Genomic DNA, 259,463 nt, shown 5'->3' with positions numbered 1-259,463 from the left:
TGTTACCTTTATTAATTTGCCGACAACAAGGGGTGGAGGGAGGGAGAGAAGTGGGTGAAGTTGGTCTAAGGTTACGAACTTCCACTTGAACCTTTTAATGAAGTCAAGTTTGCTGCTATGTGACCCTGAGAAACACTCAATCCCAATCAGTGGCCTGGGTTGGAAAAGTGGCAGAAGGTTCTTTCCCGTGTTGACATTGCTTGATTCTACGTGTCATTGTTGATAATTTATGTGCGCTCAGAAAAGCCTCCTCCCTTTTCTCTCCTACTCCTCCATCAGCCACCCAGTGGGAACATCCCTTTCTCCAGAAAGCCTTCCCTGGGAGCTTTCTTCACCCACGGTCGAGTGAAGTGCCTCTCCAGTGCTTACCCCTGTTCAATGATAAGTTTTCTCAGTTGTTTCCGGCACTAAACTCGGAGTTCTTCAAAGGCAGAAGTTTTGTGTTATTCTTTGTTACATTTCTAATACCTTGCTAGCACATTGCTGGCACAAAATAGGTACTAATGAAAGTTTACTTTGAATAAAATTCACATTGGATGAATAAAGATGAATTGCAGGTTGGAAATGTATAGGGCAGTGGGGGAGAGAGGATGCTGGTGTCATTCCTCCTTGCTATTAAACCCGCAACAAACATGTATGTAGGGAAAGAATTAGAATCATTTACCTTCTGTTTTCAATTCACTAAAAGAAGATGATGACTATTGTAGTATCCTAGAAAGATATTTGGTCTTTGTCCCCAGTTCCTGTCATAGACCTTCTAAAATCCTTGGAATTTCTTGTGATAAGAGGCTCTTTTGTTCTAATGAGGTAACTCCTGGCAGGCCCATAGATAGCTTCAGGATAGTGGCTGGTTATAGCTTCCAGGTGGGGGCTGGTCAGCAGAAAGACTAAGCCTTAATTAGACACTTGAAACTTTCAGCCCACCTTTAACCTCCAAGGAGGGGAGAGGGACTGGTGACCGAGTTAATAACCAATGGCCAATGATTTAATCAAACATGCCTACACAATAAAACCTCCATAAAACCCCTAAACTATGGAGTCCAGAATGTATCTGGGTTGGTGAAAATATTGAGGATCTGGGAGGGTGGTTTACCTGGAGAGGTCATGGAAGTGCCACACACCCGCCCCCAGTACTTTGCCCTATGAGTCTCTTCCATTCAGCTGTTCCTGAGTTGCATCCTTTGTAATAAACTGGTAATAGTAAGTAAAGTACTTTCCAGAGTTATGTGAGTCATTCTAGCAAATTATCAAACTTGAGTGGGGATTGTGGGAACCTGAATTTTATCTTTAAGTTAGACAAAAATGTGAATGGTCTGGATATTCTACTTGAGACTGATATCTAAAGTGAGGTTAGTTTTGTGGGACTAAGCCCTTAAACCTTTGGAGTCTGACACTAACTCTGGGTAGTTAGTGTGAGAATTGAATTATAGGATACACAGTAAGTTTCAGAATTGGTTGATGTCAGGAGGGGACGGGGCGGGGGGGAGGGGCAGCCACACATTTGGTGTCATAAGTGTGAATAAAAATTCTATTTGTTGTTGGCTTTGAAGAGGAAGCCACCTCTCCTGTGGGAGAAGGTCCAATCTCCCACCATGTAGACATAAGCTTACAGCTGGGTGGGATTTCCTAGTGGGTTTTATAGGTAGTTGTGTGCAGAGGAGGAGGTATGGCGAAGAGTTCTTATGGGCAGGAGCTGGTTTAGGAAAAAGATGGAACTCTAGAACTTCTCATTTGCCCTGAAAGTTTCTGGAAGTTCTCCAAGACCTTCCTGGAGAATAATCCAATTACCCTCCACTAGAGACAGAAATGTGAACCTCATTGCAGAGCACACAGCTGCTCTCCAGCTTTGCAAACCAGCAATTTGATGGTGGCAGAACTAGCAGGGTACAGGGCAGTGGGGATGTGGAATGGTGTGGATGACAGCAATTCTGCCTACAGCGTGCCAGATTCTTTGCTGGTTGATTACACCAGTCATCTCATTTCTTACCTCTCAAGATCCTCTTTTAGATTAAGCACCATAATTCTCAGTATACAGATCAAGACGTTTTTCTGAAATTTGGGGGGGGGGGGGGAGAATCTGATTTGTCAAATTAGAAGTCACAAAGGTTGATGTTTCAAATTATGTGTGTGGCTAGGAGATATGATAAGGACATGATAAGCAGAACACTTATGTTGCCTTAATTGTATTGACAGTATTTGGGGGCATTCTTTTGGGGGGTATTTTCATATTTAAAAAGATTGCCCATTTTACTTAATTATGTAAAGGTTAAAACACATCTCCAAAGAAAGTGTGTGCAAAGGTGGGTTTTCAGAGCATATTCCCTGCTCCCCTAGTGTTGGAGTTCTTCAAGGGAAAAGCTTGAGGCGCAGGGCTGCACGTTCCCCAAGGTCTCCCAGCTTGCTGTGGTGGAGCTATGGCTATGTAAAGAGTTGTGGGTGACGAGTATCTACTTCTGAGAAGAGTATCTATTTCTGAAGCATTGCTTTATTAATTTGCCGACAACATTTGTTCTCCAGCTAATAGTGGCATATGTCTCATCCAGGCACATGCCCTCCATTGCCCCCACATACCTGCTATTGCAAACAAGGCATGCTCTGGAAGTATGGTCCATCTGAAACAAACAAACAAAAACAAGTTTCTGTCTATTACTGTCTAAATACGTCACTTGTAAACATTTGGATGCATTTTTTTCCCCCTAAATGTTGAAGGTATGTGTAAGTATGTGTGGTCTGGTTTAAAATCTAGCTCATGAAAAAGTTGTGGAATTTACTTTGGAGGGGCCTCAGAGAGCACCCCCACATGGAGGGACAGTGTCCTCCAGGGCATGGAAAACTGAGTTCACTTGAGATGCCTCTGTGACTTCTGATCTACATGTTATGACATCCATGGAAAAAAAGAAAAGAAGATTTCTAACGTGAGTCCCAAGTTAGAAGCCTCCAAGGCAGATGCTCTGAATTGACTTGCTGTGGAGCCACTTCGTGCTTGGGCAGCTCCACCTTGTGAGGCTGGGGCTTCATCTGTGTGACGGTTAATGATACTCTGTGATTCTCCCAATTGATGCTGGAATGGGGTGGGAACAGCTGGTGACATCTCCATTTTCCCAGCAGAGCAGGCTCCCCTTTCCATCTGCCTCCTTTGCACTGAGCTGTTCTCCCAAACAGTGCTCAACCTGCGCTAAAAGGCAATCTACCACAGATTAGAATTTTATAACTAAAAGGCACTTTAAACATCACCTTGCCAAAACCTCTTACTTTAAGAGCAAAGAAACTGAGGCCCAGAGTTGTGAAGTGACTTGCTTAAGGTCATATAATTAGCTACCAGTAAAACTGAAATAGGACAGATGTCTCCTGACTCCCAGCTGAGTGCTCAGTCTGTTGTTCCAAATATCACATCGTCTTTTCTAGGCAACCATGGTAGTATTTTTTAAAAAATATTTAAAAAAAATTATTATGGCCTATTTACTCACCTTCCCTGAAAACAGGGAGCTCATGACTTATAATACAAACTGAGAAGTTGAAAATAATTTCTCCTTGGGGCATTACCGTTGAGCAAATATTCTGCCTCCTCTGCCCTCCCCAACTAAAGAAGTGGACTCCCCGCACCACTGATGGGCTTACCATGTGACCTGTATGGCCAGTGAAATGTGTGCAAATATGACAACACCACATCTGAGCACAGGTGTGCTGTTGTGGCGTGGGTTCGTGCTCCTTCCCTTTACCACAGGGAGAACATGCTCCTGCTTCCCACTGCTCCTTCACCCGGGATCCTAAAATAGGCGAGCCCTAGCTGGTTTGGCTCAGTGGATAGAGCATCGGCCTGCGGACTCAAGGGTCGCAGGTTCGATTCTGGTCAAGGGCATGTACCTTGGTTGGGGGCACATACCCAGTGGGGAGTGTGCAGGAGGCAGCTGATCGATGTTTCTCTCTCATTGGTGTTTCTAACTCTCTATCCCTCTCCCTTCCTCTCTGTAGAAGATCAATAAAATGTATTTAAAAAAGTAAAAAATAAAATAGGTGAGACAGCCCTGAACCCAGCCTAGAGCGGTTCGATTGAAGGGCTGACCTACAAGCCCAGGGGCAAGGGTGTAGGTTTGGAAATCATGGAAATTTGGGAAGGGAGGTTGTTGATTATACAGCATGTCACAGCAGAAGCCTATACAGTGAAGCAGACTAAATGCTTTTTATAAGGGCATACTGGGAAAACATAGAGGCTGAGTCTAGGTTAAAATCCATATATCTTTCCTGAACCACAGAATTCGGTTTTCCATGGCTATTAACCATGTGACTCTTACTATCTTAAAGGCTGAACAACAACCAAGCACTTCGGTTTTGTCTATTTATTATTTATCTACCTATCTTTATCTATCCATCCATCTAGCCATCTAGCCATGTATTTATTTAAACTTGAAAAAGATAGTCTGAAAAGTTCCATTTGGTTTGCTGTTGTGGGGTTGACATTTTAGTGACTAAAAAAAAAGAAAAAAAACAGCTGAGTTGATAATGTCTAGGTTGATCTGTCTGCATCTGATTATGCTTGGTTCCAGATCCAAGCAGTTGTTAATGAAACAGTTGCTGTTTTGTTGACAGAGCATTAATTACTTGATCTTAGGACTCAGTAATTGCACAAACCCCCTCTGTATACATTACTAATTACATTAGCAATTATATGGCATTTTAAAGACAAAGAAATGACTGAAGCAATTGCGGTGTCACAGGTAACCTGCTGTTAGATTTCAATCACATTCCTAATGTGCCCATGATGTGCTGAAACAAGTTCTAGTGGGTTTTGTGACACTGACTTGAAGAAAAGGCCTATGGCTACTTTTTATGAACCCCCTGCCCAGTGGTAAGCTCATTACGTAGGCAGAGATAAAGTGGGTAAAGTCACTTTACCTCTCTCAGTCTCATTTCCTTTCTCTACTAAAAAAAATATATATATATATATATATATATATATATATATATATATAGAGAGAGAGAGAGAGAGAGAGAGAGAGAGAGAGAGAGAGAGAGAGAAAGGTTGGATAAGAAAAATTAATTCACCTTTTCCACAAATATTTATTGAATGTCACTATTTTATTTATTTATTTATTTATTTAGTTAGTTAGTTAGTTAGTTATTGACTATCACTATGTCAGGTGCTAAGTCACTGACCTAGTCCATGATTGTGAAATTTATAATCTTGTGGAGGAGGCAGATGGTAAGCAATAAACACTAAAATAAATCTGTAATAGCCAGGGTAAGGCTTATTAGCTGCTGCAACAAACAACCCCCAAAAGCTCAGAGACTTAATGCAATAAAATTATATTTTTTGCTCACATCCTGGTCAGCTCTTTCTGAGTGGTAACTCAAGGGTCCAGCCTCTTCCATGGTGTGGCCCCAGAATTCTGCACTTCTTAGTTCTCAGCTGTGTGGACAGAAGAAAGTCGAGGATCTTGTGGGAGATTTTCTAGAACTAGGGTGGAAGGGACATACATTACTTTTCCTACATTCCCCTGGCCGAAGTTGATCACAGGGCTCCTTCCTCACTGCAAGAAAGGCTACAAAATATAAACGGAAAGGAAGAAGCCCTAACCAGTGTTACTCAGTGGTTAGAGCCTTTGTCCATGCACCAAAGGGTCATGCGTTGGATTCCTGGTCAAGGGCACAGACCTGGGTTGTAGGCTCAAACTCTGGCCCAGTCAGGGTGCATGCAGGAGGCAACCAATCAATGTGTTTCTCTCACATTGATGTTTCTCTCTTTATCCCCCCATTTCTTTCCTCTCCCCCTCCCTTTCACTCTCTCTAAAAATCAATGGAAAAATGTCCTTGGGTGAGGATTTACAAAAAAATAAAAATCCTATATACTGTAATAAAGAGGTAGTATGCAAATTGACCATCACACCCTCACACAGGATGGCTGCCCCCATGTGGTCATAAGGTGGCCGCCCTCATGTGGTCACAAGATGGCCACCACAAGATGGCTGGCAGGGGAGGGCAGTTAGGGGTGACCAGGCTTGCAGGGGAGGGCAGTTGGGGGTGACCAGGCCTATAGGGGAGGGCAGTTAGGGGTGAACAGGCCAGCAGGGGAGGGCAGTTGGGGGGGACCAGGCCTGCAGGGAAGGGCAGTTGGGGGCAATCGGGCCAGCAGGGGAGGAGTTAGGTGTCAATCAGGCTGGCAGGGGAGTGGTTAGGGGGTGATCAGGCTGGCAGGCAGAAGCGGTTAGGGGCAATCAGGCAGGCAGGCAGGCAGGCAGACGAGCAGTTGGGAGCCAGCAGTCCCAGATTGTGACTGCAGGATTGGGCCTAAACTGGCAGTCAGAAATCCCCTGAGAGGTCCCAGATTGGAGAGGGTGCATGCCAAGTTGAGGGACAACCCCCCCCTCCCAGTGCACGAATTTCATGCACCGGGCCTCTAGTAAATAAATAAAGGAAAAGGAAGAAATGAAAGCTTACCTAGTGTCTGCTGTACTATGTAATTACTAATGGTGACTAGTGCTATAAAGGAAAAATATGCAGTGCAATGGAGCAAGCAATGGGAACATTCACTGATTTTGCTTCCAGTTCCTCCTTCTTCTGGGAAGAGTGCCCTTATTGCCTAACACGATAATTACTTTCCATTGTGTTTATTTTTGGGGTAGCTATCATTTAAGTTTCCCTTTTGTTGGACCCCCATCCCTCTCAGGCTTGTGCACATGATAGGGGATAAGCCCATCAGATTTTCTCCTCTCCTCAACCAGAGAGACACAAAGACAAGGAAAGGCAAGATCTGGTTCCTTGCCCTGAAAGCAGGTAAACAGACCAATTATCACTTCCTGTCACTTGGATCTCTGCCTATCTTTCCAGAGCCTATTTTTCAGCTTTCCCTTTGAACCTCTGCATGGCCTTATATTGGTCCATTAAGTCCCTCTCTTCTCCAATTAATCAGTCGGTTTCTGAGCTTGCACCAAAGAACCCTAATTGATACAAGGTCTGATTTAGGTTATGAGGTTTAGTGAAGGCCCCTGAGGAAGCAGCATTTTTGCTGGTAAATGAAGCATATGTTGGTGAAGAGTGGGGACATTTGTTTCTAAGGCAGAGAAACTCGTGTGTTATAAGGCCCTGAGGTAGAAAAGCTTACAGTGCTTGAGAGTCGTAAAGTAAGCCTGTCTAGCTGGAGGTTGTGGAGTGAAAAAGAAAAGGACAACGTAAGATGCAGCTGGAGAGGTGAAGAAGTAACAGGCTCCCAAATGCTTCGTAAGCAACGTTGAGCGTTTCATCCTCAGTGCAGTGGGAAGTCACTGAAGGTTTCAAGAGGAAGAAATATGATCCAATTTACCTAAAAAAGAACACCATACAAACTCATCTGTGGGGGATAGAAGTCAGAAGCAAGAAGATTGCTCCAGAGCTCCTGGGGAGGTAGATGGGAGGGATGCCCATGGCTTGCCTTGGTGACTGACTGGCAAAGAAAATGAAGAGACAAAGAGACTCTGGATACATATTGGAATAAAACTGACTCAGCTTGGTGATGAGTCATTTTCTGGAGGCTATTACTGAGATTAAAAAAAATAATAATTAAAGGAGAAATAGGTGAGAATGGAGAAACTAAGAATTACTTTGTGGCATTTTAAGTTTGAATTGCCTTGGAGACTTCAAGAGGCCGTGTCACATGTCGATATGTAGGTCTGGCGTTCAGAAGAGAAGTCTTGATTAGAAATATAAATCTAGATTGTTTAGACTTAGTCATGAGAAGCCGTGGAAAGGAGACGAAATGTTGCTAAGGTCTCCCAGCTCTGATAACTCCTAAATCTATCCACCTGGAGAACAGACACCAGAATTGCACCATCTACCCGCACACCTCACCATGTTTGGGCGCTCTTTTAAGCATGCTAGCCCATTCCACCCTACTTAGCTAGGGCACCCTTAGAATGGCTTCCTCAATCCCCTAAACCTGGTCAAGCTTCACTCCCAAATCATTTCCCATCACCCTTCAAATCCCTCGCCTAGTTTCTGTATAAAGCAGCCTTGCTTCTGCCTCCCAAGCCTGGAGCCCATTGTTCCTCTGGAGCAGCCCCTGGCTCCCACCCTCACAGGCTCACGTGAGGCCTAGTCTGCGGGTTATTTCTGCATTCCTCCCTGACCCAGCCTGGCCTCTCAGACCCTCTCTTTCTTCAATTCTAACCTTCGAAAAATACCACCAGGCTCCTGTACAACTTCCTTCATGGCATCCTGGCCATTGGGGTTGAGGGAATGGCTAAAGCAAAGACAGAGCAGCAGAGGAGGCTCCTGGGAATCCAGCCTGGTGACCTGAAACTGGAGAAGCTCCCGAGATGGTGAGGGGGATTGTCCTTCTGACCCCTCACCTCCCCAAAGTCCCGGGTCATCTTCCTCTGTTTACTGAGAACATGTATGTGAGAAAAGCAGGGCCTGGCTGAGCCAGCAGTTGTGTCTGAGGGAATTTGAATTTTATCAGTCCTGACATTCCTGCGTTGGTATGTGTGACTGTTCTTACACATATGGATTGGATCAACTGAGATAATTTATGCGAAAGCACTTTGAAATGTTTGGAGGACTCTCCTAGTAGAGTTTGTTGTTATTATTACCATTACACAGCACAGGCTTTCCTCTTTAATGTTACCCAAGTGTCTGAGTAATATTAGGTGGCATATTGGCAAACCTAGGAAGTGCTTTCTTGTGTAGCCTGTCACCTACACCTATGGTTTTCTAGGATAGCCCAGACTCCCCGTAATTTTATTCTTTACAAAAAAAAGTGATTTGTTAAATTCTTAATTAAGTGGCATTTAATTGTTAAGATCTTTAAGACTTTTCTCAAAAATAAATTTATGTCAGAATAAAAGCTTTAGTCAGACCACGTGTTTTAATTTCTGGAAGGTGTGTGTGTTATGTGATGTTGAGTTGGCTCCAACTCTTGGGGACCCTATGACTGAGTGATGCCCACAGTGCCCTGTCCTCACCAACCCTGTTTGTCTCCTGTAGACTCATACCTATGGATTATTTTATGAAATAATTCCATCCATTGGTCTTCCTCTTTTCCTGCTGTCTTCTATTTTTCCCAGCATTATTGTCTTTTCCCAAGAACCCTGCCTTCTCATGATGTGCCTGATGTAGGATAGCTTCAGTTTTGTTCTTTTGCATCCAACAGTGTTTCAGGCTTAATTTGCAACAAGGAACCACTTGTTCACATCTTTCTGGTGGTCCAGCATATCTTTTGAGGTCTCCTCCAACACCATTCTTCAAATGAATCCTTTTTTTTTTCCTATTAGACTTTTTACCTCTCCAACTACTGCATCTCTACATAGTGATTTACTTATTTATTTTTTAATTTAAATTTAATAAATCCTACATAGTGATTTATAATGTGAATGTGTGGATGGTCTTAGCCTTGGTCTCTAATAATACATCTTTGCTCTTGGTAATCTTTTCTAATACTTCCATTGCTGCCTTTCTGAGTCTCAGCCTTCTCTCAATTTCTTGGCTGCAGTCTCCATTTGAATTGACTGGACCAAGGCAAACAAAACCTTTAATTTCAATACCTTCATTGTCTATGTTGAAGTGGTCAGGATTTTTGTATTTTTGATGTTCAGATGCAGTTCTGCTTTGGTACTTTCTTCTTTCACTTTCATCGGTAGTCATTTGAAATCATTGTTGTTTGCTGCCAGTAAGATGGTGCCATCTGCATATCTTAAGATATTGGTATTTCTTCTACCAATTTTCCTCCTCCTTCCTCTGATTCTAGCCCAGTTTTTCAGATTATGTGTTCCACTTACAGATTAAACAAGTAAGAAGAGAAAACGCACCCCTTTTTTGTAATGGCACATATTCATTATTGTAATGTCACTTTCATTGTTGTCATCTGTGTAGAATGGGAAGTACTTTGAGAACTCAGAGCACCTCTTTTCCTTTGGGTATCCCACCTGGCAGGAGAGGACAATAAATTCTTCCCCTTTTACAAGCACGTAGACTCCAGTTGAAGTGGTCTGTGCAGTACTGCAGCATCATGAGGATGACCCCTCTAAGATTTATTGATTTACTGATTTCAATGGAAGGTGAGAATAAGAAGGGGACTGGTCACAGGAGCTTTAGTCACTGCATCTCAGTGATATTCAGTGACAATTGTCCCAAGAAATCCAGAAATAGCCAGGCATATCCAGATCAAAGCCAACACTGATGGTAAATGGGTTTATTCTAATAAAACCACAAGGCTCTTCTCTGTTGTGACAAATAGTGGCCCCAGAAAAGGGATTGAGTACAGTTTTGGGGCACAACCATCTCAGTTCTTTATATAATTGGTCAGCAAAAAGACAAAAGGCAGGAAAGTCTCAATAATCTATAATAATAAAAGCATAATATGCAAATTGACCGAACAGCCAAACAGCAGAATGACCGTCTGGATGACCACACTATGACACCCCTGGCTCCAGGCCAGCCAAGGCAGGTGCAATGCGATTGGTTGGGGGCTCGTCCATTGCCCCATGATCGCCCAGCAGAGGGAGGTCTAGGCCACCGGCAGCAGGGCGATCAACTGGGGGGCTCCACAATTACCTCAAAGAGGGAGGCCCGGGCTACACTGCAGCAGTGCTGTGGCAGATGGGTGGGGTATCCCTCTATGGGAGTGATCCTTGCAGAGCCCTGGTCACTACCTCTTTGGGGTGATCAATTGTGGATCCCCACGATTGATCGCCCCAAAGACGAAGGCCCAGGCTACCCAGCAGCGGCACTGCAGCAAGTGGGTGGGGCCTCCCTCTGTGGGGGCAATCCATCACGGAGGCCCAGCTGAGTGGGCAGGGCCTACCTCTTTGGGGAAATTGATTGCAGGGCCCCAGCTGGATGGGTGGGACCTACCTCTTTGAGGCGATCAATTGTAGAGCCCCACAATTGATTGGCCCACAGAGGGAGGCCCAGGCTACCTGACCAGCAGCACTGCAGTGGGTGGGCGGGGCCTCCCTCTGTGGGGTGATCGATCGCATTCTCTTGGACTTTAAGAGGGCACAGGCCAGGATGAGGGACCCCCCCACCCCCAGTGCATGAATTTTGTGCACTGGGCCTCTAGTGTAATAATATTGAATATATATCTTTCTACCCTAAAACTTAACTTTCTTTTCCAATCTCCTGAACTATTTTTTTAAATGATCATACATTAGGCCACAAAGAATATATATATATATGTATATATATATATATATATATATATATATATGCCAAATCAGAAATTTTATAATCTACATTCTAAAATAATACAAGAAAAACAGAAATTAAAAACAAAGTTACGAAGTAAAAATCCCCATTGTTTAGAAATTAAAATTAGAATTAGAAAGCAGACTAAATAATAGTTGGGTCAAAACTGCAAAACCAAAATTAAAACTATTATATCAGTTCCATGGTTAAGCAATAACAATTAATCACATTTGCCCGCCACTTCAGCCACAGGCTCATGCTACCTGGTGCCTGGGCCCTCTGTTGAGTCCTGGAGTGTGCGAGCCTCCCACCAAGCCCTCCCCTTTAGACATAGGCCCTGCGCAACTTGGTGCCTGAACCTTTCAGTAAGAGCAAAAATGGGGAGCCAAAAAAAAAAAAAAAAACCCCAATGGAAAGAAAAGGAGGAATCATCAGAAAAGGAACTAAATGAAACGGAGGCATGCAATATGTCAGAAAAATAATTCAGAGTAAGTGTCATACAGTTCCTAAATTGGTTGGATGAGAAAATCAACAACTTATGTAGGAATCAAGAGTAAATCAAGAATGATATAGCTACAATAAATAACACAATGGAAGAGTTCAACAGTACACTAGTAGAAGCAGAGGACCGAATTAGTGAGTTAGAAGATAGGGCTGAAAACACCCAATCTGAACAGCAATTAGAGAAAAAAAATTAGAAAGCAGGAGGAGAGCCTAAGGGAGCTTTGTGAAAACATGAAATGAAGTAACATCTGTATAATAGGGGATCAGAAGGACAAGAAAAGGAGAAATGATTAGAAAACCTATTTGAAGAAATAATGACAGAAAACTTCCTTGACTTGGGGAAGAAAAAAGTCACATAAGCACAGAGAGTCCCAAAAAGACCCACACCAAGACACATCATAATTACAATGGCAAATGTTAATGACAAAGAGAGAATCTTAAAGGCTGCCAGAGAGAGACAGAGAGTTACCTACAAGGGATCTCCCATTAGATTATCAAATAATTTCTCAACAGAAACACATCAGGCCAGAAGGGAGTGGAATGAAGTATACAAAGTAATGCAAAGCAAGGGACTGAATCCAAGAATACTCTATCCAGCAAGGCTATCATTTATAATTGAAGGGGAAATCAGGAGCTTCACAGACCAAAAAAAAAAAAAGGCTAAGGGGAGTTTATCACTACCAAGCCAGCAATGCAAGAAATGCTAAAGGGACTGTAGTAAAAGGAAGAAACACAAGCACAAAGAATAAAAATGGCTACAAACAAGCACTTATCAATAATAACCTTAAACATTTCACCCCAAAGCTACAGAATGTACATTCTTCTCAAGTAAATTGATTAAATGCTCCAATGAAAAGACATTGAGTGGCTGAATGAATAAGAAAACATGAGCCATATATATGCTGTCTAGAAGAGACCCACCTCAGAAAAAGAGACTCACACAGACTGAAAGTGAAGTGATGGTAAAATATCTTTCAGGCAAATGGAAGTGAAAAAAAAAAGCTTGGGTAGCAATACTTACACCTGACAAAATAGACCTCAAAGTGAAGTCCATAACAAGATATAAGGAAGGCCACTTCATAATATGAAAAAGACCAATACAACAAGAGGATATAACTCAGGTAAACATATATGCATCCAATGCAGGAGCACCCAAATACACAAAAACTTCTGGAAGATATCAAGGAAGAGATCGATAGCAATACAATCATAGTGGGGGACTTTAATACCTCATTAACATCACTGGATACATCCTCCTGACAAAAAAATCAACAAATAAATAGCAATCCACTAGCTCAGATAGACTTAATTGACACCTTCAGAACATTTCACCCCAAAGCTACAGAATATACATTCTTCTCAAGTGCACATGGGACATTTTCAAAGTTAGACAAAATATTGGGACATAGGCAGTCTCTTCAAATTCAAGAATATTAAGCATATTCTTAGATCACAATGGCATAATATTAGAAATCAACTATAATAAAAACAATAAAAAAATTCAAACACTTGGAGGCTAAATAGCATGTTATTAAATAATGATTGGATTACCAAAGAGATAAAAGAAGAAATAAAAAACATCCTGGAACTAAATGACAATGAAAACACAACAATCTAAAATCTATGGGACACAGTGAAAGCAGTCCTGAGAGGGAAGTTCATAGCATTACAGGCCTACCTCAAAAAACAAGAAAAACTGGTAATAAATTATCTAACTCTTTAACTTAAAGAATTAGAAAGAGAGCAACAAGAAAATCCCAGAGTGAGTAGAAGGAAGGAAATAATAAAGATCAGAGCAGAAATAAATGACTTAGAGACCAAAAAAATAATACAAAAGATTAATAAAACCAAGATCTGGTACTTTGAAAGGATAAACAAGATTGATGAACCTCCAGCCAGGCTTACCTAGAAGCAAAGAGAGAAGACTCAAATAAATAAAATCAGAAAAGAAAAAGGCGAAATAACAACAGATCCCACAGAAATACAAAGGATTATTTAAAAAAAATACTATGAACAACTCTATTCTAACAAACTGGTCAATCTAGAAGAAATGGACGTATGCCTAGAAACTCAATGAGGAAGAATTAAAAAATCTGAATAGGCTGATAACTATGGAGGAAATTTAAGCAGTCATCAAAAAACTTCCAGCAAACAAAATCCCTGGGCCAGATGGCTTCACAGGGGAGTTTTACCAAACATCCAAAGAAGAACTAAAACCTATCCTCCTCAGACTATTCCAAAAAATCCAAGAGAAAGGAATACTTCCAAGCTTTTTCTATGAAGCCAGCATTACCCTAATCCCAAAACCAGATAAAGACACTACAAAAAAAGAAAATTACAGGCCAGTATTTTCCTCTCTTACATCTGTGTCTTCCTCTCTCTCCCTCTCCGTCCTCTTTCTCTGAAAACAATGGGAACATGTCCTCAAGTAAAGATTTAAAAAAAAAAGATGCCAAAATACATTTGACCACTTTCAATATCATTCTTGATTTTTAATAAAAATTTCAAAAACAAAATTTTTTAGCAACAAAGAGTAGAAAACTTGCTTAACCAGACAAAGAAAACTTGAGTAAAACTGACCAATACTATATTTAATGGGGAAACCTGGATATTAAAGTCTGATAAATACAAGTGAGCCATTTTTAAAAAATATATTTAAAAATATATATTTTTATTGATTTTCAGAGAGAAAGGGAGAGAGAGAGAGATAGAAACATCCATGATGAGAGAGAATCATTGATTGGCTGTCTCCTGCACACTCCATACTGGGGATCAAGCCCGAAACCAGGGCATGTGCTCTGATGGGGAATTGAGCTGTGACCTCCTGGTTCATAGGTTGATGTGCAACCACTGAGCCACCCCGGCCAGGCATCATCACCATTTTTTAACATTTTTCTGGAAGTCTTAGTCTATAGTACATCAACAAAAAGAAATATGAAGTATAAATATTGGAAAGGAGAGAGATATTGTTATTTGCCTCCAAGGTGACTAGAATAATATTTTTGATGGGCCTGGGCTTTGGGAAACTAAATTCTTATATTCTGCCTTTTGCCGTCCCATTTCTCCCCTGAGACCAGGTGACCATGAGCACACTGCCTTCTATCTGCTTGAAGTAGGGGGAAAGGAAAAGGCAGTTGTAGTGGGAAGAAAGATAGAGAATCTGGAAATAGTTCAAAAATATTACTGCACACACATAAACACACACACACACACACACACACACATAAAACACATTGGAAGAAAATGATAACATAGCTTATTCCTCAGTGGCAAAATAACATTTTTTTTCTTTATGCTTTTCAACAATTTCCAAATTTTCTGCAGTGCACATTTATTACTCATATAGTAGACAAAAACATTATTTTTCAAAGCAACAGGTAAGTAAAGGGAGGAAAGGCTTTCAAATTGTAACAAAGATGTGACTAGTGGGGATATAGGGAGCAGAATGAATGCACTGAAAGAACCATGGCTTTGCAACCAGAAGACCCGGATTCATTTCTGGTCATGTTACTTACAAGCATGTTAACTCCAGGCAAATCATTTAACTAACTCTCTGAGCCCTGACTTCTCTTGGGGGAAACTCCCAGTTCCCATTCCTCAGTTTCCCTGTGGAGGGGCTTCCCTGGAGAAGTAAGGCTTTTGCCTTAAATGAGACTGGAGTTTATGGCTCCAGCAATCATGCACCACAACTAGCCAGGCACAGTTCATGCTTTTTGTCTCACAGTATTTATTCATCTCTTCCTTTTTAACTGTCAAAAATGTCCTAGTTTAATTAATGTGGTTACCCCACTCCTGGTGGCTTTGTCTGTGGGAAAAGGACTATTTTAATGCAGTTTCAAATAAGTGTGGACGTTAGCAAACTCTGGCTGCCAGACTTGAGCAAGTCGGCTGCTGGGGTCTTAGGGAAGCCCACTTTCACGTGTGGCTGCTCCAGCTTTAACCTGAAACGGCATGGCACTGTCGCGTGCCAGGCATTGGATACCGAACTGTGCTTGCAGCTTTGACTGTGGATGTTAGCCAAGTCTGTTGGCCAGGAGTTTAAATCGTTGTAGTCAGCACACGATCTACAGGGCACGACTTTGTCTTGTGTCAGGCAGAGGTAAAGCAGGTCTAGATCAGAGGTTCCCATGGCATCGTCTTTGTGTTGCTTGGATCTCATTTGGAGCTGAGGGAGAGAACCATGGAGGACTTTAAAAATCGACTTGGATTCACATAGCTTGTTCACACATTCTAGAATTCACCCCAATTTGGCCCTGAATTTGTTAAATACTTAAGCACCGATCAAGATTTTAGATTTTAGGACCCAAATTGTGGCTTACCCCACCGATTTTCTCCTTTCTCCAAATAGTACCGGGCCTCTGGCATCACTAGATACTGGGCTCTGAAAAGCTAACTGTGCTCAGAGAAGCTTCTCTGGTGGCTGGGCGTTTCTTGTAGTTCTCAATGTTGTGGACTATGGGGCTGATACGGTAATACTCTTTCGTGTTCTATTAACTCCTTGAACTTTTTTTTTAAAAATGGGGCTGCTGAGAGGCCTAGGAGGAGCCACACCCATTCCCATGGACTGCAGCCCAGCCTGCAGCTGCTGACGTCCGGGACCTTCTGCTGGAGACTGAGCAGGACTGGAAATTGGGAAAGGAAATTTTGGACATGAATTTCTTTGCATATCAAAGTCACAGGAAAACTAAAAATTGGAATTCGACTTTAATGTCTTTGGACTTGAACTCCACAAGTTAAGGAAATTTAACTTTGGACTTTAATTCTTTTGGATTGAAATGTCTTTGGATGTTTCTTCCAAGAGGATTATTTAATGTTTGGACTTCAATATCTCTCTTGGAATTTCCTAATGGGAGTGAGTTTATATCCAAATGAGTTTATATCCCGTTTTGTTGCTGGCCTTACATAATTATCTTTATTTTGTTACTTAATCACATTGCAGAACCGCTGAAAAGCGTTATATTAGAGAATGTGGCTGAACAGTTTTGGGGAGAGGAAAACAAGAGGGAGTGAGTTTGCACTTAGTTAAGTTAGTGTACCCCTTGGATCCATTCAAAGTCTTCTGGGGGCCAACTCTAAACTGCCCAGTAGAGTGGTCCCAGAAGAATTGTCTATTGGAGGGCTGGTCTCATAAAGTGGGAGTAGTGCTGCTAGGAGGAAAAGTTCTCTTAGGAAAAATAGCTACTTCTGGGATGACCACAGTCTTGATCCAATGTGTTAGGAAAGCGAAAGAGCTGGGATGTATGAGGAGAAATCACTTCCCCTCCTCTCCTTATTTTTCCTGGAGTCACATCGCTGGCTTACCTACCTCCTCCTCCACTCATCCTCACAAAGAGGAGGAAGGTACCTGATCACAATGTGGCGCCTTGGGGAGATGCTTCCGGTGGGGTGGGGTGGAGCTCATCTATTGAAAGTCCCTAAGCATGAGAGATGCGTTCTCTCTCCTCTCATCCTGGATTCTTAGTAGAGGAATCTGCAGTGAAGACTCACACTTGCCCTTGGAGGGGCTGCCCCAGGGTCTGTACTGATATCTGTTGTGCCTGTGGGGAGTGGGGTGGGAATGTTAACAGGCTCATTGTATAGCTCAGCTTCAATCCCCAGGAACTCCTATCAGCAATAAAACCACTATTTTCCTCTTCATTTGCATGGCTCCTGTAGGTTCTGCACTTGGGTAACAACAGAGGTACTTTTTGCTTATTCTATAGAGCCCTCAAGAAGCCTCATCACTAAAGGGTGATTTATAAGCATCCCTACCATACAAAGTCCTGGGAGTAGGTTAATTACATAATGGGTGTAAAAATATTTAGTAAATTGATCATCATTATGTAGCTTGACCAACGATCATTGGTTACTTTTATTATTTCTAAGATAACCATCATCTATTTTGCAAATCAGCAAATTTAGAAGGGCCCTGCTCGCTTGTGTATTAGTAGAGTGAATAGCCACCACTTATGGACTACCTCTTCTGTGCTTGGCACTCAAGACAATTTCCCCCTTAGAGCATTGCTTAATTGACATTATAACATTCCTCAGAATGTTGGGAAAAATACGACATTCCTGGGAGAACACTGCAACATATGCCAACGGGAAGCCCTGGAGGTCATTTCTTACAAATGCAGGAAAAGAGTAACATTGGTTACTGATGCTGCCTCATGCAAGAAGCGTTGTGAAGGGGCTGCCCCACTCCGTATTCTCCTTCAAGGTTAAAGGGGGCATAGGTTACCCACTTCCTCTCTTCTAAGTTGATATCTTTGTGTGTCAACTTTCCATTAGCTCTTCTATTGACATCCGTCCAGTCCCAGCTGCCCGGTGAACCCTATCCCCCAAGCAGAGATAATGAGACAGTGCTACTTATACAACCTGGTCTGATTAGAGTCGCACATCTTTGCACCTCAACAGCTGTGTGTTGTCACCAGTGGAACATTTTAAGTCATCTGCCAATTCCCCGGTCGCCCGGATGAGTGGCTGAAAGAGTGGCTGCTGTCTCACCGTTTATTAGAACGGAATTTAGGTTCTGATGAACCCTAATGCTGAAAATTAGCTCTGAGGAAACTGCAGCTGTAGTTCTGGGTCTCTGGCTGATAGGAACAAGTAGAATTTATTCAGGTGGGTTTTTTATTCTGTAGCCAGTTCAGCTCACAAATTACTTCAGAGCTATTTTTAAAAATGTAATAGGACCAATACTTAGGAGAGCCAGGTGCAGTGTGAGAAGGATCAGAAAGCATCTATTACGGGCCCGACATTCGCTCTCCCACAAAAGCCTCAAATGATATTGAAACATCTCTTCCTGTCCTTCCTTGTGGCTGAGCCACGTCGCTGGAATCCTCTGGGTGCTGGCGAGACCTCCATGAGCGGAGAAGCTGTTTTGACCTGCAGAGCGTGTTGGAATTGGCCTTTTGATATGGGCAAAGTCAGGGGCATCACTGGCTTTTCAGACTGTGAGTTACATTGAGGTCACCCCCAGGACTACAGGTGTGCAATCTATTCTTTCAAAACTTTGGCCCTTGAACATTCTTTTTGAGATCAGCAAAGAAAGAGACTTTGCATCCGTGGTAGTGTGTTCAAAAGCCTCACGCCCATTTCAGATGGAAAAAGACTGAAAATGTTTTTTCAAAGGCATTCTAGAACTTTCCTTCGTGTTCTGACATCATGGAACGTAAACCCTCTTTTCATCACCACTCCCCTCTGACTCTGTTACACATGATTTTTGGAGGTTATAATGAATTCCACTCCGTTGGCCTTTTCTTTTTCAGACTGAAATGATCAATAGATCAACCAGAATACACTACGTTCCCAGCTGGGAGCCGGGGGTGGGGGCCCGGAGGCCACTAAGTGAAGTTATAAGATACAGTTCCTGGCTTCTTCAGAACTCATCGAGTGAACAAATTCTTTCATTTTTCCCTGTCAGGGAACATTTTCTTGTTTCCCTCCCAAGCTTTTGTTCGCTTTGGCTATGTCCTTCCCAAACCTTTCCAAGTTCTCCCAATTCTTTCTTCATTTCCAAGGCCCAACTTGAATCTCATACAGGAAAACAATAATCTGATTTTAAAAGATTTTTCGGTTCAAAAAATATATAACATCTTGCTTATATTATTTTAAAATTCAAATGGGAAATCAGGGGAATTAGAGGTAGGGCTGGATTCTGGCTCTGCCCCTGCCTGGCTGTGGGACTGCTGGCGAGGTCTCACTTTTCTCAGCTTCAGTTAAGGCACTTGTAACATGTGGGTAGCGAAAGTCGATTACAGGCTTGGTGCGGGTGTTAGAGATTAGGTAGAGAAAGCACCTTGCACCGACTTCTTAAAGTAAAAATTAAAAAATGTCTGAATCCTGTTGTTTTTTTATGAATTAAAACAGGCCCATGGGTCTCAGAACCAGCAACAGTGCTCAGAGCACCTCCTCTGTAGCACCGTCCTCAGACAGAGCTGGGCTTGCCCTGCAGGGCCCCATGGTCACAACTCTCCCACCTCGTAGGTCATCTTGGAAGTGCACGTCCATAAATCTGACTCTTCCTTGGGTAGGAGGCCTGCTGGGCAACGTGGGAGCATCTCATCACCTGCACCTCCCAGCTTATAAAGCATCTCCCCATGTACTATCATATTATATCAGTCAATCCTTTCAACAATCCCATGAGCTAGCTTCGTGGGCCCATTTTACAGATGATAAAATGTACTCAGAAAAACCAAGTCATTTTTCTATGGTCAAAATGCTCATGTGCAAACTAACTTGAACATGAATCCCAACCTTTGAGGGTAAAATTCATGTTTCTGTGGCTTTTCTGCCCTGGGGTTTTCTGTTTTCTGCTTTCAGGCTGTCCCTTTCACACACACACACACACACACACACACACACACACACGCACACACATGAGCATGCACAAGGGATCAGGCCTACGCTCTCACCCTCCTCTGTGGCCTGGAAGTGAGACCACCCCAGGTAGACTGAAAGCTCAAGTAGTCCCCAGGTTGTGAATTCCAAGAGTGCTGCTCAAGCGGCAGCTCTCTCAGATAGAGGAATGCATGCCTGACCATGAGCGTCCCAACCAGAGCCAGCCTGTCCCTGGGAGCTTGCTCAGCCTCCCTTGTTGACTTACTCTGGGCACCAGAATCTTGCCTGAAATAGTTGTGTTGTATCTACAAAAACATCGGGGTTAGTTTTAAATTCCAGACACCATGTGGACAAGAAAGGTGGAGCTGAAAATGGCCAAAGCCACACAGTTGAGCACACTCATAGTCAGTGAATGGCGGTAAATATCTGTGGTGGCTTTTGGCATTGTCCTGCTACGTTTTACTTCCTTGTCAACCAAAATGCTTAGCAAGTACAAATAAGGGGGATCTGTGTGCTGATTCCGACCAGATTTCTTTTCCAGAATTCTGCTGTTCCCTTTTCCTGGGACAGACCAGGCCTTTCCTCAGCCTCTGCCCACATGCTTACTTAGGGCACGATCTGAGCAGAAGCTTGGCCCACCCCGACTTGCCGGGCAAATGCTTGTTGCTTCCTCCTCTCGGTGCGAGGAAAGCAGCCCTTTCTGACGTTTGACCCTGTGGTCTTACCTCTCAGTTAATTCTGGAAGCTCTGTGTTCTCTGACCACCTGTGCTAGTGCTATCGTGAGGGGATGGGCACTCTGTATTCCACTCGTTCTGGACACAGCATGGGCTCTAAGATCGATTCTCTAGTGGACAGAACAAGGCAGCAGGATACTTGATCAACATTCTGATTACAGCCCACTGAACTTTTACAGTTTTTCTATTTTCTCTCCAGGCGTGGATGGGCACACTGTGTCCAGGGGCAGACCTTTGCTGGCATCTCCACTTGCATTAGAAGGGCAATGGGTGTTTCCAGAGTCCGGGAGTGGGGGGAGGGCTGTTCCTTTCATCTCCTGTGTTCTCTGTGCAGCTTGCGGACCCAAGGAGGGTAACATGATGAAGGGGAAACAAAATAGGCAATATGGGCCCCATCTACTCTAAGTCTTAGACATTTTTCTCTTGGATTTATCTTTCTGGCTCTCTTTTTGTCTCTCTCCTTCTCTCTGTCTCTTTTTATTTTTAGACTAGAGGAACCGGCTCTCTGACATCCCCCGAAGGGTCCCAGATTGAGAGAGGACATAGGCCAGGCCAAGGGACCCCACTGGTGCACAATCAGGGTTGGGGAGGGAAGTGGGAGGTTGGCCAGCCAGGGTGGGACTATGGGAGGGCTCCAGGGTGTGTCCAGTCTGTCTCACTCAGTCCTGATCGGCCGGACCCCAGCAGCAAGCTAACCTACTGGTTGGAGCGTCTGCCCCCTGGTGGTCAGTGCAAGTCATGGTGAGTGGTTGAGCGGCCTTAGCATATCATTAGCATATTATGCTCTGATTGGTTGAACGGATGACAGGATGACCGTACACTTAGCATATTAGGCTTTTATTATATAGGATAAGCCACTTTATGAAGGTAGAACTGACATACAATAAACTGCACCCATTTACAGTGTGCTCTTTGACAGGTTTTCACCTAGGTAAACACACATGAAGCCACAATCAGCTAGTGCACACAGCCATTACCCCCAATAGTTTCCTCAGGCTCCTCTGTAGTCTTCCCACGACTCTGCAGCCACTGATCTGCTTTCTCTCACTAAAGGTTAGTTTGTAGTTCCTAGAATTTTATAAAAATAAAATTAGATAGTATGTAGTTTAAAGAAAAAACAATTTATTGACACATAATTTACTTATAATAACTTCATGTGTTTTAAGTTTAGTATTCATCAAGGTTATCCAGAGAAACAGAACAAATGTATACACACACACACACATACACAGTGTGTGTCCCAAAAAAATGTATACACACTTAACAGCTAATCGCTCAATTGATGTTTCTTTTTTTTTCAGATTTAACTCATTGGAATTAATATATGTAATATATATAATATAGATATAGTTATAATAGTAGATGATATAGATGTAGATATAGATAGATATAGATAGAGATAGATAGATAGAGATAGATATAGACAAAGACATAGAGATGCTCACCTAGTTATGGGACCTGGCAAGTTTGAAGTTCGCATGTCAAGCCAGCAGGCTGGAAATTCAGGCAGAAGTTGATGCTACAGTTTTGAAGCAGAATTTCTTTTCCTGGAAACCTCAGCTTTTGCTCTTAAGGCCTTTCAACTGATTTCATAAAGGCCATCCAAATTATCAAGTGTAATCCCCTTTATTTCAAGTCAATGATTTGTAGATTTTAAACACATCTGCAAAATACTTTCACAACAACACCTAGGTTAGTTTTTTTATTAAATAAATGGTAACTACAGACCAGCCAAGTTGAAATAGAAAATTGACAATCATGATGTATAACTCAATAGTTTTAGTCTATTTGTTTACTAAAGTTCTGCCACCACCATTGCAACCAAGTTCTAGAACAGTTCCATCATCCCAAGGCCTTAAACACTTTCATCCTTGTGTTCAGCACTCTATACTTCATTTTTGCCACCAAGGTCATCAGAGGGAAATGGACCATGGCTATCTCTAGTCTAATTCTTCAGATTTTCTAACGAAGTTTCACAAGGCTTTTCCATAATTGCCTACTGATTATCAATTACTTTTCAATATATTAGAATTGAAAACAGTCATTGTCCAACATGTCTACATCCTGATGCATGTTCAAGAGCACTGATTTCTACTGATAAGTCTTAGTTCTGCTCTGTGCTAGGTACATTCACAGCAGTCATCCCATTTGGTTCTTTCTGCAATCCAATGAGCTAAGTAGGAATTAGCCCATTTTGCAGAACAGAGAATGGAGTCTCAGAGAGGTCAAGATTCATCAATAGACAAACTGAGATTTGAAAAGAGTGCTTCTGATCAGAAGACCTTCCATTGCAGCAGCTTCCCACTTTAGACATCACCTACTCTATGTTCTTTAAAGATCCCAAACAGCATCCTGCTCACATGCCTAAACCTTGCCTTGTGAGTCCTGAATGTAGGAAGCTTGGCTGGGATGTGAGAATCAATAGGCAGCTGCGCCTGGCATTTCTTGAGAAAGAACATCACAAAGGGGCACTGGTATATTTATACAGTTTTCTTTGTTAAAAATCACCTAAGTCCTTGGTTTTCAGAAAACTAAGTTAGAGCATGTTGGGGGGAGGGTCCTTCCCAGATGTATTCCCTCTTGGCTTTCTGTTGCCAACACAGTCCTCTGCTGGGCAGAAAGAGCCCATTGCTGATGTGAGGAACCTGGAGCATTTGCATTTCCTTTGCTCCTTTCCCCTTCCTCCAGCTGCTGCCTCTGCCACAGGCCCCTTCGCTCTGCCACGCTGATGAATGTTAAGGCGAGGTGCCACGATCTGCTGTCATTTCTCAGGAATAGATGCCATCAATCATATCCCATGTGTTCTCACAGAGGAACAGCCCCTTTCCACTCCCCACATCAAAGTAAGTCCTACAGGACAGAACCTTGGTGTGGCTTACTATTTATCTTTGACTTCTCCTACTTGTGCCTAAGGCCTCTGAGAATTTACTTAACTAAACTTTTCTTCAGCATGGTACTTAGTTCCTTCCATGCCAATATACATTACCATGCTAGAAAACTCTTCTCTGTTCTTTGTTTTAAGCTAAAATGCGTGGTGTATATTGCATATTCAAAAGTTGCTAAGAGGGTATATCTTAAAAGATCATTACACAAAAAATGTTGGCCCGGCAGGCATGGCTCAGTGGTTGAGCATCGACCTATGAACCAGGAGGTCACAGTTCGGGGAACATGCCCGGGTTATGGGCTTGATCCCTGGTGGGGGTGTGCGAGAGGCAGCCAATTGGTGACTCTCTCTCATCATTGATGTTTCTATCTCTCTCTCCCTCTCCCTTCTTCTGTGAAATCAATACAAATATAGTTTTTTAAAAATCTTGTAACTATATATGGTGACGAATATTACTAGCCTATTGTGATGATCATTTTTGCAACTTACACAAATATCAAATCGTTAATCTGTACACCTGAAACTGGTTATATAAATGTTATCTGTCAATTATACCTCAATAAAAAAAAATCAGATATATAACCTGTTCCTTCTTCATTTTATCTCTTCTTCCACTCTCTGACATTCTTACTTAACAACAACAACAACAAAAGCAAAAGTAAAATAACAAAAAAACAACCCAGCCAGTGTTGCTCAGTAGTTGAGTGTCAACTCATGCACCAAGACGTTTTGAGTTCGATTCCCAGTCAGGGCACATGCCCAAACTGAGGCTCAATCCCCAGTGATGTTTCTTATTCATCAATCTTTCTATCTCCCTCCCCCTCTCCCTTCTTCTCTTTCTAAAACATCAATAAAAACACATTTTTTAAAGCAGTCAACTAAGAAGGAAAGAGAATAGGAACCAGAATTAGCATAGGCTCACAGACTTGGGGCCTATGGCCAGTACAATATGATTCAACATAGAAGAAAAACCTAGCCTGACACTTGAGCATTTCCCCAGGCTTCTGGGCACAGCCCTCTCTATCATCAATATGCCAACCCCACTACTAAACCTAAAGAAGGGCCAACTTTCAGAAGGCTTATTATACAGGAAGAGATTTCTTATTGGTTTCCCTGCAAAACCAGGGTAAGTGTCCCAGAAGAGCTGGTTGGATTTCTGTTCTCACCTCTCACACACTCAGTGAACTCGGGGAAGTGATAGATTTTTGGGACTCAGCCCACACATACATAATGACTGTGGGGACAAAAGCCAGTTGCTTCTAGTTCTCCAAGTAAAGACACCAGAGCATCATTTAGCAGGTGATTTCTGTGGCTTATGCCATAGAAATTTGTATGCCCTGGATTTTCCAGGAAAACCCCAGTTGCAGTTATATTTATGCCTGCCAAGCCACGGGTTGTGATTTTCGGTTTACAAAATATGATCATCTTGTTCTAGGTGAGCCTGCGAATGTGAGGTCATTTTGGTAAATGATTTTCCTTGGATGGCGTCAAAGATGACTCTGAGTTCCACCAACCTGTGTACTAAATGAGTCATAGTATTACGATGATACAGTGCAGTTACCAGGTGGTTCTGCTAATAATTAGAAACACATTTCTATATTTCCTAGAACCTAGGAAGGGAAAACATCACCAGGAAAATGTTACATTTGGGGACAATTATTCAATAGGTCCTTGGCTGGGATTTGTGGATATGAACATAATTCAGAGGCAAAAATGAAATTCTGGAATAATACATGGAGATTTCCTTTATTGATGCTGAAGTACAGAACACAGGAATTAACATTCAGCCAAGTCTTAATTATTCAAGGAATGATGACCCAATTTGTAGATTACCAGTCATTTTCCTCCGCTTTCTCATTGCCATACTCCAGTGCTTCTCAAATTTGAGTAATGTATTTAGGGAAAAAAAAACCTTAAAAGTCAACAATGTTTCTTAAATTATTTATACTACAATTGTATTAAGAGATTACATAGAACTAAAATATAAATTCTTATACTTTTATATATGTTTACTATCATGTTAAATCATTTTTAGGATTCATGAAGTAAAAACAATCAAAATCACAAAATAAACAGATTGAATATTAACATCATTTTGCTGTGACGGGTGATATAGTTTTATTGAAACAACATGGGGCAGTGTGATCTTTCTTTGAAAGTATAATTCTGTTTTTAATGCTATAAAAACAACGTGAAAAATTAATCACAATTATTCTATTTTGTTTTTTAAATTAAATTTATTGGGTAAAATTGGCTAATCATAACATAAGTTTCAGGTATTTCTTTAAAATATGACATCTCTGTACTCTATTGGGTGCTCACTACCTGGAGTCCAGTCTCTTTCTATGTGATCAGAAGCAGACCAGAAGCAAATGTGAGAGACCATGCCAGAGATGCACAACTCCCAACTCCTCCCACAGGACCTCACACTTCTCCCCCGGGGTTTGGGAACCCCAGCATGCAGAACATAGAACTGGTTTTCTTCGTTCCTGGATTCCAAGATCTGCAAGGGCGAGGAAACTACGTGAAAACAAATAGGTCAGATAGCTTCTTGTTGGTTAAAGTTGTCACTAAAGGGACCATAGAGTAATTTGTGGAAAAAATACAAAAACCTTTTGAGCTTCTTTCATTCGAGGATTAGCCATAATATGGCATCTCCAGAAATGCCTGCCTGCTGCACAGCACTGGCTCTGGCGTGGCAGACACATGCCTTTTCCGGGATCACACCTTGATCCGTGAGTGACTGGAACACCTCTATTGAGACTCCTTACATTGTAAGTGGATCCACTCGAAGGAGCAGCCAGCTCATGTATTGTGATGTAAATGGGCTGCTCCACACCCCACACTTTCATTTTCTAAGTGTTTCACAAACACCGACTAATTAATAATCCCCCTTTCAGTGCTGCCAGGGAGGAGTTGTAAGGGAAGAATGATGGGTGGCTTTTCAGATAAACACATGTTAATTTTGCCAAGGCTAAGGAGAGAGAAACAAAAATGTAGAGAGTTGAACACTTACTGGGCCAGCCACTTGCACATTCCTACAGATAATTTTTTGAGAATTATACAGGTACAGTTAAAGGATGGAGGTGGGATTTGAATCACATCTGCTAGTTGCCAATGTTCACACTCTTTCTGTTACTTCACTGAGCATAGAATGGAAGTTTAGCATTTTCATTATTAGTATCATTAATATTTAAATTTATATAGTCACAATCTTTGAGGCACGTAGACTTCCACGCAATTATTCTTTTCTTGCTCAGAAACGGTAAATATTTGGATTTAATATTAGGAGTCATCCTGGTCTCATTCCTCTCTTAAAAGCCATTTTTTCATGGATTTAAACTCTTGGACTTGCAAAACTCTGGAATTGAAAACAATGCTTGCTTTGTCCTCAAAACTCATATTCATGACACACCAGATGTTCTGGTCTATGATAAAAAAATTTCTTGACTCTTAAAGGAAGAAAACATAGACTGGTGATTGGGACACATCCTTTTCTCGTTTTTATTGTTACAAAGAACTGGGACTGTGGCTTCTCTTGGGTGTACCACGCCCAAGTACGCAGAGTGCTAGAGAACTATTTCCGGGCACGGGGCCTATTGTCCTACCCGAATTTTTACTGTTGGTTCAAAGGGTGTCCATGGCCAGATAATGTTTCCATTGCTGTTCACTCTTTTATCCCCAAAACAGACTGGAGTGAACCTCGCTCTGACTGCTTCCCTTTTTGGCACCTGTCAGAGAAGTGCAGGACCATGTGGGCTGCAACCTGAGTCTGTGGGACCTGAGAGCCCAAGCTGGGGCTGTTCCTGTTGAACTTCCGGAGCCTCTATCACATGTAGGCATTTTACATGTCAATCTACTGTTGATTTTTGCCTGCACTGTGCCAAGCACTATTCTAGGTGCTAATAGAACAAGTAAACAGACAAAAACAAAAATTTAACACTCATCAAGTTTACATTCTTAAAATGTACGTGTTTTCATTTCAGCATAATAATGATACATATATGCATAAGGGTATGCATGTGTGTTTATATATTACTATGTGCGTCTCTACTTATGGAATCTTGGTGAATCACTGCAAAAACAAGGACAAATAAAATTGTATATACACTGAGTGGCCAGATTATTATGATCTCTGAACGCATAATAATCTGGCCACTCAGTGTATATCCTATATAATAGAAGGCTCATATGCAAATTGTCCCCTCGACCAGGAGTTCGACCAGCAGACAGGTCGGTCAACTGCCCATGTCCGCTCCCCCTGGCCAGGCTGGCCGGACCCCACCCATGCACGAATTCATGAACCGGGCCTCTAATATTTATATATATACATTGAGTGGCCAGATTATTATGCGTTCAGAGATCATAATAATCTGGCCACTCAGTGTATGTATATGTGTGTATCTGCTATACATGTATATAAGTCTATATGCATATACCTACATATATGTATAGTTATTGTTATTTTGCATTTAAGAAGGTTAAGAGTTAATGCAGTGATTTATTTAAGATTACATAACTAACGGTGATAGAATTTGAATTGAGTTCAGATCTCTGAATCCTAGTGATTTGCATTTTATCATACTGTCTTCTATAGATAAAATTTATGGAAAATTGAGTTTTACTGTTCAGAGTGGGATTCGTTTTAGAAGAATTACCAAAAACACAATTGATATGACATAGTGATATGACATATTTCAAAGAGTCAGGCCACAGGTTTATTTTTTGTGTGTATTATTTAGTGAAACAAATTCCAATTGGACAATCACTTTTGATAGTTTTGGGAATTACCAATATCTTATTATTTGTATTTGTCAGGAGCCAATGGAGAAAGTGAAGGAAGTAGCCACTGAGCTGGGCTGCAGGAGCTGCTTATCAAGGGCCAGCTACTAGGTCAGAGGGAGAATGGTGGCATAGCACTGCAGCAGCCTCTCCTTGACTTGCCACGGTGCAAAGCAGAGAATAGGAAGACGCCGATTAAAATGCTGCCATAAGATCTTTTTCATCACGTCCCACTCAGAATCACTCTAAGGAAAATGGGGAAATGAGAAAGAGAAGCACAAACTTCATCTTGGAGGAAAATGGGTTACCCCAAATCACAGTTTATGCAGAAAGGATGGCAATGGCAGGGAAAGTCAAGCAGGAATGTGTGGAGACCGAGAAAGGATGTTTCAGCTGCTAATATCATACAAGGCTGGTGAGATAAAAAGGGCCAAAACCAACAGTGTTTTTTAAACAATTGGAACAAAAATATAGTCTGGTTTGGCATGGACAGTAGGCAAGACTGATGAGGGAATTACTCAAAGAAGCCATACATGTAAGAACCAGTCAGTTGGTGAGAAATAGTAGTATGCATTGGGAGCAATTGCATAAATGCTAATTTAGTTTGTGGAAGAAATCAAAGCTAAAAGACCACTGCCCCTCTCTCTCATGCAAACATGTATGCACATATAAATACATATGTCTGAAATAAGAACACCTACTAGCTTGGTACAAGGTCTTAAACTTGCCCTCTCAAACATCTAGTAAATAGCTGATCAAGGAAAATCTCACCTCAATCAAAGATGAGTATCAAAAAGTTATCAAAATATGGTTTATATCCATATACCATGAGGGGGAAAAAGCAAGATAAATTATAGGTGAACACACACCAGGTAAAAAAGTTTTCATGGAGCTGATAATAATTCTGATCAAGCTCATCATCATCATCATCATCATCATCATCATCATCAACAAAGTAATCTTACCTAATAATAGACAAACATGTAAATTGACCATACCTTATGCCCACAACCAATCAGAGTGAGTATGCAAATTAACCCAGCAAAGATGGCGGGTTGATTTGCATATGCAGGTGTGGAGCAGCTGGGAGGGGCGGGATGCCTGCTATGGGAGGCAGCAGAGGGAGCTACAGGAGCGGTGCTCCAGACAGGGAGGACTAGCCAGCTCCCTGGCAGCTGGGAGTGAAGCCAGGGGAAGGAAGGCCTATTCTTGCACGAATATCATGCAATGGGCCTCTAGTTTCTCTATAAAACAATAACTCATAGCAGAGATGGACTAGCTCAATAACACAATAGAAAGCAATGGGATATAAACTAGCACAGCTTATGAGAAGTGAAAGAAAAAAACCAAACCATCTGTGAAATTAAGGCCCCATTAGAAGGAATATAGAGGAAGACAAGAGTGAGAAAGCAAGCATACAAGTGCATTAAGAGTCAAGAGTGGTTAGAGAGACCATGATAGACATGAATGATGGGCAGTAGAGATCCTGCATATGATTAACAGATGCCTCTAGCAAATAGAACAAAAATGAAGAAACAGAGAATGTATTTTAATGTTATAATTAAAGAAAGGCTTCTAGAAATAAAAGAAGGCTTGAATTTATACATTGAGAGAGAACACTACATCCCAGGGGGAAACATTACAGAGAACAATCAACACCAAGACAAGGTCCTGGTCTTCAAATACAAAGACTCTTTTAGGCAGGCAAACAAAAATATCAAGGGTGACCCACTGCCAGTTTACATGTTTTCCAGGAATAATTATTTATTGTGCCCCCTTTCACTCTCAAAAGTGTCATGACTTAAACAGCAAATTATAGGATTTCCTTGTATGCATATGGAGAATAAAAGAGGGGAATGAGAAAGCATAACTTCAGCCATCATCACAGCAACATTCAACACTAGAAACTAGCTAAAAAGCAAAAACCCTAAAACCCTCCTATGAAGTTCTCAAAGAAAGAAAGTGTAATCCCAGAAATTTTATACCCAACCAAACAGCCATTCAAATAAAAATAGAGCAATTTTTTATTTATTTATTTTTTGGTATTCATGAACCAAAGAGTATAATCCTCTGAGTTCTTCTTGAATAAATTGTTGGAAACCATCTTCAGCTAACCTAGAAAAGAAGAAGAAGAAGAAGAAGAAGAAGAAGAAGAAGAAGAAGAAGAAGAAGAAGAAGAAGAAGAAGAAGAAGAAGAACTGTAGCATTTGTGCCTCAATTTAAAACCATCATGCCCTGACTAGTGTTGCTCAGTGCTTAGAGCATTGACCTGTACACTGAAAGGTTGTGGATTTGATGCCCAGTCAAGGGCATGTACCTGGGTTACAGGTTCAATCCCTGCCTTAGTTGGGGTGGGTGCAGAAGGCAACTAGTCTCTCTCTCTCTCTCTCTCTCTCTCTCTCTCTCTCTCTCTCTCTCTTCTTCTTCTTCTTCTTCTTCTTCTTCTTCTTCTTCTTCTTCTTCTTCTTCTTCTTCTTCTTCTTCTCTCTCTCTCTCTCTCCCCTCCCGCCCTTCCACTCTCTCTAAAAAATCAATGGAAAAAATATACTTGGGTGAGGCTTTAAAAAATAAATTTAATTCATCATATGTTTTTATTTGCTACAATATGGTACTGTCTTTATTCCCTACTTTAATGTTATCACAAAATCAAGTAGTCTAATTTGCAAACCAGGAGTAATCTTAGTCACCCACCTCCCTCATTTCCACATCCAATTAATCATTAAGTCATATCAAACTGCAAAGTTTTCTCTCAAATCTTTCCTCTACTTTTCATCTATATTGCCAATCTTTACTTCAGGTATGAGTCGCTCTTGTCTGGAGAATTACAATGGTCTCCTAATTGCAAGAGTAATTTAAAAAACATTTATCAACTGTCTGGCACAGGAACAATCAGAATGGGTACCAGTCATAGACACAGCTTTTCAACTATCTTTTATCCCTTACCTAACTGGTCTCCTTGCCTCCAATATTCACTTGTTTCAACCCATTATTCACAATGTAGCTACTGTGATTTTTCTACAGCATAAAGTTGATGCATTACTCCTTGACTTAAATTCCTTTAACAGTTAACCATTACCTACAGCATAGTCATACAGATGAAGTCTACTGTGAGCAAGGTCCTTGAGGATCCAGTCCCCATCTAATTTTTAAAGTTCCAAATCTCATTACTCTCTCACATTCATTGCCCTACAGTCACTCTGAACTCCTTCCAGTTTGGTAAACATACTATAAGCTCTTTGAGATTCAAGTGTGTGATCAACAAGACAAGTGTCAAGTTTGGAATAGGAGCAGAATGTGCATTCCCCTAAAAGGCCCCAATTATGATTCTGAAGTTACACCTGAGCATCATGAAAATCAACATGAGATAAGTTCCAAGGCCAAGAGGCAAAGCAACCTTTCTGTTTATTAAACAATCAGCCACTTTATATTACAGACACACGTCTTCATTTTTTTGACTAGTTGACTAACAAGATAGTCACTAAGGAGTGGATTCTCAAAGTGATGCTGTTCCTATCAATTGTGGCAGATTAGCTACCTCTCCCACGAAACAAGGCAGAGCTTCCCTCAGGGATCAGAATTCAGTCTGCTCAGTCACTCATTCAACTCATTGTTGGGAACCTCAGGCACTGGACTCAGTGCTCCACATACAGTACTAAGACAGTAATGGGCCCTGTTCTTATGTGATTTTAATCTAAAGGTAACAGATAAATACAAATTACGACAAGGATACAAAAAGTATTCAGTTAAAAAGAATAAGGGGAACCCTGCATGGCCAGAGGTCAGCCAAGGTCTCCCTGAGTAGATGATTCTTAACCTGAGGCCTGAAGGATGACAAGACATGAATCATGCAAAAATCCAGGGGAAGCACAATCTAGGCAGAGAATTAGTCTCCACAGAGAAAAACAAAACTACAGTGGTTTTCTCAGATTAGTGCCCACAAATGGCATCTCACCCACTTATACCAGGAAAACAATCTATGTAGATATCGGTATCTTTGTAGAGAGAAATGAGATAACCCAATTATAAGTATGTTTGTGAATAGTCCGGTTGAAATTCATATTTAGGATCACATTCTCTTAAATGTGCTTTGTGAATTTCCCTTTACATGTCTTTGTTCATGATGGCCTTCCCACCTGCAGTGCTCACTGCCAACATCTAGTGCAAAATGACTACCATTTTTTGAAAGCCTGCTGCAGCCCACTCTTCCCCTTGCAAACTTTTCTGACCACTCCAACCTGCTGAAATCATAGTCTCCTCTGAACTCCTACAGCCCTTCTACCTTTTTGTGCGAGTCCTTTTCCATGGACTATTTCCTTCCAGGAACATGTGTCTTCCTCTCTTCCTATGGGTTAAGAAGAGGCATCAACCCATGAACTATAAGGTCACAGTTCGATTCCCAGTTAGGGCATATGTTCCGGTTGCAGGCCTGATCCCCATTAGGGTGGGGCGGGGTGGGGGCGGGTAGGAGGGTAGGAGGCAGCCAATCAGTGATTCTCTAATCATTGATGTTTCTCTCTCCATCTCCCTTCCTCTCTCTGAAATCAATAAAAACATTTTTTTTTTTAAAAAAAAGAATCGGCATCAAGTTTTTGTGGCCAGCTTCCAATTTTTTCCTCAGTGTTGGATGGATCAGTTATAACATTTATTCAGCAAGCCCTTTCAAATCGAAGTAGACCACCCACCTACCTCAATAATTCCTCATAACGAAAGCCCTACATAGGAGTTAGGATCATTTGAGTTTTTATGAAGGAATTTGACTGATGGATATATAGATAAATACCTACAGGAAAAGATCTAAATTCAAACATATTCTCTCCTCTATGTGAGTTCCTCAGAACACTTGCCAGGTAAGCAAAAGCGATAGTAAGATTTCCTCAACCAGACCTCAGGGACTAGCAGTTACGAGAAAATCGACTAAGTTAAGGAAAAAACCCCCAAACTTAAGTTTTTCCCACTTCCCAAAACAAGGCAATGTTCCAAACATTTTACAGTACAAAAATTTTATTTTTTGTTAGGATAATTTAAAGTTTAAAACTGAAGTAGGCATATTCATTTTACAAACAAGATATTCTTTCATAAGTAAGACCATTAAAAACAGTAAACAAAAAAGCTGTCTTTACAAAAAGCTCTGTGCATAGCAACTTTATACTGTATATAACTGACAAAGCAAAATGAGAAAAAGGTAACTATACAGTTTGAAAATGAGACCTTACTATACAAAAGGTAGAGAAGATAATGGTTTTTAAACCATGCATATTGAAATGTGCAAAGAAAAACTGGGGGAAAATACGATGTTATAACAAAAAAAAAAGTGAGATAAATAATGAAGTAAATTGTCCCTTTAAATGAAAAATCTTACACAGCTCCTCTTATAAAGATAGGATAGAACTTGTAGTTACCTATAGAAATACTTGTCTTCCAAGTGGCACAAAAATAACCTGGGACCAGAATGATTCAATAGCAATGACTAAACAGGACAGAGTAGCTTTGTTTGAAATTTATTAGTACACTAAAAATAATCCTTACACACATTTATACAATTAAATAAATCTGTTGCTGCCAAGGTTCTAGCTGAATGGTCAAGGTGTCTGGTATTAAGTTACACACATTTTTTTTTTTCGGTGTAAAGCTACCAACAAATTCTACAATCATTTTGAAGACAGTACTGCACTCATCTTCATGCAAGAGCAAAATTCACAGATTCTAAAAGCAATGCTACTTTAAAAAAACATCTCCTTATGTTGGATTGGCTCAAATCCAGGTCTAGACATGCTTGACTTTGTTCTGCCTTCCCTTCTGGATGGTAATGTTTGTGTTCTACACACTTTCCCCTCCCATCAGATTTTTCACTAGGGAACTTTCTCTCGTGTGTTTCCCTATATGTTGGCGCTTCAAGCCCTGACTGTGAGGGACTGTCAGCAAAAGTTATGAGCATGTCAGGTCTCCAAAACCTTGGATTCTCCTGTGCATAGAAATAATATTTGGGTCATATTGGGTAATTCCAGAATAGATTGCAGGCAAATAAGACTGATGGGGTTGAGTAGTTGTGGGCATGTATCACCTAGAATTGGCTCAGATGCACGAAAGGTGTTTTTCCATGAGAGCTGCATCAACTTCTAATGTTAGAAACCCAAACTGGAGTCTGTGTATAGACTATATTGTGTGCCAATGAGTCAACAAGGAAAACCCTGACCTGGAAAATAATGAGATCCTTATTGGCAATCCAAATAAGTCTGGATGCATCCCCGGATCATACAGGCTCCTGCAATGTTTCTCCCCCCAGAGCCACTCCCAGAACTATGGAAAGCCCATCGCAGCCCTGGGTAACTGAGCTGCTTGGAACACAGATGTCCCCAATCTCTGACCCTGCTAAAAATCTGCATTTCCATTTTTTTTAACACCAGGAGAAGGATTTAGGGCTTTTAACATTCCTCTTCCATACCCCATCCCATTCTTGGCCTGAAAACTGTGTCAAGTTGGATACATACATTTTTCAAGAGAGTCTAATGCCATGAGAGGGGAAATCTAAAGAGAGAAGAAAGGACTTGACATTCTAAGAGTACAAGAAACAGAGTCACCTGTTTCTGAAGTTCTGTGGGGCTTCTACCTCAGTGCTGAGCCAGGTAACTCAAGAGGAGGGGGTGCGTGGCTCTGTGAAGACCCAAGGGGCGGCTGGGTGGGGAAAGTCATGTGGCTTTGGCTCTTCTTTCAGGTGAGACTTCATTCCCTGCGGTGAAAAGCTGGGATGCACTAAAACATGGGAATTCTCTGCACTGCTCAGGGGACGATGTTGAAAGCTAATATAAGTTGGTGTTGTTTTTTTTTTAATTTCACACAGAGTGAATACCAAAAGGGACTTGTAGACTATTTAGAAAGCAGATGGGGATGGGAATGAATTGATGGGCTTGAGCATTATGTATCTGCATGGGTTTGAATCTTTGTTTCCGTCGGGCTGTTCTGTAGGAATCTACATCAGGTACCTGTTCTTGCCCTTGGGTCAATAAAATGATGGAAAAAGAGGGAATGCAGGATGGGGGGAAAGAGTCTAGTAAGTAACTGCAGTAATAATCACACATCTTTTAAACTTGTTACTACATGTTTGCATCAGTTTCATTTTACATCAGAAAGAGAACTTCTTCTCTTCCAAAAAGGTCTTAATTTCTACCTCTACTTACAATAAGTTACACGTTTATTTATTTAAATAATTGTAAAACATTTTAAAATTTTCCCTTTTTTTAAAGAGATTAAACTATAAGCAAACATACATACAACATGTCATTCAATTCGGGTTTCATTTTAAGAAAGTCTTCCATGCTGGTACCCTGTTTTGTTCAGTTTTTTTTTCTGCATAAACTAAATTGGTATCTGAAAGGCTTCATAGAAAATAGAAACTTTCAACTTTTTTTTTCCTACAAAGAAAAACAAATAGTATCCAAAATATTAAGCTTGAATTGTTTGCCAATTTTTTAAATATTTTACAAACATAGGAAGGTGGTTCTTATAATGTTCATAACAAAGAATTGCATTTCTGCTTTTAGCACTGACTACGTCAATGACATCTTTTGTCCTTGTCCCCAAGAGGGTCAGTTTGTATAGCCACCATCAGAGCTACACAAGGAAGGAGAGACCAGGTAACACGGGCTCCTCGTATACCCAAATCTGTCCGTCTGTTCATGTGGGGGGCACAAATCTCCCCAAAGACCTAATAGTGCTTTCTTCATTGTTGGTCCATCAGAGTAAGTAGTTTTGTGCTATAAGAAAGCAGCTCTTCCTCTTCTTTACATCGGGGGCACGACAAGTCCGGTCATGGCTGCAAGGAAAGAAGGACACAGGAATGAGTCTCTGAGGTTTTTTACATTGAAGGCTCTAACACAGAGAGAGGGCAGGCGATGGGACTGACGGGGTCTGATGCAATCCAGAGAGATGGCACCCTAAGGTTTGGTCTAGCAGAAAGCCTACAGAGGTGCCGAAACCTTCCTGATCACTAAGTACAAACAAAGCTTGTTGAAGTTTTGCTTGGGAGGCCAAGAATTACGTTTTTTTTTATATGAATGGGTTGTATACATGATGTAGTGGATATAAACATGTACACTAAATGGTACTATATGTATGACATATTTTTCATTATTAAACTAAAATAATTTCTAGGTTATACAGTTCCAGACTACTTAGTTGGAACAGGAGGGAATACTCCAGGGGCTGAATCTATTGAGTTACTTATGAGGCATCCTATATAATAAAAGTCTAATATGCTAAGTGTCCGGTCATCTGGTTGTCCGTTCAACCAACCAAAGTGTAATATGCTAATGATATGCTAAGACTGCTCAACCACTCACTATGATGCACACTGACCACCAGGAGGCAGTTGACTGGTCGATCAGTCACTATGAGGTGCACTGAGCACCAGGGGGCAGACAGTCAACTGGTTGGTTATCTTGTTGCTGGGGTCTGGCAGATTGGGACTGAGCAAGACGGGCCGGACACGCCTTGGAGCCCTTCCGTGGTCCCTCCCCACCAGGGGGCAGACGCAGTGAGCCGAGTGGTAAAGAGCAGCAAGCAGTTGGGTGGTAAGGAGAGAGGGATCCTGGACTGCGAGAGGTTGCAGGAGGGGCTGAGGGACACACACTCCCCCAGTGCACGAATTTCATGCACTGGACCTCTAGTCATTTATAACAAGTCAGACTTTCTGTCCACCCTAGGTTTCTACCCATTCTAGCTGAAATTTGATTAGCTTTTCCCCTAACTAGCTCATCTTCCTTTAGTGCTCGCTGCTGCTCTGTGATGCTCAGTCACGAATAAATGCTGATCCACTGGAATAGAGGACTTAATTTAGTTCCTAATTTGGGAGTCACTCCAACCTCCACTCTTCATCCCACACCCAAGTACAGTGTGCAGCGTCTCCTCCATGTAGTCAGGAGGATGTAGACAGCCTGTCTGGGTGCATCAGGTCCAAGGCTTTCCCTTGACGTGGGAAAGAAAGCAGCATCAGCACAGCGTAGAAAAGTCACACAGAAATGCACCCCTCTGGCCTTGGCTTCCGGGCGATAAACCCATAGATTTTTCACATTCTTGGAAACTGGCAGAATCATTTTCTTGCATTAAAACTTCCAACTATATCTAGAATTCGATCCTTTAGCTATATTGTCTATATCTCTTCTAGGGCTTATCAATTAGCATAGAAGCATTTTGCTGAGTGGTGCTTACTAAGCTTATAAGCAAGTGGACAAAAGTCTTCCTGCTTTCCCCAATACACCTCTCTCTTCCTCTTCCCCTTTTAGTTCCTACTCCCCCTTCTCTCCGCCTCCACTCCACCCTCTCCTCCTCCCTCTCCTTCTGCGCCTCCTCTCCCACCAGCTAGTCTTCTTGGGCAAAATTATCAGCCGTATATTTCCCTGCCCATACAGCCTTTATTGAATGCTTGTGAGATCTGGATTAAGGTCTTACACAGCTAGCAAAACCTTAATTATTTTTGCCTGTATTACTATATATCGAATCAATGTAACTTTTCAATAAAGGCAGTTCAATTCTGGACACTCCCTGGTGATTTGGAGACACAGCAACCCTGGTAATTATCCTAGAGTGTAGGAGGTTTTCTTATTTTTTTTTTCCTGGAGGGAGCTGGAAAATGAATCAGGTGCCTAGTGCATAATATTATCTTGACACTCTGTACTCATCAACTGCAAATGCCTGAGAGATGAGGTGGAGGGTGGGACAATGACACTACATGTATAGCTCTCTGGTAGAGGGAATCTGGCTCAAGTTTTCAACTTGAACTTGTCTATTACACTCAAAATTCACCAGCCCCTTCCTTTTTCTAGGTCCTCAGAGAGTTACCTACAAAGCTTGTTAAAAGGGCAGAGTGGCTCAAAGAAGCAGCTGCACTGCATGTCAGAAGAACAGCAGACTTTACATATTTTTCCTTCCTTCTAGTCTCATGTAGGGCACCGGGTAGGCTAGATCTCTGCTACATGGTGACCCTGACTTTTTGCTGGTAGAAACCAGAGCCAATAGACAGAAAGCCGAAGTTAACTGGAGAAAAAAAGTAAGCATTTTCGTGGAGGAGGAGGGAAAATGGCTTAACGGCATGTTGTCCAATTTTTTGACCTTTGGCATTTCATGGGAAAGCAATAATCCCTCTTTGGTCCAGGTGAGGAGTAGGTATGGGTGAAAGGTGAGAGAGGAATTGGACTATTCTAGTCCTCAGAGAGACAGTGGGTTGTCCGAGCACCAGTTCTGGAGTCAAAACGTCTAGGTCGAGTCATCAGTCACTTGCTATATGGCCTTGGGCAAGCTACTTAACTAAAAATGGTGCTAACGGTCTGACCTTCCCCTTTGGGTCACATGGGAGGCTTGAACAAGACAATTCATGGGAAGTGCTTGGTTCAGTGTCTTGCACGTGGTGCTCAGCGGTGCTCAGTGAAGGTCAGCAAGTATTAGAGGGCATTAGTCGCACATGCCCTCTGCAGATGATTAAGACCATCTCATCTTACAAGTTAGAGAAGAACCTTTCCATCAGCCTGTGATCACCCAACCACCTCAGACCTATTTTTACTCTCCCATCTGTCTCTGAAGAGATGAAGTGCCCTTGAAATCCCAGAATCCTTTATTCAGTGACTGTGGGTAGTACATTCAATGTCAGCTTGGTTTTAACCTTGTCTGCATCAATGGACATTGTAATGTTGAGCCTCAAGCTTCTTTTCACTGGGTCCAAAATGAGAAAGAGTGGGGGTCAAGGCCTCTGAAAGACATCCTTTGTCAATCCCAGGCTTCTCTCTGCTGGTCTGTGTGAAATATCCCTTACCATTCCTGATCTTCACACAAATTACTTCACAACAACCCTTGTAGACAGCTTTGAGCTTTTCTATTTAACAGCCTAAGAACTGAGGCTCTAAGATGATGATGATTTGTACAGATTCGCATAGCCTGGAAGAGAGCTGAGCTAGGACTCTGATAAAATCTAGTGTTCTTCCAATGGCTGATATCCCTTGAGGTTCACCCCAGCATTCTCTTTTATTTCTCCACACATTACTTTCTATTTTCATAATTTTTACTAATGTCTACAATCCTAATTTAAGTGCTTCCCTTCTCCTTCTCCTTCCCTCCCTGCCCTCCTCCTTCTTCTATGGTTCAAATCACCAGAAAATTTTGGATGAGATTATAGAATCCAAAAGAGGCTCAATACCTTGTTGTAATTCTATAGAAAGGAAACCAGAGCCCAACGCCTGTGCCTACATGTAACCAACTAAATTGTCACTCCTAAAGACACGATCAAGATTGTGCAGCTCACACAATACCATATACCGATCATGTATTATAGAATTGTACACTTGAAACCTATATAATTTTATTAGCCAACGTAACCCCAATAAGTTCAATAAAAATATTTTTACAAAAAAGAATGTGCACTCAGCCACTCTCTCAGCCTAAGCATTCTAACCTGTGGTGAGTAGCAGCTCACACAGCTGAGGACCCTAGAGAGGGTCTTCTGGCTATTTTGCTGCCGTTGTCCCAACAGGAAAGCCTCCCTATGACCCACAGAAACTTTTCCAACTCTTTGAGCCAACTCAACCCTGACTGGGTAACACCACAGGGAGCCTTGGGTATACACCCATAGGCAGGGCGGGGATCCCAGGACATGAGAGCCAGTGAAAAATTCATCTTGGCTTCGAGTTAATAGTTGGGTGGGCCACCAGGTGGGCCTCCCTGGACAGGACAGATCCGGAATATCTGAGACAACCAGGTCTACTTCCCCAACTCTATGCTTTGTGAGAGAGGAGGTGGGGGCAGGGTGGTAAGGGGAAATCAAGTTATACTTTTCCCCCTCCAAGTGAAACTGAAAATATTTGCAAGAGTTGCCCGGAAGGAGGAAAGGACCACATCCCTCCATCTTCCTCCCATACCTGCAGTCCTCCTTAGCTTTTCTTGGGCCTCTCACACTACACTTCCCCAATGAGACCTGTGTGGCCCCCACTTGGTTTAAGGGACATGACTGAAACCAGAGAACATGGAAAGGGGAGACATCATCACTGGAGTGGTTGTGGAGAAGGGGAAGATACAGCAAATATTCAGCAATTGTTATCATGTCCCAGTCTGGAGACAAAGCCATCATGGAAAAGGTTCTGAGCATGTCCCCTAGCAATGGGATGGAAACCACTACTTTGATAAAAGATGGGCAGGTGGAGACACTTAGATATAAGATGAGCCTGTTTCTCCATGAATCAGACATCTGGATATATATATATATATTTCCCTCAAATATACAGATGTTTCCAACTACTCACATGTTAGGTGGCATGTAGATGCAATGGCTTTGTCTAGTTAGAAGAAAAAGAATTTTCAGGGATTCTTCTAAGTGCTGGGCTTTTAGTTCTCATTTGACAGTTTCTCTGTTAAGTCACTTGACTTCGAAGAGACACCATCGCCTCTGATGGTAGGAAGGGAGAGAAACCTAACACACTTTCCAGAGCTCTGCTCAAACACAGCCCACGATGAAACCTCGCAGGTGTCCCCAAAGGAGCAGGAAGCCATTCACTATCATAACGCCCCTAGGCAGATGCCGTCCCAGGGATAGCACGGGTCATCCAAGGCTCTGCTGACTGCAGTGGCCTTGATCCACGAGGGGTTAACCAAACCTCTGCCTGCTTTGGTTTCATTCAGCACTGCTGGTCATGAATGTTTTCATGTCAAAACATGGGGAACAGCCTAAAAATAATGTGGGTCATCAGGATCCACAACGTTCAGCCGTTTCCAATTTGCTCTTTGCCGTCAGCTGCCTCCCATTCACACTGAGATGATTAGATTCTCATGTACTCATCACATTTGTGTTACGTCATGTCATATTAGATTTTAAGACATTGCTCAAAATGGGTTTGATGGGTGATCAGTTTCTGTTCTTAGACACAGTACCTTTTTTTCTTCCTTCTCTACACCACCCCAATCAGGCACCTGCTATCAATTTGCCTAGCACATAGCCAGAATGCTCAGACCTGGCTGGTGCTCCTGAGGGAGCCTGTGCATTTGTGCCAAGGGAATGTGTACGCACCGCAGATGGCTAGACGAGTAGGTAAGCGGCCATCACCATGTAGCATCCAACCTGGTGATCAGGCCCCTTCTAGGAAATAGTGACGTGTCCTCGTGAAAAGCCAAGGTGTGGGGAGTCCAGACACCCCTGGAGGGTATGTCTGGCTCAACCAGTTAATTCTGTGATCACGCAAAGTTGTTCAACTTCTGTTTTCCCCCATCTTGCTCTTGAATGGAGTACTAGCCCAGGTGTAAAGCCATTCATGTACCACCATGAAAACAGCAAAGCATCTTTTTGTATGTAAGTTGGCTAGAGATACAGCACAAGGCCATGCAGTTTGCTCTTACTCTGCTGGCTTATGGCACATGCACCATGCTTACTCCCAGAGTGGAACCTTGGCTTACCTCTGAATCCATTTCCATTGCCACTGGAGCAGGCGGGCGAAGGGGAGCCTTGGGGCCTGATGACAGGGGCAAAGGCACTCTTCTGTTTGACAGCAGGAAAAACTGAAGAGGAAAATGGGAGGATGGAAGACGTGCTGGAAGATCCAACAGTGGGGCTTGACGACATGACTGGAAAGCAAATGCACAATCTTCTTTTAGAGAGAGACACATGGAGAAGTTCCTTCTTCAGTGCATATAACCTTACACAGTTATTGAGAAATGACTAACTCATTCCAGCTATTGTTCCAGATTCCCGGGATTTAAAAATGTTGAATGGGACACTGTCCCTGCCCTGAGCAATAAATAGACAAGGAGAACAACCAAGAGGGTGATAATTTAATTGGAGGAACATACACAGCGAAGCAGACCTAGCGGGTAAAGTGCCCCTCTGCCTGGTTGAGTCAGGAAGGCATCAGCAGGATGTGATATTATGATAGGTCTTAATTCATGAGTAGACGCTCAACAAGAGAAGACTGAAACCAACATCTGAAAAAACACCAAATCTACTTGAGAATTGAAACCTCTTTTTCTCCCTAAAATAAGTCCTGTCTGGGAGCTATTTACTTCCCTGGCAATTCTCAGGGCTCCTGAGTTTTGAGGTATGGGGTAAAATCTTCTCAGAGAGTGACATCTCTATGGGCCACTTCCTCATTAAATGTAAAAGTTTATTAACATTTAGGAGATTACTTCCCTCTCCCTCTACTTGCAGAGCTCCTGGGAAATAAAGCTGTGAGTCAGCCTCCTCTGATGTAATGTGAAGGAAAAACACCAATATTAATGCTAAAATTACTCAAAGGAAGCCAAAAGCTAAGTGTTGTAATTTCAAAAAATAAAATAAAGGCAATTTACACAATGAAGTGCCCCACCTCTTAAAGTCAGATACTCCAAGTTACATCACACAAGAAGATAATTTTTAAAAAATCCTCACCCAAGGATATATTTTTATTGATTTTAGACAGAGAGGAAGGGAGGAAAGAGAAAAACATTGGTGTGAGAGAGAAATATCCATCCTGTACACACCCGACCTGGGTACTTGCCCTGACCAGGAATCAAACCCATGACCTTTCAGTGTATGGGACAACGCCCCAACCAACAGAGCCACACTGGCCAGATTAGTGATTTATCTAAAACTGCTTATCCCTAGGTAGTCCTAATTTTATCTTCTATGTGTAACTTGCTCAAGAAACAGGTAAACTGAAATTCACATGGGTAAAATTGTTCGACATAGCATCCTATCTAATAAAAGAGTAATATGCAAATTGACCATCACTCCAACACAAAGATGGCTGCCCCATGTGGTCAAAGATGGCTGCCCCCATGTGGACACAAGATGGCAACCACAAGATGGCCAGCAGGGGAGGGCAGTTGGGAAGGACCAGGCCTGCAAAGGAGGGCAGTTGTAGGCAATCAGGCCAGGAGGGGAGAGCAGTTGGGGGGGGACCAGGCCTGCAAGGGAGGGCAGTTGGGGGTGATCAAGCCTGCAGGGGAAGGCAGTTGGGGGTGACTGGGCCTGCAGGGAAGGGAAGTTGTGGGGGGACACAGGCCTTCAGGGGAGAGCAGTTGGAGGGGATCAGGCCTGCAGGGGAAGGCAGTTAGGGGCAATCAGGCTGGCAGGGGAGTGGTTAGGGGGTGATCAGGCTGGCAGGCAGAAACAGTTAGGGGCAATCAGGAAGGCAGGCAGGTGAGCAGTTAGGAGCCAGCAGTCCTGGATTGTGAGAGGGATGTCCCAGATTGGAGAGAGTGCAGGCTGGGCTGAGTCCCCCCCCCCCCCCCCCCCCCCCCCCCCGCGGATGAATTTCGTGCACTGGGCCTCTAGTCTTATAATAGAAGGCCAAGCTTCATGGACTCCTTTTAGCATCCTCTCCAGAATTCTGAACTGTCCAAATCACATGACTTGGTAAAATAATTACTAGAATCCCATAGCAAAGCCCACACTAAGGCTGGCAGTGCTAACTAACTTCTGCTTCGGATCTTCAGTGACCCAGCCTCTCCACAATTAAATTTTGAAAGTAAGGACATGAGTGTGACTTATTGTTCAAAGAACAAGTACAAGGTGAATTGAAGGTCAAATGTTCTGAGGTCCTATGTAAGACTCCATCTCACTTTCCCCTCTTTCATTATAAGGATATACTGTAGTCTACGTTCACACAATTGCATGTAGTATAATGCAATCATACAGCATATCTCCAATATGTTTTTTACAGCCACACTGCATACCAAGTTTTCACTAAAAATGATTTATCTAAAAACTGCTTATCCTTAGGTAGTCCTGATTTAAAGAGCTATGCAAAAGGAAGCATCTGGGTATACCTCTGTCTTTCCTCAAGTAATATGAATTTTTTTTTAAAAAGCTGGAAAGGAAGACAAAGTCCCAGAAGAATCTCATGTAATACTTAAAGATGCAAATCAAGAAGATACGCGGCTACTCTGGTTAAGCACTAGGAGTGAGTCCTAGTCCTAGTTCCAAGCAAAATATCCTCTGCTCACCTTATTTTTAGCAACAATAAAATGGAGCAGGAATAAGAGGGAACCTCTCTCCTTTCTGTGAGGCACAGAATTAGAGGCCGGAGAAAAGCTGAGACTCAGGAGGCCCTGACTCTGACCACAGTCCAATCCCTGCCACACTGTGTGATCCATGCAGGCTCCCAAATGGTGCCTTGATCTCTGTTCTGCAATAGAGAATCCCCTCATGCCCCACAGCAGAGGGGGGCGGTTATAATGTGAATTAGACACACACAACAAATACTCCCACACACCCGTGCCTGAGTGTGCGATTCCATTTCCATTCAACATATGACTCACTTTTACAAATATTTCCTTTCTCATAACAGATCCAACCTAAAATGGGTTGATTAGATCAAATGTGGCTGCCTTTCAGTGGAAGGGGAGTCACCTGAAGTTTTACTAAATGGCATAAAAGAATTGTTGAAAGTTGAATAAGCAGAGAACTATAACATGCCCACTCAAAATATTTTTAACAATTTTTGTCAAATGCCAAATTATATCCAAATTAGTTTTAAATTTAATGCAAATATAATAAAAATCTTTAAAGAAATTTTAGTTTGTATGGGTCAACAAACATAACTATGCTTATCTGTTTAAAGAAACAACACTACAGGAACCAGAAAGTATTGTTTAAAAAAATTTTTTTAAGTAGGAAGAAGGCATTTATCTTAACATATTAAGAGTTATAATAAATCTACATCAATGAAATAAGTGTTATACTAGCATAAATATAATCAGACAACTCCTTGGAGAGTCCAGAAACAGACCTGAGCATATATATGAGAATTAAAATTTAATAAAGGTGACATTTCAAATTAGTGTGGAAATAAATGCCTGGGAACTATACACTAGCCATTTGGAGACTAAATTTAGAGTGCTTCCTCATGTTAAACTCTAAAGTAAATCTTAGTGCATTAAAGAGTTATTTGTAAAAACAAAATTATAAAGGCGCTAGTGGAAAAATTAGGAAGGTTATATAATTTACATAATCCTTTCAACCCCAACAGAACGGCAGGAGATAGATTTGCTACAGGTCAAAAAACTTCTGTAACACACACAGAAAAGGCAAACGACAAATTAGCGGAAATATTTGAGATAATTATTAGATGTGTTTAAATCCTCAATAGCTAATAAGCTTTTGTAAATTAATTCAAAAATGAAAATTAAGATTAAGAAGAAATTAACAGGGCAGGGAATTAGGTCCTTTCCTAAGGTGCCGTGACCTCTCTGGAGGGACTTTGGCAATAAGTACCAAGGTATTTGTGTTTTTACACTGAGTGGCCAGATTATTATGATTTCTGTATACCCTATATAATAAAAGGCTAATATGCAAATTGTCCCCTCGACCAGGAGTTCAACCAGCAGGCAGGCTGGTCAACCGCCCATGTCCCCTCCCCCAGGCTAGGCTGGCCGGACCCCACCCATGCACGAATTCATGCACTGGGCATCTAATACACACACACACACACACACACACACACACACACACACACACACACACTGAGTGGCCAGATGATTATGCGTTCAGAGATCATAATAATCTGGCCACTCAGTGTAAATGTGAGTATTTTTTTTAACCCAGTAATTGAATTTCTAGAAGTTAACTGCAAGGGAATAATCAGAAATGTGCAGAAACTAGATCCAAGGGCATTTTTATAATTGTGAAAAAGTGGGACATAAATGAAGTGATCAATCAATAAGTTTCCATGAAATGGACCACTATGGAAACTAATGTTGGACAAGAATATAGAATGATATGGGAAGATATGCTTAGATGAATAAAGCAGATTAAGTAATAACATATATGTCAAACCCACTAGAAGGATGTTATTTATGTTCAAACTTTTTTTTAACCTCATCAAAAGATGTGTTTATATTGAGAGAGGAAGAGAGGGAGAGGGAGAGAGAGAGAGAAACATCTACACGAGATAGGAACATTGGTTGCCTCTCATACACACCCCGACTGGTGATCAAACCGAAAACTTAGGTATGTGCCCTGACTGGGAATCGAACCCAAAACCTTTTGGTGTACAGGATGATGCTCTAACCAATTGAGCCACCTGGCCAGGGCTACATCCAAACTTTTAATGATATACTAGTACATGCTAGTATCTCTGACTGATGGGATTAAGAATACTCTTAAATTTATTCCTTTTACTTGTCCATATTTTCAAAATTTTCTACAATGAACAGGTATTACTTTTGATGTAAGAGAAACCAGTAAAGGCTATTAAAATAAACAAATGGAAAATCTCTATTTCTTTGGTAAAAAATAATATAATTCTTAGCAATAGGCATAATAGCTGTCTTGGATGTCAATGTTCCTCTTCGATTTAAGGCTTTCCTTCCTGTAAAATAGGTTTTCTGTTTACAGAAAAGCAGAGACTAATAAATTTTCAAATTCCTGGGGAAAGCTTGTTGATTGTAGTTAACTTTGCAAAGCAAACATCACTCGTAATGTCTAGGACACAGGCCTATACCATCGACAGGTCTAACGGAGCCTAGCTTCATATCTGTGACTTGGGTAATTTTGCCACTTTCCTTCTACTCTTTCATTGGTCTTATGGAAGAAACTCATTAGTTGTGCATCAGAACAGACACTGCAATTTTCAAAATGTGTCTATTCATGGCTGGAAGGCTATACTTTAAAAGTTAACAGTGGTTATCTCTGCAGAGAAATAAAGGGTGTCATTTTTCCCCTTTTTACATATACATGCTTTTCTAATTATCTATAATGAGCATGTTACTATTGTAATTGGATATTTTTTTCTTTCTTGAAAAAAAAGACAAAAGAAATATATCAAAATGTTAACAAGGTTTAAAAATTTTTTAAAATTGATTTTTAGAGAGAGACGAAGGGAGAGGGAGAGAGAGAAACATTAATGTGAAAGCAAAACATTGACTAGCTGCCTCCTTGTACACCCCCTACTGGGACTCGAACCCACAATTCGGGCATGTGCCCCGACAGGGAAATGAACAGGCAACCTTTTGGTGCATACGATCGTGCCCAACCAACTGAGCCACACTGGCGAGGGCAACAATACTGTTTTATTTATGGTGAGAGTAGGTTTTCTTTTTAGAACTATTTTCATGGGCTCCAATTTTTCTATAATAATCATTTAATAATCTACAATAGCAAACATCTTGATATTTAATTTTGAAAACATAAAAGTATTGAGGCTCAGGGCATAGTCTAAGACTATGTGAGTGAAGTAGGAGTCTCTGAGGACAGGTTGGATTTTTGTCTTACGGATTTTGTTCCAGAATTTTGGACTTGCTTGGTGGCTATTCTGCTTTGGAAGAAGTGGCCCCTGGGGGTTGCAGTTTGAGTAGGCCATCTTTGGGGACACCAGAGTGCACCGATTTGGGAAAGTTGATCACACGTACCATTGAGAATTCCTCTGGACATCTCTCTCTATGGATAAAGGCCAAAGTAAAGGCCGGCACTCCTGGCCCAGAAATCTCTGTGAACATGGGGAGTTAAGGAAAAACCACTTTTCTTCTTCTAAGGATTGATTGGCTTGCACGGTCCCAGCTGGACCTCAGCGGGCACACATCCTCCTTTGCATCGAGCCATCGCATTTGCTGGCACTCGGGGGTCTGTCATCATTTCGTTATAACCCCCTATTGTCAGGGGTTTAGAATTCAGCCATAAAAACTTGCACTGAGCTGGAACTTGGCACACAATGCTACCGCCAGGAAGTGAAGTTTGTATGTGAAATTGAAAAAACATCTGTTTGGCCATTTTTGAAGCAGTGTGAGAGCAAAAGCAGTAAAGATGCAGGTTTCTGATACTCTGCATTGGCCGTAATGTAAGTCAACTTGACCAAAGGCTTGGCTTTATTTCTTTTTAATGTCTCTGGCAAGTGATTGTTCCATGGTCTGGCCTGGCCACATCAGACTATTTTTTTTTTTTTAGTTTAAAAAATAAAATGAAAAATTATAGAATGCTGTTTTCAGACTCATGCACCTGAAATGATAAAAATCCTTTCTTTCTTTCTTTTTTTTTTTTGCATTTGCCAGAGATGTTAAGACTTAGCTGGTTAGAAATTAGAAAGACAGGTCAGATGTTATTGTAATGAACTCCACAGGGTATTCCGTATTTTAGCAGTAGAGGATTTTATTGTAATGAGTTAATGAATGCACTGTTTGGTTTCCCATTCTCAGCCTGAAACTCCTTCCGACCCTCCCTCAGAAAATGAAGGTGCAAGGACCACACACACCCAGTAGGAGCTAGGAGGAGGTTCTCGGCTATGTTTCCCACTCCTGTTGGGCAGGGCATCTTCCTCTTTCTATTCTGTGTATGCTGTCTTCCTTACTTGTTGTTGTTAATCCTCACCTGAGGATATTTTCTCCACTGCTATTCAGAGAGAGTGTAAGGGAGGGAGGGAGAAGGAGAGGGAGAGGGAGAGGGAGAGGGAGAGGGAGAGGGAGAGGGAGAGGGAGAGGGAGAGGGAGAGGGAGAGGGAGAGGGAGAGGGAGAGGGAGAGGGAGAGGGAGAGGGAGAGGAACAGAGAAACATCGACGTGAGAGAAACACATCAACTGGTCGCCCCCACAACAGGAGTGAACCAGCAATCCAGGTATGTGCTCTCGACCAGAAATCAAGCCCATAACCCTTTCATTCATGGGCCGATGCTCTAACCATTGACCCATGCCAACCAGGGCACTGTCTTGTTTACTTTGAAGACTTTGGCTTTATTATTTTTCCTGTGGCTGTGGGATTGAGTGACCAAGAAAGGGTAGTGGAAGGAAGGTGTCAGTTGCTGGTGTAGGAAGGGTTCCTCCTTATCAAATGAATTATGGATACGAAATATCAGGCACTTAACACCCAACGGGCATTTTCATTTATCTATCCATTATCTATGTTTGTCTGTATATCTATCTACCTATCTATCTATCATCTATCTATCCTTTCCCTCCCAACTTTCTCCCACACTACACACTATATTATTATATTGACCATTTTTATATGTTTTTATTGATTTGAGAGAGAGAGGAAGAAAGGGAGAGAAACATCAATGTGAAAGAGAAACATCGATGGGTTGCCTCCCATATGCACCTGGACTGGGGATCCAACTTGCAACCTGGGGATATGCCCTGACCAAGAATTGAACCCGCCACTCTTTGGTGCACAGGACAATGCTCCAACCAACTGAGCCACACCGACTAGGGCTTGACCATCTTTGATCTACAAAAATGACAATTTCATATGGTTCAACCAAATACACACATTTTATTCATAAATGTCTGCTTGAACATGTGATATTACCATTTTGTGCGAAATATTTCTTACATTATTGAATAATTTAAAAACTTGGTATTCTGAATCTGATGACTTGTCCTAGTCTTGCTTTTGCTATTTATTGGCTATGAATCCTTGAGTAAGTGATTTAATAATGATTAATATCTTAGAGGAGAAATTATGATAATTATAATTATTACCATTATTATATCCATATCATAAGGGTGTTGTGAGGATCTGACTGGACTGTACATGTGACATGCCTGATAGGCTGTTAACTTGGAATGCAATTATGAATTACTCTTATTGTTGTCACCACTGATAAGGGACATTATTTACACAATGGCTCTCTTGCCCTCTACCACTTGCAGGGGCTGTTGACGATGTGATCCGTTCTGCACACAGGTCCCCTCTCCACAAGGATGCAGGAAGAAACCTCTCCAAGGTCTTGGCAACAGAAAAATCAAGTTTCTCCTGAGCTACTAAAAAAATACAGTGGACACTAACGCTTACAGCAAATAGCTCCTCTCTTTGCTTTACCATCTTGTAAGTCTCTGAAGCAAAATAATGGCTCCCTTGAATGACCGAATGGCATCCATACCTGTCCTTGGCTTCATCTAATTTTCCTATCCATATTTTTTCTTTTATCTCAGTTTCTTATATTTTCTACTTTCATAATACCCATCTGACCACTACAATTCCCCCATTTTTGAAACAAGATAAGGTAAAAGCAAGTGAAGAAATAAATAAATCAAGCAAAAGTTTGTTTTTCCAGATCAGTGGTTGGCAAATGGCGGCTCGTGAGCCACATGCGGCTCTTTGGCCCCTGGAGTGTGGCTCTTCCACAAAATACCACGGCCTGGGCGAGTCTATTTTGAAGAAGTGGCGTTAGAAGAAGTTTAAGTTTAAAAAATTTGGCTCTCAAAAGAAATTTCAATCGTTGTACTGTTGATATTTGGCTCTGTTGACTAATGAGTTTGCCAACCACTGTATCATTCTGGTCTAATTGATCAGGATCATACAACACAGAACTCATGTCGTCAGATTTTAGTGGTACTAGAAGAACCAACCTCTACTGTCTCTGCTACCTGGTTGCTGTGTCTTTAGTCACATTCAGTAGGGTGCTGAGTGTGATGAATCAAACAGATGTCCCAGAAAGAATTCATGGGTGTGTATCAAACCATAGACCCAAAGAATTCATGGGTGTGTATCAATAGGGAACCATAGACCCCAAGGCTGAGAAGCAGCCTCTAGATCCTTGGCATTTCACTTCCTGAGCTGTGGTGGAAGGGGCTGTGTGCCGACCTTGACTTGCCCTTGTTCCTGGCATGAGGGAACCAGCCTGCCTGGGTGAACGGAGGATCTGCTGCAAAGCCTGCCACAAGATCTAACATTTCAAGAACACCCCACTCACTCACTCAGACTCTCCATGGTGGCTTCTCTCCTGGCCTGAAGTATTCCCTAAGTAGGTTTGAAAAACACATGTTCTCTTAGCTTGTGTAAGTTCCAAGTTTAGCCCTGAAAGCAAGCTGAATGAGTTTTCATAACTTTCTGGAACATCTAGCTTGCTGCTAGCCCAAAGATCAGGATTAGGAGGTTCTATCTCTCCATTCACTTATTGATGGGCCCTTGGTTGCTTCCATATCTTGGTTATTGTAAATAATGCTGCAGTGAACATAAGGGTGCATATATATTTTTAAATTAGTGGTTTTGTTTTTCCTGCTAAATACCCAAAAGTGGAATTGCTGGGCCATGATAAGTTTGCACAGTGACAGATGATTAGACTTAGTGTGGTAACCACACTGTAAGGTATATAAATATTGTACACCTGAAATCAATGTAATATTGTACACCAACCATACTTAAATTTTTTTAAAAAAGGTTTTATCTCCATGTTTCACTCTCACAAGTCGTCAAATCCATCTCTCTAGAACAGCAACTTTCATACAGTATGCCACAAGAATTTTATAAACATGCACTACCTGACCATTTAGTCAGGGGCACTGACCTCTTTCCCCTTAGATCAGTGATGGGCAACCTTTTGAGCTTGGTGTGTCAAACTTTGCCTAAAAAACTGAGCATAACTCTGATAGTGTGTCACTTTGAGGAAAAAACTAACTTCAAGACTCTAGTCGCAAATGTTTCATCCTCAGGAGCAGCAAATGTTTCATCCTCGGCATGCGGTCGCGTGTCATCAGAAATGGCTACGCGTGTCAGTGCTGACACGCGTGTCATAGGTTCGCCATCACTGCCTTAGATTGTCAAATAAAAAAAATGACAACAGCCAACATAACAATAGCCGTCTGGTTGAATGAATCAAAATTATACCTTTTTTTGTCAGATCAGCAAAAAATACATTTTTTTGATGTGCCACAGAGTTTTAGTAATTAGTTTATGTGTGCCATGAGATGAAAGGGGTTGAAAATCGCTGCTCTGGATGGAGAAGAGAGAGCCATGTAACACAGTGAAAAGGGAGCCTGTTGGGATGCACAGAATAACTTGAAGTCATAACTTCTATGTTGAAATGATTACCCTGCCCTATTCCAGCTGTGTGATCTCAGGTAAGTCAGTGATTTGCTATGCACCTAAACCTCCTCAACAGTAACAATGGGATAATAATACCGACCTCAGAAAGTTCTTATGAGGATTAAATAAAACATCATATCTGAAAACCCCTGGTGAAGAGTATCCATTACTCTTCATGGAATCTGAATTCTTCTCCTCTATCTACACAAGCTACATATGCTCTTTCTCTGTTTAAAAAAAAGGAAGCATTTCCCCTCTTTCCTCTCCCCCCGACTGTCCCCCCCCGCAACCCCCCGAAGACTTGGAGTAACCAAAGGAACCCAAGTCTAGCAAAGGGAAAGGAACAAAAGGCAGGAAGGAAAGGAACTGGGCTCTTCCTTCCTGAAGCAGTGAGATGTAGGAAGGCAACTCCCCCTCAAAAGGCTGAACAGTAAAACCCAGGGACAGAGACAGGGAGAGGCAGACAGTGGAGAGGGAACTTACTTCCATAAGGGGAGCCTGTGGGGGAGCCGTTTAGGAATCCTGGTGACCCTGGAACGCCCAGGTTGGCCATGGGGACGTTGCTGTAGCCGTTCATACTGTTACTGGAGGTGCTGTAATTAGACTGCTGAGGGGTAGAGCTGGAAGAGTAGCCCCGAGGAGAGATGCTGCTTGTGTTGCGGATGTAACCTGGACAACCAAGAAAAGCCCGGGTAGATGAACCAATGTGCACACAGAGTGCAGAGCAAATATGGCAGCACAGATCCACATCAGCCCAGACTACAGAGCACCACCAACCTGATCCTGGACAGGGGTGGAAAGTGCGCATCTTACCTTCATCCTTTAATTCCTTCCTTTCCCTTTCCCATCCTACCCAAGGCCATGTCCCTCACAGTCACTCCTTCATCTGCTTTTACATTTGTAGTCAACCTCACCAACTCATACCAAAGAATGAATGACTAATGGCAGTGTATACTGACATCTCCCAAATCATATTTCATATAACACTAGAGCCCTATGAGATATTAGTAAGTATCACTGAGAAAAGCATTGTGTGGTCAAACAAAATGTGGCAGATGTTGCATACTGTAGCCATTCTTTGAAGATTGGTATATGAAGGACCTAGAGAATACCTAAACTAACTTAACTTTGCTAACCTAGTATTTCCCAAATTAAACACACCATAGCATCTTTTCTGGGAGTGGCGGGGAAAAGGCATCCAAATTACACCTCAAGGGCCACTAGTATTCTACAGATCACAGCTTTGAGAATGTTCAAATTTGTTGCCATGCCATGGGTGAGGGTGGGAAGCATTTTCATCCAAAAAGTGTTGAAAAGTTCATTTAAATGTGCTGTTCTTTAACCAAAGACTTGGGAACATCAGCAATGGAGTTTGGGTAAATCCAGCCTCTAAGCGGGATAGGGGAAGGGACAATGAGTCCTCCTCATACTTCTAAAACCCTAGCACAGAGACATCACCTAACCTATCCTGAAGTCACCCACTTTGAAGAAACTGTCTCTAGGACTATTTAGGAAATAACCAAAATTTGAAGAAAAAAAAGGAATATTACATCCCACCCTTCTGCAAGAAATCACCCTGGACATAAGAATGAGGGGTTTCCATCCAATGGGTGAACAAAATTAGAAATAAAATTACCTCAAGGTTAGAGACATTATTAAGAATATTTACTTCTAAAAATGATTTATGACAAATTTAGCACCTTTCAACCTCAATGACAAAAATATTTACATGATATACTTTACATGTAAAAGCACAGTTAACTGTATAAACTGGTTGCTATTTTTTGTATCTGAGGTAATACACGAAAAGAAGTTGCCAAATAAAACCAAGCCATTCCCCCTTGGTTACTAGGAAGAGAGAGTTGTGTATAACAAACATTAATGTCAATAACTCAGCTTCTTCCATTGTTCAGTTTGATGATCACAATGGTAGAAGTATAAATTTTATTCAAATAACTAGAGGACTGGTGCACGAAATTCATGCACTGGGGTTGTGGGGGGCCCTCAGCCCGGCCTGCACCCTCTCGCAGTCTGGGACCCCTCACTCCTTATCGCCCTCCTGCTCTCTTCTCCTTACCACTCGACTCACTGCTCCTTAGCGCTGCTGTGGAGGCAGGAGAAGCTCCTGCCACCATTGTTGCACTCGCTAGCCTTGAGCCTGGCTTCTGGCTGAACATCTGCCCCCTGGTGGTCAATGTGCATCATAGCAACCAGTTGTTCTGGTTGTTCCACTGTAATGGTCGCTTAGGCTTTTATTATATAGATACCTATAAATCTGATTCAGTGAGCCTAAGCTTTCCTAAAATCATAATAGTTAGTCTGGTCCTTAAGTATTTCCAGGTAAAGGCATTCTACCTGTTACCTAAAAAGCTCAAAATCTAATAATACACTGCTTATAATGTTGAGATAACCCAACAGTATATGAGTGCATTGCTTATTTGGGTACACACTCTTTTGATGGTGTCTAACTCAAACTTTAGCTCCCTGCACTCAAGCAGAACTAACGTTTGAAATGTATGAATTGTTTGAATTTTGACTCTGAGAAAGGTAGTACCTTGATTATTTCCCTGTGTTGACTCTGAGATGCTGACCCCAAGTTGGCTGCCATAAGAATTGATGCCCATCATGCCACTGTGAGCTGGAGAGCTGGAGAGAGCTGGAATCTGGCTGGGATTCCTGGGGACACTGTAGAGGGCTTCAGCAATATCTGCGGCTCGCTTCAAAATGATGTCCTATGGGGAAAGGGGGGTAACAATTATGTCCTACAAAGTGGCAGGTTGAGGTGAGCATTTCATCAACAGTCAAACTCAGCCTAGAGTATAGGATGTGAGCTCCTAACCTGGTTATTGTGTGGTGTGCCGTAGAGGGCCTCCACGAGATCTGCAGCTCTTTTCAACAGCATTTCCTAGAAAAGAAAAAAAGAGTGGGGTATAAGCAAAGGAAGAACCCCAAATGGCAAACAGAAAGGAAAATTGTTTATAAAACATCCAGACATCCCCCTAAAACAGTGGTTCTCAACCTCTCTAATGCTGCGACCCTTTAATACAGTTCCTCATGTTGTGGTGACCCCCAACCATAAAATTATTTTCGTTGCTACTTCATAACTGTAATTTTGCTACTGTTATGAATCGTAATGTAAATATCTGTGTTTTCCGATGGTCTTAGGCGACCCTGCTAGCGGTTCTCAACCTGTGGGTCATGACCCACAGGTTGAGAACTGCTGCTGTAGAGCCTAAGACCATCTCTATGACGCGCACTGACCACCCATGGGGAGCGGGCCTAAGACTGCAGCTGGCAGTTGGACATCCTTAGGGCTGCAGCGGAGGCAGGAGAGGCTCCCACCGCCATCGCTGTGCTCGCCAGCCATGAGCCCAGCTCAGGGCTTCTGGCTGAGCAGCACTCCCCCTGTGGGAGCGCAATGACCACCAGGGGGCAGCTTCTGCATTGAGCGTCTGTCCCCTGGTGGTCAGTGTGTGTCATAGAGATTGGTCGTTCTGCTGTTCGGTCGATTTGCGTATTAGCTTTTTATTATATAGGGTATGGAATTCCTCCAGATAAAATGGATCCATAAAATGTGGTGCAACCAAAACAGAAAACAACCAAATTGGGGGCAGAGTTGGTTAAAATTAATAATGTAATGGAAGTTTTATTAAGAACTACTTTCCAGGCCATTTCATTAAAAAACCTGGTACTCTATCTAATTAATCAAGTATTCTTAAAATGATTGATTGACCTGTGTTTAGCTGCTTGCCAAGGAGTTGTCCATAGTACTGAAATTCTCTTGGCAATACCTTCTGCAAAATTTTATTCTAATAAAGATGAATTCTTCCAATAACATTTCCCCCTGTTCATTTTAACCAGAGAGAATTGGTATTCAGTAATCCCTTTCCTCTCATTTTGTCTTTTCCACCTCCTGTTTTTAACAGCCTTTTAAATTGCTATTAACCTACTTTCCAGATATCACCTAATTTAATAGTGGGGCTGGGGATTTTTCCAACTGGAAATAAAAGTATGATGTAGAAGCAACTGTGGTACTTAAATTTTACTCACAGTAGAGAAAACAGAGCATAGCATACTATAATGTGTGTGCTTAAAATGCAAACATAAATGTTAAAATGTATTAATTCCCCATTTATTGAATACCTAATAAATTTATGTATTTTTAAAAAGAAAGCTAAAATAGTCGGATAGATTTATGATAAAATTTTCATAAGAAAATTCATTTAAAAGTGATGCACTTCATATAAATTGTAGATGGAGGTGTTTTTCACTTCATTAAATGCCTGTATACATAGTAAGTCCTCAGTGAATACTTGATTGAGGACTAATGTGTCCCTGTAATTATGCGTAAATAAAATTATATTTAAATACAAAGGAGTGAGAAATTACAGTTTTAAGCAATTACACAATTATTTATTTTCATCAAGTTGGCAGTGTTTTATAAGCTGAATACTCACAGTGTATCTGTTTTATAGGCCCAAGTTTTCAGATTTCATATTTCCTCAGAGATTAATCATATTATATTTCACAGTTAGTAAATATTTTATGTGCATCTTGTATCTAAAGCTTAGCCAAATTTCAAGACCTAACTTAATTTTAGAGGGATTTAAGGTTCTGTATTTATCTAAATTTGCTGAAATCCTACAAGACCGTTTTCACATGTTAATTTCCGAAGTGTTTTACCTTCGCTAATCTCTCAGGGTCTCCAGGATGCCTTGGGATGACTTTCTGCAGCCTCTGGAAGCCATAGTCTATGGTGGGTTCATTTAATGCTGAAAAAGAAAAGTCCTCTTTCTTTTCAGTATGAATCCTCTCCACAAAACAAACTTCTAATTAAGTCTTCTGTAGGTAATAGAAAGGTTCTGATATTACCTGTCTAAGAATTGATACATAATGATACAATCAGTTAAAGATTTTTGCTATTGACATTGGTTAATTCACACATATCTTTGGAGTTCATGGTAATTTAATGCTTTTTTCCATAAGAATGAGATTGTAAAATTTCAGAATTATTAAAATTACTTTATAACTTCTGCCTTGAGTGCACACACTTGTAATCCTCTGCTCAGTCTTACATAATCAGAAATATTACACAATAAACTCTTCCCCAGTTTCTGAAGACAACTAACGACCTTTACATGCTTCTTCCTTCCACCCATCTTCTCTTACCCAAGTATGCCTTTATCTCCTATTAGTTCTTCTCCAAATATCATTTTTTCATATATACATAGATATATGAACTTTCCATGGGTTTATTCTCAATAAACCCTGTTCTTATGCATAATACACTTTCAATTATATTTATATTTTTCATCACATGAACATTTGTTTATATTTCATCACATGAACATTTGTTTAATGTTGGCTCCACCATATACTGCAAATTCCATAGCAGCAAATTCCATACTTGTTTTGCTTTACCACTGTGTTCTCGCTGTTGAAGACAGTGCTTGGCACACAGTAGGCACTTAGTGTCAACAATAGTAAAGTAAGTGAATAAATGAGTGAATGGATGACATATTTCAGCATTTTTACTATGCTACAGTTTTTTTTTAATATATATTTTATTGATTTTTTTTTACAGAGAGGAAGAGAGAGGGATAGTTAGAAACATCGATGAGAGAGAAACATCGATCAGCTGCCTCCTGCACACTCCCCACTGGGGATGTGCCCGCAACCAAGGTACATGCCCTTGACTGGAATCGAACCTGGGACCCTTCAGTCAGCAGGTTGACACTCTATCCACTGAGCCAAATTGGTTAGGGCGTATGCTACAGTTTTTGAAGTAGATTCCTTTATACTTCTTCCTCTCTTTCTTTAAGTTTTAAGTTTGTGGTTTAAATTTTGTGGTTTTGAAATTAATGCATGATAAAAGTAAAGAAAAAAGATACAAAAAATAAAGCAATAATCACCGCACTCCCGTTAGGCAGCAGTAAACACAGTTCCTTTTTAACCTTCCTTTCTGCGTATGTTTTATGAATATTTGTTGCTATTATTCTAGCAAAACCACAGCTCTTATTTAAAAATATAAACAATTTTGAGTATCAAAGTAAAAATAAAATTACTCATAATCTCATCAGTTTAGAAATGATGTGGGTTAACATTTTTGCTTATATCCTTACAGATTTAACACACACATGCTTAAAATTATTCAGAGACATACTATTCACACTGGTACATAACCTACTTTTATCCATTTAACAATATAGCAAACTTTTCCCCAGGTTATTAAATAATCTTTTATAACATTATTTAATATCCCTGTGTATTTTCACTGTATAGTCTATAATTTATTTAAATAGTTTCCTAATGTTTGCATTTAACCTGATCCTAATTTCTCACTATTATAAAAATCAGAGCAATAATTATTCTTTGCACATAGCTTTAATTATTTCAATTGGAAAATTTCAAGAATTAGAATTACTTGACCAAAATGTATCATTATATTAAGGCCTTTCACACACACTGTTAATCACTCCTCAGAAGACTAAAAATTTATACTCCCTTCAGCAATGCATTTTAACTTACACTTGTTTATTCATCAGTGAAGTTGAAATTTTTTTTCTGTACTTGATGATTTTAATTTCTTCTCTTATGAACTACTTATTAATAATTTCTGCTCTCTTTTCTATTGGGGATTAGTCTTTTTTTACTTGTAAACACACTTTTAAATTAATATTTTTAGCACTCTGACTGTCACCACGTTACAATAACATATCCCAATGTGTTCTCAGGTATTATATGTAGAAAGATCATAGACCATCCCAACTCCAAATCTGGTAAGCGCGCACACACACACACACACACACACACACACACACACACACACACACTATGTGTGCTTGTGTTTACATATTCATACATACAAGAGTTCTTCTTTAGGTCCAACAATAAGATGTGCGTTGTTTATCATATAGGTAATAAGTTTTTTGTTGCTCACTTTTATTTTTTGCTATGTATTTCACTTTTTGTTGTTTTTTATTATAGCTATGATTACCCTCTCATCACATTTGCTAAGAGTTTTCCTAGAACCTAAAAGCACTTTAGGTTTCTATATGTCTGTGCAGACAGTGTGTATGAGAGTAGTGTGGCAATATATGGTATAGTCATTAATAGAATCAGCTCTACGCCCAGCTGGGGTGGCTCAGTGGTTGAGCATCTACCTGTAAACCAGGAGGTCATGGTTCGATTCCTGGTCAGGGCACATGCCTAGGTTGCAGGCTCAATCCCCAGTGTGCAGGAGGCAGCCATCCAATGATTCTCTCCCATCTTTGATATTTCTATGTCTCTCTCCCTCTCCCTTCTTCTCTAAAATCAATAAAATATATATATTTTTTTCAAAAAGAGAATCAGCTTTAGATCTTGACCATTAATTTTGATGAGCTTCTGTTTATAATTTATCTTATGAGTTTGCCATCAAAATTAAATGAAACAATTTGTATGATGCCCCAGCACAGTTCTTGGCATGTAAAAGATCTTACCTAATTGTAGCTATCTGTTATTTTGTATCCAAATTCCTGACAGATGTCATTATTTTTTTGTTCATTCTTAATTTGTACATTAATAGCATCTACATGTTATGACCATTTTTTCTCCTATTGATGGACATATTGATCCCATTTAATTATTTTAATCCCATTCTTGTGTTGTCTAAAACTTCCCAAATAGTGTCTAAAAACGAGGGTGGGGGTGGATATTTTTGCTTGCTGTCCTCTAAATGACACTAATGTTTCACCACCAAATGTAGTGTTGGCTATTCGAGACAGATATTAGTTAGCATGCTTTGATAAAAGATTTTATCAGAACTTATTGGAATTTCAGAAAATTACAATTATATTAATGTTCTCCCGATATTTCCACAATTAAATGTTTATTCATGAGTGTGGTATATAATTTACTTAGTATATTTCTGGATTCAATTTGTTAATATTTTCTTAAGACTATTGGTGTGAAGATTAAATCAATTAAATTACTGAGAATAGTGCCTGACACATATTGTCAACAAATGTCAGTTATTATTATTGTTGCTGGGAATTTGTGTCTATATCAATAACTGGGATTGTGCTCATGGTGCTATCCAGCCTCTGATTGATTTTTATTTTATACCAGCTTTGAACAGTAAATTGAAAAGCTTTCTATATTTTATCCTATGCTCCATAAAACTTTTATAGCATGGATATTACTTCTTGACCAAAAGTTTGAAAGAACCCCAGTGAAATTGCTCTGTCAAAGTCACCGAATAACATTTTAGCCAAACCAAGAGGCACATTTCCATTCTTATCTTAAACTCAAGTTAGCATTTGACACTGGAAATACTGCAACCCATGGGCTTTCCCGAATACACACTGCCCAGTGTCACTCTACGTCTGTAGCGATGCTACCTCGGCCTGCTTACACGACTGCTCTTCCTCAGTGTCCTGCAGATGGGATCCTCTTCACCACAGTTGCCAAGACAGTCTTTGGCTCAGCTACACAACTCCTGCTCAAGCCTCATCAGTGCCCCTATGATTTCTATGTCAAGCCACATGTGGACTATCACAAATCTTTATGTCCAGTGCAGATCACTTGCCTGAGATTCAGCCTATCTATTCCAACGACGGGCTGGAAATTTCCACTTGGATGTCCCCTAGACTCCTCCCACTCAAGATACCCCAAGCCCAAAGGATTCTCAGTAAATTGTCTATCAGATTGCCAATTGAAAACCTTGGAATCATTCTTGATATCTCATTATCGTTGTATTTTTTAGGGAAATCATGCATGTCATCAATATTTTAAGTGTTCTAAGCATTGATTCTACAATAGTAATTGGTGTAATATTCAAATCCTCTATTTCTGATTCTCCCCCACCTCTTTGTTGTAACTTTCTTAATAGCCATATTTCTAATTTTATCTTCCTTTTGTTTCTAAGAGAATATCCTAAAATTTCTAGGTGGTTAGGTATTCAATTGTTAATTATTTATTCTAGTTAATTGGATTGGGTTTTGAAAAGGTGGCTTAGAGAATATCTGTGTTTTGGAATTTATTAAGTGTTTTATGAATTAACTAGAGGCCCGGTGCACGAAATTCGTGCACGGAGGGGGGTTGTCCCTCAGCCCAGCCTGTACCCTCTCCAATATGGGACCCCTCAAGGGATGTCCGACTGCCCGTTTAGGCCTGATCCCATGGACATCCCTCAGGATCAGGGCAGTCGGACATCCCTCTCACAATCCAGGACTGCTGGCTCCCAACTGCTTGCCTGCCTGCCTTCCTGATTGCCCCTAACCACTTCTGCCTGCCAGCCTGATCACCCCCTAACCACTCTGCTGCCAGCCTGTTTGCCCCCAACTTCCCTCCTCTGCCGGCCTGGTTACCCCTAACTGCCCTCTCCTGCTGGCCATCTTGTGGTGGCCATCTTGTGTCCACATGGGGGCAGGATCTTTGACCACATGGGGGCAGCTATATTGTGTGTTGCAGTGATGATCAATCTGCATAGTACTCTTTTATTAGATAGGATAGAGGCCTAGTACAGGGGTGGGGGCCAGCTGGTTTGCCCTGAAGGGCGTCCCGGATCAGGTGGGGGTTCCCTTGGGGTGTGGGGCGGCCTGAGCGAGGGGCCTGTGGTGGTTTGCAGGTGGGCCACACCCCCTGGCAACGCAAGCGGAGGCCCTGGTATCTGGAATTTATTTTCCTTCTACAATTATCCTTCCACATATCCCTGTATTTCTAATAGTTTTTCATATATGTGTTTTTCCTATAGTGATTAGGAAGCTACACATCCTATTTTAATTTAAAGCAATACCTTTAGAGTTCTTAAAAAATATTTTATTTTTTCTAATTACTTGAGTCTGTTGAGCCCCTTCATATATAAAGATTTTTGCTTATCTTTAATTTCCTGACCTCATTCTCTTTACTTTTATGTTTTTATTGCTAGTTATGTTTTTATTGTTAGCTAATATTCCTGTTATTAAACTTTGGATGGTCAGTATCTTTTATACATTAATTTTCATATTTACATTAAGCTTCATAGTCATATTAACAATAATTTAAATACTCTGTATTTCACTGCACTGTCTGCTGCCCAGTACTTCTGTGATACCATAACCTTTCCACTCTTGCATTCTTCGTTGATTCAATTCTCCCACAGTCAGGTTGTATCAGTAAAAATAAAAGTTGAAATCTGTCTGAGCCCTTGAAATAAGAGAGTGTCTTTCTGTCTTCCACACACATAAAGGGTAACTTCTCTGGGGCAGCTTGTTAAGTCTACTCTCCCAGGCTCTGCTTGCGTCCCTGGCTTGAGGTGGGGACAGCGGAGACCCAGGAGGTTTGGTCAGGCCTTCTCCCCCCGCCCCCCCCCCCCCCCGCCCCCCGTCACTTCCAGGCCCTGCTCTCCTTTTCCCGGAGGTGAAGGACGAGTCCAGTTTTCACACATCCGCCAACACAGCCCCGTGGGCACAACCAGCGCGGCGGCAAGCACTTCTTGGCATGCTGATCACACAGCCTAGCTTCAAACCTGAATACTGCCCCCCTTATTGTTATGTTTTGTTGAAAATATCCTCCTCTATATTCGGGGGCAGAGGGAGAGCAGATTACACATATGCATTCTCATTACCAGCTTACTCAGAAACACATGCGAGAAGACCCACGTGTGTGATCGGAATCATTCTGTAAACGTGTTTTCACCACTTAGCATTATAAAAACAGCAATTTCTGCAGTCTTTTTCTTTAATAACAATATTTTTAGTGGCTGTAATATTCCATCGTGAAAACCGTTATTACCGCAGTTAGAATTTACCGAAGGCTTACCATGGTACCCACACTATACCAAGCCTTTTACACATATTAGCTCCTTTACCCTCATGACAACCTCATGACGTGGGTTTCATCTCCATTTTAAATGCAGTTCCAGGCAGTGGAGGTGGAATCTGTACCCCGGGTTCTCTAGTCCAAGGCCTGTGCCCCTAACTTTTCCTGCTGTACAGCTGGAGGTGTTGGTCCAAGCCCCAGCCAGGCGCGCCAGCAGCCCCTGGGCCAAAGGCTACCCCTCTGTACTTAGCTACTGGACCAGAGCTGGCGAAGAGCAGAGAAAGTGTTGCAAAGTGGCCGTGCCACCCTCTGTTTCCTGTCACCCACTCCTACACCTCCCATGCTCCCCCACCCCACCCACCCCCCGAGCCTCCATAAAGCCCTGCAGACCTGGAGAGGGAGCCTGGGCCGCCTGACTTCCCTGCCACTGTGGGACGAGGCCCCATTTGGTATCAATCAGTAAACACAAACAGCTGCCCCGTGCTGCAGGGCGTACAGACTTGGTGACAAAATGCTCTAAATCAATCATTGCCTGGTCTCTTGTCAAATATGCACCATTTCGTTACCTAAGGTGCTGATTTTCCTATATGGACAGAATGCACATCATGGATACGGGTGTCCTCACCATGTGCTCACTATAAAGTAAGGGACTAGCCACACAGTAGAAAATCTAGCCCCCCCTCCCCCACCCCCCCCTAAGCCACCCACTCTCTCCATTAGTGCCCTTGTCCCTTCCTTCCCATTTGCATGGCTGCTCTCCCGGGCTGGGTCTCACCCCTCTCACTGGAGCTCTAGCGGCCACCAGGGCTCCACTCGTCTTATTCCTCAGTCCTTTCTCTGCCGGCAGAGGGTTCCTCTAAAGCTGGGCTCTCATCAGTACGCAGAGGTGGGATGGAGAGGACGGGTTCCCTTTCATAGAACTTATCCCACATTTGTACCCACTGTTCTCTCCTATTAGAGAGAGCACGGGGTGATGTCTGGTTTATCTTGCCCACCCCCCCTCATTCCCCACCTAAATCAGAAATAGAAGACTATCTTGACCACACTGGGTCAGCAATTCGTTTTAAACCGAATATGTAGATTAGGCATACCCATCTATTTCTTAGGTTGAGTGTTTTGTTTTATTTTGTTTGGTTTGGTTTGCTTTGCTTTGGTGGGCTCTGCCCGACTTCATAGGCACCAGCTGTGGTATGGGTTATGTGTGTATCCGAGATGAAAAACACTGCAATAAAACACACTGTCATCTATATGGACAGAGAATAGCCACACATGTGTACACACACACACACACACACACACACACACACACACACACAATGCCATTTAATCAAATGCACGCTGGAAGTAAAAATCAGAAGTCAAAACTGTTTAGTCAACACCAAACCATAAGAGGAAAAGTCAGTTAATGTTTCAATTGTTCACCTCGAGGTTGGACTGTAAGTTTTATTTAAACTGACTTCCCAACTGGCCAGTTGTGTTTGTATCCTATGGATTCAGCCTCATCTTGATTCTGCTCCTCCCGCACCCCACCTCCCTGGTGTTCTCTCTTTTCAGGCCTGGTGTGAGGCAAGTAAACCTCAATTAGCTACTGAGGTGCCCAAGACCAGCACCAAGATGGTCTCTGAGGGCCAACCAGATCATTAACCGCCATCATCAGTGTGAATTTACAACCTCTCACACCACGTGGAGTGCGGGGGCTGCGAGGCCCTGCCAACCTCCTGGCTGACAGGGACACAGAGAAATGCTGGCAAGGCAAAAACAGAGTAAATTAAAAATACACTTCAATCTATAGGCTCTATTTATCTATGTCTTTCTTCAGTAACATAACATTAAGGTAAAAGGTCACATCCCCACCGAAATATAATTTATATTTACCTTTTATTAAATAATTATGGCATGGAATGAAGTTAAATATTACAGGAGGTAATCAAGGGGGAATTCAATAGAGAAAACTCAGACATGAGAATTTCGTCTTTGCTATACATAGAATGTCTTAATCCTCCACTGGGAGTCATTCGGGTTTGCTTAAGGAGTTTAATAATACACATTTCAACTGCCACAGAATCTAAATCCCATTTGGATCAGCCTTGGAAAAACTTTCATCAATACCTTGAGATTTCATAATATTTCTCCTGAGAGCCTGGATCTTATGTGTCATTTCTCATTTGATTGTGGGTATAAGATATAAGGTTACTTACATATCTTGGACCCAACAAATAGATGTAGACTATGAGCAATGTGTGAAGAGTTTCTTTTATAAGTAAATAGTACTTAACTAAAAATATCTACTGGGAACCACTCATTTAAAAATAATAATAAAAGCTGGCTGGCGCTCAATATTAATTTTCCCAAAGGGCTGGTGAGATGTATAAATTCTATATGTTATTTTTCATTTCCTTAAGAGGAGGCACAGATACCAGATAATGCTTACTCCAGCTTTTGTCTTCACTTCTGTTTCCCCAAAATATAGGGGACACTGGGAAACATGGAAAGGGGACTCATTGTTAGAGTCCTGGTCAACCCCGACAAAGACAGCATTTGCATTGCAGGCAGGAGGGTACTTATACCCTTGAGCAATAAGAGTACTGATCATCAAGATGGCAACATCAAGGACTGATGGAGTTCCTTTTCAGAAATTTGAGAGGAGACAACTAAGCTGATGGGGTGAGGGAAGATCCGAGTGCTCACTTGGCTGCCAATCTGGGATGTGGACCTAGGATTCAGTTTTCTTAATCAGCCTCCAACTGGAGCCTAGGGTCATCGTGGAGTTTGTGGCTGGCCATCAAGAGACCCATAAAAGTTTAGAAAGATTGAGCCCAGATGTGGGTGTGTACATATGTGCATTCATCTGCAGCAAGGGATCCTCACTCTTATCGGAAGTGCACAGAGCCCAGTGTCTCCTGAGGACTCTAGCGCACAGAACTATGGGATCTCTCCAGTCCTACTCTAAATCACAGCCTTCTCTAAGAATTAAGAAAGCAATGGGGGGAAAAGCTTGCTTAAAAAAACTAAAATCTGTGACTGCCAGATAAGCACCAAATCAGAAGATGGACTTTGACATGCAAGCAGAGGAGAAAACCCGCATCAGGAACACCTTTCTATGTGGTCGAAGACGGCCACTCTGTTGTCAGGACTGGAAGGCGTAAAAAAAATAGCCTGCCCTACTCTTCATGTGTCCAACATTCAAATGCTACATTCACCCGGCTGGCATGTCTCAGTAGTTGAGCGTTTATCTATGAACCAAGAGATCATGGTTTGATTTCCAGTCAAGGCACATGCCCAGTAGGATATGTGTAGGAGGCAGCTGATCAAAGATTCTCTCTCATCATTGATGTTTCTCTCTCTCTCTCTCTCCCTCTCCCTTCCTCTCTGAAATCAATAAAAAAATTTTTTAAAGGCTAGATTCAATTAACATTTTAATTCTCCCAAGTCATACTTTTTAATTCTTTTTATAGCATTTGATGGTGTGGTGGAGATAAAGCCAGCATGGCCTGGGCTCTGTTTTAGTTCCAGACCCTGACCTATGACCAGGCCAGGGGGACTTCGCTTTATTTCTTTGCAAAGACAAAATATTGGGCTAAATGGCCTCTAAAACCCCTTGTAAGTTGTTGCATTATGTGATTCCAAGACCATTATTTGCCTGATGCAGTGAAATTTTTCTTTGTGAAGTGGAGATGGGTGGGGTTGAAGTCATTAAGCTGTTGAATGAAGTTGTCTATAACCTTTGATACATTAAAATCTCTCCCTACATCTGTTCGTTTCCAGGTAGCAACAGTTCAGTGTCACCAATTAAAGAAAGAAAAGGACAAAGATAATATAGGAACACATGATTAAGAGGGGGAGCCTGCTTTGTGGGTACAGGACCGAGAACACGAGGCGCGAACAGCAGTGCACAAGTGAAAGATTAGACAGAAGCCTTTGATATTTGATTTTAAATGAAATATTAATTTAATATTTAATTACGCCTTGGTTTCCAGAAAAACTGCAGCAGCAAGACAGGTTGTTTGAAGAAGGGAGTAATATACATGGTTAAGGAGACAACTGTAAAAATTAAAGATAAATTTCAAGGATAAATCTAAATGCCACAACGGAGCAGTTATGAATATGCTCGTGCGCTCTGTAATGTGTATTTAGAATATTATAACTGAGAACACCAGGCCATTAAGGGGCTGAGATGTCTCTAGTGAAACAGCAGCCCCTATTCTGGGGCCACCAACGGAGACATCATTCCTCAGACTCAGCTGACTGGCAGATCTGGATTTCACAAGAGCTGGGGTGGAGGCAACTCCAGGAAAACTCCAGGCTACCAGGAGGGCCATTGACTCAACCTGTTTCCACTGTGAACAGGGAACAATTGTACTCGGGCCAGATTTTGATGTCTGAATTGGGCATTTTTAACTAAAATTCAGATTCATATCTTAAATGGACTTTTTTCCAGGATAATGGTATAAGAAAAAGAAGTAATGTGAGGTGGATGAGCCATTAACATTTTCCATCAGCTTGCACATCTGTTTTGTGCAGCTTGATGAAAGGAGGATCCCACACCTCACGCCGAGCCCTGGGGATGAGGCTGTTGAGGGGATTTGGGAAAAATCTAGGCCTCTCATTTCTCTTCCCAACTGCTGCCTGTTCTTGGCCATTTTCTCTTTGATTAACACTTTCTCCCAATAATGAAAAGGGGGGCGGGTAATCAAATGCACTTGTTTGTGCTAAAGTGAAAGATGAGCAGTGTTCTGCGGGAGGGGTTATAGAATTCTTTGGTTTCTCAGGGTGTCTGGATTAGCCAGGGTATTTGCCAACTTCTAAGTTCAACCACATGCCTCGTAAGCAGGTCCTCTGTGTGCACCTGGCCAGCTGGGCTGGCGGGTCTCGTCTGCGGCTTCATCCTCCCTTGAAAACTCGCTTCCCCTTCCCCCATCTCAGATCCGAAGTTCTCAGGCTGCGCTGGCCTTTTATGTCACCTTCAAAATCCTGATTTCTAAGTACCGCATAGGAAATATAGTCAATAATAGTGTAATAATTGTCTATGTTGTCAGATGAGTACTAGACTTATTGGATGGATCACTTCAAAAGGTATAGAAACGTCTAACCACTAGGTTGTACACCTGAAACGAATATATTATTGTGCATCAACTGTGATTTAAAAATAAATTAAAAAACAAAACAAAAATCTGATTTCTAACCTAGATCCAGATATTAAGGGCACCATGTGGCAGGGTTTTCAAATAGAATTCAGCCCTAGTTGGTTTGGCTCAGTGGATAAAGTATCGGCCTGACAACCAAAGAATCCCGGGCTCCATTCTGGTCAAGGGCAGGTACCTCAGTTGCAGGCTTCTCCCCAGACCAGGCTCTGGTCAGGGCATGTGCAGGAGGCAACCAATTGATATGTTTCTGTCACATCATTTTTTCTCTCTGTCTTTCCCTCTCTCTTCCACTCTCTAAAAATCAATAGAAAAAAATATCCTTGGGTGAGGATTATAACAAACAAACAAAACCAAAACAAAAAGAATTCACCTTTTACAGAAAATAAATGCAAAAAGGCCCCCTCACCCGCCGCTGTGATCAAACAGCAGTGAGGGAGGAAGCCACCTAGAACTTGCCCGAAACTGTGTTCCTCTGCCAACGAGTCACAGTGGTGAATTCTGCTTCTATTTATATACACACACATATGCATATGTCTATAATTTCATCTCCTCATAAAATAAATATGTTCCTGTTTTAGGTTAGGAAATTTAGGCAAAGAATATTTAAGTGATTTGCCAGAAAGCTGGGACGCAAATACAGGCCTCTGAATGGTGTCATCACTGTTGTCTGCCCCAACGCTAAGTTCCCTCAAGTTTAATAACAAAGTGAAATCTGTACTCTTTTGCCTTCTGCAACTTCAGTTCTCCATGGAAAGGGTAATCTCTAAGGAATGTGAAGCCCTTCATAGGCTCCCACTCTACGATCCGAGCACCAGGGCAGCATGAAGCATCCCTTGCGCCCCTCAGCTCCCTCGCCAGGCCGTCTCCTGTGCACTCTCGCAGAGTAGCGGCCAGGGAGCCGAGGCCATTGGCATTTGCAAGTAAAACTACCACATGAAGCCAAACACAGGGCCTTGGCATAATTTCTTCTACTGTATGCATGGTATTGGTAAGCAGCACAGGTTAATGGTTAAGAACGCAATTTTGGAAGAAGACAGCTAGAACTGGACCTAGCGTAGTGACCTTAGGCAGTAGGAGTCGCATCTATAAAGTTAAGATACCAATAGAACCAGCATGATGGGGGGAAGGTGGTGATTACAGGGGCTCATAAGGCCTGACCCTACATGCTCAAAAGATGACAGATGTGATTACTGAGTTACTGTCACCATTTTGGGCCTTCCTAGTTCTATCTAATGACAGGACTTGTGGGAGACTTCTTAACCAGCAGTCAAATGTTTAGCCCGGATCCTGCAAAGAACCACAGGAACAACTGTGCCCATCGACACACACATCCTCAGTGACCTGCCATCAGCTCAGGCAGTACGACTTTGCGCAGGTCTCTATGGACAGTGCAGATTTCACAAACATAGACCAAAGCAACTCCACCTCCAAAAGCCGTGCTCTACAGTCTCTCAAGACAGCCGAGAAGTCCCAGCCCAGCCAGTAACCGTGGCCCCATTAGGTGTCCCTACCAGGACTATTTTCTGCACTGCCCGTTCTCTGTGGAAGAGTCTGTGAGGGGAGGAGAGAACCTCCTGCCCCTGAGCCCCAGACAGAGGCAACTGGCCCTTTCCTGTTGAGCCATGTTCTCCCGTGGATCTCCAATTCTGCAGCGGCAAGCTGCACGTAGCAAATCATGCTTGGAGGAAAACAGACCTGCAGTCACGTGTCTGAAGAAAATATGTTGTTTTTAAGAGCCCTGATGTTGTTTATGCTGTTCTTGGCAGCAACAACCATGGGGAGCTGATTACTGCATTTTGGCTAATTATACCTGGGCTAGAAGCCTGATGCACAAAAATTCATGCAAGAATGGGCCTTCCTTTCCCTGGCTGCCAGCACCACCTTTCCACTCTGGCCCCGCCTTCCCACACTGCCCAGAGGCCCTGAGCGGCTGGGGCGATACCGAACACCTGTGACAACGCAAGCATCCCGCCCCGCCCCCGGCTGCTCAGTGCCTGCATATGCAAATTAACCCGCCATCTTTGTTGGGTTAATTTGCATACTCACTCCTGATTGGATGGTGGGCGTTGTGAAGGTATGGTCAATTTGAATCTTTCTCTTTTATTAGTGTACAAGTTACATCTAATAGGCTTGGGTTTTTTATGGTGGTGTGTCCTTGGATACAGGAACCACCAATGTGGACCATGGACTTAGAATGTTTGTGGTAAGGTTGGGGCTGAAGAAGAGGAGGTACTCCAGAGGCTCTTTACCCACCTCCTACTTTTTGAGTCTCCTTCTAGGAAGTTCCACCTAAGACTAAATCCTATTGTGTTCACGGTACAATGACTCAGTCTCATCAGAACTGCCCCACGTTGCAGAGCACTCTACATGCCAGAACGTCTCTACACCAGCCTGGTGAGTAGGATTCAGGTTTCCCGAACTCATTTCTTTGTTTAAAATACAGATTCCAGAGCCTACCAGGAGAGTATGATTCGGTATATCTGGAATAGGGCCAAGCATGATTCTCAAGCTCAGCCAAATTAGGGAAACACCTCTGGGTAATAGTTGGATTAGTATCAGAGTTTTGCAGAGGAAGAAAAAGAGGCTCAGAGTGGTGAGGGGACTTGACAAAAAACAAGCTATCAATGACCTGACTGGCATCTAAAAGCAGGTCTCTGGCTGAGTCCAGTTGTCTCCGCTTAACTCCCCCCCCACCAATCCCTCCACCCGCCTGCTCACTCTGTTCCCACTGCAGCGCTCCAGGCTTCAAGTTCTTTTCCTCTGGAATCCAGATTCTATTTCCCACATCCCCACCAGAGCTGAGAATTTGCCTGGGCCCAGGGTGGTATCTGATGCACTATTCTGTAGCTAAGCACTGGATATGAGCCCGGGGGTGTTGATCTTCCAAGAGGCTCAGAATGGGGGGCTCAGGAGGCCAGGCTGCCTGGAGCCCCGAGAGGCCTCTGTCTGTCACCTCCAGGGGAAGAGGCCGTGGCACTCTAGGTTCGCTGAGGTAGGCCTCAACTCTTAGAGCAGCCCCATCTTCATCAGCTGGGAAGTTACTGCCTATCCCGCCACTGGACTGATTCCCAACAGGTTGTAAATTAGCTTTCCACATCAGTGGCTGCTTGTTGGGCAGGCAAGACAAGAGGCCACCAACCCATCTCCTGTGGAGTCTGAATCCCTCAATGGACAACATCAGCCACTTGTCTCCACCAACCTGCGTTGCATTTGGCCCAATAACCTAAAGGTGGAAGGTTTTAGAGACGGTGGCAGCCTCCGGAGCCATCCTGAACAGTGTATTTCTGTTTTCTTCCCTGATTGTGAGAGAACATGCTATTGTCTCCCCACGCTTCTCACCCCCAACTGCCCCTCAGGTCCTTCCTTCCCGAAGCTGCCTTCTGGAAGAAGCCCCACTGCTTCCCTGGCTGGAAACACGTTCTTTGTATCTAGAGAATCAAGTGCTGTGTCAGTATTTAAATATGTATGACACTAATTTTCACATCATATTTTCTTCATTTAATTTTTTTTTTACTTAATCTTCACCTGAGGATATTTGTCCATTGATTTGAGAGTGAGAGAGAGAGAGAGAGAGAGAGAGAGAGAGAGAGAGATTTTAGAGATAAACATCAATTGGTTGCCTCCCACCCGTGCCCTGAGCAGGGCCAGGAGTTGAACTTGCAAGACACGTACATGCCCTTGACCAAGAATTGATCCCCGAGACCCTTCAGAGCACAGAATGGCACTCTAACAACTGAGCAACACTGGCCAGGGCTCTTCATTCAATGTTTAATTAAAATTAATTTTATTAGAAAATAATAAAATTATTCAACATGGGTTTGAACTGCACAGGCCCATTTACATGCAGCTTTTTTTTTCTTCAATAAATATACAGTCAGTCCTCCATATCCCTGGGTTTTGCATCTGCAGATTCAAACAGCCATGGCTGGAAAACAGTATTTTTGATCCATGGCTGGGAATCGGTGGGTGCAGAGGGCCAGCTGTATACATTGTTCTATATCATCTATATATATAAAAGCCTAAGCAACCATTATGACCGAACAACCAGAATGACCAGAACGACCAGATGACCAGCCGGTAGCTATGATGCACACTGACCCAGACCTTGCTGCTGGGGCCCTCATATCCCTGAATCTGGTTCACCTGCACCCTGATCCTGACAGGAGGGAGGAGGAAGCCTGATTCCTGGTGGAATGGGCCATTGGTTAATTTGCTGCTGGGGCCAACCTCCCGCGGTCCCTCCCCCAAACACCCCTGATCGGCTCTGATCACCAGCCAGGCCAAGAGACCCCACCCATGCATGAATTCGTGCACTGAGCCTCTAGTTTTATATAAGAGGCTTGAGCATCCTGGAATTTTGGTATCCAAAGGGGTCCTGGAACCACAGGTACTGAGAGGTGACTAAAGTTTTGGGGCATCGAAAGTTTTATGCATATTTTCAACTGTGTTAGGGGTCTGCGTCCCTAACCCCCACCTTGTTCAAGGCTCAACTGTGTAAGTAAGCAAAATGAAAAAAAATTAAATAATGCTAAGACCCAAAGCCCATTACTGTTAACACCTTGGTATATAGGCTTCCATACCTTTCTTGGGTTTTTTACACAACTATTTCTTCCTATATGTAAGAATTGGACCATACTGTGTATATAGTTTTTAAGATTTTTCTAAACACACACACACCTATATCATAGACATCTTTCATGTAACTAAGTATCCATCCACAGCTTTACTTTTAATGTCCAAAAGTGTTTCAGTGAAAGGATGTTCTATTATTTATTTAATAAGTCCCCTAATGAACACTAAGGATGCTTTCAATTTTTCACTACTATAATCTGTGCTTCAGTAAACAGCCTTCAGGAAGACTCATTTGTTTCCTTAGTATATGTTCCTGAAAGTAGAATGTGAGGTCAAAGGGCACATACATTTTTAAGGTTCATGCCAAAAGGGTCCTCTCCCAGAGTCATCTACCTCCCTACAGTATTGTTAGAAAGTTTCCACTCCTAATTTTGCCAACCTGGGTATTTTTATTTGTTAAAAAAATATTTTCCAACTTGCTAGGGGAAAACTGTTATCATGTAGTTGCTTAATTTGCATTATTTGATTATTAATGTGGTTGGGATATTTTAAAAATACGTTGTTGCTTAATTGTATTCCTTCCTGACATAACTCCTGATATTCTTTGTTAGCTTTTAATTTAAGATATTTTTCTTTTTCTCCTTAATTTGTAAGATAGCTAACATTCACCCCTTTATCCACAATGCATACACAACATAGTGAATGAAAAACAGTAGGCATAAAATAAACTTTCGCTGAACAAATGATTGAATCTTTTTATACATAAGACCATATGTCATATATAACAAATATGTTCCTAATTTGTTCCTTTTTTATTTAAAATTTTCTTTATGTAATCACATATTTATGCTTGATGGTTTCTGTACAAGATTGGCAGGGCTCAAGTTTATAATAATTGTTTGAAATGTCTACATTTTTTGTTAAAATTATTTAATTCACATATGTTTCGGTTATGATATGAAATTAGGTATCTGTTTTTCAATGCTTGACCAGTTGGCCCAACACCATTTGTTGAATATTCCATATTTTCCATGTGGACCTGAGATGGCTCCTCACCTATATAGATACTTATATATTTACACCATTCACGTATACACAAACTACTTATTTATTTATTTAAATCCTCACAGGAGGATATGCTTTTATTGATTTTTAGAGAGAAAGAAAGGGAGAGAGGGAAAGAGGGAACGAGAGAGAAAGAGAAGAAACATCAATATGAGAGAGAAACATCGATTGGTTGCCTCCTGCACATGCCCCGAACCCAAAACCTAGGTATGTGCCCTGACAGGGAATCAAACTCACCACCTTTCAGTGTACAGGACGACATTCCAACCAACTGAGCCACCCAGCCAGGGCTACAACCTATTTATTTCTAACTACCCTCTTCTGTTGCGTGACATTTCTATATGTTCTTGCAAAGTCCCGTATTCTTTTAATTACTGAAACTTAACATTGGTTTTAATGTCTGGTAGGGCAAAGCCCTCTCATTTTTCAAAATGAGAGGTTCTATTTTAGCACCTCAGTGAACTTTTGTAAAGTTTCCCCAAACATTTTGTGGGTACTTTGATTGGCATTGTGTGAAATTTATTTACTAATTGACATCTTTACAATATTAAATCTCCCCACCTCCCCGCCAGCTGGAAGGATTTTGTCCTTCCCCTGAACTCCCTTTAGCACTTTATACCTTTTTAAAAATCACTTTCTAAACTATACCCACCCAATTTTTCAAACCTGAAACCTGAGAGTCTTCCCCTCCCCTCCCTTTCCCAACCTTTACCCTATCCAATCAATCATCAAGTCCCGTCAATGCTACCTCCTAAATTTCATCCACTTCAGCTTGTCCCCGCTACCAGCATGCTCGTCCAAGCTGCCATCATTTCTGGCCGGGGCCACCACACTGGCCTCCAACTGACCTCCCTGAATCCTCCCTGACTTCCACACCATTCTCTACACTGCAGCCAGAATAATCTTTAAAAAAGCAAATCTTATCACAGATTCCCCAGCTTTAAAACACTCCAATGTCTCCCCGTGTTTCCATATGGATTGAAAACATCCTTAGTGTGCATTAGGGGTAGGACCAAACAAGCAGCCCAAACCCTCCTTTCCAGCTTGAACCCAACCTCTCTTTAACTCATTCTCTCTGCCTTGTTCATAGTGGCCATCAAATATATCCCATGTTCTTTTCTACCCCAGGACCTTTGCATGTATTGTTTTCTGTGTTTGGACTGTTCTTAGCCTTCCCTATCATCTCAGTTCAAGAAGGTTCAACTTCCCTGGCATATATCCACAGCATCCTATACAACTTTTAATCCTCATAGCACCTGTAACTTCTCATTCATCAGTCTCCATGATATTAAGACTAATAGAAATAACAAGAATAATATGAATAATAAGCACCTTTTGAATAATAAGATCTAGTTGCTCTCTCTTCGAAATGTCTTCCATGCAGAGGTGTTCTAGAGCTGGCTTATGAGGGCACGTTGTTAAATTTTCAGGAATTTTGTGAGCTGCTTGATGTCATATTGGTAGCTTGAAATGAGCCAGGGGGAGACTATTTGCACCATGGAAATCAGCAAATGCTACAAACCAATGTTTCCCCCAACCTCACCTTGAACCTGGAGACCTGGTTGTTAAACTTTTACCAGCACACCACTGTTTCTATTACTTATCCTCACCACAGCTCTGAGAGGTAGGTAGCCCATTTGATACGTGAGAAACTAAGAGTTTATGTCACTTACCCAAGATTTGTGAACTATTTAGAGGCAAGCCAAGCTGTGCATGCAGGCAGTGTGACTCTAGAGCATGAGCAGTCCACCTTTACATCACTACATTGTGACACTGAGGAAGCAAGAACCATCTGCAGTATCCCCGGCACAGAGCACAGTGCTGAGCCTAGTGCATGTGCTCAAGATCTATTTATTTCATAAATAGTCATTAATGGCTCATTAGGAAAAGAGATCTCTTTGACAACACTATCTGTATATATAAAGAGGTAATATGCAAATTGTCCAGGATGCCATAACATCAGGACCACTCAGGAGGAGGCTGCGTGCGCAGTGAGGCAAACCACGGATAGCACAGGCCCGGAGAGAAGAGGGCCTGCCAGTCCTGCCTGTGCACGTGAGCTGCAGAGGAAATACCTTTTCTGACTGCTCATTGGCTAAGCTCCTGGTGTGCCATTCACAGTGTTCTTGGTAACTTGGGTAATAAGAATCCAAGAAGGTGATCTAGGGTTTTTCCACCACACTCCTGGAGGAAAAAACAAAGGTCCGCTGCTGGAGGGGCTAGGAAATGTCATATACTGCCCTAGCCGGTTTTGCTCAGTGGATAGAGCCTCAGCCTGCAGACTGCAGGGCCCGGGTTCAATTCTGGTCAAGGGCATGTACCTAGGTTGCAGGCTCCTCCCTGGCCGGGGCCCAGGTAAGGGCTCATGCAGGAGGCAACCAATCGAAGTGTCCCTCTCACATTGATGTTTCTCTCTGTCTTTTCACATTCTCTAAAAATCAATGGAAAAATACCCTCAGGTGAGGATGAAAGAAAGAAAGAAAGACGAAAGGAGAGAGAGAGAGAGAGAGAGAGAGAGAGAGAGAGAGAGAGAGAGAGAGAGAAAGAGAAAGAAAGAAAGAAAGAAAGGAAGAAAGAAAGGAAGAAAGAAAGAAAGAGAGAGAGAGAGAGAGAGAGAGAGAGAGAGAGAGAGAGAGAGAGAAAGAAAGAAAGAAAGAAAGAAAGAAAGAAAGAAAGAAAGAAAGAAAGAAAGAAAGAAAGAAAGAAAGGAAGGAAGGAAGGAAGGAAGGAAGGAAGGAAGGACATATCCTATGAAAGAGACATCTTGAAAATGTTTGTCATTTTTTTCATGGTGAAGGGACTGGACTTCGTGTTGATGAAAACACCTTGGCGGCTGTGGTGGCTGGCAGTGGCAACAGCAGCAGGGTGATGGAGGCGGCACTTTCCCCTGATCAGCCTGGTCGCCTCCCACAGAGGGAAGTCGTCAGTAGGACATCCCCTGAGGGCTCCTGGACTGTGAGAGGAGGCAGGCTGGGCTGAGGGACCCACCCCCCTCAGTGCACGAATTTTTGTGCACTGGGCCTCTAGTATGCTAAATAAAAGACCCCCCAGGCGGGATGGGAAGACACCTGGGTCCTTGTTCTGACTCCACCTGGAATATAATGGACAATTGTGGGCAAGTCACTTCTCCCTGAACCTCACTTTTCTCATCTGCAAAAGAGTGAATTTCACCAGATGATCTTCAATGTCTCATTATCTCTATGATACTTTGAATTTACATGTAGCATAACATCTATTATTTTCATGGTTATGTGGACTCCTCTTTTACCAGGCACTCTGTTTCCACAAACTCTTCTGCCTGGTAAGTTCCTACTTTGCTTTTGAAATGTCACTCTATTGTCACCTCCTCTGAACAGCCTTCAATGGTTCCCCAAAGTCAACTACTCCCTGCTCAGTGCTCCAACAACCCATTTTGCTTTTACATCTCTTATGGGACTCAACCCAATTACCGTAATCTACAAGTACCTATCCCCCCTTCTAGAACTGAGCTGTTAGAGCCATACTGATATGATTTATTTTGTGCCTTGAACATAATTTGGAGCTGATGTTTGTTCAACAAACACTGATGGATTACACTGATACCTGGGTCCTACCTTCAGAGATTTAAATCTATTTGATCCAGGGTCCATCCTGGGCATCAGTGATTTAAAGTGAAGGCAAGGGTGAGAACCCCTGCTTTCAGAGGAAGTTAACACATGTATACATACACACACACACACACACACACACACACACACACACCCATGCACAAGCTTGCGCACACACAAATATATACACGCATGTACACACACCACTTGGCTCCAGATGTCTATAGACCCACTGAGTATGGAGATTATTTGTTAATTCAGAAGAGAGTTGAGGATTAGTTGTACCATGATTGGTATTAGTCTTACTCATCTCCTCTCAGGCCTGACCTGTCATCCATGTCAGGGAAAATAGAGGTGCCAGAGCTCTATATGTGGAAAGCGTCCTGGAATGAGACCCATTCCTCACCAGACTTGAGAGACCACACATGATCCTAGCATTCTCCTACCCCACTGACTACTTCTGCTTATTCTCCTTCACACACTCCTCCTTATCATCCTGAGCCCTACACATTGGTGCTCCTGAGGCCCCATCTAGACTTCTTCCATCCTGTATTTACACCCCCTTCTGTGACCATCTCCTCCAACCCTCTTCCATCTACTCCTCATTGATATCTTAGCAAACATTGATACTTAGACCAGAATAGAGGCTGAGTCCAAATGAGAGCATAAACCATAAAATGATATTATTAGAAAGTCATAACATATCTGATGTATTTTCTTGGTTTATATATTTCTTTCTTTATACCCCTATTTTCTCTTTCAAAGTATAATATCCTGGTTTCAGTTTCTCTAGGTCTCCTTGGCTGCCATCCCCCATCCCCGCTACCTAAATCAGTCTTTATATCAATTATACTCATATATCCTAAGACAGCACTTCTGAGTTACTTTCTCTTGCACGAGAACCCTCAATGTCATTTTATATCTTGCCAAATCAAGTCCGAACTCCCAATCAAAGCTTTTTTCCCCCAAATTATGGTAAAATTTGTTATATGGGAAAATATAACAAAATTTATTATCTTAAACCATTTCTAAGTGTATAGTTTAATAGTGTTAAACAAATTCACATTTTGTTGTGCAGCCAATCTTTAGAACTCTTTTCATCTTGCAAAACTGAAATTCTGTACCCATTAAACAACAACTCTCATTCTCCCTACCCTCAACCTCTAAAAACCATCATTCAACTTTCCGTCTCTATGAATTTGATTACTCTTGGTACCATACAGGGTTTTTAAGGTGTTCTGTGGTTTCCCTTCTTCCTGTGCCTAGATAATCTAAACTAAGTTCTGGTCTCAAGTCTACCCAAATACATTGCCACCTGCTCACCTCACCCTCTGGGCCTTTGCACATGAGTTTCCCATAGTTGAAACATTCTTCCTTCTCTTTGCCTATATAAATCCTCCCATCCTTACAAATGTCCATTTCCCCCTTAATATATCATCCCACTACTCTAGTCCATCTAAACTCTCTTTTCCTGGAACTCATATTCCATTCATTGAAAATACCATGCATTTTGAATATTCTAATTCTCTAGCTGTTCTGTGTAATATACCATTGCCTCCTCTAAAAGTTCTAAACTCCCAGTACAGTAAGGACCATGTATTCTATGTCCCTGTACCTTACACCTAGAAAAGGTTGTAGATACAAGGTAGATATTCAATAAATATTGAGATATACAATAGGTAACTTATACTTTCATAAAATTTAAAACAATTTGAATCATTTTGCAGCATCAATGGGCAACTCCCTTGAATCCTTTTCAAGAAAATTAGTTATATTCAGCAACGTTGTCTAATTTTTTGTCTGGTTGCTTGAATAAAGGTCTATCCTAGCAAGGTACGAGTAGAGTTAAATTTATAAGGAGGTACCCATATATGAGCGGCCCTGACCATCTCCCAGACTCTACAGAAACTGCTTAAGTAGAATACAAATTTAGAATCAAGTCTATACTTCCCCATTCAATGCCTTTTACCCAGTCCAGTTTTCCCACACAAGCAGAAAGACCTAGTAAGTTTAGAACGATGAAAAAGTAGAGAGACTGGGAATTAGACCAAAGGAGAACCAGGTGCCAGTCCCCTTTGGAATCATTTTCTCACTCACCTGTGTAAATGAACCGCCCTGGAGCTCCTTTGCAGAACTGCTTGGATTTATAAGACAGAGTCACTTCCACCACTCCAGGGATGTGCCGAGGAGGAGTCTGCACTCTGATGGCATGAGGAGTGATGAGCTGAGGAATGAACAGGCATGGAAATAAAACACCTATTATAGAAATTATCACCAAGGATACTGAGAACATGAGAATCTCCCAGGACTACTCCTACCAGGGAAAACTGGCATAGTCATGGCATCCCATACACTCTGAATACACTGTTCCTGTCTCTCACATGTTTCTCTCTCACCCTGGAATTTTCTCTCAACCTAACCTGTCTAGGTCCTTTCCTTCCTACTAGCCCAGCTCAAGTCCCTCCCACCTCTTGTGCCCACCCCACCCCCAACCCTATAATCATACTCTCCCCCTAATTCCTATACTGCTATGACCTCACATATTGATTTGGCAACTTCCACATCCAACTTAACATCAGTAGTTATCTTCCTGTAACATGTCTTGTTGGTTTTCTCATTATGAAAGTAGAACATATCTACTTTAGGAAATTTAGAAATTACAGAAAAATGTAAGGAAAAATATTAACATTGCATAACCTGAGACAACTATTATTAATCTTCAGTGTATTTCCAGCACTTTTCTATGAATGTATGTTACGTAATTAGACTTTACATCCTCAGAAACTGTTGTCCTGATTTTTTATTCCACTTAGCATTATAGCATAAACATGCACCCTTCTCCTGGTCATTAAAATTTTTTCAAAACACAACTTTTAAAAATATATTTTTATTGATTTTAGAAAGGAAAAGAGAGGGAGATAGAGAGATAGAAACATCAATGATGAGAGAGAATCATTGATTGGCTGCCTCTTGCATGCCCCCTACAGGGGATTGAGCCTGCAACCCAGGCATGTGCCCTTGACCTAAATCAAATCCAGGACCCTTCAGTCCATAGGCCAATTCTCTATCTACTGAGCCAAACTGGCTAGGGGGAAAAAAAACCCCACAATTTTTAATGGTGGAATGATATTCCATCATTTATTTACCCAATATCTAGGCTATTCCTATTTTTTCACAATTATAAATAATACTGCAATGAATGTTGTGGTTTATATGTAGCTAATCTTTGGTACTTAATAATGTGCATTCATGCTGCTGATACTACAGGAATTACTAGTTACAAACCCAGAGCAAACAATCTTTGGGCCAAAGAAAATCAGGAAAACAAGTTGCCCCTGCCTACCTCGCTCCATACAAGCATGGTCCCAAACACCACTTGGAGGCCATCAAAGAAGTTGTCCCCAATGATGATGACCATGGCTCCTCCTGTGGTCCAGCCCTCACTTGGGCTAATGGCTTTGATGCAGGGGGTAGCTAAAAAGATAGAAAAGAAAAGTCAGGTCTGCCCTTTGGTGGTTGAAGTTTGGAGTTTGGGAAACTGACTGCTCTTAAAGGCTGTTGATCATTCCAAGAAGTTCAAGTTGAGCTTTGCTGACTTGCCATCATTCCTTAATTGGTTGTTGGTTTTCACCAGGTCATTAAAGCCTAATGAGTTGACCACTATGTATGAAAACATGGAACACTTAGCTAATTGTGCAAAAGGTGTTTTTAGAGCTTGTTCTTTTCCCCCATATTTTTATAAGTTGACCACACTGGAAACGTGTAAATCCCTTTTCTCTCTCCACCTCCTGTGCACTAAGATGTTAAGATTTACAAGGCCTGCTAATGTGCCAGAGAAAGAGAAAGCAAAATCTGTCATAGGTGAAGGCTTGTTCTGCTCTATCAAGAGACAATTTCTAATCACTTTCCTAACTTTGTATGAAGGATTTCCCCCCTTCTTCCATATGTTTGAGGCCTCTGGACCTTACATCCCAACAGGAACCCAATATGGTTTTCAGGCCATAACTAAAGTCAATCCATCACTCCATTTCCAAAGCTGACAGGGTCAAAGGTGGGAGAGAACTTTGGCAGGATTCCAAAAACATGAGCCCCCTTTGAACAGCCAGTCAATCACATCCAATCAGTCAAAAGAAACTGGATGGGTTCCTAGTTCTGAACCCTGGGGTTTTCTTCTCCCCTTCAGTGCCCACTGTGGGAGAATTAACACCACTCCAAATTCTTTACTGATTCAATCATTTTCTTTCAGTTCATTAATTCCTATTTTAAATGATACAAGACACATTTTAAAGGCCGAGTTGGGGTGGGGGCCTGGTGGGCAGTATACAGCCAAGCACCACACTAAAATAGTCCCTAATTTCACTATTCATGTAGTCCATGACCTCCTACTCCAGGGAGTGGGGAGTGGGGACGGAAAGAGAAGAACTCAGATGGGCTTTACTTAGGTTTGTCAGTTATCTTCCTCAATATGCTTTAATTTTTCAGACAAGTTGAAGTTTAACAGTTACCTGTATTTCTAATTACTTTAATGCACTTGGAAAACTACCCAGAGCAGACCATGATTTCTTCTAGTCCAAGCAAACAAAAATCAATTAGTGTCAGTTTCATTCTGCACATTGTTTTGTTTTGCCCACAATCTGTTTAAGGGCACATCTGACACTTATTCATACATGTCTGGCACTATAATGTTCCTGTTTAACTAAGATGTCATAGGCCTACATTTGCCTGAAATACCTGCCTAGCAAAAAGAAAAACACAGAACCGAATGGAACAGACTGAGGCACGGGGGCTTAAACATCACGGGGAGATGTGTGGGGTTACAACAGAGTAGGCGGGAGTCAGTGTTTACAACTTCACTTTAAAACCCACATGGTCTTGTGTACTTTCTCCACTCCTACTCAGAAGCATAAATTTGAAATTCAAACAAGGAAATTGTGGAGAACTTCATTTGTCTGCCATTCTCGCCCTGCCCGCAGACAGCCCTACCTTCCGAAGGGTCCAGTCTTCTCGCTCTCCGCCCATGCTTTGAGTTGTTATGAACAAACATGTTGTCGGAAACAGCCAACACATGTCCATCCACATTCACTGTTGTTGATAACACAACCTGCATATGTAAAGTAAAAAAAAAAAAAAAAAAAAAAAGGAGAGTGGACTTGGTTTCATATAAAGTAGTAAATGTACCAGAATTCTGTTTGCCAGATTTCCATACAGCTGACAAGAAATGGAACAGAATTTGGGGACAGGGCCATGCTCTTGACATTTCACCTCCTCTTATAATTATGGGAACAGCTTCATGGAAAAAGAGACTGCCCTTCGCTCATGTGCTATCACATATTTGTGTTCAGACTATGCCCAGATGATGAAATGGGGAAATTGGACATGTGCCTGCTGCTTCTAGAAATGTAGTTCTCTATCAAAGGACCTGGACACTCATTCCCAGCTGACCGTCGCAACAAGGGGCGGACTGTGTGTGATCAGGAGGCTAAGATCTGAGCACCAGCTGGGAGGTCGTTTCTCCCAGCTCAGGAATGGGTCCTTGCACCTCTGACATGTGCTAGCGTAAGGCTGGCATGGAGATGCTGCTGATGACTTGTTTGTGGTGTCCCTGCCCACTAGAGAGCAGTGGCAGAGATGCTCAGGCTTTAGGCGAGAAGGTCAGATTGCTGGAATTCAGTGTTGAGAATGCAGGACATTCAGTATCTAACCAGAGGAAAGGGAAGAGTTGGGTATGGAAGAATGAAAGAGCATGGATTTGCCATCAGATGAAACTGAACTCAAATCTCACGCCTGCCGCTTCCTAACTTGTAACCTTAGACAAGTCACCAACCTTTACGAATGTCCATTTTTCTTATCTGTAAAACATAAATAATGCCTATCTCTCAAGGGCTGAATGAGACAAAATAAGGATGAATACATGTTAAGCTTTCAGTGTGGGGCCTCGATGAGTTCCCCTCCTAATTGCCTCACCTCTGCCTTGTTTGATTAGTTAACAGGACAGACGACATTACTCACTGAGCCTCTCCCATAGTCTACGGCGGGGAGACTCTAGAAAGAGGAACACAGGGGCTAGAGACCAAAAGTTACCAGGCATGACCCCTGCCCTCAAAGACCTTACGTTCAATCTGGAGATACATGGCTAACATAAAGCAAGTAGCACAAGGGATGAGATTCCATTGAATTCTATGTGTGAGCTGCAGATCAGGAGTATGTAAGAAGTTCAAAGAAGCAGAGATCAGCCAAGGCCAGAGTAGCAGGGAAAGTGTAGCAGAATAGAGTGGACTCGAACGTACCCACCACCAACGTACTTGATCCAGAAAGATGAACTATCCTAGATATGAGTCTTACTTGTCAGTTATGCATGGAAATTTTTTTAAGAAAAGAACTTGTGATATACATATTCATGCATATGTATACATTTTTTTAATCCTTACCCGAGGATACGTTTTTATTGCTTTTTAGAGAGAGAGGAAGAGGGAGAGAGAAAGATGAGAGTAACATCGATTAGTTGCCTCCCATACACACCCTGACCAGGGATCAAACCTCAACCCAGGTATGTGCCCTGAGTGGGAATTGAACCTGCAACCCTTTTGGTATACAGGACAATGCTCCCAACTGAGCCACATGGCTAGGGCATACATGCATACGTATGGACTTTTCAAGGAAGGCAATGAATAGGTACATAATGAGGAGCTATACTCGACTCTTCCTGTCTACTCCCAACTTAATTTTTTTTAATATTCTTCTTTAATTTTTTCTGCCACCCCTTCCTTACTTATTATGTGAAGGGGGGAAAAACCTTGACCCTGCCTTAGCTCCTCATATGAAATAAGATTCATTAAATGTCACTTAAAATTTTTTACTATGAATAATTTCAAGTAAACAAAATAAACAGAATAGTATAATGAATTTCCATTTTTAGGTAAAATTTACATGCATTGAAATGCACAAATCTTAGCTGTACAATTTTGACAAATGGATACATGCAGGTAAGCCTTACCATATCACGATTTCGAATATTTCTATTACCCTAGACAGTTGTCTTAGTCAATCCTACTTCCTGAGGCAACACTCTTCTGATTTTTTTTTTACTTGCAGAGTTTTAGATGGTATCCTTTAAATCTTTTAATGTATACTTTAATAAAATGGAGGCTTGGGAAAACCCCTAAAACCATGAGTCCACGGAATATCTCACATAGCCTGGTGCCATAGGCATGACTGTAGCACACAGAAAATCATACTTGGACATGAGTGGGCTTTAATCATTCAACCCAAAGGTATTCATTGAACTCCTTCTACATCTAGGGTATTGTCATGCCAGATTCTAGGGTTATAACCAATGATCTGACTAGTACAAAACACAGCATAATATTTCTCCAGTTGCCATTCAGAAAATTATTATCAATATAATTGCTCACAATTGAGGGATACAGTCTGTCTAGCTCTGGGTCTGTTTTCAATTGTGTTCATGTTAACATGTTAAAAGTCTGGAGAAAGCCCTTCCAGAAAGTTCCTATCATGTAGTGCCACCATAAGAGGGAGACATCCATCACTCTGGGTAAGTGATTATCAGGGCCATCTCAGCAGAGCACGGGATGGCATCATAGTCAAAGGAAGAGAGAGGCTGTCTCCTGGCCATGGGGTTAAGAGGAACATGAAGTTGAAAGCATTTACTTCTGTATATGCTTACCCCCTGAAAATAATAGAAGAAAGTGGAGAAAAAAAGAGGAATCAGACCGCTTTGGTAAATTGTGTGTGTGAATGGATTTTCAAAGACATAGCTGTCATCTCTGGGGGAAAAAAAATGAGAGGGTGCTTCAGGCTTTAATTGCCAATGAGCTGTACTCAGCACAGTGAGGGGAACCCGCCTGCCTGGGGCCTACGTGGATGTAAAGATCATTCTCTCTGAGACCACTTTAATTCATTCCACAAGCTTCTTGTCATACTGTGCTTTAGAGCTCCTCATGCATTCCTGCCACAAAATATGGGGTTTTCTTAAGCCAGCTGATTTCATCATTGTCCATTTGGGTGGAGTGAGAGTCAGTTCCAAAGTGAACATTTCCCAAATGACATACCCTGATGGTTCAGATGCACTTCATTATTTTCTATTAACAATGGAAATAAATTTTAATCTCTTGCTGGCTAGCGCTGGCCTCTCATGACAGCAAGGGAATTAACCTGAATTATTTCAGTGTCTGCAAAATTTATTACAAGATTTTAAATTATGTCCAAATGTATGTGAAGATATATATATATATATATATATATATATATATATATATATATATATAAGTTCCCATTTTTAATATTCCAAATATCTTAGAAGAGCTTGCCAATTAAACCAAATTTGCAAAGTGGAAAGGATTTAATTCACAAACTCCACCACGTGAAACCAGACAAGTTTGGTTGTTGTTCTTGTACATGGAGCTACACACAAACATGGACTTTTACATTCATGCACTCCATTTCTGGAAGAATGAAGGACATTATGGAGGTGAAGATACATTTGGTACATTCAAAGCTCCAAATTTAACTTCCTTCACTGTTTTCTGATGAATGATGACAACACTGATATTATTCTCTTTGGAGAAGTTAAAGTTTCTGAATGTTTGAAGACTAAAGGAAGTGGAAAGTGCATTCCAGCCTCGGCTCACTCCCAGGCCTTCCCCTTCCACAAGCCAACTTCTTTCCCTAGTGAGTATTTCCTGGGTCACGAAGGCTGACCTTTTCCATCTGGAATCAATCAGTCAACCCCTGACAACTTCCTGAAACACCTCACTCCATTTCCTGTTCTCTCCCCCTTCTCTCTTTTCCCCTGGTTTGCTTCACTCTTGAAAACTGCAGGCCACAGCAGCTTAATGTTAGAGGGTCAGACACAGTTAGACTCCAAAACACTACACAAGGACACCTTTGACCTTCAAAAATCTTTACATCTTAGCTAAACAAATCAAGGTCAACATTTCTTACCATTACCTTGTTAACTATTTGTAGGCATCTTTGCCAACGATCCCCTGATCATATAACCATCAATACCACTTGTTCTCCTAGGATCATAAGCTGATCTGTTTTAAGAAGTAGCCAGCAAATTTAGTATTGACAAGGGGTGCCATTTGGAGGTACCTGAAACTAATAATCACCAGTATTATAACAAACATATGGAGAGTATTCCAAACAAAAGAACTTCTATGCCTCATCAGTGTCTCCTATCACCTAAACCTGATACCTAGTATTTTCTAAAGCTGTCAGACTCTCTTGGCACCACCATTCTGCTGGCACAGCCCGAAATGATGCCAATTAGGAATACAGATGTCCATAATTTGTGTGGATGGACCCCCGGTTTTTGCTACTGACACTGGTGACAGCTTTCATTTGTTTCTCGTAGTTGGTGTGTCTGTATTTCAGCTCAGAGCTCCTATAGGGAAGCCTGCAGAGCTGAAAACGATGCCCCTGTATTTTATAGCTCTCTTCAACTGATACGTTGCAATTCAACACAAAAGCAACAACCAATTATATTCATGCAAATATTATTTCTGATGTGGTAACTCCAAGCCAAGGCTCCAAGAAAGAGAAGTAGGGATCAATTGGAATTGCTTGCCTTTTTTTTTTTTTTTTAAGTGAAAGCAGTTTTTCACTTTTTGCAAGTCCTTATTTTGCTTAATGAGTTCTCTAATTTTTGGTGAGGCCAGTGCAATACACAGACTAGCTTGAGAGTGACAGTGTAGGTTCCATTTGGAATCATGAAATTAAATGGCAGTTTTAGCTGGTTATACAGAAATAGAAACATAAAAAGTTTGTATCTCCCTTTGAAAAACAGCAGGAAGTCTTAAGAACAAAATCTACGATTGATTGTGTTAGCAATTTGCTACAAGTACTCAAGAAAACTGATTGGCTTTCTTAAATTATATTTTTTCTTCTCATTACCCCAAAGCACTCCCATATCCCTCCCTCTAATAATTTATACAAGGCAGAAGCTGAGTTGTAAAGAGCTCTTTCTTGCCTGTAAAAGGCCTCAGTGGGAGTTATCCTTTAGGTGGGCACATTGGCTAATCTGCCCGTACAACTAATTTTCCAATAGAGGAACTGTTTCCTTAATATCAGCATGTGGCAGGGTACTTTTACCAAAATGACTTATTCCCACCTTTGGGTTAATTTTTTATATAAAATTAATCCAAAGTGTGATCTTCGGCTTTTGGGGACATCACACTTTTGGGTTTTTAATTTCAATCTTTCTCAAAGCTCTCTAATTCAGTTAAAGGACATAAGTCAGAGGGATGACCAGCTTGGATCCTCCTCCCAGCCAGCTTTTCTCAGCTCATACCTAATTGTTCCTACAAAGAGCCTAAGTCTCACACAGGAGGGTAACAGAAAAAGATAAATCAAAATGAAGGTGGTGTGGAATGACTAAATTGGCTGCTTTTTTTTAAACAGATGAGAATCCCAGCTTCTACCGTTGCTGGAGAATAATTAGCTTGGTTAGAAACCTCCCTGTGTGGACCAGAGTGCTTGCTTTGAAAATCACACCAAATTCTACAATTAGACACATTTCCCCTCCATTTCAATGAGGGTCATGCACCTCCTAGCGGAATGTGGCCTTTGGTCGTTTAATCTCGGTACAGCTACAATGCATAGCATTTATAACACACTCACCGTGGAGTACTGATACCTACTTACAAACACATGTTCACCGAGCTAAAGAAAATGGTCTTGAAAATTCCTGTTACTTAGCCAAGTATGGAAAAAAATTCTTTATGACATTTTACATCTGGAAATGGAATTAAATTCATGATGTGCATTTCCCTTATAACTGTTCAGTTGCCATATATGTTATTTCAGCTTTCCCAAAGCATAACTAGTATGTGGGATTTTATTTTCCACCTGTGGAAGGAGGAAAGAGACATAGAGACCATTAAAAAGACAGAGAAAATCAAGACAGACTTCTGGTTGTAGGGGGGTAACCATGTTTGGAGTCCATATAGTGAGAAGAAATACGCCGTTGGTGTTTTTATACACTGGCTAATTCTCACATCGACATGGGGAATCTAATGAAGCAATCTGTCTAAGCCTACACTAATTCAGTCCAGGCTAACAACAAACAACTTGGCTACTGCAAATTGTGTTTCTCCTTACCACCTTATTCTTGGCACACATCATAGTTTCAAACCAGATTTACAGCCCAGATTCTCCTTTGTTACTGGACGCCAGAGTCTCCAGAATTACCTCTAAACACCGACACCACAAGTATGGATTTTGTCATCTTTTGTTAAAGTAATTCCCAGAATTCTTAGCACATCACTGTTGTTTCATAACCCCTAAGGCCAAATTTTCTGTTCAGTTAAGTATCAAGTACCAAATGAGAGAACACAAGGTTGATTGCTGCGGAGACAGATGTAGGGCATTCTGGGGTTGCTCACACCGAGGAAGGGGGACTGTGGCATGAATGACATAACTCCTAAGAAGATCCTTTCTCAAGTAACCAGGCAGTGCTGTGTTTTAATCAGTCAAAGGTTTTGTTTGACACTCCCAGGCCCTGTGCTACATGCCAGGGAGGCTTCCAGAAAACACTGTCATGACCTCAAGGAGCTGCCATGTAGTTGATGAAGCATAACAAACACTACACTTAATCAGAAAATATTACTCTACAGTAATACATAATTGAGGACTCGATTGTGTGGCCATTGTATACTCTAGGAGTCCAAAGGTGAGAAAAATTAACCTGAGCTGATGGCACCTAACAGACATTTAAAGCAAGGAAATGAGATTTGAGATAGGCCTTGAAGAGTTGAAAAACTTTTGCTATACAAGTTGAGGTTACTGAAATGGTTATTTGGGAACTTAAAAACAAATTCTAATTAGCATAAGTAGAGTAGTATGCCAACAGCATTTCCATTGGCATATTTTGGCAAATTTGGCTTAGAAATGGGATATCTTTTAGAACTTGTCTTTAAAAAATTAGTTGAATATGTATAGAAATCAAATGGCAATTTTTTTTAAAAAACCAGACTTTTCCTGTCAGCAGGGAGCTCAAAGATCATTAACCTGTTTACAACTAAATTTCCCATCATCTCAAAGGTCAGGCACTTGTTACTTCCAGCTGGCCTCATGCTGCTCCCTTGACCTCATTGTTTTCCCCATCTAAAATGTATGCCAAGTAGGAGAGCTATGGTCAAGGGCAGTATTTTACTAGCAAACATGTTGAGAGCCCCAGGGGAGTCTTAACATACTTGATGCCATCTTGATTTGGCTGGACCATTCTCTTCCACCAAACGCTGCCCCCAGGGATCCCATGAATCACCTGTCATCCATCAAAAATCAGGACCATGTACTAGTATGCCCCATAAGCTGCTTAAGAATCTATGCCTCTTGTTATGAAACTAGAAGAGCTTTGCTTTCCAGGAAGTTCTGCATCCAATTGTTCTTTTTTGTGTGTGTGTTAATCCTCACCCAAGGACATTCTTCTATTGATTGTGGTTTGTTGTTGTTGTTTGTTTTTTAGAGAGAGAATGGAAGGGAGAGGGAGAGAGAAACATTAATGTGAGAGAGACACATCAATTGGTTGCCTCCTGCATGCACTCAGACCAGGACCAGGTTCGAGCCTGCAACCCAAGGTACATGCCCTTGACTGGAATCGAACCCGGGACCCTTCAGTCCGCTGGCTGATGCTCTATCCACTGAGCCAACCGGCCAGGGCTGCATCTGATTGTTCTTGGATGTGCTCAGGTTTTAGTGCCCCAATTGGAGTTTCCTAACCTCACTGAAATCTCACATATCCTCTCCCCCAAATTACATAGACAACTACCTGCATCCACTTGTTTTCCTTTTCTCCCACAAATAACTGTAAACACATTTCCTAGATGTGTGGGTCAAAATTCTTATCACCCTGATTCCTGTCCCTGTTTGAGACACCAAAAGCCAGAGGGAGGGTGGCAGACGGTTATACCATCAAACAAAAAAGCTTGAAGCAATCTACAGAAAGCCTTCCCCAAGCTTAAAGCATTTGACTAAATAAAAGATCCTCAGACCCTCAGAGTTTGTTTTTTTTTTTTTTCGTGACTCAAAATAGATAATTATTATTTCTTAAATGGGACTATCTGGTTTGTTTTACCATCAGATAATGGATTCACCTGTTGATCGGAGAGGCCATGGACAAGTGCTTTTCATTATGTGCTTTGAACCGCTGCTCAGTAGCACAGCAGCCTTCAAATGGTGGATGAGATCACAGAGCAGCTGGGGTAGCTCTTGAACTGAGAGATTTGAACTGAAGAAACCTGCAGGCAGCTGGAGCTATATTAAATTTTTACCATTTGGACTTAATTTAAACTCTTGTTCCCCTCTTCAACGAGTGTGAGAGAAATATTCAACATTTTTTTATTTAAGGAAAATAGATGGTGGTGCCATTAAAAAGTTTTATATAAGAGCTGGGGGTTTAAAAAAATCATAAGGGTTTGTTGGATGGATCTTGGCCCCATTCCAAGACATGAGTAGCCCTGCCCTTTGCTCTTGCATCGTTTAGTCAAACAGGCGAATGGCCAGCGGCTGGCTGTGTATAGGAGGTGTCTGTGTCATCTAATTAATTTCTCCATTGTTCTGTGTAGTTGTTGCATCCAGCAGATTGCACTAACAGGCTCGAGGCCTCTCACACTATCTCACTGCCCCAGTCATGTCAGTCTTTGATGGAGGAGATCTTCGTGCCTTCCGTTCCCTTCTCCCCACCACTGTGCGTTTCTTCTCTCTTCCTCAGAGTTCTGACAAACCTGCTGGGTGTAACGAAGCACCAATCCTTTTCCTCACGCCTTTCCAGTCCCCCCCCCCCCAAGATGCCCTTCAAGGAGGCCCATCCTGGCATTGTGTGCAAACCCATCCAAACAAACAGGAATCCACTCAGCACTGATGGCGCTCCCGATCTGGCCCCTGAAATGACTTTGATTTCACTAGGAATGCATATGCCCCTTCATACCTCTTGAGGCAAAGGATGGGAAGACCTGTATATTTATCTCAGTGTGCTCCCTAGTTTAACTGTATTAAAAATGATTATTTTGGTGGGCCCAATCTAAAAAGGGAGCAATTTAGGAGGGAAACTTGAGATACCCAAGAGTCACTCAGCAAAGTTCAGCAAATGGCGGTAAGAACCCTTATCCGAATTACAAGAAAGCTGTAAGTTTGAGTGAAGGAGTTCCTTTCCAATGATTCCAGGGTGCCAGGCCTGTATGGCTCAGTGGTTGAGCATTGACCCATGAACCAAGAGGTCAATGGTTCAATTCCTGGTCAGGGCACATGCCTGGTTTCGGGCTCGATTCCCAGTATGGGGTTTGCAGGAGGCAGCTGATAGATGATGTTTCTCTCTCATCAATGTTTCTATCACTCTATGCCTCTCCCTTTCGCTCTCTCTAAAACTCAATAAAAACATATATTTTTTAAATGATTCCAGGGTTGGAGATGTGTCAAGGCATCTGCTACCAACTCCAGAATGACTAATGTCAAGTTGGTGCTGCCCATATGATGGAAAACACTCCAGCCCTGGACAGTGGTCGTGTCTGTTTAAAATAGAATCCTTTTGAGGCAGGAGGAGAAAAATTGACACCCTGGCTTCTAAGCTTCCCAATCTCAAGGAAATGATCTGCTGACATGAGTGTCCTGTGACCGCCAGTGCTGTGGAAAACCTTGAAAACTATCAGAAAGAGCATCCACGCGGGCTATTATTATAGTGGAGGCTGTTATTTAGCTCCCACATCACCCTTACATTGCCACACCACTGAGTTCCAAAAGGCAACTCAAGACACCATGATAGGCCCCTGTGCTTCCAGGCCGGTCACTTGAAGACTCCAGAGAAGCACAGCTAAGCTGTGTAAATCGCTTATCTTATTTTCCTTATCTACCCACTAGATGTAAGTCTCTCTAGAGAGAAGAATTTTATCTGTCTTGCTAATGTATCACCAGCACCTAGGATAGTGCCTGGCACACAGAATTTCCTCATAATAGTGGTTGGGTGAATGAATACATGAGTAAGTGCATCTATGTTTTCACTGGGACTTGGAGCCGACCCAGCCAGCCTATCTATGAGAGTGACTTGGCAACAATAGCCCTGATTGTTGTCAACTTCTACTGTGTCTTAGAATGTGAATGTGGGAAATGACAACATGCCTGATTCCTCCTATTCTTGGCTTGATTTTCTTCTGGATTTTCCAACTGCCTGCTCTCCACCCACGATGCAGAGAAATAAAGAATGGGGTTCATTATGTCTTAACAGGCCTGTCAGCTTAAACTAGACATACATTTCTTGTCCTTTCCTTCACTGAGCTGTTAATCTGGGTGCTTCACCGAATTGGTCCATTTCAGGGAGGGCAGAGGTGATTTTCTGCATGCGTGGTCCATGGATTAAGGTACTTTGGGGGCCCTGAAAATCATTTCTTTTTTCCCTTCCTTCCATTTTTTAAAATTTATCTCTTAAAAATTCATTCAGTAACAATTTATTGAGCCCTACAAAGTGGCTGGCATCGTGCTAGGCACTGGGGAGCAATACAAAAATAAATAAAACATACTAATTGCCCTCAAGCAGCACACAGTCTATTAGACATACAATGACTGCAAGGCAATGTGATCAATTGTGTTGGAGTAGCTTGTGGAGAAGGGTATGTTGGCCCAGGAGAAGGAATCAACATCTACTGACAGCAAGAGTCAGAAAAGGCCTCACCAAGGTGGTGACACAGGTGTAGTCTTGAGGCATGAGTAGAAATCGCAAACTGAAGAGGGGTGAAGGGTTCTCAGGCAGAGGCGAGAGCATGTGGAAAGGTTCCAAGTAATATTCCATGTAGTGGAAACCAATGAGGTGTGCCTGTTGAGTAGTGGGCACATGGAAACATCAGGCTAGGTGCATGCCTGGTATAAAGATGCTTATTCGCCATGCCTTTGTAAAACTAAGCTTTTGTCTATGGACAGTAGGTATTCATAACACACAGTAAGCAGAGTGACATGTTTGAAAAGACAAGTTTAGCAGTCGTGCTGTGGGTGGATTAGACAAGGAAGGAGTAGAGAGGCCTTTTTCAGTTTTTCGGGAGAGATGGGTTTAACAGATACTTAGGAGGAAGAAGTGACACTTTAACAAAAAACGAGGAGGGCACGGATCAGGGAGTAAGCTGCAAACAGATACTCATCTGTCATCCAAGTGAAGATGCCCAGCGGGGAGGCAGAGCTGTATATCTGCAGCTCCAAAAAGGTTGATGTCTGAGGAATGGATCCAGGAGTCATTTGGGATCCAATGGCATTTAAAGTCAAGAGAGTGGGAAGATCATCAGGAAAAGCCTTCACTGTCAGGCCCCCATGTTAATGGTTAAATTGCATGGAGGATGACCATTGGGTGTTAGATGAGTTTCGTTTCTTTAGGTCAGGGCTCTGTGGAACCCTAAGAGATGTTTCAAGAAGTCTGGGAACCCCTGGCATTTTAAACAAAACTTTGTTAAAATGTAGCTTTTTGTGAGCATAGAAACTATAGCTTTTACCAATTTCTCATAGGGGTCTGAGTCACAAAAGGGTTAAAGTCCACTGTGCTTCAATAAATATTTTATATATGCCCATGATACTTAGGACTTGAACTGAATTAAAGAGAGGCTTGGTTCAGGCTGGAAAATAAGTTCTGTTCTGTTCAGATCAAATCTCCATAAAAGTATAGTTCACATTAAAAGTATGTTTGTTCCTATAACAAAAGTGGAGGATTGAACTAATTGTCTACATGGTTTAAAATTATTACCTTTCCTTTCTGAATGAGATATCTATTCCAGGAATTCTTAAATCACCCTCTCTTTAGATCATTCTACTCACCACCATGATTACATACTACCTCTGGTTTTGTTTCATATTTTGAACTTGATCCAAATTTCTCACTTGACCATTACAGCACATAGTCAAGCCTGTCTCCTTAATAGCCTTCTCCACATAAAAGAGCTTTCATTGAAGGTTATACGCTTAATAGAATCTGACTACAGCATAAAATTTGCCAATTCTTTTCTGCATGAAAGGACACTTTGCAGAAAGTGAAAAGACAATGATGGAATGAGAAAAAAATATTTACAAATCACTCACTTATCCGATAAGGACCCAGTAACCCTAATATATAAAGAACCCTAACAACTCAACAATAAAAAGATGAATAACCCAATTTACAAATGGGCAAAGGATTTGAATGAACATTTCTCCAAAGAAGATTCATAAATGGTCAATAAGGACATGAAAAAAAAATGGTCAAAATCATTAGTCACTAGAAAAAGAAAATCAAAATTACAATGAGATACCACTTCACACTCAGGGGATGACTAGAATTAAAAGCAAACAAACAGAAAATAACAAGTGTTGGTAAAGATATGGAGAAAATGGAACCTTCACACATTACTGATGGAGATGTAAAATGGCGGCGCCATGTGGAAACCAGTTTGGCAGTTCTTCGGGAAGTTAAAGATAGAGTCACCATATGACCCAGAAATTTTACACATGGATATTTACTCAAGAGAACTGAAAACATTTGTTCACAAAAGAAACCTGCACACAAATATTTATAGTAGCATTATTTATAAAAGCCAAAAAGTAGAAACAACCCAAGTGCCCATCAACCGATGCAAAGTTAAACAAAATGTGGTTTATTCTTATAATAGAAATATTACTCCGCTATAAAAAAAGAATGAAGTGCTGAACAAGGATGAACCTTGAAAGAAACCAGACATGGAAATCCACATATTGCATGATTCCATTTATATGAAAAGTCCACAATAGACTAACCCATAGAGACAGAAAGTAGATTAGAGGTTGCCAGTGGGTGGGGAGAAAAGGGAATTGGGAGGTATGAGGTTTCTTTTTGGAATGATGGGAATGGTCTCGAATATACAGTGGTGATGGTTGCACAACATTCAGTGGATGTACCAAAAGCCACTGAATTGCAGTCTTTAAAATAGTTAAAATGGTGATTGATATGTTATGTGAATTTTATCTCAATAAAAACTACCAAAAAAAATCCCCACACCTGCCAATTGCCTTTAATTCTACCCCAGAAATAAGACAATCATAGGATCTACAAACTTTTAAAAAAGATCACTTCCGTTGTCTTTGCAAAAGTCAAATATTTTCACATAGGATAAAAAATCCTTATTTTGAGACCAGCAATACTTATTGTAACCCTGTTAAAAACTCAAACACATTGAAAAATCTCAATTAGTAAATAACTAAGGAAGTAGGGGAAGTAATTAGCATGCTTAGTGAGTACAATTCTACAATTTGGGACAAATAAAATGACACGGCATCCTATTAAGAGCTCTTCAACTTTATACAGGTATAAGAATCCACATTGCCAGCTAGTGTCCCTGCCTCTGTTTCTGCCAGAAGTGAAAGCTAAGCTTTGGTCATCGAAGCACTTCAGAATTCTTTTGCATTTCACACATTATTTTGGACTGAAATGATATGTTTCCATTATATACGTTTCCATAATAGTGTGTACCATTGACTTCCCCGTGCACGATGTTCCTACTTGATCCCCCAGACAGCTCGTTGTATTTCTATTTGTCTTCATATTATACATGGAGGGGAGGGAGGGATTTAATTTTTTTTTTTTTTTGAGAGGCTGATAATATGTTAAATAACTAACAAAAATTGTCCAGGTCCCAGTAAGAGTAATAACCATGATGTGGTGGGGGGAAAAAATTTTTTTTCCGAAGTAGTTCTCTCTGGCCTCTGTGTGCATCCCCCTCTCTTCCATTAACTCTTTCATGACTCGGTTCCTAAACCATAATTTGTGGGGTCTAGTGTGAAATAAATATGTGCAGCCCCTTGTTCAGAAATTACTAAGAACGTCAGAAAAGCATCCGCAAAAGCCACACACTTGGGCGCTGTACACCTCACAAAGCCGTGGTGTGGGGGGCAGGGGGGGGTGGTGGCGGGGGGAGGGGGACTCCTGGCCCCACTACCTCCTTCCTGTGGTTAGAGGTGAGTTCCTTAAACTCCCAGAACCTCATTTTCTTCACCTGAAACAGGAGGCTTATCATCCCCATCTCTCTCGTCGTCGTCGAGGCCAGGATTATTTTTTAAAGTCTCAAGCTTGAATACTATCACTTAACACGTTTTTAATGTTCCTGTGGGGAAGGGAGCCCTGAGTATTTCCATTGGGCATGAGTGGCAGGAAAGCCATTTGGTGGATTAAATAAGGGTCCTTCAAAGATTAAGGAAGAGGGGGGCGGGCAGAGAGGGGCTGCTCTCCCTCTCATCTCCGACCTGACACACTTTGCCTCGCTCTGTGTTTTTATTAGCTTGCATCCTCGGTACATCAGTGGCAAGGGTGATGAAACCGGTGGCAGATTTAACTGCCAGGCAGCTGGGTCACTGTCCCGTGGGTCTTGTTGTCATGCTGCGATCTTAAAGTGACCACGGCTGTTTGGGCTGCTGCTTTCCAAAAGACTCGGAGAGAGACCACTGAATAGTTAACCGGTGGGACGGGGAAGAAAGAGGCTGTTGCTTGCAGAAAGCACAGAGACGCTGCTTTGAGAAATCCCAGGGTGGCTGAATATCAAGAACATGGTTCCTGCTGTGGGCAGCTGTGTGTGCGAAGGGCAGCCTGAGGGCTTAAAATCAAATCTCCAGCACGGGTTGGTGCCCGTCCCCAGGGGCTTGGGCACTGGAGGCAGAAGGCCTGAGCGCTGTAAGAGGAAGAAACCCTCCCTGCTATCTATCGATGAGGGCTATCACTCGCAGTGATCTTTTTCATTGTTAGCAACCTGTGAATCATGTGTTCTAAGAAAAAAAAAAAAAGAAAGGAAAGGAAAGGAAAAGAAGACTAAGGAGAGAGAAAACAGGATGACTTATTTCACAGGAAAAATCTGCAGGCCCTTACCTGGAACCTCCTCATGTCCCTTGGGTTTCCTGCTGTTTTCAAACAATTCTGATTGCACTTGAGGAAAAATTTTAAAAAGAATCTGTGAAAAGAAAGCAATGTGTTACATTTTTTTTAAGTAAACACGTTTGAAGAGAGAATATCCATGCATTCTATTAGATTTGATTTGAAAGTGATTGTATTTCAGGCCTGGGGAATTTCAGCGGCCCTGCCTGGGAAGGAACATTGCTGACCCTCTGCAATTTGCAAGTTTGGATGTTTTCCGTGGCAACTCAGCTCCATCACGGGCGGAGGCTTGCAAAGTGGTTCCCAAGCGGGGCTCTGGCTTGTGCTCCCGCCCCAAGTTGCTAGGGGGCTCTCTCAGGAAAAAAAAAAGGGGGGGGGGTTTCCAAAGGGGCAGTGACTCCTGGGGAGCAGAAATGTCTCGCTCAGCTCCGAGGTTGGAAATGGCATGACTTAGCCCAGAGTCCTAGGGGTCCTCCCGTATGTGGCTTTCTGCTGGCCACACACACCTTCCTGCTCACCACCCCCAAACACCCTTACACACAGAGGGGGCCTGATATTTCCAGCCAATGTGTATACAAATCAGAAAATGGTATGTTACCACCCAAAGACAGAGTCAGCCTGTGCAGGGTACACGCTGGGGGTTTTATGATTAATAACAAGAGTGAATGTCCTTTGACTCCTTATAGATTATCCAGAAAATATAAAGGCACAGAATCATGGTCCGAGGTCATCATTCGCAAGACGTATTTTTTAAGCCAATAATCTCCTAAATGAAGTATTTTGTGCAATTTAAAAATGGGGCATCTTTAATCATCCACCAAGAAAAATGGCAGAAGCGGCCTTTTCAGCGATTTACGTATTTAATGTTTGCAATTTTTGTTTCAAAATACAATAAGTTTCTCATTTATTTTACTTGCAGAGTCTTTTTCCTTAAAAAAAAAAAAAAAAGTCCAGCTTTTGCAGTGCGAAAGTCCCAGGTGAGCGAGGCCTATTTCCCTTCCTGTTACTATGACAACGAAATTTTACCGCAGTCCCAAAGTCCCTCCAGAACTCTCACATCCATGCCTTGAATTAGAACTTTAAAGGAAAAGATAGACATTTCCCCCAGAATTTACCAGCACAAATAAGAAGAAATCAGCGGCGCTCCCCAAAATTCTTATTTTAAAGCAACGGTTGGTGAGCGGCTCGCACGCTGACCCCGTGTTTATCGTTAATTCTTTACAAATCACACAGAAGAACTAGAGAGCACTCCAACGGATGGTATTTCGCACTTTAAAAAAAAGAAAAAAGAAAACCTGATGGAAAGATAAACAGTAAATGATAAAGGAGGGGGATTGCACTTTTCGAGCGTTGTTTTTTTTCTTCTTCTGTGAATCTCTTTTTCTCCAGACTTGCTAAAAATAATTGGTCAAGTGTTGCTGACCCCCATCTAATGAATAAGGTTGGGTGTGAATGTAGACATAACAGCTAACTATTTTCCCATTATTTTATAACATCTGCTTTTCCCATCTCTCCTTTCATCTCCTCCGGGGCGGGAGGTGCCAGGCTCCCAAGGCCGCGCGCGCGGCGGCGGCGTCCAAACGCGCAACCTGCCCGCGCTCTCCCGGCGCAGCCGAGCGTCTGCCCGCAGCCCTCGGAGCGCTTCACAGCGAGAGCTGCTTTTCTTTCAGAAAAGATGGATTCGGAGTCAGACATTCTGTGTTTGCCGGGGAAACCGTCTTCCGTGTGTGCGTCCTCCGCAGCCCTCTGCGGGCTCCGGCGAGGCGCGGAGCCGCTCCCCGCAGACTCAGAACTTGCCTTGTCCCTGCAAAGTCTCTCCCCGAACAATAGTCCCCACCCCCGCTCCACCTCGCCCTCCAGGCCCCATCAGTGCTTTACTTCTCGCCTCCTATATCTCCTCCTCTGTCACCTCCACCCTAGTTTACCCCCCCATCCCCCACCCCCCCAAAAAATCCCCACTAGAATCAAATCAAGTGCTTTCTCTCACTAACTCCTTGATTTGGGGAAAGTTTCCCCACAATTGGGCTCCTTCTAATGCATTCTGTGTGTGTTATCCTTCCCCTTAGCCACCCCACCCTTCCTCCGAAACGTATCTGGCGAACACATTAATGTTCATGAAGGCGTTATTATAGCAATGGTGCGGTGGGTGGAAAAGTGCAAAGGAGATAAATGTTTACATAAAATCAAACTGATTTAGGGAAACAAGGGGCCTGCTGAAAGGCTTTATTCATTTTTAAATTAGGACCCTTAACAGTTCTTAGCATGGAAAACACCCAGCTTTGCCTCGTTTTTTTTTTTTTTTTTTGCTGGTTTTAACCTACACAGCCCCCCTGCACACTGAAGATATAACATTCTGTTCACAAAGGCTAAGAGAGGGGTGGAGGAGCGGGGAGCGGGGGCGGGGGAAGAATTCTCTTATATTGTATAGTACTTTGTAAAAGAGGCATAGTTATTTCTATTTCTAAGTGGCCAGCACCAGAAATTATGGCCTGGATAGTTTACACGTGGACCTAGAAATTAATTTAAAGGAATTCTGGGGCTTACTGACATCTCCAATTTTTTCTCTTTTTTTTTTTTTTTTGTACTGATGTCTTCCACCTGCCTCCTTGTACCCCTCCACCCATCATGCTCAGGGGCTTGGTACAGAACCCTTTCCTGACCAAACCAGCCATTAACCACAGGGTAACGTTCAGGAGCAAATCCCCTGGGTCCAGATCCTTCCGAAGGCAGAGGCTGCCTGCAAAATGCCAGCTCTCTCTACTTAGAAATGGGGAACCAAAATGAATTTCAAGATTCAGACCAAATGTGTAGATTCTCATCGGGATGGGAGTCATTTTCACTTCCTCCAGACAATGTTGACTACGTAAATGTGATTACCACTTAGCATGGTACACTTCACAGGGCCTCTAATCTCCTTCCTTAAGAGTATACACTAACAACTACAGGTTTATCCTCCTTTTATAGATAAAGAGGAACAGAGAGGTGGGGTCAGGCATGGAAGCATGCAACAGAATGATGCATCTCAGAGGGAAGGGGTGGGTGAGAAAAGATTAACCAAAGAACTTATATGCATACTAGAGGCCCGGTGCACGAAATTTGTGCACTCCGGGGGGGGGGGGGGGGGGCGCAGTCCCTCAGCCAGGCCTGCTTCCTCTCACAGTCAGGGAGCCCTTGGGGGATGTCTGACTGATGGCTTAGGCCTGCTCCCAAGCCAGCAGTCATCCTTAGCGCTGCCGCAGAGCCGCTGCACTCGCCAGCCATAAGCCCGGCTCGGGGCTTCTGGCTGAGCAGCGCTCCCCTGTGGGAGCACACTGACCCCCAGGGGGCAGCTCCTGTGTTGAGTGTCTGCCCCCGGTGGTCAGTGTGCGTCAAAGCGGTCGGTTGTTCTGCTGTTCAGTCGATTTGCATATTACCCTTTGATTATATAAGATATGCATAACCCACGAACACAGACAATAGTGCAGTGAAGGCCTGGGGAGGGGGTGGCAGCAGGGTGGAGGGGAGTCCATGGTGGGAAAAAGGAGAACATCTGTAGTACTTTCAATAATAAAGATACATTTACAATTATGAACTCAAGTAAACTTTAATTGAAAAATAATTTTTTAAAAAAGAATACTCCCCCCCGCCCCGAAAAAGTGAACTCAAACCCTCAGATTTCAATCAAGTTCCTAGGTCAACCAAAGGGCATTCCTTCACTCTACAAATATTTATTAAATGCTGACAGTGAGCTAGTCTTGATCTGCTACCAACTAACTTTGTAACCAAGTTACCTCGCTTCTCTGGGCCTTGGTTTCTTCAAGTGTTAGGAGAGTTTAACCAGATTGTCCCTAGGGTTGCTTCCATAGCATTACCATTCTATGCGTGCTAAGAAAAACACGGAGAGTTGTAAACCCACTAGAAATGGCTACATTGGGGGCAGAAACCACTGAAGGCAAAAAGATCATCACTTATTGAAGCCCAGCTGGAGGGGGGTACAGGGGTTTTCTGAGAGATATATCAAGCCCACTGCTCTGAGACTGAAAGAAAAGAGGCAGGGATGGCTGGTTGGTAGAAAATGGAGCATCTTGGCTGATGCCTCGGTCGGAGCTGGTGGTATCATGAGGTTGATGGGCAGGTTGCTGAGCGAGATGCACCTTCCCTTAGCATCCTTTCTCTATGCTTCCGAGGCAGGAGAAGGTGGCTCAGGAATATCATGGACCACAGCCATCTCTGTCCCTGCTCACCATCCTTTGTGGTCCATCAGCTGAAGGGTACAAGGGTCATAGAGGACAGGGGAAGAAGGCTAGCCAAATGCCTATTCTGTGCCATGCTATGTTCTTGATACTCATTGCCTCATTTATTTTTCACAACTTTGTAAGTGGCAAATCATCTCACAGCTAGGAAAAACAAAGGCGCCAAGAATTTATAAATTTGCCCAAGACCACACAGCTGGTAAGTGATGAAACAAGAATTTAAACCTTGGCCTTTCTGGCAACAAGTTCCATCTGGCGTTCCATGTTTCCTGCACCAATTAGGTTGTGGTGATGGTTGCAAGGCTCTGTGAATATACTAAAAACCATTGAACTGTACACTTGGAATGGGTGAAGTTTACAGTATGTAAATAATATTTCAATATGGCTGTTTAAAAAAACTTCAGAGCCCTGGCTGGTGCGGTTCAGTTTGATGGAGTCGTCCTGTACACTGAAAGGTTTCGGGTTTGATCCCCGGTAGGAGTGTGTATGGGAGGCAACTGATCAATGTTTCTCTCTCTCTCTCTCTCTCTCTCTCTCTCTCTCTCTCTCTCTCTCTCTCTCTCTTCCTTCCTTTCTCTAAAATCAATGAACATATTGTTGGCTGAGAATTTAAAAGAAAAAAAAACATGGTCTAAAAAAGCAAAAACAGCAACAATAACAACAAAACTATAAAGGATTCAGGTTTCTCGGAGACTGAAGGATGATAGCACACCAAGAGGAAAACATTAGGTCAAAGATAGTGGCATGGAAGTAAATGCCACTAGTTGAAAACCCCTGGTGAATTCATTTATTTACTGACTTGATCAGTTATTAAGTATGCAATATTTGCCACCAATTTTCAGGCACGATGGCAAACAAGATGGACAAAATCCTTACCCTCATGGAATACACAACCAAACTATTCAAAATATGCTTCTTCATATACTGAGATGAGTCTCTCGACCTCTGAATAAAGGGTCTGAGTACAATCCCAGTGGCTTACCTAGTACCCAATAAATCTCTTCTCTTCCCCATTCTCTGGACTATTGGAGCACTCAGCACTGTCTAAGTTAGCATGAAAGCTTCTAGGTGGCTCTAGACAAGTGCTGAGCATATCCCAGATAGAAACTGAGATGCAAACTAGATGCACAAATAGGATGTAGAGTTAAGGTCTGGTGTTAGGACAGGAAGGGATCTCTAAACCACAGGAAGGGTAACCACTTAATATTCATGCCATATTCTAGGATTATAACCAATGATCTGACTAGTACAGAACACAGTATAATATTTCTCCAGATGTGTGGAAGCAGCCATTCAATTTACCTCCAATTTGAAATCCAAACTCTAGTGCCTTCTAAGAAATTGTAATGCATAACATCTTTAGGAGAGCTCTATGGAAGGCACAAAAGCTTCTTTAAACAAAAAGATTAGAGGAGGTGTATATCAAAAGAATGTGAACTTGGCACTAGTAACAGCTACCATTATGCAGAGCCTTACTCTATGAAAAATAATTTGTAAAACACCTTTCATTTTGAAGTTTATTTCCTTTAAAAAGATCTAATCCTGCCTACTCTGGAAACAACCTCTGCGATGATATGGCTACATCTATGCACCATGGGGGTGCGAACACCCTCCAGGCTCTCCAAGGGCCAAGCACGGGTTTGCTGCAGTATCTGGTTCTCTCGCGGCCACCATGGCCACATAAGAAGGCTGGATCACTAAAGTCTGAGCCATTTCAGAATTAGCCTCAAACACTGTAGGTGCTTAAAGGTCTATGTCCATTGATTTTTGAGGAAAACACAACTTATCTGGATTAACTACTAAACCTCCTTTTCCAGAGTCCTACAAATTAAAATACAATTGGCTTCCCCTGTTTGGGAGTGTTCCTGAAAATAAGGTAACCCCTTTCCTTTAAAACACTCTCATATCATTTCTGAGCGCTACCAAGTATAGGGATAGGTTGGACCATAAAACTGTGTGTGAAAGGAATAGACAGTTGCCTCTCTTCTCCCAGGACCCTCTCAAGCTAACATCCTTTGAGAAGCCGTCAGAGTGAGAGCCTGAGCTGGAGAGCCCGAGGGCCACTTGCTCACTCTGCGCTTTGTGGTAGGAAAACCCCTGGCTGATGGGTTTCCACTTGTCACCAGTGTAAAGCACAAGGATAATGGTCCAGCTTTAATCTAGGTCTTTGCTGTGATATCCTCTTTGAACCTTCCAGCAACAGAGAACTCATTTTCCTCCCCCCAAACCTCCAACAGAATCCAAACCCGGCAGTCCACGTAAGGTACGCGCAGCCTTGGCCTGAACACCACTTGTTTGTGAGAAATCTGTTGATGGTTTAGGTGTCAGCCCAGGTAAGAAGCTCCAATGACCTAATGAGAGTCTCACTTAAGTCCACAAATTTAAGTAGACTCTGGGATGTCAGACTCTCCATGGGTTCTTACTGTGCCCTATAGACTTGACAATAGGGCATCTGAGAACGCATGGTACTTGAGATTTGCTTGGTAAGATGGCGCTGGTGCAAAGGTCCAAGAAGATCCATGGAAAGGGGGAGATGGCTTAAAATTTTTTAAATGAGTGGCTACTTTAGGCTTAAATCAAATACTCATTTTTATAAGCTGATTTTCTATGTAATCCATTTATTATACAAGCCCTTAAAAAGTAACTATCTATATATATATACTAGTAAAAGGCTAAGTGACCGACCGAACATCTGTCTAACTCTCTGACAGACTGGCCAGTACATATGACATGCACTGGCAATTTAAAAATAAATGTTGACTCGCATATGCGTGATACACATAAAGCTTTTACTGGCGCCAATCCCATGCATGTTTTAATTTTATAATACTAAATTATATATACTGTTTTGATGTGTAATTTTTTTGCAGTAACGTAATTACTGCACGAATCTTTCTTCTAATTAATTTCCCTTCAATGTGCATGAATCTGTGCACTGGGCCACTAATAAATACATTAACCTTTTGCACTCGGATGTCGAGTGTGACTCGACACAGTTAGCATTAAATCCCGAGTAGAATAAAGGAATCGAGAAAAAAGCAAGCGAGTGCAAAGGGTTAACAGAGTAGGTATAAACTCTAGTCTCCATACATTCCTATGGAAGGCTCATATTACCACTAAAGCTTATTCACCTAGACTTTTTCAATAAAAGGCCATTTCAGATCCAAAAAATTTAAGTTTACAGAAATTTTTAAGCAATAAATTTTCTTACTTCCAACTATACTCAACCTCTCTAACTGCACTTAGCTAAGGACTAGTTATGATGATGATTATAGTAATAACTAGAGGCCTGGTGCACAAATTCATGCATGGATGGGGTCCCTTGGCCTGGCCAGTGATTGGGACCAATCGGGGCCATCTCACCCAGTCCTGATTGGGGCCAATCAGGGCTGGCCAGCAGGGGGGGGGGGGGGCGGGGAGGGACCGTGGGAGGTTGGCTGGCCACAGGAGGTTGGCTGAGGGAGTGCAATAACCACCAGGGGGCAGCCCTGAGTTGAGAGTCTGCCCCCTGGTGGTCACTGCACATCATAGCTACCGACTGGTCGTTCAGTCAACAGGTCATTCAGTCAACCAGTCGTAACGGTCGCTTAGGCTTTTATATATATATAGCTAAATAGCTTGTATTTATTTACCACATATTGTTTGTCATGCATGCTTTCATTTAATCCCCCCAACTCTGAGAGTAGGAGAATTAACCTCCCCATTTTACAGAGGAGATGAAAAAGGCTCAGAAAGGTCAGATTACTTTCCCAAGGTCAGTTAGTAAGTGGAAGAGCTAAGAGTAGAATTCTGGTTTGCCTGACTCTTAGAAATATATTGCTCTGACAGGAGCTTGGCGAAGCTTCTTTTGAAGGAGAGGTGGGACACATTCCCAAGCAGCTCTTTGTTGTAAGAGACTAGTGCCTTGTCGATCTACTTGGGGGGGTCACAGCACATCCTTCATCTTACTCCCTGGATATGAGAGTGGAGTCATTCTTCGTGTTGCAAAACAAAACAAGGAAACAAACAAACAAACAAAAGTCTTTCATTTCTGTCAGGGACTTCATTCTCTAGAAATTCTGTGGCTATTTTGGAATATGCAGCGGAAGATAAGCAAGTCTATCAGAAATTTGGAAAACAAGATGTCTCAAGAACCCACATGGTCCAAAGATGGCACCGATCACATAGCTGCAGCCCTCTGCAAAAAGAATGTAGAAGACTGCTTGAGTGTGAGGAAGACTCAAGGCCATTTGTCCATCAAGACTATAATGAAAAAAGCCTAAAGTCATATGTGTAACGTAAGTTGAATTAAACCTTGGAAACCATTTTTTTGAGAATCAAGTCAACAAAGCTAACTTTAGAAAGAATTACCTGAGGGACAGAGGGGATTCTCCTACAGTGGAGATGTTTAAATAGACCATCGAGTTAATTCCTTTCATAGCAGATAATTTCAGACTTTGGGGTGTCCTTAGCAAGCCATTTTCACACAATGTCGAGTCTTCTGTAATTATTATAGTTATTACTTGCTTACTTAATATTTATTGGGGACCTTTACTTCCTTCCTTTGTAACATGAACTTGTAGGCCAGTAGTGAGGAATAGTTATGCATACACAGTGTTTGGGTAAATGCCTGATACCTAGTAAGTTAGCTCCTTCACCTATCACCAGGCATATTTGTGCCCCCTGTCCCCTGAATTGCCCTTTTTTCCCTGCCCCCCACCCCCGTTTTAAAATGGCCTGCTTTCCATACCAAGTTACCAGAGTCTTGCCACAAATTCAAATCTTGTTCTTCCTCTACATTCCTTATTTTTTTCACTATTAATATATATTCCACTTGTAGATCTTCCCTTAATTTTTAGGGAGAGGTTTTAAAAAAAAAAAAAAAGAATCTGTAATTAATCTACACAACAGATTGCAGGAAGAGAACAAAAACAACCAAAGATGAAGGGCCCAAATCCTCGTCACTGTTTTCAGTAAACAATGGGCAGGCAAAATAGTTCAGAGCTACTTACACTGACTCTGGTTCCTACCTGGCAACAGGCCATTTTCTATTTGGCATTCACGCCAATTACAAGCTCCTGGAAGTGGCATTTCAGTTTGGCAATAGTGCCTTCGTTACCAAACACACAGCCTCAGGAGTAAGATCTGCTATATTCATTTAGGCACCAGGAGGGAGCGACTTCCCCCACTGTGTAATCTGACTCCATATCGATAGACTTCATTTCAAAGCCATTTCATGATTTCTTCTGGAGGGAATGTCTCCCATCGCTCCAGTGGCAAGCAACTGACTGTAAACAGTGGCCGAGGTGCCAAAACAAGGAGGCCACTTGGATTCTCCACTTATTGTTGACCAGCAACACACTGCAGTTTCCGAGAACCAGAGGTTATAGGTTAGAATATTTTTTTCTTCTACATTCAGACACATCTTCCCTCTCCTGAATTCCATTACTTGGCACTACGAGACTCAACAGGGAAAAAGCCTCTAAAGAAAAGTCCTTGTGTTTGCACTCGAATGGAAATCTGACACCATTAATGAAAATAATAATTGAACTCTTTGGGCCTGACGTGGAATGAAACACACTAAGAGCATGTTTGTAATTCCAATTGTCCTCACAAAATGTCTTTGGAGGGCTCATTGCAATGTGCACGGCTCCATAGTCCTCGTTTTTTCTTTTTTTTTTTTAAAAAAAAACCTGTATCCTCTTTTTTTTGCTGCATCCCTTCCTCTTTCTTCTCATTAAGAAAAGGGAAAAAGACGGAGTGAAACCGAACATACAGACCGAGTTCAGGAAACATCTTTCAGTGAGGCTTCAGAATCAGAATACAAATCTATTTCCCTTTCTAATGCCATGACTACTCGGGTGAAGGAGAGAAATGAAGTTATTAGCCAGCCATCAGCTTAATGGGTCCTTACCGTCCTATTTCCTTAGTGCCCCTTCTGCCGTCTTCCCTTCCCCCTTCGTCCTAGGCCCTCCCCCCAAGCTCATCTATGCTAGGCTGAGCAGTGAACACCAATTACACCAAGAGCCCTTTGCTGCTGCCTGGTCCGCTGGTTTTACTGTTTTGCCAGATGGTTGAGGCCAATGTGTAAAACTCTCTACCCTACCATTAATTCATAACTTGGTAATAACTTTCCCACGGCTCCAGGAAATTGAAATGAAGTGCAAATGTGAATATTTGGAAAGGGAATCAAGGTTGGACAACTCTTCTGCACCTGCCAGAATAGATAACCAGTCAGACAAAAAGGTACCCACAGGCTGAAATGCTGCTTTCCCGAAGCTAAGTCTGACTGATTCAATAAGCAATATTGGATAAAGTGGCGAACGAAGTTCATAGTTTGGGCTTCTCCTGTCACAGCTTTCTCTCTGCAGTTTTCAGCTTTATACCTAGTGCACCTATGGGTCCATTCACTAGTGACCTTGAATTTGAGCATCTATGTAATATTATATTCTTATGACAGAGCCATAGATTAGCAGATATGAGTGCATTCTCTTGCTAAGACAGGACACCATCCAATGTTTGTTAGCATCATTAAACTAAAACTGACTTTTCACCTGCTCCCATACCATATGCAGCTGCAAATTTTTAAATTAAACTATGAAGCCATGCATAAATTTACATATATTACAGACTAGCCTCTCCATTTAACATGCAAATGTACTCCAATGTTTCAGAACACCTTCTGTCGCTAATTAATTTGCTGAATTATAATTAGACTAATCCTGCATAATTAATAAGCACAGATTTTTTTTTAATTTGTAAGCAGCTTGAGGAGATCATTCACTTCCTTCTATAAACTGCTAAGTAAGTGTTAAAAAAATCTGGAAAGAACATGTGTGAAAAGGTATGTTTGATGTCGCATACAAACTCAAACTAGCGTGGAAGATACAGAAGTCAGTATTGATAAAGGTACATGTTTGAAGCCAACATTCAAACAATAAAAAAAAAAAATGCACTGAGGATGGGGACTAATTCCCCCTTTGTCTCCTTGTATATAGTATTTTATTCTCTGCCTTCTATCCGTGGGATCTTCTAAGATCACAGAGGCGGGAGAGGATTAAAGTAACCGTATGTTGTATTAGGAGAGATAATGATATTAACACTCCACTGTATATCAAAACACTCTGTGCATGCTGGGTGCTTATAAGCCCCTTTGATGGTATTTGGAATCATTTTCATTTTGGCTGCCAAAAACACCCGAGATGCATCCAGTGGAAACAATTAAGTTCCATTAGTACTGTATCCTTTCGGTAATGATTACAATGAAGGGTCCTTCTTTAAAGCTGAAGAGTACAGTCTCAAAGAAACGTAGGCATCTGTGTGCTTGAACACGTGAAACTATATAATTTTACAGCCAAGCATGAAGCTGGATTTTGACCCGAAAAATAAACCAGGATGAGGGGAGCTCAAGGTAGGCAGATGACTTGCTGGAAAATCCTAAATACGATGGGAATCTGGAAGGCCAAGGTAAGCTTAATAGATAGTCATGCAAATTGAGAATGAATCTAGAAAGTGGGAGATGCACGCGCTGGCAGGGGAAGTGCTTACATTTCAAAGAGAGGAGAAATAATTTTAGAGAAAATACTGAGCTCCTTGGTCCTTCCACTCGGCAAAATCACTAATGATAGTGGCCCAAAGGTTCTTGGGCCAAAAGAAGAGGGCCACCTGAATGTGCCTGGTTTTTATCACTGCAATTTCATGTTTTGCAGTGACTCTACACACAACAGACACTTCCTCTGAAGGATGGGAAACCATTTTCCCGGGTTTCTTACCATAACTCCTCACTATTGACCATAAATATATGGACAAAGCTAGGACATACGCTAGCTGTGGAGTTGAGAAGAAAGTTAAAAAGATCACAAGCACCTCCGAGGCCTGTGGCCACCGCCCGGAGCAGATGCCGGGGAGCCCGACTGAGGGGAATCTCTAGAGATTCAGCCTAGATTCCTGTTTCTTCTCCTTGTCTAGAAGGAGAACCTGAGGCAGCTCCCTCATGGGGCCACCGCGGTGACTGACCGGGTGAGGAACTATTTTGAAAGCACCTGGGAAAAGCTGCCACAATTTCTCTGAGCGATGGTATTACTTGGAGAGTTTTGGAAACATCAGACATGTGGGCAGTTTTTCTGAGTCAAACCATAGCCTCTGCCTTTAGCCCCCATCCAAGGAGGTTAAATGGTTCAGGAAGATTTTTTAAAGCCTGCAAGAAAGGGAGCTTTCTGTGCCATTCACTGTTGCTCAGAAGGAACATAACAACAGCTGGGATAATGATACCAGTAAGAGGCAAAAGTTAGTTTCTTTCGAAAAATATATGATAATGTCTTCACTTTTCAAGAAAAAAATCATGCTGATGTTCTGTGCTCATCTTTAGACTCTCCATATTCCATTTTGAGTGGTTATAATAGGAAACCTGATTTCAGGGAATGTGTGAAGGGAGGGTCTCCCCACCTCCCATAAAGTGCTGGGCCGAGCCCCCACTACTGGAGCAGAGCTTTGAGGTGGAAGAGCCAGATAACTCACCCAGTCAAGTCCCATGTATTTGCAGGCGAGTGGTTTGGTTTAAGTTTGAGGTTTTTAAAAAATATTTTCTTCAGCTTTGCCCGATTTCAAAATATGTACCAGTGGGAAAGAGTAGAGAGGACACAATTGTGATCCCTGTGAAGCTGGCTTGTGAGAAATTCCTGACATGTTCTTAGGAAGAAAGAGATTTGACTCTGTGGCTAACGCATCTTCGGCTAACGCATTTCCCCCTCATCTGTGCATTCCAGGAAATTTCTCTCATTTTATATTTTTGGCGGGAGGATTTTCCTCCACAAACATTCTAGTTTATGCTGTGATTCATTCTCTCTCCTTCCCTTTCTCTCCTTTCTTCTCTCTCTCTCTCCCCAGTTCCCAAATTCAAGATGGGATGTTGAGCTTTTTAAAGGCTTCATAGACTTTGATGGGGGGAGATGAGTTGGGAAGAAGGGGTGACAGAAGAAAATAAACCAAAATGATAATTACATCAAGGCTCTATTTCATCTAGAGAAGCATCATGCCGCCTCCTCTCTAGCCACCAAGACCCATATTCACAGCTAATATAACCTTCACGCCAACAAAGGAAAAAAGAAAGAACGTGTAACCTGACAGGTAGCAGGTGGTACATATGGAATTATCATTGGCTATTAACACCAGGTCGGGTATCATATTAGCCACTTTCAGACTGCATTTGCCAAACCCACATAAAATTTAAAACCAGGTATTTCAATATTGTGTCGCTGCCTTAGCAAAATAGATTTTCTTATGTTACCCATAGTAAAGTCAGCCGCCTTTCATTAGAATTTTTTAAACTTTTTTTCTTAAAGGAAGAACTAAATCTAGTTGATATAAAAAAGAAACTGGGACAAAAATCAGGTCAAGAATTTGATACAAAAAAGCATCAGATATGGCTAATATTCCAGGATGTTGTCTGTCGGTTTAGTATGCCACGATTACATTAATGTAATCTCAACCCAACTCCTGTAATCTCCATGAGGTTTCAGGAATCAGTCATTATTTCCAATTTTTATTTTAGAATTCAAACTTTATCAATTCTAAAGTCTCTATTAACTCTATAGGAATCACTTAACTTTTTGGAGATTTCCAAATCTTAGTACCAAAAATGAGACCTTTCTTTTAAATGCCATTAAGAGATTTCTCCCTTTTCTTCATTATCTAATACCACTGCATTTTGGATTCACTCTGGTCATCTCACAGAGACCACTAACTAGTCAGTGGTCATTTCTCCTATGAGTAGATAACAAGAATCTCTTCTTTCATTTTCTCTTTGAAAAACTGAGGCTCCAACAAAAAAACGTGTAGTGATGGAACCAGGACCCATCTAGCCCCAAGCACTCTGCACTGGGAATACACACAGTCTCTGGGCACTTCTCCTGCTCTAGCCTACATGTCTAATCTTTCTCCTCCATACCATATCAGACTGATGCTCAGAAATATTCTGGTTTACTAAAACAAGGTGAAACCGAGCCTCTGTATTTCTTTTTCAAATATATTTCATTGATTTTTTTTTTTTAAGAGAGAGAGCGGAAGTGGGGGGAGAGAGAGAGAGAGAATCTAGAGGGAAACATTGATTGGCTGCCTCCTGTACGCCCCCTACTGACAACCTTTCAGTGCACCAGACAACGCCCAACCAAGTGAGCCACACCCGCCAGGGTTGAGCCACTTGATTTCAAAAATGAAGGCTAGGCATAAAATGCTCCACCCTATTTGAGTTACTGGGATTTCTCACCCCGGGTTCAAAGAAAGGCTAAATGTGAATGGGGCAGATTCATGTGACATCCATAAGTCAGGCCCAGTTTGCTTAAAGCAAAACCCTGGCTTCATTTTCAGGTTTCAGAAGTCTGACTGAGCCCAGCCCAGCTCCAGCTTTCCGAACAACATCCAAACCGATGAGATTTGTTTTCTTCTTTTTCAACCTGGTTTTATTTCACACGCAGTTTTACAAGTTCAGGCCATTTCTAAAGATGAAAGTTGATTTTATATACTTATTCCTGCTCTTCATTAAATGAGATCTATCCTTAAAGCCTGGCACAGAATATGTGTCTACCCAGTAAGTTTGCTTGAGACCATAAACTCAGAATGATTCAAATAAAGAAAACCTTTCTTGAGAAAAAGATTGTGAGAATATTTGATATCTACAAGGATCCTAAACTTTAAAATAGTTCAACTACTCATTCCCTTTGCCAGAAAAGATATCATTATTGTGTCAGCTCACACGCATACGCGCACACACACACACACACACACACACACATGCATGCGCTCCGCAAAGTAACACAAAACAATATTAGTTGCCTTTAATCCCCAAAACTCAGCTGAGATCTTTAGTGACCTTGGCTGTCTCGCCCTCCAAATGCCTTTGAAAGAAGTGCTGATAAGCCAAATAAACCATCGAAAGTTTTTGTTGGAATGCGGCAGAGAATTAAATAAATGACTAAAGTTTTGCCCTAGTCAGTTGGCTCAGTGGATAGAGCGTCTGCCTGCAAACTGAAGTGCCCCGGGTTCAAGTCCAGTCAAGGGCACATACCTGGGTTGCTGGTTCCATCCCCGAGGTTGGGGCAGGGAGGCAACCAATCGATGTGTCTCTCTCACATTGATGTTTCTCTCTGTGTGTCTCTCCCCCTGCCTTCCATCCTCTAAAAATCAATGGAAACATATCCTTGGGTGAGGATTAACAAAAACAAAAACAAAAGACTGAAATTATAACATCACGAGGGGAAAAACGGCCTGGGTCATAAACCCTTTCAATATAGAATAATCTGCCCCTACTTGGTTTTACCCTAATGAGCCTTCACTGCGCTGGAGTTGAATGTTGGGTGCACGGTTTCTCCCCATGCAGTGACTAATGGAACACAGCTTAGAGAAAAAGATTACTTCCCTGGGGGAGTCAGCAGCTGACCTGGAAGTATAGAACATCTCCGCCCTTCACTCAGAGGTCACAGAGCCTGTTCTGCTTTCTCAGGGAGATGCCAGGACTTAAATGAGCAGCAGGCCTGGGTCCAGGAGCCTGGGAAAGCAATGGCCACAGCTCCCTGGGGAAGACGCCCAGCAGACCACGCAGCCACGCTGGGAGAAAGGCAGGCCTAGGCAGCCCTGGCCAGCCCGGCATTCTCTGCGGACTCAGAAACCAGGGATCCGATGCCAGTCTCTCCCTGTCAAACTCTACCCCCAGAAATGGCACACAAGTGCCTCTGGCCCAACATTATCATGCAGTAGATTATGTGTCTACATGAACTGTTCACTTGAGACCATGTAATCGGATGACTCAAATAAAGAAAACCATTCCTGAGAAAAAAAGCCTGGGAATATTTGATATCTACAAAGATCCTAAGGAAGTCATCTTGTCTCAGGCATGAGTCAGAGCCTATTGGCTGCTCACTCATCTGAAATAAAGCTATAATTTAGCCATTCCTCCTGGTAGAATTGGCCTTGAACCACAACAGATAGAACCTGAAAAGTCACCATCCCTCAGTTTGCCAAAGTGATTCCAACAACACTATGTCCAACAAGCAGCCAGGCATCCATTCCATGTCTAAAGTTCTTTATTAAAAAATCCTATCTAATAAAAGACTAATATGCAAATTAACCAGCACTCCGCTACACCCACAAGCCACGCCCACCAGCTAATCAGGAGCGAGTAAGCAAATTAACCCAACCAAGATGGCTGCGGCCACGGAGCGAGCAGGAGGTTTGGGTTTCCCTGGCAATGGAGGAAGCCAAGATTTCCGCACACCCTGGCGGGCCCAGGCCTCCACTCAAGGCTACAAAGTTTCAATTATAGAAGATAAATAAATCCCAACAAAAATGGCTGTGGCCACGGAGCAAGCAGGAGGCTTGGCTCCACTCAAGGCTACAAAGTTTCAATTATAGAAGATAAGTAAATCCCAGATACCAGGGCCTCCTCCGCTTGGGTCGCCGGGGGGCGTGGCCAGCCTGCAAACCACCACAGGCCCCTCGCCCAGGCCGCCCCACGCCCCAAAGGAACCCCCACCCTGATCCAGGACACCCTTCAGGGCAAACCAGCCGGCCCCCACCTGTGCACCAGGCCTCTATCCTATCTAATGAAGAGTAATATGCAAATTGACCATCACTCCAACACACAAGATGGTTGCCCCCATGTGGTCAAAGATGGCTGCCCCCATGTGAACACAAGATGGCCACCACAAGATGGCCAGCAGGGGAGGGCAGTTGGGAGGGACCAGGCCTGCAGGGGAGGGCAGTTAAGGGTGACCAGACCTGCAGGAAAGGGCAGTTAGGGGCAAACAGGCTGTCAGGGGAGTGGTTAGGGGGTGATCAGGCTGGCAGGCAGAAGCAGTTAGGGGCAATCAGGAAGGCAGGCAGGTGAGCAGTTGGGAGCCACCAGTCCTGGATTGTGAGAGGGATCCCAGATTGGAGAGGGTGCAGGCTGGGTTGAGTGACACTCCCCCCCCGCCCCCGCACGAATTTCATGCACCAGGCCTCTAGTAAATAAATAAAAGGAGATTTCACCAATTCTAGTGACATGATTGCAAGTTTTCATTTGATAATACAGCTTCTAAGCTAATCAAAATGTGTTCCCATCTCCCTGCTGTTATCCAAGGACTGGAGTGGGGGTTAGGGGTGCATTTTTAGTTCAAGTTTCACATAAGTCAACTGAAAGGCCCAGTGAACTTCAGTTCATGGTCTTGCACAGTTTGTTCTAGTCTTTATTATTTTGTTAGGTATATATTCTATCTTGAGGCTGGCCAAGATTATAATAAAACCACCTTGGTGTTGTTGTTGTTGTTAATCCTCAGCTGAGGATATTTTTTTTTTCATTGTTTTTCAGAGAGGAAGGGAGGGAAGGGGGGGAGAGAGAGAGAGAGAGAGAGAGAGAGAGAGAGAGAGAGAGAGGAGAGAGAGAGAGAGAGAAATGGATGTAAGAGAGACACATCGATCATTTGCCTCCCACATGCACCCTGACCATGGCCAGGAAACAAACCTGCAACCCAAGTACATGCCCTTGAACGGAATCAACCGCAACCCTTTGGCAGTCGGCTGACATTCCACCACTGAACCACACTGGCCAGGGAAACACCTCTTATTTATTTTATGAACAAAGCTAATCACATTAACTTTTATGTTACAATATTTTAAAAAGCGATAAAGCAGTCTGTGAACTAATTTTGTTCTGAACTGTTTTAACGTGGGCTGAATATATACTCTTCTCCTAATGAGATGACTCAGTGAAAAGTGAAGGTAAATGTCATCTACTTTTCCTGTGATCTATAAAATTAGTCTCCCATGCTTATGTTAATACCTATAATGTAATGTAGGAGGCAGTGTGGCCTAGAGGATAAAGCCTAAGAGTAAGGCAATCCTGTTCAATTACTGTCTACATTACTGACAATATTTTCACCTCTCTGTGTTTCACTTGCCTACTGTCACCCTTCAGACACATTCCTCACATATCTTCCCTGTAAAATTGACGAATACCTCTGAGAGATGCTGGGAGAATTACTTAGGTGCTTTGGGAAACAACCTAAAACACCTTTTAGAACTTTCTTGTGAAATAGCAGATATTGTTAATGTCTCTACCGTAGAGTCAGCCTTCTGGTAAATAACCATGACACATTTAGCAAAATGTCTACTCAGTAAAAATGATCTCACGCAGGTGATCCTCCACCCGTTTATTTCCAGAGAATAAATTACACAGAAGGAGGGCACGATGGAGAGTAATTAAGTCGCCAAGTTAAGAAGGGATCAATGCTCACACTTTAGGGGTTAAACCAAGAGCTGATTGCACTGGGAAGGAATTCACATCCTGGATTCATCTGTAAAATAAGCTAGGAGTTCTGTGTTTGGTGTCTGAAACATCCTTCGAAACACTAAATCAATTTAATATCAATAATTGCCAGATATATGCTAGATTAAATGAACCAACACAGATAGCTTTGTTCACAGAGAAAACAGGGCCAAATGGCTTTCATGAGCATGACTAAGCCCGAAGTTTTGCGGTTCCATAATCAGATGTCTGAGCCTGGATTCTCTTTTTTTTTTCATTTCTTTATTGATTAAGGTATTACATATGTGTCTTTACCCCCCCTACCCCTACCCCACTCATGCCCTCACCCCCCTGTTGTCTGTGTCCATTGGTTAGGCTTATATGCATGCATACAAGTCCTTTGGTTGATCTCTCTCCCTTGCAATATATAGTTCTGGCACAAGACATTATAGATCCAGCTATCCTATGGCTGTAACACCCATGCTGACTATCCGAACAGCAAGGTGACATCTCAGGTGCCCTTAGTAGCTACACCTGTGCCCACGGGTGCTCGGAAACGCACCAGACGCACAGAAAATAAGGAACTTGCTCGCCAGCTTAGGGCTGAGGCTTTCCCAGACCTGTTTCTGGGGTGCTCCGGAAACACCTGCTTCGGCTTCGAGGGTGCAATCTTAACAGTGGTTTCAGAAACCAGGCCTGTTTCCATAGCTCTCCAGCAGCCCCATCACGCTGGTCATTTTCCTATTGTTCAGATTACAAGACCCAGTGGGGCCCTGTACCTTGAAGTATTTTTCACCTCAGCCCCTGAGAATATTTCCCTTTTTGGGGAATTTTGACATATGTTTTCTCCTTGTAACACTCCCAATTTTGAGGCGTTATGAAAGATTTTATCCCTTAACAACCCTGTGAATTTCAGAATTTCTCTCAGGCTCTCTTACCTAGAAAAGAATGGGCTTTTGCCCAGCCGGTGTGGCTCAGTGGTTGAGCAGCCATCCATGCACCAGGGGGTCACTGGTTCGATTCCTGGTCAGGGCATATGCCTGGGTTTGGGGATCGATTCCCAGTAGAGGGTGTGCAGGAGGCAGCCTATCAATGTTTCTCTCTCACTGATGTTTCTCTCTCTCCCTTCTCTCTCTCCCTTCCTCTTTCTCTAAGAAGCAATAAAAATGTATTTTTTTAAAAAAAAAAAAAAAAAGAAAAGAAAAGAATGGGCTTTTCAGAAAACCATTTCAGAAACAAAGTGGGCTGAGGAAGATCATCAGACTTGTGAGCGTGGAAACGGAGGGATTGTCAGGGCCTGGGCTCCACCATAGACCTCGGGCACTTTTACAGTGTATCATGCGGACGTGCGGGGACGTGCTGAGAGAACACTGGAGCTTGCAGAAGGGGTCTGTGCGTGTATCATCTGTCCGTCTTCAATTTTCTATTCTCAAGTCCACTCCCTTACCCCTCCACCCACCATTACATCACTTGAGCCAGTCCTTATGAATACACTTCATCAGCTGCCTTTTGAAATTTGAAGTGTGTGTGCGTGTGCGTGTGCGTGTGTGTGTGTGTGTGTGTGTGTGTGTGTGTGTGTGTGTGTGTGTGTGAACTGCCAGAAACACAGAATAGCTCTTTAGGGCCTAATCACTGGGCGGCCAAGCCTCTGGACAGTCTCCTTTGGAGGTCTGTGCAAGCCTCGGGTCAGAGCAGCTGCCTCTGAGTCATGATGGGCTGTGGGGCCCCAAATCCCTTCATAGCTGATCTGGGGAAAGAGAGAAAGCATGCAGGTTTTCATTTCCATAATAGAAAGAAAGCTTTTCTTTCCAAAGCCCTTATAACCCATGCAGGGAATACATTTTAAGGTCGAGCGTGATGATCCCTATACTTTGCTTTTGAAATCCACAAGCTCAGATTTAAATGTTGGTGCAGGTACCAGCCAATTCTTTGCAGGCCCTATGCTCCTTTGCTGTGTGTGTGTGTGTGTGTGTGTCTGTGTGTGTGCGTGTGCGTGTGTGTGTGATTATAATTATAAGGGTTCCCTTAACTTCCCCCTTTACATGATTGCAAACTATTCCTCAACCACCACAACCCAATAGGTGTTCTAAGAGGTCTTGACTCAAACATGCAGTCAGCTCAGGGGGGCGAAGGGAGTTGTCAGTTCTTTTACTGTGAGGCAGGACCACCAGGTGAGGGCTCCATGGCCCCAGATGCTGAGAAGCCACAATGCAATATGTGAGGAGGACCTCTTCGTCCTCTCCATATGGTGGCCCGGTCAAGGGTTTCTGTGAATTATCTGGGACTGAATCAAAGGCAGGCTGGCTCAGCCACTGTCAATACTAACGAAAACGAAAGGTAACTTAGGAAACACCATGTCAGGCCTTTGAAGACTCTCCTCCCACTCCCACCTTTCCTGTTTTTCTAATGTTCTTCCCAAGTCTTGCTAAGAAACAATACACTATTGCATTGGATGGTGAGCAAGTCTCCCAGGAAAATAGCCCAGAGAGGTGAAACGTCAGTCTTTATACCTTGACTTTGACAAAGGGGATATATCTCCATCTCTAGGCATCACCTTTTCTGATTCAGAGCTTGCCATAATACAAGTTTCCCTTTAGTCAGAAAATCTGCTGGGTTCCACTCTGCAGGCCGTTCACTGATCCCTCCCATATGTTCCACCTAGTGAAAGCTGAGGCATAAAGACTGAAGGCCAGCTCACAGAGACACGAGTCCTTCCCACATTTCCAGGCTATTTCCTAAGAGACTGGATCACAATTCAACCCAGGCAATAGTTTATTATTTCGTAACAAGACTTGGGAAGCACACTAGAAAGTTATATTCATCATCTTTGAAGCAGTCTAAGTTCACCAGGCTACACGAAAGGGATGAGAACATCTCCAACAAATCAGATCATCTCTTGGGATCAAGAAGGAAGTCCAGGTGATCTATTTGGGTCCAGGATTCAGAAAACAGAAAAGAGTTTTCAGGACTGTGATGGTTAGTTTTGAGTGTCAACTGGGCTGGGCTGTAGTACCTAGTGATTCAACTAAACACTACCTAGATGTTGCTGTGAAGTTCTTTTGTAAATGTCCTTAACAGCTACAGTCAGCTGACTTTAGTAAAGGAAATTACCCTAGGTAAGGTGGGTGGGGGCTTATCCAGTTAACTGAAGGCCTTTCAGAGCAACATCTTATGTTTCCCAGAGAAGAAATGTGCCTCAAGATTACAGCATCAACTCCTGCCTGAGTGTCCAGGTTGCCAGCCTGCTCTATGGGTTGTGGACTTGCCAATTCCCACCCCACAATTGCATAAGCTGATTCCTTTAGATGCCTTAAAATAAATAAATTACATATGTAATATATACATAAACATTGTTCTATATTATACATACAGAATATGTATACATAAATATAAATCTCCCATTGGTTTCTCTCTAGAGAGAACTTCTGTTATTATAGAAACTTGAAGTCACAAAAGAACCTAACAGTACCAAATAGTGGGCACTTTTCTGCCAGGGTGGAGGGTCCTGGGTTGACTTGTTCTTGGTACACATTAAACTTCCTGGGGATCTTCCTTCTGAGTGTTAGAAGAGGGAGGAAGAGAGGGAGAGGAAATACCACTGTGGTTCGCGTTGTTGAGGCCTTACAACACATATCAGACTGAAAAGTACTCAGTGGAAATTAACTCCTAAAGAGAGTGACTTTATGGGATATTATTACTATTGTGACCCAGCTCTAGTTAAAGTGTGTTGAGTACTGTAGGGGGTGGTTTTTTTTTTTTCTTCTCTTAGAAATCCCCTATTTTTCCAGAAGGGTTATATAACTCTGATATGAAAACCTTGTCAGGAATAAAACCTGGCTTGCATTGCCCCCAGGAAAAGCCCAGAATGTATCTATTCCATTCAATGCAAATAGAAATATAATGAATCTTGCCCAAAGGAACAAGGCTCATTCCCTGTCCTCCACACAACTGCAGCCAAACTTTAAGACTGTCAGAAACGGGATTCCCCTAATTAAAATGAAAATGAAATAGGTTAGAAGCTGGTTGGGGTAAATGTTTTCCTTTAGGGTGAATTCAGTCAGGAAAGTTTTAAAAGCACAGGCAGCATGGATTCCTGAAACATTGACCTTGTTTTCTTGGGGCCGTTTGGCATCTCAAATGGATACACTGAATTTCCACATGCTATAGGAAGAGAAGAACGTTTTAGGAAGCTGATCTTTGTAAGTTTCAGTCTTCCCTGTGAAAGAGAGTAGGAGAACCCACACAGGCCTTCCACTTGCTCCTACCCCGCACATTCCACCATGGCGGTGGAGGGTGGAAATTAACCAGAGGCCTGGTCTGGACTCTCTTCCACCAGGAAGTGACTACTTGAAACAGGGCCAGACTACAAACAGACCAGAACTATTCTCTACTTTCCAAGATGAACCTGCTACGTGGAAACACGGGCTGACCCCACCACACAGAGCACTTAGCAAGATGCCTCCACATCAACACTCAATACTCCAAGGCTCAATACACGACAGTTATTGGCATTATTATCAATTACAAAAAAAACTGTGCAGAGAGAATTCAATTGAAAGTAATACCACTACCTAATGCTTCCTGAGTGTTGACCAGTGACTGATCTGCTTGTATTAATTCATTTGAATGCTCACAACCATCTTGTGAGGTTTGTAACATTAATAACCCCACTTTAAACCGATGGGAAACCCAGGGCATAGAGGTTAAGACACTTGCACAAGGTCGCACAGCTGTCAGGTGGTGAAGAAGGGGGGATAAGAGCCGGAGCATTCTGGCTCCAGAGCGGACATATCTACAGCGCTAGTCCAACTCCCATTATGGGAGAGGTGAACACTGTGATTTCTGTTTTTCTCTGAAGCATTTTATCAGGGTCTATGGTGACCGAAAGCACTTACCACAATGCTTATTGAGAGCATGCCTCAATGAAGCAATTCATTGTGTGCTTATTCTGTTTTAAAGGCAGAGAACTACTCTATTTTAATATTTATTCACGTTGTTCCTTCATTCCCTTTTATCAGGCACTTTCCCCCCGCTTTTGAAACTGTATAAGTTCTACCCACCTTTCAGAGGACACACACGGCATCTCCTTTATAAATCTTGATTATTTGGTCCACAATGTTGCCCCTCCTCAGCAGATCTACACACACTTGTGAGAAAGGTGACACCAGCTCTGAGGGAGCCTTAACAGCTCCTTTCTCCACCCCTTGTCCCCACCACTAAGCTCCCAGGCCTTTTCCAGGTCCTAATAACTAGTGGGAAGAAGAGCAATAATGGTAGAATTGTGTCAAAAAAGGGCAAAGGCTTAAAAGAAAGGATGGGGAGTGTGGGTGGCAGAGATGGGGGAGAGGAGAGAAAGAGAGAATTTAGAAGAATGGATGAGGAGTAGGGCTGAAGACTTCATGGTAGATGAGGATGGGGGAAGAATGGAGAACAAAATAACAAGACAAAATCTTATGACTTGAATTCCTTTAAATTACTTTACTGTTCTTTGAACAATGCCTTAAAAAACTGGAACCACTTTCAATGACTTCTGGCTACTGAAATGTTTGGGTGAGACGCCATGCTGAAACAGGCACACATGGCCCTTTGGTTTATTCAGATCTGTCTCCAAGGCTCATTTAAGATCAAATACACTTCTTGACTGAAGTACTTATTTGGTTCTTAATCTTACATTGACTCACATTGTCTCAAGTAGTGTAGAAAAATACAGTTCTCAAATACTGGGACGAAAGCCCATTACTTCATAGCTGTGTGACTTTAGGGAAATCACTGAACTGCTCTGAGCCTCAATAATAATATCTGCCTATTAGAGGCAAGTAAGACAATATATGTGAAAGTGTACAGGGAACCATAAAGGGCTATACAAATGCTACCATCACTCAGTGCCTAGCAGGGACTCATTAAAACCTTATTGATTGATTAACTGATTAATTAACTCTGGCCAACTTCCTTAAAAGTTTCCTTATTTAGTTGAGAAGTAGGATAGCTATGTAAGTCAAGCGACATCCAATAAAATCCAGCAGCCTTGTTCAAGAAAATTTTAGGTTTATAAATGTGCTTGAAACAAACCTCTTTCTGTTGTTCAATGAATTTCACTTTGGTTGGGATGATGAAATTTTTCAGAAAAAAAGGAGAATGCAATTTTGGCTAAATGTACAGTTGAGGTTGGATGAATCAGGATTCCAAAAATCGAAGTTAAGAAGTCGGGTATGCCCATCCTCTGGACCAGCTCTGGACACATAGTAGGCATTTCGAAAATCACTGGGGCTCAGATTGAGTCTTGAACCTAACCATCCCTTTCTTTCTGAGAGCACAACTTCCTGGTCATGTAAGCACTTACATGACCTCATGAAAACAAAAATGACTTGAAGTTGAATAGAGTTGGAGCGGATGAAACTTCAAACTAAATTTTTATTGAAATTTTCATTGTCAGCCGACATTTTCAATTTTCGTTTCCTTGCCTCGGCCCATTTTGCCATAGAAACTTGGATGTTTTCATTGAACAGCGGCCAGTGAACATTGGACTAAAGGGGCACACTATAAATTTGGAAAAATAAATAAATGCTTCAGAACTTCCACTTGAAAACCACAGCTAAAAATGAAATCAAATCTGACCCACCCCTTTTCTTTTAAATTGTGGGAACAGACTCAGTCTGCCTCAATTTTTAAGCCCATATTAAATTTTATACAAGCACCTTGGAGATCAATGCATGGCCTGGTCTAAAGCAATTGTGGAACGTTTGACTCATACAGCAAGGTTTGGAAGAACTTGAACCAGAAGGTATCATCTCTCCTACACCATGTTCCTTAATAAACATGTGTGCTTAAAAAATAAAAAGGGAAGAAAAATCGGTTTATGAGCATAGGGAGAATAATTCACTCCAAATTGCTCCTTTGATGAATGTTGGACAAAAGAATAAAATTTTTCACCCAGCTAATATTACCATCAATATTTTGTCCAGCTACATTCCTTCCAATTTAAAAACAGTTCAATATCCCTTTTACCTTCAAGTAGCAGCACTTAATAAACAGTGATGGATGGTTTTTATTTTTGTTCGCATTTCAGTCTTCCCTGCTTCTGTTACAAGGGGACTATTTTGCTTGGGGGAAATGTAGATCTTCCGTCTTTCTTGCATTGACATGCATCCCTCAAGGAAAGACGGCCATATTTAATTCATAACCCCCATCGGCTACACAAACATACAACTTCCCATCAATTAGGCAACACAGAGATGTTGTTAAAAATCAATGAGCTTATTATTAAATATATTTTTTTCATGTAGCAATAATAGTTATTGCCACACTATTGTTATGACTGCAATGTCAGCTGTTTAGGCAGCTTTCAGAGAGTGTGATTGGTTTTGATGTTGCTAGCAAGGCATTTTGTGAAACGAGGGATCCGGGTGAGGCTTTCCTATTCTGTCTCCTGCCATAGTTGGAAGCCATCAAGAGAAGGGGGGAAATGAATGCGGTAGTTGAAGGAACCTGGGATTGGCGGCAGACGACCTGGGTTCTAGTCCCCACTCTGCACATAATTAGCAGTGTGACCTTGGGTAAGTCCCTTCTCCATTTCGGGCCTTAATTTCCTCATTTCTAAAAATGTGAGGGTTATCCTACATAATCACTGAGGTCCCTCCATTCAGGAATTTAGACTTTTTAAATAACTGTTGTTTTACTGGCAAAGAAAACAGGAAGAGATTGGTTCAATTCTACAATTCTCAATTGTTCCATTTCAAAAGACTCTTGATTTTTAAAAAATAAAAGGGGGTGGAGGGTGGGAGTAGATCAGAGGAAATGCTACTAAATCTGGGACAGACGTTAAATTGATCCGAAAACCAAATATGCCCATATTTGTGTTTTCATCCTCGTTGTATGTTTATTAAAAATAATTTTGATATTTTGACACATGCCACTACTGTGGGAGCCTCCTGCCTACAAACAGAGATGTTAAAACTGTGCCAGCACATGCAAAGGTTAAAAACAACATTGCACAGATTTTGGCAACGGCATCATATGCTGTCTGGCCGCAGCTGATCTGAACTGAGTCCCCCGTAATTACAGGAGAAGGTGGAACAGGTTTGCTGCTAATTAGAAAATTCTGCAAATGGCAGCACTGGAGTAAATTGACAGTCGTTAGAATATTAGCAAAATGAGAGTACTGATTAGTAAAAAGCTCAGATGCAGACTTTTTTTTTACTGCCGGATTCTACTGGCAAATTGATAATAAAAGCTGAACTTAATAATAACAGCTGTTATTTGACCTGGTAATATTTTTTTTAATCTGTTGCTGTTCCCAGACCAATAACACATAGAGAAGTTCTGTATCCACTGTTGCAAAATTATTTTGAATCCCAAAAGGTATATTCAGACTCGGTGAAGGAAAACCGTGCTTAAAGGGGCAGCCCATCAATAGTCCACTCTAATGAAAGAGCATTCACTTGCAAGCTGTGAGTCATCTCGTGTTCTCAGCCTTCCAACAGGTCTCGGTAGACATGCTGGAGTGTTCGTGTGTCCTTTTCAGAATGGGCCTGAGTCCTGTTTCCAGTTCACTGTAAATCTGTGGCTGGTTAAAATGTCAAAGTTAACTTATTTTTCACTTTCAAGTGGACAGGAAGGGAAGCCGGCTGTTGGCAGACTCGGAGGCTTCCATCACCACTTAGCTGTTTGTACTCATTAGTTTTCACCCATTGCAGGCAGAGAAGGACAGACGAGAAGGGATTGGGGAATGGTCATGTGAAGCAAAAATGCTGCCATGAATCTATGGGAAAGAGATGGTAGCCTCACCACACACAGTTCTATATTATACGGACTTCTATTTGGGGTGCTCTGATCCACTATTGGGGGAGTATAATTGGTATAATCTTTCAGGTTGGATAGCAATATAGATCAAAAATATGGCTCACGCCCTAGCCGGTTTGGCTAAGTGGATAGAGCGTCAGCCTGCGGACTGAAGGGTCCCAGGTTCGATTCCGGTCAAAGGCATGTACCTTGGTTGCAGGCACATCCCCAGTAGGAGGTGTGCAGGAGGCAGCTGATCTGATGTTTCTCTCTCATCGATGTTTCTAACTCTCTATCCCTTCCCCTTCCTCTCTTTGAAGAATCAATAAAATATATTTTTTAAAAATTAAAAAAAATATATGGCTCAGGGGTTGAGTGTTGACCCATGAATCAAGAGGTCACCAGTTTGATTCTTGGTCAGGGCACCTGCCCATGTCGCAGGCTTGACCCCCAGTGTGGGGTGTGCAGAAGGCAGCTGATCCATGATTCTCTCTCATCATTGATGTTTCTATCTCTCTCTCCCTCTCCCTTCCTTTCTCTCTAAAAATCAATAAAAACATATTTAAAAAACAATAAAGAAAAATGTATATTAAAAATGCACATGGCTTTTGATCAAGCAATTCTATTTTAAATATTTGTCCAAAACAGTCGTGCACCTAAACCTTTACCTACAAAAGATGTCCTTTGTGTCTTTATTTATAATAAATATAATAATAGAACCGTCTCTGTCCTGAAGTGAATAATTAACTATGATATACAAAGGAATACTATACACTTATTTAAAATATGCTGTAGAATATTTAATGATTCTGAAAGATCGTCTTGTAAGTTTAAAAAACAACAGACTCCAAAAGACTAAACATAGGATAATCACTCTTTTTAACTGCAGAGAGAGAGAGAGAAACCTGACTGGATGAGGGCTCACCAAAGGGATTAATGGTTCTTCCTGACTGGGGGGTTGATGGGTATCTTTTATTTTATTCTCTCTTGCTTGTCTGCGTTTCCTAAATTTTCTAAAAGTATCAGGCATTGTTTCAGTCAGAAGAAAATACACAAATTATTTTTAGAAATAAAAAAATCTCTAGAGGTTTTAAGTCAAAATTCAACCTATTGCAGTGGGAACAACAGCATGCCAGAAGGGCAAGTCAGGCCCTTTGACTGAAAACTCTGCGGAAGGAAGACACCTCATCAGCGGAAGGAAAAGGGTCAGCTGGAAGCAGATCTTAAAATCCAGGTGAAGAACCGGGCTGCTCTTTATGGTTAATTTACACACACACACACACACACACACACACACACACACACACCAACTTTCTTATGTCTATTCTCTGAAGATACAGGTCAGCGGCACTTGAGGCCCTTATAGAGACGGATTTCCTTTTATGACTTGGGACTTCAGACTTTGGTAATTTTGCCATTTCCTTTTGCCCTTATCATGACAACACGGGACCTCCTTTATTCTGACTCAGGACAGAGTCATTGCAATTTTCACATTGTATCTTCTCACTAGTGGATTGGAAAGGGAGTGAGGGTTTAGATCCACGCAAATCCACACCCAGCCCACAGCTTCACAAAACATACTCTGCGTATTATAACAATTAAGTTCACTGCTAACTAGATGCAGTCACGCTGCACAGGGCCCTGCGGCCGGATCCCTCTAGTTCACCTCGGCAACAAAATGTGAGTGGCTGGCGCTCTCACGACACTCCCTGTACTTGAATATCCGCCAAGAAGCTGAGTGAGGCTGCAGCGTTTCAGAGCTGGCCTGAGAGCACGTGTACATTTGCTGGGGCAAAGATGAATGTGTTGCATTTCTTAACAGGTCTGCTTTTTAAAAAAATCCGTATTAACATCCTACCGCTCTACTGCCAAGAACGTGAAATTCCAAAGGTAAATCCCCCAAGTTCAGGCTCTGCCAGAACTGGTCCGACTCGGCTCTGCCCAGGGACTGTAAATTGCCACAGTTGCTCCTAGCAAGGAGCACAAAGCCCACCCCACTGGTTTCAGCCACAGGACCAAGCGACTTTCAAGCTGTTTCTCGCCAGGAGCGTGGGTGGGCAGCGGGCAGGATCCCAAGGCGACAAGTAGACTCAATTGACTGGAACCCAGAATTTTTTTTAAAGTGGCTTTTTTGGACGGCGGGACCCAGGCCCCGCATCCCTCATTCTTTCTAACAGTGATGCATCAGGAAAACAAAGCGATGAGGAGGGAGGGGGGAAGTGGGGTGTTGCTGCAGCCCGTGTGTGTGCCAAATACAGTTAAGGGTGGAGAGGGAGGTAGGGTTGGAAAGGGGGGTAAACATCAAGTCACTTTCAATCAAGTGTCACACCTTTAAATAGTGGTTAAATCTTTGCATTATGCAGCTCATCCCTTTACAACATGGGGTTTCCTTAGAGAATTCCCTGTTTACACTGGGAATTCCTCCAGGGCCGCATCAATAAAGCTGAACAGATGTCAGGGTGGGATGCCAGCGGCAGTGGCTGTTGTCAGGGGTACTGGGGAGGGAGGCACAGAACAATGAGAGAGGCATCTGCTACACAAAGCCCTCACGCGTGGGTCAGGTTCTGCCAGTGTGTCGAGATTCCACCCTACCCTTTGTCTGGGCACATTGCCTTTCTTGTTTCTCGATGACAAGGGCTGACACATGTCACCCGGCCCTATCAGGAGTGTTATTTGTTTGCCTCTTGCGCAGGCACCAGTGTTCCCGACCTCCCCCGCATCTCCGCAGAACGCATGGAGCCATGCTCAAACTCTCCAGCGCTGCCCCGATCTACAATTTCATTATGCACTTTTGAGTCGAAAGTGGGATGTAGATGTCCTTCTTTTTAATTAAAAACATGATTGATGAGACTTAACTGACAGTAGGAAATGCAATTTAAATATTCCTTAAAGAGGCACTAACCCTGTTTGCGTGGCCAGGGTTGTGTTCAGCTCCTAAGTTGCAAAGCAGCGGGAGAAAAGGAAATTAAAATAAAAGCCCGTTCAAGTGTGCTGGGCGGTGGGAGGGCAGTAACATTAGACAGCGTCTGCAGCCCTGTAACCAGAAACTTGTGCGCGATAGGAGCTAATGTGAGGTGTTGCTCTGGATGGTAATGTTCATTGTGACGAAAGGCGGCGGATGCGTGGAGAAGACGGTGATAGGAAATCGTGTCCAAACAGAAAACGGCTTTTACCGTATTTTTAAGGGACAATCGGCTTCTAAAAGACCATCTACCAAAAACCTCCTATTTACCTGCTCTACAAAAGTAGTTTCACCCCTCGCTGCTGGTTGTTGAATTTGTCCATCCTCGGCTCCTCTCTCAGTGGCTCACCCTGTATCATCCTTTTACAATTCTCATTGTAAGGAAAGTCCTCAGTGCCTGGGACCGTACATCTGCCTCCCGGACTTAGGCTGCGGTTCAAAGGCAACCAGGAAAGTGTTCACATTTTGTTTTAAAGGCCTTCTCAGATTTATTCCCTCGCTGATTGCTAAATTGTCCGGGAAAATTATGCGAACCGCAGGATACAGTAATATACAAATCATGGGAACTCCGAAACGTAATAGTCAGAGGCAAGAGTAAGTTTTCCCAATTCCAGGACCTTCGCATTGGTGTTTTCAATCTACAAATAATGGATGAAGTTGAGTCTTGGTCTTTCCCCAAAACGGCCTTAAATACCAGCAACAATAACGGTTTAAAATTTATTTTCAAAATAAATCTCCCTTCTCTTTTCTTGGTATCATTTATGAAAAGATTTTTGTTGTTGTTGTTTTGGGATATTTTGTTTTGCTTTCCATGGAAATAGTTATTTTCTGATAAACAGCAACTTTGAATTAAAAAAAGAATACTTTCCTAAATGTACATGCAAAACTAGCGGGGTCTACACTCTGGAGACATACGAAGAGTGTAATCTCCGTATGTTTTTTATGCCTCAAGATTTTATTCTAGGTTTTCAAAATCCCCTAAAGAGCAGTCGATACCACACAGAATAGCTCTTTTCCACTTAATTCCAATTAAAGGCTGATAAAAAAAAAGAAAAGCTTTTATTGAAATGCTTGGATTAGGGAAAAGGGGCTACAATTGGAGTTGATTTTGGGTGAATATTTAACCAGCAAAGGTTAATTAGAATTGTAGCAATGAGATGTAAAATAACAGATTCTGATCAATTGATTAATGACATGTCAGAAGGCACAAGAATTCACCTTTGGGAGAAACATATTAAAAATGAAATATATTTGCAAAGCCATAATGTCTTCCCTCTTATTTTGTTTATTAACACTAGCAGCAGCTGTAGATTTTTTTTTAATCTATGACAATATACCGAAAATTACAGCCCCCAAATCTACCAAAAGCAGCACCAAAATGTTACCCAATTTCCCTTAACACTCAAAAAAATGAAAGTCTCTAGGAAGAGGTGAAAATATTCAGCATTCCCAACTTCTGTTCCTCTCTGTCCTCTCCCCCTCCCCCATCCCCTCGGCATTATATATTCAGATTAATTTAAAAGTAAGTGGCTTTGAAATTATTAAAATAGGGCATGTTATGCCCATTCTGGGTTTATCGATTCATTAGCCCATGTCAATTTCACTGCTGACCTGGGCGATGAGTTGGGGAAAGGACCTCACAAACATTTTTCCTTTCTCATGTGATGACACTGGTAAACAAACAGATCATCCTATTTGTGGCATAGACGTTCTTTGTCACAATAAACCACAGTATATTGTGTTTATATATGTCCTTCAGGCATGTCACAACAGTTTGGCATTCTGAGCGGCTCTACCACTGTGTACATTAAATAGTCATGTAGTTACATTAAACAGTGGGGAGTTCACACTTCACAACCACTCAGTGTTTTAAAACAGATGTGGGCTGTCTGTTGTCAGACTCTAGTGCAAAAGCTCAGAAGGATCTTGGTGGGAAGACAATCTCCAAATGATTGAGGGCTCCCCAAATTTTCCACCCCACTTTCCTCATCCCCTCATACTAGAGGGTGTGGGTGACAGAAATTGGGGGGAAAGGAAGAGGAAAAAAAAGAAGGAAAGCAACAACTTTTATGTCTTATGGTAAAGAGATCTGAAAAAAAGAATTAAGAATTCGGAATAGTTTGTGGCATGGAATATTCTGAGCGGGGTGGGCTTGCTGGGGTATCATGGGACTTACTGACAGGAGAATTTTTGACAGTTGATGGACAGATGAATTCCGTCATGGAAGCGTTAGTCGAAAGCGGCAAGGCCAGATGGAAACTCACAGCTTGTCTTTAATATTAATTTTCTTTTTTTCCAGGAGATCAGAATTCCCTAATTCCCTAAAATGTTTCAATGCATCTTGAGGTATTATTTTTCAGATGCCTTTCTCCACCTACTCTTAGTAAGAGTGTTCCTTTGTGTTAATGTTATTTTTCCTCCCTTACTTTGAAAAAAAAAGAAAAAGAAAAATCCTAGTTCTTGCTTGCTTGTGCTAGCTGTACAGCTGTTAAAATTCTTCCTGTTTCCAGCAAATATAGCAGACAATTACCTTACCCTTTAAGGTACTAAATCTAAATATGAGGAATGCATCCGAAGCCATTGTGACACTGAGCTATGATAACTGAAGGAGTTGACACGATCTTCTTTGTGGCTGAATGAAAGGCATACCCCTTCATGCTTCAGAAGGAAGGAGGGGGCACTTAAAAACAAGTGTCCGTCTCCCGGACAGCGTGGATGAAGTCATCTGCTCTGTTCAGTGGGCAGTGGGGAGAGCGCTGGGCTAAGACTCAGAGGCCAGAGCTCCAGGGTTGGCCCTGCCTCGTGTGCTCAGTGGTGTTACAGGAGCTGCTGCAATGGCCTGGGCTTTGTTTTCCTTATGGCTGGTCTTGCAAGGAGGCCATGCGCCCTAAATGATCTCCAGGTCTCCCTTTAGGCTGCATGAAACTTCGAAGGGAAAAGCTGACCATTCATCTCAAGAGGTCACAGATTAGTGCTTCCCTCCCGCACCGCGGAGTTTCTAGAGACCTAGCTATCCTTCCAGGGGAGCTCAGGCATGGGCCAGTACCCCGGCCTTTATTCTCACCTTTTCCTGCAGTCCCACTCAAAACATAACCACTGTGCATTTTTCTGTTGTGTTGACCTTACTCTTAAGACAAATATTTAAAAATAAAAATAAAAAATGAGTGGCTGAGGATGATAGTCCATATTCCAACAAAACGAAGTTCAAATGCTCCTAACTTTTCTGTTCTGTGATTCTCCCCTCACACACCCCCCCCCATTGTTTTTTGTTTGTTTGTGTTTGTTTGTTTTTTGCGTCACTGGATTCATTCAGGTTGAGAGCATTACTTTAAAACTCAGAGATACTTCTTCTATGTCTGCGTTGTCTATTTTCCCAATTCTGTTTCAAGTTTAATGTAAACACATTAACGTAGGACAGCTTTCCCCAAGAGTTTCCTGACCCATCACTTCGGCTGTATGTTGGTTCCCAGTGTGTGTGTGTGTGTGTGTGTGTGTGTGTGTGTGTGAATGAGTTAGTCTTGGTCAGCCAGAAAAACCATTCACAATTAATGTAATGAAAATATTTAGCTAAACAAAGGAATCCTAAACAAAGCAGGGGGTTGTGGTTTGTTGGTAAAAGGAATCAGGGGCTTCCCTGTATAAGTTGAAAGACCATTTCTATGTGGCTCTGAAGGCATAAGCAGCCGTCAGGATACCCTCACGCAGCAAGTTCTCAACAAACTCTGAAGGGTCCCACTATGTAACCAGGAACAAGTCACTTAACTTTGTTCTTTTTTTATCTATGAAGCAGAGACAAGATTATTTACTTAGACAAGAGAGGATTTTGAGATAGAACTAATACAAAACCTGAAATTGTTTAGGGTTTCAAAGGATGGAAAATAGGACCAGTGGGTAGGATTTACCAAGAAGCAGATCTAGCTCAATATGAGAAAACCTTGCTAAAATGTAACGCTGCTCAAAATAAAAATTGGCTCCCTTGTTTGGCATGATTTTCCCATCATAACTAACCCGTTACCAAGGATGCCACAAAGAGAATGACTGTGTCACTTAGCAGGTTGGGCTAGATGACATCTAAGCCCCTTCCCACTAAAACTCCTATAAAATAAAAGCCTAATATGCTAAGTGTCCGACCATTTGTTCAACTATTTGACCAGTCGCTATGGCACGAATTGACCACCAGGGGGGCAGACACTCCAACCAGTAGGTTAGCTTGCTGCTGGGGTCGACTGATCGGGACTGGGCAAGAGGGCAGGACACACTCTGGAGCCCTCCAACAGTCCCTCCCTGGCTCTGATCGTGCACCAGTGGGGTCCCTTGGCCTGGCCTGCACCCTCTCGCAATCCGGGACCCCTTGGGAGATGTTGGAGAGCCAGTTTTGGCCTGATCCCCACAGGCCAGGTAGAGAGACATCACCAGTGCATGAATCCGTGCACCGGGCCTCTAGTACATGTATATTTGATAATTCTAAGACACATAGGTAGCCAATAGGGTGATTCATAAAAATATTATTTCATTGGAAATACCATCATGAAAGAGTAGATGGCTGAAACAGAAGGAGACACTGGGGGAACCCTAGGGGCAGCGCCTACATGCCACTGAAGCAGGGCAGACCCAGGGTAAGCAATGACTTATGTCTGAAGACTATTTTGCAAAATAGTTTTTCATGTATCTCTTTTGAGCCTCACAGCAACCTTCTGAGTTGGGACTTACTAACCACACATTTTACTGACATAGAAACGAAGGACTGGAAGGCTATATGACCTGTCTAAGTCCAGGCAGTTAGCAAGTGGTAGAGTCATGGCTGAGACTCTGAGCAGATTTCATCCCCAAGCTGAACCCTTGTTTCCCTGGCACTTTCTTTCAAGGGTCTCTGAACATTTCTCTCTTAGTCTGATGATTCCCTGCAGCATCCCAGAGAGAGGTGTTAAGTATTATTAGCCACAGAGACTCATTAATTACCAGAGATGGAAAGCAACCCCTGTGGTCATTTCCCTCCATTCTTTCATTTTACAAAAAAAAAAAGAAAACCAAGACGTGGAGAAGTCATCATTTAGTGAGTCATCGGAAATGAAAACCTTAATTTCTACTTGGTTTCTCAAAGACCTTAAAATAGGTGTCCGCCCCCTTGCTCAGGCAAGTAATGATTTAAACCAGGTGAGTGTAAGAATGATTTCATTCATTATATTTTCCATGTGCCTCTTGAGGGAAGGTATGTGGAATGTATATATATATATATATATATATATATATATATATATATATATAGAGAGAGAGAGAGAGAGAGAGAGAGAGAGAGAGAGAGAGAGAGGAACCCAACCACTATTGGCCTCCCCTTCTCCCACAGATGGTAGACTAGTAAATGTTTGCCAGCTATTTGTAAGGCTAACAGCAGGGATTATTTTTCCCATGTGCCAAACAACTTGATCCTAAAGGAAATATTTTACTCTGGCAAGATTTAATAACAATTATAATGATACTTTATATTTATAGGGCACCCTATCTCTAAAATATTCTTAAGCATTGATTCATTCGTTAGTCGATAGGGTGTGACACCAAATCCCATGGGTGTGAAGAGTGGAGTGGCGACAATGGCATGGTGAGGCCACTCCTCTCCTGTCCTGAGCCGCCCACCCCCATGCTTCCACTGCTACTAAGCTGTCCGACAACTGGCATCCATCCCTGAAATCAGTGCTGTCCCTTCTCCTTTCTGCTCACATTTCCCATCTGACATTTTTTGAGGGAACGGGACAACAGCACTACAGAAAAAGCAACGGAGTCTCAGAAAGGAAACCATGACTCCTCCATCATCTGACCCCCAGTCTGTGCCTTGTGCTATGGAGAAGCGTTAAAGACACCTAGATCAGATAGAACTTCAGTCTTAGACCACTGGATCCAACTGCAGTCTTAGACCACTGGCTGCTGTCAGGGGGGCCAGAGCCACATGCAGGCTGCCCACTGGTCCTATTCTCTTCCTCCCCTTTTTTTCAAAAGTCCCACTGTCACCAAACCATTATGTATAACACTCCAATAACTTGGTTAAGATGTAGTGGGGTTGTCCAAAATGAACCATTTCCAGTCCTAAGATGGCTGAAGTTTTAGTCCTTTTCAGTCCACGCTGTTGCCAAATTATGGACCACTTGTTTGTTCAAAAAAAATGTTTATTGAATATCTATTATTTGCTAAGCACTGAGCTGGCAGATGGGAATAGAAAGGCATGTTGCTGCCCTCAAGGAACTCGTGGTCCGGTGGAGGAGATGAACACCAGAGACAACATTGTAAGATAATGTGTTGCGTCCCAAGGCAGAGGTGAGCCCAAGATGCATTGAAAACCCGTAGGAAGAACAAGGAACATTATCAGGGAATACAGAATGGTTCTCAAGCACACTGCCCATTTGAAAACTAGACATTTAAAATCCACCTCTAGCAACCTGTATCCCAATATAATCTTTCCCCATTGAATTTTGTGTGTGTCTTAGAGGAAGGGGGCCAGGTAGATGGTGAGCTAAATCAGGTACCTTTTTTTTTTTTTAAGAATGTGCAATTCAGTAACCTGTGGCATAATGTTGGTCCGTTCTCTGTCCTCAATCTGTGAAGTAAATGAAGCCCACAGCAAAAGGTGTTTCCGGGAAGCTGGAAACAGAAGAACTGGGCATAAACCCTAGTATGTTGTTAAGTGTTGGATTGCTTTAACCTTCTTTAGTTGTTGTGTAGTTATGTTTGTTTCATTTGTAGAATTTTTGGTGAGACATTAACAATTTGAAAACTGGTAATAAAAAACATTTTCATTTCGGAAAACAGATACTAAAAAGTCTTATGCATGGGTCCGTGGGAGACCACCAGGTATGGGAACAGTTTAGGTCCGTGGCTTCACTACTTTTACAGTCACTCTGGGCACTCACTTGGGTGTATATACACCATGCAAGTGACTATGAATGGCTTGCATTTAATGTTGCTTAATGTGCATATGCTTCAGTTTTGGGAAATGCTGAAGGATTCTTCTGAGGGGTTTACTGTGTCCTAGTACTTGACATGAGAAAATACATTTTTTTCCTATATAACAGATGTATCAAATACTAGAGGCTCAATGCACAAAATTCGTGCAAGAGTAGGCCTTCCTTCCCCCGGCTGCAGGCACTGGCTTCCCTCTGGCAGCTGGGACCCGGGCTTCCCTCGCAGCCCAGCTTCGTCCAGAAGGTCGTCCGGAAGGATGTCGGAAGGACATCCTGTCTAATTAGCATATTACACTTTAGTTATTATAGATAATAAATAATATAAGATGTATAATATATTAGACTCCCTAAATGTCTGCTGGATTAAAAAATATACTAATATATTAACTAATTGCAACAGCTCCCTTTCCAACGCCCTTGGATCTGGGCAGCAGCTCTGACATGAGAAAGGATCTGAAAACTATCTCCTTCCTTAGCTATCCTTCTTGGATCCTCAATCCCCCCTTCCCTCCCAGCCCTCTTCTGAATTCTTCTCCCCCTTCCAGGGCTAGCCCTTTGTTACTTGGAAGTTCTGGGATCCTGAAATAGTGTAAAAAGTGGTCCACCTAAGTTTGGTTCAGGATCGAGAGAAGCTGCAAATTCCTCCACTGAGTGAAGAGAAAGTCTTTAGGAGGCAGGGTCCTGGAAATACACTGTTTTCCTTTTCCCGTTGCTGGAAGCAGCATTCCTCCAGTACTTGGGGGTTTTCAAAGCCTTTTACAGTCATTAGTAAAGTGACACAACATCCCTATGGGGCTCGTCCCCCTTTTAGAGAGGCTCCATGGAGATTAACCGCTGTCTGAGGTCACCGGGGCAGAGGCTAACCCCGAGCCCCCTCCTCAGGCGGCTTTGGAGATACATATATGGCAAAATCGCTCTTGAAATGGAAACGGAAAGCCTTTTCTGACTTGACCTAGGCCCAAATCGGAGATTCTACACATATCTCATTTCCCGGATAATTAAGTGAAGAGGTTGGGACTACAAGGCCAGAGCGACTGTGAAAACTGGAACACCCCTTGGTCCCTGCCAACCTTGCCATTTCCCAGCCCAGGGGTGCCTCCCCTTGGGTGTCACAGAACTTAATGACTGCTGTGTATGCTCCTCTATTGCTCACAGGTTGCTTTGCAGACTTTTGCGTGGAATGGGTTGGAACGTTTTGTAGGTGTGTATGTGGTGCGTTGTGCACATTCTACCTCAGGAAGGGGTAATTTCCTTGCGCGCAGGATTCTTCTCCGTGAAACTAGTCTGAAAACTAGAGTTCATCTTCTAGAGGAACCGCTCAGCATTCTTTTCTGCTCAAGCCTGAGTGCGCTGCCTGGAAGATGGAGGGACTGAATTGGACTAATAGCCAAATGTTTGTTTTTTTCTATGGAACAGATTGTTAAATTAGAATAGACATCAGAGGCCATCTGGTGGAAACAACTCATTTAAAACTGAGGTTTCCTGGCTCCTAGTCTCTGTTCTTCCTCACTACCATCTCACTAGCACCAACTCTTTCTTGAACATGGTTGGCCTTCAACAAAGGAGATGGTGCCTGTCTAGTTCCAACTCCTAGCTCAGGGGTTAGGTGACAACTCTCTACCTTGTAAAACAGGGGCCATTGGGTTTAGGTGGGAAACTGGACAACTGCAGGAAAATCCCCTTATTCCCGTATAATTCCAACTGAAACACTATGAAAGAGGCCTATATGGATCTGGAACATTCCTTTCCTCCCTCCCACTCTTTTTTGGAAATAGAGCAGAATAAGGTCCCAGAGAAACCCCATGACCGTCCTGATATCTCAAGGACTCACAGATGTACTTATCAGCTCTTAGCCAGGGGAAAAGGACCTAAAGGAGAAGAGGGCCCCAGTGTGCCCCACACTCGTGGCCCCAGCCACACCCCAAACAGGCTCTTATTCCTCTTTGGAAAATGCCTATCTGAACAGATGAGTATAAAAAATTCATCTCCTTAACATTTTAGATTTAAGTTATGCTAGGCACTTGCTATTTTCTTGGCTCATGTTGGGTACTCTGTGGGGATAAGAGAAAAGCACAAGGCAGGGTTCCAGCTCTCCAAGGAGCCACAAGCTAATGTGAAGAAAGACATAGATGACAGAGAGCTAGGAAGAAACTTGTAACCTAAAGTTTATGAACAAATTTGCAACCCAGCATTCATCTGAAGTAATCTTTCTTATCTCTATGCTCAGAAGAATATCTACCACCTCGTTTCTCTTTAGCCCTCTGGTATATTGCCTGATGTAGCTAGCTCATTTCTCATGGGTGTCCATCTTCTCCCCTGATAAGACCAGAAGTTTTTGTTTGCAGTTTAAATCCCCCTGAGCACCTAGCACAGAACTGTGTACATGGTTGGCCTTCAAAAAAATAAATGGTGGCTCAATTATTAACTTCAATGGCACATCCAGCCAAGGTGTCAGAGCCTTAGTGGTATTCTGACACAAGACCACTGTTTGACAGGACTGGGTGCAGGTATCCAGACTACTGTTTTTTAAATATATTTTATTGATTTTTTTACAGAGAGGAAGGGAGAGGGATAGAGAGTTAGAAACATCGATGAGATAGAAACATCGATCAGCTGCCTCCTGCACACCCCCTACTGGGGATGTGCCCGCAGCCAAGGTACATGCCCTTGACCAGAATCGAACCTGGGACCCTTGAGTTTGCACGCTGACACTCTATCCACTGAGCCAAACCGGTCAGGGCCAGACTATTCTTGAGGAAGTCATTTAACTCTTTCAGCTTCAGGTGTATCAAATGCAAAATAAAACAATGGACTAGATTTTAAGGTCAAAGTCTTTGCTGCTTGTCTGACTCTGTGATAACCCTTCAAGTGTGTGAAGATTGCTTTTGTGCCCCTTACCTTCCACCCCAGACTCCTCTGTCCCAAGCTTCTCCAGGTTCTAAGACCTCAACTATGGGTCCCATCCCCTGGTTCCATGGCCTGTATGACTCTAACTGCTCTGTTTGTCACAGGCCAATCTGTCAATATTCTTTTGCTATGACCCAAAGCCCAACCCAATACTTATATCTTATTTCACGACTTTCTTTTAGGCTGTATCACCCCTATTTAATATTTATGTGGTGGTTCAGACCGGGGAATTTCTAATATATCTTCCCCTGTCTAATTCTGTGAGTTGCTGACTTCCAGGGAAACTGGACCAAGGAAGCCCAGGCAAAGATGCCACTCTTATTTTTACTTTATTCAAGCTCCTGGCCCGAATGAAGCTTTCTGTATCACTTGGTTAGAAAAGCAAAAAAGAGTCTGCCTGGGTGCACCCAACACTGAGTGTCTCTTATTCCAAAATCAAGATATGGAAGGAGTGGCATCATTTCTGTAGAATCAACCATTTCTTTCTTTCCCTATTTATATATCTTTAAGTTTAAGCTCTGTTTGGCTTCAGGGATATAGTGAAAGTGTGTGGAGTTTGTTTCTGATAAGGCTGTCCTTGGAGAGCTCCTGAATAATGGGTCTATAACTGGGATTATGGGAGGAAATAGAGAGCATTGGAGGAAAGGTGGTTCTGAGTCCAGCTGTGTTAAATTTATAATGCTGCTGGAGGGTAACTAGATTGATCGGGGGAAAGGGAATTTATATTCCTGGGGTTGTATAAGGATTCAGGACTCCTAAACCTCCTAAAATGGTCTTTCTTTTACACCAGACATGGGCGAGTCTTTCACTATTAATAAAGAAGTGTGGCCACAGAATAAGCAAGGGGTTGGAACAGGAAAGATGGTCCCCGGTGAAGGCAGAGCAGCCTGCCCTCTTAGTGGTTTGCCTGCCAGGGCAGCAGGAAGTCCTCACAGACTGACAACATCTTGTCCGTTGTCTGGCATGGTAGGGAAATGCCACTATTCAACTGACTCGTTTCTGATAAGGAGCTTTTCAACTTCCAGACTCTCCTATTCCAGTGCACCCACGTAGAACAACCAAATCTTGTAAACTTTTGTCAGCAACGCTAACTAAGAACAAATTCCCTCTGAAAGTAGGACACAAGGAATATGAGCACAGGGCGGGGCAGGCCAAGGAGAGTGTATATGAAAGAGACCTGGACCTTATTCACGATTGTATCTCTGAGGCACGGCATCTATAAGATGGAGTGGCATCTTATATCATATATAAATATGCCTACTGAGAGAGAAGTGACTGAAAAGAAAATGGCAAAGTACCAAAGACTTCTCAATTTTCTCAAAAGTCATATGGTGGTGAGGTGCCACTAATGGGAAAGATTTATTCTTCTGGATTTTACAGAGAGGGCACCATTTTCACTTTCCCCACCTCCATTACCTAAACCAGCAAGTGTGAACATTACCATCCTCCACATCCAATCTGTCAACCAAGGGAGAAACCTAGAAGGCAGCCCACACTTCTCCCCCTGCCTCACTTTTACCTGCCATCAAATTCTGCTGATTCTGCCTCCAAATAGCTTTTGAGCTAGTCCCCTACTCTCTATACCCACTCCTATGCCTTTACGCAAGCCTCCATCACTTCTCGCCTGAATTTGCTAGTGGTCCCCTAATTGGTTGTCCTGCCTCCAGGCTCTCTCCCAATCCTCAATCCACACTCTAGCTCTAGTTAAAGGCAAATTCAATCAGGCCACACCCCTCCTTAAAAACTTCTAATTCTTGCCCAACCACTCCAAACATCACCACTGAATTCAGACCATACTCTGATTCATGGTCTAAGAGTCTCTTGATAACTGGCACCTAGAGGGAGTTTTGTAATGTAGCACCCTCCTTCTCTTTGGCACATGCTATTGTTCCTTCTACCTGGAAGCTGTTCCCTCCTTCCCTGCCTTGGTAACCCCTCTTAATTCTTCACCCAGTCTGGGCATCACCCATTATGGGAAATAATCCATGATTCTACTTTTGTCTTAGGCAAAAGTAGGGAGGTATCCTTCCTGTAAATTTGGTACAGACCTCTGAGAAACACTTATATGCTCGTCTGTCATTTTTTATTTTCTCATCTGTTTCTCTAGCTGAACTGGGACCCTCTGGAGTGCAGGGACTCAATTCTACCCATAGAGCAGAGATAAATGTGTAATGAATGTTTCTTAAGAGCATGAATAATACAAGAAAGTTCTTCCAAAGAGCTTACTTGGCCAAGCATGCATGCATTCATTCATTCATAGAGTCATTCTACAGGCTCCTTCTACTTTGGTAGTAGAATCTGATTAGAAGTTAATCCTAAGGGAACTTGTTTTCTAAGTGATTTGATTTCTCCTTGGACTGGCTTGAAGAAACCGAAATTGACAACATGTCGTGTCTCTCCTGCCACACACACTCACTCCAACTCGGGTTCTGTGGATGAATGAAAACTCTAACCTGTTATTTCTCTGGAGAGCAGATGTTCTCTGGGGAAACAAACCAATTCTATGACTTTGAGCAAGCAACCGCGTAGAGTAGCTTAGAAGATGATTGGTGAGAAGGCACTCCTTTTCCCGATGCCCCTCTGATCCAGAGGAAGCTAACCAGCTCGTTGCTTCACTTTCCCCAGTTACAATGTCTTGTGAGGAATGGGCCCAGAGTCCCACTCTAATTATACCCTGTTTGACTCGGAAACAGAGCTCCTGATCACATTCCTAAATCTCAAACTGGCACGACATTTATAACTACATTAAAAAGGAAATGCTCTTTGCTGTGTGCCTTTACTCGAGATAATTGTAGAGTGATAACACTGTTGAGGGGCCTGAGGCCCTTCCCAAAATCACAGAACAGAACTATGGCTCATAAAGTAAAGGAAATAGTAGTTCCCTCCTTGAGCCCTGAACACAAGGGAAATAAATGGAGCCTTAACTGAAAGATGAACATATCTCATAGAACTCCCGGGATTTGGAACTCTGGGAGCTCCAAGTCTAATCCTGCATTGGCGCTGACTGCCTCTGCCTTTCCTTACCTATGCAAAGGGAGGCCAGCCAGGGTGTGCCTTTAATCCAAACTCTAGCTATAGCTACAGACCCCTGGACAGCCGGGGTTAGTGCTAGTGATCTAAACGCACACCGAAAATCATGGCTAAATAAAGAATAGGTCTTGCACAAATATACCCTTGTATTTTTCAAAGGTTTTCAGTCATCATCTCCATCATCATCATCATCATCATCATCATCACTACCATTTATTGAGTGCTTACCACATGCCAAGCACTTTCAAAAGACTATTGACACATTAATTGATTTAATTCTCACAACCACCTCGTGAGGTACATTCCCATTCCTGTTCCTATTTTATAGATGAGAAAGCTGAGGTACAAAGAAATCACCAGGTAACTTGCCCATGGTCACACAGCTAGAAAGAAGTGGAGCTGTGATTCAAGGTAGGCCATCTGGCTCCAGCATGTCTTAAAACTACTAGATCACACTGCCTCCTCCATTTCTCAACTAGCAGTTATTAAAAGTTACCCCTATAATCATGGTGGGAGTCTGATGATTATGTTTAACAGTGGTTTTCATGCAGTTTGGAACCACTAGGTGGGCTACATAAAAATAAAAAGCTCATAAGAGCTACTCCCTGACATCCACCTTAGACTTAGAACCACAATGCCTATAACTAGGCCATTGGAGATCCCTTCCGTGGGTTTAAAGGTGGCCCTCTTCATGTTCTTTTCAAATGCCAGTACCTTAAGAAGGGTTACATAAGAAATCACTAATATCTTAGTAAGAGTGAGGTTTCTGGATTATTCCTCCACTAACAGGAAAGAAAAAGAAATCAAGGGCATAAGAAGTGGGGGTGGAGGGAGGGCTTGGGAATGGGGGGGAAAGAGAAAAACGAAATGATCCTAAAAGGGATGAAAGGGACCCACCACATTTGGAGGCAGTTGGGGAAGTTGAAAATGAACTTGGACTACTTGCCTAGAGCTGGCCTAAGACCATTCATCAGTACCACATAGAATGACATTTTTGGTGAAATGTTTTAAATAATTATTTGTAGAAATAGTAACCTCATCACCCTTTGAAATAAAAACTGTACTAATAAGCAAGAGGCCAACCAGATCTGGGAACTTATTTGAGCAAGACAATGGCACAGCTTGTCAGTCTAGAAATGTATTAATGAATAGTGTCTGAAGACCATATTTCAGATGATGTGATTAAGGGCAGCATCCTTAATCAGAGCATCTGAAATGAACCACCTCACTGGGCTGGCTGTTTTTCCTTTTTATCATTGCCTGATAAATAATGGAATGCTAGCTTCCATTATTTTTGCAAATACCCCTCTTCCTTTAAGCTCATACAATGGCCTCTCAAATTCTATAGTTTGCTAAAACAAGATGGCTGCCCACCCCATATCAGATTGGCACAAATAACAGAAATGTACAACAAAATTGGCCTCATTTTAAAATTATAATAATAGGCCAGAGAGCACATGAAGAGTCTTTGCATAAAGGATGCATCTGCAACACACTGGTCCTCAGTATCTAAATGCTCCCATTTTCCAGAAGATTCTTGCTGCAGATGCAGATAGCCAAGCCACCTTTGGCCACTGCACTGAACTTTTCATTGAGTTTGGTCAAAGAGGGACAGAAGTACCGTCAGTAACACTTTATCCATTGCTGCATCTGAGTGTTTATGTGCAGGAGTAAGATTTACAAAAAATAATGAAAGGATCTGGTCTCATTCAAGGAGGAATGGGTTAAGGTCTGTTAAATCACTGACCCAGGGTCAAAGATGTCACCATAATTGTTCAGCATCCCCCTTAGGCACAGAACCACAATCTTAAAGTTTGGGCCACCTTCAGGCAATCTTTTAATGCCTTGGTGCTCCAAAATTAAACCAGAAATGTGTAATTCCCAGGTCAGTTAACAAATAACCTCTACAATTTTAACACAAATTAATAAGAAGGAACCAGAATTAAAAATAAGTACAATTCAGATATGAAATCAAAGTAAAAGGGTTTTATTCTCCCTAACCCTCAATCCCACTCTGAGCTGATACCCAGCTCAGGACAAAGTAGTTTTTCTACTTTGCTGCATGTCTTTCTCTCCAAATGAAACCCAAAAATAGATGCTGTTCCTCTAATCTATCTGATTTGGAAATTATTTGGCATTTTTAGAAATTAATTTTTCCAGGCAATTAAATTAGCCAGTAATTTGATATCACCATCTTATTTCATTATATAGAACACATGCTGAAATGACACACAACCTCATTTTCATTTATTATTTTTGCAAATTTAGTACTCATAAAAAGGTGTTGGATCCACAGTGCCAGTAACTAGAAGCTTCCCTAATGGCTGGGAGAGAGCCTGAGCAGTGGTGACGGGGGCTGGAACCCAGGCCAATCCAGGCTAGGATTACCAGCTGTGCGATCGAGATCAAGCCCCACATCATACAGTCCTTTATTCTCTGCTCCAGAATCCTAGTTGGCCCATCAACTGGACATGATAAATGGCGCCACCACTGGATGAAATCCACCCCCTCACTTCCCAATGGCCACCTGGTATTTCTGTGATGCCTCTGTCCAAAGAATTTTTAAACACTTTCCAAGTCATCCAATTCTGTTCCCCAACCCTTTTAGACAAAGACAGATTTCTGAAAACCTGGAAATTCACTTGGGAGGAGAGAGGACACACACATTTTGTAGAGCAGAGATGAGTGAGTTTTTACTTCTCTGCAGCTTCTATGTGAATTCTATGCTCTGCCAAGGGGGGAATGAGGTGGAAGAGTTCTTTTGGCTCCATACGTTCCTAGGGAAAAATCAAAGCACCAAGTGTTTCATGGGTAACCAAAGGCACAGAAAGGAGAAGCAATGGCAGCCAGCATCCAACCTGACAAAAAGGCCAGGTCAAAATTAACAGTCATGGATTATCAGAAGTGGTACGTTTGTTCAATCATTAATATGAACACTTTAAAGAGTGTTCAAGCCCTGGCCGAGTGGCTCAGTTGGTCAGAGTGTGGTCCCATGCACCAAAAAGTTGAGGGTTTGATCCCCGGTCCGGGCATGTACGGGAGGCAACCAATTGATGTTTCTCTCTCACATCAATGTCTCACTCTCTCTTCCTTCCTCTCTCTCTAAAAGTCAATAAAAACATATCCTCGGAGGAGGATTTAAAAAAAAAAAAAAAGGAGTGTTCAAAGGGAGCTCTGTTAATAATTACATCAGGAAAATACGTACGTAAACCAGGACTGTCCAGGGCTACCTGGGACATGTGCTTGCCCTGTGTATGTGGGAATTTACAAACCAGCAGGGCAACTGTAACATTGAGAACGATTACAAATCATTTCAGCCTTTTGGCTTGTCCCCAATCTGCCATGTTCACTTCTTACTGCAGGTTTTGCTAATCTCTTCCCAACTCCCATGCCTCGGGCATCCTCCCCAACCTGCCCTTTATCTATGCAAATACTACATTTTATTTAAAACCCAAATAAATGTCCATCTCTGTCCTACAGCTCTTTCTCCTTACTCATTTTACTCCTTTCTGAGTTTTTGTACGTATACATCATGTAACACAGCTCTGACGGACAGAATGCTTTGGATTTTTCCCTACTTGCCCTAAAGTATGGAGTTCTTTTCCCAGTTAGGCTTTCAGCCCCTGGAAGGCTGGAATCTGTCTTGTGCTTCCCTTGCATTTTCATAGGACAGCCTCATACCTTATTCAGGTTTAGGACAGGAAAGCAAACAATTTCACAGGGACCACCTGGTCAAGTTGCAGATCAAGAACCTGAAGCCCAGAGAAAAGCAGCCTTCCCTGAGACACCCACCCCTAACACAGCTTGGGGCAGGGTCCCCTGCTCTGTGCCTTCATGGGCCCTGTGCACGTCACTGCAGCGCACACACCTCTGTGGTTTTTCTTCAGTCATAACTGGACCATAATAACTTGTTTACTTAGCTGTCCATCCACCACATTGGAAAGCTCTGGAAGGCAGGAACTCTGTTGGGTTGTTATATCCTCAATACATATACATAATAGACATACATTAAATGTTAGTGGAATGAATGACTAAAGGAATGAATGAACACGTGGTTTTCCTGAAGGTAATATACAGGCACTTACTGGATTTACTCAGAAAACTAAAATTTAGTCAGGAGAGAAGACATGAAATCTTCTCTTTCCTAAACAAGTCATAAGATGCCAACTGGGGTGGCTCATTCTGTTTGCCATCCCAATTGGCTGGCAGAACCCAGTTCCAGCCCCACGCCAGGCAGGGAGACAGGCACTGAATTCAAAGTCACAGCAAGTGATCAGGAGCTGCCCTTGACTGAGTCTCTGCACCACCACCAACCAGGCATATGCATTGGCCTTCAGACTCTTCATCGGAAATAGGGGAAGGCTGGCCCCCAGGACTGCAGAGGCCGCTTCCTGCCCCAGCCCTAGCCCACTGACGGAGCACCCCTTCAGGGAATACGATCCCGGGCAGGAGACAGCCGCCCAGGGCTGGAGGCACAAGGCTCCTTCTCCCCACAGCCAGGGATGGGCAGCTTAGCACACAGAGCCTCTGAGCTTCCCAGTGGGAGAGTGAGCCTCCCAGTAGCACAGGAGGCTGCATAGTCAACAGCTGGGCTGCAGATTTGAGCCCTCTTAAAGGTTGGGCATTTCCTTTTTCAAAAAATATATATAAGCTGCTGTCAAGGTGTGTTAGTATCTCTTTATTTAAACAGCCTCCTTAGTCTTGGTACACAGAACTGGAACAAAAAAAAATAAAAAAGGAGAATAAATAATCTATCATGCTAGCAGCATAATTATAAGAACATATGTCAGCTCAAACTAGCTATATTCTCGTCATAATAAGGGTATGTGTGGGAGAGAGAGAGATGGCAGGAGTCTCTCAAAATAGTTCAGGCGGAGGAAGAGTGATAGGGGGCTATGCGGGAACCCACACTGCTTTCCTGGAGCCTCCATTTTGGCATCCAGGGGTCAGGAGGCCTGTCCCTGGAGGTGGCCTGCGGATGGAGGTGGCCTGTCACAGCAGCCACCAGGGTCTGGGGCTGCAGCCAGCCTCGCGATGCTCTGCGGCCCCACCAGTGATCCTGAGCAGTGATCCTGCGCGGCCTCCGCCAGCTGTGGGGATAGTGCAGGTGCAGGGAGGCAGATCCCCAAGAAGCCAGGGCCACCAACCTGTCTTGGTTCTCACGGCTGCTCATACTGAGGCACTAACGAAAGGAAAAATTGATGGTCTTCTCCAATGGAGTCAATGGGGTAAAATGCATATCATATTGTGTCCACCGCCCTGTCTTCTCGGCTCATCTAGGTTTGACCCACATTTTCAAGGCCCCACTCAAACGCGCCTTCTCACCCAGCCACCTCCAGCCCCGCACAGGGCCTCCCCCTAGGGAACACCTGCTGGTCCCCCAGGTCCCCTGTCTAAGTCCCTCCCCCAGGAAGCCTTTCCTGCTCCCTGGGCCGGCTGGGCCCCCTGACTATTTGCTGCCATAGCACCCTGCAGTTCTGGATGATACTAATACTCATTGCACTTTTAATTATACCACGTCTGTCTCCCCCGAATGGATTGCTGCCTCCGCGAGGGTAGGAGCTGTGCCTAATTTGTTCACCATGGTGACAGCTGCTGGCTCTGGGACCGGGGGTCTCCGCTCTGAGGATGCAGGCACAGTGTGCCAGCCGGGGAGACAGCTGTAAGCGAGGTGCCCAGCGCTGGGAGGTCCCGAGGAGGCTTGCAGGAGGGGGCCCAATGCACATCCCCAAGAAAAGCCGGGCTGCAGCCAAGGGGAGAGACTGGGCCGTCACTGCCCCCTGGAGAGCCAGGCCTGTCAGCCTCTCAGCCTGACGGAGCCGAGGCCAGGAACCCAGGTGGGCCTCCCTTGCAGGCACCGGGAGCTGCTGCCAGGTCCCTAGCAGAGGGCAAACGCCTCAAATTAATTCTAGGGCAGAAGAAGGGCCTGGAGACAGGAAACTGGCTGTGAGGCCATTCTATTTGCCATGCTGAGAGATAAGGGCCTAAATTAGGGCGGAGGCCATGGGAATAGAGAGGAAGGAGAAGATCCAGAGACATTGTGTGGGCAGGGTTAATATGTACTTGATGAGACTGTTAGCATCCTAGAGACTTAGTAAATATTTTGCCAACATGTAAAATATATACATTCAAGTACCCAGGAACACATAAAAAAACACATTTTTATACATGTATTTTTAGATATTGTTATTTTAACACATTGTCTCTATGTTTACATAGTCTACTGATGTTTTTTAAAGGAGCAGCAATAAAGGAAGGTAAAAGGAGAGTGCTTGGGAGATCAACTGCTTATTCTCTCGGAACTTTCATCCACAACCCAGGGTCAAGGGCACTTCACCCAACTGTCCCTACTGAGGTTGGAGCCCTTTAAAAGTTCTCATTTTGGCCCACCCAGTGTGAGCATCCATCTCTGAACCAGGAGGTCACTGTTCTATTCCCATTCCTGGTCAGGGCACAAGCCTGGGTTTCGGGCTTGATCCCCAGTATGAGGCATGCAGGAGGCAGCCGATCAATGATTCTCTCTCATCATTGATGTTTCTATCTCTCTTTCTCTCCCTTCCTCTCTGAAATCAATAGAAATATATTTATATAAATAAATATTCTCATTTTGGCTACAGTTAAGTGCTACCTTCTGCGTTTGGTGAGTATAGATAAGAAATTGAGGTACTAATGTACCTTTTCCCCCTCCAGAAAGCATGGTATCTGACGGATGTGCAGGTAGGCCTGCAGATGGATGGGGAAGGGAGGGCCGTTGTTTCAGACCCAGGAACATCAGAGAAAGTGGGAAGGCAGGTGGAGCCCTGGGGAAGGCGGGAGGTGGCACTGCTGAGACAGAGAAGTCACCCTCCCTCCAATTCTCACCCAATTTTCATTTTTAAATGCCAACATTTAAACAATATTCTTTCCCAAGGTGACACACAATCAGAAGTAAATGTAACCCAGACTATTATGTTAACAGCATTGATATAGAACACATGACATTTGTGTGTATCCCCAAGGAAACGCTGCTTATCAAGGGGAGGGAAGCAGGAAGTCCAGATTGACATATTGCCCACTGCTGTGCATCTGCCGATACCCACATTGATAGATCGGAAATATTTGGCAAGGACCACGTTTACTACAACATCTTCCCTTAAGCCCGGGACAGAGAGCACATCGAGAAGCACTCGCATCTTTGAAAGAAAGATGGCGGTGGGATTTTGTGATTTTCCTGCCTCGTGATGCCTCACCTCTTTCCTAAAACTGCCATTTCACCTCTAAGAGCACACCTTCCTGCCCACAGATGGTGAAGATGATGGCACTTTGCATAAAATGGTACAGGATGTGCTGCAAAATGCTCTATGTGGATTTCCCCACAAGCATCTCACCAATAAAGCCTCTAAAGCACCTTGGGTAGATATTGCTAGTCCTGCTGGGGAAATGAGAAACTGACATCTAAGGATGGCAAAGTGACTTTGTCCTGTGTACCCCTTCCAGGTCAGAGTTAGAGACCTTTCCACTCCCCACAGCCTGCCTTCCCCGAGCCTCCCACCCACACGTGTAGCCTGGAGAACACTAGCATGTGGCTGTGTCTCTGGCATTCTTTAACTGCACCTAAGGCGGGACAAGAACTAGCGAGGACCAGGCTACAACCACAGAGACCAGCTTTGGGCTTCCTGCCAGTTAAGCCAAATAAGACAGTGCTTCAACTCCAGGATTGCCCTGTGACTCATGGACTGCCTTTAGCCAAAGAGTTCAACCCAGGTCTGCCAGATGGGGCTGGGAAAAGGGGCAGACCAAAGGAGCCGGGCTTCCCTCCTCAGCCCACAGAGAGAATGACTGGTACAGAGGGTCAGACCACCTGGCTGCGTGTCTCCCAGGAGCTCCCCAGACAGACAACTAACCTGAACACTGATTCGAGCTCTCCAGAGACGGTCCAGTCATTTCAAACTAAAGAAGAATTGATGGATGCCATTCCTAAGTGGACCCCAAAAAGAGACTCCCACCTGGGTTCAGCCTGCTCAGCACCATGAGCGCCTCCCGACAGAAACAGCCCCGTCGGCCCAGAACAGGAAAAGGTGAAAGTAAATAAACGCTGCCTTAATCTCTCCCGTCGATTGGAACAATCTGAACCAACCTGTAATTCCATCCAGACATGCCGGGAGAATAATTTTTAAAGCTTTGCTCCACATAAATGCCCCTCCACTCATTACGATTTCCCCAGCATTTTTTTTTTCTTCCTGCCCCCTTCTCCATCTGCACTTTATTCAATGAACACATCTGCATTCCTTCTCTCTCTTTTTTTTGGCCAGAAACTCTATACAACCTTATCACTGACACCTCTCTGCAGTTTCAAATTCCAACTTTGTGCCAAATCCCCATTTCCTGCTGCTTAATTTCCATTCATTTACTCTTGTTTTTGCTTCTTCTGCCATTCCCAGCATGGACCAGCTCCAGCCCAGCTTCTTCTAATTTTTTAAGGAAGGCTCCCCATCGAGTGCTATTGGAATCTGAGCCCCTGCTCCATGCCAGTGACTGGCCATTGTTTATACTACCTAACAACAGTTGCCAACAGGCCTGCCTCTTTCCCTTTCTTTGTTTCACTCTCGAAGTGTGTACACTAAGACCCAAGAGAACTCCCCACCACATATGGTGACCCAGTAGGTCTAGTTTTATTATGACTTCAGTAGAATCTGAAGTAGCCTCTTTCCATCTCTTTCTCGAGAGGAAAAATAAAATAAAACTGAGTCTGGAAGCTTTGTTTAGCCTGTTCGTAATGGCACAAGCAGGCCTAGCCCATGCTAAACTGCTGTATGGACTGGGTCCTTGGGGGCCTCATCTACTTAGGCTCAGTAAAAGGACAAGGAGAGAGAGGTTGGGGAGGATTAGCTGCGGCACCGCTTTATGGAGCGGTGCAGGAATGACCACTCGGTGTTTCTTGAGCTCAGAGATGTCTTAAATTTGCTAAGATTGTTCTGCAAAGGCAGGAGTGACCTAGCGTTGATTTGCTGGCTTCCAGAGGGAACAACTCATGTTTAAAATATGCTCTCATAATAAGCAAATAAATTGTAATATGAAAAGGTAACCAACATTTTTCTGCCCACAGTGGGAATGATTCTACTTTGCTGTGCAGGGAGGTTTTTGTTTTCCATTTGTTCTTCCTAAATCCATAGCTCAGCTGCCAGCTCGGTCCTTTACTCTAGAGCCATTTCGCCGTCATTGCAAATATCTCTGCCCCAGGTCCCCACAGTTCTGCCCTGGAGTTCTCTCCCCTTTTCTTTCCTTCTGGGTTTCATTACCTAGAATTACATCTCTGTAGCCCCACTGAAAACATGGCATCCAAAATGGGAGTGTGAAAGGTCAGGAATGGAGGTGCCTCAGAAGCAAATGTCATCAAGGCAAGAGAAAAGAAAATCGTCAGTTGCCACAAATGCTTAATGGACTCCTACACTCCCTACCGTCTCTCCTCTGCTGTAGACACTAAATTGTAGAGCAGCCTCCCTGAAATCCTGCCACACCAAGGTTTCTCTGTCCATCCGGCTTTTGGCCTCCTGATACCAAGGTCCTCCTATGCTGCTTCCTTCCCAGAAGCTGCAGTGAGAACATTTTGTATTCAAGAGGAAGCTCCCATCCCACAAAAAGAAACGTTCTCATTCCCCAGCTTGCATAGCAACAATACTACTTCTCAGGAGAGCAGAGGGAAGGCGCCTTCTTATGCGGTTTTATGGCACGGATGTGCCTCAAAATCATTTCTTTTTGTTGATCTACTTTATTTACCTTTTAAGAGTAAAGTCATTTTTCCAGCAGAGTGGAATTGGGTTATCATTTTGACCGGATTCCAGCCCAAGAGTCTCTGAAGTAGGGTAATTCACACCTGTATAATGCCGAAGACCAGAAAGTAATTCTCAGAGTTTTAAAAATTGTGTGATGTGTGTGTGTGTGTGTGTGTGTGTGTGTGTGTGTGTGTGGTCATTCCACTTCAAGAACAGGAACAATAATTAGGTAATAATGCCCCATTATGCAGACAAGAAATCAATTGTTCAGGGCTGCATCCAAGGGCAAGTTCAAGGCAGAGGAAACACAATGATCCAAATCCCAGCACACTTGTCTTTCCCAGTTTCTGGTAGGGCTACCCTTGAACCCATCTATTACCCTGAAGGAATGATCCTCAAGCATGTAAGGTGGGAGGAGTGGGGAGAACTTCACTGGTGACTCAGGGCCTATGACCATCCACCCTCACTTCATTCCTCCAGCCCTGGGGTCTCCACACCATGACAGCTAGATTCAGCCCGGGCTCAGCGATGTAGGAGCTCTCAATGTCATGGCCTCATTTGAGGTCCCGAGTGAAGGAAAGTCTGTCATTAGATGGACAGTCTGTTTTAAAGGAAGTACATCCCAACTGGAAGAACTAATTCCGCACCTCAGGGCCAGCTGTGGCTCTCATCACACAGCTCGGCGAAGGGTCCCCAAAGCTAGCTTGCGAAATGGGCAGTACTGCCAGTTGTTCTAACAATACAAGGCAAAGCAAACCACCGCCTCTGAAAACAAACTTCATGTACAAATAAACAAATAAATGGCCAGAATGATTATTCATAGAACTCACCAGTGTAATAAATGAATGAGGGATTAATATTGTGGGGGTATCATTTGTCATATCAGCAGTCAAGATGAAACCCACTGGAAAGATTCTATTTATTCTAAACTTTTGGGGGTACCTATAGGTGATTCTCACATTAGATAAACCAATAAAAAAACAAATTGGTCCCCTGAAAATATTTTGCATATTCAAGAGTCTTCACTGACTTTGTTATTTTTTTAAAGCATCATCAAAAGGTCTCTCAAGAGCAGGAGATGTTGGGTTGGTCAAAATTCTTTCTATCTGTTAAGAATCACTGGTAGATTCTTTGGAGAGAGCCCCTCCAAAATGGCCTTCCAGAATATAATATGTAATTATTTAAAAGTATCTTCCCCACCTTATTTAATTCCTCAGTTTTAGATTCTTAAAACTATGGGTAAGGATAATGTTACTGGTAAACATACCTATACATAAGTATAAATATCTATGTATATATCCACATATGTTTTTAAAACATTATGTGTGTAGTCAAAAATACCTATGTGAATCAATATAAAAACACAACCCAGAGACTCCTTTTGTTATATGCATGGCTCATGGTAGGAAAGAAGTGTCTACAAATCTACTAAATTGTGCTGTACATATGAAAAAGAAAAATAGCAAAGAGTTACCATTAATATGCAAAAAGAAAGAGTATATGTGAAATGATCTTAGGTGATATGGTACATGAAGATTCATGGTATTATTCTCTCCACTTCGGTGTGTGTTTGACATTTTCCATAAGAGAACGTTGAAAATTTAACCTTAAAAGACAGGAATGCAATTTCCCTGGAGTGATTTAAGTACATTTTATCATTTGCTATTTATCGGACGTTTTGAGAAATCAACAACATGGGAACTCTTCCTCGTTATGCTGGCTTTCCTCAACTGCTCCGAACCAAACAGTAAAGAGTGATGAGTCTTCTGGTAGGGTCCATACGCCAGGGGAGCACACAGTTGAAAAGAGAGAGGTCAACTAAACAGTGGTATACGTTCTCCCTCAGATGGAAAATGCATTCACCATTATCCTTATCAAGTTAAAAGTTTATTTTTGTTACCTTTCTGTAGATTACAGCCCCTCCGAACTGTCCTTCCAAAACTTACATGCCAAACCATACTTCCCACAATGCTAAAATGTCCCTCCATCCGATGCCCAGCTGACCTCGGCAAAAGGGATACAAATTTATTGGAGCAACCAAATTTAAACAGAAATAATGAAGGGGGCAGGATGTGCAATCTGAACATAAATCCAGATGCCAAATATAAATCCTACTTGTTTCCTTCTCCATTCAAGAACCCACTGTGATTTAATGTATTCCGAAGCAAAAAGGGCAAAACAAAGAAATGAGAGGGTGGTCCAAATTTTTATTCCAAGACCCAGTTTCTTGAGGATTATAAGCAATATGAGCACAGGGTGTTGGTGCACCTGGTTTCCCCTGGATCCCAGTTGTGAGAGGACTGTCTCAGATAACAAGTTAGTCCCAGGATAACAGGCCCCTCCAGAAGCAAGAAGTATTGGCCCCGATGTAAATATGCTGGGTCCCGAGAGACGGCAACCCCTTCGGATCAGCTTCTGTTATCCAGACATATCTGAATATAGCCTCTGAACCCAAAGCCATCCATCTATCACCGTAACACCACACACTTTCTTGGATCCACAGAGCCTGACCCTCCCTGCCCCCCCAAAAAAATCCTGTGAGTGTGTGACATCAACATGTTTTCCTCGGCTAACAAGCTTCTCTATTCACCAGCAGCCAAAAATTTTAAGTGGCTCTTAAACAAAGACAGCCCAACGAAGAAAAATGATGTCAAACCCAAGCCATAGTTCCGTGGTGTGAACACAAAATCTACAGGACCCAAGTTCAAAATGATTTACAGACAGTTTGATCAGAGTCAGATGTAAAATGGTGTCTTACTGGAGACAAGCCAGTGGCTGGCTATCAATCCGAATCTCCTACAACAAGTGATGTCATTAGTCAGAATCAATACATTATGGAGACAATTTTCTCCTTTGTCTCTTGGCTCAGGGAATTTTCTGAGTTGACTTTCATCACTCGATTGCAAGCACTTGTATTACAAAGTGGCTGACAGAAATCGCAACCAGGACTCCCTCACGTGGCTCTTCTGGAGAAGCGGGGGGTGGGAGGGAGTTTAAGGGATAAATCGAGTTAGACATGGGAGATTCAAAATAACAAGTCTGAGGTCTTTGTTGGCAGGTTGATTTTGAACTTTTCTAGCCCATTCCTGTTGTTTCTATCCCTTTTAAGGCCATGCCTTTGGACTCTCAGGCATAAGAACAATACTGGGGAGGGTCTGAGTTGCAGGGCTACCCTGGAAGGAATCACCTAATGGCCTTGGTTTCGCCAAGTCTTAGAGAAAATGACTCACTGGGAAGGTCAAGCCTTCTAGCCTCTGGCCTCCCTGCCCTCATTTTTCTCCTCCTTAACAAGCTACCCCCCACTTACCCATAAGATCTTCATGTCCCTGCTCTCTAAACCCCAAGAAGTGGCCAGGGTGTGGTTATTTAATATGAGTATAGTTCACTAACATCCTTCACAAGGGCCAAGACATGAAGAGTACTTTTTCCATCATTAATGTTCTCAGGGATATTTTGCAGCATGGCCTCGGTGCTGACTTTTAGGATCTTCCGAAGCTCTCTTAAGGAGTATGATAGAGAATAGGAATGAAAACAAAGGAACATTTTTAAAATGGAACTTGTTTTCTTATTGCCTTCAAGCTCCTCGTAAAGAAAAATTCTCTATTCAGTCCCATGTGTGACTCCAACACAGGGTATTTTTCCAGCTCACTGGTATTTCATAAACACCATTTGTTGTCATGTGGTTAAATTAAAACTGAGGATATCAAACATCAAACAGTATGTTAATGTCAAGTATGCTTGAATAAATAGTAAGAGTTCAACTGAATGGAATATGTGGATTGCTAGCTAATTAAGCAAGAAGCAGGTGTGAAAAAAATCTAATTTAGGCAATTTTTTATAATTAATAATGTTTACTTGTAGTACCCTTCTAATGGGGCTCTAGTTTAGCCTCTTGTGAATTGCTAGGAGTTTACTCCAGTATTTTAAAATTATAATTGAATGGAGATTTTATGAGATATCAGGTTTCCTTGCTGATGATGAAGCATTATGTTCTCTATTGAACGTTTCTGACAGTACTTTGTATCAGTAGGATCAATTAGCAAATGACCCCTAGCAATTAAAACACACAGAAGCATATATCCACACCTAAAATTTCTCTCGTAAACCCCAGCACCAGCAGAGGTAGATGTGAGCTTGCATGAACCAACTTGAATGAGAAAAGAGTATTCAAACCAATCATTGACACAGATGATGAGGGCTTTGGTGGGTGTCTGCAAAGCGCGGTGACAGAGAACATTTTGTTACAATTAGGAGCAAAAAATAAGATCATATCTAAACTGTCCTGGCAAAGTGCACACCACCAATCAATTAATCCAAGTATACATTTAAAGTTGGTTTTCTGTCCAAGAAGCCAAATGGAAGTAGAGGAGGAGAAAATATCCACAGATGTGAAAACAGACCTGGAATATTTCACGGACGTGACATATCTCCTGCATTTAATTAAAAAAAGAATGTATGAGAACAATGTATCCTTCTCAATCCGGGTCGAGGGAACAAAACAGGACTGGATTAGATAGGACAACTGTAATCTCTAGAGACAGTCCCATGTTTAATGGGAGCGCCACATGTTTGATATGTAGGGAAGTAAGTGGGTGTCCTGGACACAATCCACTATTCATCATAATACCACAACCCTGTTCATTCCCAGAGAAGAGACTTAAAACCATGAAACCATATGTAGAATATTAAAAATCATTTAACATTAAAATGCACATCATGAAAGCATGCACTTTGGGCAGGACTCTCTTTTCCAAGAGAGCTCTGAGAAATGTCCAGTTCAGTAGATAATGGTTGTGAAGGTAAACCGAGTTGCGCGCTCTCTCTCTCTCTCTCTCTCTCTCTCTCTCTCTCTCTCTTTCTCTCTCTCATAGAATCTTGGTCCTCATCTCTGCAATGCTGCATTTTATCACTCTATTTTCTTACTGATTTCTGTAGTGAGGTCAGTATCAATAATTGATGGGGTGGTGATACCTACATTAATTTATAATTAAAGATGAGAAACACCAGTTCCTCTCCCACCACCCATCATTTGGTATTAAATCACAAATATATGTATGGCAGCTATTAAATTGTTTCTCAGACAGAGTCAATAACTTTACTATATTTTCATGGTCTTTTCATTGCCACTGAATTAATCACAGCCCTGCCCCTAACCACATGGAATTTTATTTCCCATAAGAGCGATGTTTACTTTAGTTTACTTTGTTGGAACTCGGAGTACGAATTCAGTCTATAAAGATTTAGTGTAACATATTTTGTTAAGCAACATTAAAAATGTTCACTGACAGATCTTGTCTTATATTGCTTTGCTTATATGCAGATCCTGTGTGCTTCTGCTCTCATCTTGTTCACCAGCAAGGGCAAGGCTGAGACTAGCTCCAGTGAGCCTGAAAAGGCTAACGCCTTTGGAGATTGAGAGTTCTATTTATTTTCCTCAGTTGCCAAAAATAATATATGAAGTGAAAAGTGAATGCCATGAACCTGAGCGTGCACCTAGGGAGAAATCCTATTTGTCAACTTCTAGCAGGAGTTGACAGACACCAGCGATGGTACCAAGTCTAACTGACTTGCTAGTTTGATTCTTACCACTCCAGCTAAAAACCACAAGGACAGACAGCTGCTGTGAGGGCCACCAGAGGACATTAGAGTCCCCTGCTGAAGGGAACCACCTCTTTCTTCATCCCGCCTGCAAATTCATGGTGAGACCCTAAAGTTGCCTCTTCTGTCAGTTGTCTCAGTCCCCACATGGTGGAGGATGGGAGGACATTTACTAGAATAGCAAACATTAGACCAAATGAAGCAGAGAGAAACCCACAGGTGTGTACCTGACCAAGGGCAGCATGGCCATGATTTCTTCCGACAGCACATTGCCAAGTGTTTCCAGCGAGTCATCTCCCTAACTGTTCATTTGTGGGAGAAGGTCAGAACAGTGCAAGATGGGAGAAGTCAAAGGAAAAATAAGGATGGGGAACTAGCAACGCAGATGTGGGTAGCCATTCCACCTTGCTCCAGATCAGGCTGGCTCCTTTTCAAAGGGAAAGATGGCTTTTGCTCAAAGCCTGAGGCCTTAGAGACAGCAACATATTTCCAATGGAGGGGGAGGGTAGCTGCATCAGTTCTAAGGATTTTGATTGGTAGAACAGGTGTATTTGATGGCAGTCACTCAAAACTCCCTTGGCCCCAAGCAGATGGAAAAAGGAAGGTGCAGCCATGTGGTATAGGGCACTACTGTCCCTCCACACTCGTCCCACTCCAGCCTAAGCCTGTCCCTAGGAGACTCTGGGACCCTGGACGCTGCCTTCACCAGCATGTTTACCACACAACAAAACATTAATCTAAGCAGAAAGAAAGGGAACAGGAGTTTCAAGATGGTAACTGCCATCTGAGAGGAAACTACAGGGGACTGTGGATTCCATAACAGAAAGTATGAGGTGGAGGTTTCTCAACCATCTTTATGAACAAATATGAGTTCTTACTCAACATCGTGATGAGAAGCTGTCCTGGCCGATCTCCTCTCTGCATTCCTGAGAAAAAGCTGAGCCTATTACACTCCTTCCTGTTGTTGCAACCTTCTTATCATTTGGGTGATGAGAAAGTCAATAAACCAAGGGAAATCCAGATAGTCCACATGCCAGAGTGTATAAGACAAGGAGAAGTTCTCCGGGACAAGACAGAAAAGCTTCAATGAGCCTTGGCGCCCTTCCTGGCACAGGGTTGGCTAGAGATCTTTTTCTGTGGTCTTTCAGTAGAAGGCCTGCTCGGACACTATCCCTATCCTATCTAATAAAAGAGTAATATGCAAATTGACCATCACTCCAACACACAAGATGGCCAGCAGGGGAGGGCAGTTGGGAGGGACCAGGTATGCAGGGGAGGGCAGTTAGGGGGGGACCAGGCCTGCAGGTGAGGGCAGTTAGGGGCAATCGGGCCAGCAGGGGAGCAGTTAGGTCTCAATCAGGCTGGCAGGCAGAAACAGTTAGGGGCAATCAGGCAGGCAGGCAGGTGAGCGGTTGGGAGCCAGCAGTCCTGGATTGTGATCCCGGTGGGATTGGGCCTAAATGGGCAGTTGGACATCCCCTGAGGGGTCCCAGATTGGAGAGGGTGCAGGCTGGGCTGAGGGACACACACCCCCGTGCACAAATTTCATGTACCGGGCCTCTAGTATGTATATAATTTCTTTTTTTTAAAATATATTTTATTGATTTTTTTAAAGAGAGGAAGGGAGAGGGATAGAGAGTTAGAAACATCGATGAGAGAGAAACATCAATCAGCTGCCTCCTGCACACCCCCTCCTGGGGATGTGCCCGCAACCAAGGTACATGCCCTTGACCGTAATCGAACCTGGGACCTTTCAGTCCACAGGCTGATGCTCTATCCACTGAGCCAAACCATTTTCGGCTATAATTTCTTGAGTCAATATCAACCATGGATGGGAGAGTAATAACTGACAAGCTGCAGTGGATATAGCTACAATAGATAAGGAAGAAGCCAACCAATAAATTCATCTTCAGTGATGATGCAAGAAAATGCAGATGAATCTATATATTTGGGAAGTCAAACCTCCAATTAATTGTGCACATAATTAATTGTGCATATTGCTGTGTGGGAGCTGACATTGGGTGGAAGCTAAAAAGAAAAATATAATAGATGTTTATTAAATCATTGATAAGGACAGAAGCTAGAGGCCAGAGCTTGGGAATCTATTGCTACATCTTGGAAGTAAAAACAAAAATAGAGCTCTTTCTGGAGTAGAGATTTGGGGTGTACATGTATGGGTGTTGGGGTGTGTAGGTACATTTAATTGCTAGGATCCTTTTCCACTTTCTGTGAGAGACAGCAAAGAGTTCATACTGCAGTTCTAGAGTCAGACTGCTTAGGTTCAAGTCCTGCTCCTTCATTTACTAACTTGGCCAAATCTCTTAATCTCCCTTAAGTATTTACCAGTATACACTCTTATGTAGAATACCAGGGGCCCAGTGCATGAATTTATGCACCTTGAAAGGAGCTGTGGGCCGAGGGGCTGAGGTGGGCACAGGGGCGGGTCTTGGCCTATCCTCCATACCCCCGCTTGGCCCCTCCCACCACAGCCTCCAGTCCCCGTCTGCCAGCAGCCCCGCTCCCTCCACCACCACTTCCACCCACTGACGGCGCGGAGCTATTGGGGCCGGCGCCAGCAGTAGGTGCAAGCGGGGCCATCACTGGCAGCAGGTGCGAGCAGCAGCTGCTGCCCCGATCACCCCTCAGGAGCAGGGGGAGGTGGAGAAGCCATGAGGGGCAATCGGGGCTGGCAGCTGCCGCTCGCACCCACTGATGGTGCCAAGCGATTGGGACTGGCACTGGGCGCCGGCAGCGGGTGTGAGCAGGGCCGGTGTCGGCAGCATGTGAGAGCACCGGGCGGGACTGTGGCACGTGGGAGCAAAGAATTTTCAGTAACCACCAGAGGCTTGCCCCAATGATAGCAACCAGTGACCCGCCTTGGTCTGGCATCCCCGCTCACCTGCTCCACCATCCCACAGAGGCCAACGCCCACCATGTTCCACGGGTGCCCCCTGGTGGTCAGCACACATCATAGCGAACAGTTGTTCGGTTGTTTGGTTGTTCCACTGTTCGGCTCGGTTTATTTACATATTAGGGTGATATATATATATATATATATATATATATATATATATATATATTATATAATATAATATAATATAATATTAGAACCTGCCACAGAGAACTGCTATTGTGAAGATTAAATGAGGCAGCAAAGTAAAATACTGATCACAGTCCCTGGCACGCACAATATGTACTCACATTATGCACGTGCATATAGTATGTACTTATAGTATGCAACTTAAAGAAAAAGAATAAAAGCTTTATATAATATATATATACAGGATGCAGGTGGTACTTTTCTATTCATTGGTAGACTTTTTAGTGAAAGATGGGATAGTTGAGAGCTACTTAAGAATCTCAGTGAATCACATGATCAAAAACTCTTCTTCCAGTGGAGATAATGGTCATTGGTCTCTGAATTCCCCCTGGATCAGACACTCCTTCTCTGAAGACATCCCAAAGTCAGACCTTGAAGAATAAGGAATTGTCTAAGAAGATTCAGGTTCGAGTCTGATTAACAACAAAATTCCCCACTGAAAGCTGGCAGACCCCTCTCCATCCCATATGTGAATTGCTTGCCTAGTGTCCAGAACTGGCTCTGTTTCTGGTGGGCAGCCTAGGAACCAGGGGCAAAAGAATGAACTAATCGAGTGATGTAAGATGGAAAGCAGGACCTGTTTCAGAAAATGGAGGACAATAGAGACTTGTCTCTGGCGGTCACCCCATGCTTCTAAAGGCAGGAAATACAGCATCCACGTGTTTGGGGCACCTCTCCTGGGAAGACATTTTCTAAACTGAGACTAAAAACACAGAGGAAATTTTAAATGAGAACATGTTTGCTTAACCAGAGCACATCTCAGGACATAGTAAATTTATGTTACTGCCATACTATTTGGAAGCTCTTTCTCACCCATGAGTCTCATTTGAGCCAGAGCAGTTAAGAGCTCAGGTTTGGGAGTCAGATGGATCTGGGTTGCTGAGTAACCATGGGCAAGGAATGTGATCGCTCCTGGAACCAGTTTCCCCATCTATAAAACGTGGATGACAACATGCCCTATTTCTTAGAGCTGCGGCGAAAATTCAACGGGGTGATGTGTAAAACAGGCTTAGAAGGGTGCCTAATACATAGCAAATGCTCAACGAATATAAGTCATCATTATTTATTACCCGCACAATGGACCTCTGAAGCAGATTTTACTATCTTCCCTCCGTCAAGAAGGAAGTGGCCACACAGGTGAGTGCCTTGGTTAAGATGCCATCCCATCCACATCCCTCCGTCTTCTGGGCCCATTCTTTCCGGTCTGCTTTCAAAAAAAAAGAAGAGCCCTTTGGACCCATCGGCAGACCAGGCCACAGGCTCTGATTTCCAGGTAAACCCAGAGAAGCTGCCTCCAGCTTGGTGGCTGACTTTCCCATCCTGAGGTGGCACCAAAGCGTAAGTGAGACATGTACCCTGCTCTTCCGTTCGCCCCAACAGGAGCCTTCATCTGCTCCACCTTCTGGGACTGTGTGGTCTCAGAGCCTGGCGCTGAAGCAGGTGCGGGCATATTTTAAGCTCCAGCAAATAACTTTAATTGAGCTCTCCTTAGACATATGAACCCACGGAGTGATTTTTTTTTCTCTCTCTTCTAATAAAAAAAAAAAAAAAAAAGACCCACAACAAACCAGATGGGTCTCGATCCCTCCCCGACAGCCTCTCCCCACTCTTCAGGCTCCCTAATAAATCTTTTAACTATAAAGAAATTACCTTTCTTGAAATGGGTATTTTATTTGGTTACATGTGTAGACCCAAGCTGCCTCTGTGGGCGGGAATGTGGGTCAGAAGGCTGCAGGCTGCAGAAAGAAGGCCTGCTGGTGCAGGCCAGGCTGGTCCTTGTATTATTGTTCGTCCAGAACTTTCCATTGCCAATTGCTCCCCTCACGCCAGGCTCGCAGACCACCACTGTCGCTCCCCAATCTCTCCTCAGACTCGAAAACTTCACCTTTCCTGGTGCTCACCTGGAGTAACATCTCCACCTGGGCGTGGACCTTTCACCTCTGCTGGCTAATGCGGAAGGATCCAGACGTCATTTCCGCCACCAGAAGCCAGATCAACTCCCTGGCAGTGTGTCCAGAGGGATGAAAAAGGAAGCCCCATACAGCTGTCACCAAAACAAGCCAGGGGGGGCATGGAGCTCCGCCTCATTTTGCAGACCTAGGTTCCCCCTTTTATGTCCCCTACAAAGATGGCAGCAGGAGAAAGGGGAAATACGATGTGAATGGATTCCAGACCCCCTAGAAAAGACCAAGAATGGCCCGGGGCAAGAGAGAAGCAACACGCTCTGGGTTCTGATTTATGAGCACTGAATTATTGGTAGGAGGGCCCAGAAGGAGTCGTTTACAACAGAAATTATTGCAGGCAAATGTTGGTTGGTATTTTAAATCACTCACTAATATTGATAGGTTAATGCCTGTCACACTTGCTTAAGGGTCATGGGGAGAGAGAGAAAAAAAAAACAATAAAAAAAAAACAAAAAAACTTTGTTTCCAACTAGTTATTGGCTAAATATAATGAGAGATACACCTTTTGGGCTTTTTTCTTTCTTTCTTTCTTTCCTCGAGCAAAATCTGCTGTATTATTTATGATTTTTCTGAGTCACTGGCTGTAGCCTATACCTGGATTTTAAAAGGCTGATTTGCAAACACACACACACACACAACAACAGCAGCGGAAAACAACAGGGCACCCATGGAGCGAGGCTGGTGGGAATGCAATCCCCGCTTCCAGCAGCCCCTCCGAGGGCCCTGGGCTGAGCAGCAGCCCGGCGCCTGGGGCGTCCGGGGCCAGATGGCGAGGGTGTATTGTTCCCTTTTTGGTGATAGTCCTGCTGTGGCAAATAATGTTAAATCAAAAGGTTAGTGCTCTGCAAGAGGGTGGCAGAGCTGGCTGCAGCTGACAAGGGCAGGGACGCTGATCAGTGAGGCTGTTCCCTCCCAGCACGATGTTCAGGCCCTGGCTGCACAGACAGACAGACGGTCACAGACCTCGGGGGCCTTTCCTTCACGGGGCCTGAGGGGGAACTGAAAAATACAAGCTTGGTCCACCCAAGACCAGGATTTGAAGGAGGTACAGTCCCTTCGGTCTAAGGTCAGAAGAGCTACCCCTGACTTCCCCCCAAAAGCAGTGCATTCCTTTGGGGATGGTTTGTGGTATTGGGGAGCAGCGGGGGGGGGGGGGGGGGGGGCAGCTTGGGAGGGTCCAATGGCCACCCTTGTCCTGACTGGAACAAAACAGCGCAGGATTATTTCTAATGGGCATTTTAACCCTGACACAGAATTCACGGGTTATTTCATAGAAGGACAGAGTTGCAAAGGATTTAAGTAACTGTAGAAACCACCCCCACCTCCCACCCCGCACCCCCTCTCGGCCCTCAACATGTGAGGGACAAAAAGGAGGCCAGGGAGGAAAAGTGATTTGCTCAAGGTCATGCACGGAGGAGGTGGAGCCGGGACCAAGGGCCGGCCTTCAGCAGCGCACCACCTGGGCAGCCACACCAACAGCACGCCTGGCAGGAGAGGGAGGCAACGTGCGCAGGGATGTGCGACATCACTGACTCGTCAGGGTGTGCGAGTTTTAAACAACGACTGGGAGATGACATTTGCCATCGAAAGAAACAGATATAATCTGCAAAAAGATGCAGCATCGGTGGTGTTTTTTAGGTCACCTTTTGCACGGCATGTTTGAGCTTGCCTTACATTTCTAACTCTGCTGCCCACTCTCCCCAGCGCCAAGCGTGGGAGCTTCTGGGTTCCTCCCCTGCGCGGGGCTCTAACTCAAGGCCGGTCTTGATGCTCCCTTTTTTGTAGCGTTTCCAAAGCACACCATTTACCCACGAGGCTGTTTCCAGGGAATGGAACACAATTAGGTGTCTGCAAGGCACTTGTTATTTACCTGTGAGACCCAGGCTTCCTTTGTTGCCAACTGGTCTCCCAGGTAAATATGAACCTGAACAGACTCAAAAAAAAAAAAAAGTAAACGTTAAAATATATGTATTTTAGGGATTTTTAAATTCTGATTCCAACCTTTTTCATTAACTACCTTTCTTTCCCCTGCCCCATTTCATCCCCCAAACAGAATATTATCTAGAAGATTTGAGTGCTTTGACGCTGTTCTGATCTGGACCACATTTACGGCAGAACGCTGTTCCGACCACATTTGACGTCTGACAGCACTGCAGCCACTGTTTCTGTTAAGCAATATCGTGACTTCCCTTTGAAAATGTACTTAGGAGGAGGTGGCATTGCCAAAGGTGTGTAAAATCACTGATGAAATAAGTTTAGCTTTTTAAAAAAGTGAGCTATATTTCCATTAAAGCAGATTTAAAAAAACAAACAAAACACACGAAACTGTCAAATCACTACATTTCCATCCTCCAATCTGCTTGGTGAGACTGTTTCAGCCTCTTGGAGCTGGTTGGAGATCCACATACAGGGCTCCTGTCCAAAGAACATGGTCTGAGTGCCACAACCTGCCTATTAGAGTTCCGAACGGGAACTATTTGAGATTTCAAATTCTTCCTAAAGATAAGGACTTCAGTAAGGGGGAGAGATCAACCAAAGGACTTGTATGCATGCGTATAAGCCTAACCAATGGACACAGACAACAGGGGGGTGAGGGCATGAGTGGGAGGGATGGGAGGGGGGGTTAATGGGGAGATAAGGATACTTATGTAACACCTTAATCAATAAAGAAATTTAAAAAAAGATAAGGCCTTCAGAGATGAAAGAAGCAGGTGAGATCGTGGTGTCCAACTCCCATGTTACAGATGAGCTCCCCGGGCACCCAGGGAGCAGCAGCACAGGTCCCCTCTGGAGTGGACAGGACCCAGTTTCCCCCACTTCCCACCCAGTGCTCCTGCCAGCACCTCCCACTGACTACCTATCACCCCACTCATGATCTGAGCAACCGGTGACTTCCTTCTGCAGGCCTGACTGTCCCGGTAAACAAGAGTAAATAAGAGACCCGGTCAGAGTCCGGGTCATCCTCTCCCTTTACTACAAGCAGAGAGCAGGGCTGGAGAAATAGCTTCATTTACCAAAGCAAACACCCCCACCCTTACAGCTGTTTGGGAAAATCTCTGACTTGCATATTAGTGGCTAGAGCGAGAAGCTGAGTCAAGTCTTAGTTTGAACTATTAATGTTGTGTGGACTCTTCAAACAACTGCATTAGAATGTTGTTATCCAACTATTTTTCAATACATATTTTAATTACTATTTTTAAAATATTCTCCTACCAACACACAAATATGGGAACAGCAAATGGGACTGAACTGCAAAATATTATGAGCCCCTGCTCTCTTCACCGGCCCTCCTCTCCCACCCCAGCCAAAGCACACAGTTTTCCAAGAACTGCATTTTTCTGACATCTTGTGCATTTTGAGGTCCACGGAGACTTCCCATTTTCCAACACTCAGCACTTGGAGGGCCATCGGGGTCAAGCCACCAGTATTCCCACAAGATCCCTGACAGTTCATCCAGAACAATCGTACCACCAGCTGCTCCGCCCCTCTTGTTACTCACTGACATCAGTTTCCCAAATAAGGGCCACCTTTTTGTTTTTGTTGCTTCCCACCAGAAAGACAAAGCAAAAAGATGAATCGGAGAGAATACAAAGTTATAGCAGTTCCAGGCTCGACTCTAAATATTATTCCTTAAAACCAGGTGCCCAAGTTGGAAAAAAAATGCAATGAAACTTTACATCCTGGTCTCAGAGGCTTCTGTTAGCACAAGAACTACCGCGCTGAGCGGAAAATCACGTCTCCGCTCAGCTCTGTGAGCAGGGACTACAGGGGGAAATGAAAGAAACGATACATGTTTCAAATTTTACAGCAGTTTACATCATGCAAAACTGAAAGGGCCTTGGAGGTTTCCTTCTCGATGAAGTATAGTTGCAACAGAATCGGCAAGGTCTCGGGGAAACATGCTTAGACACATAATGTAATGTAGGCAAACCCTGAAAGCAATATCAGACACCTCTCCTACCTCTTCTTATGGTAAATCTGAATGCAAATTTTTACTGATTAAATAATGTGACAAGATTAAAGAGACGTCCAAGTGTTCACAAGTTAAATAATATGCTTTGCAGTTTATTAATATGTTGGTCATATACACTGGCTTCATTAAATAACATATTTGAAATACCCAGTCTGCTTTTAATTTAATTTTTTAAATCGCACTATGTAATTTTATATAAACAACATATATACCTTTGTTTGTTATATATTTTTGTACAAACAAGATTCTAAGATGCTTTCATCTTTTTCTTGCCTAACCCCAGACTGCAGGATTATGTTAAATGAATAGTGGTGGGTTTTTTTCTTTCTATTTTCAAGCAACGTTGTTGTTTTTTAAAGAAGAGTTTCCATTTCTACAGTAGCTCAAATGTATTCTGAGTTGTAAAAATTGGCCTTGTGCACACAATTACTGAGGAGGCCTAATAGGCAGAAAATCATCGCGGAACCCGAAGCTCTGCCGCAGCCGAGCTGGTGGCGCTGATTTCAGACCGGCACTTGCACAGTTGCCAAAGGAAAGTTAAAAATTACATCTAAAGGGTGAACATCTGTGGTCGAAATCACGCTGCAATGTTCGGATTCAGACCCATGCCAGAAATTTCCAGAGAGATTCCTTCCACAGAATGAGTCAGAGTTCCCATGTTCTGAGCTTTCGGTCTTCTTTAAAATAAAATGAAAGTTCAAGTCCATTAAAACTCTCCTCAGATGAAAATTTAAAATTCACCTCTGTTGCCTCATGCTTTTATTAAAGACGAATTAAAATGTCTTCACTGCTTTTAAAGGCTGTGGCTTAAAAGATTAGATGGTTATTGAATCTAGCTCTCAGAAACCACGTGCAGCTTTTTTCCATGTTCTTCCACATGTTATAATGGAGATTCCCTAAAATTTTGCCCATTTGGCAACAGGTCCGATAGATGGTGATTATGCAGTGTTTGTCGGCTGCTAAGCTTTCTAACGTCCATACTATTTTGTAGTCCCCTATAGAACGTAAACTACCATTCGCCATCTTTCACATCACTCATAATGTTCTGGGCAAAACCTTAGGAAAATGACACAGAGTTCGAGTTAGCTGCCAAGAAACACTATATTTCAACTGAAGGCTAATAATATTTAGAAATGATTTCCTGTATTTCTTCTCTACTTATTTGTTAATCTGATATAGTTTCCAGGGGTTGGAATCATCATGCCTTTTGTGTTCTAAAAAGAGATGAGGGGTTTCCTGACCCGCCCCCCAACATGGACTGACTTTCTCTAGCCCGGGTCTTGTTTAACGCTGAAGGTCTTTTAAACCTCCTAAGCAAACATAAATGTGCATACATTAGTGGCACTTGCCTTGAAAAAAAAAAAAAGAAAGAAAAGATTGGCCTTTTCCCTGTAAATATGGACTCTTAAGCCTCTAAATGATTTGCCAAACTGAATCGGATAATAAAGGGTTTAAACTTTGCCACTTTGGGGTTAATGTGAAAGGCTTGTCAACATCAGATTGTTTAGGCATTAAGAGGAACGCACTGTGCGCCTCCTTTTAAACCCCGTGTTCGCCTGAGTTGCGGCTCCCCGTGAATTTACCCAGCTGTAAGTGATTCCAGATGCGCGGCCCTGACAAGCTTCAGTCTCAGGGCACTTATTCATTTCACATTAAAATCTCATGTTCCCAGGTCTGAGCTGTTATCTGACTGAGATCTGCTTGGGGAATAGAGCAAAGAGGCATTTCCAAGCCCAGAGCCTGCCCCTTGCTCCCTGGCACGGATCTCTGACCCTCAGGTACCTCCCGGCGCGGGAGAGGGACTCCGAGGTGCGCGAAGGAGAGACGGGGGCCCAGGTCCATCATCTCCATACCCATCGCGTGGCCCGGCACTTCCACTGGGCACCTTAGTTAGTCCTGGACGGAGCAGCAGACATCTCAGCCTGGCTAAGTCCTCAGTCCAACGCGGGCTTTCTCCCCCGAGCGCGAGGGGCAGGGCCTGGGAGTGTGCGTGGCCTAGCGCTGCGCTGCTTGCTGAGCGCCGCTGGCTCAGTGCGTTATGAGTGCTGATTGATTTGCCAGCTCCACGAGCCTGCAGTTCCCGCTCTTGCCCCCAGCCATGTTCAGACTAGGACACAAGAGGGATGTCGAGGGCAAGGGGAGGAGGAAGAAACAGAAAGGAGTTTGGGGGCACCAATGCATTCAACCAAGCAACGCGTGCCTTTGTCCCGGCCCAGACAGAGCCTGTGGCCCCTCACCTCTGGCAGGAACAGGGTGCATCCCTCTGCGACAGTTTTTACTCCTGTACCCAAAGTGCAGAGGCACAAGTGCTATTGGCTGGCAGTTTCTCCCATGACACAGGTCAAAGGCACCTTTTTGGGCCCACAGAAATATAAGGTGAGTTGAGGACTGTGGACCAAGACTAAGGATCATGGAGTAGCCGTGGGGAGAATGCTACCTGTGTGAGGCCCACAGAAGGAACGAAATTAAAAGTCGTTATCAGCGTGTTATTTTCTCTCCTAGCTAGGGTTTGGGTTGGGTTGGGGCTTTACTGTTTTGTTTTGTTCTGTTTTGCCCTACCCTGTTGTCACTTTGAAGAGGTAGAAAGAGAGCACCATGGACCCCAGCTGCTCGCCGGTGGTCACAGGCTGCTGGGCAGCCCCAGAGTCCACCAGGAGCTCCTGTCATGGGCTCTGATCGCCCTGGAAGCCCCAGAAAACATGCATTGAATACTGCAACCTCCTCCCCCCGCGCTCAGTCTCCCCCAGGAGGAGCAAAACAGGATCACTCAAACTCCAGACTCAGAACCAGAGGATTAAAAAGTCAAGGAAGCCCCAAACCTGCCTGGGGGGCGGGGGCGATTTGGGGGGCGGGCGTGTGGCCACATGAAGGAGAGCAGCGGCATTTGGTGTGGTGGTGGGCAGGTTTCCTTTTATGACTGCTAAATGCCTGCCTTTCTCCCCAGGCAATTACAGTGCTGTTTCCCATCAAGATGGCTGTTAGCGGCCGGTCTCCAAGTTGCTGCAAATAAATCAAGAACGCTATTGGCAGCTGCTGGGGAGAGTGGCCTGGACGGGCATCCTGGTCATCCCCGACAGTGGTGAGGGCATGGCAGCAGTGGTTCGAGCTCCGCTGGATCTGGAGCTAAAGAAATGAGGGCCCAGTCCTCCCGGGGCGAGGCGAGAGGGGCCCAGGGAAAGGTGCCCTGCACCAGAGGACACCTGTGAACTTGAACTCCCCCTGCTCCGCGTGCTTTGCCCAGGGGAACACAATCAAGGCCCCTTCCTCCTGCATCAAATGCTGTCATCACAGTTCATTAGGAGCAACACGAAGGGGCGATTCAGTGCACAGTGGACACAATTAAGTAGAAATAAAAGCTTTTAAAACATGAAGCCAGAGATGCATGTGGACACGGAGGGTAAGTAATGGCTCTGATGTCAGGGGAAGTTCACTCTACAACTTGCAGTGGCTCCCGACTGGCAAACAGGCTCCCCAACCTGTGATCTTCCTGTGCCGGGGAGGGTTCTCAGGAGCTCAGTACCTGTCTGTATGCGGGTGCAGCCATCCCCACACAGAAAGATCCGCGTGGAACGCGACGGTGACTTTCCCGTGTTCTTGCACAAGGCTCTCCGCTCACTCCCACACCCATAGCCCACAGGCCATTACCAGCAACTTGCTGTGTGTCCCACAGATGCAAAAGGCATTTCCTCCGTGACAGTGTTTGGGGGAAATAAGAGTAAATGGTTTGGGAAAGCTGCCAGGGGTATTGGGAGGCCAGGTGGGCCGTATCCTCGGAGGAAAGAGCGCGCTGGGCTAAGCAGCAGCCCCCGCGCCCGACAGGCTCCCGCGTGCCAGCTGCAGGCCCGAGTCCTGCCCCCGGCCCTCGAGTCACATTGTGTCATGCCACACAGCATTTGGATCAGGAGACGGCTGTGGCGTGCTGCATAATACTCTTTAAAAGCCCATTTCCCTGTTCAAGGGGGAAGCAGGTGGAAAGCAGAACCCCTGAAGGGCAGATACTTTGAAAGGCCCCACAGGCAATTCTCCAATAAAAGAGCGAGCAGAGCTGGCATATATCCCAAACTTTCACATTGACCTTCTCTCTTGATCTGGGACTTAATGCCTCCGAACCAAACTAATTCCAAAAGTCACCTTCTCAACTTCTCCACGCAGTTGTGGTTGTTTTTTTTTCCCCCCAAACAAATGAAAGCTCAGGTATAGGCCTCCCTCACAGCCCTTCTGACGTCCTTAGCTGCTCAAATTAAATCTGAATGGTTCGTCTCTTTTTATTATACGATGGGCCATATGTCACCAAAATAAAAACCCAGCTGAAATCCCAGTACAGATAAAGGGCATGGAAGGCTGTTGCAGCCACAAAATAGAGACCCTGTTTAAATCTTATTAAACAATAACACCCACCCAAACCATCCCCTCCCCCCTCTGGAAAAAAAAGAAATTCAGGAAGGAAATTGTGGTTAAATCATCTCATCGTTTGGCAAAAACTTCTACCTCTGAAAAATGAAAAGGGGGGGGGGGGGGGAAACACTTTGTTATGTGCTGGACTCACCCTGGCTAATAAAAAGCAGGACTGTATTGCTTTGCACTGTAGCTGTCAAATTCTCAGCAATGAAATACAGATCCTGACTCTGCTGGTCCCTGGAGTCCTACCCCCTCAGACCACCAGAAAAGGAACAGCGGGGGTGGGGCACCACTTCGCTCCCACTCCAGAGCGAGTCTCGTTTGTTGCTTTGTTTTACTTTTAATTTTCGGCTTGGGGCCTGCACATCTCTTTTTCCGGAATAAAGTTGGCACTGCTCTGGCAAGCACAGTGCGATAGATAGGGAAGGGGCTTTTTGGGACCGCTGCTTTCAAGAGCTGTGATTCTGCTTCCTTGCAAAGATACTTCACACTCACATTCAGAGACGTCCAGGCATCGCCAGGATGGTATGTGTGTCTTTAAATTAAGAGAGAGCGAGAGAGATCAAAAAGAAAAAGCATTTCCATTTCACAAGGTCCCGCAGTGGCCTCAAACGCTCCTCCTCCACCATCAAAAATTCATAAAGGGGATCAGCATTCTTTACCAAATGGATCCCAGTGGCACCATAGACCCTGGTGGGGAGAGAGGCAATAAATATCGAATTATACACCTCATGGGAAGAAAGGACTGAAGACTCGGCTTCAAGCCCTCCACATGGTCCCTGGGGGAGCTGGGTCCAGACTCAAGGTCCAGCACAGAAAGGAAATGGGTCAAGTGTGTCAATTTCTAGACTGATGACCTTTGACTTGCTTAATGACACTGGGAGGCCACCACATATACAAAAAAAAAAGTTGCCAAATGCCTTGAAGGAACGATGTGGGGGGAGGGGTGCATTTGGGGGCCACAAGAAAACTGCAGCCACAGCACCGCGTTGAGGGGTGATCCCAGGACGCCCTTGTTCACTGCGATTTATCCGTGGGAAGATCTGACCAGCTGCGTGGTAGAAAGTCCACGAGTGAAGAACTTCAATTTCCCAGCCGCAGGAATGGCTCCTCTTCCGCCTGAAAGTTTCTTGCTAGTTCCACCTCCAGGCTCTGCCCACGTGGAGCCCTGCCCTCTCCCTATTTTGCCCCCAAAGCCCTCTTCTTCACCCCTCGCTTCCGCACCGCTGTCTGGTACTCAGCTGCGCGAGGCCTCCTTGTGTCGCTGTCTTGCACCAGTCCCTCTGCCTGTGCCTTTGTGTCCCCTACTTCTACCTCCTAGCCAGCGGGAGCTCACCCCCCCAACACACACACACACACACACACACACACACACACACACACACACACACATACCCCACTGTGTCACGGATGCTGAGTTGATGCTCTGTCATCCATGTCCATCACTGCATAGCAAAAGGACCAGTCTGGGTTCCAGAATAAAATTTATGGGGCAACGAAAGTGGGGGGGAAAGCACAAACAGATGTGCTCAGCTCTGCCTTTTCCGAGTTTAAAAACCTGTGCGGTTATTCATTCACTAAGCGGGATATGAAATACGGATTTGCTCCTTTCCTTAAATGGCAGGATCTAGATTTAATTTTTCAAAATAATCTCACAGCTAAATGCAGAGCAGGAATATCACCATTGGTTAATAAAAAGAACAAAATTTCCTATGGGCCAGAACTCTGTCAGGTAGCCTAATAGGGCTCATGGACTAAGATTAAAAAAAAAAAAAAAGTACTTGGCTGCACTTGTCCCAGAGGGAGGTCTCAGTAGCTCTAGCTCCTCATATTATATACGAAGCTGACCCAATTAGAGTTGGATGTGGACGGGCATTTTTAGCTCCCACTCACAGACACCCAGGCCGAAGTTCTTTCTCCTTTATGCTTCAAAACAGTTGAAGTTCTTCATACTCTAGCTTTCTGAACTCTCCTACCAATTCCGTGAGTGAGTCCTTCAGGCATTTGCTCTAAGTGGTAAGAGGTGAGAAAACTTCCCAGAACCCGCACACTGAGCCGTCCTTTCTCCATAGTCCACAGTTCAGGCAGGGACCCGCCTAAGCCCTGTCAGCTGGACTCCCCAGCAGGGAGCTTCCACCCCAGCTCTGAGGTGCTTCGCCCCCCTTCTTGCCCTCTCCTCAGTGCATCTGACCCTCCACCAAAAAGTGGGCATGGAAGTGAAAGGTGACACTCAGAGCAGGCCCAGGGGAGGAGCTGCAGGACCAAGCTCCATGGGGAGGAGCCTAAAATTACTCTCTGAAAGGAGGCTGGGGGATCGCCTGGGAACTTCATTGATCTGTGTTTACACTGCCCTGCAAGAGCATTGAGACGCTGTGCAGTGGCCCCTAACCTTTGGGAGGGGTAACACACTCACGCTGTCAGGTGTCCCCAACACCTTTCCTCCCCTCCCCTCCCCCGACATAGGGGGAAGACGTGTGCTATTCTTTTTTATTAAGTTAAGGTTGGTTTAAATTATTCTGGTTTTCAGAACATGGAATCAGTCATGAAATTGAACAGAAACACGAGAGGGTGGCCCATGCACCAAACTCTTTGTGTTTATGTCATGTTATTATCCTATATAATAAAAGCCTAATATGCTAAGTGTTCGGTCGTCCGTTCAACCAATCAAAGCGTAATATGCTAATGATATGCTAAGGCAGCTCAACTGCTCACTATGATGTGCACTGACCACTAGGGGGCAGACAGTCGACCAGTCAACCAGTCGCTATGACATGCACTGACCACCAGGGGGCAGACACTCCGACTGGTAGGTTAGCTTGCTGCTGGGGTCCGGCTGATCAGGACTGAGCGAGACAGGCCAGACATGCCCTGGAGCCCTCCCGTGGTCCCTCCCCAGCTGGCCAACCTCCTGCGTCCCTCCCCAGCCCTGATCATGCACCTGTGGGGTTCCTCAGCCTGGCTTGCACCCTCTTGCAATCCAGGACCCTTTGGGGGATGTCAGAGAGCTGGTTTTGGCCTGATCCAGGCTGAGGGACCCCACTGGTACACAAATTCGTGCACTAGGCCTCTAGTAATATATATAAAATGGTATGCAAATGTCTAATTATATCCTTATATATTATTAATGTGTTACATTTATATATGTCTATTTATAAGGTTTCTATTTACATAATCTCGATTCCTGAAAAAAATGGGTGAAAACATGAAAGTCAAAGCAGTTCAACAGCTCTCTGCAATAACCTGGCTAATGCGTGGCAGGACAAGAATGAGATGTACACCCTCATCTTCTTCCTATGCAGGAATAAGTACATGACACTTGTTGGGAGTAAAAAAATGAGAACTTCTATGTAGCAGAAACAACATTGAAAGGGTTATGTCCCATGCATTCACTCAAAGGAATCGTATTTACTCCGTAATAAAAAGATGAAGAATATGTAAGAGTGTAGGAATGCTTATCACTCAGTGTGGAAATTAAAATAACAGAATACAAAACTGTGCATGCCCCGACTGCATAAAAACACACCTAGAAGAAAAAGACGGAAGGGAAGGCACAAAATTGAAAATAATTAGGTTAAATGCTGAGAGTGGCAGGGATTTCTTTTTCCCTTCTGTTTTCCAGGCTTCTGTTTTGTTGTGTTATTTCATTTTATAATTGAAAAGAAAACTTGAACGCAAGTCTCCTGATCCAAGCCCAGTGCTGCCTCCAATGGGAAGATGTCTTGCACGCTCCCATCTTCTCCCCTGCCCGCCCCCCAGCAGCCAGTGTGGGATTGGCTTTGAGTTCACACACAGCTCAAGAGGCTGGGATGCGAGGAAACTCGGACCTCCGGACTTGCAGTCGCCAGCGTTCACCCCCAGCCCCACCTTCCTGAGCTCCACACTCGCCTCTAGCGTGTCGCACCAACGCATCAGGGGCCTCTCAGCTTATGAATTATGAAAGCTCACTGGGTGTGCCCACTGGTGCATATGGATCAGCTGAGACCCGAGTGCTGGAGACATAACAAAGGGTCCCCTGCCCCCAGTATCAATGTCAATTTAAAAATAAAGAACTTTGCTTTGTGAACTTTATCCTTCCGCGTCGGTGGGGTGTTGTTTAAAAGATAACCCCAAGGAAACTGATCAATGATTGCTTAAAAAAAAACAACCTAAGCATTTCTTTAATGGTGGGTGCACTCCCTCAACATCTGCCACGCGGCCATATGCTGGGCTCTCTGCTCCAACAGTGCATGGGGGAGGGGGTTCCAGGGTCAAGGAGAGGGAAGAGTACACCCAAGGTGTGTACCTTTGTGGGTTTAGGTATGCGCTTGGATGCAAACGGGGATCTAAAAAAATAATTTCTGGAATGTCAAATCGAGGAGCAGCGGGGGTCTCAAATTTATGAAAACTATAAGAACTGGAGCATTTCACAGAGCAGTGAAAAACGGCTGTTTCGCTGGAACAATCTTGGCTGACTTTATGTGAGTGTCAGATTCACGCACAGTCACGTTAACCATAAAATTAAAAGCGTATGTAAATAGGCCCCCACATCCAGGTTTGCTGACATTTACAAGCAGACAAGGCACGGAACCTGGGAAGGCTCCATGAGCTCCATCAGGCCTGCTCACACCTCAGAAAACCCCCGTTTCCCGGCGATGACATCTGCCCAGCATTCCTTAACGTCTACATGTCGGGAACAGCCCAGGGCTCTCTCTTCAGGTAGAAGCCATTAGATTTCTACAGAGAGAGATCTGCAAAGTCCGGCCTACAGATACCCGTCCTGGGTGTTCTCAACGATTTTTATCCACCCACTCCCTGAAACTGAGAAACTTCTCAAAAAACACAACTTCTGCCAGAAAGACACACAATAAGCAAAGGGAGTAGACGGTACCTTTCTTCTGCCTCCAATCTCAGGGACAGGATACTGTACTCTTTTTTTTTTTTTTCTCTCCCCCAATTGTGTTGTATTTGAAAAGTGATAAAGCGGAGCTGAGCAGAGCATGCCATCAGGAGGAAGGTTACCTAGGTGGGAATTAACCAGTACAATCCAAGCCTCCAGCGAGTTCTCCAGGGCTCACGTGGCCAGTCCGCACCTTCTCTGCCAACACCGCGTAAGACGTACCCTTTAAATTGGCTGGGAATTCAGCTGCCGTCTTCTCTGAAATACCCAGTGGCTACATATAAAATATACGGTGCCACAGCAGATTTCTTCACACAGGATCTACACATAAAATTTCAGCCTACTCCATCAGTAAACCCAGCTGGTAGGTCTCCAGAGAGCAAGGCAGGATAAATGGTCCAGGAGACTGGGGAAGTTTCCTGAGTCCACTCGGCCCTAATGAGAAAGCCAGGCACTCTCTTGAGAAGCCAGACTTCTGAACAGAAGAAAATGCTATAGTGCTGCCACTATCTGGCTGTGTGACCTTGGGTAAGTCACTTAACCTCTCTGGGTTTCAGTTCCCTCCTCTGTAAAGGTATACGCTATTGTCATTGTCAAGTCCTTGACATTCACTGAATGGCTATTCTTGGTCCAGCCAGGAGAGGGGAAGTTAAGGAAGATAGGAAGTAAGGGGGATCTTGCTATTTAAAAAACGAGGTGAGGTGTTGGAAAAGTTTCCTGAGCTTAATGGTGACATTATACGTACCTAAGATACCCATTCATTTATGCAACACATATCTGTTGAGGAACATAAGCAGGAGTGCCGAAAACCATGCATCTTGCCCTCATGAAGCTTATGATTCAGTGTGCCGGTTGTCTCTGAATCTAGCTTATATATACCAGGCTGGGTCTCCCTCCATAGCCTTTGTGCTGCAGCCTCCACCTGCAATGCCCTCCACCTATTTACATTCTACCTGTATTTCAACGTCCAGCTCCTTCGTGACGCCTTCTTCTACTGTGCATGCCCAGGATTCTGACTGCTCTGGTCTCTGAGCTATAAGACTTATAGGAGCACTTTTCAAAATGAAATCATATCACTTGTGAATTGCTGTCAAGTGCCCCCCTATCATCACCCTAACTAGATTATAAATTCCCCAAAGATATGGACAGAGCCTCCATTTCTGTCAGGTCCCCCACGGCACCAAACGTAGCAGTTTCTCATTATATACACCTGGATTGATGCTCAACTGGATAGCAATCTCAATTAAGGGGGCTGTTTTCTGGTTAAGTGAGAGTTAGTTTTTTAAATTAATTTTCATGTATTAGTAAGAATACATTTTATTTATTTACTAGAAGCCCGGTGCACGAAATTCGTGCACGGCGGGGGGTTGTCCCTCAGCCCAGCCTGTACCCTCTTCAATCTGGGACTCCTGGATCGGGCCTAAACGGGCAGTCGGACATCCCTCTCACAATCCAGAAATGCTGGCTCCCAACTGCTTGCCTGCCTGCCTTCCTGATTGCTCCTAACCGCTTCTGCCTGCCAGCCTGATCACCCCCTAACCACTCCGCTGCCAGCCTGGTTGATGCTTAACTGCTCCCCTGCCAGCCTGCTTGCCCCCAACTTCCCTCCTCTGCCAGCCTGGTCACCCCTAACTGCCCTCTCCTGCAGGGTTGATCACCTCCAACTGCCCTCCCTTGCAAGCCTGGTCCCTCTCAACTGCCCTCCCTTGCAGGCCTGGTCCCTCACAACTGCCCTCCCTTGCAGGCCGGGTGCCTCCAACTGCCCTCTCCTGCTGGCCATCTTGTAGTGGCCATCTTGTGTCCACATGGGGGCAGGATCTTTGACCACATGGGGGCAGCTATATTGTGTGTTGCAGTGATGATCAATCTGCATAGTACTCTTTTATTAGATAGGATAGAGGCCTGGTACAGGGGTGGGGCCCAGCTGGTTTGCCCTGAAGGGCATCCCGGATCAGGGTGGGGTTCCCTTGGGGCGTGGGGCGGCCTGAGCGAGGGGCCTGTGGTGGTTTGCAGGACGGCCACGCCCCCTGGCAACCCAAGGGGAGGCCCTGGTATCTGGAATTTATTTTCCTTCTACAATTGAAACTTTGTAGCCTGGGGCGGCAGCCATTTCTGTGGCAGTTAATTCACCTTCTACAATTGAAACTTTGTAGCCTTAAGCGGGTGAGCCCGGCCAGGGTGTGCAGAAAGCTTTGCTTCCCCTGTTGCCGCCAGCAACCCTGGCCTGCTCTCTCAAGCTCCATTCTGCCGCCATTTGTTTGAATTTGTTTACCTTTTATAATTGAAACTTTGTAGCTTGAGTGGAGGCTTAGGCCTGCAACGGCTATGGAAAGCTTGGCTTGCTCTGTTACCTGGGAAACCTTGCTTTCTGTGTCTGTAGCCATCTTGGATTGGGGTTAATTTGCATACTTGCCCTGATTGGCTGGTGGGTGTGGCTTGGCTGGTGGGCGTGGCTTATGTAGCAGAGTGATGGTTAATTTGCATATTACCATTTTATTAGAGAGGATTTATTTATTTATTTATTTATTTATTTATTTATTTCCATCTCCCAACACCCTTTCCCTTTGCCAGCCATCAGCTTGTTTTCTACACCTATGGGTCTGTTTCTGTTTTGTTTTGTTTATTCATTTGGGTTTTTTTTTTAGCTTCTACTTATAAGTGAAATCACACAATATTTGTCTTTCCCTGTCTGGTGTATTTCACTGAACATAATACCCTCTAGGTCCATCTACACTGTCACTATTGGTAAGATTTCATTATTTTTCATGACTGAGTAATATTCCATTATATATACATCTTTAACCAGTCATCCATTGATAGGCACTTAGGTTGCTTCCATATCTTGGCTATGACAAATAAGGCTGCAATAAACATAGGGTGCAGTTATCCTTTTTAATTACTGTTCTTGTTTTCCTCTGATAAATGCCCAAAAATGGAATTGCTGGGTTACAGGGCAGCTCTATTGTTAACTTTCTGAGGAAACTCTATACTGTCCAATCCCACCAACAGGGCACTGGAGTTCCCTTTTCTGAAATCTCATTTATATTTCAACTTTTAATTTTTAATCCTTTTAAATTAGGTTAATAGTCCACTTTCTTAATGTGGCACATCAATGGAAAACAATTTTTTTTAAAATCAGTATTTTTGGGCTTTGGAAGGCGCATTACTTTGTGGTTCGTCAGTATCACCAACATTTCTCTGTGAACTGTAATAGATTTGGATGGAGAATATTCCTGAGATGCAAGGTGAATCTGTGTTGACTATAAGCCAGTGGGTTTCCAACTTTTTAATGCAGATGAACTCTTTAGTTCAATAAAATTATATAGAGAAGCCCGATGTGGATAAAGGCTCTGCCAAAGCCAAGAGGTCAGGCCAGTCCTGCCCTCACCCCCAGCAGCTCTGTACCACACCTTTTGGACCCTTGAGATTCTTAAAGCATGACTCAAAACCATTGCTCTAGACTTCACTCTGGAATTTTTTTAAACCCATTATAATTTTCAGCTTTCTCATTAAAGCAGAAGAGGAGAATAAAACTAAAGAGGTGTGGGGGGGGGGGCAAGGACAGACAGAACAGTGATGTACGAATCTGATTTACTAAAGGTTCATATTCATTAAATAACAATCTAAATTATATATGATACAAATAATATGATATGTATATGTACATGATATATACAGGCATACCTTGTTTTATTGCACTTCACTTTATTGAGCTTCACAGATGTTGTGTTTGCTACAAATTGAAGGCAAGACCCTCCACCAGCAAAAAAATTACAACTCAATTTATAGCGATATTTTATTGCAGTGGTCTGAAACCAAACCCGCAATATCCCTGAGGTATACCTGTATGTATATGTGTTTTTATATTAAAACACTGATTGCAACCTTAACTGCATATTCAAACACTATTATTTTTCTCATTTTATAGATGAAGAAACTGAGGGACAGAGTGGTTCAGCAGCTGGACTAAGGTCACACAGTTGGCAAGGAGTAGAGCTGAGAGTTGATCCCAAGTGGTCTCGAGAGTCCTTCTTTTTTTTTTAATCCTCACCCGAGGATATTTTTCCATTGATTTTTAGGGAGAGTGGAAGAGAGAGGGAAAGACAGAGAGAAACATCCATATGAGATAAACACATCGATTGGTTGCCTCCTGCACAAGCCCTGACCAGGGCCCGGGCCGGGGAGGAACCAGCAACCAAGGTACATGCCCTTGACCGGAACTGAACTCAGCACCCTTTGGTCCACAGGCCGATGCTCTATCCACTGAGCCAAACCGGCTAGGGCAAGAGTCCTTCTCTTCATCACTCTACTGCAGCTGGTTCTCTAGGTCATTCAAGATTCCAAACACCAATAATCATGCCACCTTTTATTTGCTCTGTACTTGAGAGTGTTCTAAGAATTTTTATGCATGGTATGCTGCCTAAGCCATTTAACCATCCTGTATTAGGAATACTGCCTCAGTTCTTGAGCTGAGGAAACTGAGGCCCACAAAGGTTAAATTCTGTCCAGAGTAACACAGACAAACCAAAACGCAGGTCTTCTAAACTCTAAGTACAGTGCTTTTATATCATACTACGCTTTGCTAAGCCCAACTTCACAAGAATCTACACCCATTGAATGACCCTCCAGAAAGCTTCTACTCGGTTCCCTAGAAGGCCCTCCTCCCAGGGGTTCCAAACATTAATTTGGGTAGTAACTGCGTGTCTACAGACACATCATCAACCACTCAAGTGTAAGTTACAGTAATACACAAACAAATCACTTTTTAAAATCTCTTGAGGACATTTGCCAATTTGCTAGGCTTTTCTTTTCATTTTATAGGAAATTTTATAATTCATTGAATTCTTTCATAACACAGGTACATTCCCAGGACAGCTTTGTGGTGTCCAAGGATTTTGTAAGAAATCTACTACCAGTTCAGGATTGCCTGGCACTTCTTGTCTGTAGATTCATTTGGCCAGCCACTGGATAAAAGGTTGGGGAGTGCTCATAGGTGGGAAAATAGGGAGTTGAGGCACATGCTCCCACCCTGGGCCCCTGACCACAGCCAGCTCTAAGGGTCCTGGACATCAAACCGGAGACAAGCAGACAAGCTTTGATCTTGCAAAGTCTCTATTATTCCCTAGGCATCAGCCATTAATGACCCATCACTAATGGTGAGCCCACCACACACGTGCAGAAATAGTCTACATGATCACACATGCACATATTTTAATAAATTTTACAAGTCCATGTACAAACATTTGAATGTTGACATGTATTAAGAAACATTTTTCAATTTCCCCAAAATTATCTCTGGGGAGTCACCATTGGAATAGAGACATACTATGCTCTGGGAAAAAGAAACAAAGGAATGGGAAGGCATGATCTCAGCTTTCAATCAATCAATCAGCTTATTTTTATTGAATAACTTCTATGCACCTGGCACTAAGCTAAGTTAGAGAAATAGAAAAGTAATGTAATATCCTGGAAAGGAATATACAATCTAGTTGGAGAGGGAATTATAATAATACTTTTTACCTTTTGCATAATAGTTTATGTTTTGCAAAATGCTTTCTCAAATACCATCCCCCATACTTTACAAGATACCTACTACTATCCTCATGTTGTACATGAGGAAACTGAGGCTCAAAACTGATTTTCCCCAAATTATATAACTAAAGAGTAAAAGAGCAAAAACATCAACTCACCATATCCAAGAAACCATGTTGGCTCTGCAAAGCAAGACTAATCCATGAAAACTAAACTAGCAGCATCAAATGACCCAATTACATCAAATTAATTGTGAGACCCAACTATGAGGGATGGTTACGATACAGAGGCACCAACATTGGATTTAGAGTCAGACAGCCCAGGCTCTGTCACCTGCTGGCAAAATATATGACCTCACACAAATCCCTTGGCCTCTTTGAGCTTCAGTTTCCTATAAAATGGAGATCATGGCAGTGACCCAGAGGGTTGTTATCAGGCATAAAGCAAATACTGTATGTGAAGAGGCTTTAAAGACAGAAAAGGAACAACTGAATGGGACTCTTGGTATAGGGGCAGCACCCTAGGGAGGGCTCCCCTCTACTGGAGATGTTGACACCCCCCACATGGGGCCAATGCCACAATAGAGCAGGTTTCACTGTCTCTCATGTGACACCCAGGGCAAAGTGTTGGCTTGGCAGCACATGCAAACCTGGGTTTCAAAGACCTATGCTGTAGCGCATTGTAAAAGAGCAAGACCTCATCTGATCCACTCCAGAAGATGAGAAAATACACGATTTACAAAGCACATTATTTGGCATGCGAAACGCTGATTCTTAAACTAATATCCACCTAACCAGGAGGTTTCAAAAAATACTGACATTATACTGTTCAGCCTCCTATACCTGAAGCATTCGGGGATACAAATGATCTGGGTATATGACAATCCAGAGGTTTGCAGAGAACTCTCCCTACATTTACCAGTAGTCTCTCGCCAGCATTCCTGTAATAGGAAGACACTGTATTCCATGTAAATAAAGGGAAGCAGGGTGCGAGAGGCCCCTTCCACAAGTTCAGTTGACTTGGCTTTCTGGATAACAGGGTGGGCGAGTCGCCCTGTTCCTGTACTTACCAGGAAGGCAATGACAGAGCAGCAACACCAGCAGCAGACACACTGGGAAGCCTGCCACTGAGGGTTAATGGTTTTCCTCTCCGCCAGTTCACTTGGCCTAGGGGTCAACTTCTAGAGCCTAAACTGCTTTAGGATTAGCATGGGAATTTAGTCCCTGGTGGCTCCCTTCTGTCATCTGCTCTTCCCAGCCCCGGAGGTTGCAGATACGAAAGGAAGGCCGAGGTCAGGAAGCAAGAGCTACATTCATCTGCATACAGTAGGTGTACAATAAAATCTTACTGAAACCACAGGTATCCACAGCCAATCATGTGGTATAAATAAGTGGCCTCCTATATACGTGCATGCATATGTCATGATGCTCTGGGTGTACACACACACACACACACACACACACACACACACACACATCCACATAATCAATAGACCCATTTCTACAACAACATATCTTTCCTCTGAGTTAAAAATACCCTGCTTACATATGCATTGTAATATTATCCTATATAATAAAGAGGGAATATGCAAATTGACCATCACTCCACCACAAAGATGGCAGCGCCCACAGCGGAGGCGGGGGTTTCTGTAACACAAGATGGCTGCACCCACAGTGGAGGTTGAGTTCCCATAACGAGTCTTAATGAGCAATCAGCAGGGACCTGAGGCTGCACCCTCCCATGCCCCTGTGGGGCTTGACAGGGGACCTCAGGTCGCATCCCCCGCCCCAGTGCCAGGCTGGGGGACCTCAGGCTGCTCCCCCTGTCTCAGCACTGGGCCAGGGTACCTGAGGCTGTGCCCTCCGCCCGGCAGGGCTTGACAAGGATGGGACTGGCCGGGTCTGGATCTAGCCCAATGGGGGCGGAGGGGCCAACCGGGTCTGAGTCTCATGCAATTTTGAGGCGCACATGGGTGGGCGGGGACTTGACTCTGGGTCCCATGGTGTGCCCTAGATTCTTACAGGAGGAAGATTTTCATATACATTTTACTAATTTTCTTTCATCTCTGACACTTCTATTATAGAGAAAGGGCTAATCGCAATATTAAAATATTGCCTCTAATTAATCCCCTTTTAATGTGCACAAATTTCATGCACCGGGCCACTAGTATCCTACCTAATAATAGACAAATATGCAAATTGACCACACCTTCACTACGCCCAAGCCACGCCCACCAGCCAAGCCACACCTACCAACCAATCAGGACGAGTATGCAAATTACCCCAACAAAGATGGCGGCTAATTTGCATATCAAGACAGCTTAGAAAGAAGCCAAGAGATGCTGAAGGGAGCAAAGCTGCGGAGAAGCAAGCAAGCCGGGGGGGAGTACAAGGGAGGAGCGGAGGCGGGGCCGGGGGAGAAGGAAGGAGAGCAGGCGGGGCGGGGTAGAGTGCAGCAGGAAACCCTATTGCAGGATTTTTCCTGCAATGGGAACGCTAGTAATAATATAATGGTTTATAAGTAGAAACTTTATAAGATTATATATTATATTTTTAACAGAAAGCTTAAAAGGCACAATGTAGAGAATAATCCAAGAACCCTCCACAATGTCAATCTGAAATGAAAAATAACCAGATTTGGTTAGTTTGGGGCCAAGGACTCATGTCCAGGGTTTTAAAGATGGTGCTATAAAAAAAAAAAATTGCCTGCCCTTCTTATTCCCACAAAATCTGCCATCTCCATAATTGAATTCAAATCCTCTGCATTTTTAGGCCAAGAAAAGGGAAAGGACCTGTCCCTTCCACAACAACAGACTAGCCTGGAAATATTAAATTGACTCAGCCCATGTTTTATTAGACACAGCTTAACAACTCTGAGTTTACAAAACTCAGCCAAACAGCATCAGGCTTCAGCATAAACTTTTGCTAACTAGCCCACATAGTTCCCATATGCTCAGAGATGTTGTTTGAGCCAACTCAGTACCTTATAATTATAAACACACGTCTTTCAGCTCTTCTGTGTATTCTTCCCAGGCAGAACGGAAATATGTCACTTAAATTAGCACTTGGAGTACAGAGTGGGTGCCAAATTTGGGTTAGCACAAACAGGGTAAATAAAGCAGCACCAAATTAAAATGGTAAAATAAACTTCTCTATGCTCCAGTGGAAACTGCTAAGTCCTAGCTGAATGGCAGCTAATGGGTCTGGGAAAAGGACACCCCTCAAACTGTAGCTCTTGGCTTTTGAATTAGGTTTTCTCATCCAAGGATCTCAAAGCAATTTCTTGCAAAACTCAAATAGTGTGAAAAAAAAAAAAAGAGTAAATGTGATTTCTTTTGCAAACTCTTTTGCCATAATTTTTCTTCATTATTCCCTTTCTGTAATACTGGGAAGGTTGATATTTTTATCCTTATGTAACTCATGAGGGAAGGAAAAGATCACAGCGGAATAAATGAAGGCAGATAAATGTGACATAACTTGGCAAAAGCCATGCAGCTAGAAAATGATGTGGAAATACAATCACAAAAGATCCTCCAACGAGAAGGCTTTGCACCTCCTCTGTGTAATCATAACTCCCACTTACTGAGTGCCTACTGTGTGCCAGGGGCTGACCTGGGAGACTTTTATACCTTATCTCACTACCTTCCCACCACACCCCTGTGAAATAAGAAGTATTCTCTCCTTGTTGCTCAGGCATCCTGAGTATACTCTGGGACCAAACAAAGGCGGGGAGGGAGTAACAGGGCAGGAACTGGAGGACAGCACAAACAAAAGGGCAGACTCGGAGTGGCATCACATATGTGGCAAACACTATCAGTAGGAGAATAACTAAACAAATGCGAGACAGGCATACCTCATTGTATTGTGCTTTGCTTTATTGCAATTTGTAGATATTGCATTTTTTTACAAGTTGAAGGTAAGACTCTCCACCAGAAAGAAGATTAAGACTTGCTGAAAGCTCAGATGATGATTAGCATTTTTTAGTGGCAAAGTACTCTTAATTAGGGTATATACATTGTTTTTTAGACATAATACTATGGCACATTTAATAGACTACAGTATAGTATAAATATGACTTTTATAGATAGTGGGAAACGAAAAATTTACATGACTTGCTTTATTGCAATACTAGAGGCCCGATGCACGAAGATTCATGCAAGAATGGGCCTTCCTTCCCCTGGCTGCCAGCACCGCCTTTTCTCCAGCCGGAGCTGCCTTTCCACCTTTCCAAGCTGCCCAGAGGCCCAGAGTGGCTGGGGCCATGTGGAACACCTGCATCCCACACTGCCCCCGGCCGCTTGGCACCTGTGTATGCAAATTAACCTGCCATCTTTGTTGGGTTGGTTTGCATACTCACTCCTGATTGGCTGGTGGGCGTTGCGAAGGTACGGTCTATTTGCATCTTACTCTTTTATTAGTGTAGATTTGCTTTAATGCCCTGGTCTGGAACCAAACCCGCAATATTTTTGAGGTATGCCTGTATGTTCATCCAATGGAATACTACTTGACAATAAAAAAGAAACAACTACTGATAGTTTGGACAAATCTCAAAAGCTATCAGTGAAAGAAGCCTTCCAGAAAGTAGTATACTTCACTTGGCTCCATTTATGAAGTTCGAGAGTGGTAAATTATCAGAACAGTGGCTATCTTTCAAGGGCTGACTGGGATTGATTGAGAGGGGCATGAAGGAACTTTCTGACGGGAAGGTTCTCTATCCTGATAGGGGTTTGGGTTACCCTGGTGTATTCATCTGTCCAAATTTATCCAATGGTACACATAAAATTTGTGCAGTTTATTGCAGGTAAACTGTACCTTAAGAGACAAATGGGAACTATAAATAGTGAATTCTAGTTAATGATATGTATACTGAAGTACTTAAGAGGAGGTGTACTGATGACTGGGACCTAAAACTTACTTCAAGACCATAAAAAAAAAATACAGATTCCTGGATAAATGGAGAGATAAATAGATGTGTGATAAAGCAAGTTTTGTAAAATGTTAATGATGGAACTGCCCCTCACCCTACTATGTAAAATTCTTTCAACATTGTATGTATTGACATTTCCCTATAAAATATTGGAAAATAGCAAGAGGACAAGGAGAGGAAACAGAATGTGAAAGAAAATGATGGAAAAATGGGAAAAGAGAAGGACAGGGAAAGAATATCATGAGAAGAAGTCAGGAAAGGAAACGTGTACGGAGTCAGGGGGGAGGATGCCAGAAAATATGAACTGAAATCATGGGAGGGAAATATAAAGAAAGGACAGAGTAAATAAACAGAAAAGAGAGCGATATATATAATAAAAAAGGAGGAAACTAAGGGCAGGTGAGGAGAAGCAATAGGATAAGAAAGGAGAAGGGCAATATGCAGGCTGATGGGAGAATCAGCCCAGGGCTTCTCCAAACCACCTGCTCAGGGAGCTGAGCCAGGACGTGCACAGCCAGCTCCTGACTGTCAGGCCACCTCCATTTGGTGGTGCGCTTGGTCAGAATCTAGATGAAGAGGTGAAGAGGATTTGAGCACCTTTTGTGTTATAACCACAAGCCCATCAAGCCCCCAAACTAGAGGCAACATGGTGTCCTGAAATGGTTCTTAAACTTTACTGTTTAGCAATAGAATGTCTTTAAATAAAAATTTCATATTTATAAATTACAGGAATTAATAGGTCAAAGGAATGATACTCTGCTCAACATGTAGGAAATGGGGGCCAGGCCCTGTGTGAAAAGTTGATCGGCCACCTCTCACCCCACTCCAGTGATAATTCCAGAGTCTACAGATCACCAAGGCTTTAAACCACTAAGTAGACAGTCTATTGCACTGAAAAACAAAAGGTGAGGTCATGATTCTGTCACTAACTAACTAGTGACTTCAAGCAAGTTATTGAATCACCCAGCACCTTAGTTTTATTATCTCCATCTGCACTGTCAACCACTCTGGGACAAGAGGCTCAATTAAGGCATTACTATATAATTTTTTTAACTATTAATTTTTTAGAGAGAGAGGAAGGGAGAGGGAGAGAGAAAGAAACATCGATGTGGGAGAGAAACATTACATCAATCAGCTGCTTCCTGCAGGCCTGCTACTGGGGATCGAGCCCACAGCCCGCGCATGTGCCCTGACCGGGAATCGAACTGGTGACCTCTTAATTCATGGGTCAAGACTCAACCACTGAACAACACCAGCCAGGCAACTGTATAAATTTTAAAGCACTTTGCAAATGTGCAACTATTAGGGCTGCTCTTTCCTATAAATTTGCCACATACACCCGTTGACAATATGTGAACACACTTCTGCTTTAAAATGGCCTCCAGCTAACAGCTCCCTATGCTGTCTCTGCTACCTTTTCTACTACAAGCTCCAGAGAAGCAGACGGAGGAGGAGGAAGAGGAGAGAGCTCACAGCAGCATGGAAAATTACTTCTAAAATGTATCTCTGCCACCACCCACGTCTGCCTTAGTCTCAAACCCAACTTTCAGTCCATTCTCTACACAGGATCCAAGGAGAAAATTGAAACCCCTGTGTGGACCACAAGCTTGACACACTCTCCTTGGAAATAGAGACAAAGGACAAAGAACTGCAATGCGGGGGCGGGAGGGGGGAGACATAAAAAATGCAATAGAGAAATATTTTTCTGAGGTGATGAAATATATGCAGATTTTAAAAGCATATTATGTTCCACGAATAATCAATGAAAATCAAGGTATTATCAGACTTTTCCATTTCAGCATTAAATGCTAGAATACACAAGGCAACATCTAAGTAGTTTTAAGTGGAAAAGGGTATGACCCAAGAGTTTTATAACAAATATTTTATAAGTGAAGAAAAGACTCTTAGATATGCAAAGTGTCAGAAAATATAGCATCCTTTCTGACGAGATTATTGAAATGTAATCCAACTCCTGAAGAACAAAGCAAAATTAAAAGTTCAAAAGTACAGCCCTAGCCGGTTTGGCTCAGTGGATAGAGCGTCGGCCTGTGGACTGAAGGGTCCCAGGTTTGATTCTGGTCAGGTCAAAGGCTCATGCCCAAGTTGTGGGCTCGATCCCCACTATGGGGAGTGCAGGAGGCAGCCAATCAATGATTCTCTCTCATCATTGATGTTTCTATCTTCCCCTCTCCCTTCCTCTCTGAAATCAATAAAAATATATTGAAAAGTACAGATGTTATGACATGAAGGAACTAGTAAGGACACTACATCTAATTAAAATAGAGGCAAGCCAAATATGGCTACAAAGCTTAAATATGCATGCTAAAAGTAGTTATTCAAAGGAAAAATATATACTTAAAATGTTATGTAATTGCATTAATTTCATTATAAAAGCCAAATTTATCATTTAAAATGTTTAAGGAATGGCATAAGGAGAAAAGTGATGAGGTAAAGGCAAATTTGTGCTAAATTATTTGTATCAAATAGAGAGAAAGATGCATTTCTCTCATGGCTGTCAATAATAAGAGTATAGGCTGAGAAATATGTTTTAAACTCAACAAATAATAAAATTATTGGTTAAAATAGATACATTAAAAATATTTGAGATTAAAAACAAAGAAAACAAGGTCAGTATACAAAAAGAGAAGATAAAGGGAGCAGCAAGGAAATTAAAATGGAACAATATGACAGTTGTATAACCAAAAGTACCAGCTATAACAATAAATTTAAATAAATTAAACTTTCTATTAAAGGGGGGGTTGAATGATATATTCATGCTGAATTAAAAATATATCCAATTCTATGCTGTTTAAAGGAACACTCATATGTTCGATAATGCCATTAATTTATTAAAAATCATAACTCATACACTGAAAATGGAAGAATTTTATGGTATGTCAACTCTACCTCAATAAATTGTTTTAAATAAAAAAGAACACTCAAATCAAAGATTAGAAATTAAAGGATGTTCAAATGATTATGAGGCAAAAGTATAAAAAAAGTAAGCAGAATCACAAAACTAATAGTAGGCAAAGTAAAGTTAAAGGCAAAAAGCACTAAACTGAATAAAAAAGATCAGTCTATAATAATAAAAAGAACTACCATTTATATTGTTAATAATACATATTAATCATGAATGTAAACATTATATTAGAATATATAAGTTTTAAGTGTTTGGGTTCCAAGGATAAATTCACAGAAAGGTAATTATAGACAGAGATTTAACATAACCCACTTGTTCTTTGGCAAATAAAATAGACTAAAAAATAAGCAAGATTGGAGAAGATGTGAATAACATTAATAAAACTATTTTTTCTAAGGGTCCAAAAAGTAGAAATGGTCCAAACCATATTTTCTAACCAAAATAAAATAATTCCAGGTAATCTTTTAACTTGAACAAAAATACTTTAATCACTTTGAAATCAAAACTGCAATTTGAGTACTTACAAATAAATGACAATTAGAAAGAAAAAAACATTTTAAAACTCAGGGCCAAAACTGTACACAGAGGAAAATGCATGGCCTCAAATGCTTTCTTAGATAAAATTAAAAAAAAAAAATAGACAGAAAGAAAAACTAAAAAATAAATAAACTAAAAATGCAATCAAGGAAACTTGAAAGTAAAATAAAATAAACCCACACAAAGGAGGAAGATGGACTTAACAGAGATGAAAGCAGACCATAATTAAGTAGAATTGACCAATTTAAATAAATAATTTAAGTGTAAATTAGAAAAAAATCCTGCCAAGGACAATAAGAGGAAGAGAAGGGAAGAAAGTGAGAGAGAGAAAAGACACGAATGCGCCCAACTCGCTAGGAATGAGAAACATTAGGAATGTAACCACAGCTAGAGAAGAGATTTTAAACATTGAAGAGCACTCTGATAACTATGTGCCAATAACTATGAAAATGTTGACTAAATCCACTGCTCTTAGGAAAATACTGAATTTCAGAATAAAACTTCTTTGAGAAGCGGAAAGTGTACACTGATTAATCATTGTTTTAAAATGCTTCCCAAAATCATCCTTTAAGCAAAGATTTTGTGTGTCCAGGGGTCAGGATCACACTCCAGACAGCTGAGAGGGTCACCATGCAATCCTGGAGGCAGCACAGCTGCCGTGGACTTCCAGGTGGTGATGATGTACCACCCACTCCATCCTGCCAATCCTCTGCTAAAACACATTCTATGTATTCTTTGCATCCATCTGTGTAAACCTGCTATGGCTGGAAGGTCCCACAGCTAATTCTCTGATTATCACCATTGTTTATGCAATTAAAAATAATTATTTTTTTAATCTAACAGACCATTTCTGACCATGTCCATGTGACATGGAGTATAGTAAAAAGAACATTCAAACTGGATCTCAGAAGCCTGAGTTCTAGTCCTGTTCTACCACTAACTACCGTTTTTATACCGTCTTGGAGAAGGCAGTTTCTCTCTATCTTGCCCTCAGCTGATAACATAAGATTCAATTTGAATATGCTGTGATTTCCATAGAGCTAGTTTTCAAACAAACCAGAGAGAAAGAACAGTAATGTTGGTTCCAAAAGTAGTTCCCTCCGCATATATGTATACTATATCTTCCCCACCCCACCCATCACCGACCATCCTCTATCACCATCATTGCAAAGACTGGAGAGAACCTAGAAACTTCCATTTGGCTCTCTACTCTGCAAAATAGGGCAAGACTTAATCCTACTTGCAAGAGGAAAGAAAGAGAATTAAGTGTGTGTGGGGGGGGGCGGGGGCGGCGGGGAGGGGTAGGAGAATTAATGACCAAATAGGAAGTTCAGGCAATAAGTGTGAAAGCAGATAGACAGGACGCCAGCACAAAAGTAAGGAAGGCTGGCAAAACTTGAACTTCCTCGCAATATTTCAAGCAATACACAAAGAAGGAATGCCCAGTCTCAAAGGAGTCACGGGCAACATGAGGAAAGACTTAAAAAGTGCGTTTTAAGTGGTTATGTTACAGCAAACTTGCCATACCTTGAATACTCTCAGCATGATGATTCTGAAAGACCCCCCACATAAACTCCTCTTAGCAATGTTCTGCTTTCTTCCCATTTATTTGTAGTACTTTCTGGGTTGTGTTTCAGAGTATCATTTAATGTCATTTTATGACTCCCTGGTTGTAAGTGTCTGAGTATTACCAGGGTTTAGAGATTTACAGCCTATTTTAAACTCAGATAATGATGTTTAATTTGTTATTGGCTGTGTAAAGGTTAACAAAGAAATAACTCAAATTATCATCTCAGGGATAACACATTACAAGAGGGCAATTAAGCGCAGTACCTGGCATTACACAAAAGATTGATATCTCATTACAAGAGTGCAGATGAGTTCTGATTTCACAATACAGGAAATACACTAGTCAGCACCATCTCTTTGAATAACACAGAGCGGGCCCACTTATCAGCGCCACTGAGTAACCAGTATGGGAAGAAACACTTTTCAAGAAAACGAAAGACTGACATGCAGCCAATTTCTTGTAGAAGAGCTGGAGAAGAAAGAAAAGAGACTCGGTCTCCTAAAGAAAATGAGGTTGATGTTACTCCAGTAAAAGATTAGGTTCCCTCAGAGTCCTAAACAACTGATCTGAATGGGCAAACAAAAACAGACACGGACCCAATAGGCCCTTGAGAAGAGGAAGCAAAATAAATAAAAGCATCAAAGCCAAATTGTTATTAAATTGACTCTGAAATGGAAAATGAAAAACAATCTATTGCAACAATCATTTTCGTTTCTTTTCTTCTCCCCAAAACATCTTCCCAATAATTTGGTCTGCAGTCTGTGGGTTTGGGTGCCAATAAAAATTTAAGTGGATAATACTTTTAAAACATCAGATAAAGCCCTGGCCAGTGGCTCAGTTGGTTGAAGCGTCATCCTGTACACTAAAAAGTTTGACCCCCGTCAAGTAGTATACAGGAAGCAACCCAGTGATGTTTCTCTCTCACATTGATGTTTCTCTCTCTCTGTCTCTCTCTCTCTCTCTCTCTCTCTCTCTCTTTGTTTCTCTTTCTCTCTTCCTCTCTCTAATTTTCCATGTCCTAATGTGAAGATTAAAAGGATAAAATACATAAATAAATAAATAACTTTTTCAACATCAGATAAAGATATATAGGGTGGGGAAAAGTAGGCTTACAGTTGTTAATATGGAAAAATAGTACATTAATAAATAATAATACAAGAGTAAACTGTGCTTCGAGTACTCACAACTGTAAACCTACTTTTGCCCCTCCCTGTATTTGTATTTCTCAGCCCTCTCTTTCCCGAGTCAGCTAGCAAATGTAGCACACCTCAGAGGAAGTCTCACCTGACTAATGCCCTAGTTATGTCCCTCAAAGAGGACTTTCAATTTTTTTTCTATATTCATTTTCCATCCCTTTCTTTTTCTTCCTTCTTCAATCTCGCTCCCTCTACATCTGGGTTTTTAATTTCACCTTTCATTTACCTACATATCTTCTGCTTTCTTTCAGGTTCTTCTCACTCCAGATCTCATCTTTCCTGTTTTTTTTTCTTTGCCTCTCATTTCTGAACCCTTCCCCGATGGGCTCACATTTTCTCTTCCACGAGCTCCTCCTCTCTATTCTCTTTATTGGAAATTTTCAGTCTTCCCATCCAGTTCATCTTTGTCTACTTTTTCTACCATCCCGTTCTTCAGCAATTCTCAGTTTCCTCACCTTTTTCTTCACTTCCCACCTCCCAGCAAATTTCTCCAGTCCCAGCTCTGTGGCTCAGACCCTTCTCCATTTGGACCAACACATCGAAGCAGAGTCCACGAAACAGACCCTGCCCCGCAGTTCACTTCATCCCAGAACTGACAGCACCAGCAATTCAAAAATAATGGGTCGGTGCACTGTAGACAAAAACTCCCGAGCAGCCAGAAATTCATAAACAGACCGGGAAAATTACAGAAATCACCATACCGTTCTCCTGGTCTGGTTTTGGAGTCCTGGAGCCTCCTAAGTTACAGTCAAGTGCAAGCCTGGCATCTGGAGCCCTTACTCCCAAATTGTGCTGCCACTGGAGTTTGAGACAGGCCCAGCCTTCTGTTGGCATTACGTTGTCAGGAGAAAGGAACAAGGAGGGCCTTGTGTGGTTTGCCACCGGGAGCCACATTTTTGGCTTGCCCCATGGACAATGCCATGCAAATGCTAGCTATGCCACGATTGCCGACATCATCAAGCAGCATGTATGAAGCACAAACATATTTTGCATCTGGTGCCAAGCCTTGAGGAAGGTGGAGAGGCCTGGCCCTGTGGTCTCAGTGCTCACTGCCGGGTAACGGGCAGCAATGCTCACCCGTGCACAGGCCGTATCGCATGAGAAAAATCAGACAGTCACATTCCGTAAGTAGCCTCTGTTGACACATAAATAAATGCACTATTCATTTGTTCCTTTAATCAACCGGCTGTACGTTGGTTCCATAACCCCTAATAAATGCAGTTGTGAGTATTTCATAAGGATGTGTACATTCTAGCAGTCTTGAATGTCACACCAGGGAGCCGAGCCCAGACAACACTGTCATATGGAAACACCTGGGATCAAGGGAGAACGCATTAGTTAAGCAAACTAACCTTGAGCCTTTGGAACTGAAATATCAACAAACGGATAAAATAAATGTGCAAATTGTTCTTCCCTGTGGACATTAGCCAGGCGTTTGTTCTTTAGCCAACAACAATCAACAGGTGCAACACCACCGTAAAAGTGCCAGTGGAGGAGCTAATCCAATAAATAAAGGAAAATCCTTGTATTACGGAGAGGCCGCCTTGGTCACGCTGTGGAAAGTGAGCAGTGAATTTGAATAAGAGCAGGGAGGTTGAAGTCAAAGTCAGACCTACCTCAGGCAGGGCCCTGTCTGCTAACATAAATTTCAGATTTAACGCTTTCTTTAGCATATGCGTTCCAGCATGCAAAGCAACCATACGGCGTTGGGGGTACCAAAGAAGTTGCAATGAAAATAACTCGGTGAGCACTAAGTGCATACGAAGTGCTGGGAACCATGCCCGGCGGTGGCTGATTGGACCCTCATAGAGCCGAATCCTGCCAAGCCATTCATCCAAGACTGGAAGGAAAATGGGGGTCAGCATCTTCTGAAATTGGCTTCCACTTTTTCAAAAAACTTGCATATACAGAGAGAAAAAGAAGGAGGAAGGAAGAGAGGGAAGAAGCAGAAGTGGTTGATGGGAGGAGGTTTAACCAGATATCTTGAAGGATATTTACCTAATGTTAGTAGTGGCTCGTCCAGAGAGTGGGCTTTTTTATCTGACAGCATCTGTCATTTCCAATCTTCCTCCAAACAGCCTGCACATCCCGAGGCTGCTGTTCACCGGGGGGCACCTTCCATGGGAAAGTGGACAGAGTGACCTGAAAGCAACTGACCTCACTAAGATGACTATGGAAAAATCAGAGGGCATCCCTTCCAGAAGCCTACCCGCCGTTAGAACCTCGGCGCCCCTGTTTCGCATGGATGTGGCGAGTGAAGGGTCCAGAACATGGGAAACAGGAATTCGGGACCCTCTGCCTGAAAGCTGCATTCAGGATCCTAGCCAGCGCCAGGAACCCTCTTCTGAACCCGTGGCCTCCTGGCCTGGGGTCACACGAAGGCTTCTGCTGGGACTGGGGGGCTGTACCACAGTGTCGAAGGGTGGGCTTGATGGGAGATGGCTATTATATTGTTGCTTGGTTCTCAGATAAGGGTGGTAGGGGAAAAATTATTGATGAACTACTTTGTCATCGTTAAGAGTATTGCTGACACGCTCTCAGCAGGCCCACTGCGAGGCAGACAACACCCGTCTACCCGACGCCTTTTGTAGCTGAGACATGTGCTGTGCGTTAGGCAAGGTGTGTAAATTATGACAGCCACGTTCTTCGGCGAAGGCCAGGTCTGAGCACTCCTCTGCCTCCGTCTCCCTCTGCGTTCTGTTTCCCCACGGCCCTGGCCTCAAAGCAAGTGGCACTCCTCAGAGACAGCACTAACAGGCAGAGGCTCTGGCTTGGAGTAAATATTGCAGCACTGAAATGCAAAGGGAATTAGACTTCTTCCCTTGCAGACTTTGGAGTGCTGGGTGAGAAATAAATAATGAGGGTAATCATGGGCCCGATTCTTCCCGGCGGCGCCTCTCCCCCTCGGCGTGGTGTGTCTTCTAAAGCCAGAGTGTGGCTGCTTGTGGGTATGGATTCCATCGTGAAGCCGAGGGGACAGCCGGCCTTGGTCAGGAGAGCAGGTGGCTGGGAGAAGCCATGCCCAGGGACAGCTCTCATCTGGGGAGGGTGTCCTCCCTGTTCCCAGCCTCATTTTGCAGACAAGGAGCCCAGAGAACAAAGAAAATCCCTAATTGTTCGGGGGGACGGAGTATGGCCGTGGCCTGTACTCCGAGACAATCCTGAGTTTGCCCCTACTCTTGGACTCGCTCAAAACTTTAAATAAAAGTGGAGCTGGGAGAGTTTGAGTGTCGAGTGTGATGGACACATAAGTGGTATAGCTTATCCACAGGCACTGAGCCTGTGGGCGGACCTGCTGAAAGTGGCCAGAAACTTCCAGGCCCTTTTAGAAAGACGCTGAATGGCCCGCTGCCTTTCCCACCCCCATTCAATCACTGCTGTTCAATTATTCTCTGTGAGTGAGAATTTTTAGGATTTCTCTAATAGCTCTCTTTTCCCCCTACTCCCAATCCTTTCCCCAAAAGAGGGAGATGAGTGTCGTTTGCAATTACTTGTATGTGGTTAAAGCAGCAAGTAGATCAATCTCCTGCACTTGAACTTCTGGAATCAGATCCAGCCTCAGGAGGATGGAGGCTGCAGCGGCTGTTTCTATGGTGAGCACGAGTGGTGCAGGGGACCTCACCCTGGTCACGACCAAGCCCAGGTTGGCCCGAAAGCACTCTAAGAAGCAACTCCGGGAGGTGTTCAGGGTAACTCGCTGTCAGGAGCCTGCAGGCCGATAAGGAAGGAGGCCTCTGGGCCATCAGTACAGGTGGGCGAGCAACTCCCCTGCCTCTCTCCCAGACACGACCCGAGGAGCAGGTGAATGTCAGATTTGCTTCCAGCCACAGGCTAAGAGAGCCAACATTATTAACCCTTCCACCACGGAATTCTCAAATCCTCTGATCTGAACCCTTCCATCTTCTGAAAAATCACCTCTCTGGCGAAGCACCAAGAGAACAATTAGGGATTAACCCAAGTGCTGTCTCTTGCCAGAAAGAGCCTGGGCTCTCAGGAGACCAGGGGGCAGTTTGTACCAAAGCTCTTTGTGTCTGGAACTCCCTCGTCTTTGTTTTCCATCTCGTTAGGAGAGGCGTTTTCCTTCCACCGTGCAGAAGACTTTAGATTCTAGGTATTATCTCATTGTTGAACTAGACTTCCCTCATGTCCAAAAAGGACTTAGGACAATAGCGACAACGTTGGGGGGAAAGGGATTAAAACTAATCAAACCCAGATAGAGTTTGTTTTTTCTATTGATTTTGATATTTATAAACCCTTTACGTACATATTTTCTTTTCCTGGAATACAATTTTAACCCCAGAGCCTCTAAACCAGCATACATGTGGTAAAATTATTGCAAGGAAAATTAAGAAATTAGAATTTTTCATGATTTTTATTGCTACTCAACTTCCAAATTGTAATCCAAGTGCAAATTAATTCAGTAATTTAAATGGGACTAAAATTGAAGTGGTCCCTTATGTAATGGTGCCTATAAAAACTATTCCACGAAAAGTAAACACCTAATTTTTTAAGCAGGATAGCCCCCTAAAAGGCTCCTAAACCCTTCAACATTTTGGGTAACTTCATAACCAGGGCTGAGAGATGGGTATCACAGTTCATATTGAGCCCATATCACCCCATAACATAGAGCCTATTCATAAAAAGAACGACAGATTTATCTCTAATTTCTTCATTTCTCTAGAATGAAGGGATCTCTCAAAACAGTCCCATGAGGCTGTCGGTATTCCTTTGAGGTAGACAAGAGACATGAAGAAGATAACTGAGGCACAGAGAGGAAGAACTACCTACCGAGAAACACAAGTTTAATGGCAAAAATCAAGTTCAAGTACAGGATTTCTTTTTCTTTATCCATCGTGTTTTCTATCAGGTCATGAAAAGTGCTGTTTCCTTCTAAGAGGTGTTTTCTATATTAATGTCTACAGACACAAACTCTACTATGAGTTAGGGTGTCGTGTGTGTCTGTGTGTGTGTGCGCGTGCGTGCACACACACGCGCGCAAGTGTGTGTTTTAATGAAAGAGTATAAAATAACACTAAGAACAGGACCACTGGATGAGCAGTGATGTCAAAACCTGAGTCTTTCCCAAAGTAGCCACCATTTAATTTGCCTTTTAAGATGGCCAGAGCCTCCATGTAACATGTCTCCATTGACATCTGGTTCCTCCTCAGCACAAGAAAAAAATTCCCTTCCTGCAGGATAGAGATGCATTTTTACAAATGGCTAAATAAGCATCCATAAACATACATGAATCCAGAGTAAGAATAAAAACTTAGGTCACCAAAAAGCCATAGCCGGTTTGGCTCAGTGGATAGAGCGTTGGCCTGGGGACTAAAGGATCCCAGGTTCGATTCCAGTCTAGGGCACATACCCAGGTTGTGGGCTCGATCCCCAGTATGGGGCGTGCAGGAGGCAGCTGATCAATGATTCTCTCATCATTGATGTTCCTATCTCTCTCTCCCTCTCCCTTCCTCTCTGAAATCAACAAAAATATATTTTTTTTAAAAAGCTGGGTGATCCTTCCTAGGAATGTCGGTTGTAGTTACATTAGGAAGGAGAAGCAGAGCAGAAAATAAAGGACGGCTCCAGAGCCATAGTCACGTCCCCTGGACTACTGACCGTGCTATTTTCTCCGCTTCCTGCATGCACATGTGCTGGCACAGTTTACAGAGCAGTGATCAGTGTATCCACAGCACACATTCTATTTCTTTTTATTATTATTATTAATATTTTTTACAGAGAGGAAGGGAAAGGGATAGAGAGTCAGAAACATCGATGAGAGAGAAACATCGATCAGCCGCCTCCTGCACACCCCCTTTGGGGATGTGCCTGCAACCAAGGTACATGCCCTCGACCGGAATCGAACCTGGGACCCTTCAGTCCGCAGGCCGACGCTCTATCCACTGAGCCAAACCAGTTAGGGCATATTCTATTTCTTCACTAAACGTTTTCCTCTATTGCTAGACAGCCTCCATGGTTCTTTTCCATGGCTTTGTGCTAGATCATCAAATCTCTGTGCCATAATTTTCGTAGGCATGCCCCTCGACAAGCAATAGTTTGGGCTGCTCAGGTCTTTGCTATTCTCACTAATAAACAATGTCATGAACATCATTATGGATGGAGGTTGCTTTCCGTTACATTTTCTCCTGTGAGACTGTTTTTACATAAACAACCTCCCTTATACTTCCTGGTGAGAAAAGCATGTTGTCCAGTTAGTTACCTTTTCGTGACACCCTCTCATTGCCAGTGCCCAGCAGGGGTTCTTTCGAAGCAAAAATCAGAAACCCATTAGTAAGGCTGATGTTGGCTTTAGTGGGACATGGCATCCTGCCCAGGCCTCGTCCCTCTTATTTTAACCTCTGAGTTCTGTCTCTTAAGAATCAGAGTAATTACTTTTTCCCTTTCGAGGTCGTGGGACTGGGCTATACGAACATAGCAGTAGCGCTCAGCACATACTTTCCAGTCCACAATCTGACGTGATTGCCACCAGAAAGCCCGCCTCTGGCCATCGTAATGTTGACACCTTTATGTGGCCCGGGATGAAAGCATAGTCCTCCTCACCAGAAGGGGTAAAGACGTTTTTCTGTTACGGAGGGAGCGGCCTTTTCAGGAAGCCAGAGTAGCAAAGAACTTGATTGAGTTAATAAATAGAAGCTTTAAGAAACATTCTCATGAGAAATGAAGTATAATTTAAGTAGTTTATCCTTGCTCTTCGGTCAGCCAGGCTTCTATGAAGGTTGCTTTTGTGGTCTGGTCATTTCACATCACCATGTTTTAAACGACTGGGTCAGCAGAGAGAGAGCTTGGCCTTGGGGTGAGCTGTCGGGACACCAGGCTTTGTGTCCCGCCTTCCACGCTATCTCACTCCACGACCTTGACCGAGTCCTGAGGACTCCCTGTGGCCTCTGACATTCTCCATTCACAAAATGTGAACCACTTTGGTATCAGTCCCCTTTGGACTGTTTTCCTACGAATATTGTCATTTATTATTTGTTCTCCTTAAGTTGTGTTTTGAAAAATCCTCTAATCCAGGGGATATTTGTGAAAACAAACAAAAAAATGAAACAGCCCTAGCCGGTTTGGCTCAGTGGATGGAGCGTCGGCCTGCGGACTGAAGGGTCCCAGGTTCGATTCCGGTCAAGGGCATGTACCTTGGTTGCGGGCACATCCCCAGTAGGGGGTGTGCAGGAGGCAGCTGATCAATGCTTCTCTCTCATCAATGTTTCTAACTCTCTACCTCTCTCCCTTCCTCTCTGTAAAAAAGCAATAAAATATATTTTTTTTAAAAAAAAAATGAAACAAATATATAAAGAGATGGGTAGTAAACAGCCGCATATGGAGACGTGTAAAGGACACTAAGACTCCCACACATCCCTGCTTGGTGGTCCCAGGCTCACATCCACCTCCAGCCTGAGAAGCAGAGGATGGGCTGCAAGAGTGATACTGTACCGGGTCCCTGGATCAGACTCAGAGGTCAACTCTCTAGAAGACGATCACTTTCTCATACACTTGCAACTTTCTTAACATAACACAGACACACACACACACACACACACACACACACACACACACACACCACAGAGACAGCAGTTCCCAACTCCACACCTAAGCCTAACCTGGTATAACTTGTAAAGCATGACGCATAGGTTTCCCTAAAAAAATAAAAATAAAAATAAATGAAAAAATTCACTAGCTATCTCAGCGTTTTTCCCTGAAAGAAAAAAAAAAAAGCAGCAGAAGAAGAAGATATAACTGCATAGTTTCCAAGTGAAATAGTTTTAAATGTCCTACATTTGGGCTGTTCACAGAGGCTAATATTTGAATCCACTTGGGAGACTATGTCCCCAATTTCGATGCAATCATCATGACCAGCAGGGCCTGGGAGATCTCTGAGGTCAATATTAAGTTTTCACCAATTGCGTACAAGATGGACTTCAGTGACACACGGGCGGGGGTCTGTGTATATGAAGCAGTATTTACAGTCCAGGACAAGGGGCAGGGGAGCCTTTCTAACGCCCGGTCCTCCGGAAGTTCATGGAAAAGTAACAATGTGCCTAATGTCTACACTCACACATGTTCTCCCTCTTCCACCGCAGTTCTCTTCGCACCCTTCCTAGTCAGCATTTGATCAATAATACTGCAAAACCCGTTCTGCCTTTATCACCCGGAGAAGCCTCGGTTGAGAAGGACCTGCCGAGGTCATGTTCCATGCCCATTAAATAGATGTTTCAGCTACTGTTCAAGAGCAAAAGTCAGCCTGCTGGTACCACACAGAGGCACACTGGAGTGGGACTGAGATATTCAGCCAATCAACCAACTCAGTTAACCACCAAAATACTCCCTGAGATGACTGTAATTAATAGGGGAAACCTTCTGTTGAAAAGGGCAATAAGTACAGTTAGGATAAGAATTATGGCTTCACATTTTTTCCCTTTGCCTGAAATTCTAATGCCAATATGAAATGAGCAGCATTTTATCATCTTTGCTTTTCCTATTCCAGGCATTTGTTCCCTTAGTAACAAAACAGAAAAGGGGGGGGGGGGGGGAGTCACTCTATATAGAAATACTTCATAGTTAACTGTCCATCCCAGAATAAACAAACTACTCTTGTCCCTGCTTACCCACCAATTTAAAAAACAAAACAAAAAAAAAAAACAAAAAATGCCCTGACCAGTTTTGCTCAGTGGATAGAGTGTTGGCCTGCGGACTGAAGGGCCCCAGGTTCGATTCCGGTCAAGGGCATGTACCTTGGTTGTGGGTACATCCCCAGTAAGGGGTGTGCAGGAGGCAGCTGATCGATGTTTCTCTCTCATCGATGTTTCTAACTCTCTATCCCTCTCCCTTCCTCTCTGTAAAAAATCAATAAAATATTAAAAATATATATTTTTTAAAAAAAAACTAAAACTGAAATAAAAAAGCACACTATGTGTGTATAGAATTGTGAGCAAGGTTGTAAAGCCAAAGCATTTGTGATATTTTATCCAGCTAACTCACAAACTGAAAACAAATTTTTGATTGCTTATATATTCTGAAGTGTTTCCTGCCTACATATCCTCAGAAGTCCCAGGAGCTTTTCTGGACACATGGAAAATTTCAAGTGGAGCCATTTTTAAGTTATCCATGAGTAAAAGGGGTTGGGGGAGCAACAAAAAATAAAAAAAACAGCACATGGAGTAGGAGTTTGAATTTTGTCATAAAAGAAGAAAAAAGTTTTGTTCTTTCTTTCCCTTTCTTTGAGTTGCTTAACAATGGCTGGACATACTTTGCTCAATTTAAAATTTTTTTTTCCAGAAAGGAGAGACGCACCTTTGTGCTACAGCCAAGCATGAACATAGCCGGCGTGTTCTATACAAGTGTGCACCAGGGAATTCTAAGGCACATCAACACGTAACCGTAAAACTAGCATCACCAGACGCGGATCAGGGCGAGAATCATAATGATAAATAACTGCAAGAATCGTAAGCCAGCATGATCCTAATATCCATCATCCAAAAAAGAATTCCATGTTTAAAGTTATTTTAAAGCATCGAACAAAGAAATAACCATCCACGAGGTAGCCAGCGTTTCCTGAAATCAAACACGGCAAAACCCTGGCAACTGGGTGTCGACCAGGTTTTCCCGTCCACCCGCTGTGGCTCTCTGAGAAACACTGCCCCCAAATTAAAGGTTTCCGAGATTCCTTGCAAATGGCATCCATGTGGTATCTAGCAGAGCCCAGCGACTGTGTGCCAACAACATGCGGGGGGGGGGGGGGGGGGGGCAGAGAGAGAGGAATAGAAATTCTGGAAGGCTTAAAGGAGAAGAGTTGAACAAGTTAAGTCGAGGGTAAGGGCCAAAACTGTTTTGCAGGGAAACACCCGACTCAGAAATTTAGTTACTGGCTTCATTTCATGGATCTCACGTAAACATCTGAGGAGAAGGCCGACGTCCCAGCGCCAAGAGGAAAAGCATGCAATGCAAGAAGGAGCAAGAGCAGCCAGAACGTGGAGCAAGCAATCATTTCACTGGCCGCCTCGGCTGCAGACACTGCTGGCGGGGACTCTGCTAAGAAGGATGGGGGGGGGGAGCAATGGGGGGGAGTATAAGGACACATATGTAATACCTTAATCAAGAAAGAAATTTTAAAAAATAAATAAATATAAAAAGACATCATCCTACTGTGTGTGTTGCGGGGGGCAGGGGGGGAGAGGCGGGGAGAAGGAACGGAGAGAATGGAGGGAGAGATACCGCCTCGCCAGGAAGGGAAGAAACTGCTTTTATAAATAAACTCGCCACCTAGATGGGCCACACATCAGAAAGGAAAGTCGGGGGGGGGGGGGGGACCTGGAAGGACAGGGGGCCCCACCGAGGTCAGGGAGCCCTCCTCCCCCCAGCCCGGCCAGGACAGGAGAAGCCGGGAAACCCAATCGGAGCATTATCTGGCCGGGTGGGTGTTTTCCTTCTCATAATATAACGTGGTGAATGCGGTGAAGAGAGTGTCTGCTGTGATTGGTCTAATGGGCGAACTCTGAAATCTGAGCTAAAGACAGCTCCCTAGCGGCTGCTCGCTGCTCCACAGAAAGGAAACTCCTTTCAGGGCCCATCAGGGCGAACCACTGCTGACAGCTTGGAACGGCCCCGCGCACAGATTTATTTCACAGACAGCCACAGACAGGAATTTAGCACCCTGCGCTGGCCTCCTGCTTAGCGGGGAAGGTGTTAAAATGCAGCCATGCAGAGCTCTCCCTTGAACAAAACCCAGTAGCGACTAATCAAGCGGTCACCCGTCCCGTCCCGGCAGCCGCGGCGGCAGCTGAGCGCGGGCACCCTCCTGACAGCTGCTGCTCCCGCCGCCGCCGCCGCTTCCCGCTTCGGGCTGCCTCGGAAAACGCTAAATATTGTGCCTGACCTCGCAACTTCCCAATTAACTGATTTACAAACAACGGCGAATGTTCTTTCTTTATGTATGACATCTTGGAGAGCCTTCCCCGGGTTGGAGGGCAGGCAGCACGCTGCCGAGCGTTCCCGGAGGCCTGCCAGGCCAGGCGCCTCGGCCAGGGAACCCCGGGGAAGGTGCGGACACAGGAGATCACTGGCAGGTAGACTGGCACCTGCCCACATGAAGCAAGTCCACAACACAGGATTACCTACATGGCATAGGCACACTCACTTTAATTTATGTGTGTACATATGTGTGCACGTCTATATAAAATATATGTGTGTACGTGTGTGTCTCCAAGGTAGCCTTCACCTTCAGATTGGAGCAAAAGCGCCGACGACGCCTCTCCCCGCTGCTGCAGGCTGCGAGCGAGTACTCGGCAGCTGATCCAGGGGAAAAGGCAAAGTGCATTGACCAAAGCAATTGACATTGCACCCTGGTAACTGAGGGTGGTTCCCAAGGAAATTGCAAGGAGTCAGTAATATTGTTTATATTGATTATTTTGCTAATCTGGCTCTGACTCGCCCAAAGCTCTGGTTTCTGATGTTTAGGTTGTGTTTATGAAACAACCAACTTGTTCTGGTAAAAGAAGGGGAAAAAAAAAAACAGGGAAGGAAGGAGGAGGAACAGGAGAAACCTTTTCCTTTACGGTTTCTGTGTAGGGAAAAGCCCCTGGTTTTCTCCTTTGAAATGCCGTTTTGAATGGCTCTAAATGCTATCTCCATAAAGACATGCCTTCAGGTCACTTCTCTTGCTTCCTCCCTCCCCCCACCCCCCCCACCCCCACCCCCCCCACACACACACACACACTCTTACAGTTTGCCAGTCAATCAATAAGAATGGCCAGGCCTTCCCTGAGCCCGATGCTGCAACACCCTGGGTGCCCAAGGCAGAGCCCCATCAATGCACACAGCAATCTGCTTCCAAAAGGTCTCCCATCACCATCACCGGACACCGAAGCCAACGGGATGGCGCCGCGGATGGAAAGGATGCTGCCCGAGGACCCAAGATGCACTTTGATACAATCGAGTCCGCATTTTCCCTCCTGCTCTGTGGCATACCCCTGGGTGTGAGTCGCCATCCCATCAACTTCCTTAGGGGAGAATAACATTTATTTGGACTTTTTTTTTTTAATCAACCTGTTATCAAATGTCTGGGACACTTTGCACAGCCCAAAAGGGCAGGATATCGATTTAAAAAAAAAAAAAAAAAAAAGCTGATGCCTGGGCCAGCGCCCCCTCTCAGAGCTTCTCCTCCAGAGCCATGGACCTTTCCCCACCTCCCCAGGTGGCCTACCCAAAGCTCAAAAACTGAAGCTGGGAAAGCAACCTCAGCACCTCAAGGAAGGCCAATCCTTCCGCTCCTCTCCCAACGCAGAGAAGGAAACATTATGCCCTGTTTATTTTTCTACTTCTCCCACGTCTTTGCAAGCACACCATTTTCCTAGAGTTCTGGTGTCATAGATCTTGGTTAAAGAACAAGATTTTATTTTTGTCCTTGAAGTCAAAAGGTGTGGGTGCAGGGGAAGGGTGGGGAGGAGGAGAAAAGGGAACCACAGGTCAGCTCTGTTGGAAGGACTTTCTATGGATGGCTGCCTCTGTTTGTATAGATAAGTACGCGTGTGTAAAGTTCATCTCATACTTGCTATTATAGGGAACATTAGGATAAGTGTATTTTCATTTATATAAAAATAGTGGTTCAGAGGAATGCAATAAAAAATAACTAACTTCCAACAGAGAAATTTTCCTTGACCTCAAACTGAAAATCATGTGATTCTTGATGCATGCTAAGCCTGTCCCTCTCTCTCTCACATCCCGCCTCTTGCTTTCTTCCTAGAGTGGGGATCTCCTGTTTTAAGCAGGCCCTTTCATTTCTATTGTATGTTTGCACTCCAAGGTGAAATCTATTGAGACAAAGATGAAGTGTGAGTGGAGATGGGCAGATAGAGTTTTTAACTCTTCCACTAAGGGACATAGTCTGGTTTTTATTCTGAACTTACATATATATGTTCTGACTTTGAGACATTTCGCCAGTTGTGGCGTTTGCCAGGTTTTGATTAGCTGCTACTTGGGGGAATGTCCTGCCTCCTTGCTCAGTGTGCAGAGGACACACTCCGAGTGTCCCCGATGCTCCTGACTTTCTTGAGAAACATTGAACAGCCTTCCATGAGGCAGGTCTGCTGGTAGTCATTCATCAAACAAAATGCATTGATACCTACCATGTTTTAGGCATGTTTCTAGATGCTGGGGATAAACCACTAAACAGAAAGACAAAAATATCCGTCAGGAAGAGCAATGGGGACAATCAACAAATAAATGAGTAAAATATATAGCACATTAATTGGTGAAAAGTGTGAGGAGAAAAATCAAGTAGGGAAGGGGCTTAGGAACTTTGGGATTGGGCAGGAGGTACTCCACAGAGGTGATGTTTAAGCAAAGACCCAAAGGCCATCTGAGCAGACACTTTGCCCTGAAACATATAGTCCCTGTTAAAAAGGAGATGTGGATTAACTGATGACAATGATTTCCCCATTAGTTTTTATCATTCCAATCACAGCTAATGGTAAAACAGCTGTATTTCTCCTCATTTTTCTTCCAGAGACCAGACTGTACTTTCCCACACTTGTTTCTTCTTTTCCTGCTCAACTTGCACCATTTGGTTCCTGCTGATTTAGCAGTAGGTTCTGTCATCTCTATAAGTAATATTAGCTGAGCATCTACTATATGTCAACGTTTTGAGGGGGAAAATATCAAGGTGATGTAGAAGCAGTATCTGTGACGTCATATAACTCTGTCCCCAACTCTAATCGTCTATCTTCCCACGATCCCCATCCTACTTGCTCTCCTTTTCTTCTTAAGGCAAAAACATTCAGAAATCCCAATTCAGTACTTGGGATTTTTAATTCCAAACACCCCCAAATTGTAAACAGACATGCTCTGATTATAACTATTCCAATTCCCTGGGTTTTTTGGTGTGTGTGTGTGTGTGTGTGTTTGTTTGTTTTTTTGATACACACTACCTAAAATCACATTTCTCCTCAATATTAAAAAAATCAAGGTAAGCCACAACAAGATGTCTCCATGCAATTTTGTATCACAGGTAAAAGAAAACCTTGTCGGTATGAAATCAGACAGTGTAAAATTCTCTCCCAGAGGAATCTGGCATTATTACATCCCCCATCAATCATGGTATTGTTTCTCCAACAACTGTATCATATGCACCGTCCGGATATTGCTCTGTCATCCCACCAATTCAGCAGGGAAGTCAGATACCATTACAAACAATTCTGAGCCCACAAGAATCTAAACTCTTCCAAAAGATTTCAAAGTCCTCGTTCATTTCCAACTATTATCAACTCTATATTCCAGGACTTTAGTACTGGGCATAACGGAATTTGACCTAAAACTTAATGTATGACCTATACATGTAAATTTATGAAAATACTCTATGAATTTGACCTAGGCAATATGAAGAAAAGCTATGTACACATTACAATATAATAAAATCTATACTAATAAAAGGGTAATATGCTAATTAGACCAGGTGACCAGACATCTTCCGGACGTCCGACTTCCTTCCGGACAGTTAGGCGGCGACCAGGCTGGCAGGGGGGTAACTGGAGGACAACCAGGCAGGCCGGCAGTTGGGGGGTGACCAGGCCAGCAGGGAGGGCAGTTAGGGGGTGATCAGGCAGGCAGGTGAGCGGTTAGGAGCCAGCAGTCCCAGATTGTGAGAGGGATGTCTGAGGGGTCCCTGATTGGAGAGGGTGCAGGTCGGGCTGAGGGACCCCACCCATGCATGAATTTCGTGCACCGGACCTCTAGTATAGTATAATAATGTAATATATTATTAAGTGGCATGTACTTTCAATCTTAACTTATCAAAAATTGATTCCTATTCTGGACCTTCCATTTAATGACAGGCAGTAATCCCTCCCCCCCTCACCCATATTCTGGCTCATCTATCTAGGCACTGTTCTAACTACCCAGGATATAAGAGATAGATGATACACTGATGGATCCAGCAATGCCTCCACTTTCTGAATTTACCTCTCTCTTTTGGTAGAGATTTTTTAGTTTTTCTTTCATCAAATCCTCCCAATGTGGGGGAAAATTACACAACCAAGCTTAAGCTTAAGAAAAGATAACTGGCTGAATTTTTAAATTGCCTTTTCTTTACCCCCTTGTCCATTAAAAAACACTTCCCTTTCCCCTCTCTCTCACACATACACACATGCTGAAAAGTTGACTTGGAAGATTTCAGTTTCTCTTAACATTTTCCCTTTGTCCCTGCCACTGAGAACCCAAAGCAAGTGACTGAAGATCCTGCCTCGCCCCTGAGCAGAAAACGCCCGCAGTACACCCACCTTATGAACCTTATTTATAATCCTCTGTAAATTTGCCCAAAAGTCATGAACTACATAATACTAATTCTTAGAGGCTGACATATTTCCCTGATCTTTCATGGGCCACATGGGGAAACAGTTTTCTCCTGATCTGAATGAAGAAGAAAAACAGTGATCCTAATCAACCATTTGCCCTTAGTGGCTTCCCCAAACAAATCTGGGAAAGCGCTTAAAGGCTTGGGAATAACCATGACCCTGCTTGATGCACTGTAATAACCCTACCTAATTATACTGATATAAAAACTAATTGGAAAGATAGCAAATGTCAGGGTAAGATGCAAATCGTAGGGTGTTAATTGCTGAACAGGTGCTGGAATAGAATTAAATGAGCATTCTGATTAAAAGAGTGGAGGAAACAAATGTGGACCCCCGGTACAAACTTGGCCATGTGACTTCTGCAGCGGTCCGTCCCACTGGGAAAAGGTCATAGTGCTACAACCTCTGTTTTGTGATGGGTGGACCAAAAAGATAATAGTGACCGAAGAAGAAAAAACAATCCAGCACCAATATCAACATGACTTCTAGAACGGATGGCTTAGTTTGAGCCCCAGAGACTTGCAATGTGTTTCAAGAGTTCTTAGATACAGAGAGGAGCTTAGATAGAATCAGTACTCACCACCCCCCAGCCACAAGTCTGTGCCCTTCCACCTTGAACCCAAAATACCCTTAGACCCCCTAACAGTACCCCAGTGCTAAATGCTCTAGCTGTTCATTGCACATCTGTGAGTTGACCAAGTGCTTGTTTGATTAAGTGACTCAGTGTTGTTACTTGCCTTCAATAAGCTGAGGCCGTGTGAGAGGTATGGCACTGGAGTGGGCTGGCATGAACACAGAATACAGCAGAAGCTCCTATTGCTATACGGTAGTCATTCTTATTGCAAATGGTATTTATTGATCCTCTAGCTATCTAAACTTTAAACGGCATCTATAAGGGCGATCTTCTCCTTAGCCCCTTATATCAATGAAATACTTCAGAAACCCCTGGTGCCTTGCTCAAGCTCTTGGCCAACCATCATTAGATTTCCTGACATGTGGCAAACTCTGGACCAACAGCCCCTTCATGCAGTGTCTTTCAAGAGAGAAGAGACCCTGGGAACAGCAGCTGAAGGTGGATGCCAGGTGACACGAGGAAGCAGTTTCTAAGTTCTGACTTGATATAGTCCCTTCCCAAAGCCACAACACCCTCTGCCGAGGAAAGCCCCACTCGACCCCCCCACCAGAAGAAATGCTCTATGTTAAGGCCCTAACCTTCTTCCCAACATACTACCACAAGTAACCAGAAGGGGGCTATTCCATTTCCAGGTAGGACGGTAAAGCTTAAATGTTCTTTTCTCCCAGTAGTTTGCAGCTCTTTTGAGATTTATGATGCCAGAAACCTAAATGTGCAGGGAGGTGAGGCAGCACAGTCCTGCCCTATTCCTCTGGTATTTCTCACTCCTCCCTGGCCCTGGGTAGAAGAGCAACTCGTTTACTGCGCTCTTTCCCCGGTGTCTGCAAATTGCACACCATTCTGCCTACTTATATTTGGTTTGGGTGATATACACTTAGCAGCAGGAGGAGAGATAGCAGCAAAGTTAAGTCTTCTAACTCAGACCTATGTTTACTAAAGTTAGAGCGGAGGGCTGATCAACCCAGTCTGATTCCTTTTATTTTTTTCTTTGTATTTAATCAATTTTGCTTCTATTTATACTGGGCAAAAAATAATAATAATAATAACAATATGATGGTTCCATTAGATAATGCTTTCAACGCAGCAACCCAATTTCCAAGTGCAGAGGAGCGCCCGAATGCTGTCAGAGGGAAATGTGGCTACAGGAGGTACGGATGAGATTTCACCTTGTTTGTTTATGCTTTTATAAGGACACTGAGAATAATAATAAAACAGGATGGGAAAGAGAAAAATTATGCCCCGGCCTAGAGATCGGTGGGTATAACCTCCCCGTTCTTTCCTTTGCTTTGATCTTTAGAAACACTCACCCTCTCTTGTTCACTCTCTCTTTAAGGAACAAAAATAAACTGTCTCCTGAGTAATAAAGTCAAGACACTTGCCAGTAAAAATTGGTTAAGGCCATCACTTCTGAAGGTCAAATGAGTTTGAGACAAGATGTCATGGGGGATCGCCATTCAGCACATTTCGTTAAATGGTTAAAAATAATAAAAATAATGACAGTAGTTGAGTTATTTTTAAAAGGGGAAAGAAAAGAAAAGAAAGCACAGAAGTCGGAGAGAAAATGAGAGAACCAGATGTCCTTGCAGGAATGCTGGGAAACGCGTAAGAGCAAGATTTCTCCCACCCCAAACAAAAGCTTCCCCAAGGATCTTTTGGAGGCTCTCTTGTCAGTATCCGATGACGATGCAACATCGTATATCTTTTTGTGTGTGTTTCGCTGTGAGTTTCTCTTCTTATTTATTTCATGTTAACAAAGAAGACACGAGGGGGGAGACGTGTGTGAAAGGATGGCAATCCACGTTGACCCCAGAGCAAGCGTTTCCCCAGGTCCCTCGCGCAGCCGCCCTGTGAAAAGATCCAAAAGCCACCAGCAGTGGCCTTGCTCCAACACTAGACTGGACTGGAAAGAGGCCGGCCTCACACTCCTGACACCATCGATGGAAGAGAGGAGAAGATACCGCAATCTACCCGGGTTCCAAAGGAAGATCCTGCTTCTCATACAATACAGCCTGCGCAGGCCGAAGCTAGAAGACTCACGAGATGCAAATGTGCTCTCAGGGGAGCCCCCGTGGCTCCAAAAACAAACTTGGAATCCACCCTGACCGCGCACCCGGTTCCGGTTAGGTCACCGCCTTTCACGGAGCGAGGGGGCAGCCAGGCCTGCGGCTTTCCACGATCGGTTTGCCTTCACGGGGCACCGCTCACCCGCAGAACCAAGGGAGTCTCTGTGCCAAGGGGATGCTTTAAAACTCCAGTGTGGCCACCGCAAGACTCGAGTTCCAAGTCTCGCTCGTTGCCAGTGACAATTAGAACAATCTGAAAATGTTTCTCCCGGAAAAATACCCCTTTTTTTTTGTTGTAACAGGGGTGTAGACGCCAGCCAATCTCTCTTGGCACCCGGAGCTGGAAGAAGTGCTTTCACCGTGCCACCTCTCCACAAAAACGCCCTCAATGAGCGTCCTCCAAGGACCAGCTCTGAAAAGGGGTTTCGCGTATCAGGTTAATGCATGCACTTGGCACGGCCCAACTTTTGCACCAAGGCTCTGGGGTATGGGGTGATAAGAGCCAGGTTCTGTTTGTTAACGATAAGGCAATTATTTCTTTGGTACTTCATAGGGAAAAAAAAAAAAAATCTTACAGCAAAGATTCAAACAAGGATCCCTAGGGAGACAACGGAACTCGTAGGTTGGAAAAGTTTTTTTTTTTTCCTTCACAGGAGCAAACAAATGAGCCTTTGAGAGCAACAGAACGGCTAAGACAAAGTTACCCACCAACACGCTGGCAGGCGGCTCCCGCACAAGTCCTCAATAGCTCAGGGACGGGAAGACAGGCATCGAGGGGAAGGAGAGACACACACAAAAAAGACAGACCTCAAATGAGAGAAAAGAAGAAAGAGAACAGGAGGAAAGAACCAGAGAACCAGAGTGGGGTGAAAGTAAAGAGGCAGAACGAGAACAAAGGGGCGGTGACAGTTTGAGGGAAAAGAAAGGGCCCGAGGTGTCACGGTGGCACTTCCGGTGTGTGTGGAGATGGAAGAGGACCGTGAACGTGGATGAGTGAACATTCGATCTTTATTTTCGCTTACCACGAACAGAGACTTAGCATTTCCTTTCATTTTAAATATAGGCAAGCCCCAATGATGTGATGGATCCATAGGTTTCCCTGGACTGCCAAGGGATTCACGGTAAAAAAAAATAAAAGGGGCCCTAACCAGTTTGGCTCAATGGATAGAGTGTCTGTCTGCGGACTGAAGGGTCCCAGGTTCGATCCCGGTCAAGGGCATGTGCCTTGGTTGCGGGCACATCCCCAGCGGGAGGTGTGCAGGAGGCAGCTGATCGATGTGTCTCTCTCATCGATGTTTCTAACTCTCTGTCCCTCTCCCTTCCTCTTTGTAAAAGATCAATAAAATATATTTTTAAAATAATAATAAAAATAAATAAAAGGGGGGTAAGAACTCCAAAACCCTGGCAAGGTGTTAGGCATCCCTTCCCTTTGCACGTGTAACCTGTCAGAGCATAGGGGCGCATGGTTTTCAGTTTGGAAAGGAGACCCTTCCATTCACTCCCTCGGTTGGGCTTTCTGTAGGCCAAGGACTCCTGGCCTTCCCTGGAACTCTCTAACATGCAACAAGCCTGGGCTTCAGACACCAGGGAGCTTCAAGAAGTCTTTCTCAAGGTCAGCACATCTGACTAGCAGCTGAGAGTCAGTTCCACAGCGTCGCAGGGCAGGTCTGGCACGGCAGGTTTTTCTGACACTGCTCTGCCCAGCTGGTTCCCACTAAGCTCTGTAAAACGCACAAAAGGGTAGGCTGTGCCTCCCAAAGAAGCCCGTCGCTGAAGCCTCGCGTTAAGTTCCCTGCGATGGGAAAACATGCTGAAGAGACCAAGATGTCCTGCAGACAAAATAGGTCTCAAAACAAGTGGCGTCCTGCTCCTTCCTCCTTGTCCTGGGATTCACATCCCAGCATTCCGGTCCCAGGGACATACAAATTCTGTTGGCGGGGCAGGCTAGCATCCAGAAGTCATTGGACCATTGGCCTCAGGACCTATCAGGAAACCTACTAGTTATGGCCCTTTACAGATAGGGGTGGGAGCCGCTGAGCCATGCCCCTGGAAATTCCCACCCAGCATCACAGGTTGGCCCAACTGGTAGAAATCATGTAAGCTCACCGAACTGCTCTTTCTACTTTGGCTCCAGATACTTAGGTTTAGTGCAGAACCTGGGCCTGTTGCAGAAGTTTCTAAGCCAGAGCCTCTCTCTCCCCCATGCAGCAAGGAGACCTTATACCTTGACTTGAGGCTTCCATTGTGCTGGATTAGATTGGAAATCTTCAGAATGGCTATCATACTCAAAGCCACCTGTCTGACCGGGGGCTAAGGAAAGAGAAGCATGCGTTTTTAGGGTGGTGCCAATTTCGAAAACTTCTCTCATCTAAAGATGGGAATGTTTTAAAAGGCAGGGGAGGGCTTCTCAAAGAGAATCCCACAGCCTCACCTGCTCCTTAGAGAAGGAACGTGTCTACCTAACAGGAGCAGGCCATCGGGGGCAAAGGTCAGGCACAGGATAGAGGGAAATGCTAAACAAGAGAAGTCCCAACCAAAACCACACACGGCTTCCCTCACTGTCTGGTTAGTTTGCTTCGGTCTCCGTGATGGGAATTAGACAATCTCTTTAACAACTCAGAAGCCACTGTAAAAATAGAAAATTCTTGCTTCCTGTCATGACCGAATATTAAACACAGCGCACACCTAATGACTCTACCCCTCCCCAGGGAAGAAGCTTTAGGAACAATAAAATCCCAGCCGACTTGCAGTGTTTGGGTTTGGAGGTCTCATTATGGGCTTACTGATCCAACACAATTTACAAGCTCAATGGACTCCACTCGAAGTGGAAACGGCCAGCCCGGAGTTATAAACAGAACACCTACAGTGAAGCCAGCACTTCATTCTTCATCGGGGAAGGAGAAGAAGAAAGGGGGGACTGAGGAGAAAGGCATAGGGTCCAAGCTGCTCATGGGAAAGTTTCTGACTGCCTGTGTGGGAATCAAAGGTAGACGCCCCACTAGACATGCGAGGCGAGGGAGCCTAAAACCAAAGGCAGGAAGTAAAAAGAAAGGTGAACAAAAGAAAAAGAGGGAGATGGGGATAAGGGTGGGGTGGCAGATATCTGCCACCTCTTTTTTTTTTTTTTTTTTTTTTTTCTAAATAGGTTGACTGGACATGAAACCAAACTTTCAAAGTTAAGTTTCTTTTTTTCGGGTTCACTAAATTACCTGGATATATGTCTCAGTGTGGTTATCCTTCACCTCGTGACTCAACATCTGGATGATAAAATGCATTAGCCACTCTACATTTACTTGGGCAAGCATCAAGTGGACTGTTAGCGTTAAATCGAAGCAAAGTCTGGCTCTTGTTCAAACGTCAGCCAAGACCAAGCCGGGAGAGGGGAGCTTCCCCTTTACCTCTAACTTCGCGCAATTTATCACTTGGGCCTAAACAATCCCACATGTTGGAGGCGCTGAGGAGGGAGACTTTGGGAACGCTGAACAAAGGCTTTCAGGGAAGTCAGAATGAAAGTGAGCAGGAGACAGACAGTGGACACTAAGCACAAGCAATAGGGGAGGCGACAAGTCCATAAAACAGGGTCTAGACAGAGCATGAGACCAAGGCACTGAGAGGTGACAAAAAGAGAGAGAGAAGGAGAGAAGAGACAGAAACCTGAGGAGGGGGTTCTGGGCAGAAAAACTGGCAAAGACGAGGGGACCAAAAAAAAATAATGCCGGTATTTCTGCTCACTTAACAGCGGTCCAAATGAATCTCCTAAGTGTGAATCCACTTCCACGTAGACCAGAAAAGGATTTGTACCCCATGAAGTAGGAAAGGAAAAACAACAACACTAAAAGGGAAGAAAGGAGGGCTTGCTAATTGGCTCTGGGGCCAGTGGCTCAGGGGCTTTCACACATCATCTCTCTGCCCAGCCTGAGGCAGCCCCGGCTTCTCTATTCTTCAGATAAGAAACCAGGATTCAGAGAGGGTTTTCAGATAAAATACAGGATGGCCCCGTCAAACTGACGACAAATAATTTTTTCAGTATAAGTATATCCCAAATATTGTATGGGAAAGGCTTCTCCTGAAAAATGTATTTGTTGTTTATCAGGAATTCATATTTAACTGGAACACACTTATACTAAAAAGAATTATTCGTGTTTATGTGATATTTAAATTTAACTGGGCATCCTATAATTTTATTTGCCAGATCCATGAGAATGAATGAATGGGTGAATGTATGCATGCATGGGCCAAGACCAGTCAAACCCAGATCTGAAGCCAGATTTTACTACAGTCATTATCACACTACAGGAAGAACAGCCACTTCAAGGACTCAACCCACATGTCATAAATCTGTGTGCAATGTACACCCTTACTTCTGAAGTAAGACAAAGCCTTTCCACAGGAGAAACTGGCTGTGTACAAAAGTGCAGCTTACTGTGAAGTAAAAGCCTATCAGCGTGACCCCTGGCACAGGCAGCAGTCCCGTCAGAAGTTCAACCCTGGCCAGGTAGCTCAGTTGGTTTGAGCTTTGTCCCCACACACCAAGATTATGGGTTCAATCCCCTGTCAGGGCACATGCAAGAATCAACCAATGGCTCTAGCCAGTTTGGCTCAGTGAATAGAGTGTCGGCCCACGGAGTGAAGGGTCCTGGGTTCAATCCCGGCCCTGGTCAGGACTCATGTGGGAGAGAAACATCTCACATCGATGTTTCTTTCTCTGTCTCTCCCCCTCCCTTCCACTCTGTCTAAAAATCAATTGCAAACTATCCTCAGGTAAGGATTAGCAAAACAAACAAGGATTAATGAATGAATGCATAAATTCATTTGGAACAACAAATCTATGTTTCTCTCTCTCCTTTCCTGTCTCTGTCTCTAAAAATCAATAAAAAAGAGGAGGGGAAGCTTTGCAATTCAGCAACAACATATTCGATGTGACTGCTACCTTTTATCCTGCCCCTTACCTGCATAGACCATCTTAGTTTTGTCCTGGGAACTAGAGATCTTGTTTCTAATCCCATTTGGGTCTTTGACATGACCCCTCTTCAACTGTGTGTTCTCACCTGAAATGTGGGTTGACAGCCCCACTGGATAACTAAAATGCGTCCTGTGCATAGCTTTAAATTAATCAGGAAAATGTCCCATGCAATTGTCCCATGCAAACAAACAAAAAAGATATCCTTTTGTCTCCATAGCGACCCACCTCAAGGCTTCACTGGAGGGATTACGTGTGGGTAACAGCATTCAGAGGTACAGTGGCCCTGAACATACCGCCCTTTTGTGAGTTCTCTTTTTTAAAAGTCCTGGCATCCTATAGGCCATAAAATACGGAGGTGTTAACCTCACAGAGCTGGCCTGAACCCAGTGGTTCCATCCCTGCAAATTCTTCCATTCCTGCCATCATATCAGTGGGATTAGGAATTTCTCCCTTATTTCCTTCCCCAAAGCTCCTGTTATGTGGGAGCATTTGCAGCCTTTCTCCCCACGTCTGGCTTCCTGGTGGTCTTGAGGGATCTGGGAAAGTTTGCCTTCACTGAAGACTGAGTTTAGAACCAAACTTCGTGGAGGACATTCATTTAATAGATTACCTGGTCCAGACTGATGAAATGCTGACTTCTTGTAGATTTGGGTCTGGTCTGCCTGACTTGCTTTGAACCTCTTTGTCACCCAACCACTTTCCTCTCTAATCAAATGCTCCTTCAGATTGCAATTCTAGATAAATGTGAAGAACAAAGCAACAAAGAACTATTCTTACAATCAAGACATAATCTAGTCAAGTTTTAGTGGGTAGAACCCTAAATCTATAAGTCATCTCTGAATAACTTGGGATATGTGTCCTATTTCCCAACCACTTGTCTTTTAGCCTCTTGGCCAAGTCAAAAATAAGCCTAGAAGAACTTATCCATCCCCGTTTACTCAAATAGATATAGAAAGAAAATAACTGTTCTAGAAGGTTCTCTCTGATGAACACATAGTCTTATCAATCTTTCCCAAGCTCTGTGTCTTCTGTTCCCCAGAAAGCCAGCCACATAATTCTGGAAAGAGTTACCTTTCCCAGAAACAAATATCTACTTCTTATTTCCAGCATAGCACAATTTCAGAGCACTGTTCTTACTCTCCTCTTGACTAGTCCACTTCCTGGCAAATCTGCTATTTAATCACATCACACAATTTTATTAGGAAGAAGCTGGAAGTTGAAGCATACCATCATCTGTTCTGAGTAATCCCATACATCCAGTTGGCCCTCTGATTTTCATTGGGAATTAATCCAGAGAAATAAACACAAGCATTCTGAATGAGAGAATGCTAGAAAAAGTGAACCAGTTTTGGTCTTTTCTCTTTTCTTTTTTTTTTAAAGAACTACTTGTAAATCCAAGAACTACTTGGATTTTGCCCTCTGAGTTTCTCCTTTCTCATAAACATCCAGGCTACTAAAAAATTCACAGATTGCCAGATGGTACAACAGCAGTTCTTTGCAAAGGATCTGAGCTTTCCAGTGAACAAAGGACGCGTACTCATGGGGACAAGTGGCAACATCAGCAAAAGCTTTAGAGTGGTGAGTGTATTAGAGGAAGGAAGTGGGCTATGGAGAAGTGAGAAAATGGGCCTTTCACCTCCAGCAACTGGTATTTGGCCGGGAAAACATCCCAACCACTGGTGGTGGTAGGAAAGGACATATTCAAAAGAAGTTAAAAGAAACTAGTTCAGAAACTGGGATATTTTTATAGGAAGTCACAAAATTTGAAGTCTGTACCCATCTTCCCAGTTCCTGGTAGTATAGGGTGATGAAAATAATGTCCAAATTTTGGCAGATAAACTGATAAATTCCCAAAAGTGCCAAGAAAAAAAAAAGCATTCATGAACTATTGTAACATCTTCCTAATAGGTTCCTCTAATTCTGTTCTCCATTTTCCAATTCATCCTCAAAGTTCTCTCTCCAAAATACTGACCTGACCATGAAATTTCACTACTCAAAACCCTTTGATGTCTCCCCATCACAAACAAAACAAGGTCAAAATGCTTTTGTATGGGCATGTAAAGTCTTCCAAAATCAGAATCCAGATAATCTTTCCAACTTCTATTCCCCCTTCACACATATCCATGCACTTCTAAAACTGCAAGCAGATTTAGAAAATCCTTTCCTTTCCACATGCATTTTCCTCCACACCTTCCTGCTCCTAGAATGCCCTTTGACCTCAGCTGTGTATGTCCAAGTTACAGCCATCACCCTATACACCTCTTCTTAGATTAAAAGCATCTGCCCACTTCAGATCTTCCAGAATTTTTCTCTTTACTTCTTTTATGACACATTTTACAGTGCATTGCACTTATTTTGGCATACCCTCTGGTTTTCCAACTGAACTATAAGCTCTTGATGAGAAAGCTTTGTGCCTATTCAATCTTATTATCTCTAAGAGCACCTTGCAAAGTCCATAACATAATAGGTCCTCAGTAAATACTGAGTGCCTGGCTAGTGTGGCTCAGGGGTTGAGCATCAACCCAGGAACCAGGAGGTCATGGTTTGATTCCCCATCAGTGCACATGCCCAGGTTTCGGGCTCCATCCCCAGTAGGGGATGTGCAGGAGGCAGCCAATCGATGTTTCTTTCTCATCATTGATGTTTCTTTCTCTCTTTTCTCCTTCCTCTTTCTGAAATCAATTTAAAAAAGAAAACATATAAAAAATTAATATTGAGTGACTAAATAGATTCATTCTGCCTTCCAACCCTAAATATCTGTTCTTGGCGTTATTTTATACCTACCTGCCACTGGGGAGTATGATCCCAAGCAGTTGTCAAAAACAAGTAGTTATAGCCTTAGCCGGTGCTCAGTGGTTAGAGCATCAGCCCTTGGACTGAAGGGTAGCAAGTTCTATTCCAGTCAAGGGCATACCTTGGTTGCACGCTCGATCCCTGGTCAGGGCTTATGCATGAAACAACCAATCTATGTGTCTCCCTACATCAATGTTTCTCTCTGTCTCTCCCCCTCCATTCCACTCTCTCTAAAAATCATCTAAAAATCATTGGGGAAAAAATATCCTTGGGTGAGGATTAACAACAATGACAACAAAAAACAAAACAAGTAGTTACAGAAAAGGTCCTATATGAACTGGCAAAGGACTCAGTTATCCAAACTCTTTGATGCTTGGCAGTCTGAGATTAATCTGCCAACTTTTATTTTCTGAGTACCTGTAATTACCCAAGCCACTGGGCAGACACTGGGGGAGATACAGAATAATAATTGTTATGATTTTTTGAAAGCATCTATTCCATCATGCACTATGTGGGCACCTTACATACCTTAAAGTATTGCTATAACAACTCAACATTATCACATAGCTAATAAATATTAGAGTCCATTTAAATGACATGTAGTATCAAACATTCAAGAATTACAATATAGTTGGGAATGTAAGGCAAGTCCAAATAAGTAAAAACAAACAAACAAAACTAATACCCATACATCCTAATCAGAGCAAGCACATGTGACAAGCATCAAGTGAAAAGACTTTGGCTACAAAAATAGATATCTTGCCCTGGCCAGATGACTCAGTTGGTTGGAGCATCATCTCATTCACCAAAAGGTTGTGGGTTTGATTCCTGGTCAGGGCACATACCTAGGTTGTGGGTTTGATCCCTGATCAGGACGTGTATGAGAGCCAACCGATCACTGTTTCTCTCTCACATTGATGTTTCTCTCTCTTGCTCCCTTCCTCTCTGTCTAAAAATCAATTTAAAAAAAACATATCCTCGGGTTAAGATTTTAAAAAAACACTAATGTTTTTTTTTAAAAAAATGAATATCTTTGAGAAGATAAAATCAGAATGAGGTCTTTAAAAAGGGATATGAGATATACTGGCAGAGAGTTTGGGTTGGATATTCCAGCTAGAAATAAATGGTGTGTACAAAGAGAGAGAAGATGAAATATTCAAGTTCTGTTTAATCGAACAAACATTTTGATTCTATTTGGATTCACAGAGAAGAACTAGAAAGCTGGAACCTGTCTATGGTCCACTTACCTAGTCTTCAGAACTCTTATCACAGTTTGTAAAAACATATTTCTTTGTATGATTTTTTTAAGTTGTCAACTCCATAGGAATAGGAGCCATACCTGTTCTGTTCCCTGGCTGTCTGTCAGTAGCAGGAGTTCAGAAATATTTGCTTAATAACTGAACACAGAAAAAAAATTACTAAATCGATGAATGATGGTGTGAACCAATGTATAGATGACTAAGTTAGTTTGTTTCAAATCCAAAAGCTCTGTGAGTTTAGGAAGACTGGTTCAGTAGAGTAACTGTAATTCTTAACAACTAACCCAACCACAGAAGTGAACATCAGAACTTATCAGCACCACCTCTTTAATCAGAAAAAAGGAGAGTCCTTTTCTCAAAGGAGTTCCATCTTGTTTTGACCACTAGGCTCAGGCTGTCACCCAGTGAAGTACTTCAACCCAAAGGGACATTATTTTCTTCACCAGCAAGTAGAAGAGTCCTTTCTCCTATACCCGTGTCTCCTTGAAATGACTAAGAAACTAGCATAGGTTTTACCAGAAAAGAAAGGAAAGAGAATATGAAAGAATGATGCATTCACTTTGGATAGATAATTTGTGTTTTCAGTGAGAAAATCTAAACCTTCCCTATGGGAATGGAATTTTCACTAAAAAAGAAAACAGAAAAGAAAGGAAATTGCCTGGGGCCAGGCTTTTGTAGACTCTTCACAGCACTAGGCTCCCCTTCACTGAAGATGGGGAGTCTGGGCAGAGGAGGCACATATTAATAGGTTCCGTAAATTATTGATGAGCAAGGATGATGAATTAGCATGCCTGACACCCAAACCTGGGCCTTCAGCTAGAATCAGAGAATTTAGAGCTGGAAAGTAGTGCTAAGATCACCCATTAATCCAAAGCACTTCATTTGTAGACAGGGAATCGGAGGGCCCATGAGGCAGCTCCCACCTGTGCAGCATTAGGAGCTAGTTAGTGAATGATCTGAGGCCAGGGCAGGTGTCTTGAACCTAGTCCAGGGCCATTTCTACTACACCGTGATGCCTCTCTGTCACACTGGGAACTGATATTTCAACTGTCACACAGCTGAATGTGGCTTGTACAGTCTCAGAGTAAATGACACTCTAGGGACAAATGGCACACACCACTTCCCAAATAACAGACCCCTCTCTCATGTTCCTATCGGAAGTTCTTCTAGCCAGTGGTCGGCAAACTCACTAGTCAACAGAGCCAAATATCAACAGTACAACGATTGAAATTTCTTTTGAGAGCCAAATTTTTTAAAGTTAAACTTCTTCTAATGCCACTTCTTCAAAATAGACTCGCCCAGGCCGTGGTATTTTGTGGAAGAGCCATACTCAAGGGGCCAAAGATCCGCATGTGGCTCACGAGCCGCAGTTTGCCGACCACAGTTCTAGACCATGCTCACCAGGTCTTGCCCTTCTTCAACAACTCTACATTCTGGAAAGCTTTTTCTTCTCTGCAACTTCCACCCATTGGCTACACTCCAATTTCACCACTGAAACTGGCCATGTGACTTTGGCCAAATTACCTAACTCCTTGAGACTTATTTTTTCCTCTGTAAAATTGAGAATTTTCTCAACCATTGAAGATTAATTAAGATTATCTCATACAAATTACTTATCACAATGCCCAGCATACAATAAATGTCAATTAAAATGTTAGGTAAATGTTGAGTACTGGTCTTATCCATCCTCCTCAGAGATAGAATTCTTCGTTCAGGAGATGTCATTACTAATATATCTGACTTGTCCATTTCCGGGGAAAGGGAATGAATAGGAATGAAAACCAGCCTGAGTGGCCTACAATGGCAGGAATCTGCTGGGCTTTGTGGACATAAATCTCACCACGACCTTGGTACTATCCAAATACTGCTTCGATGCTGAAAGAGACAGTGGGGTTACAAGCAGAATTTATGCCACAAATCAAGAACAGATTAATGTAGATTTCATTTGATAAATTAACAAAAAGAAAAACGCCAGTGTTCAGGATTAATGCATGGAAAGTCAGTCAGGGTTTTACTCCGCACAGTTATCTTCTAGAATTTCCCATCGCACAAATAACTCTTCCTGGGGTTAAGTGACACACTGGAGAGAGGAATGACCCAGAAGGAAGAGGATTCAAGCCCGCAGGACAAGGTAGTTGGTGAAGCAGAGAAAGGCAGGAAGAGGATGAGCTAGATGGCAGGGGAACATACACAAAAAGCCTGGACCAGAGGGGAAAGCATCAGGTGGAGATGCCTACCAACATGACAGCAGGAGAAAACGTCATCTAAAAAAAGAGTCATACCCATTAGGACGGCAACTATCCTATCTAATAAAAGAGTAATATGCAGATTGACCATCACTCCAACACACAAGATGGCTGCCCCCATGTGGTCAAAGATGGCTGCCCCCATGTGGACACAAGATGGCCAGCAGGAGAGGGCAGTTGGGAGGGACCAGGCCTGCAAGGGAGGGCAGTTGGGGGCGATCAAGCCTGCAGGGGAGGGCAGTTAGGGGTGACCAGGCCAGCAGAGGAGGGAAGTTGGGGGCAAACAGGCTGGCAGGGGATCAGTTAGACATCAATCAGGCTGGCAGGGGAGTGGTTAGGGGGTGATCAGGCTGGCAGGCAGAAGCGGTTAGGGGCAATCAGGAAGGCAGGTAGGCGAGCAGTTGGGAGCCAGCAGTCCTGGATTGTGAGAGGGATGTCTGACTGCCCGTTTAGGCCCGATCCCACTGGACCTAAATGGGCAGTCGGACATCCCTCGAGGGGTCCCAGATTGGAGAGGGTGCAAGCTGGGCTGGGGGACACCCCCGCCCCCCGTGCACGAATTTCGTGCACCGGGCCTCTAGTAAAAAATAAACAACAACAACCTAAAAACAGGAAAATAGCAAGTAATGTGGATCTGTAGAGGAATTAGAACCTGCACTGTTGGTGAGAATATAAAATGGTGTAGCCACAATGGAAACAGTATGGCAGTGGCAGTTCCTCAGACCACCATATGATCCAACAATTCCACTTCTGGGCATATACAAAAAAAAAATTGAAAGCAGAGAGACATTTGTCTACCCATGCTCATAGCAACATTATTCACAGTGGCCAAATTCTGACCCATGCTACAACATGGAGGAACCTTGGAGGAGATGATGCTAAGTGAAATAAGCCTGTCATAAGAGGACAAATACTACATGGCTCCATTTACATGTGATATTTAGAGGAGTCAAATTCACAGAAGCTGAAAGTAGAATGGTGGTTGCCAGAGGCTGGGAAGAAGGGGGAAGGAGGAGCTGTGGTTTAATGGTGACAGAGTTTCAGTTTTGCAAGATGAAGAGAATAGAGATGGATGGATGGTGGTGGTTGCACCACAATGTGCATATATTTAATAGCTCTGAACTGAACACTTGGTTAAGATGGCCAATTTTATGTTGTGTGTATTTTACCACAATTAATTTTTTCAAAAGAGGAAGATAATATCAGGAAAACCCCTCATGGGCAACTAAACACCGAACATTTCTGAGTAAACCTTTTGAATGAGAGTTATTCTGTTGTTTATTTGGCTTCTTGAAAAAGAAAATGAACAAAAACACATCAGTACTTAAAATGGCCCCCATGGGAGCAGAGCTTAGAAATATAGGAGACCCATGTCCCAAGGCAAAAGACTGGGATATGTAACATGTGAAAAATAGGTTGGAACTACTCTTTTAATAGAAAATATACTACCACTGTGCACATGGGCAGGGGTAGCCTTCAAAGATTCAAAAAGAAATACTGTCCTCCCTGCCCATCTGACTTGTAATGGGGCTGCAAGTACAGAAACCATAAGAACTTTTTCCCACCTCACATCAATGAGACTGTCCCTACAGTCCTCTTCCCAGGGACCACCAGATTTTCCTAGTCCCGGAGAGTCTGTAGAGATGCAGAAGATTCCAGAGAGAGAAGAGGGTTTGAGCTAGTACAACCCATGAAAAAAAAGGTTGAATTAGAGCTTCCCTCTGAAACCACAAAATGTAAATCAGTGTGAGCCTTTTGTAAAATTTACCACACACAGGTCTTTATGGGTAAGATTTAGGTGGATGACCACAGTAAGGATTCTGTTTTCATTGTTGTTTTTGTTTTGGTCTGTTCTATTTTGTTGAGTTTTCTCCAGATAGGGACTTTGGAATTTTACACTAAAAGTTAATAAGTCCTCCCCCCCTTTATGCACACACATATCCTATATAATAAAAGGGTAGTATGCAAATTGACCCTAACGGAAGAATGAATAGAAAGACCGCTGGACCAGTCACTATGAGGCACACTGACCACCTCTTGGTCCCTTTCCCTGGCTGGCAGGCTCCAATCGCTTGATGGCCAGCCACTGCGGGGGAGGGGCCAGCAAGCGGTCGGGAACAGCCAACCTCTTGGTCCCTTCCCCCCGGCCATCAGGCACCAATCACCCAATGGTGAAGGGGGAACCAGGGGTGGATGGCGGCAGGGGGAGGGCAGCTGCGAGCAGCTGGGGAAGATGGCCCTGATCGCAGGCCAGGCCTAGGGACAGTACCCACACACGAATTTTGTGCACCGGGCCTCTGGTTTATGTAGAAGAAAGACTCTGCTCGAGGCTATGATTCACAGCAAGTGCTGCTGGCCTGGCTTTTGGGAGAGGGGTGTGGCTGCCCAAGAATTCACAAAAGCACGCTGAAAAGACAACTGAAATTTAAATTTATGTTTTTAGAGAGATCAGTCAGGGAGTAATTTAGTGGGGAAAAAGAATTCCCAGTCTGGGGCTAAGTCTTAGGAAAGGGAGAACTACATCTCTATGGGGGCATCCTATTGTAAAATCCAATAATATTCAATTAAGGGGCCACACGGTAGCAAAAGCTATTTTTTTTTAATATTTCAAGCAGCCTGTTAGAAACTGACTATCTGCTCAGGATGTGGTCACACAGGCTAAGTGAAAGGTCAAGTTGTTTTCTGGCTGAGCTGGAAGTCTATCATGTCAGTGGGTAACATGACATATCATGTCTCACCAGGACCAACAACTCTGGTCGGTCATTGATGAGATCAAGGGCATTTCTGGGATGAGATTCTTCCTTCCCATTCTAGTACATGTCTTTGATTAATAAAAATGGATTTACAACTAAATTAGCACTTGCTAACTGCAGTTTGGCAGGCAAAATTTTGCAAAACTCCGGATTCACCAAGGGAAAAAAATAAAGAAGTCTTGGGTGATGAAAAGTTGGGGAACCACTCTTGAGCCTTCTCATCCCCTCCCCCAAACAGGCACAATTCTGGGGAATAAAGTTCCCTGGGGCCAGAGTGGAGCGTGCCTGTTGTGTGCGAAAACTCAGGGAGAGACAGTGTAAATTAACTGCATCTGGCCAGACTGAGCCAGGAGGGGGAGGAGATAATTAGCTGGCATTGTAGGAACAAGGGCAAAGAAGAGAGTCCTATGTTTACTCAGAGAAAACCCAAAATAGACTACTTTGCACCCATTGGGTGTTCATGGGTGATCTTGACATCTCCAAGTCAGTAGGCGTTGAACCCAGGGACCGGCTGCACAGCTCAGCCAAAGCTCTGATGATACCCATCCCTCCTTCAACAAATGGAAACCGGGCTGCGTCCACTTTTGCTTCCACAAATGAAGGGAAGAAGGCTAAGGCACACCGCAAAGACATTCAACAGCAATAAAACAAGATTCTGGTGAAGGAAGACCCTCTTCCAACAAAAGACCTACAATGAGCAAAACAAATAAATGCGTCTGTTTATGATAAAATGCTTTCTCTAAAAACCTGGTACTGGTCAATTTACAGTACCCTTTCGTATGTTATGTGTGGACACAAACCATTTCGGAAGTAACACATATTTCAAGTGATGCCGAGACGTCACTGGGCTGTTTTATTGTGCGTAGGACAGTAAAAGTAAGTGCCACAGTCACATAAAGCTCCATAATACAGCAGCCAAAATGCAGTTTCCACCTCCTCAGAAGAATTTAAGGCATTCTCGCACCAACAACAAAGGCACCAAATATGAAAATATTTTCTCCCATAAATGCAAAAAGACTACTTTTTTTTGTATCTGTAACATGTGTATTGCATAGGGAGAAAACACAGCATATTCAGCTTTATCCGTGAGTACAGGTCTATGTTGTTTCTTGCAGGAAGAGCTGCTGCTAAGCTCAGAGTCATTAGGATGTGTGCTTACGAGATGCAAGATGCAGGTGAGCATTTACAGGTTTGCCAATATTTCTAAAGCTGATCTAAGGGGTGTTTATTGCAAGAAAAGATGTAACAATGAGGAGGAGGTTACAGTGCCTTCCTAAAAGGACAGCAAAAGTTCGTGGAAAAGACTACATGAAGATTAGAAAGCTCTGGGTACATGCTGGAAGGACTGGATCTGTGTCCAGGCTGCTCTTATATCCTTCAAACTCCCCCAGAGGATCCCAAGGCCATCCTGGGAAGCTGGGAATGGACGTCCCATGCAATCAGCACACCCAACTCACATAAGTTTGGACAGAGAGGGCTGGGAGAAGGTGCCTGTGGCGGTGAGAGGAGGTAAGGACAACTGTTTCTTTAGAGCCAGCTCTGCTCCAACCAGCTGTGCGAACATGGGCAAGACATGTCACCATTCCTGGGTTCAGTCTCTTCCTCTAGCAAATGGGAAAGATGGCTGACTCCAAAGAGCTCTTACAACTCTTTAAATGTAAGCTTCTATGCACTTTCAGGAAAAAAAAAAAATCTATACAGCTCCTTAATATTGGTCTCACCTGAACCTCCTAAGATGGCAGTGACCATACACATCTGGCAAACATTTTGAGCCTGCCTGTCATCCTCTCCCAAGCATCTCAGAGAAGACTGCAGAACCGTCATGGCTCTTCAGTGGCCTTCTGAAGCCTACAGAAGCAGGCAGTACCCTCCAACTGTTCTCCCACTGTACCATTAAAGAACAGAAGTGCCGAGTGCTTTGTCCAAGGTCAGCCGCTAGGACAGAATCAGAACTCCAGCCCCCTCGTTCCTAGGACTATGCTATACTTTCCACGAAGAAACCAAGCTGGGTTTCTGGGAAGAATGCCAGAGGTTCCATTCTCCCAACTGAGGATTCACTGGGATATTGGAATAACAACTTTGGAGACTGTGGTCTCTCCAATCCATTTCAGGACCTGGCTAGAAACACGAAAACCCAAAGAAAGAAGCAATAGGGAATTATTCCGTTTTTTAATGAAAGAGAAAAAATTAGGGGTGGGAATATGGGATTTCTTAAAAATTACATGATTGCTGGAAGTTAATTTGGTATTTCTTCATTGGTTTATAAGTTCTGTTTCCAATCACAAAAACAGACAGCTGAGGATGCCTAACTCACATTTCAATGAATTAGCATCTTGTCCCAGAGAATCTTATCCACTCTGAATATAACACGGGACCCAGAATGCAATCCTCTGTGGTAGAAAGGAATCTCCCTCAACGCAATAGAGAGCTTGTCATAATCCCCTAAACCGTAATCTAAACTGGAAGTCGTCAAGCCCAGCAGCAATCACTGAGAACCATACAGGGGTTGCCACTTCACTTGGGATACATTGCCTCCTTCAGCAAACTGATTGAAGTCCTGCCCTGCCAGACAGGAGAGATGGCATCTCCTACCATCCACGCCCTCCCTAGTAGGCTGAAGCAAATGCACCTGGGAAAGAATCCAGGTAGACTTAGAGACATAAGTTCAAAAAGGAAGGTTCTGACTTCTTCCAAGAAAGGCCAACCAGAACAAGAAAATGCATGTTGAACTAGCGTTCATGCCTTGAAGGTAACATGAAACCAACCTTACAGCAAAGCCCAAGTGATCAGTGCTCAGCGTTGAGATTCATAAAGGAAATGATTTTTTTTTTAAAAATCACTTTTTCCCCCTACCTGTCGATGATGACAGGGTCTGAAGGAGTCTCATTTCGGTTTCCACAGCTTTTCTTTTCACAGCATCGACTGTAGATGGGGAAGGAACCAGAAAAGTAAAAGAAATTTGTTAAAATCAATAAAAAGCAATAAGCACACAATGTAGGAACGTTCACAAAAATTAGTATGTCCTGGGTAGCCTCTTCACTCTCAGCTGCTTGAGAGCAGAATTTATGGCCATGTTTAAAAACAACAGTGAACTTGAAGCCCAGAGATACTCATTAAATTCTCACTCTGTGACTTATAAACCGGGTAATTCTTAGCAAATCACAATTTTCCCAAGAATCGTTTTTGTAATCTGAACCATGGACAGCTGGATTTAAAAATCTATAAGGTTATTTCCAGCTCAGTGTTGAATGATTTTAATGACTATATATTTTAGATCTTTGTGTCTTAACAAATATTTAGAGAAAGAAGGGAAAGGAAAATGTATAAAATAGCTACCTGGATTTTTACCAGCCTTATTTACATAACATCTTTCTCCAGAAAGCTCAGTGTACTTTATAAACATTTATGCCTTCATCCATTTCCATCTTTTTCTAAATATGAAGGAGGAAGAGCAGAACTACGGCATGTGTTTTAAAATAGGAAGAGAATGAGGCAGGGAGCTGTAAAGTTATAGCTCCAATCCTTTTCACCAAGTCATGGAACAGAAATGGGACTGGATGTACAGTTCCCATCTTGAAAACACGCCCTCCCAAAACTTGCACCTGCTGGATGATGCTGGAGAATGCACAGGAGAAAGAAGAGGTCCTAGTACAATTGCAATAGGTAGGAAGTACTCAGAAGGTCCTTTGACTTTGCAGAAGTAAAGCACTCCAATCTAAGGGCCCTGCAGGGGAGAGCTAGACAAATGTAAAAAGGGCGAAGGCGGCTTGGTGGTGGAGAAGCAATGGAACACCACCTCCTTGAGTTGCCCTAGTGTGCTTGTCAGGACCACAGACTTCTGAATACCTCTCAGCTCACTCCAGCACATGGCCCAGCACTGACTATCACCCTGACAGGGCTTATATGAAAAGCATTATCGCCCTGACCAGTTTGGCTCAGTGGATAGAGCGTCAGCCTGCGGACTCAAGGGTCCCAGGTTCGATTCCAGTCAAGGGCATGTACCTTGGTTGTGGGCACATACCCAGTAGGGGGTGTGCAGGAGGCAGCTGATGGGTGTTTCTCTCTCATCCATGTTTCTAACTCTCTCTCCCTCTCCCTTCCTCTCTGTAAAAAATCAATAAAATATAGTTTTTTAAGAAAAGAAAAGCATTATCGTCCCCACTGGTTGGAGACTATGTCTAATAAGCCTTAGCAATAATAAAATTACGTAAGTGCAGTCCTTCCCCTGATAGTTTCTCTGTAGCTTAAGGTTGGTATGGCCCAATAGAAAAAATGTTAACGTGGGAATCAGGGCTCTGGCGCTTAACCCAACTCTGTCCCAAACCAGCTGCCTGAATTTAGTCTAATCTCTTTAAACCCTCTGGGGTTTGCCTCCCTATATATAAAATTAAAATGTTGGGCTAGATTATGTCCAGAGTTCCTTCTAGTATAAGAAGTCCAGGAGGCTATGGGATTCCCTGAGCACCCTCCAAAAGTGATGACAGGGTAAGGAAAAGAGGGAAGCCATGTGGCAGCAGGAACTCAAAGGCCTAGCACAGCCCAGGGATAAATTTACTTTCTGGTTCTCTGCAGTGCTTTCACCATCTCGGATCCTCCACAGAATTACAAACAAACAAACAAACAAACAACTACTTTACAACTTTTTAAATCCATCTCTCTCGGGCAGGGGCATGCAGATTATTTAGTGAATAATTTTACCATTCTCAAAAAGTAGAATATACTTGAAAGATGCCAAAAAAAAATAACTTTCACTAAATGGGCGCAATGAGGTTTTAAGAAATGTAATCACATTAGTCAGAAGTAAAAGAAAAAAGTGTCTCAACTTTCTTAAATACCAGAGCTGGCCCCTGGGAATTTCGGAAACAATATTTTGCCTTTGAAATTATGTTAGGTCTCAACTTTTAAAATTTCAGTCCATCCCAAGATTAACACCAACTAAAAATGCTGACCAGCTGCTCTTCCCCCCCCCCCCCGCCCCGCCCAGAGCTTGTGTCTTTCTTCCCAGCTCCTGCCCCCACCCATTTCTGTCCCCCACCTCTCCTTCTGCAAAGGGGATTCTATCAATGGAATACCTTTGCAGTTCAGGCAAACCTTTTTCCTTAGCCACACAATTTCAAAAGCCCCATCCATGCTAGTTACCTAAAGCCTTCTACCTCGACCCCCCTTTGACATCACCAGCATGTCAACCTAACCCAAATGTGTGTTTGATGCCGTGCACAATTTAATTCCAAGAGCGCACGCTGCTAGAACGTGCCAATCTGTTTAGTTTGAGAGGGGATGATTTCGAGGAGGCTGAGTAAGTTTGCAAAATTGCTCAGCTGAATTCAGCTGCTTTCCATGGGGAGTTTCTCTGGAGGAAAAGAAAACAGATAAAAATGTAAGCCTGGTGCCAGTGTAATACAATGTGGGGATTCGGCTCGGGGAAGGAAATGATATTTAAAGAAAATGCAGAGAGATTTCAGGACCCAATCTTCTCTTTTCCAACAGTCACATATTTAAGTATAATCTCTAATGTTAATAGCACAGAAAAGATGTAGAAGGCAGTTACTTGGCTGTTGCACTATAAAAATAAAGGTATAAAAATAATAGGAGTGGACTGTATTTGCCCCATTAGAGCCCTTCTTAGAATTTCTCCGGGTTAGCCAAAGCTAATTTTCTTTTTCTTTCCTTTTTTAAAGAAAAAATTCTCATCAAGATGTCCTAGTTATTCTTCATTTGGCTGCTTAAATGGCATTCGGTCGTCACGCCAGAATATTAAGATAAGCAAAGGGGAGTGGAGAGTGGAGGACATTCATGAACCACATTCCCCACACAATCACTCTGGGCCCAGGTGAGTGGATAGTTGAGAGAAGGAACTGGGTCCCTGAATTGCACAGATAACAAACTTCAAGTTCAGCTTCTTTAGCCAAAGAGGCTGCTAGGGTTATTTCCCAGCAAGCAAGTCTGTAAGTCTGAAGTTCTTGTTCAGTGAACAAGACTGTAAAAAAAAAAAAAAAAAAAAGAAAAGAAAGAAAGAAAGAAAGAAAGAAAAAAGAAAAGGAAGAGAAGAGGGGGGGAATTGAACAAAGAGAAGAGGGAACTGAACTTGGCCCTAGGTTAAGAATGTGGTCCTGCCAAGACCGGTTTGGCTCAGTGGATAGAGCGTCGCCTGCGGACTCGGGGGTCCCAGGTTCGATTCTGGTCAAGGGCATGTACCTTGGTTGCGGGCACATCCCCAGTGGGGAGTGTGCAGGAGGCAGCTGATCGATGTTTCTCTCTCATCGATGTTTCTAACTCTCTATCCCTCTCTCTTCCTCTCTGTAAAAAATCAATAAAATATATTAAAAAAAAAAAAAAGAATGTGGTCCTAACTACCACGGAGAGGCTCAGAAGTGCCCCTTTTTCCTAATGAATAAAAATGAAAGCTCTTCCTCTAGTCCTCTGTTTGGCTTGGCTTGGTTTATTTTGTTCTAGCACTTATTTGGAGAACCTTTTACCTGAAATACTCTCAATTCGTTAACAGGCCTCTTGCATCCTCCCTATCTTTTCATGGAATCTTGAGAGGGAAAGAGAAAAAAAACAAAACAAACAAACAAAAACAAGTTGGGGATAGGGGTTGGGGGAAATGAGAAATGTTATCCCAATCCTGAATCTTCCCTGAATTTTTCAGGAAAGGGGAAAGAAAGGGGGAGGGGGAGGGCCGGAGGAGAAAAGGCCCGGCCGTGGACACAGGGTGTCCAGTCAGCCAAACTCCTGCTCAAGACAAGTGGATGTGCCCTTTCCCCTCCGAAATGGTTTTTAAAATTCAACCCTCAACTTTCAAAAATCTGTCTCTAATTTCAAACTCAAATAAGCGCACAGCATGGTGGCTTTTGTTTTGTTTTCTTCTCCCCAACTCCTCCCTGCGATTGCATAACAAAAGTGTCTAAATTCACACCATCTGGCCGATAAAGACACTGGCCCCACTGGCCGGCTGGCCCATCTGATTAGGGCCCTGTCTAGCCTGCGCCTTGTGGCGAAAAGTCACAGCTGTGGGGTTTGCTCGCACTCAATACAACTCTGTTATTAGCCAGCTGTAGGCCTGGAGACGACTTCTGTTCAAATTATAATATCTTTTAACCCTCTGAGCATCTGAGGGCAGGGGTGGCTGGCAGCGACATAACAACTAGATTTCTCTTCGCTAATAATTGTCAAAATGGACTAAAGCAGGGAAGAAGGGGGCAGAAACAGTTGGAGAAGGGAGAAAAAGTTATTCTTAACGATATCAATATCGTTTCCTTCCTCAAAGCTAAACGCTCATGTACGAGCTTTTTTTTTGACTACAGATTACAGAACATAAAACCATGCAGGGAAATTCCCAGGTAAACCCCAAAACACTCACCCCACAAATGAAACCGGGTGCCCGAACCATTGAGAACGGGGCATCTGAATCACCCCTCAGTCACTGACTGCTATAACTGACTCTTAAAATGTGGGAGAAGGAACTTTTTTCTCCCTAACTGCAGAATCAGTCAGCTCAGACTGACACATTTTTTACTACCCCGGTTCGTCTACACATACACACACACACACACACCCCAGAAACAGTACCCATCCAATGGATCATTTATTTACCCATTAATTAATATTTGCTTTAAATTCTAGTTAGGAAAGAAAGTAGCGAGCATCTCTTCCCAGGTCTCAAATACAGAGAAGTTACAGTACATTAAATTTTTATATTGTGTTACTAATGCAGACTAAACTAGAGGCTTTAAAAATTGATGCTGCTACTTAAACAGCATAAAATGAGGAGGATTTGATTGGGCTTAAAAATAAAAATGTCAGCTTTAAATACCACTGGATGGGGCGTGCAAGTATTCTTTAAAATGAGAGGTATAATTCATCAGACAACGGGCCAATTTGGGGCTTCCTTTTCTTTTAAGAAGATAATCTCTCCAAACAAAGACATTTAAAAGTAGAGAGAGAAATTAAAAAGCACCCGTCAATTAGCCACCTGAATCAGTGTTCTGACTAGTTAGTCTAGTTATTACATGCAAGTTCATCTTGCAATTGTATTTTCTTTCTAAATGGATCTAGGAAGGGGCCCTGGGGTGACGAAGTGGGTATCTGCTTACTCCAACGCCCTGTGCCTCACCCAGCTACCCAGGCAAGGAAGCCAGGACCCCTCCGCTCTGGCAGAGCTCAACCTTGCATTTGGCAAAGTTTGTTTTTCTAATACTTGGTCAAAACCAAAACAAACATGTCAAATTGTTATGTTTCTTCCTGGCTTGGGGTGTGAGGGAGACAGCGCTGCCAGAAGCTGACCGTAAAACAGTCCGGGCTGCATCAGCCACGGCCTCCAATTACCCCAAACTGGCAGGTCTGGAAGCTGGAAGACCTTTACAGAAGCAAGCGCGCGGCGAGGAAGCATTGAGGCTTTCTCTCCGATCAGAAATTTTGGAGGAAGAAAACAACGTGTGTGTAACCAACATTTACATTTTCAGAGTAAAATCACCACCTCTTCCCAGAGTTTCCTTTTGATGGAAAACTCTCCTTGGCTAAGGGATCCCCAACACCTGAAAAAAAAACTAGGAACTCAATAAACATTTGTTAAAAGAAAAAGCGTGTGGATGAATTTCTTCTAATTGTTTTATTTTCTTCTCATCAAGCAGAAGAAAGACTCAAAATGGAATGGATCCGTCTCTGCAAGAAGATGGGGAAAGGTGCAGAAATTCCAGCACACAACTTAGCCGTGAGAAATTCCTCTCACAACTTAGCCAGGAGAACCCAGCTGTTGCTCCAAACCCAGCTCTCCTGGATGGGGTCCTCTCCCACCCCTCCCATCACGGGTGGTGAACCCCTCCGATCTTTCTCCCCATGGCTCCTCCTCACCTAAGAAACTCCTCGGACGTGAGAAATCGCTGGAGAAGCAACATCATGGAAGAAGAAAACGCTTTGGCATCATATACATGTGCCTCAGGCGGGATGCCCCTGCTTTGATCTTGAACGTGTGACCCCTACTTGGAAATCTACCCCCGAGCTTGCCAGACCGGTGGGAGTGAGCCTGGTGTATGGAAGTCCCCATTCCAAACTTGGCTGGGGGCTGCCCACGCCTCCCTGAGCTGCCCCGACTGCTGGACAACAGAAACTGTCCAGGGCGGAGGGAGAAAACTTCCCAGACGCCTGGGGACGGAATCCTGCGTGGTTCTGGTGTCCTTTCCGAGATGCTCTGAGAATCTGGCCTTCAGTAAAGAGAAGTTCTAGTGACTCAGCCTCCCTCCCTGCGCACCATCACTCCTGCACATCGTGGTGGGGGCGTCCCTGAACGCAACGGCCCGCTCCCCTGCCCAGCGTGCTGGCCAAGCCCGCGGGACAAAGCAGCTCTTACCTGCACATGACTTCGTGTGTCAGGAGAACTCGGCACATTTCCGGATTCTTATTTTGTCCCTCGTAAGCTATGGGCTGCGAAGGAGGCAAAGGCAAGAAGGGAAGGTGTGAGGGGAGTGAGGAAACAAGGAAAAGGGGACTTGAGAGCCAGCACAGAATCCGTCTCCCTCTCTCTCTGCCCCCCACTTCATTAGGTGTGCCCACTGGAAGCACAGACCCCAAGCTGTGGCCTGACTAACGCAAGCGAAATAATCAGAGACAAGTTTGCCCCGCGAGAACGTATTTCTTGCAAAAGGCAATGTTTGGGGAACCGAATCTCCCAATAATTGCTTTCTCCCTTCACCACCCTGCTCACTTCCCCACCCAGAAAGAAACAGAACCTCTGAGGAGAGAGGGGGAACTTTTTGTTCATAGTGAACAAGGTGCGAGTTGATGTTCAAGGGCATGTGAAGTCTGACCCAGGAACTGGTGGAGGGTGGGGGCAGGTCAGGGAAAGGTGGGGGGAGGTCGGAGGGGGCCCTGCAGAGGAGGAGCCCAGTGGACTGCGGGGCTCACCTGCTTCGTGACCGAGTCAATGAGCCTGACGTACAGGTCCTGCTCCGTGCGGACACCTGTGGGGAGGCGAGGGGCACACGGTAAGGGCCCGGAGCTTCTCCTGGGGAACCCCCAATGGTCCCTGCTGTGGGCCCAGGCCCAGGAAGCCGCCCAGGGCTGCCCGCAGGCTGAAAGGTCCTGGGGGCAAAGACCACCCTCCACCCCCACCCTCCCCGCCCCCAGGGCCCTGACCAAGCCTCCCCAAACCCTGCTCTCCCGAGACCCGAGACTGCCTGCAAGCCACCTGGACAAAGGTCAACTGCTTTCCTTGCAGGGGCCTGTGTGGCACCTGGACACAGAGGGAGGGGGGCGCTCACCGTTGCTGTAGAGGAGCTGTAACTTGTAGTGGGTGCCATTGTTGGTCTTCTCGTTGCCTTGTTCCTGCAAAGACAGGCGGTGCTGGGATCCCTTGCTTTGGAGCCCCCGGATGAGGGAAAGAGGAGAGAGCTCGTCCCTAGGCCGCCTCCCGCAGCCTTTCACCCCTCCACCAGGCCGCTTTGACGGACTCCAGCCCAGCCCCGGGTCAAAGGGCAGGAGCTTCTGCTGAAGGACCACCGCCAAACCTTGCCAAGGCTCCGCCACCTGGCCACTTGACCCTCTCCAAGCCTCTGTCTCTCTCCCTTAGAAATATCCTCAGGAGTGCGACCCTCTGAGGCCCAACCAGTCCCCACCCAGCCCACCCAGCTGCCCCGAGGAAGTTGCAAGTTCTCTTAGCCGAAAGGGGAAGGGGCCTGTCCTATGTAAGAGCTACCTTGGCCCTGCCCCACAGGCCCAGCGCCTCCGGCCAGAGCTGCAGGGACTGGCCAGGCGCAGGAGGGACCTCTGGGGCGCCTGCTGAAGCTCCCATCGTGCAGCTGAGGAGACCGCGGCTCCGAGGGCCAGAGACTTTCCCTGCGTCTCACCTGGGCTTCCTCTGAGATCCAAGGCAGTCCCCAGCCCGGCCCGGGCGGGGAGCGGTGCGCGGGGAGCGAGAGTGGGAGAGCAGTGGCAGCGAGGGGGGCCGGCCGCTCTGGGTTCCACCTGGTACCCACCCGCTCGGCGGGCGCCAGCAGGTGTAGCATCACCAACATCCCCCGGAGCAGGCAGCGGGGCCGGGGATACCTTTAAACTGCCCTCTCCTGGGAGGGGGCGCTGGCTGCGGTCTGTGCAGCACCAGGTTCTGCTCGTGCCCCGGAGCCACCAGCCCCGCAGCCGGCAGCGCACCGGCGGCGGCGGGGCGCGAGGTGTGGGGAAAGCGACTGATGGAGAGGCTGCGAGGGAGAAGCCCCGCTTTCTCGTCCCTGACGCCGTGACAGATGGAATCCTAGCGCTTGGCCAGGAGGCGGCGACCGGGCCGGCGGGGAAGGGGCCTCCGCTTACCTTGTCGTTCTCCACGAAGTCCACGAAGGCCGTGCGCTCGATCTCCACCGGCTGCCCCTGCCGGTCGTAGAGCGCCAGCACGAAGTGGAAGAAGTTGGACTTCCGCAGGTTGGAGGGCGGCTGCTTCTCAAAGTGCGCGCGGGACAGGGCGACTCCGCTGCGGGGAGGCACGCGGGACGGGACGGCGGGCGCGGGAGGAGAGAAGGACACGAGGTTACCGACACGGCCGCGGCTCAGGGGCAGGGCCCAGGTCAAGAGTTCGGGGCCCTCAGCCCTCTTTTCAAATCAAGAGGAAGGAGACTCTTGGGAGGAGTCGCAGGGGCTGAGCGCGGGCCGGGGCGCACTGTCCGGCCTCTTGGGGAGCCCGGAGGAGCCCCGCGGCGGGCCGAGGCCGGCGGGCCCCCAGGCGGGCCCCACTCTGGTCCTGCCCGGCCGCCCTCATCTATCTCATCCGGTGGCGGGGGCCGCCGAATGGGTCAAACGTCGGAGCTGGGCCCAGGGTTTGGGGAAAAAGCGCCTCCTTACTTTGGAAGACGTGACCCTTTTCCGTTATCTTTTCTAGAGCTACCTGTGCGAGTGCTACCGCCCATCACACACACACACACACACACACACACACACACACACACACACGCCAGCGCTCTCGGAAAGGCTGGTGAGAACCCTCAGGCAGCCCAGAGCCCACGCCTGGGTCCGACAGGGAGCGGCCTCGCCTCCTGTCTCCCTCGCTCTTCCGAAAAGCTGCCAAGCACCGGGGCCGGGCGGGATCCCCGAAGTCAGCCCTAAGGAGCGCGGGCCACCGGAACGACCTGATCCCGGGGACCCGCCTCCCAAACCGCTAAGCTTGGAGGAGCCAGAAGGTGAGGACGGGGTCAGACAAAGTCCTCGCCTGGGGCCCAGGGCAGCCCCGTTCCGGCCGCGTGTGCGGGCGGCGCCAGCCAAACCCGCGGACCGCGAAACCCTTGTTGGGGGACCCGAGGGGCTCCCCGGAGGGCACTGAGCGTGTGCACACACCTCCCTGCCGACCTGCGCCGGCCCAGAACGCACTGGCCGCCGGATAACATTCATCGGGAGCCGGGCCGCGCGCAGACGGCTGCCACGGCCCCGCGGCGCTGGGCTCGGCGGGCCTCCTGCCCCCGGGCGCGAGCAAGTCTCCCCCTTTTGAAGGGCGGAACACTTCCCCGGGATGCCCCGCTCCGGCTGCCCGCTCCCATTTCAGTAAGTGTTTGATCCGAGGACAGGAGGAAGGTAGGGTGGTGTCTTTAAGGAGCTGGACTAAGGACGCACGGCTGTGCGGAGCTGCCTGCTTTCCCTAGGCCCGCGGCCCCGCGAGCCCAGACGGCGGCGGCGGCGGAGAGCGGGGGCCGGGGGCCGCGGGCTTGGACGCGAGGGAGGGAGCCGCCTCCGCCCCGGCTCCGGAGCAGAGCGGAGCGAGCGTTGCTTCCTCTCCTCCCGGGGCGGCAGCTGGTTCGCTCTACCCGGGACACCTGGAGACGTGGCCTGCTAAGCAAGGAGGAATTTCTAGGCGACACGTCGGGACTTAGACGGGGTGGCCAGGAGAGTGGATGGGGAGGCTGGAGTCGTGGGAAGAAGGTCGTGGGCTCCTTGGCGTAAGGTGTCTTTCTCTTGCAGACAAGGACGTGGGGACCACAAATTCCGGCGCAGCAGGGATGATGAGGGAGGGGGACCGGAATGTCTTCCCGGGGTGGCACTCCGGCCCAGGCGTTCACCATCTCAGCACGCGGACGCTTAGAAACTCTCAGCTCCTGGGACCAGCAACACTAGAGGTTGGCGATGCCCAGCGTCGGCGGCCAGCTCCTCTCCTCGCCTTCCTTCTCCAGCAGCGGCTCCTTCTACGGTTACTCCTTCGCCTTTTTCTCTCGGATTTCTTCTTTCCCCTCGCCCCGCCTCGATACTTCTGGCCCACCGTTCTATCTCTGCGCCCGGACCCTCCAGCCAGCACCCCCGCCCAGAGCTGCGAGCCGCTTTGCCTTCCCGGGAAGCTGATCCGGTCTGTCCGGCTCCTCTCGCCACCGCCGCCATCTGCCCGCTGGGCTCCCGGCCTCCCGGAATCGCCGGGCAAGAGGCGGCAGAAGAGGCGCCTCCAGGAATCGCCGGGCAAGAGGCGGCAGGAGAGGCGCTCGCAGGCGGCTGTGCGGAACCGGCATCCGCGGGGAAGCCGGCTCTCCCGCGGCCGTCCCTGCCAGCTCCGGTCCTCGAGCTCCACTCCAGACCGGGCGGCCCCTCCTCGCGGGGCTAGGGAGCGAGCTGCGAGGCGTAGGATGCTACTTGGTTATTTCTCCTCCCAAAGCGTGGGGAAGGAGTGGGGGAGAAACACCACGACCCAGAGGCGGTTCAGAAACCCCGGTATTCGCTGCGGGGTAAGTGTTCCCCAGACTGCAGCGACCTGCGTGCCCCAGGGCGAGCCCAAGCGCGCGGGGCCAGGGCGACAGATGCGGGGGAGAGAGAAAGAGACGGGGCGAGCGAGCGAGCGGGAGGAGGGGGGGACGGAGAAACACAGAGACGGTGGGAGAGCAAACGAGCTAGAGACTTGGAGAGCATAATAGTTGTGCGACCGTCTGGTTACCTCTGCGCCGCGACGTTGGCGTCCACCACGCCGACATTCCGGACCCAGGACCTGACCGAATCCATCTCGGCGCTCAGCGATTTCTCTTTCAGAGCTGGCCCTCTTCCTAAAGTCTCTTGAATCCCAAACATTTAAAAAGTGTGATCTGTCTCTTTAAAAATAAGAGTTACCACACTGTCCTTCCTGCTCCCGACGTTGCCACCAAACGGTTTCCTCCAAAGCAATCCAAAAAAAAAAGGGGGGGACCAAGTACTGAAGTTTGAGTCTCTCTTGGAAAAAAAAAAAAAAAAGATAACCCGTCCTTGGCTTCACGCGTGAGGTGCGGATTGGTGCAGTTAAAGTTTGGGTTTTATCCTCCACAAGTTCAGATCTGCCACCTCGGGTCCTCTGTCCTAGGTCGCTCGCATCCTTCCAGCGGCAGCGCTGCCTCCAGAAAGTGATCGCAATTTAGAAGCATCACCTGTTCTGGGAGAAACAGGAGGAGATTGATGACTGCCTAATCTCTCCCTTTCCTCCTGGTCCCCCACCCTCCCGGCTCCCCCCCCACCGCTGCAATTTAGAAAAGAAAAAAAAAAATTCCCAACGGGATCAGTTGTAAAAAGAAGGGGAAGACCCGGAGCGGAGAGGAGGCGGTGGCTGCGAGCACCTCGGAGCCGGGCTGCCGCCGCGCAAGGGCCCCATGAATGGGTTACTACGGCCCTGGCCGCGGGAGGCGGAGCCGCGGCCCGATAAGGAGCCTCATTTGCATGGACGCTCGGGATTGGCCAGCGCTGGGCAGGCCGGGCGACGTCCTCCGGCGGCGCGCGCCGCGCTCGGAGGTGAAAGGGGACGGAAAGCTGTGGACACGGCGTCCTTGGTGTGCGTGCGCTGCAGCGAGGTGGCCCGCGACGCGCCCCCTCCGTGTGGGTGCGGGAGCGGGGAGCCTCCGGGGGGTGCTGCCTCTAGATGCAGGTTTTTTGTATCCTGCTGGCAGGCGTATTCATTCCTGGGGCTAGGATCGGTGGGCGTGTTTGTGAGGAAGCGGAGAGTGTGACCACGTGTACTTAGGGTTTGTGCACACGTTCCCCCAGAGCAACCCAGGTCCCTGAACGGCTCTCCCAAGTCTCCTGGAGTTACATGGTGACACTCAGATTTTGCGTGCGGTTTACAAGTTGAGAGAGAAGGGTGTATGAATGAAAGCGGAGGGTGGGTGGAGTGGGGGAGTACGAACAAGGCTCAAGTGCTATTCAAATAAACAGTGTCGGGGAAAATGGTCAAGGAGCTCAGGAAAATACCCCCGGGCGGAAGCGAGCTGGAGTCGCACCCGTGCGGGAGAGGTTGCCGACAGATCGTGGCAGGCTCCGTGCAAGAGCTGCCTGGCGTCCTCCCGACGCGCCCTCCGCCTCCCCACCCAGTTCCCGAAGCCCAGGGAGGCAGCAGAGGAGCTGCCAGGAGGCAGCAGAGGAGTCGCGGAAACTTTGCCCACGGCGCGCGGTCGCCGAGGTGCCGGCGGTGGGCTGGTGGCCGGGAGGCGGCGGCAGCTCCGCCAACAGCTGAAACCTTAGACGGCTTTTTTTAACTGCACCGGGCAGCTCGCGGTGCCTATTAAAAATCCTCCTGGCTGGGTGTTATTTTCTTGCTTCCGCTTTTGTATTCTGATCTGTGCATGGATCTGCTGCTGCTGAAATCTAGAACACTAGCGCGAAAACAGATTTGAAGACAATGAATGCAAATCTGTGCTCAAAGACCATCTGCCGTGGAGGAGACAAATCAGCTGTTCCTCTGTGGGAGCGACTGCGCCCAGCCTCCCGGCCTCTGTACGGAGAGGGCTCTGCGAAACCTGGGCTGCATTCAGGGCACTCCCCCCACTCAGGGCTGCAATCCGAGCGGGAATTGACTTCGGACCCGACCCCTTAGGTGTAGGTGAGCGCTCACACGTGAACTGCGAGAGTTTGCCGCTAGAGGACACAACTCGTTTGCAACTCGTTGGCCTGGGCGGACAGGAAGCTCGCACTTTCTGGAAATGCCGCTCTCCTGAGAAAGGGACCGGTCCGCGACTGCACTCTACCCCAGGGCAGACGGTGACCCCAGGCTTCGCCCGGGACTGCGCCCAGGAAGCGCAAGTCTCTCCTGCGGAGATTTACTTGAAAACGGAAGGGGTTGGAAGGCGTGCGCGGACCCCATCTGTACAAACTCTGGGACAAGCGATTGGGGTGATTTTTATTTAAGGGGGTGGGGGCGAGAACGTGAAACCCCCGCCTTTAGATAGTGCTGACTGTGACACCCCCACCATAGGGCCCTGGCTTGGTCCTCCTTGTTAGGTAACAAGGCCAGGGGAGCAACGAAGGGCGATTGGGCACCAGAATACTGTATGTATCACAACTGGTGTACAAGCCGAGGGAGATGGGAGCTGAGCAAAGACAGGAGGACGGGAGTGAAATTTGTAGGGATAGGAAACTAACTAGCCTTTTTCAATTCGGCAATTCTCTGTTATGTGCAGGTTTTATGGATATTGTCGGTCCCTACAAAAACTCAGCAGCGAGTCTTTTACCCTGAATCGCTCTCTTTATAAATCTCTGTGAAGCTCAAGTAACCACCCACCCCATCCTCGTCCGCGGACTGCGCTCCGTAGAGGTAATGCCTCGGACTCCTCGGCGGAAAGTGTGGAACAGCCCGTGGGCCCCTCCAAATGTGTTGATGAGCCCCGCAATTTTTGTCCTCTCTTGGCCAGGACAGGAACCGAGCGCAACCCTAGGGGCCGCGGGGCCGCCGTGGGTCCCGGGCTGGTCCGAACCGTCTGCCCTTCAGGCCTGGGTTGGCTGGGGTTAAAGGGCACAGCCAGGGCCCAGCACGCTGGCTCTCCTCGCCCACAACAGCTGCCACCCGAATTGTGCCCCCAGGGAGTGAATGAAGTGGTCCTTTCTCAGAGCTCCCTGCTGCCCTCCCCAAACTAGGCGGCCGCGCTCGGAGGACGCCCCCACCCGCACGTCCCAAAGACAAGTTCAGGGGCCCAAGGGCCATGCGGGGAGGTCGTTTTGGAAAACCGAGGCCCCGGAATATTGACCTGGGTAGGGAGGAGCCGCACCGCTCCGCGCTCGCGGTGGTAGAGGCAGCCGCCCCCGGCCGCGCGGGGCGCACGGAGCGAGCTGCGGCCGCTCCGCTGGGAGCCCCGTCGGCCTGGAGCCGCGGCGCCCAAGTTGGCTCTGGGCTGAGACGAAGTTCCCGGCTAGGCGGGGAGGAGGGCGGAGGGGACCGGGAGCCCGGGAGGCAGCCTTGGGCCCCGCACGGCGGCGCTTCGGCCTTCTGGGAGCCGGGAGCATTTCTGCCAACCCAGTCGGGTTTAATTTGGTTTGTGTGGGGCTTGGGGAGGGGTGGGCTGAGAGTCGGCCACCCGTGAGGGAGAAGCGTAGGTTGGAGACGGAGGGAGCGGCGGCGGCACGCCTGGAGGGCCGCTCCCCTCTCCATCGCCTCCGGCTACCCCAGAACAAACCTTTCCGAACGCGCCGCGCAAAACCCGTCCGGAGCCTGCGGGGAGGGCGCGGAGCGGGGGGGCGGGCAGGCGCAGCTGCGCCCCCAGGAAGCCCGGCCGCCCGGGGTGCCGAGCCGCGCGCCTCCCCCGCTCCGGCCCTTGCTTCGCTCCCCCGCTTGCAGGGGTCGAGAAAAACCCAAGATGAACGCGTTTAAAATTCTTCACGCCAAGCTATTTGCACAAAACCGGGGTGGGTTGGCGGCACTCGTCTTTTACCCCGACCCCTCCTTTGTTCACTCTTCCCAGTGAACCCCGGGTTTTCCCCTGCTTGTGTTTCACATCTGCACCTCCGTGTTCCCTCTCCCCCCACCCCACCCCCCCGGCTGGTTTTAGGGCCCCTTCCCCCGATCTCGTTAGGTCTAGTCTCCTGGGCGCCGCGTCTCTCCTCTAGGTCAGAGGTTCCGAAATTTTTCTTAGAAAATTGCTCTCGGGGCCTCTTTCTCGTCCAGCTGGGCCCTGGGGTGAAATCAGGTGTGAGGACGCCCCCGCCCCCGGCAGCCTGACCTTCACCCCCACCACCAGACACACACGCTGCGGCGCCAGGGGCTCTGCCCCCCGGGGAACCGAGCCTGGCTCGTGCCCAGGGAATGGGACCCTCGGGGACAGCAGTCTGCGTTTTGTAAATTCAGTAAGTGGCAGGTCTCCGCGAGTCCCTCTTCAGACGTGAATTTTCCAATTTGTTTGTTTTAGTTGGAGCCTCTGCTTTTGATCCGTCCGAGTAGAAATGCATACATTTGTTCGCCATCTCGGAATCCTCCCGGATATTTTAGTTCACAGTGTCTCGTGAACTAATTTCTTAAATAGCCGGCCCCACTTACACCCACCCCCAATTTCAACGTGGACATTTTTCTTACGAAACTGGACGTGAGCACTCCGCCAGTCGGAGTTCCGGAGAGGAGGAGGGACGAGCTGCTCTATCCCCAAGCGCACGGCGAACACCTCGGGAAGACTCCCCTCCCGCGCTGAAGAGTTTGTCTCCTTTTAGGACAACTTAGTAAGCAGTTAGATTCGCTTTTTTTTTTTCTTTTTTGTTTGCTTGGTTTCTGTTTTTTCCTAGTGAAGGGGTTCCAGCGGGAGCAGCTGTAGAAAACGGGGTATGGAAGGACATTACATAGAAACGTGAGGTTGCACCCAGGCCGGGCGGCCGCTGCACCGCGTTGACCCGAATGGAGTGAAGAAGACAGAGTTGCATCCACCCTAACCCTGGGTCCCTCCAAAAAGTCTCTTCCTCGTGTCTCTTCTTTTCCTTCTCTCGCCTCAGGATCCCCCTGAAACATACCCTCCCTCCTCATCCCCTTGTTCTGGGTGCAGAGCTCGCGAGGGAGCCCTGGCTGAGGCATTGACGCACAAGGTCAAGATATATTTTCGAAGGAACAGCCGCATCTGGGCGTTTGGAGCCCGGACGTGGGAGCTGGGCCCCTGGGAAGGCATGTGTCTTAGGGGGCAGGTGATCAGTAGAGAGAAAAGTGCCTGACGTGGCCTCCACTGAACCTGGGGGCCTGATTTCCTGTGTGTAAGGGTGGGGTGCGGCCGAGCCCCGGTTTGGGCCGCGCTGGTGTAAACGGCCGGTTCCAGCCGCCTCCAGGTACCTGTGCACCAAGCGGGAGGCAGCTGGCAGCGCACTGCGCAGGGCTGCGCTCAGGAGGCCGATTGGCCGCATTAGGAGACCCCATCGAGTAGGTCTCAACGCAAGAAAAAGGGCAAACGAACAGGAGGGTCACCCAGCGCTTGCACACACGTTCTCACCCTTCAACTTGACAGCAACACTTTAGGGGGGATTTCTTTGCCCCCGTTTCACAGCTCTACAAAATGAGGGTGGCATCTCCGCTGGCAAATAGGATACAAAGACTCGCCCCGGAGTTCCAGTTCCAGCACATCGCCATGGCGAGCCATAGAAGACTTTTAACCAGAAAAAGTTCACGGTGCCTTCCCCCCGCCCCCGCCCCCGTCTTCTCTGAGAGTTTCTCAGCTCAGCTGAGGAGAGAGAGGGCTGAAGGGCGCCTCTGAAGTGCCCCCTCTTTTCCTGCTGGCGCCCGCCGCCGCCAGCCGGCAGGGGAAAGCCCTCGGGACGCCCCAGCTCCCTCCTGGCTCTCGGCGGAGGTGTGAGCGATGTGTTGATTATTCATATTTTTGCAGAGCGTACACTCGCCGCCACATTTCACACGTACACTCACGTACACACCCGTGCACACGCGCTCACGTGGGCTGGTGCTCACATGGGGCTCTGTGCGCAGGGTGGGGGTGGGGGTGGGAGAGGGAATTGCTCCCCTCCCCTAAGGGGCCACCCATCTCTTTTAGGGGAGGGGTGACAAACTCACCCTCCACAGGTCGCTCTTCCTCCAAGTCCCCAGAAACATCCCCTTGGCTTCCAGATCCAACTTTCTTCTCCGCAATATACTTGTCTCCCCAACTCCCCGCTCCTGGTGTGTGTGTGTGTGTGTGTGTGTGTGTGTGTGTGTGTGAGAGAGAGAGAGAGAGAGAGAGAGAGAGAGAGAGAGAGAGAGTATGTGTGTATGTGTGAGTATGTGTGAGAGAGAGAGGGAACATGTATGTGTGAGAGTGTGTGTGTGTGTGTGTATGAGAGAGAGAGAGAGAGAGAGAGAGAGAATGTGTATGTGTGTATGTGTGAGTATGTGTGTGAAAGAGAGGGAACATGTATGTGTGAGAGTGTGTGTGTGTGTGTGTGTGTGTGTGTGTGTGTGTGTGTTGGGGTGCAGGTCTAAGTACAGCACCAGCTAGAATTTCATTGCATTTGGCACTAGGCGATCTCCTCCAACATAACACACAGGGCTGTCACCTCCACCCACACCACACACCTCAGATGGCAAGAGAGAACAGCAGGAAAAGGCACTTAAGTAAAATGCATCCTTTCCAGTGTCTTTAACGGTGTAGACTGGACTTCTCACCGTGGGCTCTCCTCAACCACGGCCTGAGGGCCGCTTTTGGAGGCGGCTGGGTCCCTGTGGCACAGGGTAGCGCCTAGGGAACCTCAGAACCAGCTGGGAGAACAGAGCCAGCTCCCGGGCCTGGGCAGCTTCGCCCCGCCCTCTAAGGGGCGACATAACTTCCACTCACTTTGGTTCCCCCAAGGGGAGCAGAAATGGAACTTGCGGGTCACCCGCACGGTTACTGTCCCGGAACCCTTAGCGCTTTGGACAGTGTTTGGGGCAATGCTGGCCACGTCCCATAGGGGGCGCTGGACCAGGGGCTGAAACAGCTCCCGCACTTCCCGCAGCTCTGACCCAGGGCCAGTTCCCCCGCTCCAATTTCTTCCGCTCCGAGGGGCCGGGTGACCAAGGAGAAACTTCCAGCTTGGGGGTCCGAGGACCCAGACTGGAGCCTCGCATTTACTGGGACTCCTCTGAGCTTCCGTTTGCTAACCGGTAAAATGGGGATGTTATTCCTCTGAACCTCAGTTTCCTTATTGCTAACCTGGGGGTGGGGTTTAGTCCCCCAGAGCTGCACTTGCCTCCCAGATAAGAAAACAGCACAAGGGAAAGCATTTGACGCGTAGTAGGTGTTCAATAAATCACCATTCCCATCTGTAACATGAGCATGATATGGGCTTACTGTGTCTCACGAGGTCCTGTGAGTCTCCCCCCGGAATGGTTTTCTCCCCCCTTCACCCCCGACTTCTTCTGTGAAGTCCTGGAGGCAGGGATTCCGACTTTCTTGTCTTTACAGCTCCGGGGCCTGGCGCGGGGCTGGTGCCTGCAGTGGGTGCTCAGTCTTTTTTTTTTTTCCCCAAACACGGAATTAGGTCTAGGAAAGTGCTTTGAACTTGTTTGGTGACCGCAGATGTCAGAGGCAGAGGGCACGGAGAGCGGCTTTACCCGGGAGCGAATGCGGCTTGCTAAGAGTCAGAGCTCGGGGCGCAGCGGGCAGGTCGCACCCAGCACGCGGGTGCAGGTCGCTGCGGGGCAGCTGCCCGCAGGCGCGCAGGAAGGCGGCCGACGCTCTGCGCCGGGGAATCTCCAGAAAACTGAAGGAGACCCCAGGGAGTTCAGGAAGGGGAGGCGGCAAACACCAGTTGCTTGGTGGTTTGCGGGACAGCGTGGGGCCCCGCCCCGGCCTGCGGCCTCCGCCAGAGGTGCGGATCTCCCGGAGCTACACGTCCCGGTCTCCGCAGAGCTGAGGGGCGGGAGCTGCGCTTTCCAGAACCCGCGTTACGCGAAGCTGGGGACAGGGAAGCGAAGAGGCGAAGGATCAGAGGCAGAGGTGGCAGAAAAGGGGCTGGGGAACCGGGGAAAGAGAGTGATTTCAAAATTTTGTATTCCATCCGACTAAAGCCTCTTTGAAGCCCCTTTTAAATGGAAACTTTTATGCAAAAGTAATGCATATTTATTGCAAAAATATATAAAAACAAACAAAATCAACAACAGAAGAGATTCATATCCAGCCCTAACCTCATTAACATTAAAAAAAATTAGTATTTCGGTGGGTTTTCTTCAACCTTTCTTTTGTGCATATGTCCATATGCTGATTTTTGACTCACTTAATATAACATTTTCCCCATACCATTAGATATTTTCCTCCAGTAACATTTAATATTGGCATAGTATTTCATTATCCAGAAAAGATGTACTATAACTTGTCTAACCACTCTGCTATTGTTGACCATTTGTGTTGTTTCTAATTCTTCACCATTATAAACAACACTGTGATGAACATCTTTGTAGTTGTAACTTTCCAAGTACTATGATTCTTTCCTTGAGATAAAGTCCTAGAAATAAAATTGCAAAATCAAAGTTGTGCATGTTTTTTAACCTTGCCATAAATTGGCAAATTGTCTTCTTAGAAGACTAAATTTACAATCTCTTCTCCCCCACCTCAACCTTTCTTAACCTTTGAATTATTTTCTTATTTTAAAAACTAGAGGCTCGGTGCACGAAATTCGTGTATGGGGGAGAGGGGGAGGAGGTGTGTCCCTCAGCCCAGCCTGCACCCTCTCCAATATGGGACCCCTCGAGGGATGTCTGACTGCCCCTTTAGGCCCGATCCCGGTAGGATCGGGCCTAAATGGGCAGTTGGACAGCCCTCTCACAATCCAGGACTGCTGGCTCCCAACCGCTCGCCTGCCTGCCTTCCTGATTGCCCCTAACCGCTTCTGCCTGCCAGCCTGATCACCCCCTAACCACTCCCCTGCCAGCCTGATTGATGCCTAACTGCCCTCCCCTGCCAGCCTGGTCACCCCTAACTGCCCTCCCCTGCAGGCCTGGTCCCCCCCAACTGCCCTCCCATACAGGCCTGGTCCCCGCCAACTGCCCTCCCCTGATGACCCGGTCACCCCTAACTGCCCTCCCCTGACAGCTTCATCACCCCTAACTGCTCTCCCCTGCTGGTCTGGTTCCCCCCACCCCAAACTGCCCTCCCCTGCAGGCCTGGGTCACCCTCAACTGCCCTTCCCTGCAGGACCAGTCACCCCCAACTTCCCTCCTCTGCCAGCCTGGTCACCCCTAACTGCCCTCCCCTGCAGGCTTGATTGCCCCCAACTGCCCTCCCTTGCAGGCCTGGTCCCTCCCAGCTGCCCTCCCCTGCCGGCCATCTTGTGGCGACCATCTTGTGTCCACAAAGGGGCAGCCATCTTTGACAACATGGGTGCAGCCATCTTGTGTGTTGGAGTGACAGTCAATTTGCATATTACTCTTTTATTACATAGGATTTGCCAATTTGATGTATTGGAAATGTCTTCTGGTGTTTTTATTTGTATTTATTTCTATTTCATAAATTTCTACTAAAGGGAATTTCTATTTATTTATTTAGTTAGTTAGTTAGTTATTTTGGCCACCGCATATCTTTGGGGCAATGCAAGTTCTTATTGTATTAAAGATGTTGGAAATATTTCCCCAATCTTTGCCTTCAATTTTATTTGTGGTAATTTTTTGGTGGCAGATATAGATGTATTTCATTTAGAATGCTGTCATGTGCAAGTAACAAAATAAGTGAGTAACAGTGGCTGGCTTAGTGATAAAGATATTTAATTTCTTGCTTGACATAACAAGAAGTCTGGGGTAGATGGCCCCAGGTTAGGTGTAGGCCTCACTAATGCCATAAACTACCCTGGTTCTTTTGCTTTTCACCCCACCTAATCTTTTGCATGTTGAGTTTTCAGTCCCATGTTTAATGTCTTCTGGTGGTAAAATGATTGATAAAGTAGCAGACATTAGCCACACATTCAAAGCATGAAACAAGAGGTACTAGAATGTTCTATCCCTTTGTAGACCAAGGTAAAAGCTTTTCCAGAAATAATCCTTAGGTCTCCTTTGTTGTAACGAAGTCATATAGGCTATGTATAGTCAAATGGGTAACTGAGAAAGCGAGTACCCACTGGTCCATAGGCCTCAGAAATGGGGTCAGAGAATGGCAGTTGGATTAGGCAATCAATCAAGCCCATCCACCCCCAAAATTGTATTTAATTGTATGTGGTTAAATCCACCTATCTTTTTCTTTATAATATTCTCTTTTTATGTCATTCTCAGGTGGTCCTTCCGCATTCCAAAATAATTCAAATATTGACCTATATTTTCATATGATTTTTTTTCTATTAAAATTTTTTCCATCAGTAAATAGATTTGTTTCTTGTGGTCTTGGTTTAACTTTCAACAGCAAATACCAACAATTTAGAAGACTAACAAATCTAAGGTGGGTTACAAATACATTTACATATTTAATTAATGTATTCTTTTATTCAAAACATATTTGCTGTTTATATACCAACAGTATGCCATCTGGAATTTATTTTAGTTTATGTTATGAGGTGGAAATCAAACTTCTGTCACCAAATTGTTAGTTGTACCAATAGCATTTATTAAATAATTTATAATTTCCCCAAAATGTGAAATATACACATATGTATATCTTAAATAAACATTGATATTTAAAAATAGTAATTGGAAAATTATGATACATTCACAAACTAGGAAAACCATATGTTCCTCAATTTATTCATTTTCTTTTATGTTCTAAAACTTTACAGTATTCTTCATAAAGGTATAGCAAAAAATTTGTTTAAATTATTTCTGGGTAGTTTGTGAATATATTTTTCTATTATACTTCCTGACTAATTATTATTGACATGTAGGGAAGTTGTTTATTATGCAGTCATCTCACTTACCCTTTATTAGTTATTGTTGTTTTTTAAAAAATTATTTATTGTTGACAGCATTACAGATGTCTCCCATTTCCCCTCTTTTAATGATTCAGTTAGACTTTCTAAATAGACAATTATATTACTTAATTAATTGTAGTTTTTTCTCTTTCTTTCCAATAAATACACCTGATTTACTTTACTTGTTTTATTGCTTGGTAAGGACCTCTAACATAATGGCAAATAGAAGTATTAGAGATAAACCTTGTCTTATACCTGAATATTATGGATATTTTTGTAATATACAATTATTAACTGTTGTGTCAGATATTGTTAAATACATGATTCCCTTAGGATACTAAGAATTTTGATCACAAATAAATGTTGAATTGTATTAAATACACTTTTAGTAATTCTTTTGATAAGTATAGAACTTTTTCCTCTTTCTATCATTGTGATTAATTATGTTAATACATTTACTAATGTTGGCCCATCCTTGCATTTCTATAATAAACCAACTGGGTCAATCATTTATTCATTTATTACAAATTTATTGAACAATAACTTTGCTGGTGACACCAGAGCAAACAATGCCAAGTCCATGCCCTTGTGAAATTTATATTCAAGTGGGGAAAATAGAAATTGAACTACAGTTTCCTCTTGTTACTTCTGTCTTTATCTTCCAAAAAAAGTTAGTATTTTCTTTGTTTTTAATTTTTTAAAATTTCTTTATTGATTTCAGAGATAGGGAGAGTGAGAAACATCAATGATGAGAGAGAATCATTGATTTGCTGCCTCCTGCATGCCCCCTACAGGGAATCAAGCCCACAACCCAGGCATGTGCCCTGACTGGGAATCAAACCCTGACCTCCTGGTTTATGAGTCAATGCTCAACCACCGAGTCACACCAGCTGGGCCCAAGAGAAAGATTTTTAAAATGATTAGCTCAAGACATTCTTCCCTTATGAAAAGTTTGATATAAAACTTTGACAGGGACTTGAAATTATTTTTCTCAGAAAATGTGCTTTAACAACATCCGATATAGTCTCCAGCTCTTCATTTAGATACCGTTGTCAGTTGGGGAAATGATAGGTGGATAGTGTTATTTTTTGCAACAATATCACAGTTCTTTTTTTGTAATAATCTCCAAGAATTGTTAGAATCCTTTCACAGAATGTTGACGTTAAGGGTTAGCTCCCAGTGAATCCTCTACTCTCATTGTGATGACAGTTGTTTTGAGGAGTTATTTTTCCATATCTTAGACAAGCTACTTAACAATTTTTGTGTTTCAGTTTCTTCATCTACAAAATGTAATAAGGATACATTTTAGCTATTTTTATTATGTTTTCAGGTAATGGGAGTTTACATCAAATCTTGTATGGATTTCATTCAACTCCTCCAGGACTCAGTAAAGAAAGGAGAGACACAGAATTATTGCAAATTTTACTCTTCTAGATTCTGCAGTGGTCTATGGAGAATAGGAAGGTGGCTGTACTAATGAGCTTCACCCTCCTTTGGGAGTTCTGTTTTCATGTTTATTATGACAACCCAGTGTTAACTGAAGCAGTGACCTTTTATTTAGGGGCTCCTCTTCCCTCATTAGGGCCAACCTCTGCAATGCCCACCCCATGTTTGGGAGACATCCTCAAACAGATGACTAATATGAGTGTGGGAGCAGTCCCCTCACCCTGAGACTCCCATGTGCCCAGTGCATGGCTCTGGGACACAGGTAGAACTGAGAGCTCCCCCACATTATCTCCGGTCCTGGCTACATTGAGTTAGGGCTGGTGGGGTGACTGCCATTGGTCCCTAAGTAGTTTTTCAACTGAATAAAATTCATGAAATGAATGCAAAGGAAACACCTGTCTAGGCAGGTCGTCCCCTCAATTCAGTCTTGGAAAAATTCCTGAAGTTTATTGTATGAGAATGGCACCTTTCTCTAGTTCCCAGCAATAATATGTATTTTTATTATAATATTATTTTGGCAATTTCAATGGGAATTTGGAACATGGGCTCAGAGGACTGGAATCTCTTACTCCGTTCTGTATTCCCAGCACCTAGTAAAATATAATGTGTAAAGAATGTGTGTGTGATGACGAAGAGATGAGCTTGATGAATTATGGTCACATTATAAATAGTCTAAGTCAGGATCCTTTTGAGAATTAAAGAGGATACTGACCAGATGAGCCACCAGATTAACAGGAGTAAAATAAGACTGTCCCCAGCAAACTGGGATATCTGATCACCCTATGCATAAGGGAAATGGGGAAGAAAGAGGAAACATAGTAGGGTAAAAGAATAAGAGAAAAAACAGCATGCTTGCCTTCCCTGGGAAACCAACTCTGAGATCGAGGCTGGGATGCAGGAAGTTGATTGAGGAATGCTCTTGTCAACAGTAAATGAGGGAGCGTGAGAGAAGTAGGATTGGGCTAAGGCAGTGATCGGCAAACTCATTAGTCAACAGAGCCAAATATCAACAGTACAACGATTGAAATTTCTTTTGAGAGCCACATTTTTTAAACTTAAACTTCTTCTAACGCCACTTCTTCAAAATAGACTCGCCCAGGTCGTGGTATTTTGTGGAAGAGCCACCCTCAAGGGGCGAAAGAGCCGCATGTGGCTCGCGAGCCGCAGTTTGCCGACCACGGGGCTAAGGGAAACGTTAATTTTGATGGCCACAGGGAGCTCTGAAACTGGGATGGCCCTTCAGAGATAGCCCAAGTTAAGGAAGGACCTGTGTCTTTGTACTCCAGTACCAACCGGTCATGGGATCTGTGCTGACATGGGAAGGTGGTATAACCTTGGGTGAGGAGGCTTCCTTCTATGGAGGTCAGTTCCCTCGGAAGGATGAAGCTGTGTCCTGCACCAGCCAGCACGCCCAGCAGCGAGGGTGTGCCAGGGCCTGAAGGAAGACCAAGCAGCCCACCAAAGCCATTACCATGTACCCTTTGTGCTGCTCAATCACCTCCTTCAGAGAGTAAGTTTACTCCCATCTGGGAGTGCTCCTACAGGATTCAATGTGACAAACTATAGCCCCTGCTTCTGCAGCTGGACTCCAGGTCACAACTGACACTCAACTTCTTCCTCTACAACCCATTCCAGATTCACCTCAGTCTCAAATAGCACTTCTGCTGGTCATGGTGGCTTAGAACATCATCCATGTCATCCATGAGAAGTGTGAGTCCCAGGTGACCCTACTCTGCTCAGGCGATGGTGGCTGGATTTTTCCATTTGCCATCAGAATTGGGTAGGAGAGTACCAAGAGATTCCCTGATGGATTACGTGGGAGCCAAAGGTATCCCTTCTTAGTCCCTTTTCCCAATGTAACAGCAGTATATTGTGAGATGGAAGTGGGTACTGGGGTTGGACATAAGCAAGTCCAGAGGGCATCAGAAGCTGCAGGTGTCAATGGTCCAAACCTCCATTGAACCCACCACTGTTTCTGTAGCGGTGCCTGTCCCTCTGCTTCTACCTCTGGCTGCATGGGGTTGGTTGGTTCCTTACGACCAGATGATGGAAGAAGTGCTTATCTGTCTTGTCCCTCCAAATGCCTGTAGTGATGGGCCAGGACAAAGATCTGACCATGAGGGGGCAGTGGCACACAATGAGCTTGCTTTGGGCAATGCTTTGACAAAATTGCAGGAAGTCCCTCACACCAGGAGACCTTTCAGAAACAAGAGGCAACCACCAGAGGGGAGGCTTGGCATGTTTTATAACCCCAAGGGTTGTCTTGTGTATGGCTAGCTGAGGTCAGGCAAGGGTATGCCAAGTAAGCAGTCTCTAAGTGGTAAAAAATCTACTTTGGACTATATTTAAAGCAATTGGATTCATTAAATGTAAACTTTGAATTTGGCTCTGGCATGTTTTTGAGCTAATGGTCTCAGCTTGCTCTGAGGAAGTAAACAGCTTAGTGACCATACGCTGGGGCCACCTTTGGCATATTTATGTAACAATGCCACGCTCTCTTCACTGTCACCGTCACTCTCCCTGGGTTAGGTCCCCAGGCTGCCACTCTGATATCACTGCCTTTATCTTATTTCTGATGGTTAAGTGTCTCTACTTGGCTCTATCATTTAGCCACCCTACCATCTCCATTGCTGTGAAAGCTCATTCTCCTAACAGCATCTACCCTGATGGACAGAGGACAGTGTCCCTCAATTTCTCAGTGAAGCTGGTGCCCATCTCTCTGGTTCATTTCTTATTACTTCTGTGAACAGAATGCCCTCCAGCTTCTCCCAGGAAAATGGTTGGCTGGTGAGTTTTCCAGCCTTACATGGCATGCTCTCTTCACTGAAGCTCTTTATCCCTTCTTCCACTATCCTGTATAATAAAGAGGATTAGTGTTCTACATTCTATATTTTTTAAATAAATCTTTATTGTTCAGATTATTACAGTTGTTCCTCTTTTTTTCCCCCATAGCTCCCCTCCACCCGATTCCCCCACCCCCACCCCATGCCCTTACCCCCGCCACTCTCCTCATCCATAGGTGTAAGATTTTTGTCCAATCTCTTCCCTCACCCCTCACACCCCTTTTCCCCTGAGAATTGTCAGTCCACTCCCTTTCTATGCCCCTGATTCTATTATATTCACCAGTTTATTCTGTTCATCAGATTTTTTATTCACTTGATTTTTAGATTTACTTGTTGATAGATATGTATTTGTTGTCACTTTGTTGTTCATAATATTTTTATTTTTATCATTATTTTACTTTATCTCATTTTTTCCTTTTTGCCAACCTTTTCTTCCTCACCGATTCCTTTTTCATACTATTTTTCTTCTCCTGTTCCTGCTTTAGTTTTTCTCTCTCCTTTCTTTTTACTCCTTGTTAAAAATTGATCTTCTTTATCTGCTTTATTGACACATTACTATTATATAGTCTCTGTTGGCTTAATCATATATCTAAATTCCTCTCCCCTGATCCAAGTCCATGCACCTTTCTTTTTTCTCTTTCTTCACTAGCCAATTTTTTTCTTTTCTTTTCTTTACTTATTTTTTTGCTTTTGTTTTTCTCTCCTTGCTTGCTCTCTTCTTCTCCTAATTGCTTAATTAGTTTCACTCACCAAATTCAAGCCTAGTTGCTCTCTACTCTATTCTCCTTTTCCAAAAAAAAAGATGAATATATAGATAGATAGATTAAAGAAAGGGGAATTTTTTCTTGATTATTTTGTTTTTTACTTTTCTTCTTATCCATTCATTCGCTTTTTACCTCCTCTATACTGAACCGTGCCATTCCCCTATTCATTCAATTCCTTTACCTCACTTTCTAGAAATAAGCTCTGTCTCTTCAGATTCAGTTCCCCCCCTTTTTTATGGGTGTTTGTTGTTTGCATTGTTTGGGTTATTTGTTTGTTTTGTGGAATTTTCTCCCCATATATGTATATTTTTCCCCCTTCTTTTTTCTTGTTTCTTTTCTCTCTTGCCTTTTTTCCTTTTCTCAATATCATTTTTGTGCTTTTTTATCTCCCCTAATTCTCTTTTCTCTGATGGTCACCTTTACTGGCATTATTGGTGTCATGAATACATTTGTGTTTTGTTCCCTCTGTGTCATTTCTTGTCAAGTTGTATATTTTGCCTTTTGGTCAACATGGTAGAAAAACAGCCCCCATATGAATCCTCAGAAAGAAAGGAGGAATCACCAGAAAAGGAAGTAAACAAAATGGAGACAAGAAATTTGTCAGAGAAAGAATTCAGAGCAATGGTCATAAGGATGCTGAAAAGGATGGAAGACAAATTCAACAACATGTGTGAGAATCAAGAGGAAACAAAGAAGAACCAGGAGGAAATGAAGAATGACATAGCTGCAATAAAGAACACAATAGAAAGTATCAACAGTAGACTAGAAAAAGCTGAGGACTGCATCAGTGAGCTAGGAAACAAGGTAGGAAAAAACACCCAAGCAGAGCAGCAACTGGAAAAAAAAACTTAAAAAGCAGGAGGAGAGCTTTGGGACAACATGAAATGAAACAACATCAACATAATAGGGGTGCCAGAAGGAGAGGAAACTGAGCAAGGAATAGAAAACCTATTTGATGAAATAATGACAGAAAACTTCCCTGATGTTGGGAAGAAAAAACTCACATAAGTTCAAGAAACACACAGAGTCCCAAACAAGATGAACCCAAAAATACTGACACCAAGACACATCATAATTAAACTGGCAAACACCAATGACAAAGTAAGAATCTTAAAGGCTGCCAGAGAGAGACAGAAAGTTATCTACAAAGGATCTCCCATTAGACCAGTGATGGGCAACCTTTTGAGCTTGGTGTGTCAAACTTCGCCAAAAAACTGAGCATAACTCGGGTAGTGTGTCACTTTGAGGAAAAAAACATTATTTCACAAATGTTTCATCCTCAGGAGCAGCAAATGTTTCATCCTAGGCATGCGGCCGCCTCAGAATTGAACCTGGAACCTTTCAGTGCTGACACGCGTGTCATAGGTTTGCCATCACTGCATTAGACTATCAACTGATTTCTCAACAGAAATACATCAGGCCAAAAGGGAATGGAATGAAATATACAAAGTGATAGAAAGCAATGGGCTGAATACACGAATGCTATACCCAGCAAGGCTATCATTCAAAATTGAAGGTGAAATAAGGAGCTTCATAGACAAAAAAGGGCTAAGGGAGTTTATTACCACCAAGTCACCAATGCAAGAAATGCTAAAGGGACTGCTGTAAAAAGAAGAAATAGAAAGGGAAGAAGGAACACAGATATAAAGAATAAAAATGGTGACAAATAAGTACCTATCAATAATAACCTTAAATGTAAATGGATTAAATACTCCAATCAAAAGACTAGGATAAGAAACATGAACCATATATCTGCTGTCTACAAGAGACCCACCTCAGAACAAAGGTCTTACACAGACTGATAATGGAGGGATTGAAAAAATTTTTTCAGGCGAATGGAAATGAAAAACAAAAAGAAAAGTTTGGTAGCAATACTTATATCTGACAGCATAGACCTCAAAGTGAAGGCCATAACAAGAGATAAGGAAGGCCACTTCATAATACTAAAAGGAGCAATTCAACAAGAGGATATAACTCTGGTAAACATATATGCACCCAATACAAGAGCACCCAAATACATAAAAAAACTTCTGGAAGATATCAAGTGAGAGATCGACAGCAAAACAATCATAGTAGGGGACTTCAAAACTCCATTGACGCCACTGGATAAATCCTCTAAACAAAAAAAATCAGCAAAGAAACATCAGTCCTCACAGATCAGATGGAATTATTTGACATCTTCAGAACATTTCACCCCAAAGCTATAGAATATACATTCTTCTCAAGTGCACACAGGACATTTTAAAAAAATAGACCACATATTGGGACACAAGCAAAGTCTCTTCAAATTCAAGAAAATAGAAATCATATCAAGCATCTTCTCAGATCACAATGGTGTAAAATTAGAAATCAACTACAATAAAAACAATTTAAAAAATTAAACACTTGGAGGCTAAATAGCATGCTATTAAATACTGATTGGGTTAGAGATCAAGTAAGAAATAAAAAGCACCATAGCAACAAAGGATAATGAAAACAAATAATCCAAAATCTATGGGACACAGTGAAAGCAGTCCTAAGAGGCAAGTTCATAGCTCTACAGGCCTACCTCAAAAAACAAGAAAAAAGGTACTAAATTATCTAACCCTACAACTTAAAGAATTAGAAAGAGAGCAACAAAAAAAGCCCAGAGTAAGCAGAAGGAAGGAAATAATAATAAAGATCAGAGCAGAAATAAATGACATAGAGACCAAAAAAACAATACAAAAGATCAATAAAACCAAAAGCTGGTTCTTTGAAAAGATAAGCAAGATTGATAAAACTCTAGCCAGGTTAACCAAAAAAACAAAGAGAGAGGACTCAAATAAACAAAATCAGAAATGAAAGAGGTGAAGTAACAACAGACCCCACAGCAATACAAAGGATTGTAAAAAAAAAAAATTATTATGAACAACTCTACGCCAATAAACTGGACAACCTAGACAAAATGCATATATTCTTAGAAAAAATACAAGCTTCCAAAACTCAATCAAGAAGAATCAAAAAAACCTGAATAGGCTGATAACTACCAATGAATTTGAAGCAGTAATCAAAAATCTTCCATCAAACAAATGCCCTGGTCTGGACAGCATTACAGGGGAGTTCTACCAAACATTCAAAGAAGAACTAAAACCTCAGACTATTCCCAAAAATTCAAGAGGAAGGCACACTTCCAGGCTCTTTCTATGAAGCCAGCATTACTCTAACTCCAAAACTTGATAAAGACACCACAAAGAAAGAGAACTACAATATCCTAGATGAACATAGATGCTAAAATCCTCAACAAAATTCTAGCAAATTGGATCCAGAATTACATGAGAAAGATCATACACCATGACCAAGTGGGATTTATTCCGGGGATGCAAGGATGGTACAATATCCATAAATCAATAAATGTGATACATCACATAAACAAATTGAGAGACAAAAATCACATAATCATATCAATTGATGCAGAAAAAGCATTTGTCAAACTCCAACTCCCTTTCTGATAAAAATTCTCAGAAAGTGGAAATGAGGGATCATACCTAAACATAATAAAGCCTTATATGACAAACCTACAGCCAACATCATACTCAATGGGCAAAAACTAAAACCATTTCCCCAAAAAACAGGAACAAGACAAGGATGCTCACTTTCACCACTCTTGTTAGACAGAGTACTGGAAGTGCTAGCCATAGCAATTGGACAAGAAGAAGAAATAAAAGGCATCCAAATAGGAAAAGAAGAAGTAAAACTGTCATTATTTGCAGATGACATGATACTGTACATAGAAAACCCCCAAAGACTTCATCAAAAAACTACTAGACTTAATAAATGAATTGGGCAATGTAGCAGGATACAAAATTAACACCCAGAAATTTATGGCTTTTTCATACACCAATAATGATCTCACAGAAAGAGAAACTAAAAAAAAAAAAAATCCCATTTACCATTGCATCAAAAAAATTAAGATACCTGGGAATAAACTTAACTAGGAGGTAAAAGACCTGTACTCAGAAAACTACAGGACATTGAAAAAAGAGATAGAGAAAGACATAAACAAAGGAAAGAATATACCGTGTTCATGGATTGGTGGAATCAACATCATTAAAATGTCCACACTACCCAAAGCAATCTATAGATTTAATGCAATCCCCATTAAAATACCAACAGAATATTTCACAGACCTAGAACAAACTCTCCAAAAATTTATCTGAAATAAAAAAAGACCCCAAATAGCCACAGCAATCCTGAGAAAGAAGAACAAAGTTGGAGGGGTTACAATACCAGATATCAAGCTATATTACAAAGCCACTGTTCTCAAAACTGCCTGGTACTGGCACAAGAACAGACATATAGACCAATGGAACACAGTAGAGAACCCAGAAATCAACCCAAGCCATTATGCTCAATTAATATTTGAGAAAGGAGGCAAAGAGCATACAATGGAGTCAGCACAGTCTCTTCAATAAATGGTGCTGGGAAAATTGGTCAGATACATGCAAAAAAAAATTAAACTAGGCCACCAACTTACACCATACACAAAAATAAATTCAAAATGGTTAAAGGACTTAGATGTAAGACGGGAAAACATAAAAATCTTAGAAGACTCCATAGGCAGCAAAATATCAGACATATGTCTGCAATATAGCAATATCTTTACTGGTACAGCTCCTAGAGCAATGGAGACTAAGGAGAAAATAAACAAATGGGACTACATCAAAATAAAAAGCTTCTGCACAGCAAAAGAAACCATCAACAAAACAACAAGAAAGCCCACTGCATGGGAGAACATATTTGCCAAAGCTGTCTCAGATAAGGTTTTAATCTCCAAAATTTACAGGGAACTCATACAACTTAACAAAAGGAAGATAAACAATCCCATAAAAACAGGGCAAAGGACCTAAATAGACACTTTTTGAAAGAGGACATACAGAAGGCCAAGAGACATATGAAAACATGCTCAAAGTCACTAATCATCTGAGAGATGCAAATCAAAATGTCAGTGAGGTACCATCTCACACCTGTCAGAATGGCTATCAACAAATCAACAAATGACAAGTGCTGGCAAGGATGTGGAGTAAAAGGAACCCTCGTGCACTGCTGGTGGGAATGCAGACTGGTGCAGCCACTGTGGAAAACAGTATGGAGATTCCTCAAAAAATTAAATATGGAACTTCCATTCGATTACTTCCTGTAATCCCACTTCTGGGAATATATCCCAAGGAATCAGAAACACCAATCAAAAAGGACATATGCACCCCTATGTTCATAGCAGAACAATTTACCATAGCTAAGATTTGGAAACAGCCTAAGTGCCCATCAGCAGATGAGTGAATTAAAAAACCATGGTACATCCACACAATGGAATACTATGCTGCTATAAAAAAGAAGGAACTTTTACCATTTGCAACAGCATGAATGGACCCGGAGAGCATTATGCTAAGCGAAATAAGCCAGTCGGAGAAAGATGAATATCACATGATCTCACTCATTTGTGGGATATAATGAACAACATAAACTGATGAACAAAAATAGATCCAGAGACTAAGAAACACTGAGCAGACCGTCCAACCCCAGAGAGAAGGCAGGGGAGAGGGGGTAAGAGATCAACCAAAGGACTTGTATGCATGCATATTAGCCTAACCAATGGACACGAACACTGGGGAGGTGGGGGCTTGTCCTCGGGCGGGGGGGGGGAGAGTGGGGGGGTGGGGGGGTAAATTGGGGAAAAAAGAGACATATGTAATACTTTAAACAATAAAAAAAAACTATAGCAAATAAACAGATAATCAAATAAATACATCCAAATAAGTAAGGAAAAATATGTTTTTATTGATTTCAGAGAGAGGAAGAGAGAGGGAGAGAGGGATAAAAACAAAAGTGATGAGAAACATTGATCGGCTGCCTCCTGCATGCTTCCAACTAGGGATCGAGCCCACAACCCGGGCACATGCCCTGACCGGGAATCAAACTGTGACCTCCTGGTTCATGGGTTGACATTCTACCACTGAGCAACACCAGCTGGGCCAAACCAGTTTTACTTTCTAAACATTTATAAGCCTTTAAAAAGACCTTATGTGTAAAATGTTTGTCTATCACAAATATTGCCAGCACCATGATTTTTAAAGGGCAATAAAGGAAATTTTAGTTATGTGGTTAACTGCACTATATCAGTCTTTCCCTTGCAACTTCTATCAATAAAAAGAAAATGTGGTCATTGAAGTTTCCAGAGTATAGTAATCTATTTTGACTTTTTCCCGAAGGTAATGGAGAAAGCCAATGTTTTCTCAAACTGCCCTAGACGATTAGACTTAATAATAACCAAGAGCCAAGAGAAATACAGTTTTGTTCCAGAATGGTTCAGGGAGAAGATTCCCCTCACAGCAACCATGCAACTCAAACCTGGCCCACAGTTTCATGTCCTAGATCCGTGGTCGGCAAACTGCGCCTCGCGAGCCACATGCGGCTCTTTGGCCCCTTGAGTGTGGCTCTTCCACAAAATACCACGGCCTGGGCGAGTCTATTTTGAAGAAGTGGCATTAGAAGAAGTTTAAGTTTAAAAAATTTGGATCTCAAAAGAAATTTCAATCGTTGTACTGTTGATATTTGGCTCTGTTGACTAATGAGTTTGCCGACCACTGTCCTAAATGAATGGGGAAGTGGCGTGGACATAGTTTAACCGCAGTTGAGAGACTTCGCAGTACTATCCCTCTGTTTCTTCACCAAGATGTTCTTGTGCATCAGAGTGCAACAGCAACGACTCCAGCAGGGCCCTGGAATCCACAGCTAGCCACACTGTGCTCAGAATCCTCAGTAAAACCATTCCCATTCACAGCTGGGGAAGCAGGTGCCCAATTATGGGTGGAGGTTAATGGATGGCTATGGTCACAGTTTCAGACTGCCACCACTGGGGTTTCTTTAGTATGAAAGAAGCAAAAGGCCATGGAAGTGACTTCAGCAAAAAGTCTGATGCTTACCTTGGGTGACAATAACGATCAAGATGGCAGTCAGGGGAGGAAACCAAGATGGCGGCATAGGTTAAACACCTAACCTACAGCCGGGCACAACAATATCAAAAACACAACTAAAAGTCAAAACGGACATCATCCAGAACCACAGGAAAGCTGGCTGACTGAAATGCCCACAATTAGAAGGAAAAAGAAAACCACAAGGAAAATCAGAGAAGCCGTAAAAGCTTGAGGTATGGAGACACAGGCGGAGACACGAGCCCGCGAGCGTGCGGGGAAGACGGAGCCGGAGAGGAAGGGGCGGCTGACGGCCTGGCT

At 43.9% G+C, this 259,463-nt stretch overlaps 1 protein-coding gene across 1 annotated transcript; it reads right to left on the bottom strand.

The window, feature by feature from the left end:
* Positions 1–36,159: 36,159 nt before the first annotated feature.
* EBF2 (EBF transcription factor 2) lies at positions 36,160–236,675 on the bottom strand (the record flags this gene model as incomplete). Its single annotated transcript, XM_079770420.1, has 16 exons — positions 36,160–36,191; positions 41,807–41,974; positions 52,604–52,789; positions 54,675–54,852; positions 54,960–55,025; positions 56,804–56,892; positions 79,368–79,494; positions 80,614–80,744; positions 82,254–82,371; positions 97,126–97,207; positions 225,513–225,581; positions 232,006–232,079; positions 232,560–232,615; positions 232,916–232,979; positions 233,958–234,114; positions 236,545–236,675. 16 exons carry the CDS (start codon positions 236,673–236,675, stop codon positions 36,160–36,162), a joined length of 1,728 nt encoding a protein of 575 aa, XP_079626546.1.
* Between the last annotated feature and the right edge of the window lie 22,788 nt (positions 236,676–259,463).

Source organism: Cnephaeus nilssonii (genome assembly GCF_951640355.1).
Source record: "Cnephaeus nilssonii genome assembly, chromosome: 5".
NCBI classification, from domain to species: Eukaryota; Metazoa; Chordata; class Mammalia; order Chiroptera; family Vespertilionidae; genus Cnephaeus; species Cnephaeus nilssonii.
The sequence above is the reverse complement of the archived record's forward strand: the minus strand, read 5'-3'. Positions and strand labels throughout refer to the sequence as shown.